General features: G+C 38.9%; 13 protein-coding genes across 18 annotated transcripts; 8 read left to right on the top strand and 5 right to left on the bottom strand.

The window, feature by feature from the left end:
- Positions 1-68,796: 68,796 nt before the first annotated feature.
- Positions 68,797-76,479, top strand: LOC140927553 (charged multivesicular body protein 4b-like). The gene is made up of 5 exons (XM_073377224.1): positions 68,797-69,095; positions 69,261-69,438; positions 72,767-72,881; positions 73,577-73,697; positions 75,180-76,479. Exons 1-5 carry the CDS (start codon positions 68,924-68,926, stop codon positions 75,239-75,241), a joined length of 648 nt encoding a protein of 215 aa, XP_073233325.1. The 5' UTR covers positions 68,797-68,923; the 3' UTR covers positions 75,242-76,479.
- Positions 76,480-78,257: 1,778 nt separating this feature from the next.
- LOC140926542 (6-phosphogluconolactonase-like) lies at positions 78,258-79,871 on the bottom strand. Its single transcript, XM_073376270.1, has one exon. The coding sequence runs from the start codon at positions 79,869-79,871 to the stop codon at positions 78,951-78,953; it is 921 nt and encodes a 306-aa protein (XP_073232371.1). The 3' UTR covers positions 78,258-78,950.
- Positions 79,872-84,596: 4,725 nt separating this feature from the next.
- LOC140927552 (uncharacterized) lies at positions 84,597-87,346 on the top strand. The gene has a single exon (XM_073377223.1). The coding sequence runs from the start codon at positions 84,726-84,728 to the stop codon at positions 86,262-86,264; it is 1,539 nt and encodes a 512-aa protein (XP_073233324.1). The 5' UTR covers positions 84,597-84,725; the 3' UTR covers positions 86,265-87,346.
- A 5,521-nt stretch (positions 87,347-92,867) lies between these two features.
- LOC140926541 (CBY1-interacting BAR domain-containing protein 1-like) lies at positions 92,868-99,584 on the bottom strand. Its single transcript, XM_073376269.1, has 6 exons — positions 99,243-99,584; positions 98,065-98,299; positions 96,230-96,397; positions 95,107-95,220; positions 93,849-93,962; positions 92,868-93,100 (listed from the first exon to the last, which is right to left on the bottom strand). Exons 1-6 carry the CDS (start codon positions 99,308-99,310, stop codon positions 92,912-92,914), a joined length of 888 nt encoding a protein of 295 aa, XP_073232370.1. The 5' UTR covers positions 99,311-99,584; the 3' UTR covers positions 92,868-92,911.
- Positions 99,585-99,643: 59 nt separating this feature from the next.
- LOC140927550 (uncharacterized) lies at positions 99,644-112,106 on the top strand. Its single transcript, XM_073377219.1, has 5 exons — positions 99,644-99,842; positions 102,118-102,970; positions 104,054-104,320; positions 105,531-105,938; positions 108,701-112,106. The coding sequence occupies exons 2-5, from the start codon at positions 102,151-102,153 to the stop codon at positions 109,126-109,128; spliced, it is 1,923 nt and encodes a 640-aa protein (XP_073233320.1). The 5' UTR covers positions 99,644-99,842; positions 102,118-102,150; the 3' UTR covers positions 109,129-112,106.
- A 6,367-nt stretch (positions 112,107-118,473) lies between these two features.
- LOC140927549 (epithelial splicing regulatory protein 1-like) lies at positions 118,474-137,585 on the top strand. Of its 2 annotated transcripts, none has more exons than XM_073377218.1 (12): positions 118,474-121,657; positions 121,833-121,955; positions 125,075-125,294; positions 125,629-125,718; positions 127,296-127,350; positions 128,625-128,729; positions 129,532-129,664; positions 130,933-130,975; positions 131,412-131,515; positions 132,543-133,001; positions 133,266-133,754; positions 134,535-137,585. In XM_073377218.1, the coding sequence occupies exons 1-12, from the start codon at positions 121,529-121,531 to the stop codon at positions 134,553-134,555; spliced, it is 1,971 nt and encodes a 656-aa protein (XP_073233319.1). In that variant the 5' UTR covers positions 118,474-121,528; the 3' UTR covers positions 134,556-137,585. The 2 variants fall into 2 exon arrangements, with proteins under 2 accessions (XP_073233319.1, XP_073233318.1); XM_073377217.1 differs by having other exon boundaries at positions 127,296-127,377.
- On the bottom strand, positions 124,217-141,702 carry LOC140927551 (NAD-dependent protein deacylase sirtuin-5, mitochondrial-like). Of its 3 annotated transcripts, none has more exons than XM_073377220.1 (7): positions 141,199-141,702; positions 140,629-140,716; positions 140,317-140,370; positions 139,854-139,977; positions 138,941-139,056; positions 138,374-138,441; positions 124,217-125,310 (listed from the first exon to the last, which is right to left on the bottom strand). In XM_073377220.1, the coding sequence occupies exons 1-6, from the start codon at positions 141,662-141,664 to the stop codon at positions 138,378-138,380; spliced, it is 912 nt and encodes a 303-aa protein (XP_073233321.1). In that variant the 5' UTR covers positions 141,665-141,702; the 3' UTR covers positions 124,217-125,310; positions 138,374-138,377. The 3 variants fall into 3 exon arrangements, with proteins under 3 accessions (XP_073233321.1, XP_073233323.1, XP_073233322.1); XM_073377222.1 differs by lacking the exon at positions 124,217-125,310 and adding an exon at positions 128,509-128,748; XM_073377221.1 differs by lacking the exon at positions 124,217-125,310 and adding an exon at positions 132,830-132,969.
- Positions 141,703-141,759: 57 nt separating this feature from the next.
- Positions 141,760-159,735, top strand: LOC140927548 (ATP-dependent RNA helicase DDX1-like). Its single transcript, XM_073377215.1, has 32 exons — positions 141,760-141,809; positions 142,192-142,243; positions 142,937-143,000; positions 143,103-143,132; positions 143,949-144,048; positions 144,620-144,667; positions 145,071-145,154; positions 145,258-145,341; positions 145,564-145,640; positions 146,266-146,338; positions 146,723-146,799; positions 147,092-147,145; positions 147,561-147,624; positions 147,985-148,058; positions 149,042-149,065; positions 149,770-149,822; positions 150,773-150,833; positions 151,708-151,779; positions 152,126-152,152; positions 152,641-152,730; positions 153,066-153,116; positions 153,574-153,648; positions 154,501-154,560; positions 154,800-154,851; positions 155,298-155,444; positions 155,705-155,796; positions 156,282-156,354; positions 157,066-157,138; positions 158,029-158,071; positions 158,225-158,320; positions 158,991-159,111; positions 159,286-159,735. Exons 1-32 carry the CDS (start codon positions 141,791-141,793, stop codon positions 159,405-159,407), a joined length of 2,232 nt encoding a protein of 743 aa, XP_073233316.1. The 5' UTR covers positions 141,760-141,790; the 3' UTR covers positions 159,408-159,735.
- Positions 159,736-160,330: 595 nt separating this feature from the next.
- Positions 160,331-164,633, bottom strand: LOC140926540 (uncharacterized). Its single transcript, XM_073376268.1, has 4 exons — positions 164,537-164,633; positions 163,098-163,237; positions 161,603-161,683; positions 160,331-160,831 (listed from the first exon to the last, which is right to left on the bottom strand). The coding sequence occupies exons 2-4, from the start codon at positions 163,220-163,222 to the stop codon at positions 160,462-160,464; spliced, it is 576 nt and encodes a 191-aa protein (XP_073232369.1). The 5' UTR covers positions 163,223-163,237; positions 164,537-164,633; the 3' UTR covers positions 160,331-160,461.
- Positions 164,634-168,080: 3,447 nt separating this feature from the next.
- On the bottom strand, positions 168,081-185,491 carry LOC140926539 (TNF receptor-associated factor 6-B-like). Of its 2 annotated transcripts, XM_073376266.1 has the most exons (7): positions 185,145-185,491; positions 177,215-177,278; positions 174,196-174,300; positions 172,179-173,441; positions 171,573-171,650; positions 170,285-170,695; positions 168,081-168,177 (listed from the first exon to the last, which is right to left on the bottom strand). In XM_073376266.1, the coding sequence occupies exons 1-4, from the start codon at positions 185,429-185,431 to the stop codon at positions 173,253-173,255; spliced, it is 645 nt and encodes a 214-aa protein (XP_073232367.1). In that variant the 5' UTR covers positions 185,432-185,491; the 3' UTR covers positions 168,081-168,177; positions 170,285-170,695; positions 171,573-171,650; positions 172,179-173,252. The 2 variants fall into 2 exon arrangements, with proteins under 2 accessions (XP_073232367.1, XP_073232368.1); XM_073376267.1 differs by lacking the exons at positions 172,179-173,441; positions 174,196-174,300; positions 177,215-177,278; positions 185,145-185,491 and adding an exon at positions 172,043-172,134.
- Positions 185,492-217,101: 31,610 nt separating this feature from the next.
- LOC140926538 (monocarboxylate transporter 10-like) lies at positions 217,102-224,208 on the top strand. The gene is made up of 5 exons (XM_073376264.1): positions 217,102-217,490; positions 218,444-218,690; positions 219,842-220,166; positions 221,365-221,734; positions 223,156-224,208. The coding sequence occupies exons 1-5, from the start codon at positions 217,325-217,327 to the stop codon at positions 223,347-223,349; spliced, it is 1,302 nt and encodes a 433-aa protein (XP_073232365.1). The 5' UTR covers positions 217,102-217,324; the 3' UTR covers positions 223,350-224,208.
- A 16,934-nt stretch (positions 224,209-241,142) lies between these two features.
- On the top strand, positions 241,143-253,555 carry LOC140927547 (diaminopimelate decarboxylase-like). Its single transcript, XM_073377214.1, has 19 exons — positions 241,143-241,316; positions 242,322-242,389; positions 244,045-244,156; positions 244,733-244,817; positions 245,101-245,169; positions 245,664-245,697; positions 246,672-246,758; positions 247,397-247,453; positions 247,575-247,637; positions 247,924-247,983; positions 249,044-249,124; positions 249,417-249,497; positions 250,037-250,084; positions 250,239-250,286; positions 251,026-251,100; positions 251,686-251,782; positions 252,778-252,824; positions 252,930-252,969; positions 253,398-253,555. Exons 1-19 carry the CDS (start codon positions 241,148-241,150, stop codon positions 253,454-253,456), a joined length of 1,380 nt encoding a protein of 459 aa, XP_073233315.1. The 5' UTR covers positions 241,143-241,147; the 3' UTR covers positions 253,457-253,555.
- A 325-nt stretch (positions 253,556-253,880) lies between these two features.
- LOC140927546 (procathepsin L-like) lies at positions 253,881-261,908 on the top strand. 2 transcript variants are annotated; one of them, XM_073377212.1, is made up of 5 exons: positions 253,881-255,538; positions 256,722-256,917; positions 258,419-258,694; positions 259,712-259,844; positions 261,668-261,908. In XM_073377212.1, the coding sequence occupies exons 1-5, from the start codon at positions 255,368-255,370 to the stop codon at positions 261,861-261,863; spliced, it is 972 nt and encodes a 323-aa protein (XP_073233313.1). In that variant the 5' UTR covers positions 253,881-255,367; the 3' UTR covers positions 261,864-261,908. The 2 variants fall into 2 exon arrangements, with proteins under 2 accessions (XP_073233313.1, XP_073233314.1); XM_073377213.1 differs by lacking the exon at positions 256,722-256,917 and having other exon boundaries at positions 261,668-261,907.
- Positions 261,909-262,500: the final 592 nt, after the last annotated feature.

Raw genomic sequence — 262,500 nt, 5'->3', positions numbered from 1 at the left:
GACAATTCTTGGCGCAATTCATCATTGACTGTCAGGATTAAAACTCGCATGAAGAACAATTAACATACGAAATAGCTCGCTTGAGGCACAGGGTTTGTTATTTTTCCCCAGAAAAAAGAAAATTATGTTTTTTTTGAAATAATTTATTTATAAAGGGACATACACCTGGATTGAAAGAAGATCGTCGGACTAATTAAACAATAGAGATACGATAAAATAACACTGAAAGTTAGTTCAAGATAGTGCGGTGTGAGACGCAGTATGTCAGTCACATCTTTATTAACACTACACGAGTAAATTGATAACTAATTAACATATGAAAAAGACTCATCTTACAGAGAACGTTCGCAACTTAACTTATTTTAAAAGTGTTAGAACGAATGATGTTCAGTAGCTGTATATTACGTTTGGAAACTTCTTTATCGCGAGGAAACAAAACAGTATTTACATAAACAAGCAAAAGACTAATTATGTATTCTGGTTCAGTTCGATCCAGTCATATTTAATAGACCATAACAGATGGACTTGGGATAAATTAACGAAAAGGCTAGAATTTTGTAGCTTTTTCTAAGAAATGCAGCAGTGCTAGACCGAGACTACGTAAAAACCTGCTATTGAAATAAAGTTTCATACGTACATGCATCAGAAGTTTAAAACCTGTGTGATCAGAATTTTTATATTCAGTTGTAATTACTTGCACAAAGGGGAAAAATTGACAAGTAACTCAGGTCTTTGAAAGAGATGTCTCCGATGGATGTTAAAGGGAAATATGGGAACATGTGAGTCAAAGGGCCGTGACGTCAAAGATGACGTGTACGTTTCTACGATCATGCGGTGCAATTATTAAGTAAACTGAACTTATATCTCTGGAAAAGGTCTTGCTCATCAAAAACGCCAAGAGATTGTCAGAGAGTATATCCTTTAGTGCCACATATTCATGGTAAGAGAATAATTCATCAGCACCCTACAAGATTGCAGTTCAGGAATAGATAACTAAAGGTTTTTAAACACAGTTAGGTAGCCTGTGACCTGCATACCTGTCTAGATCTAAAATTGGTACCCTGTTACAAATCCTGCATCTATGAACCAAACCCAGGCGCTTCCCAAGTGTTTGAAAGAGAAAACAAGCCAAGCAGCACTACAGCATACTACGGACATGGTAGGGAACTCCAAGCAAGATAATATTTCGTGTACTCAAGAACCTTCATATACAATTCCGGGTTCTAGGAAGCAAAACGCACAAGAAAACTTTGCTATGGCTTTAAAATTGTTTCCGGAGTTTCTTGTGGAAGATGAAAACGAATGGAATCAACCTCCTGGTGACAGCACTGTGATTAAAGGCTCATCAGCAAATCAAAAAGTAAATGACAGACTCCTTGGCTGCGAAACGACTCAAGACATCGTTCGATGGATTAAAAACGAGTTTGGTATTTAACATTCTTTAGCTGCTGATAGCAAAAGCTGACGAAATGATTTTAGAGAGTCAAAGAATCTTCCACGGTCTAAAACTAATCCACCAATCACAACCTTAGCTATTTTCTCGCACAGGGTCTCCTCAGAAGTCCGCTGTTATAATGCGGGCAGGTCAAAGTTTACCCACGAGTAGTGTCGCAATTTTTCAAACGAAGAGGGCACACATAGATCAAAGGAGATTTCAAGCACTATATGAATGAAACACAATTACTGTTCTTTGTGATAACTAGGCGGCGAAGATTAAATGGGTTAGAATTCGGCTTCTGCAAACAATTTTAAAACAGCCTCGATCTTTGAAGCTGTGAAAAGATCATTGATTGTTGAAGATTTATAAAGCAAATTAGTCTTCGAAGTTCATGATTGTTACGATAAAATTTCCAAACCTTCTTCACAGAAGTGACTTCATTTGTTTGCTTCTCAAGAATTTCTAATGATTCGAAGGAATAAAGACAGGCAAAAACTGAGGGGCCTCACTAATGGAGGTATGTCGGACAGTTGTAAATAGCCTGTGATCATCACCGGCTACTTACTTTTACTTAAATTCCCTGTTTCTGCGTTCGCTATTATCGAACAAAGAACGTACATTAAACTATAATACAAAGGAAGAAATATTTTAAAATGATATTAATTAATACAAAAATTAGGAAACGTTAAGACGAAAATACTAATGAAACATTCCCTACCCTTGTCCCCAGGGCTTTACCTGTGAAAACGGAAAAGCCCTGGGGTCCAAAGATCTCCGAAGATAATTTGCCGATGGCCTTTGTTGGGAGCCTGAAAGACAACCGATTTGAGGTGGCTTCTTAGAGTAAAATAACCGTGAGCAGACTGAGCACTATTATGGCTCGAGCCTTAAAATCCGCGCGACGTCCAGCAAAAATAAAACAGAACATTACTTCTCAGTTTCGAAATATTCCCCGAAAACAGCTTTATTAACTTTCTGGAAGCGCTGCATTATGCAAGAAGTTTGGTCAGCGTAGGTCAAACATTTATGAGAGGAGACGATACTACACGAGTTACAAGTCACCTCAGTTATATCATTCTGTAACTATCGATCTCCATGAGCGTGAATCGTATCATGAACAAAGCAGAGAATTTCCAAAGACATCATTTCTTTCGCTTCAAAAGTAGGCAAAGTTTAAAATAGTAAAGTAAATGGTGAAGAGAAACTTTACAAAGAAAACAAGCAAGTCATGTACACTACCCTGAAGGAAACAATGTTGCTGTAGTTTCTAACCTCTGGTTCTGTGGAAAGATCTGAAAGATCGAGCCAAGTCCAGAAGAAACACTGAAGAATGCCTTAACCGGCGAAGCTCCTCAGTCACGTCATTTCTCTTACATTTGATTTGATAATTTTAAATATCGAAAAGAAATTCTAGAAGTGACTTTAGTTGTCTCATTTCTTGCCAGTTACAGTACTTTTAAATTGTCTTCTTTTTATTAATAGTTTAAGAGCTAATTGCTTTTTAATTAAGAAAAGTAACAAATTGAATATTGGCAAAACCGTCTTAAAATGTTAAAATGTTAAGCGATATCGTTTATATAATGTGGCAAAGAATGAACACATTTCACCGAGGAAAATTAGAAATATTAAGAAAAAATGACCAAAAATAACAAAATTACTGTCTGTTAAACGATGCGAGTAGCCATGGCAACGGCCCTTATGTAGAAAATGAAACTTGAGAAATGAGCGTTCTTATTAGAGGGTCTGAATGGGGTTAGCGTTTAGTGTTATTTGCCCATAATTTTTAGTGTTTGCTGTTTAATTGGCCAATCTTTTAATGTTTACTGTTTCCGAAGAAAATACCGTTGTTTGGAGGGTTCTTCGGACATTTCCGGCGATGGTCGGACCTCTTCGTTAGTCTTCGGAAATCTTCGACAGTCTTTGCGAATCGTCAGTAGCCTTCGCAAATCTTCCGAACTTATCCGAAATTGTCGTTAAATGTCTGAAAACTCCTTTGATATACTAAACAAAATAATATTGGCCTTTGTGGAGCCGTTTTTGCTTCTTTCTGGAAAAAATTTACTGTTTCAAAGAATTTTGTACTGTTAGTGTTAAAATGCCTAAAATTTAACTGTTTCATGTTAAAAAGCCAAAAAATGAAGAGTTTAGTGTTATCGAAGTACCCCCATTCAGACCCTCTTCTAATATGCATATGAGTAACCATAACAGTGAGTAAAATCACAAAGACAGACTAACTAGTAAGATTTCTTTCTGTAACGTATGCTAGATAGCGAGGATTATTAGCAAATACTCTAGAGAGCCACCTTAAGTGAATTAGAGTAAAGAATACAAAAACCAATTAAGCCACGAACCAAAATGTATATGTCGGCCAACACGATTTGGAAAGCAAATGTACATCGAAGTCAATCAAATTTTTCCGAAAATCACTTCACGACGGCTCATTTTTTTGACAGCCTTAGTGACAAAAAATAAATCATCTGATTGAAAGTGATGAGTGACGCACCACCAAATGTTTGCACAAAATCTTTCAAAGAAAGCAAAACCGGATCCCTCCCATTTTGGGATATATGTTTCACTGCAATTTGTAACCTTTTTTAGCAGTTGTTTAAACGTCGTCGTCATTGATTGTTAAATTTAGTGACAGACTTGCTTCCATTTTGAACGGGTTATTTAATTCTTTGATTCAGTTTAGACTAGTTTTCACCACGCAAAAGAACAAACATTGAACCTTAACTGGGACAAAATTACCGTTTTTGTGTCAAAAATATAATTTGCTAATGATACATAAGAAGTGATATTACTAGATAAATGAACAGGGCAATAAGCGGTCTTTTATTGTAAAGATTACCTTGCTGGCGTTAAACATGTACAGAAAAGGCATTTCTGTAATTAAAAGCAAATGTTAGTTTTTGTTCTAAAAATAATGCGGGAGATGAAAAATTTGTTCTTGTAATTTTTTGGTTAAGTATCCGGCCGTCTGTACAAATTTTCAAACTAACTTTCGTTATGTATAGAACTAGCATTTTCAATATTACTGTACGAGAGAAACAAATTAATTAAGATATAGTAAAGATGTTATTACATCGTATCCACTCCAATCCTGCAAAACTTCTGCTGTTTTTTTTGTTGTTGTTGTTTTTTTTCGCAATTATAATAGTAGAGACAATAAACAGAGAAGAAACCTGATATTTGTACAGTAAGAAAATACTATTACTTATACCGCCATTTTGATGTCTGTAAGGGGTCACTGACAGAAGTATTCCCCCGTTTTAAACCAGATATTACCGTCAATGAATTATTTAGCTGGGTATTATGGAACCAGTTTCAAAGAACAACTTGGAGGCCTTTTGCGGCTATTGTACAAACCAAAAATAATAAGCGTATGTTTCCTATCGCTTTCACTGCTGCTTTAAAAGCAATGGGATACTATTCGATTTTCAACTGAACAATTTTACAAAAACATCGAAATTAGGATATTAAGAACATACTTCACGTTGCTGAAAAGCCGGTTGAAATTGAATATGAATCCAAGCATATAAGACATAAGTTTGCGTTTTCATAATTAACATGCTATACGCTTGTTTTCGCTTCGTCTGTTACAACAGGTTTTTATAATTGTACAGCAAAAGTAAGGAATAGAAACTAAGGACGTCATGAAGAAGACGATCTTCTAGTCGGTGATGCCACTTTTTGATAATTTATAGATAAATAACCTTTGGCACAGATAAGCAACCAAATTTAACAGCCGTAAATATGAATCACTTTTATTTTAACGTACAAAAATATATTCTTGACTTTAAAATATGGAATTTTATTTTACAATAATATGCAAAATCTCATGATGGCGATCTTGTGGAGCAGCAGATAACATGATATGCTCGTATATGGCTACAGCGTACAAAATGTTCTTAAACTATTAATCTCTTTTTTTTCTTTTCATCCTAACTTTGATCATCATTGAGAAGAAACTCATATTCAGAGTCTGACAATTGATGTCTTTCTCTCGTTATAATCATCCAAAGAACTGAAGCCAGGATGCGACAATGTTTTCCTTGTTGTGGAAAAAATCGCCTTCGGCGATCGCATTAGCTCGCGTCCAGCGTTTTCCAATCTTAGCGTCAAAGTCTATGGTGTTGAAATTGCTATCGGGTGGGCGAAAATCAGGAAAAGTGTTATCGACACTAACTGAAGAACTTATCTCATCCCTCGGTTTTTTTCCATGTCCCTGAGTTTTTAATAGTGTTGTTCTGTTGGGTAACTGTGGAAGCGTTACGGTCTCTGTTTTTCTCTCATTAAAATTCCTCGCGTAGCCAATATCGCTGCATGAATGGACCCTTCTGTTAAACCTCCGCCTCATATCTTCTCCCTTTCCGATCTTAGCAGTACTATCAATGTTACTGAATTCTTCCAAGTGCTCATCTCTTGTCTCCACGATGGTACTCAAATGACGCGTCAGTTTTAACCTCGGCAGAAATGGAACTTTTCGTTTCATGACTTCTTAATTCTCCATAACCGTTCTTCTCAAAGGGTTAAAGGCTGGTTTCTATAAATCTTTGATCTCTTGGGTTAGATTCAACGCGCTCCTTATATATCCCACTCGTTCACGCAAATCCTTTGTTTTTGAATGACATCAGTTGAGGAATGAATGATTATCTGGCGAAAAGGAAACCGTATGACTAATCGTTTTGAGTTTCGAAACCCCAACAAAGGGTGATTTGACGTCTAAAGCACTGTTTACGACGATCGAGGCGCGCACCTGCCTCGCGAGAGATCAAAACAAAGCTTTAAGGAAACTATTTTGGCACGAAAGCCACTTGATAACATTCACGAAAATTGTTCATAGAATTTTTCCGAATATTCGACGCACAAAACCTAATAACATGTTATGTCGTTATTATATTTCACAATACACATCTCTCTCTATATTTTTTTTTCTATAATTGAAAGCGCTAGCTGGACAGGTGCTGAAACAAGAGATCCTGTGTGTCCGTCATGGCGATCAGTTCTGTTTGCATTGATGTTAAACTCCTTTGATAGCTACCGTCATCTTTACGTCTTATGTCTACCGCTGACAAATGAAAGCATGCTATATTAGGTAAACACGCATGAAGATTTTTAGACAGACATTTAGACGCTTTGTACCTAATTTATTGAGAAATTAGCATCGCGATGTCAACCAAGAACGCGTGACAAAATGAAATCCCAAGGAAGCAAAATAATACAAATGTTATGAAGGAGCCAGTCAAATACTGGTTATTAAGAACAAACTGTTAAAATAGAGTTATTTTGGTTCCTTTCTCCAAAACCGAAACTCAAAATCAGAATCGCTTTTAGGTTTAACGGAAAGTCTAGTACACCGCGATTTACGATTTCCTGCACTTACAGATCAAATACCAATCTATCAATCCCACGCTGGTACACTAGCTTACAATTGCACGCTATAAAATCATCCCTGTCTCAAAAACCAACAGAATTCCATTAAGCTTTCTGAACACTGCAATTTTTTAAGTAAAGAACACATATCTCTATTTCATGAAAGAGCTTAAAAAGAAAGATGCGTGACCTTAGCTTAGTAGGTCAATTTGTTCGTCGCGTAACCAGTGAATGTTTACGGAAGCGAATGGTCACGAAAGCTAAGAGTTTCTTTGGTCACACGCCCATTCAGCTAAAATCAAGGTTCGGAAACGTAAATCATGTTTATGGTTGAACGTCAAGAAAAATAAGTGCTGATATGATTATACAGGGGCACCCAACGACTACTTTCTGTAAAATATCTGTTCGGAGAAGCAAATATTGCCTAGAATTTTCTATTGCCTGAGGACGGCTAAGAATTTCTAGATGACCGTTCCATTCATGTACTATTTTCGAATTCCCTACGATTTTCTGAAGATTGATTTTTCACATTTCACTGCCCAGGTTAGGCTATTTTCCGTGCTCAAATGGAAAAGTAAAATTTTCGGAATCAAAAATGTGGTGGAGAGAGGAATCAGAAAAATTCTCGCTTCCGTAATACGTTTAAACGGGTGGTTTACGCGTCGTGACAGCTTCCAGAATGGAATAATACGGGCCAACACTAAATTCCAAGAAGACATCAACTGCGAATCCAAAGGAATCTGTCTTTAAATTCGCTCATCCGTCGTTCTACGTAAGCAAATTAAAGTGAAGTCTGCTATTTCTAAAGTACTCTTGAGTGTTGTTTTGTTTTCTGATAAAGGCGTTTAGGAAACGAAAAATAAATTTCGTGAATGGAGTCTAGGAAGCGACGTCGCAGGCGTGAAGGCAACAGGACGTTCTCACGAGTCTTTGGAGATAGAGAAGCTTAGCCGATCGATCTGGTATGGTTCTAGGAGTTGTGTGTGGCTCACGAAAAGAATTTTAATACACCACACTTGGAAAGTGGTAAAGGGCATGAGTTTGTTCAACTCTGATTTGATTTATGACTCCGACCTGTAGTTATACCCTAAAGAACTCAACAGGTCGCGCGATTTTCACCAATGTGGTACACTTTAAATGTTCCTTGTATATTTGCAGTATGATCGTACATGTTAAAGAATTGATGTTTTTAAAATAAATTATTGCCTAAATATTCTGTTTATAATCTGGTCTCTTTATAAGTTCTACTCGATAACATTTGTTTTGCGGAAAACTGACCCGACGCAACGTGAATGAATTTGTTCATTTGCTACAATTTAGGATAATCTTCATCATTATACGTTGTGTGTTTTTTTTCTCTGGTCAGGCGCTATTTATAGGTATTTCTAAATACCTACAAATATTTCTTCTATAGGGCTAACAGAAAGATCAGTAGTAAAAGGTTTGTTTACAAATTTTGTTCGCCGATCGGTGACTGCTTTGTGAGCGTGGGTACGTAAAAGACCTCGTAAAAATACACGTCGGTAAATGTTTGTTTCAAAGCATGACAGGGCTGTAAATCTTGTTCTTATCTGCTGTAACATATATCTGAGGAATAGCAAAGAATAAATATGAATTATGGGGATATATAAGATCAAACCAAATGTCCGGAAATACTCCCGCGTCCCGAACAATGAATTTGAATTTATGTAAATTTCCTTGCGTTCATCTAACTCGCTTCCGATTGGTTTAAAAACAATTTGCTACTGTCAGAACTCACACATAAGCAGTATCGTGAACCTGTCCCTTTAAATTGCATCTAAAATTTTCAGGAAAATAATACTGAAGCCTGAGCTGTTGTTATTTTAAAAAGACTCAAGCTATCAGCGGCATTTGACACCATTGACCAAGCGATTCCGGCAGAAAGACTCGAGTCTTTCTTTGGTTGCTCAAAACTGACACTGAACTGGTTCATATCCTACTTTGAATACCGACGGCAATCAATAATTATTGGAGATCAAGTGTCCCCTCCTCGTGCTCTGTGTTATGGTGTCCCACAAAGGTCTATACTTGGACTGCTACTCTTCACTTTGTATATTGCCCCTCTACAGGATGTAATTGCTCGCCATAACCTGAACTCTTTTCTTTATTCAGATGACACTTAACTGTATATAGCTATCGATTCTGCAAATCAGGCTTCGTCCTTGACTGCCCTCCAAATCTGTATAGAGGATGTTATGCGATGAACATGCAAAATATGCTAAGACGTAATGCTGAAAAGACAGAGGTTATGTTGTTCATATCACGATTTACCAAGACACCTAACATTGAGAAGCTCTCTTTTGACAGTACCGTCATTGAACTAACTGAAAGAGTTCGTGAGCTTGGGTTTAATTTAGACAAAAACCTAACAATGACATACCACACTAAACGAGACATGCAGAAAAGCAACCAATGCAATCAGGTCCATAGGGCGCAGTCGTAGATAGAGAGGTTAAGCATCAAGTTTACGTCAAACATTCCTATTTCGGAAATTTTGTTTTTGAGTTATGAGAAACATTACTTACTAGCGTTTTATTTTATTTAAATTTATCTCATATATCTATTTATTTTTGTTAATCCTATCAGAAATATTATACAGGTTCTTATTTAATTATTTTTTTCAATTCTATTACACTACTGTTATATATTTATGATAATCATAATCCTTATAAAATGACATGTAAGCGCATTGTGACCTTTAAATGCGCTCATAAAAGCCTTAACTTTTGCCGCAATTCTAATTTTCAGGTTGCTCATGATTACGCATGCTCCGCACGCTTTCGTTTAGCCTGCTAGCAAGCTCTCTATTTATGAGCGAAGCACTCGCGTCTCCTTTCGCGTGCTGCTCTCGCGTGACTTCTCGCGACCCCCCAAATGGACAGCTAGCTCGCAGGTTAGCTTTCGTTTCCACTTTCACAAAGAATGAATGAAACGCAAAGAAAGCAATCTGATCACGCACGTTTGTAACAGAATCTATCAATCGATCGTAATATGATCACGCGCGTTTTGACCTTTTGTCACGTGAAACTTAGTACGCAAAGCACGAGCTTTGGAGCAAGAGCGTTTTGACCTTCGATCAGAAGCCTGAAACTCAACAACACTCCCTAGCCGTTCGTTATACTAAATTTACAGTGCTGTACAGATGTCTCTGTCAATGATCTACAATCTAGGACAAAACTGTTGAGAAAATTGCGGACTTGGGGAGCATTTTTCTAGCATCGTAGCTGTACCTATTCTTCCCTCTCCCCCTCCCCCTGGAAGCAATGTTGTTGAACTGTGGTGAGGGGATTTCTTTCGGCAAAACCGTTGTTTTGGAAATATGTTTGTTGCGTAGGATAGTGCACTTTATGGGAAAAACGTTTTCACGTAATTTTGTTCGGGATGTAGCTATCTTGCAAATAGACGCCACACCACTGCCTACATCAATGTCTTGAGCATAATTTTAGGTTGCCCTCCTGGGTGGCAATTCTACCATGAGTGAGCTTCCATAGCCTAAGGTCTCGATGTCGACGGTAGTGACTTTTCAAGAGCGAGAAGTCAAGTCCTATAATTCTGTAAAATTCATAGAACTTATCATTCTTTCGGCAAATGTGCTGCTCTCTGCTGAAGTCCATTGGTATGAGTACTGTCAATCCACCGGAGTTCAGTTAAGGATAATAAATGAGAAACTTTCAACTGAGTATGATTCATAATCAAAAATTAAAGAAAAGATTAAAATGACGCTTTTCGTTGGCGATTCTGAATTTAAAAGCTGGCCTTATCTAAGCCTGAAAATGAAGTTGACAGCTACCTTTCTAGCAACAACTTACAGAGTGATTACCGAGTTGATTGAGCGGATTTTTAATAAACGGAAATGGTCATTAAAATAATTTCTTAAGGTCTATGGAATTTCTACACAGTCCATGCAAACTTCATGAAACCATAATTGACTTGAGACAGACGACTGGCCGCGAAAAGTACAATTACGAAACTTATGCCTGCTCAAAGGGGTACTGATTAAGCGCATGAAAAAATCAAAACCATAAGTTAAGCGAAATGAAAGGAGGGGATAAAGTAGAATATAAGTCAGAGCGGAAAAAGAAAACATTAAATTGATTGGCACTGGCTGTTATGTGTTATTTAGTTTTCTGGCAAGTAAATGAACAAACTAGAACGTCAGGAATGGGAAGTATCTGTGATCTTATGTTTTGTTAGGCCGACGTTTCATTATATTATATTACTTTTAGGCATTGCCTAGTGTAGTTGGTTTGATAAATGTCATATCAGTTGTCACATAAACAGGATATTGATGTTCGGTTTCAACATGCATACAAACACACCTTTATTACACTTCAGGTGTTTGACGACGTCGTTAGTGTTAGGTGGAGCACAAAGTTTAAGGTCTATTTTAAATTACTTAAAAATGTATTAACGATTAGCACTCGTAAAGAAGGTAGCCGTCATCGCATCTACAAAAGATAAAGTATAACACGGAAGAATCTCTAAAGCACATGGAAATGTCCACCGGCAATGAGGCAAACGTCGCTCCCGAAAAACTCAAGTTGGACAAGGCCAAGCGATTGCGAAAGTACCGTGAGTTATTCTGGCGAAAAGGTTCCAAAATGCTGCCAGAGTTTTTTCCGCTTGATGCACAGCCAACCGTATTCAACAATCAGTCGGATAAAATCCTCCTGAGATTGGTAAACCAGTACACGTGCAGGGAGAAAGATGAACAGCGCGAGACTCAGATAATCGCTGAGTGGTGGATGGCGTACTTCGGATTTCAACCCCATGACTTTGCAAAGTTTCGAGTCTAAAACTGTGCAAACAAGAAATATTTGAGAAGGACATCGACCAAACAAAATGGCGGTGAAGAACTCTATACAAGAGTAGATTGCTGATTCGGTGCTACACATAGCACAAAAAAAGAAGCACTAAAATCTCTACGAGCTTAAATTGTAAGAATGTAAGCGTCCAAACTAAGCATCCAATTTGCTGTCCGTTAAAGGTTCTATTGATTTCGTATAAGAGTCAGGTTCTTTCGATTATACCGAAAGAGAGAGATAAATATAGTTGAGCGTGATTTAAACTTACGTAACAGCCAGAGGATCTGATATTTATAAAATTGCACTCGAAAAGTTACAATGGCATCGATATCAAAAAATAAATGGAATGCAAGATTGTCCAATTTTAATCTATATGTTGGGGTTTCAGGATGTCTAATGATAATTAACCTAGGCTATAAAACTCAGTGTGACAAGTGAATAAAAATTAACAATATAGTGGAAAAGGTGGATTACAATGTCTTAGCTTGAGATGGAGGGCCTCGTACTTAAACTAAACGATCTGCACCGGCAAAGCATAGCGTGCGTGAGCTTACCGGCAAGGAGGAGGGGTGAGTTTCTCGGTTACCCGCGCACCCGGCCCCGTAACGTTTATACGGCCAGAGTGCAATTTTTCCGCATACCCCCCTTTAGCTTAGGCAGGTGGCAATCCGCCTCCCCTCCCCACCCTCCAACCAAATCAATTTTTCTCAATTTACCAAGTCTTAATTCCGATCACTGTCACCGTAAAATCGCACATGACAGGGCTGTAAAGCCGTGTGGGTGTCAAAGACCTGTAGGCGTGTCGCTTTCCTACGTATAAGTGGAGTAAAATTCATCAACAATGCAGTGAATTGGCCAAAACATTGCTGGTATTTCTTAAAGGGGCTATATCCGGCAGAAGGATTTGTCTTTTAGGTCATGCAATTCTGTGCTGAAGTCATTACTTAGTGACTTTCACCCATACGCAAAATGCTTCTGTGAAACTACCAAGGGAGGACCAACAATAGTTAAATATGTTTTGGTGATTTTTGCAGGCATAGCACTAAAACTCGAAAACGTTGGCCCAACTTTCCCTAGTTATAATCCATATCCATCCGTGGTGGCATGAGAAGACAACAAAATTTAAATCCATAACAAAACTAGATCATTCTCTTTGGAATTCAATTGATGATCAAGAGAGGAAATAGCGTGACATGACCCTTCTAAGTTTGTTCAGTTTATAAGCAAGTGTCTTTAGATACAAAAAAATGCGCGAATCGTGAAATCAGAAGTTTCCCAACTAAAATTCTCGTAAGTGTATTTCGAATTTTTTCTTAGAACAGGTCCTCTTTTGTCAAAAGCTTAACAATATATATTTTTTTAAGGCAAAATCACCAACATATGGCATTGCGAAATGGGAAAAGTCTTCTTGCTCAAAAAATTGCTACACGTTCTAATGGAGCAGAACCACAGACTGCAGGAAACAGCGCCATCTTTACTTTTGTTCCCATGTAAGGTAATCCGATTGTCCACCCTCCCCTCCCCTAGGCCAATATTTTTCCTAAGTAAAAGGTAACTGTTAACGTGGGTAGGTGGCAGTTTCCCAAAAACGTAAAATGATCCGGTAATCCACTTGTTCTTATTTAGAGCACAGCCAAACAACAACACAGGTATCAGATTATTCTGCCACCGGAATGAAAACTGATTAGAGTTCAATGCGATTATTACTTACGACAGGATATGGTGTCTAACAAAGGCATCAAAAGAAAACCAATCACAACAAGATATTATGTGATATCAATATCAATATCAATAGCCCACGTGCGATATATTAATTAAAAATTCTAACATGATTCCGAGGCTTTGGTGTAAAAGCTGCAAATTTTTCAAGACTCCATTGTCTTGTAATTCCCAAAAGAGACTTGAGCACAAAGAAAACCAAACCAAATATAGAAAAATGACCAGAAAGCCTCTGACTCACGTTAGAATTTTCATATATCGAACGTGGGTTATTACTCGAACACCCATGCTGTCATAACGGCCCCCACAAACTACGAGGAAGAAGCTTTCAACAGTTGAAGATTACTTTCAATCAGTCAACTAGATGTTAACTTCAAAAAAAAAAAGAAAGAAAAACTACTTTAAAAAACTGACAACAATTCTCTTGTTTTCTGTGATCCTTGAAGAACTCATCAACCAACTAGAGCACTACTGAGGCATTGTCCGTGTTCTTTAATTTGTTCTTTAATTTTTGGTTCCTTTCTTCTGACTGGTTTCAGTAGTATCCTTCAATCTATTACGGTTTAACGGTTGGCATATTCTAATAAGAACTCATACACCTTGCAACTAGTGTACAAAACTGGCTCAGTTTCGCAATGTCTTCCTCATACATTTGTATTAAAAATCGAGGAAAAGCAAGAATTAATCAGCATGTATATTACTGAAGGCATAATCTGCCACTACTTTCAATTGAAATTTGTGCGTTTATAGAGTCACTAAATTACAACTGTCAAATTTGGTAGCCTGAAATTTAACTCGTTGGAAATTTGCACTGGTCTTTTCTGTCAAAATCAATACGCTACACTTTCTGTCAACGAAAATATTTTTCTATTGTCAGTTATCCATTTAGAAGCATTGGTGCTTTTCAGAAATGATTGATATTGGAGCACGAAATGAGTGACATATTTTTGCTTTATTCTTTTTTACAATATTTTATTTCTTTGAAGTAAAGCGCGTGTTGTACAAACAAACGTAATACAAACAAAATTTATGCCACATCACAGTTAAATCAGAAATTTTCTGACTTTCAGGATTTTTAAATTACATTTGTAAAGAACAGTGAGCAAACTAAGACTCATCTCTTGATCGTATTTCTAAAAAGTGTACTTAGTGCACGAGAAAAAGGCTTTATGCATACTCCTATCAAATAAGCTATCTGTGATTTGTTGTTTCACTTAAGTGTCAGTTTGAAGCTACAGAGAAGAATGGTAGGGTTTCACAGTTTACTAAAATTATAGGCACTGACAGAAAACGAAAACTTTGGTTGTTTTAAATCTTAATGACTGTTAGCGTCGAGACACAAGACAAATCTGAAAAAAAGAGAAACGAGAGAGATTAAGAGAAAGAGAGAAGAAAAATAAAGTCTGCTTGCATCACCGGTCACATGCTTCTAGGCCAAAGTACATCATCCACGATTCAGCAATAGTTTGAGCTTCCCATTGTCCGTTTTCTTCTTTCTCCCACGAATACTGTTTAACAACACTTGTTCTTTTCACGGAGGGAGCTTTATAGTGATGGTTGCTTTTCCTCTTTTGCGTGTCAGGTGGGAAAAAGTCCGGAAGAATTCGGGAACCTTTTTGCCAAAACATCTCCCGACTTTTTCTCGATCGGTCAGCAATACTAAGCCTGCATTTTTCACAAGAACTGTTCGTGGTCTTTCCAAAGAAGACGTTCTGTGGTGAAGAAATTTCCATGACGTTTCTCCCAGAAGAAATACCAGATAACACTGTTCCCTTGTATTTATTCTGTTAACCCGGATTTCCAACCAGCTGGTATTCTTGAAAATAAAGAACAATGCAAGTTTCACACCTTGAGAAACTGCATGCAGCAGTTCTGCGGAGCATGGCGTGTTTTGATTTCAATTTATATAAGACGAATTCGCTAATGTTTTCAGTAGCACAATATCATTGATTTAATCGGCCAACGCAAAACCCCCAAAAGAGTAAAGACGTCAATTTTTCATTAGAATGCAGACCCTGTTTGGTGTCGGCGCCTTTATGACGTAGTGACCTGAAGCACAAACAATCACGGTCACATTTCTACATTGTCGGAAACAACACTTCAACATAAAACTGCTGCAGAGCTTAAAGCGCGCGGACAGGATTTGTCGTCGGAATTACGTAACTATTTTTCCATGAAGAGAAACCTCCGCCTCTCCGATCTGCGAAACTAGCTATAGTACTCAATACTTTTATGACAGTTGTGAGATTTTCAAACAGAGCCACACATGTGAGAATCAAATTATAACCCAGCCTTACATCCTACACGCCATCATTAGCGTAAGAAAAATGTTCAGCATATCATGACAAACAAAACATATTTAGTGAGACAGAAAAAATTCAAATTATTTGTTATGAACAAGTTTAAAATCAGTTTCATATTCATGCGAGGAACTAAAACGCAAAACAAACGCAAAACAAAAAACCCGCCTTGCTCAACTTCAAAAAGATCACATTTTTTGCTCAGTGCAATACCAGCTGAATCCTCTACAATTTAGCTTGACTAATCAAAATAATTAAAGCCCTCCTTGATTTAATGTTGTTTTTAATCCCTACGAGATGAAAATTTAGGAATAATACCTTATATGGCAATGATTCATAAACATTATGCGTCTGCAAAAACAATATCAACTGACTTGAACGTGACTGAAATTCTAAGTAATATTTATTTTATTGAGTTGCTGGGGATTTAACATCTGGATATCTTATACGCCAAAATTTTAATAAAGAAAGTAAAGAAACCGGGCCACCTTAACAAAAAATAACATCGTATTTGAAGGGTAAATTTCACTCGAACTGACCAACAAAGCATAATAGTAATAATAATTTTTTGATCAATGGCACAAGAAAACCCCAAAAAAGGCCGTGTATTTACTGCTATTGCATAATTTTTTGAAGCCTTTGAAATAACGAACAAAAACTGCAATAGTATATTATGTTTTTCGCTTTTTGAGTGACAGTTGCTCGGCTACGTTTATTAATAAGAAATAACTTTTCCCGAATATTTCCGAGTTCAGCAATTATTTAGAGCATGTCTTCAATTTCGCAAAAAGGAAGGAATTGATGAAATGTCTCATTGTCCGAAAAATTGAAGATGGGAAAATTCTGTGTTTATTGGATAGTGGCGTTGACATCGTGTAATGAATCAAAATTTCAGGTTTATCTTTATGCCTGTTTCCAGATGTTTGTAAATGAAAAAGGAAAACACTTTTAGATTACTTCGATAATTTATTTCAATGTTTGATCAAAAGAAGCATCTAACGATAGTTTTAATCTTTTCACTCCAGGAGACCAACACGAGAACACGTGTTGTTACAACTTTTGAGTGTGTGGACGAAAAATTCGGATGTGACCTTGTTTTCGTGAAAATTAAAAAAATGAAGAGTCCGTCCGTCTAAAGTCCATGAGACGTCGTGTTTTTTTTTCTCATAAACGTTCACCTTTAACTAGGTTTGATCATGCTAGTGAAATCACCGGTTACGAAATCACGTCGTGTTTTTCACTGATCGATTAAAAACCAGTGGGGAATTTTTTTGTTACGTCATAATTCAACGCGAGAAATAGATGCAAATATCAGGCACATCCAAGACCGACATCCTTATGTTACAAATAACGCGTTCAAGAGTTGTTTCAGTAACAAATCTTATTTTAAAACAGAAGATCGGCTCGAGAAGGAGATAGATAGGTAAAAATATTCACCTTGATTCTTGCAGCCAAAGAGCTGCATCACGATTAGACTGGTTTACAAATGGAAAAAATTTATAAATTAGCATTTTTTTAATACTATTTAAAAATTACAATTTCAAAACCATACGCAAATCTCCTATAAGAAACAAACAACTTCTAGATCTCAATTGCCTATACTATAGCCATGCATGACTACTCTTGCATTTTTCAGTTTGACATTCCGGACGGATAAAAGTTCAGAGCAATTTTCACTGTTCGCAGTCCTTAGGGTCTTACCGTTTACACAGATAGGGTCAAAAACAAGCTCGTTCCGAGCAAAGCTAATCCCGAGCTCTTTGTATTTCCTTTCATTTAGCTGAAATCCGTCATCCCTTGCCAAAGCCAGATCGATCGTCTACCACTTGCTGAATCCAGCTCTCTTGACCTTTACCTACCAACTCGGAAATTGTGTTTTTTTGTTTTGTTTTTTTTTTCAACTCCGAAATTGTGATATAATCATCAAGTAACACATTTTTAGAGTCTTTTTACATATCTGCCCCTCCTGCATTCAGATTATTAATTATTAGTGCTTCAAGAAATATTTTACGACAATTTAAAAGAATTTGTCTGGAAACCACTCGACCGTGACTGGGTGGCAAGAGTTGTTTTTCCTATACAAATCCTTCTAATTTTTGGCAACCGCTGCAATCGTAGCCTGTGTACAATTTACAGGTACCTAATTTTAATTTGCTCTTTCAGTTCCTCCTAAGAAAATTTTCCAGAAGCGAACTGCTTTCGTGTTTACAGATAGTTGCAGTGATCACGTGATCAACTATTGCAAAAGGCCTATTTACAGTAGCCAACGCTCGGCTTATTAAAATTCTAACATGACTCCGAGGCTTTCTGGTCATTTTTAGATAGTAGTATTGTGGGGTTTTCTTTGTGTTCACGTCTTTTCTGGGAATTGTGAGACAATGGCATCGTGAAAATTTGCAATTTTGCCCCTAAAGCCTCGGATTCATGTTAGAATCTTAATATATCGAGCGTGGGCTATTAAACTTGTGCAACGTTAATAATTAATCTATTCTGCACGATTGAGGCTTCGTTCACAAGGCGCCAAATTAAATGAATTTTTGACCGCCCGAACAATTTGACCAGACGTTTTGTTCACACGGAACCGTTCAATATTTTGGTCTGTTCACACGGGACTGACGAAACAAGGTTTAATTTTTACTTTTGTCAGAGTTTTTTTACCATCTGTACATGCGCAGAGCGTTCCTTTAGGAAATCCAAAATGGCGCCTTCTAGCTGAGCTACCAGGCATCCATGCAACCGCGCGTTTACCGTGCAAAGATTTAGACGGTTATGGTGTTTACATAGCCTGAATTTCATCCGATTGCTTCGAGTCGTTTTCTCCTCTCAGCAACGTCTGAATCGACCGGCCGTTAATGCCGTTCAGTGACGTCATCACTACCCGAAAATCGGGTAGTGATTTTGATTGGTTGATTGTCTAAACATTCGCATAATTATGCATAATTATGAGAAATTTTGGCTGGATTGTCTCTTGATATTCAGCGGATCACATCCTGGTATGCTTGGGTGGAGTTCAAACATTTCAATAATCTTTATTGTGAACAGCAAAATTGCCCTCTTCTTCGAAACTGAATGCTAAATTGAACTGCGAATGAAGAATCTTTGCGGAGAGTCGGTAGGTTTTTCATTCAGAACCACTTTGTGGTTTCGGCAGTGATTTTGTTTATGCGAGGTTTCTTAGACCAATGTTGTAATTCGACCCTCTAGCTATTTTCAAAGTCAAGTGTAATGATTCTGTTAGCTTTTCTTTCTTGTTTTCTTGTTTTCTTTTTTCTTCGTTAAGGACTAAATAGCTTCTTTTCAATTAAAGCAAATCGTTGAGAACTAATTGTTCCATGTGTGTATTTATTTCATTGCGTGATGGCGACCGAGTTTGATAATGGCGGAATTACAACCAGTTTACTGCATGCAGTTGATAGTTTGAACCTTAAACATGAATTACGATCGAAAAAAGTAAAGCCATTCTGTATCATGCAGACATTTCCAAACTATATTTCTTGGTTTGCCACTGAAAATCGTGTTTAACTTTTTGCATAAATTAAAGCAAAGGAGTAGTGACGTCACTGGACGGCATTAACGGATGGTCGATTCAGGCGTTACTGAGAGAGTAATAACGACTCGAAGTAATCGGATGAAATTCAGGCTAGGTGTTTACACAGCGCCGGTCAAATCTTCCCTTCAAAAATTTAGACGATTATAGTTTACGCCGACCTGGTAAAAATTCTCGACCGTACTGGCTAAAAATTTGACCCCGATTTTGGTGTTCAAATTTTTGGAACGCCTTGTAGGCGTCTAAATTTTCGTACGGTTAAGGTGGTTCCGCGAGAACGGATCACCTAAAAGTGCGAATTTCAACCAGCTGAAAATTTGTCCGATGCCGTCTGAATGTAGCCTGCGAGCTAGCTCTCCGGGGCGCTCTGGCGGCCGAGCGGGAAAAGGAAGGAGAGCTTGCAACTACGTCTCTGGACGTAGTTGAAAGCTCTCCTTCCTTTTCCCGCCCCGCCGCTAGAGCACCCTGGAGAGCTTGCTCGCACGCTGTGTGAATTTAGCCTAAAATTCCGAATGGAATAACTTTTTTTCAATGTAGTAATCTGGGTAATTACGCAACTCTCAAAGGCTTTCTAAAATGCCCCAGTTGGAGCGGAAGGCAGATGAATTGTCTTCCGCTTTCGATGGGATTATATCAAAACAAGGTTTACACAAGTACGAGACGTTCAGCACGTCTTGAGCCAGGATAACTATGACTACAAATGATATAGCAAAACTAATAAATGATAAAAAACTTCTACTTAACCTTCAAGAGCCTCAATCTTGTTTTGACACTTTTAACATCGATACTTATGTTACATATTCAAAATTACTTGTACATACATTACAAGGCATTTCTCGTGCAACCCGATTGATACGGCCTGTTGTTCTTAAAGGTGTTTAATAAGAAACACCAGAAGGATATTTCACAGGAACAATTACTAACCAAAAAATTTCATCCAGGCAGCAATCCCTAATTGTTTTTCTAACATGTCTTGGTTTGCAAGTCTCATTCTACCACTTTGGCGGGGAACTCTCAAACCTTTTATGGATTTATGCCTGTCGATGCAAGTCGTTTTTGCGGAATGTTTAGACAAGAAAAAGTCCACAGTAGATAGCACTTGAGCAGAGCCCTTCCCAAGATTGTTGGACCTATTTTCACTCGCGTGAAATTTCGTGATAAATTCCACAACATCGTTTTGCATCGTGGCGTTATCCGTTTCTCTCTCTTCTTCCACCTCAAAAATTGTAGGCAAGTGAGGAAAGTGGCGAAAGGAATTTCGCTGCTTGTAATGATCCCTGTGTTCGCACGAGTTGTTATGAGAATCGCAGTTGTCTGCAAATCTACACATTTTGAAACTGAAAGAAAGCTTCTACCGACGTTGACCGCGCTGACGTGTGGAGGAGTACATTAATGCGTAGCCCATATTTAAAGTTTTATTGACAAGCAATTTAAAATCTTACATAAATTTACAGTCAATCAAATAACTTGTCAAACATGCCGACGAGATTGGGAATCTATTGGATCCCTATGTAAGGTACAGTTTTAATGCATAGATAACCATAAAGACGTCGTTGACAAAAGTGCGGCTTTGAGGGATACAGAAATATATATAACTGTAGTATTTTCGGTTAGAATAAATTTTGCTGTCTCATTCTTATTGTTATTTTGAGGATCTGTCGGGATCAATCTAGGTCATTATTCAGCTTTACAATAAAGCGCGGCAAATTAGACTCTCCCCCTCTTTTTTAGCTTATATCATTACTTTCCATGCTTTCTGGACAACCTCCGTTTTCTACCCATATATGTAGTAACCATGGTGGTCTATATAGGTTGGAATCATGTCTTAGCTCACGCAATGCAAGAAAATAAAATCAATTAACAATCTGAAGAAATGTGGGTAAAACAGATATTGCCTACTTCCGTAAAAGACCTGAAGGAGGCTATATTCATATGTCTCATAATTGGTTTTACATAATTTAGCAGCGTGGTTAATTAAATTTTCTTCATTCCTCTATTGCACTGCGCAACTCTAATGCGCATCACCTTTCCAAGATGACACGGCGGCCAGAGAAAGGGTAGAATAGACTCTTTCAAAAATTTTAATAAAAGGAAAATTGAATTAGAAGTGCGGTGCAATGAAAAGTTTACATGTGTCTAAGACGTTTTGTGGAAGTACTGCTCTTTATGAAAAACAGCCTGTATAAAGGGGCTGAAAAGACATCAAAGCAGTGAACATGATGGACGTTTTTTAGTTGGCTTTTTTTTTTTTTAAACAAGGAAAAAATTAAACACTGCGGATTCAAATTGGCAATCTAAAGCGACTGACATTTTGAAGTTTAATGACATCACACATAAACAAATACAGGTAAAAACTTGTTAGCTTTAGAAGTTTTGATATCATAGCGTAATAGGCGTAAAACTTTTTCTTATGGTGTATTGGACAGTCAAATTTCTCGTAGCGAGTAAGCCCAAACAAAATAGGAAAAGCAAACGAAGAGTCAGTGAAGAGTACCTCAAAAAGGATTCAAATGCCTAATATTTGCTTAGTCTATGCTTTCAAGTTCATAAATTGTTAATTGGTTATTCTAAATAAATGATTATCACCGATTTACGAATACATAGGTTTGAGCTGGGGAGCTCATACCGCGAAAATGTAGCATACCGCAAAAATGTAGCGTACGCTATCCAAAAAACTCCAACCAAGCAGCAATTTCGCTGAAGCGATCAGATTGCATTCCCGCGGTATCAAGAATCTTAGATTGTTTCTTCCTAGCACTATCAGGCAAACAATAGGTCTCTAGGCTCGACGTTCCCGTATTTTCTGGAAAAAATTCCGCATAGGGAGTCTTCAAGAAATATTTAAGTTCATCTTTAACTTGCTGAAACAGCGTTGCCTCTGTTTCAATTACACCAGATTTTCCAAAGCAAATTTTGTACCGCATACTTTTTTCTTTTGCACTTTTGTCTCTTTCGGCTGCTTTCTGCGGAGGTCGGTTGATTTCTTTTTCCCCAAGAAGACGAGCAGTGTCTGTAGTATCTTGCTCAAGGTTCTCTTTAAAAAGAGTCTCACCGGCATCATTCTCGGCTGTTGACATTTCAATGTCTGTGGCCTCAAAAATTGTGGGCAATCGTCGCCAATAACTTAATGTAACAGAGCGACTTGGCGAGTAGTCTCTGTGGCTAAATCCGTAAGGCCCACGACACATCTTAAATGTTTTCCTACTCAGATAGTACTTATTTGATGCTCTGACGAGGTTGGGAATCTGGGCGAGTAATGTCTTAGGATAAAAGCTGTGCAAGCAACGGCGGAAGACACAAAAATAATGGATTGTCGAAACTGAAAATACTATGTACCCATTTGAGCCACGCATCCAAGTGATTGCATTCATTATATAGAAGGCCATAACTTATTAAAGATTAATGATTTACACAAAAAAGCCTGATAGTACCAAATGAATTAACGCAACGGAATACTCAAAACCGCACGTACTTCGCGGAAAATATACTTTAATAACATCTTCTAAGGCTGCAGGACCACTTAATTTACCTTTTATCGGCACATCCAAGATGATAAACTTGACCGATAACAGAGCTTGCATCGGGCTTCGTGAACGTAGACACGCTTTGCCTTAAAAAGCCTTACTTCTGCAAATCATGACTTTAATCTTAAAACAAATATACAGAAGATGCAAGTTTACTTTTTTCATTTACCCATTGACTTAAAATAATATCCCACGTACATGTTATGAGCATTTGTTAAAATATTTTTTCCCTACCTTAGACGTGCAAATGCAAATGATCTCCGGAAAAAAATGTTTGATAGGAATCGCGAATATCGCTCCTTGATTCACCAGGGAGTATTATGAAAATCGCAACGTAATGGAAACGTGCTGCATTTTAAAGCCCCACTTTTCACGTCCTGGTCTAGGCTTACGGTATTATCTCATCTTAATTTGTGATTGAAGGGAAAGCCATGGCAAAGTAGTTAAGAGGCTACGTGAAAAAAAAAAATGGGCCAATTCTTTTTTTTCTCAAGCCTAAACAGGCTATTAATTGCTTGCACCAATAATCAGTATGCATGATTAGTTTAATATCTTCTTCATATAATTCTACGGGGAGAATTTTGTCCATGGGTGAAGGTACTTAAGTATAATGACTTCAGCACAGCATTGACCTTTTTGGCTACTAATTAACATGTAACTGAGATTGCAATATCCTCTTGGTCACTAGCCCTTTTAAGAGTTGATTTCCACTGTCGCGTAATTTTAAGGTGCGTAAGCGCGTGAATGAAATGAAAAACCACGCGTAAACGCAAAAGTTTAGCGAGGTCTAGCTTTTACGTTTAAACGTGACGGTCCATACATTGTCTCTATTTAATTTACGCGCGTAAAATTTACGTGCGTATGCACGTAAAAATTACGAGAAAGTGGAAATCCACCTTAAAGCCGAGGGTTTCATTTCAAAGATCCACGTTTATCTTACGATTGTTGAAGGTTTTTGAAAAATATTATTCGCGCAAATATTAATCCACAAATTGCTATCAAACTGGTTACCATATATTACCGCCTAATTTCAGAGGATTGCTGCAGCCCTTGAGACTTTTTAACTGTCATATGTTTAGTTATGGCACACATATAGGGAGCTTAAGCAATAACTACGTCGAAAACGTTACTTGAAAAGTACTATGAAAAGATCACTGTAAAAGAGAAGTCCGTCGCGCTACTTCAAACTCTATCGTGCTTATTCCACCTCGTTCAATTCATTAAATGTTGGCAGTTTATTCTGGAATTGAATTCTAGAAGACTTTATCAATTAAAGTTCAGGAAAAGATAAAGTCGTTGTCTTCTCTTCACGTCTTCCACAAAACGTGAAATTAGGCATTTTCACGTCTTATTCGTGCAGTGACGGCAAAGAAATGAACAAAAAAGCGGGATGCACGTGCAGTTTAATTGTTTTGCCGATCTGAACCTATTGCTTTTTTGCCGTTCTCGTTGACGTCGCCGTATTCTTTTGCGGCTAAAGCTCCCTATTGTAGAATCCGCAATCTGTGAAAATTTTGATTGTGAAATCCGGAATCCTGTGCTTTGGAATCCGGAATCCCACTAACGATGGAACCCGGAATCCAAGTTACACTGAAAAAGAATAGAATCGAGTACCTGGAATCCGGAATCGATGTCGTGGAATCCAGAACCCAGAATCCAGAATTCCGTTACATGATGGGGGGGGTGGGGGGCAGAGAACATGCGGTATATGAATACAACCGCTTTGCCTTTTTCGCGTCAGATTGTCAGTTAACTGGCTGACCGCGATAAACAAACAATTTATCCATATGAAACCAAACATTTATTTTCTTAAGTCGATCTGAGGTTAATTTCAATGAGGCAAAAGATAAAGTTGTACATTAGTTAAACATCCAAACAACTGAGTGCTTTAAGGCTATGAATAAAATGAGAGACTAGGTAATTATTGGTAATTTATTCCGTAAAAACAGGATCACAAACATCATCTTGAAGTAACACGATTGAAAGAAATGCTATTTAGTCGTGATCCACATACGAACAAACAATTCCGGCTCAATGGGCCATTTCCGACTTCCAAAAAGCCTCATTTTCAAAGACAGGCCAAGTGCAAAACCTTTCTCGTGAAAAGGAGTTTTATTTCACTTAGCCTCGTCTTAAAACAGAGGCTTGGGGGAAATTTACCACTGTGTTCTTCAAGGCAATAATTTTAATTTTAGAAAACTACAATCGGTTAAATACAGTAAGTGAAACGCATCAAAACGACCAAGTGAATGGAATTTTCCTTTTCGCGAACGCGCGCTCCACGGTCAAACTTCACAAATTAAGCAAGGAACTGATGGTAATGTGGAAAAAAACACATATATACTTCCGCCTATAAGCTATTTCAATAAGGCAAATCAATGATATTGATAGAGACGATGATTAGCGTAGCAAACCACCGTACGATCTTGAAGCTTTTTGGTAAAAACTAACGCTGTATTCGAGAACAAAAAAAATTGCTCTGGCAAGATTTTATATTTGTTTTGACTTCATTAGAATGATCAAAATAGCACCTGAAGTTTTGCATATGAAAATGACAGGAATTGTCGAGTTCTGTTCAGTTGAAGCGGAGACGTTGGTATAAATCCAGAATTTACCTCTTTTATTTTAAATTCTTTAAGAAAGGATATCTCTCTTTGCTATTGCCATGTCAATATAAAAAAATTGATATTTATAGCAAACGATGAAGCAACTACGTTTTCGACAGAAGCCGCGAAACGAGAAAATTTTCCAGTGGAAAAGTAATATAATTTGCACTTCGGAATAATACAGCATCATAAAGAAGAAGATATAAATAGGTCTCTTTCAGAAAGTTACAGCCAAATTCTTTTAATACGTACGTCGGTAAAACAGGGGCAACCAACGACTGTTTTCTTTTAGCGACGTAAATTTGCCTAGAATTTTCTATTACTTGTGACGGCAAAAAATTTCTAGATGACTGTTTTGACTAGATGTACAAAATTTCTAGATGTACAATTTTTGAAGCTTATCTAATAAATTCCCTAGGATTTTCTGAAGTTTAATTTTTCATATTTTTCATATTTCACAAAAATGTGACGGAGAGAGGAATTAGAAAAATTTTCACTTTCGTAAGGCGTTAAATTGCATCTAGAATTTTCCGGAAAATAATACTGAATCCCTTAAACACTGTTAAAATTTCGAAAAAACTGAAGTTGCTCTTGGATGACCGAACAGTTACAAATTTTATACCGCCGCTTAGAATGCATTTCCAGAGATCTAATGTACTCTGGATAGCCTAAAAAGTGTTTTCAATGTATTTAGGAGGAAACCGTCGTTGGGTGTCCGCCTGATAAAAGGAACATCGCTGCAGCTGCTTTAGATAACCAAGTTTCACAATCATTGCGCCACCAAAGGAGTATAATCGGTATAATTTTTTTGTGCTTACAAACAAGGTGGATTGTATCAAGGAAGTTCAGTGTTTCTACACAGGCCTGGTGGGGCCTTGAGAGTCGTGATGCATATATTAGCCTGCGATAGCCTGTTCTAGGTTCTCAGATAGTGGGGAAGACGCGAAAGAAAAAGGCACGCGAAGTTTTATTTTCGCGGTTTGCGCTTTCTCAATTCAGCGGACCCGACTATCTCGGAGCCTGGAACAGGCTAAGCCTGCGAATGCAGCCGCTTTCCCTCACCCAGCAAGTGGCGAGTCAAAAAGGTAGGAGAGACGGCTGCATTTGCAGGCTATGTACATATGTGCAATCTGCAATGGGTTTTTCTTTCGATAGAACCCCTCTTGCTTGAAAAGCTCTCATGACAAAAATAGGGGTAACATGTACAGCGATTGGGAAGGGCTCGTTTTACTTGTTTCACTTTGCCGGGATAAGTAACCTTCGAATGAAGGACTACAAGCAGTCTATATGCGATTTGCTCATGACTGACCTCGTCGTTTAATTACCGCTAGATACAAAAAAGAAGTTACCAAACGTTTGGTAGAATTAATCTCGCAAATTCGCTCCTCTCATAATTGCATAGCCCTGGCCCAGAGCCACTTACTCATCCCAAGGTTAATTAGGCCCTGGTCAACAGTTAATGGCATTCATTCCACGTTTATCCTGCCCTTCTGTTTACATCTTGAAATGTTTTCCCTTAGCTTTCTAATGTCAAGGTTAGCCTGAAAAATAATAACTGGGAAATAAATTCCTGTCATCTGCACAAAGCAAAAATGTCTACCGCTTTTTATGGGCGGTGTCATGTTTAAAAGAGACGCAGACATTGTACCACCGTCGATAATACGGGTATCTTATTAAGGCTAATTAAGTAAACGCACAAAATTTTACCTTCTTACGGCTTCCTTACACACGTCCACAACAACAACGAAAACGATCATTGTAAACTGAGTTCGTAAACTAATATATAGGGATCTTACAATCTAACAATGGTGACGCTAACGAGAAAATTAAAAACGTTAAAAATTAATTAGGAAAGATGAAATTAAAAGAGAGAGGCTGGGTCCGAGCTCAGACAGATGCACTACGAAATTTATCATCTTGCACTCTATGTTTTCTAGAAACCTCAAATTTGATCATTTAATTCAGGTCTTAGCTGTATAGAGAAGACAAAGAAATTTCCGTGCTGTTTTCGGCTAACGGAACCTATTGTCTCTATTACGTTCTCTTTGCCGTCGCCGCGCGTCGTAGTTTCGAAACGTTCCCGGCTAAGGGGCCGACCATTTGACTTTTGAGCGGAGGGGGGGGAGGGGTATGGGTGATTTCAGAAAAAATATCCTGCAGACTGATTTCGAGCGTAAAAAATATCTTTCAAGGAAATACCTGCCATGGCTTTGTAGTCAGGGGAAAAAATTCTATCCCCAGAGGTTTGGAAACAAAAATTCTTGCGCAAACCAAATCACCCGTACCCTCTCCTCCCCCCTTCAAAAGTCAAATGGTCGGTTCCTAATCTAGTCTCTAGTGCGTTAAGCGAAAACTAAAATAAACGGCGCCTTACATTGTACACTTTAAAAAACTCAAAAGAGCTCGAGTAAGTGGTGCAAACCCACTAGGCCTATGATTAAGATATAACAAAATTGGTTTGTTCCAATACAAATAGTATTGTCCTCTAAAGCAAATGTTCACAATGTTTTTCTCCTATTCAAACGCCCATTACGCTACACTACATTAGTACACCCATCCATTACCCATTGAAGAAGCCAAACATTTTTAAACTTATAATGCCTCCTCCAAGGAAATTCATGGAAAAAGGCTTAGTGATATTGCATAAGAGGTCCGCCAAAATTACTGACTCAGGAATTAAAAGTTGACGGTTCTGGACTCATCTAAAACATTCAAATTGTTCTCTTCCACGTTATATTTGTTTTTAAAGGCAAATAAAAATATACATAAGAGCCTAAAGTTTATGCCAAGATAAATTAAGTGGTATCATAAAAGTAAACATAATGTCATATAACGTCACTTTAAATATTTTTCTCAAGCCTTTTCTGAATTCGTTCACTCTTGCTTCCTTACTTCTTCCAAATTAGACAGCCTCAGTCAACTACCACTCATTTAAAAATAAGAATAACTGAAAGCTGTTGCGGTAAAAACTTATAAAATTTTTAGATACCGTATCGGATAACGGACACCGAGTTTTCCAAGCAGCGTAAAATAAGAACCCATATTTGACTAGAAGATTAGCATACGAAGGGTTTTTTTAATTTTTTTTTCCAATGCCAATAAGTCTTTTAATTCCCATTGAAGGCATATCAGCGGCAATGTATACAGAAACTTTCAATTTACACGTACTTTTGTCACAAATACTACATTTCAAATGGGGGATTTTTCTCGAATTAAGCCTTCAGGAAACGAAAACACTTCTCTCGCTTTTAAAACATTCAATTAGCATAAAATATATAATCACCTGTCAGAGGCACCAACAACTTGAAAGGATGTGTATTATCGACGTCTATTTTCGGAAAAGCAGCTGATTACTACAAATTGCTTTCTATGTTTAAGGTTGCTAAGCAATTATATGATATATTCAAAATACACCAACAATTTGATAAAAACCGGGGCAGCAGAGCCTTTTGTTCATTTCGGAAGGCAATACACCGAGGGTAAATATTGCACACATTCGCACATTGTTGAGTAACAAAACAACAGCAGCTTGGATCTTTTTCAAGAGAAAATGCAAGAGACGTTAAAGAGCGCCAATAAATGTTACTCGAAAAAATTGAATACTATAATGGAAACGATCGAGTACGTCGACGAAAATGATAATTTTGCGATGGACGCTCTTCCGGACACAGGTAACATGCATGTCAGAGAGACAAACTATATTTACCCAACAGACAAGCCCTCAAGATACCGGGCAGCGAATATTTTACAAAGTGCTTTTTACGGAAACCCGAGAGTAATGACGCCGAATTTTACCCACAGTGGTTCGGAACGACAGACACATCAATCTACCGCTCCATTGCACTGTCGGGAAAAGGCACGACGTACAGTGTCAGCTCCACCGACGTATTGGCGGGAAAAAGCAAACGTTGCTGTGGTACCTGCAGGGATTGTTAGAAGTTCAAGTGAACCCTCTCCCTTGAAGTCGGAGGGCCAGGATATTTCTGAGGTTGAACACTTTTTCCCAGAGTTTTTTAAGGACAGTAATGTGGTGCCATATGAGAGGTGCGAGACTTTTGACAAGCACTCGGAACACAGGAAAAATACACAGGATAAGCGTGTTTCCGTCGAAGAGGATCCTCTTGTGCAATCATGGCTGGATCTTTTTGGCAAAAACGTTTATAAGTAAAGGACGACTCTTTACTAGATTACGTTTTTCACACTTTGAGAAGACAAAAATGCTTAATAACTGGTTAGCTGGATTTTTTAGCGGCATTTTTGCCAGAGGAAAAAACACTGACAAAACCTATTGTAGTTCATGATGGGTTCAATCTGGTCGGTAACTCAATTCCACAAGCTTGAGACAATACAAACCACTCCAGACGTAACTAGTGTTAAACACACTGAGTTCAGGAACTGTGAGGACACTGGGGCCAGCTCAAGCTCGACACACAGGAGCCCAAATTCCTTGACGAAGGCGAGATTTATATATCGAACATATTCCGCCGCCAGTTTTGGTCTCCTTTTCTTTGAAGAAGAGCCTTTTGTTTTTCACTTTCTACCCTTTCGTGACAGTTTCATAAACACGCCTAAGGATATATTTTAATTTCTTTAGAATAAAAATACAAGGAAACTTAGAATTGAACAATATTTTTGCAGTAGACGAACTCACCGGTGATGATATCACCTATCGGTACTAAGAAAGTTAGATAAAACACTTATTAATTTTCATTTGGTTTTATCGCAAAGCAATTGAAAGACTTGAAAGCATCAAGCGCCAACGGTTCAAGGCTGCATGAAAATCGCGGTCAGCTCCAGAGTTAGCTGTGCTGTGCACATAGTTATTACCAGTATCACGTCAGTATCAACATGTTTCAGTTGAAGATCGAAACAGCCAGCTGAGTAATAATTATTTATATCGTGCCCGCATTCAGTATAGGGGCAGCCGTAGTATTTGCCACAGGGGTTAAAATACTATAACTATATATAACTATATATAGGATTTAATGGAGCCGAAACCAATTGTGGAATTGCACGCATTTTAGGCATCCTACTGATGAACAGTTGCGACCCTTATATATATATTTTTTAGCAACTAAGATAATTTGCAGTCTGTCTACTTTGAATAATAGAGAAATTTCTTGTGGGCGCCATACGGAAAAATATAAATTAAGATGGCTATACATTGGAATGAATGTTGAAGAATTTTCGTCTGGCTTGAGGCTTGGTTAACATGTAGAGCGAAGAAGTTAAGCCATATTGATTTATTTTATAACGGGAGAGTTAGGTAAACTAGGGAAAGAACATCCTGGAAAGTTGATGTTTCCCCCTAATTTAACGATGGTGTTAACGAAGGGATAATTATAAAATAGGTTAAAACAAATGTTTTGGCTCAAATTCTACATAATTTAAACAAGCCATAAATAAATGGTCGTATCCCGGCATCATTTTCATCGGATGGCATTTAAACCAAACAAGTCAAAAATTACAACACTGGATAACCAGTAATTAAAAATAGCATTCATTTGGTTGTATTTTCCCTTGTATCCTGAGAAACCTGACTAAAACGTATCACACTGACATTCGTTGGCTGATAGTTGGGTGGTACAATTAACATGCAGCTATTTAGACTTCACATTTTTCTTATAAATATTTAATTGACAGAAGCTTCTAGCACAAAGAAGTTGTTGATCAGAATTGAAAACTGGTAAAACCTAGGGAATTCGAGAGGAACTTGAGTCTTTTCGAAATTACAAGGGGTTCAGTATTATTTTCCCAAAAACTTTAGATGCAATTTCACCTATTACGAAAGAAAGAACTTTTCTGATTCCTCTCTCCATCACATTTTTGAATCGGAAAAAATTTTAGGTTTCCTTTTTTTATGAAAAATAGTAACCTGGGAAGTTAAATGTGATAAATTAACTCCTCAGAAAATCGTAGGGAATTTATTACATAAGCGTAGAAAACAATAATGGTACATGAATGGGGCGGTCATCTAGAAATTTTTGGCTGTCTTCAACAAATAGAAAATTCTAGGCAATATTTGCTTCTCCGAACAGTTATTTGTATAGATAATAGCATGATTTGTAGTGATATTTGGCATAAATACCACGAGCGATGTTTTAAAATTGTTATACGTAATTTCACGAGCCGTTAGGCGAGTGAAATTTGAGACATTTTGAAATATCACAAGTGGTATTTATGCCAAATATCTCGTACAAAACATGCTATTATTTGTTTATACTACTACAAGCAAAAGGTTTGTAATTTTCACATGCAGGTATTTCAAATTAAGCTGAGATAAAACTGCTCTAGGCCAATCAAATTGAAGAAATTTCTCATGCAGTAGTATAATACAGAAAACAGTCGTTGGGTGCCCCTGGAAAATACTGTAGGGCAGTGATTTGAGCGACGCGATAAAATTTTTCTACTCTTTTTGGTCTGCCGTTTAGCTGATTTGATATAACTTCTTGTAGCAGGTCGTTCTCCTATCACGTCAAATCAGTTTTATAGTTTTATGTTTATGTACAAGATTTCCACTCGGGAGTTTGTGGAAATGGTAATAAGCACCCCTGACGCATTGTGCATACTTTACTTGTTGCCCATCTCTTCCGCAGGACGCTGGGTATCATGGGAAGGGTTTACTGAACTCAGCGTGTTTCGTCAACCTTTCCCCGCTCTACGTAAGGCACCGTCTATTCTCCCTCGTGGTCGATGTCATTTATAATGGTCGAGAAATTCATCTGTAAAAAGAAAAATTTAGAAATTCTCTTGAGGGACACTTGATCGGCAATTCAACAAAAAGAAAGTTTAAGGAACTGAAATCACTGATCAAAGAAAACATGACTTAAACAACTGAGACAAACGGTTGAAATGCTAAAAAGTATTTATAATACTAAGATACTTTAAAAATAAAATAACAAGAGCAAAGAGGTATATGTAGTCTCACTTCCAAATTGCAAGTTGATGACAACCAAGCAACAAAGCCCCCAGGAGAACTCTATTGTTTGGTGCCTTTGTTTCTCTTCTGATGACGGTACCTCAGGGCCGTAGCCAGGAAGAAACTACAACCGAGGCGAACGCACGGTCCGTTGTACGAAATCAGCCGTATGAAATCTTCTAATATTATCAGTCTGTTAAAAAAAATAAAAATCGACAGTATTTGGTAAAATTTTACCGAGGCGAGTGCCTCGGTTCGCCTCATACTGGCTACGGCCCTGTACCTGCAGAAAGACTCGCTATTTGCCACTTCCAAACTTCCCGTAATTTACACATCTTGTCTCCCCCCACTAAATTTTGCTTACCGGTACCCATAGTTTTCAGTTTCTCCTGGGTGTTGCAGACACTGCTTATGCAAAAATTTTGGGGAAAACTTAGTGTATTATAGGCAGTGGAAAGGCGGCTAAAAATGGCTGACACATTTACTCTCGTTTCAAGCCTCGAACTTGATATCTACCGAATTTTGTTCTAATTATGAAAATCTATAATTGTTCTCGCTCGTTTGCATAAGGTCCACACAGATGTTATTTCCATTATTACCGCTACAATTTATTTTACTCTATTTTTAGGGCCGTTGTTACATGTGGTGTTTTAACACCAAAAGTTGGATAGAGCTATCTCGGCGGATTAAGTCATGGGGAACCAATTGCGCTTTCCAGTGGCCAGCGGATAGTGATTTATCCAGTTGATAGCGCTATCTACCTTTCGAACAACCGGCCGGCGCCTAGACTCGTAGCAGGAGGTAACGTGACGTAACGACTTCCCCTCTCTGTAAAACTTATTTTCACAAGAAAGACTTTGCACTTAACCTCGTTTTGAGAGTGAGAGTTTCGTAACTCGGAAATGGCCATTATGGTGCTAATCCACTGTTTTTCGGAAATCGTTCAGGTTTTGACTGCTAAATTGGTAAAACAAGTTTCTAAGCGGAAAACCTGTATGTGACGTGCCATACGCGCCTGGAATCACGACGGCCCTGCAAGATTCTGCTGACGTTCCCTTTTTTTGGAAACGGTCACGTTTCTTACTGGATCCCGGCGCACATATACATTCAACGGCAGCTGTCAGGAATATAAATAGAGATTTTTAGAGATAATGCTGGAAAGAGTGAAAGTCGTTCCAATCATATTCATCGTCGGTGTCAAGTCGGGCTGTTTATGGTAACATTACAAATAAAAACGCTCTAACCTTCATCAGCGCGGCAGAATTATAAGCTAACGTATCTACCATGATAACCATTTCTTATCTTTGGTTTGCTATTGTAACGTGTGACGTCATACAGAATGCCCGTGAAGATTGCTAAAAGCTTGTTTTGCAAGCATGAATGCAAATCAACATTTAGATTTATCGAATGTTGGAGCAATTTTTTATTAACACACCTCAGTCCACGTCCCCTTTTAATAGTGAGTTTACGCAACAGGACGGCAGGAAGAAGAAGACGGCAGAACGCTCGTGTGTGACAAACGTGACAAGGCTGTTTCGTACGTGTTTTGTCGTGATCTTCACTTAACATCAATGTTTTCTGGTCCTTTACCAAAAGATCTGTTTAAAGGAAAGTGAATTTTGGCGAAAAGTTATTTCAAACAAAATTATTGTCACGCTTGTCACACAAGGTTTGCCGTCTTCTTCCCTCTCCCGTCCTGTTGCGTAAGTCCACTAATATCACACAATGGCTCGTCCTCATGTATTTTTCACGTTATATATAGAAAACATAGCAACGGCTGCCACCAAGGGGCTATGACAATATCTTATCCCTTTAAGCCCCAATATCCACATACAAATTCTCCAAACTGGTCTCTATACATTTCTATAAAGAACAAGTTGAGAGAATTAGATAAAAGATCAATGCATTTTCTCTTTAGTGATCATTTTACTAATTCTCACAACCTTTTCTCTTGATTGTGTATTGTTACTGTTCGGAGACAATTGATGTTTGTCACTCTTGGGGCTTAAAGGGTTAATTGTTTGTTTTTCATTAACAGCAACGAAATAGACCCTTCCTAGGTTTATTCAACTTTTATTCTGACTGGGACCAGTTTGCAGAGAGCCGTCATTATGGCTGGAAAGAAGCCCTTTAAGAGCAGTGAAGTTGCCAAGTTTGAAACTGATTCGTTGCGCCGGAAAATAGTGCTCATGTAACGCAACGACTCAAATGTAATCAATACTTGGAGGCCATTTGTACGCAAGGCCATTGCACGCGAGGCCGTTTGCATGCGGTAGAAATTGTTGATTGATATGCTTATTGCGCTCAATTGAATGCAGTTTTTTTTGTAGTTTATCACAACATCAAATTTTAAAGATTAAAGCCTGAGTACACAATTAAGACCTTGTTTTTTACCTATGTAAAGTATCATGTGACGGAAACATTAGAACTGTATTTCATTGTAGTAAGATAAAGGATAGGAACTGAGAAAGAAAGAGTAGAAAGTAGAACGTGTAAAAGATAGAATGATCTTGGGAATAATATACAGTCCTCAAAGAAGTTGTATTGAGCGCGGATATTTCCAAACACAGTGGTCCTTCGAGCCGGATTTTGTGCCGGGCTAGAGAACGCTGTGCCTAACAAGTGAATGCTGAGGGAACGCAAGAAAAGTGGTGATCGATAAGAAGCAGAAAATCCGAGTGGGACACAGAAGTTCTGCTTCGAAGTTAATGAACAAGTTAAGTCAAAGATTAGACAATTATATGGAAACGCAGTGGAAGACAAACAATGGACAAAGCAGCAGACCTTGAAAGCAAAGGTGGCCATGATTAAGGGACTGGACAATCAACTCATTGAGTTGAATCAGAGGGGTAGAGAAGGAGATCGAAGACACTGACAGAGTGCGAGAAGATCTGAATATAGTACAGCCCTCAAAGAAAGTTGTTCTGAACGTGGATATTCCCGAACACGTTGAAAAGTAACGAAGATATACTGCTCCGCCGGCAAAGTCGCGGAATTTTGCAGACGTTTGTGTGGTGGGAGGCAAGTTCGTGCTACCCACCACAAACGTCTGTAAAATTTCGCGAAGTTTGGGAAGCTGTAGCTTCGCTCGCTTTAGACGTATCATTTTTAAGTTTGCTAAGTCTAGCCTTCTAATGTTAAGGCGCTTTCTTGAGCAGTGTCAACGGATTTTCGTCAAATGATCCCCATCAAACCTTTCAGTACATCTTATAATTGACATAAAGAGTTTTGAAGAATTAACAACTCCCTTCTACTTTAATCAGTAAACTAAGACATCGCATCGCTAAATTGAGCTTATCTACATGGCGCCTTCAAAATTACAGTGTGTATTTTGAAAATTTACTTATTAATACAGCTTGCGGTAACTGTTATCTTAAACGTTTATGTCGAATATATTAACGATTAACATTTTGGGAGTAACACGACTTCCTTAAATTTACATGCAAAAGTTGTTACACGTGAGCGCTTTTCCGTTTGATTTAACAGGGTTTGTTGACAGGACGTGATTTACCACATTTCCAGCACTCATTAAATAAGTCTTTAAAATCGCAGTGTTTTTACGTTGTTAATGAAAAAGAGCTTATAAACGCAAAATGCTCAAGACGCGTAAACATTTTTCTTGGATATTTTGAGTAAGAGGGAAGATTAACTGATATTTGCCGTACGAGCTCAGTGATCAGACACACTCAAAAATATCACAGTTATATTGAACTAAAGAGTTTACTTTAGGTAATGATTTATCACATGATCCTGTAGTTACGATCATTAAGTTGTATTTTTGCGTCCAAAAAGCAGCATCCAAGAGCTGAGGATTGGATCAACCACGGCATCATGCCGGAGCGCCTCACTGTAATCTTCACGACAAGAACAAAACACGCCGTCGCGCGGAAAGAAATCAGGGAACAGTAGGGCTGCGTGTTGCTGTTTCATTTTCCGACGGACAGATTTAGTCAGAGCTGTTTCTTCACAAGATTCCTTTTTATCTCTTACTGCTGATTTGGATTTCCCGGTATCTGTTGAAAGTGACAATTTCCAAGTTTTAGCACCTACCACACGGTTATGAATTGATGGCTGTCTGGTGAATTCACAACTGTCAGGTTGGTGATATACGATCGAAGGCGGAAAACGTTTTTCGTCGGAAATGCACAATTTGCCACGTTTGCCGGCATCTGATTCTGAATCTAACAGTACTTTTTTCTCTTGGTCAAAAGCAATCATGTTTCTTGATATCACATCCTCCATGGAATACTTGGTTTAGGGTCATCTTACATATGGCAAAAAAGTCACGTTTTCAGACCGTATATGCTTTTACGGAGGTGCTTCAGGTGCTTATTCAAAAGTAATGCACATTAACGTTAAAAACCAATGACAAGAGCAACGCAATTAAGATAACTTATCTGTACATCACACGTGTTTGCAAGACAAAAGACAGAGCCGATCCACGTTTCTATAAAAATCAAAATATCTAGGGCAAGTTTTACGTTATCCAAGCAAAATACGCATGCGTCGGTAACAGCTTGCCGTAATGTTTTTAAATGTACCACACCAAGAACATGTGACCTAATTGAAATCTCTCCTGGTTTGTCGTCTCCCATAATCCTGCGTCTTTGTTGAATATATATGCAAAAGTTGTTAAGTGTTAGCACTTTTATATTTGATTTAATCGACTTTCTGGACACGCTGTTATTTATTTATTCTTATTTACACTCATTAAATAATTTTTTTTAAAAAAATTGCAGTGTTCTTAGATTTCAGTGAAAAGTGAGTTATAAACATGGTGCGGTTAATATTTTCCTCGGAAAATTTAAGCACGAAAAAAGTATGACCTGTGATTCTCTCATGATCAGTTGAGATACTTAATAATATCAGAATTACACCGGAATTAAGAAGTTTACTTTGGGCAGTGATTCAACGCGTTTACTGATATTGTATCTGGAATTCCTGAAAATTAACTTGCTTTTTTGTGTCCAAAAAAAAGCATCCAAGAGGCTAGAAATGGATCAACCTGGGCATCGTGTCGGAGCACCTCAATAAAATCTTCACGACGAGAACAAACCACACCGTCGAGCGGGAAAAATTCAGGGAACAGCACCGCAGCGTGTTCGTGTTCAGTCTTCGTCCGACCAGATTTAGACAGAGATATTTCTTCACGGGATTCATTTTTATCATCACGTACCGTTAATTTGGAGTTTGCGTTCCTTAGAAGTGCGAAAGTCCATTTTTTATACCTACCGAAAGGTTATCATTTGATGGCTGTCTGATTAATTCGTAATTGTCAGGCTGATGATATCCGACCGGAATTCGAAAGCGGCGTTGTTCTTCGGCAATACCCAATTTTCCTTGATCGGGCGGGCGTAACTGGTTCAGAATCTAACACAACTTTTCTGGCCTGGTTAAAAGCTGTAATCATCATTTTTTACGACCTCCACTGAATGTTTGATTTAATGTCAGGTTAAATATAGCAAAAAAGTCACGTTTTTCGACTGTGTTTCATACCACCTGCCTGTATAAGCTATTATAGTGGTGCTTCGGGCACTTGTTAAGAAGTATTATAAAATAACTGAGATAGTACGCGTGATCTGATTGGTCAAAAACCTATGGTTTATTATGCCGGTAAACCCATAGAAATAGGCATCCGGACCACGAGCCATAAACAAAACTGGCTTAATTGATCTGCAAACAACGATTTTAGAAAGGCTAAAAAACAGAACTAGTTACTTGCCCAGCCCTTCTTAATATTAAAAGCGTTGGTTTCCACATTTTATTACTGAGCGTCACAATTCGCTACTGCCATAGCTTTAGGAGTTATAAAGTACAAAGCTGGAAAACGGTTTACATTTCACGACGATGCCAAATTGCAGAGAAAGACAACAACTGTGTGAATTTCTGGTGTAGAAAGTCTCCAGGAAAACTTAACCATGTGCCAACCAGCAACAAAACGGATAGTTTTAGCATTCTTGATTTATTTTATGTCAAAATTAAATTCCTTAATGAAAGAAATTGTTCCAAAAAGAGATCTCTGATCAAGATATGGTAGAAAATCGGCCGCCGTAGGTTGTAAACAAGCTGCCAACGATGGTGAAAGATGTCAGAGTTTCGGGCTGGTTTTTTCCAACATTTGCACAAATTATTCGGTGATATCGATGCCATAACCTACCTCAAACCACCTGACTTCACGAATCGACAAATATTAACGCCAATATGTGGCTACGGCAAAGAAACCTTTCTCCACCACTGACATATTTCCATCGGTCGCTGTACGTGCATATAAAGTTACATGCTACAACTTCGCAAATGCAGCCACGTCGTTACCGCAGCATTTCCTGATCATAATAACGTCCACAAAACAGATCTTAAACCACTGCGGCTTGTAAAAAGTGAATGAAGTCCTCCATTACAATAGCTGTCAGTTCTGTCTGTAACAACGAAATTCTTACGGATCGACTCAATAAAATACGGCTGCGTACAGTCTGATGTTCAATTAATTTCTACTTCTGTAGTAAACAAACCATGAAAGCATTCTTTCATTGTACGTTCGCATGAATATGTGTTGACTTTTCCTATAAAACAGCTTTCATAAGTTATCATGTAATGAGCGCAAAAACTCGTGTTTTGAAGTGCTGCTGTTTGTTGTTTTGAGAAAGTTCAACGCTATTAATTCGTGAGTCATGATTGGCTTATGATGACTTTAGAGAGAAGACGTGACTTGATCACGGTACTAGAACCATAAATTTTACCTAGAAGACTCCATTCTACTAAAAGTTATTTTATAAAAGCAATAGACCACACTTTCTATGGGTTTACCGGCGTGATAACCCACTTGGGATGATGGGAGAACACTCGAAAAGCTTGTAAATCACTCGCCTTCGGCTCGTGATTTACAAGCTTTTCTCGTGTTCTCCCAACATCCCGCGTGGGTTATCACGCCGGTAAACCCATAGAAAGTGTGGTCTATTGCTTAAATAAACATAAACTTTAAACTGCAGTCACGTGATGTGGTTAAGATGGACGGCCGTGTGTTTAAGTGCTCCGCGTAACATTTCGTAAATTTCTGATGTTTAAGTGTTCCTTCTGCTTTTTTCTATTTGTTTTGTTATCTTGTTTCGTGTGTCACATTATGCCTGAGTCTATTGCCAACCTAAAGAGAGAAAATAACGATCTCAAATCTAAAGTTTCAACGTTAACGGAGGAGATTTCAAGACTAAAAGACTTATTTCAACAACAAAGCAGCAGTGCCGCCCCTTCTGCTAAAGAAAAATCTCACAGCCTTGAATTCCTAAGCAAGTAAAAAAATAAAGGAATTATTACTAAATTTTTTGCGGTCAGAAGATGACTATGTCGAAGTCTCCCGTCTTATTAAGTTATTTAATACTTTAGGTTAGCCTCTCTTCGTAATCGTTATGTACATGCCTTGTTTTATGTTAGTTTAAATTCTATTTACTGTATTGTAGTGTCTTCACTGTTATTTAGTCCATCTATATATAAATCTTGTTTTGTAAATTGTGTTCAGCTCCACCCGCCTCGATTAGTTCATAAGCTATTTGAGGGTGGGAAAGTAATGTAATTAGTTATTTTCCAATTTTCAATAAAATTTGTTGTTGTTTGTTGTTGTTGTTGTTATAACCAATGACAAGTTCGGTACTATTAAAGTTAAAACACATCTATACAATTCACGTGTTTGTAGACAAAAAAACACGTTTTCGGACAAATAAATACAATTAAGGGTCAAAATTGTGGAATTGCTAACCTCGGCAGAGTTCAAATGTTAAGTAAATGTTTTAATAACAGAGCTTTTGGAAAACGATGTAGAATTACCTAAGTTTGTAAATAACCATCTAGAAATTGAGGAATAATGTTATCTTTGTCAAAGGAAAGAAGTCACTTTTGTATTCTTCTTGGTTTTTGTTTTTGCTTGTTTTTCCGCTTCTTGTTCAGTTTATGCCTCGAGAACTTTCATCTATTGATATAAAAATCACTTAATTCTCTTCCAGTATTTGTCGATCATATGTTATGTATTTTCGTCTTATTTTTAATAGTTCTGGGGTATGTCCAGTGGCCTTGCAATTCTTCAGACCCTCTGATTTAATTGTAGCCCTATGGATCGCAGTTCTTTTGTTTTCGGGCTAGGTTTCATTCATTGGTTAATTTTGTTTGTTTATTGTTTTCCCAACCAATCCCGTGAGGTCTTCCGAGAGCTGCAAGATCGCCCACCATGCATGAGTATGTTGCGTTTAATTTACAGTGAAACTTCTATTAACCGGACACCCTCTATTAAGCGGACACTAAGCCTGGTCCCGAAACGAAGGTCTGATATTTTCCTTTATAACGAACCCCTATTCCACGGACACCTCTGTTAAGCGAAAACGGGCACTAAAATAAGTTGTATTTGGTTAATTTCTATGGTTAAAAACCTCTATTAAGCTCTATTTTTATACTTATATTATTTTGAATACTGTAACCGTTTATTCTATTCTCACTTGCCGTCGCCGTCGGAGTTGTTCCTTTCGTAAACGGTCGCTGCCATTTGTAAGACCCTTAGAAAATTTTTGACCTGTTATTGAGGGTATTTCTATTAAAAATGAAGAAAATCACAAAGCAAGGCTGAACCGGGACCTCGAATCCCGGCCTTTCGTATCCTAATCTCTCTCCCTTACCACTACACTAATACACTTAGAAAGTGAATTCACATTCTTCAGTCTTTATCACGCCGTTATTCCTACCCATTTCCTTTATCAAAAGTAGGCGAATCCAAATTCAGAAACAGAAATAATATTTCGTCGTGGCATGCTTTCGTCCTCCATGAAATGTCAAATTAGGCAATTTCACGTCGTAGTCATGCAAAAAAGGCGAAAAAATCTAAAAAAATAAAGTGTAATGCACGTACAAAGTTGTTGTTTTGCCTTCTAAACCTATTGTTTGTTTGTTTGTTTGTGTTTTTGTTTTACGTTCTCCTTGCTATGGCGTCGTCAGATCTTCAAGTCCCTAGTAACGGCGCCGGGTGTTATGTGCTCGCGATGCTTCCCCCAAATTCAAGCACTGTACTACTGGTTTGAAAATATAATTGAAGGCAAATACAGTGGCGTTTCTTAATGTAACATTGCTCTTGTTTAGGTAAAACTTTTTTCTAATGTTTTATCTTCCTCTGCTTTGTTTTCTATTTTCTTTTTGTTTTAAGGTACGCAAGTAAAGGTAACTGCGCTCTTGCAACGGCATGGTAGCGCAATGTGATGCTGAAAACGATACCCAAGCCACCCGTTTTTTGGATGTCACGCAACGTTCCACCAACGTTCTTTTGAGGGAACGTTTCGTGACATCCAAAAAGCGGCTGCGAGTGACACTAAAGTCAGTGCTGTTCCTTGATTTTCCAATAATATGCATTGTTTATTACAGACCTACCCTGCCCAGACTATAGTCGTTGCCCTACCCCCCCCCCCCCCCAAGGCAGAGTAAGGACTATAGGAAACATGGGCTTCGACTAAATAAACGTTTAATTTTTGTGTAATAAAGTAGATTACTCATAATGAAGTAGTCTTTTGTCGTTTCTGGTCAATTATGCCCGTATATTTCTTGTAGAAAAGAATAGAAACACCCTCTGTTTTGATTTAGAAGTCGATAGGCATTCTTCAAGCCTTTACAACCTGGCGTTCTGTTCAAATTCCTGGGCGCGGGCGCTAAGCGTGTGGAGAATATTCTCCTAAAACCCCCTGGGGTATTTCCAAACTCAATCAATGACGTTGAGCTGGTAGGAAATTAGTATGCCAATCTCCTTAAAAGGAAGCAAAGGGTGCCCACTTCTGGGGGTCTTATGTATTACATTATCCGTGACACCGAGATGTGACGTCCGAGTAAGGTCCTGGGAATGGGTTGAATGTTGTTTAGTGACGTCACGAATACGCACATGCGTGGACGAGAGAAAAAGCAATGACTGTGTAATTGTCTATGCAAAATACAAATCCCGTTGCTGTTATACGGTAATTAAGAGATCATCATTAAATTAAGGAAACATGAATATAAAGATCACAAAAAGTAATGCGACGCTTTAAAATTAATTATATTCATAAAGGTCAGAAACCCTGAAATGTCTCCAGTTTACATACAAAAATCAGAAAAGAATGTTTTAAATTTACATAAAATTAAGCAAAGAATAACGATCAGATTATTCGACTGTATTCAACTAGAACGTCAACCAATACAAAAATGTGTAATCGGCTCCTTGAACAAATTTGTCGTCTTAAATAACAGTGATGTCCAGTGTCAACAGCTGTGCAATTATTATTCAAACCGGGCACCGAACATTTTTAACCAAGAAAAAACCATTGGATCAGAACAGTACTTGTGCAAGTGCGTTAAGTCGGTTGTCTGAGCCAGTCTTGCTTTTGAGCTGGATTGAAAAAACTCAGGAAAAAGATACTCCACCCGCTTTTGAACAACATCCGCAAAGTGTCCCTGGCACTGAATGGACAGCGCCCTCGAGTTCTGAGGTGTTTCACGTACGTACTTCGGGAAGGAAGCTTCTTGACATTGCTTACAACAGTATTCTACGCAGGAAATGTCCATTGTTGAAGCGAATTGCACTTTTCTCTGCTGAATATTGCCACATGACGCCGACATACTTAGTTAATTCCGTTGAATGTCGTTTTTGGTTGAAGAACTTTTTGACTTAACCGTTAGCGCGTTTAAGGTCTTGCACCGTACACTCCAGCTCACTGAAGAACGTTTGCCTAGTTGAACCGCTTTCCAGCCTTATAGCTTAATGTATCGTTTGCCTCTGACGTCGTGTGATATTATCTCCATCATTCACTATCCCGCATCGAAGTATTTGCATCATTATAAAGGCTTTTAAGTAGTTCGCCGCCGTGGGATCAATGGTTATTACCGGTGCCGCACGCAACAAGACTTACACCTATTAAAATGGCTAAAATAACTCAAAATGTTCAATATATTACAATAATAAAGAGCTTACGCTTAGCAATTGAATTAGAACATGCTATACTAAACAGGAACTAGGGCGAAGTAATTGTTGTCATCCATTTACATTTGATTCTAAAATAACATTATATTATTATATTGCGGTTTCCAGAAAACACAGCCTATTTATCTTATTTTGATATTCGAATCATTTCTAACGTCCCGAAATTTCTATCACCATAGGAGCCATTAGTTATTGATCATTTTCGTAGAAAAAATTTGATTATAATTCGCGATACTTTGAAACGTTTAAAAAATTACAGTAGCGAGCTTCTCCGCACAAAACGATTTTTCTTTTATTATTATTAATATATATTTTTTTAAGATAAACTACTCCATATTGTGGAATGATGATGAGCTAATAGTTCTTTTTAGTTTTCTCAGAATACGTTCTGCACTACACCTAGAATATTCTCGATCATGAATAAAAACCACAGGTAAATAACATTCCGAATAACAAATGGTTAATTTATAACTCCCGTGCGTCGAAAAAAGGTATAAAAGCAATTCAAATGGTACGGAAAATCTGATGCCGTTTTTTTAAAAAATAAAATCTCGAAAGTCGCAGAAAGGTTTGCTAAGTATATGTAACTAAGGTCTAGGCGGTCTGATTGACCATCGCAAAAGTCAAGCTGCATGCCTCGCACGCGTCTTGCGGCGTAGATCCAGCAAAAAAAACCTAACCGGGAGAGAGAGTCACCGCAACCCGAGTGCCTAACTCTGTTGATTTGGACGGTAGCCTGTGAGAGAGTGGATGACCTCAGAAACCAGGAAAGCTTAAACTTTTAACGCCTAGTAACAGTGCGATTTTAAACAACTGATAAAATTGATCTGATTTGAGCAGAGCCCTGTTGCGTAATATTTCCAACAAGAGAAGGCCGTTTTAACTATAGGACAGTAAAAAAGGTATTTGGAAGGAATTTTTAGAGCAAAAGTATTAAAATTCTGTAATGCTTTGCAATAGTATTTTATGACGCTCGTGAACACTATGCAAATTTTTTCCAACGTTCTAACTGGACTGTCAGTCTAAATTCTGCGTTTAAAGCTTTATTACTAGCTTTTTTCCCGCTGGAAACAATACGGATGTTACAAAGTCGCTCTTCTGACATTTGCTTCGGATTCTGCATTGTTTATGGCCCGAATTTTCAAATAAACCGCCCTCGTGTCTCGCCTAATCACTTTAGAAACCGTGATGTACATGGATTTAGAATCAAATGCAAAGTTTCCAACGCCTTGCAATGGTTTTGGATAGCTTTGATTTTTCATGAACTGAGAAGACGAAAGTTTGCAGCTTTCTTTACCGCCAAAACGTACATGTAACAATGATGTAACGTTTATTCCGCTCTGTTTATTCAAGTTACCATTGATTCAGACTGTCCGATAGATGATATTAAACAGCCCCCCTAGAATGTTCGACCAATGATAGCCCGCTGTCAGTTATCATCCGAAAACTTAAATAGCAGGCTTTGAATTGATTTAAAAGTTACCCCCCAGTGGTAAACGACGATGTAATATACCCTAAATCTCAACCTACATATGAGGAACAAAAAAATCTATCGTTAGGCTAGGCTCGACAAGATTTTTCCAGATTCGTGAAGAATCCGGAACATTTCGGTATTTGACTCGTTTTGCCGTTTACACGCAGGTACGCTTTATGCATGAACCCGAAATAAATACGTCCCTGTTTGGTCGCAAGTCCGGAGATTTTGAAATCAGGTATCTATGCTTGATTAAAACGTGAGGTCTATGTAGCCCAATGAATGTTCTCGGATTAACTGATCTGTGTAAACCATAACTGCAATAAATTCTGAAGCATGAATTATGAATCCGTAAAAATCTCCGCTCCTCAAGTGTAAAGCTAACCTGAGGCGCAAACGGGGGTCCAGGGACGCTTTCCATTTCAGATTGATTCAGTAATCGAACATAATCGAACAAGGAAATTTTCAGTGAGTTCGATTAACGAATTAATCGAACTTAATCGAATTAATCGAACCTAATCGAACTCAGTCCGGTGAATTGAATTCGTTTGGGTTCGGAAATTGAACACAATCGAACAGAATCCATGAAACACGTTCGATTGCCGGCTCGGAAATTAGGGGCTGGATGCAACTGACCAGGGAGTTGAATTCTGGTACAGCTACAAAACCATCTTATCAGAGACCTCTTTCGTTTACAACTCGAAAAGCACGCCCTTTCTCGCCAATTTTCTTTAACATCTCGAATTTTTCGTTGTCCTCCACGTCACCGACGTGAAATCGGTACTCTTGGTACCCTTTGACAACGCATTTCATCCTTACAAGCTCCATAATTTCCAAAGCAGAATTTTGACACGTGTTCAAGGTGTTAGCTACACTGAGCCCCAAGACTGTACTATATTCTTTGGTTTCAACGGAGGTTTCATTTTACCAATCAAGAGTTCGGAAATCAAACGTTTGATTGTATTCAGATTACCCCCAATTTTTTGGCAAGTTCGATTACGTTCGATCGACGAACCAATCGAACTCAATCCATGGATTGAGTTGGATTTAGTTCGATTAAAATTCCGTTCGATTTTTTTCTTTTAGCTACGCCGGGTAACTTAATAGTGTCCTTACTGAAAAACCAAGGAAGGAAGATTCGTGTAGTAATTCCGCTGAAGTTACTGTAAGCCTTCAACAACAAGTTCCTCGCTCAGTCGACAGCTGCTTGGCTCCACGTAAGGTAGGCCAAGAAAGTCTTAGTTTGTGGATTCTACGCCGTGGATTCCGGATTCTAGGTACTCGATTCCGGATTCGTTGTTAGTGGAATCTGGATTCCAGATTCCAGTGAATAGCGGGACTCCTAATTCCTTGAGATGAATCTCCGATTTCAAAGCCCCCTATTCCGGATTCCACAAGCAAAAATTTCCCCGATTCCAGAATACCGATTCCCTTATATTGCACGAGCTTCTTGTGTCATGATCCTTCCAGTTTTTCTGCAGCGTGGACTGTATTAGTTTTTCTACGGAAAAACTAAACTCGCGGCTAGTAAGAAATGTCCACACACCCGTTCGAGGCCTTTATAACGTGGATTGCAAGGGATGTATTGTGTCCTCCTGGCAGCAAAAATACGAGATGATACTGCAAGGAAGAAAAACACACGGTTGGGCACAAATTTGTTAAGGCATTTTTTTTGTCTTTATTGTTAGTTTTGATTTTTTATTTTTTGAACGTAAATATAAGACAAAAGCCATTTCAAAAACTTCGAATTGCTAAGGAGTTGAGAGGTTTGAACCGCAGGCGTAGATTCCAATAGCCTCTGGTTGTTCAAGATGATACCAAAATATCTTGTCACGTGGCATGCAAAAAACGGTTACATTTTGAGGTAGCTCGGTACGATTTCGTCCCAGCATGTTCGTTGTAATCTGAAAAATCCCACTTTAACGAGCATTTGATAGTGCAGGGCAACCGATACCGGCAGATTTTAGGACTTTCTTAAGCCACCATTTCGTTATGCTTCGAGTAGTCCCTTGTTTTTCATGGAAAGTAGAGCGAGCGACACACGTGAGCAAGCGTAATTGGCTACCCGAGTGGTGAGGCGTCTTGCGCGAGATAAAACCTTCTTACTTTGTCCCAGAGCCTGACTTCGTCTCTTTGCGCGCGCTTGCGTACCTCACTGTCTAGGCTTTTGTACATAACGCTACGTAACCATTTTTTCAAGCTTTTTAGTGAGGTAAAAGCATTAGGCATTATTCAAGCATTTGAGAATAATTTTCTTGGAAAATTATTATTTTTCAGGGAAAATGGACGCTTCAAGTCAAAATTCCAAAAAAATTCAGATGCCACGCTAATACAGCCGTTTAAAGGATTAATTTTTGCTGTGTTAAAACCATTAACTTTTGTATACGTTGTTGTTATACCAGGTACTGTATGTGTGTTTGTTAGCATTAAAATTAATGAAAAAAGCCTCTGTTTGATGGACTTTATCGGGCATTTTTGTGACTTTATTGGGCGAGACCAAGCATTATAGTGAGGAAAATGGAGCATCAAGGTGTTGTAGAACATTTTAGAAGGCATCGCAGGGAAACAAAAGCAAAATGTACAAAAGCCTATCGCTGGCGTATGTCGTTTGCTCTCCAGAATGCTGTTTGAATAGCACGTGAAAAGAACAGTATATCATAGATTCACAGCTAAATCTCTGCACGTGCACCTGTTCGAGTCAGCACGAGACCTTTTGTACACCAACAGCAACCACGCGTCTTCCCAAAGCAAACTGAAAAGATGATAGGGACTTTACAATCCGACGACGCGATGGCAGCGAAAACGTCGGTTAAAAAGTGAATCTACGTTCTTGCAGTCCTTATCGCGATTATTCCTACCCATTAACTTTAACGAAAGTAGGCGAACGCTCCTGGAGTTGAATTCCTAAAATCCCTCTCCAATTTCAGAAAGAGCAAAAAATTTCGTCGTCGCTTGTTTACCTCCTCCATGAAATGTCACGTCGTAGTCATGCAAAAAAGGCAAAGAAATGTACAAAAGAGTTTGATGTACGTGCAAAGTTGTTGTTTTGCCTTCTAAAACCTTTTTTTTTTACGTTCTCGTTGCCATCGCGTAGTCGATTGTAAAGTCCCCATTTCCAGATTAAAACTAGCCTCCCACGCAGACGTTTTTAGGGGAGCTCGTTTTTCAAATTTGTGGGGAGTGATGAAAAACGAGCTCCCCTAAAAAAGCCTGCTTGGCAGGCTAGACTCGCTGTAGGCATTATTTCTCAGTAAAAAAAAAACAAGATCTACAAACTCCTTTCAGCAAGATTTAGTGTATTCACAAGGTCTTACAGGGAGTGAAGTACGATCTTGAATCGAAAAATGATTCGAAGACTGGTTTCGCGGCTTGTTCAGTAATTGCTGATTCATGCGTTAAAGCGCTTCAAAAGCGAGCCAAAATAAAAAATAAAAGAAGACGTAAACGACGAAAATTTGTGTGTAAAACAACTGCGCGTTTAACGATACATCTTCCTTGAAAACGACTGGTAATATTCAATTGGAAAACAATTTGAAATAACGCGGAAAAAAACAAACGACGTTTTGGTGTCATCATGACGCCTTTTTTAAGTCAAAAAGTGTCAAAAGTGGCTGATAGATAAACAGTCCGAAATAGTTTGCCGTTAAGATTAGCATAGATAAAAAACATGCAATTAAAGTCACACATTCCAAATAATGTAGTGATCAGAGTGTGATTGGACAATAAGACGAGGTGCCTGTTCACTAATAAGCAACATTTCATGTCAAACTAAACAATCGAACTTGTTTTTACACTTTTTAAGGACGGAAAACTATTTTTCTCGGTTAATATTACCCCAATATTCATCTACCAGACACTTTTTGAACTTTAAAATAGTGTCACGATGATTCCATAACGTCGCTCGATTTTATCCGCGTTATTTTTTACTTGCTTTTGTATTTACAAAAACTTTTACGTAATAGGATTATAAAAACAATTGTCCCCTGAAATTTGATGCTATTCAGTTTACGGGTATATTTCAGATAATTTAGCTACTTGTTAAAGCCAGGAAACTGAATACTCAACTATACAAATTGATCGGCATCGCAGCGAATCGTAAAGTCTCGTCCGTTTGAGGTACATAATTTTTTTGTCGTGTTTTTGATGCATTTATATCTGTTGATAACAACTCTGGGATTTTTTTCTTGCTTTGCGGGATATAAGGCTTCTCTATGAGAAGCAATTGTGTTTTTCGCCAGTATTAGAATAATTCTAATACTGGCAAAAAACACAATTATTGTATGCAGTGTGGTGAATTTTTAGAGCTAACATCATGGTCGACTTATATTTTGTCAGCAACAACTTAGTCGGTTTTAAGTGCATCAAAATATTAACTGAACAACACAAATCCTTTTTATGTCAGGCACAATGAATAACACTTTACAGAGTCCGAAGACTCGTGTATCCACCAGCTGTTACCACGTGGCACGTGTAAAGGAAAGTAACCCAGTAATGTCGCACGTGAGCTCAAAGACACAACTGTTTCAGAGGAGTGATCGTCGCAAGCACTGTAAGCCCAGCAGCCAAATGAACCATGTTGAAGACTTATTTCCAGAGTTTTTTAACCGCAAGAGCGACAACACTTTGGCTTGTTCAGTAATTGCTGATTCATGCGTTAAGGCGCTTCAAAAGCTAGCCAAAATAAAAAATAAAAGAAGACATAAACGACGAAAATTTGTGTGTAAAACAACTGCGCATTTAACGATACATCTTCCTTGAAAACGACTGGTAGTTCAATTAGAAAACAATTTGAAATAACGCGGAAAAAAACAAACGACGTTTTGGTGTCATCATGACGCCTTTTTTAAGTTCAAAAAGTGTCAAAAATCGTTGATAGATAAACAGTCCGAAATAGTTTGCCGTTAAGATTAGCATAGAAAAAAAAACATGCAATTAAAGTCACACATTCCCAATGATGTAGTAATCATTCCAAATAATGTAGTGATCAGAGTGATTGGACAATAAGGCGAGGTGCCAGTTCCCTAATAAGCAACATTTCATGTAACACTAAACAATCGAACTTGTTTTTACACTTTTTAAGGACGGAAAACTATTTTTCTCGGTTAATATTATCCCAATATTCATCTACCAGACCGTCACTTTTTGAACTTTAAAATGGTGTCACGATGATTCCAAAACGTCGCTCGATTTTATCCGCGTTATTTTTTACTTGCTTTTGTATTTACAAAAACTTTTACGTAATAGGATTATAAAAACAATTGGCTCCTGAAATTTGATGCTATTTAGTTTACGGTTATATTTCACATAATTAGCTACTTGTTAAAGCCAGCAAACTGAATACTCAACTATACACATTGACCGGCACCGCAGCGCATCTACGTACCAAATTTCTCGTCCGTTTGAGGTACATAATTTTTTTGTTGTGTTTCTGATGCATTTATATCTATTGATAACAACTGGGATTTTTTTTCTTGCTTAGCGGGATATAAGGCTGCTCTCTCTATGAGAAGCAATTGTGCTTTTAGCCAGTATTAGAATAATTCTAATACTGGCAAAAAACACAATTATTGTATGCAGTGTGGTGAATTTTTAGAGCTAACTTCATGGTCGACTTATATTTTGTCAGCAACAACTTAGTCGGTTTTAAGTGCATCAAAATATTAACTGAACATCACAAATCCTTTTTATGTCAGGCACAATGAATAACACTTTACAGAGTCCGAAGACTCGTGTATCCACCAGCTGTTACCACGTGGCACGTGTAAAGGAAAGTAACCCAGTAATGTCGCACGTGAGCTCAAAGACACAACTGTTTCAGAGGAGTGATCGTCGCAAGCACTGTAAGCCCAGCAGCCAAATGAACCATGTTGAAGACTTATTTCCAGAGTTTTTTAACCGCAAGAACGACAACACTTTGAATCGAAGCTTCAAGATGAATCGCGATCCGGATGAAGGGCAAAAAGAGCCACTTGTTCGATTTTTGCTGACGTTATATGGTGGTGATTCACAACATTAGACTTCGCTAGTTTTATCTCTTTTTACGCAAGCAACGCCAGAACGATACTACTGTACTGAAGGTGTCAATCTCTTAATTTTACCCAAACTGAGAGACAGTTTTAATGAGAGCCGGGGTTTCATCAACGATACCTTTTTCTTAATCGTTGACGAAAAAGTGAATCGAAAATAAGACGACTATCTAAGCTTATCTAATGCACTCTGTAAAAAACAACTTTAAGATCGAGTATCATTAAACTAAGCGATTACAAAAACCAGTCTGTAAAACAAATTTATTTTTGTTTGTTTACTGACGTAACTACATTGGCTCTGACGTTTTATTAATTGTTTCTTTTTTAACTTAAAAATTAAAATGATACTCAACAATTAAATTGATGGTATGACTAGTGATCGACTGCCAGCCAGTAGGAAAGAATACTGAAAACTTGAAATAAATCTCTTATTCTTGTCGTTTACGTTGTTTCACTTTTCAGGGTAAAATAAAGTTTATGCGCGCGGCACTGCTTGTGCGCGCTTACAGTGCCAGCGGAGCGCGGCTTCCACATGTTGCTCCGTAACAATGACCACTCACTGAAGGGAAGCGCGGCGCGGTCGTCTTTTCATCGGGTACAACTTTGTTGAAGACGGATTTTCGTCATTACGCGCATTTACATACTTGGGAAAATTAATTTCTAAGGGTGACTTTATACACTGACGTAAATAAAACTTTAGACAATGAATGAGGAGCTCAAACAGACGTAAATAGTTGAGGGCTGTTTATTCTCTCACGTATAAGGCGGTTCCTTCTTCTGTATGTAGTTACGCGTGAGCACGGATGTGGATTGAATTTACTTAAGACATGAAAAATAAAAACAAAAATTTTCCAATTTGTGATACCTGAGATTTTTGTCAAGCATTTGTTGGTCCATGTGAGTACGTACAGAAATTGGAACTCACGCGACTCTTTCACCTCTATCGTGATTAGCAACATCCCGTGTGCAACCATAATTCCATAGTACAGGTTAAGCCTTTAATCATTATGCTTAAAAAACAATTTTTGCCAGAAATGGGTATTTGACGCTTTCAATGTCCTTGTAAACTGCCTGAAATGAGAAAGACAAACAAACAAGGCAGCAATTTTTCATTCTCTCCGCAACAAACAGATAACACGTCGTCCTCTCCCTTGGAATTATTGTTAGTATTATTATTATTATTATTATTATTATTATCATTATTATTATTATTATTATTATTATTATTATTATCATTATTATTATTATTATTATTATTGTTATTATTATTATTATTGGCTAGCTTACCAACTCTTTTCAATTTCCTCATCCAAGATGACAACAGAGCAATCCAGGGATTAATGATTGATTGCTTGCCCAGCAATACAGTAAACACCCGCATATAAGAACACACGATTTCGGAGGTCAGGCTGATTGAGTTCTTATTTACCGCGTGCTTAATGATAAATCAGCCTCAAAATGTTCTTAAAATGTTCTTAAATTTTTATTTAGTAATACTATCCAAAACATGTTGCAAGAGGTATATTTAGCATATTTTAGGAAAATAAAATAAATAATTATTCTGTAATTTGATTATATTAACAAATGAAGTTATCTGACAGCAAACATAAACTTAAATGTTTTGTAATTATGACACTTTTTCCATTTTATAAGAACATGTTACAATTTTCAGGCTGATCTTGTTCTTATTAAAATGGGGCTTTATTGGCCAAATTTCAGCCTGGTGTTCTTAATCCATCTGTTCTCTGTACACGTGATTTAGGGACGGACCATTAGAAAAGTTATGGGGGGGAGGGAAATTTTCGAGCCACAGGAATTTTTTTTTGGTTATCAAATTCCTTGTATGAATTTTTTTTAGGCTAAAGTATGAATATTTTTTAGCATTAACTGGCGTGCATGGTTTGTTTTTTCATTTAATTTTCTCTTGCGCGAATATATTTTTTTGTACTTCGCCCCCCCCCCCCCCCCCCATAAGTTTTCTAATGGTCCGTCCCTTAATAGTTGGGGGTGGAGGCAGGGGAGGGGAGGGTAGTGTCTAAAACATTTTGAGTCTTCCTTGATAATAAATATAAACATTTTACACCCCTCTGAGAAAGTCAATAGTTTTCGCTCCCTCTCTCAACTCTACCTTGAAGTTCCCAGAAAGAAGCGACCCTTCGAAAGTAGCGATAAAAATTCACAGGTGTTAGCAAATGCCAAAAGTAGCGACTTCCAAAGAAATTTTCCTTCTTGCTAGATATAAGGGAAATTAAGGCACTGTTACTACAAGCTTTACCAAACTGATCCAAGATTTATTTTTAACGTTTATAATGATCTTTGACATTCCTTTATGTACCGTCGAAAGGTACATTACATCTTTTTTTTTTCGTCTGTGAATATCCACACCGTAATCAAACATTTCTTTTGAATATTCATTTAAAAAGCAATAACATGAAATAAGTTTCTCCAAATATACAGAGTGGATGTTTTCACAATTTTCGCGATATTATTATCGTAACTTCGTACGGCCCAATTTTACGATACACGTTAGCTACCTGAAAGTGGCAGCCCTCCGTAAGTAGCGATAAGAAAAGGCTGCTAAATCCGATGGTAACGATGGTCGTTGCTTTCGGAATTTAACGGTATGTCACGAGTTTTATATTTTTCTGTTTTAAGTCAATTCCGTGCTAAAGTTATATTTGGTGCCTTAACCTATACACAGATTTCCAGATGGATGTAAGTTTTTGTTATTGGTTTTATCTTTTAAGCCCCATGAAAACGGACGCAACATTGTTGGCCAACAGATCCCAACATTATTGGATGTTAGATGTTGCTTCCCGTTGTATACATGCATACATACATGCGCCTTATTAGGACTTTATTTGCATGGCTGATCTGCCCTATTTGCAATTGAGATACAAATGACTATACAATAGGTTTAAAAAGTATAGATAAAATAGTAAAAAAAATTGTAAAATAGGTAATGCTAAGAACTATCATAAAAAATGTGAATAATTATGTACAAAAATTGGGGAAAATATTAAATATATTTACATATTTGGAGAGTCTAAAAAAAACCTAATCCTTCGTACTGAGGTGAGCGGACACCTTGCACCTGAATGCCTTTGGATTCTTCATAGCTTTGATGTCTTTAGGAAGGGTGTTAAAAACCTTTGAGCTACGGAAAGCAAAGGACTGCTGACCTGTAGCCAATCTACATTTCGGTTGATCGAGGTCAGAGTCATATCTAGTAGGTCTTTTGCTGACGCTAAACCTTGAATTGAATAGAGTGGGTAGCGAAGGTGGTGATATATTATTTAATACATTGTGAACCACAACTACGTCGTTAAGGAAAAGTTTGTCGCGGACGTCGAGCCACCCAAGCGACTTGAGCTCCTTTGAAAAATGATCAAATTTCTTAAGCCCTAAAATAATCCTACAGGCAAAGTTTTGAATGAGCTGCAGTTTACGAGTGTTTCTCTCAGAGGTGTTACTCCACACTGTTGAACAATAAAAAAAAAAGCCTAGTGAAAACAAAAGCATTAATGGCAAGGTAGGATCAGTGTCTTTCTATCGAGCAAGTGTTTAATGCGGCTAATCTTAATTTATAGAGACAGATTGAAGACAACTTGGAAATATGCTCATCATAGGTTAGGTTGGAGTCAATCCACACCACCCGGTCCTTGACAACTGATGAGGGATAGATTTGTTTCCCTAACAGGTAGATAGGGGGTGGTGACAGAGCTCTTGTTAGATTTGGGACGCAGAGTTCGCACAGCACCACCTTGAAACTTCTTTGACGCCACTGTTAAAGGCATCCGAAGCCTCACTCACATTGCAAGTAGAAACTGATAAAAGAATCTTGTTGTCATACACATATCCCATCGTTTGACAGTTCTTAGGGACGGAGAGAAGCTCATTAACATAAAGCGTGAACAATACAGGGCCAAGAATTGACCCCTGGGCCACTCCCACCGATAATGGGAGGGGATCGGGCAGAACAGGACCTATCTTGACGATTTGAATACACGAAGAAAGATAGGATTCAAACCAGGTGTGAGCGGAGTCGGACACACCCAACCGACGCAGTTTCAATAATAGCAAATCATGCCGAACACTATTGAATGCCTCAGCAAAACCACGAAGGAAAAAACTTTCTTTTTCCCATGTTATTTAATAGTTGGTCAGTGTAATGTAACAGCGCACACCCTGTTGTAGCGTGTTGTCGGATGTTTTTTGGAGTTCTTGCACCTGTTTGCACACCACTGCCAACACGGGCGATACAACTTCCAACCTTGTTGGTCTAACGATGTTGGGAGTTGTTGCGCGCGTCCATTTGCAGATAGCTTTAGACGCGCAGCTTCTTAGTATTGTATTTGCTTTCGGGTACTTTTGGCATCTTTACTACCTTCTTGGCACCGACGTACATGCAATACCCCCTCCGTACTACAAGGGGGGGTGGATGAAACCCCTCCCCGGCGTTTTTGATATGTTGCGGTATTTTAAAACAATTTTGCCTTTAATGAAAAGCCTTTGATCTTCTTAACAAGATGAGGTATATTTTATGGGTGGTGGCGCTGCTGGAAGCCTCTGACGTCACGAACAATAGTCGCCATCTTGGCCGCAATCTTGGATTTTACCAAGAATTAGAAATCAGGTTAAAACGGCGAGAAATGGCAATTTTTTGTGCTTTACATGAAAAAATAAGACATAAATAAACACTTTGCATGATTTTAGCCACAATATTTACTTTTATTGTTGAAAGAAGTTGAAAAAAACATGTATTTTCATCCAAAATTGGCTTGACCACCTGCTACTAATGACGTCATATCTCGTAACCATAGCAACTGACCATCACTAAACTTGTCTCAAAATCTGCGTGAGGGATGAACGAACAGCTACTGAAAACGTCGGGTGCTGATGTTTTGTCCTTTAGGGAAAAACTCAGAAAAATCTTACCCCCCCCCCCCCATGTACGTCCGAGTTTTAAGCTACATAGTGCATTGAGTGCACACAAGAGACTATAAAGGGGACAAAGAAGGTATCCCCCATATACACCCTATTCCATAGGTAATTCGTCTCGAGTTATTTTTCACACCACAGATCTCAAGGGGGATTAGACAACAGCCAATCACATAGCGCGAATGTGTTCCGCGTGGATGACCCACGCTGAGAGCCACGCGTCCTTCACGAAATGACGCAGAACAAAATGGGGGAAGACGCGGAGAGCGATTTTGCTATTCCTTTTGTCGACGAAAACGACTACAGCGAGATTTCTGCGAAAGCTGTGTCAGCGAAACCGAAATTAAAAAAGAATCGCCCTTCCTCTCTTGTATAGAGCTAACAGTAGAGCAGGGAAATCCTTAACACACTGAATATTCTCTCAGGATCATTTATAATTTACAGTTTGAAGAGAGCAATTTCTGGTTTGATTGTTATTTTTTCAGTCTTTATAGCGATTATTCCTACCCACTTACTTTGTCAATTGTAGGCGAACCCTCCTAAAGCTGAATTTCAAGGGACCATATTCAAGCCTAGAAAGAGAAATAAAATTTTGTCGTTGCTTATTTACGTCCTCCATAAAACGCGAAATTAGGCATTTTCACGTCGTAGTCGTGCAAAAACGGGAAAGAAATGAACAAAAAAGTGTGTTGCACGTGCGAAGTTGTTGTTTTGCCAATTAAACCTATTGTTTTTTTGACGTTCTAGTTGTCGTTCGCGTCGTTGGATCTTAATAAACTCCCTAAATTGTACAAACGACCAGTTTCAATAGACCGGCGAAATTTCTCATTTTATTAAAGCACTGAGGTTACGACAACCTCGAGTTAAACTGATTTCACGGGTTGTCAAAGAGTCCAGCGATTCCTTTTTCCCAGGTGAGCGCCGACTCATTTCGTTTCAATATTCAGGAATGCTCTCGATCTTTTTACGCTTTCATTGCCTCTCGCCCGACATGTTTTGCACGGCGTTTGGTCATGCGAAACCTCCACGAAACATCCACGCCTCGCGCGAGGTAACTTTATCCCGATTCTAAAAAATAACTCGAGACGAATTACCTATGGAATAAGGTGTAATGGGGGATGCCCTCTCTGTCCCCTTTAGTCTCTTGGTGCACACTAGTTGTAGGCCTGGCTGATTTTCATTTCCACTCATTTTGAAAATTGAACGCATGACGAGTTCGCGCAAACCTCACCAACACTTTTAAGCCTACCCCAACAACTCATAATTTATTACAAGCGGTAGAGTGATCAAACCAAAAAATTGTGGGCCCGGGCCTACAGGTCTATGGGTTGCAGGCTACGCCCCTGACTGCACTCTTTTAATTTATTGGCTGCCACAGAATCATATTACCATTGTGTTGATGATGCTTTTTATTTCAAGAAAAAAGTTTGTTTATCCTTTTCAGTTATCCTTTACTAAACGATTTAAAGAAAAGACAAAAAAGTTAAACGTGAAATGTTTTTGTCAGGGACTGAGACTTTCTCACTCTCAAACTCGGGCACTTAGCGACCTCGATCGCGATTAAGCCACATTATTGCTTGCAGGTTTTTAGGCACGGCTTTCATTTTTTTTAATTTTTATTCAATTAGGTCGTGGCTGCTAACAGCAGAACAGGGTCCTATGTCAAAGAGAGATGTTTATCTCTTCATACTGAAACTGAAACGCGAAATGATTCCGCACGTCACCCGTGTGGAAATGATTTGCGAGAAGGGCATGGTGGATTTGGAAAAGATGCACACCTCTGGAATATTCCTAGCTACGCCCCTAAAAATAATGACAAAAGCAGAATTGGCAGATACCACTTTCAATGCACGTGAAAAAAGCGGCAAACCCGCAACACGACACGTGTAAATAGCAAATCACGTGTCATCACAGACAAATTAGCCTGAGTCACATGTGGTTACCAGTCAATATAAATCTCGTAAACAGCTATCTTTTTCACTTGCTGTCAATGAATTATGCATGTTTCAGAACCAAATCTCATGTGAATTGTCAGCTGTCAAAGCATGTTAAGGAGAACAGAATCGTAAGCTGAATCCGAGGCTGGGGAAACTCTTTCGTAGAATTTTGCACGGATGCTTTTAAATAGTGGTCGTTTACTGGCTTTATCTTCGTCTTACTAAAATAAATTGGGTCTTGGTAGAGGTGGACAAGTCCAGAAATTGCGTCAGTCCCCCAATGCTTACATGAAGAAAAAGCCATTAGAGCTTTTTTGGTGCTCAAAACGAACGAGTTAGTGGAGTTATCATGATGGGTAGTAAATAAAATAACGCATCCTATGTTTCTAGTCCGGACATCGACGGCAATTGCCAATAACAAACGAAACAATCACCGTAAAGTTATTCAAACCATAGTTACATTTCAGCGTTAACGCACGTTAAAAGGAAAGCTGTATCTACAATGTTTAACATGAACTATCGAACTCTAAGTTTTAACTCTAATTCCTTGTCCAAATTTATTTTCTCGAAGTCTATTCAAATTTCTGTGTTATTGCGCGGCAGTTTAGTATTGCTTTTTTTTCATTTTCAAGTGTTATTCCGGCATATATTGTGATTTTTACATTGTTGTGTCTAATATCTTTATTTTGTAAAGTTACACTTTGAAACTATGCAAACAACTGAACTGGAATTGCGATTCATACTTTTGTACTTTTTCATCGCTTGGAAAACCCAGAAACTTTGGGTTAAAATCAATGGTGCAGTTCATTCAGGAAAAAAGGACAGATGTATTCATTCTTTTGGTGATACAATTCTAACCGGAATACACGTAAAATTTCAGTCTGCGCGGGCTGATTTGTCGACTGAGCGAGCTCTCGAAAAGGCTCCTCTAGCAGTCTCTTTTGATGCACTTCTTGAGATTCTAAAGTTAATTCACGGGATGAAACTAAAAATACTAAAATAGTTTGGAACACTCAAGTTCGCAAAAGAATCATGATGTGAAATAAAAAATGTAATTAGATAGGACACGAAATAATACCGCCACGCTATGTGCCAAATCACACGTGAAGCTATGGAAAAACAACACACTGAGAAGATAACTTTAGACATACACTTAATTCAACTGTTAAACCCTTTGTATCATGCCCATACGACACAGTCTGTGGGTTTTTCAGGTCAAAACAACGACTCTTTGCTTGCCTTCTTTCCGTGTCACATCGCAAATGTTAACAAATACACAGCTATTTTTATTCGCCATCAGTAATTAACTGGTGGAAAACAATGAGGGCATTGTGAATTTTTAAGTGATATTGTTTTGGTCTTGACTGTTGGAGTACCAAAAACAAGAACCAGCACGAAATATTTTTCAGTCCCACAAAAAATCTCAGAAAATTACACCAACGAATACAGGGTAAAATACAATGTTATCAGAATGCTTTTCATAAGAAGCCATCACAGTGTATATGTGTTTCTACTGGAACAAACTGTTTTTATCGCATGCAATTAGGTAGACTTTCTGTCTAATTATCTGGTATTAAAATTCCACCAATCAGAAGTAAAGGAATTGAAGCCCAACCACCTGCTAATAAATCGTGAAAAATGAGAATCCTGAGGTCGGCCAGTCACGTTTATTACTAACCTAGCCAGCAACTTAAGTGGAGTAGCTGTCGCCTTATTCCTGACACTTTAGTCGGAACAAAATCAGCAAAGGTGTTTGCAGTTCACTTTATTTCAAGTATTTCAGGTAACTATTTTATAAACTCGTGCTAATTGAAAATGTCTCGTGACAAAGTGTGCCTCGTAGGTTTTGTTCCCGTTTTATTTGCGCCAAAGTGGAGCTAACAGAGCACCAGACTCGCAAACTACACTAATTTCATGCTGTACCAAAGTTTATCCTGATTAACTACTGTAGCTAGAATAATTCACCGTCTTTTTAACCTTTTTTATATAATTTACAGAATGAACACCACCTCAAAATGTACGAGCAAATATACTGCAGGACAAGCAGACACCAGTATCGAAACACGTGAACGGGCCGCCGCCTCCGTAGCCTCCCACGTGAATTTAACTGCCAGGCACCTGTCATTCCAATCCGATCGGTGTGACCCTTACATGGTAAACAGCAAAATGAACCAAGTAGAGCAGCTTTTCCCAGAATTTTTCACTCGCTGCAGTTATGCAAGTTTCACTGAAAACTACAGGATCAAGACTAATGCGAATCGCAGGCTGACTCGAAGGCTGAAGGAACCACTCGTTCAGTCATGGCTGCTTTTGTATGGCGGTGGCTTACCGCAAGATTAGGCTTCCGTGTTTATCTTTAACTTATTTATAGCCCTCTTTTAGAACTGTCTTCCATACAAGCAAGTCTCTTATGAATGCGATTCAAACAGGAAAATCATACTATGGATCCGAGAGGCTGGAAAAGCCCAATGTTTGATTTATGGTGCTGTTTGACACGATAAAATATTGTCATCTTGTTGTTAGAATGTGGCTTAATTGCCGTACTTGCGGAAAGGCTATTATCTAAAATATTGAAGAATGACAATTAAGAAAAATGACTTTTTCGGTAGTTGATGATTTATAGGAAATTGAAATGGAGAAATGTATACCGTGTTTACAAGAGAAACCTCGAAAGTCAACGCTCTAAGGCTTTTTAATCGTAACAATTCTACTCTAGTGGTCACTTTATCATATAGAGCACGGTTATAGATAAAAAGAAAATAATTTATTTGCTTTTATCAATTTGACTTTAGATTTAAGCCCACAGGGAAAGACTTATAAAAATAATATTTCAAGAACTGGAGCATATTTTTTAATGGCTTAAAATAAAGGGGTTGTTCTACACATTGAGAAGTGGTTAGTTCATAAAATTATTCTTTTGGGGCAGGTGAAATCCTGTGATTCAAATTTACTGACATATATATCATTTAGGTGCAATTTTTCACTTCAGCTACAAAAAAATTCAATTACAAACCCTTTTTTAATCTTATCTTGAAACTTCACGAATAAAAACAAAATTAGAGTTATTTTATCTTGGAGAGTGAGGTGTAATGTAGTCCTTACTACAATGATTTTAAAACGAAATGACAAAAACCTCTACTGCAGTCTATAACAAGATAGTATTTGTTCTACAGTTTCATGTCCGGTGTTATTCTTGGATCTCTAGTGGGGCTAATGTTCGCGCTTTTAAATTTTTGAGCAGCACTTCACTTGAATTCATTTCCCCTTCCTTCACAAGCAAAAAAAGTGCGCAAAAGAATATTCCAGGGAAGTCAAAAAACGTTATCAAGAGAACAGAAATCCTAAAGAGCGCCCTCTCCAGTGCACTGATGTGCTTGTGACTAAAAAATTTCTTTCTTTTTCTTACCTGGGGAAAAAAGAAACTATTCTTGTATGAATGAAGGAAAGACGGCGTGAAAAAACGTGATGATAACCACACACTCTTCAAATGCGCGTGAAGTATAGAGAACAGCTGAGAATAGCCAAGTACCCGTATATGTCAACAAACTTGAGTTAAGGTAAATATCCGGGCTTTACGCTAAGTTTTGTCCTTATGCTATTTACTTATGGGGCTGCGAAGGAAATGCGTTTACGACACATAAATCTGAGCGATCACAATATCTAATTGAATAATATCAAAGGGATCAATAAAATATAAAACACAGACAGAGAGCTAAACCTTTTTAGTCTTTTTGGTCTCTTTTTCGACGTATTATAACCTTAAGGTGGTTATATTATTACGTATTATAACCTTAAGTTTGTCAGTTTAAACTGACAATTTAAAAATTATGTAGATCGTTACCATTCATTTGGGGTATTATATAAGACTCGTTGCTGGTATAAAGCTCAAATTTGGCACGAACATGTACAAAATTTGCAAGACATTACGTAAGATTCCGATCGTTGCCATGGCAACATAGATGATTGAACGCAAGCCTAAAATTTTGAATTTAATGGGTTTACGCAAATCCAAAGTCATTAGATTACAGCTTACAACTGTTAACTCTTTTTTGAACAACTTACACGTAACCAAATTGAAACAAACAGGAAACAAAATTTGAGAAAAAAAGTTACACGAGAAACTTGATTGTGGCACAAAACTCCTTTGTTCACCTTTTATTTTCAGGCTTTCATTGTTTAAAGTTAAATTTGAACAGGATTTCTGCCCAATTTTGAAAGTCAACTAAACAAGTGCTCATACATTTCTCCCAAACAAAGTATGCATGCTCAATGTGCGCGCTTAGATCACGCGATACGTTTAAGGCGACCAAAACAGAAAAGATTCCACTGACGACTTCTGGACATGTTTCTCAGCTTGTCCTTGCACTTTTTTCCCCCCTTAATCTCATTGGCTGCATATCTCCTCATGATCCATTCGCACATCTCCCATAATACACCTTGTATGTTTCCCCAAATTAAAATTTACCCTGGGTATAACAGTCATCCCAAGAAGCATTGATCGCAATTATTACGCAAACAACGCCTTTTTCTACGTATTAATTGTCGGCTTCAATGCTAAGGAAATACACCTACGTGTATTTGGGGAGATGTCTGGGGAAATTTTCGTGACGTCATTATTCGGCTAGATGGTGTAATTTAAACCTTCTGCCATTTCAGATGATAACGTCATTGGGCAGCTGGCCTTGTCTCTTTCATCCTTTTTTTGTTGCTTGTTTTTTCGAAGGGCACCTAGAAGGAATTTTGTAGACTGCTATTCGGAAAGGGTTAGAGACGTAGAAATTTGGCCTGATCTCTAGTTACCTCGGAGGATGCCAGCGAACCAAAAGTTTGGGGCGACAGGTTGTACGTGGGCACCCGGGAGGTTCCTACTATGGTTTTACACCCAATGCTTGGTAATGTGGAATGGAAATTACGGGAGGGCTGTACCTTATTTATCGGCTTGAACAAGGGAGATGAAACCACGGGTGACGATCAATTACAGTTTATTTAGGACGTGGAGCAATTAATGAAAACCTTGAAAAAAATATTTAACAAAAGAAGAAAAGAAGAAACCAAGACGAAAACCTAATCCTTCAGACTGGAACAAATACTTCAAACAGTTGTTATTTTGCTACAACCTTTCTCTTCTTTGTATAAAGCAAAAAGATTCCATTTTGCCTAGTGTCTCTTCAGTAATAGATCACTGAAAGACGCCAAAATGAGGTACAGTGGAACCTCGATATAACCAACCATATACAACGAAGCCCTCCCTCGGTATAACGAACGATTTTCTTTGCCCCAGTATATATAGTAAAATGTATGAAAAAGAACTTCGATGATCCTCGATAAAACGAAACTTCGTTATAGCGCAGCCAAGTTTCTGCCAGTCCCTTGGCCCTTCGTTATATAACGGTTCCACTGTACAAAAATCAGTAATACAGTCACCTTTTTTTGTTTATACCACATTTGACGTCATCTGTAATAGATTAATTTATACTGAACAGACGCTCGGAAAAAATCGGTTAAACATAAAAAAGGTCAAAACCTGAATAACAACAAAATTTCTTGGTTACTAAGACTATTTCCCCTGTCGCGTAATTTAGCGGTTAAGGTGAATTTCCACTGTAGTGCAATTTTTTCGTGCGTGGGCAAGTATTTTACGCGAGTAGCGATGTATGGAAGGTCCCGCGTACGTAGAATTTGAACCTCGCACAACTTTTTACGTTTACGCGTGGCCTTTCATACATTGTCTCTATTTTATTTACGCGTAAATTAACGTGCGTACGCGCGTAAAAATGACGCGACAGTGGAAATCTACCCTTACGTGCGTACGCACAGCGTAAATAAAATAGAAATTATGTACAGAATGTCGCGCCTAAACGTAAAAGTGCAGTTGAACCTCACTCAAGTCTCAACTTTGACGTTCACGCTTGGTCTTTCATACATCATACATTGCCTCTATTCGATCTATTTACGCGCGTAAATTTTATGTGCGTACGCACGTAAAAATTACCCTCCGCGCAAAAGGAGAAATCCGCCCTAAATGTACCTACGAAAATTAACTACATCACCCTAATAGTATGACATGAAGTTTATTCCGTAAGCAACGCCTGTGCATCTATATTGTTTTTAACAGGAAGCGGCGACTATTCAAAACAAAAATATGCTTCTTCCAATTCTGCTCTAGGTCCCACGGAATTAATTTTTATGGTTTGAATCAAAAACAATAAGAGCAGAAAATTTAATTTGAGGCTAATAAAATGAAAGTCAGGAAAGTTTCGTTTAACTTAATTTGCTAATGTTTAAGGTCCACTTATAGTCCGCACAAATCGCTTTAGCCGTAGACTGCTTGAAGTCCGCCTTTTCTCTTAAAATCCGTCCAGTTCTTATCTCATCCAGCGCGATTGCAAATTATTATTTAGGGATTGAGACGAGACGAGAAAAGATGGCTTACGCCCTCGTTTCTCGCGACAAGCGGCCTCGCCGCTCCTCGTGCTTAGGTTTCGCGTGCAGTAACTTTGCAAAGAAAAATAAGCTAGAGACTGCTCGCAGTCTACTTAAGCCGAGATCGTCTTGGTTACTAAGAAAAGAAACCAATTTTTTAAAATGTTTCATATTTCTTTGAAAAGACAAGTAACCGATGTGATATCCAGGCTGAAAATCGTTCAAATCGTTGGAGACATATAAAGATATATTATTTAATTTCAGTATAGCAAAACACGTCACGTTTCAATTCAAGCATCCCGTGGTTCTCATTAGTTTAATTTTCTTATTTTCTTCACCAAGTTTCACTTTTTCCTGTCGTCCCCAAAGGGTTCTTTTTCTGAGAAACGTTTTTCAAGTTTTGACGTCACATAAATTTGCCAACAAAAAAAACTTCCGCAAAACTTTCCGAAACAAGGAAAGAGCGTGCAGTTGTACACGTAAGAAAGTAATTAGTTTAACATTTAAACTATTTCAAATGCAAATTGATCGGATGCTGGTCCTTAGGCTATATAAATCATCTCTCTGCGCTGAAATACAGCGAAAATACAATCTGCGCTTTAAAACTTTGACCTCTTTAGAGTTCCGACTGACGCTACAAAAACTCTGTTGTCACAAGCCAAGAGGTACTCAGTTCAAAATTAAGCTCCTTGTGCTCATTTATCTTAAGTTACCTTAAAAGCCGCGACTTCTTTGAAATTTATGGCACATGAGGCATCAACGAATAACGCGCGGTTTTTGAGCGCAGGACTAAAGAAATTATGAAGAAATCAAGTATCCATGTTTAAAGCGCAGCGCCACAGATTCCGTTCGTGAAAGGAATAGACAAAGCGAAAATTTAACTGAAAAATCATGTTGGAAAGAACATTTGGATACAAAGGCCCTATACCGCGAATCTCTTATTCAAGATATATGAGCATTGACAAAATAAATGTCTTTTCACTAGACGCCCACGAGAAGATATATGAAGAGTCTGGAAGTGGTTTTAAAAAATTACCTTGTTCAAGACTTAATAAGGAACTTTTTGAATGTGACAAAGTAAAGAAGAAAGGAATGTCGAGGCTAAAACTACTGAAAAATGAAGGACCAAGCCGGGCAGGAGATAAAAATCATACACAAGGAAAGACGCATCTTTCACCTCCTCCGCAAGGATTTCAAGCTACGTCAGGAAATAGGATTCAACATCGTAAGGAAAGAGGCTTTAACGCACCAACGCAACCCAAAATTGGGCCGCCTCCGCAAACATTTCAACAAGCTGCGGCAGGGATTAGTTCTTCTGGCGAGCAATCAACCAACGATCACAGAACTGACCGAGGATCATGCAGTGCACTCGAGTGTTCGCGAGAGCTTTGCGGCAAAAACTATGATTTTCCACTGTCTAGTGAAAAAGTATGGTTAAACTTTGACAACGATTCAGTTTACATGAAACCTAGAACACAGCAGTGGAAAAAGCGCGAGTCCTTGAATTCAGATAAACAAGATCAAGACAAGGAGATGCAACGGGAGAAAATTATTAACTCGTGGATGCAATTTTTCGGATAATAGTTCTGTTTGCTAAAATAATATGCAGGAAAGTAAATGTTGTCGAATGAAAACAATAAAAGCTTTAAACTATGGTAAAAATGAAATTAGTTTAGTTTGAAGTTTGCGGCAAAATGGCCGAACGTTTCATCCGGCAACTCATAGAAGGAGAGAGCATTCGAATTTGGAAGACCTCGTCCTATGGCTACTCAAGTTTCGGAGAAGACATGAGAGACTCTGGGAATGAAAATTTACATTTTAGAGCTGTGTATGTATCTGTAATGAATCGTGGTCAAAAGTAATTTTGTTATGGCATCGGATAGGTTATTGGCTTGGGCTGTGTTATGGAGATAAGTTGTCACAGGAAAGAGAGTCATCTCCATTCTTAATCTCGTACCCAGATCTCCCACAGCACACTTTTCAGTGTAAAACAAACTGAGATCTGGGTACGAGATTACTCCATTCTCTAACCCAGTCGAATCAACGTTAGCGAGTGTTTACAGAGAAAAAGGTTGACCCTTTTGCCCAAGCCAACATCTGACGCAAATTCTTATTATATAAAACAGCGCTCGTGCATGCTCTGATTCATGAGTCTCGCTTTCACTGAGCTGATCCGGCTGGGTGAAGTGTTTATATGGGGAAAGGTTGACCCGGAGAGAAGGGTGACCCTACCATAACAAAAGGGCTACCCGGCTAGAACCCAAAAAGGAGAAGCCCAAAGACTACTGCAAAGCTGATCATAACAGGGGCACTCAACGTCAATTTTTAGAAAATATCTGTTCGGAAGACGATTTGAGATCTAGAATTTTCGGAGCATTTGTGGTAAAATTTCTTTCTTGCCTGCCTCTCATAGGATTTTCGAACATCTAAAAAATGGTATAATTGCCCATTTTTAATGGATTTTTACCCTAAAAAAGTCACCTAGAATTTTCGGGAGCCTTTTTTCTGGTTGAAATTTTTGAAAAGGTAAGTTTTGATCCCTATAAATTTCGGATCACTAGACTTTTAGCTAGGAAATCCGAACAGATGAAACATTTTTAGGGGATAAAAATATGCGTATATCTACCGTTTGAATACTAAAATACGTTCAACAATGCTATGTTTAATTGGTTTTGAACTACATTCAACCACAAGCTAAGAAAGTTGTTGCCGCCTCCATATAAGAGCAACTATAATCTAAGGCACGTGCGCACTTTCACTTTGCCTCGTTGCAATACAAATAGATTTAGGAACAGTTTTTTTATGGCCTCAGGCAGAATTGTAAATAATTTTTAGGTTTCTTATTATACGTTTTTAGTTTTAGCTATTACAATAATTGCCCATTTTTACAATTGTTAGTATAAATTATTATCATTATGTAAATACGCAATTCAGCTTATGCTGCAATGTATTTACTAAAGTACCTATCTATCTATCTATTTATCTATCTGGGTGTCCCTGATCATAACAGCGTGTATTGCAGTAGTCTCTAGATTTCTCCTTTTTTGGTTCCCAATATTTTAGCTGATTAGATTTCTTTTCTGGAGATCGAACGTTGACAACCAGCAGGATCTTCGTCCACGGTTTTTGCAGGCGAGTCACCCTTCTAGACGAGCTAAGCTTTGTTTCTCTAGCCTGTTCCAGGCTCCGAGATAGTCGGGTCCGCTGAATTGAGAAAGCGCAAACACGAAAATAAAACGGGAGGAAACCGGGGAGAGCGGGGGCGGCTTCCTTTTCCTTTTTCCCGCTCCGCCATTCTTTCATGTGCCTTTTTCTTTCGCGTCTTCCCCACTATCTGAGAGCCTGGAACAGGCTATTGTTTCTCATGTAAACGGTTCGCAGGAAACGCATCAGTGAAAAGTTGGCCTGCCCCATGCCCAATAGAGCAGCCTACTTCCCAGGGTTCTCTCCTACCCGTACTTACGGAGTAGGAAAGAGACTTATAATTGAAGGAAAGGCTGATCGGACAGCTAAGAGTTGATAATTTACAAATTTATTTGTCCAATAGGGCAGGGACTAGAAAAGCTAAGTGAGAATAAAATAAACGGTTGCAGTTGCTGATCCTGATCTTCAACAAGATCCGGCGTTTCCTCGCTATTGTTTGTCCATGCAAGAGGTTCTTGCAAGAATTGTAGGAGGGAGAACCTGGGAACGAGATTGCCAGTATAGCTCGGCAGGTTGCCCGTGAAACCAGTTGCCCCGTTATCCGGGATCACTTTTCCACTGTTCTCGGCCAATCAGAACTAATAACAAAACCAGCGGGAATCTTATACGTTTTCGCGTGCTAAGCGGCGCCTTGATGTTTTTGCTTTGCATCTGATTGGCTCATTTGATTCTTAGGGCGCACTCCCATTAGCCCCAGTATTTAACGTGTTTTTGGTTTTCCGTCTCCCGTTGAAAACGGTAGAATATCTAACGAGAAGACCCGAGAAAAAAAGGAGAGGCGGTGATGTCACTGTGATGTAGGTCGTGATAAGGCGAATCAGCTAATATAACTTTATATGAGAACAGGCAGTACCAGGAGCCCACTTGGCTGTACGATCCAAAGAGGCTTGCCGACAAGGGGAACTTATCCCCATTTTAGTAGCTTGGATTAATAGGCAACTTCAGCAAGGATCACTGGGACATCATTAATAAACTGATCAATCATAGCTTGAGTAGTAAGCGTTTCCGCTCGAGTTAGATCATTGCGCGCAAGCGGAAACTCTGGCGCTTGCAACACAGTGTGGATCAATTATGTATGAATAAATGAATTCTTGTTCTTTCAAACTATCATTACAGTTATTCCAGCTCTCTTAATATGTCAAATGATAAAATGAAGGCAAATACGCTTTGTGCTTCAAGATTGGTTTGAAGGGTCAAGGTCAAAACTCCTACCTGGTCGGGGCCCTTAAAAAAAAACAACTCCAAAAGTTCCTTTCTTTTTTTATCGAAATAGGGATTATATGTGAGGCCAAGAGATCATACAATTATGCAATGACGTCCTAGTCAGGTTCAATCAATTTGCCAGCTGATTTGCAGCATAGAGAGCAATGCAAGAGGATAGTCTGAAATGTCAGTCGTCACCTCAACATCCCCTTCCCCCCCCCCTCGTGAGGAGACAACTGGCATTTCAGACTAGCGCATGGAGGGTAGGAAGAGCGGTTTGCATCATCCTACCCATGCCTCTGCCTCTCCACACTTCGCTTCGCATTTTGCCTGGTTACAAAGTGTCGTGACGTCACATACCTAAATAAAGATCTTACCTGGTTGGACTTGTCGGAAATTTCCTGCAATTTCGGGAACGTTTCGTAGTTTTATTGCTGTTTAGTAGAAAGTTTCTTCTCTTTTTAGGAAACTAAAGCAATAAGCTGTTCAAAATGTGGAAGATATTTGGGGGAAAAAACAAGGAACAACCGCCAACAACGCAGGAAGCGATTCAAAAGTTGCGGTCCACTGAAGAAATGTTAACGAAGAAAAGTGAATTTTTAGAAAAGAAAATCGATCAAGAAGTAGCAACGGCAAGGAAGAATGCTTCAAAAAATAAGAGAGGTTAGGCTTTTCTCCCAGTTATACAAGTTTAAATTCTTACACGAGCAATCAGTGTCGAAGCATTCTAGGAATCAAAATGGATCTCAGTAGTAATCAATATATTTACCGTGTGGCAATGTTCTTTGACATGCTAAATCTTAAATGTTACTGAAATGTTATTTTCAGCTGCCTTAATGGCTTTAAAGAGGAAAAAAAGACTTGAAAAACAACTGCAGCAAATCGATGGAACCTTATCTACTATCGAATTTCAAAGAGAGGCTTTGGAGAATGCGAATACTAACACTGAAGTCCTTAAGAATATGTCATATGCTGCAAAGGCGCTGAAGTCAGCTCATCAACAGCTGTGAGTATATTTTAAAAAAATCTATTAGCATACATTTAAACTGTACCAACTATCTAGGCTGGCAGTTAAGTTTGAAACTGTACAGTCAGTTAGATCATGCACAATTCTTGGGAGGCGAGTTGCCAATTTTGCACTTGATGCAGTAACAGCGTACATGTAAATTACAAACACACTGTTGATTTAATTAGCTTTAAAAGATACATTGTTTACTGACGTGATGGCTCAACCACATGCCAGTTGGCCACAGTTTTAATAATGTGAAAGAGACATATTTTACTTAGTTAATTTGGAGTGCGAGCTAAACAATCACGTATTTTCATCCATCTTCATATTTATCACACAGTATAGCCTGCAAGGAAGCTCTCCTGTGGTTTCCAGGAGTACAGGGGTGGGGGAGGGAAGAGGGGAAGGAGAGCTTGCACTTCCGTCTTATAAATTTGAATATCTGTGTCCCAGAATGGGATGCGAACGCTGATTGGATATATCAGCATATTATGAAACAAACAAATTCAGTTCGGTGTATTCCTGTCAATTTGTAATCTGTTTATAGCAGGAGAGAGACAATTTATTTAGTTTTTCTGGACATCTTTGTTTCTAAATACTTTTGCAGGAACAATTTTACTCTGAGTTCAATGTACATCACAAAGCTTGCAAAATATCTTGTCTCAGTGCTGACGCCTGAAGCAGGCATTAGTGGTGGTTTGCCACTTTTTGGACGTTCTCTGTTGATCTTTTTTGCTGGGGCCATACTTTCAGGGCTTCGTTCAGTCGTGGGAAATTCATCTTTTGTGCAGTGTTTTTATGTTTGTTTACAATCAACACTCATTTCTGCTCCACATTGATTGGTCAAAACTGACAGCTCTGTTCGTTGACAGGGAGCCACAGGGGCACTGGAGGTGGAATTCAAATTCCAGAGACATGATTGCTAGCTTTCTCTCCTTTTTTGCCTCACCACCAGATTGCCCTGGGAGAGCTTGCTCTTAGGCTACATACACTAATGTACATTTTTTAAACAAGCAAACAGTAAAAGACCACCCATTGCAGAAAGTGTACCAAAAAAGGCTTTGTAGGTATTAACTTCTGAAAGTGTGGCATCTATTTAGTGTTTGATATTGGCCCCTTGTTCCTGTTTGGGCTTGCTTTTTTTTTGTAGATGTTGCTAAATGATCAAAAATTTTAATCACACCACAGGTGTGGGATGAAAATGTGGACTAGGTTAAACATGGCAATTTAGCGGCAGATTTGATTGAAATGGTTAGATGGTCAGACCTCTTCTTATGCGATGCTGGACAGAAATGTTTGGTCATTTAGCCAGAGTTTATAGTTTTCCAGTCAGCTGAAATCGAGATTTTAAGAATGAGGCTTGTGGATTGTTCAGTCACCTCAGTGGTCTGTCTACCAGGTCAAAGTATAAGTATAGTTACGGGGTTCTTACAGGTCATGCAAAACCTTGAAAGTTATGAAATTTAAGAGTTTCATTTTTCAGGCCTGGAAAGTCATAGAATATAATTGACAGTCCTGGAAAGCTATGGGAAATATTTTTATTATTAAGGTTATGCTTGATAGATTAGTATTACTGCAGATGTCAAAGCTAGGATGATGTACGATAAAGACAAATAATTAAATGGCACACATTTTGGTATACACAACAGTTTGTGTCTGTTGAACTGAGTTAGGTCAAAAGCTACCCTGAAACAAGTAAAGATTTGAAAATATTTGAAAGTGAAAGTTTCAGTTTCAGTTTATTTATTTGCCAGAAAAAAAAAACACATATACATACAAACGTTCAATATATTACAAAAATGTTATTGAAAGATTAATTGGACGTAAATTATAAGTAAAAGAATTAAAAGTATTTTTCTGGCAAGGAAGCTCAAATGGAACCTTGGGGCTTATTGAATGAGCTCCCTCCCTAACCTAACATTAAATATAAAGAATAAATAAGCGGCAAAATCATACTGAAGTTTCCATGTAAGATTTTCATCAAGGGTCACACCCTACAATATAGAATCCCTTACTCGCTCAATGGCGCAATTACTTTAATATTTCTAGTTTAATATCAAGGTTTTGCCTTTTCTGCCTGGATTTGAAAACCATAAATTTTGACTTTGAATAATTATTGATAACTTATTAGCCTGGTACCAATTTGTCAGTTTCAAGAGCTCCTCATTCAAGGTCTTTTCAAGAAAGTCAACATTTTTTTGAGAAAAGAATATGTTAGTGTCATCTAACTCATTATGAGAATAGGGGTCGTTAAGAAAGCTTTTGTACGACAGATTTTTTTTCTAATCGATTTTGAAAGGCCCTTTGTAAACCAAGGCTTACGAAGAGCTTGTTTTTTAGCCTTAACCAGTGGAAAGAAGAGGTTATAAAGTTAAACTTAAGGTCATGGAAAACTTGAAAAGGTCATGAAAAAAGTCATAAAAAGTCATGGAATTTGAAAAGTTTAAAAGAGTACGAACCTTGTAGTTAGAAAAATGTCTTTGCTTTCTGTAATTACATGTATGCTGAAATTAATACCCTGTCACTTTGTCTGCTTTGTGCGTCATTTTCCATGTGTTAATAAAAGTAGAAACCTGTATTCCTTGTTCTTAAAACTTGTGGCACCAAACTACAAGGTATGGCACTTTGGTGCCAAAAGTACCATTTTGTCGAGAACCTAAGATATTTTCTAGTCACTTGCACAGCATAATTGATAAAGCGTGTGCAACAGCCAGCTTCTGAGATGTCCTCTACCCAACACATAAACACTGCACCAGTACATACACCAGTAAACAGTACTTCAGGCATGCTTCTTTCACCTGGTTTGTTTTCCCTAATATGTGGCCTTGTGATTGTCATAATTTGCTGATAATATTGTGATATGTATCATGTCATCCATGGACTGATCTTTTACCTTCTGACTTAAATGGTAACAGCACTCCTAAGTCTATGGTGAGAAACCAATATGTCAGACAAAGGCAGTTAAGCTATGTAGCCAGCATTGGTGAATCTTTCCTCTTAAATATGTATAGGTCACAGCCTAATGAACTGTTTTTCTGTATGGCAGTTGAAGTTGTAGTGTGGCCTGCATAAAAGTGCCACGCAACTTGAATAGCAGAAAGGAAATCACTGATTTTCCATTGCTTATGCAACTTGTAGACCAAAATCTCACCTGTACTGTTTATTATTATTATTCTTTTTGTTATCAGTACATGTATTCTTCTTCTTCTTTTTCTTATTATTTTTATTTTACAGTTTGTGAATATAATGGTTGTACATGAGTATGCTCATGAATGAGCAACTTTCCATTTCGTATTACATTCATTTTTTTTTTCACCCCCTACAGTGATGTTGATGATGTCCATGAAATGATGGACGACATTCAGGAACAGACAGAGCTTGCCGATGAAATCTCTAGGGCTATATCAGAACCAGCTGGCTTTGGAATGGATGTCGATGAAGTGAGTATTCAGAATGTTATTGCTACTTTTCATAATGAATTTGTTACAACATTGATGCTTTCCTTTTTTTTAATACACAAGAGATTTTCTTACCTAATCAGAACTGATCATAAACTATAGTAGACGACTGCTAACAAATCAACTACTCAAATCTGATTCTTTGTTGGGGTTTACAGATGTATGACAAGGGTTTGTGTGCTACTTAATTACTGGGGTAAATTTTTGTATGGAATGTAGGCCACTAGAAAATAGCCTGCAACACAGGTGGAACTAAACTCTTGTTAAGTCTGTCCACAAAACAGTGCCAAAAACCTTAATCTGCAGTGGCGGATCCAGGGGGGGGGGGGGGTCAGGGGGTCAGGGACCCCCTTGCTTCAGCCGAGACCGCCCCCCCTCCCATCTCAGGAACTGGATGATCGGGCCCCCTCCTTATCTGAAGGTCTGGAATCCGCCACTGTTCTGGGCGCCCACCTGTGTACCAGGATTTGAGAATGCACAATGATTGGCCTGTTTAAAAGCCATTGTCAATTTGCTAATCAGGGTGAATAGAAATTCAAAATGTATTTGTGGTAATTTGTTGAGTCTGCTGGGGGCCCAGAACGAAGATACTGGTGCTGTTTATTTGTTTGCCAAGTAAAGCATTCATCTTTGTTTACGTCTCATGTGACAAACTTCTAATGCTCCATCAAATTTAGGATGAGCTTATGAATGAGCTTGAAGAGTTGGAACAAGAGGGACTGGATGAACAACTGCTAGAAGTTGGCGGAACAGCTAGTCTGCCAAATGTTCCTTCCACAGAACTACCAGCTCAACCAGGTTAGTTTCCATTCAGGTCCAACTGATTTCATGTTTGGTCCTGTTTTATGTTTAGGCTTATTTGCCATTGTAAATTATTCACAATGATTTATTATTTACTATAATAATATAATGGTGTTGTTTTAGAAAAGATCCATTCTATATGGATTTTGAAGGTTTTTGGTTTGAACTCTATCCATCCTCCCCACTTCCTGCAAATTACAGTTTATCTTCAGACTTTTGTAAATTTTAAAATTTGGGTTTTATGATCCTCCTCCCCCTCAGAAATTCCTCCTCCATAGGAGGAATATGGGTATTTTCTGGAAACACATCGTGTAAAGATCAAATATTTATTTTACATTCCAACTGTGTGCTGGAAACACAGTGATGTTCTCATGCTTGTCATTTTATACAAGTTGTATTTACTTTTATTGGTAGTATAAAGTCCTTTATGTCATGAGCCCTTATTCACCTTCCAGCCACAGGGCTATCAATAAGGGCCGGTAGCTAGCCAAAACTGCTGGCTAGTTAGTCATCCTTTGCTGGCTACTTTTGTCTCCTTCTACCATAACTGCAAACAAAAGATATGCACCACCTAGTAAAATTTGTAAAGCATCCGTTTCCCAGTTTTGAATGACATTGAACACATATCTAAACAAGTTTAGCTCTGTGAAACTTTCGAACCGTGCAATGTCGTGGAATGCCTGGGACATTTAGACAGCATTGTGCCCAGTCTTGCATTTATTCTGATGAAGTAACATGGCGTCCATGGTGGAAAATACCTCTTGAAAACCCCTGGAAATGGCATTTTATTTTTCCGAGACTTGAAATTATTTTTTTATTTTTTAAATTTATTTTTGACCAACTAGTTGGATTTTACTAAAACAATATTATTCCTTTCACCCTCATGGCCTCAGAGTCAATAGCCCATTCACATGTTGGCTTTATGGGCTATTGACTCAGAGCCCATTCAGGCTCGAGAAATAATTGTTAAATATCCTGATGTATATTCTCCCCATTACTCTTGAATCATATGTCTCCTATGGTATATTTCCTATTGTTCACAATCAAGACCATTTTAAAGTACAGGCCTCAGTTGTTTGAAGGCCAATTAATGCTAACCCCGGGTTGAATTTTAATCTGGGTTTCTTTTTCTTTTGTCCAAAAGCATTTTTCCTAAATAATTTTCCCATTTTTCAGATCATAAAATCATCAAGTTGTGGGGAAAAATAATAAAACTGAATTTGCGTTGAAAGCTCTCGTTTCTGAATTTAAATTTCACACTTACTTGGGTTATCTTAACCCAGCTTTGAACAACCCAGCTGAGATCATTAAGGTTGTTCTCGTGATCTTTACTCAAGTAGTGTTTTTTCAGTGAAAAACTAGATGCAGGTCACTCTTCTGGGTTAGAGTTAAACTAATGTAATAAGAGTCTAAAAAGTGTATCAAGCTCTTAAGGTTCATGTGTACCAAGTTTTTCATATCTGTTTCTTCTATTTCTAGCCAAAGCTAAGGCCAAAGCAGAAGATGATGACTTGAGAGAACTTGAAGCTTGGGCATCTTAGATCATTTGTTGGAAGACTGACATCCTCATGAGTACTCTAATATGTGTAGTAACAAAATTAACTAACTCAAAGCAAATCAAACAAGTGTTAGCCTCCGAGAAATTTGTCATTTAGGAACTCACAGATTGTTATTTTTTAAATAGACTAGCAAACTCACTACTTACAGACTTTACTAGCAACTGTCACTGTAGTTATTGAGCAAGATGTTTTTTTCAACTTTAATGCTAAGAACTATTTTGACCGAGATCTGTAACAAAAGAATGGCCAGTTCATAGCTTGAAGTTGACCTCATCAATACATGTACCTATTTAGTTATGCTTGAGTGTGAACAGATAAAATAAAATGGCTTTTCAGGCAGCTTGAGCAGCCCGGGGTGGAGCCATGTTTTTGTTTATGATATATTATAATTTTATGGTTTGCTATTTCAAGGACTCTCTCTCACTTGCCAATAGGTTTACATTTTATAGCCATCACTGGTTAGACAAGAAACATAATAATTATTAAAGAAATTATTTGTTCATTGTGTTGTGACCAACCTGGCACATGGAAGTTAGGGAATCATAATAAACTAGAAACGTAGTTGGTAAGGTTTAGTTGCAAGACTGAATTTCTCTTACAGGGCTGAAATGTAAGAGACAATTATTGATGTAAACTTAACAAATTAACTCACTAAGCCCCTTTCATGGCATCCACTCGACAAGAGGGTTCTTTTACTGGAGGCTATAGAGACATAATTCATTGGCACTCCGTTTTAAATCATTTCATTCTTCAAATTTACAATCTTTGGAATTTGTTTTTGTTTTAGCCATTAGAAAATAAACTTTCAGTACACCTATCCAGGGCTGTCATTAAGTGGTGGGGGCTGGGGTACTATGAACCTGGCCCTTGGCTACTTTCAAAGGAAAATAGAAGAAAAATAGAACCAAAAGAAACCCCTAGCCGTTTGCATGATTCCTCACCTACTTGTTTTATTTACCCAACAACTTGAAATCTTAGTGACAACCCTGCCTATCCATTTTCCTTTTCTTTTGGGATGTATGATAATGAGTTTAAAGCAAATAAAATGCAAGTTAACCAAGGTTAAAATTGAATTGAACCACTGTCGATTTGATTAGACCCTTCTATTACTTATATTTGTGTCACTGTTCAAATGTTATGATAAGATCTTGTAGTCCATTGATGTTATTCAACTATAAAGAGGTGACATCTGCACTGTAATAAAAGAATATGGATTTACAGGCTGTTGGTTTGGATTTGCTATTGATTGCATCCATATTTGCTGGCTTTCATATCATGGGGGACTGGGTACGAGGGTATGCATTATGGAAGTATCATCTCAAGACCTACTTAGTCAGAAAAGAGCAAAATCCCCAAGCATTGTGTTAATCAGGCCTATATTGTACAAGATACAGCCTTTCAACAACTCCAGACATAATTTATTAATAGGGACATCTCACCAAGTAAATTACTTTGTAAATTCTCAAGTTCTTGAATGGCTCTATCTTGTTTAATATCACCCTGATTAAAACCAAACTTGGGGTTTAACTCTGTCGATATAGCAAAGGGTCAAGGTATGGTCAAAAAACAGTGAGGTTCTTTTCCGTACACGTTATCATTACTGGGGTAAAGAATGTTACATGTTATACAGAGGATGTAGGGGTTTATTAAATCAAGGTTTCACTTTACAGTCTTCAAAGCTAAAAAATAAATAAAGATGTCAGGGCAAAACATTTCCAAAACATTTCCAATTTCTGACTTAGCATTGGCAGCAGCATCACCCATTGTAACAAGTTTTTTACTTTAGCAAATAACTATGCATAAAAAAAAGCATTAAAATTATATCAGTACATTCAATAGGTCCATGTATAGAAACTTAGTCTGGAACCTTTCTCACAATCATTTATTCATTTATTTATTACAGATTCACTACACTGCATAACAAGCAAATAATGAAATGAAATAAGCTAACACTACTTTAACAAACAAACAAACAAACAAAAAAAAAAAGTTGTGGAGAAGGAGACAACCAAAAGCACCAATGCCCCATACTAGGGATGCCCCCACTAATTAACATACAAGAAAAATATATACAAATAGAAATATAAATGTTCTAGTTATCCTTAATAAAGCTTAACACACGAGCTTAACCACAACATTTATGGATTAGATACAATTGCAATAAAAAGGCCATCAAGCCTACAAACTCACATTTTAATATGGCATGAGTCCCCCCTTTACTAGGGAGCTTAAGCAACGATGACGGTGATATCAATGAGATTAGCAAAAAAGCAATAGGTTTAGATTGGCAAAACTACAACTTTGTACATGCATCACACTTTTTTATAAATTTCTATGCCGTGACTGCGCGATTACGTTGTGAAAATGCCTAAATTCATGTTTTGTGGAGAACACAAATAAAAGACAACGACTTTGTTTTTCTTTTCTTAAACTTTGATACAGTGTTTTATAATTCAACTCCATATAAAATTGGCAACATTTGACGAATTAAACAAGATGGAATAAACACCTTAAAGTTTGAAGCAGCATGAATTGAAAAAGGTAGCCATTACGTTGCTGGTTAGGTTCCCTATTCACTTCATTTCACTTAAGGCTGTAAATTGCGGATTTTTTGTCTCATATAGTGTGTTAACAAAATCCAGTACAGTTACTCCAAGGTTGGTTTCCTTTAGGGGTGTAATGGCTTATTTTCCAATGAGCATACTGGTGTGTTATACATATAGACAAATATAACCTATATTTCGACTCCAGTTTAAGTTATATGTATGTATATGAATATTATTTTCTTTCTCTTGTTCAAATTACTACTGGGACATTACTATTGATCATTTTTACTACTAGCATCGTTGTAATGGTTGCTTGAGCTCCCTACTATATATCACTTGTGGACTTGAATAATTATCATTATTATGCTCCTAAGATTATTAATTGGTGATGTGTGTGCAGCATAGATACTTAAAACAAATTTTGTTTTAAGTATCTATGCTGCACACACATCACCAGCTAATATCCCCTGCAGGTAGCACCTTGAGCCCTTTTGGAAAGCAGTTCTCAACCTTGATTGAAAGACCTGCATAGAAGGCTGAGAAGCAGACAAGACACTGCGTTTTCCGTTAATTGAAATAGGACAGGGATGCCTGGAGAAAGCCTTAAGTTACTCAGGATCAAGATCTAGATTCTCCTACAGTCGAACCTCAATGTGCGACCACCTCTCCTAAGCAGCCACCTCCTATGACCACTTATCTAACACATCAAAATTTTCTCAGTCAAATCACTACAGTTGAAACCTCTTGTAAACAACCCCCTATCAAGGGGGACTGCGACCACTTTTTTGGATAACGGTTTTAAAATTTTCCATTGCTTTTACCCTCTTGTAAGTAACCACTTGACGCATGGTTTGATCTCTATGTACTACACTACTCATAGTATGCAAAGAACGTTTAGTGACTCTTAAGTGACAACATGAAACTATACACACATATTAATCACATGATTATCACATTCAATGAATTCTCGTCCAAAATGTAGATGTATTTAAAACTTAATTATCTCAGACCCCCTGTGGATCAAGTCTCCTAAGCAACCACTTCCTAAAGGCAACCACTAGATCTCAGCATTTTGGGTAGTCGTTTGCAAGAGGTTCAACTGTATTTACAATGGCAAGATGCACGGTGGAAAGAAAGGCAGTCATTCATTTCTTGGTTAACAAACTAGCTGCAGCGTCATCAAGAAACCAGTGAAGTTCTCCATTAGAGGGCCTAACTCTTGCTGCTGGGAGTGGTTCCTCTGCAGTACCTTCCAACACCTGTTGTAAAACACTTGCCTTACTAGAACCAGTACTAACAAATGCTGCACATTTGCTGGCATTGATGATGGGATATGTCAGTGTGATCCTGCATGGCGGCGGTTTAGGTGAATCAGAAATTGGTGCCACAAGACGAGAATTTTCTTGAAGCAGTGGATGGCCAGGAAATAAAGAACACGTGTGCCCATCAGGACCCATTCCGAGCAGGAGCATATCTAGGGAGGGGACATCATCCCCAGGGTACCACCCCTTGAGATGAGATTCGTACTCCTTGGCGGCTTCATCCAGTGGAATATCATGATTAATAGTTAGTATTTGTTCAGGAGCAACAGAGAGCTTATCTAGCAAGTGCTGCTTTACTCCTACATAATTGCTGTCAGCGTCTGTTAGTGCTACATACCGCTCGTCACAGAAGAATATCCGCCATTTTGAAAAGTCAATCTGCAGAGAGAGCAGTCCGGGGCAAACAATTTTCGGAAGACTACCACCCGAAAAGCCGACTGCGAAGAATCCGTGGTCTTTGATAGCTTCTGATGATTTCTGAGCTATTAAGGAACAAACTTCCCGCTGTAGATTTCCTTCAGATGAAAAACTTCGCATTGCAGCCATGGTCTTGCCTTCAACTAATATTGCAGACTCATCCGACCCATGTAACACTGCGGCAGTTACTGTGCGGGAGGAGTTCACTGATGCGTTGCGCGAGATAACTCGCGTTATTTGCGTTATTCTTGCGCGAAAAACGTGGGAGAATCGGGATTGAAGAAACAAACTGTTCCTTATGAAAATTTGTGTTTTTCTTATATACATCATTTGTTCTCCATTTGTCGGGGCCCATAACTCAAACCTGGGGAGGGGCCTGGGGCCTGCCACCTCGATTTCAGGGTCGAGAAAAATTGTTTCCAGAGCGGTTCCAGCTCGATCGGTCGGTAAGGTCGTCTGATTACTCCGCTGCTAATGTATTGAAGTCTGGTGATTTCCTTGCAGCCTTTTCCAGGCATTCAGATAGTGGAGAGCAGCGCGAAGGGAGAACAGACTGGGTGAAAAGCGGAAAAGAAGAATACGGAGAGAGGAGGGAAGGCCCCCCCCCCCTCTCCCTACTCCCACCCCTCCCTAATGTTTTCCTTCTCACTTTATATTACGCTTTCCCAAAGCGGTTGAAAGGCTTTAATAGACCATTTCTGAGTTACCTCAAACCTCTGTTTCAAAGCGAGGCTAAGTGCGAAGCCATTGGTATGAAAATGATTTCAGCCCACGTAGATCTAGTCTGCTACAATTGTCTGCTACACAGCCGTTATTAGTGTCGTCACGCAACGCTCCACCCCTCTAGCGTAGGTCTGCGCAGCAGGCGTTTCCGTTAAAGGGATTTTCGATTTTGGCAGCGCGAAAAGTGGAACGAGAGCCAAAAAAGAAGGGATGCAAATAAAACTCATTTTCACTAGAAAAGTTTCGCACTTAGCCTCGTTTTGAAAGCGAGTGTTTTTGGAACCTGGAAATGGCCAATTGTCTTTTGGCTACTGGGGAAAGTTGTTGACGATGGCAAAAAAAACTATCCGGATCTACAGGAAGGAACAGAGTTCAAAGCATCAATTGTTGAATCCCGGCGCCAGCCGCCCGGTGCATTTAGACATTTTTGTCTTCTCATATAATGACGAAAAACCGCAGGCCCCGTTAGCAGAGGTCTTTTCCTGTTTTGACTCTTGTGGGACGAAAAAGAACGGGTGTCAGTAAAACGGTGAGTCGAGGTCGGGTTCGGGGTCCACCTTTTTTAAAGAATGCTGTTTTAGGATCAGGGTTGACGCTTACCCTAACCTTTATCCTAACCTAACCCTAACCCTAACCCTAAACAGTATGATAGACCCCGAATTCGGCCCGGCCCCGGCCCTGTCCCTAACCCCGCGTTTTACTGACACCTAAAAAGAACCTAAACTGCTGTTTCGTAAAGAGAAGGAGACGTGGACACGGCAGGGTGTGGACAGGTTTTATGGGCTGGGTGGGCAATGAAGGGGTTGATATCAATTGGCAAGTATGTACTATTTCATCCCAGTCAGTGTCACAGTGTTGATTCACCGCGGCGAAATTTCAAGAAAACAAAACAAACAAAGTTTAATTAACCGCATAACCTAGGACTTAGTTTTCCACAAAGAGCTGATAATGGTTTATTATCACTAATCGACTTTCCAGGACAAAAAAAACTTATATAGGAGATGGAATTCCAGCCAATGATGTTTAGCGCCATGGTGATTTTGACTGGATATGTAAATGAATTTAAGAGTTCAATCCATTGGCTCCTGTTACTTGAAGAGAACCAAATAGGACACTGGCTATACACGGACAAATACTGTCAGGTAAGCTCTGACGACTTTGATGAGAGTTTAAACTCTCGGTCAGTTGTTTAGTGAGTTATATGACGTTTCATAAATTTTTATTGACTTTTACACCGACGAATCTTTTCTTTTATGAAACGACATTGAACCTCATTCACCGCAGTCATTGCAAATCTATAACTTACATTTCTTTTGAACGATCGCAAGGAACAAAAAAGGGGGAGGCTTCGTCAGTTCGTGATTTTATTGGCATAAAGAAGAAATCAAGAACACGAAACTGTAATAGTTAATGAACTGCTTTGGGGACGTTTTCTGCCAAGGACAGGGATAAAAGAACTTTTACATGGAAAATGACCAAGAGTTGTTAACGTAGTCCGTCTTTTTCAGTTGATTTTAAGTTGGGTAATGAATGCAAATTGTTGAGCCACGATGAAAAGTTTGAATTATATTAGTCATTCACCGATCAGCACTGAGTGACGGTCTCGATCATTCAGTAGCTAGACTACTCATTCGCAAGTAATAGTGTAAGGCCTGGTTCAGACGCCGAACTTTACATGAGCCGACCCTAATTCGAATTAAGGCCGACCCAAATTATTTAGACCGACTGAACTGATTCAGACGCCGATCTTAATTGCAGCTGAACTAAGTTCAAAAGGCGGAAAATGCTCATTTCGGTCAAAATGCTTACGTTATAAAATTTATGCATTAGGTTCAGTACATGAAAAGTTTGGCGTCTGAATCAAAGCCGTTCCAAAGTCGCTCCAAAGTGTGGGCTCATTTTCCTGAACATTGGCTTGTAATCGAGCCTATCCGATTCGTGGTGCTTCGAGCTCTAACTTCATCTCGCCCCGCTCAAGAAGTTTTGTAAAGGGATCTCTCCAAACAGAAGCATTATCCATTTATGAGTTCATTTTTGTTCAGCCGGGTTGCCGGCAAAAATGAAAACGGTACCAGCAGAACAATTATTAACAGAAGATATTCACATGATCAAAGCAAATTTTTTCCTTATCAAAATCAAAATCAATCAGAATTTGAGTTTGAGTCAGTTGATTGCCCGCTTGTTGCAGAACTCCTCCAATGGAAGGACTTATAGGAAAGGCATCGAGTGGGCTTTCACTAGTGCATTACAGGTTAACAAATGACACCTTATCGCTACTGTAATTCATATTGTGGAACACCTGCAAAAATCAGCAATATTGACACCAGCGTAAAGAAAAAAACTTAATTAGAATTCAAAATCCAAAAAAAGTATGAATCTTTCCGCTTTCCTCAGTAAACTGGGCCACGCTCTTGACAAGAAGATGCTCTCTTGATCTCGCACTCCAACGGTGATTGTTTCTCACAGGCCTGGCTGCTCCTCTGTCAGCCTTCATTCTCTGATCGCGAGGGTAAGTCACTCATTAATTTCAAGTACACAATCTTTTAAACTCCGACCTCAACTGATTGAATCCAATAATAACAACAGGGTTGAATATCAGTTTGGCTGTTTTTAAATGATATCTCTCGTAGACACAGAGGCTAATTAATAATAAAAAGTGATCCGGCATATAGGCACCCTCGTATTAGGTCTTGTAAAGTAATATTGTCTCCCTTATAATCAACTGCCGTGAATACCTTTTCACTGATCAATTTGAACGGGCATGCTCAGCGGGAAGGCGACGAGATTGAAGAGGCTCGTATCTAGCCTGCTTAGTAGGCCTTTTGTGGTGTGTTTTTCGTTTGTGTTTCTTAAAGAAAGGGAAACAGACGCGCAAGTTGCGAAAGCTGATCCTTCCCGCGGTCAAAAGAGGAAACGATGGGGGAGGGGGGAGGGGGGATGGAAAGAAGACATATTAAATTCTGCAAGCAGAATACTGCAATGCTGATCGTACTACGTGAAGTATTCTGCTTGCAGAATTTAATATGTCTACTTTTCATTTTTGCTGATCAGGTCTTTATAGATCCTACGTTCTCCGGCATATTCGTTTGCGGTCCTTTGCAGTCCTTTGTGGTTAATGTTTGTACTGGATAGAAAGAAGACGAAACTCTTTGCCGTTTGTTTCTCTCGGACTCTTCCCCATCGTTTTTCTTGTTTTGCCCCTTACTTAACGACCAGCGATTAGACGTTTTTTTAAATTCACAAGGGAAGAAAGAGCGCGTGATCGCAGGTTACTTACTTTAGGAAACTGACGGAACACGAATCAGGGAAAAACATACCAAAAAGCCTGCTATGCAAGCTAGCTGGTGTTCTATATTTATTAAGAACCTCTGACGTCAGTAACTGAACTTTAAGCATACCCATTTCCGGATTTGTCTCCTTTCATTATCAGTTTCGGTTTAAATTTTGCAAACCCTTCGTGTTTCCGGCGTGCCTGGTTGCTATAGGGAATGTCAGAAGCCCATGACAAATCACCTGGCAAGTAGCGATCGACTTCAAAATTATTTGTATTGAACAAATAGCAAAGCTAGGTCGTTAAATAATCTTATTCTAAGTATTTATGAAGTGCTGGTTTTACCGTTGGTAAATCTCCAACAAATCGACCAAAAAATATCGGGGACAAATGTGTTGCGTGCAGTCCTATTCTTGGGTTGCACGTGACGTCACCAAAAATCAAACTTAGAAACTATCGATTCTTCTGAGTTTCTACTTTCACGAGGTATTACAGTACCTAAACACCTTTACATAAAAAAGTTTTTGGTTCGAAAGGGTTCTTCGTTTTGCGAGAGAGGACTCTTGAATTCCAAGGCTTTTGCGTGACGCGGCATTTAGATGGCGGCCGGGAAAGCTCTTACGTGGGTTAAAACATAACCGATTTTGGGAGATTTTGCAATGTAAACATTCCTTGTCTCAGAATAAATATTACTGTAATCTGTATGAGTTCCTCAAGCGAAGAATTCACGCATTAGTAGGAAAACTAGAAAACGGTTGGTATCCGGCGGCCATATTGGTGTTCCTGAAAGGGACACCAACATGGCGTTTCCATACAAAGCTTTATAAATTTAAGTAAACCGTTTTTCCCAATATCTCGCATTTGAAATATTTCACAGACCTGATTCTTGGCAAGGGTTTTTGTATATTTATCTTTTTTTATTTCCCAGATTCTAGTCCTTCTATATTGAATGGTTTGCATTTTTATTTTTCATTGCGTGACAGTGCAAGCCAAGAATTTCCGGTCAGCGCGAGAAAAATGATTTTAGGGGGGGTCCGGCCCTGATAAGGTAAGCGGAACTTGACGCAAAAATGAATGCCCACCGAAGTGTGCTGTGTGTCTGTATATTTATTAGTATGAACTGCAGCTAAAGTACACAATTTGCCATCTTACTTCAGGTAAAGAGAGAATTAACCTCATTCGTCGATATGGTAGTTGTAATTAAGATGAAAGGTTTACCCTGGGAAGCCACAGCGCGAGAGATAAGGCAATTTTATCGAGGCTTGGACATACGTGAAGAAGACATTCACTTAGCTCCCAGCCCAGAAGGAAAGGCATCTGGTTATGCTTTTGCTTGTTTCCATAAGGACGACGAAGCGAGGAAAGCTATGCACAGGCATGGAAATTTCGTCGGAAAGCGATATATTGAGCTTATACTCAGCAGTCAAACGGAAATGGAGAAAATTTTAAAGGAAGGTGTTCGCAAGCGAGGAGACGACGTTGACAAAAAGCGTGTACTTGCCGGCCAGACCGACGATAGGAAGGCAAATAATTTGAGAGACAACTCCAGGAGTGTTCGAGATGCCCTTCGACGATCTCGAAGCCGAAGTCCCATCCGGAGTAGTAGTTCCGTTGATAGTTCTTGGGGCCGCAAGGATCGAATTGGGTCAAACCATGCGACAGGTAGTCGGAGACAAGCCGTTACGAACGGCACTGCTAACGGATTGTCTGCAACTCGAAGAGAGGTGGTTCGTCGAACTCGAGAAAGTGACCGAAGGAGGGATTCTGACAGGTTGGGTAGAAGTTCAGCTAGTTATAACAAGAATAGCCGAGAAAGTCGATTGGATGCTAGGTCTGTTGGTTCCAGTGGTTCAAGGCGGGACTCGGGAAGTGTCATTAGAGGCGACACCTCTGTCGGTAAACCGAACAGGAGCCGCCGTGAATCATCTGATGTGGATGGGGTAGCTGCTTCCTCTACTTGGGTTTTTATGACAGGTTTGCCTTACACTGTCACAGAAAGTGAGATTCGGGATTTTTTTCAGGGGCTTGATGTCTTGGCTGTACATCTTATGTTGCACTCATCGGGAAGTTGGCTCGGGAAACTCGATGGAACCGCATATGTGGAGTTTAAGTCTGTTGGGGACTGTATTCAAGGAGCAGACCGAAATAGACAGTTCATAAGGGAGCGATATGTTGGCGTAAAGCGTTGTACTGTGGAAAGAGCTTATGAAGTTTTGAATGTCAAACTCTCAGATAGTCGAATATATCAGGAACCTAACATGACAGAAAGAAGCTTTTCTCAAGAAGATATTTTGTATTCCTTAGGGAACATGAATGGAAATAATCACAATTTGTCATCACCAGAAATGAGATTGGCTTTGGATGTTGGGATAAATGCTGCAGGAAATATGCCTATTCAGGAGAATTCTGGTGTTGGTACAGAAGGTCCCATGACACCTGTAAAACAACTCGCGGCTGGGGCCAATATAAGCGTGAATGATATCAGTGCAGGGTGTGTTATAGGGATTCGCAATCTTCCCTCTACTGTTTCCGCAGAGGAAATTTTGGATTTCTTTTATGGGTTCCCCATCATTCCAGACTCCATTCGCATTCATTACCTTGCTCCAGGGCGTTCATCTGGTGATGCTATGGTGACACTGCCTACAAATGGCGAAGCACGTAGTGCAATTGAACAGTTGAACAATAAACCAGTTGGTAAACGTAAAGTGCAGCTGTTTTTGGTGTAACAAAAAAGTGGGATGGGAAATTCAAGGAAAGTTGAAACTGTGTGTAGATGGATTCAAAGCTTCATTCAAGATTTATTTTAATATTATTGATATCATCCATGTAATATTTTCTTTTTATTTTGATTGCATGCAAAGATTAGTCTATTTTTGTTTTTTGTTAATCACAGTTCATTTCATTTCATTTTTGCTGCATACTTATGAAGTGTTTGGTATTTTGCCATATTATATTCTGACTTGTATGGCACAGCTGATTTGTTTAGAGATCTTTAAAGTTTTATGACTTATCTTTATATATTTCAAAACAGATAGCAAAGTGTAGTTTTGTGATGCGCTAGTCAATATCATGGATTATAGCTATCAGAATGGCATTTTTAAAACAAGGAAGGTGATGGAATGTGCTGTTGCAGGCATTTTTGATGCATACATCAAGAGTGGATTATTAGGGCTTGGGGTATTGAAGATTATTTTGTAGTCTCATTAACACATGTTGCAAATTTGTTGAAGGGAGCATTTATGATTGCTGAGAATTTATAAATTGGTCTAGTTTTATGTTGTAGAGGTCTAACTAAAATGTTTGCTGGTGATTAGAATACACAGTGTGGGTATGCAAACGATATTCGAGTTTTGAAAGATAAAGGTATCTTAATTTAATCTGCAGAGATCCAGTCTAGAGTGTTTGGTAAATGAGTTGCATGTTGGTAAATGTTTAAATCTTGGAGGCATTCTTGATTTGCTAAGAAATTGTTTTATTAGACCTTCCACTCTCACTCAAACAGGAAAGTATTGAACTTTGGTCAGTCAGTATACATGTTGGGCAATAAGACAGTTATCAGAGGACTCAGGAGGGTTAAAGAATTCAGGGTTTTATTTAGTGATCCAGCATTTTTGGAAAAGGAATTGGAGCTCTTTGAACTTGTAAGCGTTAGTCATAAACTTGGGAAGTTTGTGGTGATAAAGTTTCATCATAATTTGCTTATACTCTGTTGTAGGAAGGGGAAAATTTGTCATTTTCTTTATACCACGGTCGTTTGTAAGTCTTTTTACAAAATTTCGTATTAAACACCGTTTGTATATATGAATATCATGTTGGTCTCTATATTTTATCGTACAGCACCCTTCAACTCTGATTGGTCATGCTTCAGTGAAGTTGTTTGTAATTTACATTTTGGTGATCATGACGCATCATCACGGACCATCGACTTTCGACACCGAGTCTACAATGGAACTTTCATATGTAGTTTCACTTTCAGTGGAGCTTAGAAGTTTCAATAATTCACGCAACAGAACCTAAATCATTTCCTGAAGGCTCGAGAACTACAGAACAAACAAGAGAGAAAGAAACAGAGACGCGGGAGATTTATTTGCTTTGATGACGTTCGTGACCAAAGGAATCTGTATCCTGGGGCTAGGGTGTTTACGTTATTTACTTTGATTCTTAGCTGTTCGTGAACAGGGAAGGCCAATGGCACGCAATGAAGATTAACCCCAAGTAACGACATTCCTGTTCAATGGCGGCCAAGGCACATAAAAACAGAGGAACATAGGAGGTGGAAATTGAAGCCAGCAGGATGTGAATACTGCTTCCCGACAATTTATTTTAAAGGTCACACAAACTGCAGCACGGTGACTTCTAAATGGTCACACTCAGGTGAACATTTCACGCATAGGAGCACCTTGTGTGGCGTTGAAAACAAGAAAGTATAATCAGAAACTCGTAACCGTGTTATGCGTTTCTGTTTATCCACAAAAGTTGAACAAAATGGGTATTTCATCCACAGAAGTAAACTGTACGGCGCAATAAACATCACCACACCAAAGTCCGTTTTGCGGTCATAATTCTAGATTGATCTGCTTATTGAGCTGCTAAACAATTTCTTGAATGAGGTCAAACAGGGACTCAAAATTTAAAACTGCAAAAAATTTACTTGGACAAGAAAGTTCTACCCTTGAAATTTCATTTGAGTGGTTTATATCACTCACGATCCCCGTACACGCTCTCTCAGCTCTGTACAGTGTTTCGTACTTTCTCGTAAATGGTGACACTGTAGGGTTAAGTTTACATTTGTAATCTATATATAGTCAAACTTGGAACTATATTTAATCCACTGATGAAAAAGTTAAACAACCCTCGCGTGACCTTCCCGAGAACGATGCCAAAGAGCGCGTGATTTCCTTTCTGTCTGGGCTCTGGGTTTTTGCACATGCGATATTTTAGCCGTAAAAACATCACAAAATAGTTAACTCTGTGAAGAAAGATATTTCTTAACTAAGTTTCTCCTAGAAGAAGAGAAATGCAAATTTGTCGCACAAGAAAATTATGCCTTTTTTAGAAATTATAAATTCGGATTTGGATCAGTTAACTAAAGAGTTTTCCCGTCGAAACCGAAAGGTCATAAACTTATCAGAAGTAAAAATATCAGATTGATTTCCTTGAATACTGTTTGTTGGAAAGCGAAAGTACGCCATCGATGCCTTCTTTAGCCTGCGTAGCAGGCGCTTGGAAGTAGTGGGCGAAAGAGAGAACGGGCGCGCGCGAGGGAGACACGCAAAGGGTGAGGGAGCGCCTGCACGGAAGGCCCCTGAAAATCGTTTCAACTCGCACTCTGTGAGTTCGGATATTTCCAATTGGTCGAGAGGCTCCCGAGGGAAAAATTAACCGCGCGGGGCGAGAAAACTGTCAATCAATAGTACATGGAGAACGTAGTGAAGATCTTACATTACACCACTAGCTCCTGAAGCCGCTAAATTGTATACAATCGAAGTTCAGGTCTCGGAGGTCACTTCAATCTGGTTTAATGGGACTATGTGGCCGTAATCTCAAAGAAAAGTTGGAGTGTTCAAACGGTATTCACGATGGAAAGAATTGACATCAGATACGCATTAGCAGAAGTGGCGAGAAACAAAAGATTTGTCGAGTCGTGGCAATGAAGATCAGAGGAGATATTCCGTTTGCTCAGGAGAACTTGGCCGCTTGTGTTGTCGATGGAACGTATACCATCAAAACTTGGACATGATTGATGAAATGAAACACTTGCCAGGGGCACGAATTTGAAAAAAACATTTCACTATTGTTAGTATTATTCACCGTTCGGAGGCGACCTGAGGTCTGTTGTTTATGTCTCGTTACTGCAGTAGAAAACATGTCGGTACAGTTTAGGTCCGCTTAGTAAGACATGTCGGCCACTTAGCGCAGTAAAAGCAATGATCATTTTCCACGTACGCTGTGATCGTTGGTGTCTGTCCAGTTGTGGCTGAGTAAGCTCAGAGAACAATATTTTTAGTTTTTTATAATACACAGCATGCATTCTTTAAAAGATAAGGATTAAATTAACTGCAAAAACCGTAGACGACGATCCTGCTACCCAGTTTTGACTTTGTTGTTTCCTATTTATTGTGCCTGTGGTTAAAAAACATTTAAAGTTGTGTGTCAGTTAACCATCAGTTTATTGCTCCATCGCTATATAATCAGATAACCCAGCCGATCTTTACATAAACATATATTTAGACCGAAGATAAAATGTACAAAGCTTTTTGGCGGCACGCTTTGTTTGTGCGAGGTTAGTCGTTTTCTGTCAAAACTTTTGACAGCTCACGCAACGGCTGCCAGGTAATTGGAGAGGGGGCGGGAAACGATTTTCGGGGGCCTTCCGTGCAGGCGCTCCCTCTCCCCTCGCGTGTCTTCTTCTCGTGCGCCCGTTTATTCTTGTGCCCACTACTTCCAAGCGCCTGCTACGCAGGCTATGCCTTCTTGTGCTTTTTATTTTCTTCGGTAAACAACAAAAAGCTAGGCATTCGTGACACTGGTTAGGGGCACCCAACGTCAATTTTCGGAAAATATCTGTTCGGAAGACGATTTGAGATCTAGAATTTTCGGAACATTTGTTGTAAAATTTCTTGCTTTCCTGCCTCTCCTAGGATTTTCGAACATCTAGAAAATGGTACAATTGGCCATTTTTAACCTATTTTTACCCTAAAAAGGTCACCTAAAATTTTTGGAGCCTTTTTTTGGGCTGAAATTTTCGAAAAGGTAAGTTTTAATCCCTATAATTTTCGGATCACTAGACTTTCAGCTAGGAAATCCGAGCAGATGAAAACTTTTTAGGGGATAAAAATATGCCTATATCTACCGTTTAAAATACGTTTAATAATGTTATGTTCAAGTGGGTTTGAACTATATTCTCGTTGGGTGCCCCCGACTGGTCGTGAGAACACGAGAACTTACGAGGCAGCCGACTGAGACTGAGAGCATTTCTTTCTCGTGGGCCTTTTTCAATTGAACACATAAACAACCACAGAAAGATGGTTAGCTACTGGCTATGGCCGAAATGTCATGAAAATCTCTTCTTCGCGGTAACACGGTTATACCTTCTTTCGGCTTGAACCAAAGGAAATTCAACTACTGTAACAGAAGTGTGCTCGTGGGCAAGGAAATTTGAGTTCGGACACCCCTGAACCCGGTATGTGCCGCCCGAAAGGGTATGGTTTTTGCGCCGTTTTGGTCTGAAGAAGGGTTTAAACTTTGCTCTGGAATCGGTTATGGTTTTCCAGGGAACTATGGGAGTGTATGAACGTATTTGTAGTTTCAATTCCCGATAAATAAAAAGGGAACAGTAACATAAATTCAAAGAGAATTTTAAGAAATCTTTTGTATGGTGTTCTAATCTAAGTATTAATAACAAAATTTCTTAGACACCAAGTCTGAAAACGGGTGTGGAAAATGACATTTTTTGGTCTGACAGGGCCAGGATTTGGAAAACCGGGCGGTACACACCCACCAGAAATCCCCAAAAGAACCTTCCTCCCGGGACACTAAACCACCGTCGGAGCTAATTCCTATGTGACAACTAGAAAGCACAAAAGGAACTTGAGTCAAAAGAAATTTTTACTAAAACCTTAATTAGTTCGTGCGAGACGTATTATTTACACGGCCAAATAACTAATAACCTCTAGCGTGTAACGAGTTTTTTTTGCTTCTAGCATGCAACACTTCACTGACTATTTTTAAATAACATTTTTTAAACAAAAATAAATACAAATATTCTTTTAGGTGTCGCAAGTGAAAAAAAAAAAAAAAAATCTTTTTTTCATACAACACCATGTCTTAGTGAACAAATCATATATACAAAAATTAATACTTCAATAAATATCAACGCTACTGAAAAGGCATCACCATTCACTGTAGTCTCCCTCGCAGCCGTTTATTTGGATGTCACGCAACGCTCCCCCAAAGGAGCGTTGCGTGACATCCAGAAAAACGGCTGCGAGGGAGACTACATTCACTGAAGTTGATTAGTAATGTCTAATGACAGTAGAGGGATCAACTCTTGGTTTCCGTTTTACAGAGGTGCACGTTAAGAGAGATAGTCCACTGTAGCACTCAAAATACCTCTTAACCCATTACTGCATTATTTTAGCGCCAATTATTTTTTTTATATTTATATAAATGAAAAGACTACTCTTTTAGTACAAAATATTAGATAAAGAAGAAAATGATCCTATCGCCAGCATGCAATGCATGAAGAGCTGGCTCATTCGGGTACAAATCATCGCCCGCAATGTATCACTGTCGGCGATTGCTAAGTACTTACAACCCTACGTGGAGGGTACAAATGTATTCTCTACAAAAGGTTTTGAAGCCTGGGCCAGGTTCCGCAGTGGGAGAAAAGGCGAAAAAATCACCGAGAGTCCTTTCTCCCTCCCAAGTCCACCACCCGCTTTGCTCGCTGTTTTTCGCCGTTTCATCCAGTTTTTTGCCTTCCCGCCCCCTTATGGTCCCTAGCTAAAGTTTTGTAGAGAAGGTGAACACACAAAAGAAAAATTCCCTTTGACTACTATACGTGACGACACTAAAAACGGCTGTGTAGCAGACTACTATACGTAACAATTGGCTCTGCCTGCTTTTAAGCACAGTCACACAAGTAAAAATTTGACCCAGTTTTCCGCGCATCTTCGAAATAGTCCATGAAAGAAGAGATTTATAGCGTCTCCAAAACAGTCTCTTAGCGCACCCTCAATTTTTTCCGCGGATTTTACCACGATCACAGACGTGCGCTCGCACAATCCAACATAGCACTTAATCTTGTAGATGGAGGGTACATATCATTTAGCCAACGATTCCGAAACAAACTCATGCTTCACAAATTCGCGCCTTTTTTGGATTCAAACCGAGACGGATGTAGGAATTGTACGATTAACTGAAAAACAGCTTACCATTATGCTCTGGACACCCAAACCGGATTTTTTGGTCAAATGGTAAGCACCCTGGGTGACTTTCTGGACCACATTCAGCTGCTTGTCAGTTGTTCAATCAATACGCCTGTTTCGAATTATCAAAATTCATACTTGGCTCCGAGTCTATCTGTAAGCGGACCCTCCTTTAGTCTTCATCTTGCTCCGAGTCTGAGGGAAAAACAAAAGTCTTGATGAACTGATTCTCGCAGAATGTCAATGTGCTTTCTTTTGTTTTATACCCCTCAGCCTTGGTGCCAAGAGTGAATTTCAATGATTCGAAACAGGCTTATTTACTACTATTTGCTTGACATTTAGCTCATTTCATTTTAGGTCTGCCCTGACTGGCTTACATAATAACCCTAGCATATATAAGATAGAAACCCGTGTTGATCGTCTCCTGCTACCAATAATTTTCCTTATTCGAAGTCGCTAGTATCATCATCGTCTCCGTCGGCTCCTCTATCGCTCCTCCCAGTCTTGTTCAGTGACATCTGCGATCCCAAGGATCCTTGGGAGCTAAATCGATTGAGCGAGGTCTGAGAACCATCCCTTACTACATCAAGTCGTGTAGGGTGATGAGCGGAATGAAGGTCGTTCTGAAATGCCTATCAAGAGTTAAAACATTCTCCAATAAAAAAAAGTGCAGTAAAAATAGTAGGTCTTTGCCTTCATTTATCCCCAAACTCCCTGAGTTATGTTAATCATGTCGGTTTAATTTTCACAACCAACCGACAACTACTTCAGCGCATCAGCGAACACACGATCTAATTTATTCAGACTTGAACTCTTTTAACAACATCGAAACGTCGACTAACGTTCTTAAGTTTGATTTTTCTCGTTAAAATAAAAAAAAAGAAACAGCAGTGAAGATGAATACAACGCCTTTTCCCATGCTTCGCGACACCGCTTGATTTTCCCGCGCATAACAGGGCTTACAAGTTTTTCCCGCGCTATGCAGCGGCTTCCATGCTTTCCTGCGCATAACAGAGCTTGCAACAGACTCACTTAGATTTATTCTCGCAAAGAAATATGGAAAGGCAATTTGACGCGCGCAGTCACAGCCCATGCAGAGAAGCAACTAGGTAGGAGTCTGGAGCTTGCAAGTTTTCCTGTGCATAACAGAGCTCATAAGTTTTCCCCTTGTTACGCAGCGGCTTGCATGCTTTCTTATGCTGCGCATAACAGAGTTTGCAAGTTTGCTTGCAAGTTTTCCCGCGCTATGCAGCGGCTTGCATGCTTTCCCGCGCTTTCACACATACTTGTTCTTTAAAGTAAATAATAAATAACAAATAACAAATATGAAATTTAAGGTAGAAAAAACAACAACAACAAAAACAACAACAACTATGTAACCTCAATATCTTGCTCTTCGTCCATGGAAACGAGATTTTGAATAGCAGTTGTATAAAGTTCTAGTGCCTTTGCATGAAAATACATCTGGCCATGAAAGAAATTACTGAATACCGTCTGCGAGAACAATGAAAAAAGGAATCATTAGTTTCTTAATCTAAGAGAAATCTCCTGCTTTTTATTGCATAAAAAGACCATACCGTAGTAACAAGACTGAACAGCAACGGCAAGAAACAGGGTCTGGAAGGGGGGGGGGGGGGGGTCCTGATCCCGCATTCCCGCTCCTTTTTCACGACAATCCCGCATCCCGAACTTCTGACATCTCTGTCCCGAATACCGCCTGCCGAATACCGTTTTCTTTCCAAAAACCGCATCCCGTGCCAAAATTTTGGCGAATCCCGCTTCCCGGGTAGCAGTCAAATTCCGTATCCCGTCAAGAGATTTTGCGTTTTCAGAAATCCCGTACTGTATTTGGGTCAAATCGCGGAAACCGAGAATATTCCTCCAAAGCCTGAAGAAAATACATGTAAAACTGAATTTTTGTGCTTTCCAGCTACTTGAAATCCTAGGGTAACACTCAAAGTTTTAAATTTTCTTTTTGTTTTCAAATAAAGATAACATTGTTCTTTGTTGCAGGCGCCTCATCTTCTTGTGAACAAGCTCGAATGATGTCAAGTTCAGGGGCGGATCCAGGATTTTTTTTAGGAGGGGGTGCACTCGTCTCTTGCTCTACTTCAACACCAATAAACCACATAGTTTTTTTTTTGCAGAATACCAGTTGTATTAGAAAACCGCAGGTCATCTCAGGGAGGGGGGGGGGTGCACACCCCCTGCACCCTCCCCCTAGATCCGCCCCTGAAGTTAAGCTGGATTAGCTGGAAGCATCACCAACAAAATCAGTTCCATTTGTCAGGACTTGCTGACCAGGCCATTCCCGTTGTAAGAATCTCACTTTTAATCAAAACTGTCCAGTCAAATCAGTCAATTCCTAAATGCAAGGGGTTGATAGGTTTTTTTGGATCATTACATGTTTCTGGGAAACTCCCCACCTACCCCTCCCCTAAGCCAACATTTTGCCCTAAGTGAGAAGTAAGTGTTGATGTTGGCTTAGGGGAGGGGTAGGTGGGCGGTTTGTTTCAAAGTGAACATTTCTGACTTTTGGAAAGTGTCCCCGTATTGCATATTTTACAGTCTACTCCCTTCAAACCGACTCTCTTTCATGCAAGGATTACAAATTCTTTTCTCTCTTATCAAAATTTACCTTAATGTCTTCCATCTTTTTTCTTTCAAATTCTATCATCTGTTCCTCAAGAGTCTGTCTTGCTCGGTTTGCATCAACTGTTAGTTTCTGAAGGTCCTGCTCAAGCTTAAAAGGGTTAAACATTAATAGTAGAATTATTCTACTATTATTTACACAAGCACCAAAATGTAAGAAAAACGATTAAATCATAGCCTAATTTACATTAACTACTCCTAAAGCAGTCACAAAAATAATAGTCAAACTTTTGGAAAACAGAGCTCAGTTTCACAAAAGCAAATCAACATTATCCCAGGGTTAAATTATAACCCATGGGTTCTGGGTAAAGGGTATTTTCTTTTAAAATTTTGACCCATAATGAGGTCTTTAGTACCCTGGGTACCAGAGGTTTTTTCTCACGTGGGACGAGGAGCTTGGTCGGCTACAGGCTGACACGTCTTGTGGCGAAGCAGGTCACTTTTTAAGACTTGACCGAAACGGGAAACCGTCTCTGGAACCCGGGGTAGGTCTTTAGGTAAAAGCTTTATAATAATAATTTATGAGGTCCTTTTTCATGGATGTGGTGTTTACCACATGGTTTCTACAGAAACAAATTGTACTGACTAATAATATTTTGTGTGTGCCTGTTAAATCTCATGAAAACCCTTGCAATATCACTATAAAAATATTTACTGGTGCCTCCATATCCTCAACCAAGGCCACACTTCATCTTCTCTGTATGTCATTGTAGTGAGACACAGCAAAAGTTGATCACTGAATTTTTTTACCCACCTGGGACTGAAAACAGTTAAGGATGAAACAATCCAGCTCAAGATTAACTACAATTTGAATGAATTTATTGTGGAATGGATGCCCTGATGAAGAAGGGATGTGGGATGCAGCGATGGGGTAGGATTAAATTTCAGCCTATATATGAGACCCAGGTAGGTAGGTATCTTTTCCCTAAAGATACCTGCCTTCTAAATAGTCAAAAAAATGGAATAGGATCTATAATGACTGAAGCTAAAAATTAAATTTTAAATTTATTCTGCTTGTTCTATACGAAAAAAAAAAAGAAAAAAAAACATTAAGTTAGGTAACATTAGTTTCTTTGCTTTAGATTAATTGCATTATGTAAGGATATGATTTTTCCTTTGTTTCTTGGTTCTTTTGTTTTTACTTTATCTAGTGCTTTACGTTTCAGTATTTCCTTTTCTCTTGTAGCATTAAGTTCTTTGACATATTCTCTGGCATGTTTACAATTTGTAGCATTCAAAGAAAGAGGAGGTGAAACCTTTGCATGCACAAACTCCGCCTGAAAATAAAATAAAATAGTATTATTTTCTATTATATGACATGTTTAGATCCTAACATTTGAGTTAAGAAGGACTTGGTTTTTATTTAATGGTCAATCAGCTGGAAGCAGCTTTTCATCCTAATCAAAAGAAGTGTTTACATCTTACCCAGAGGGAGGAGCGCTTACTCCTATAATAGAACATCTTACCAGTGGAGGGAGGAGCTAGAGCATACAGTCGACTCTCTCTTAACGGACACCTCTATAAGATGGACACCTCTGTAAAATGGACACCTAGAGTTGGTCCCTGCCTTTCTTTACTCCTTTTATTTGACTGACATCTCTCTACAATGGACACTTAGTACTGCTCCCAAAGGTGTCCGTCTTAGAAAGAGTTGACTGTACTCCCAATAACTAAAATCGCCTGATCGCAGGTTACCCAATAACAGACTATACAGGGATGCTCGTCATAACAGGGGTACCTGTACCTTATTCTTAAAAGGGCTAGAGGGGTGTAAAATCATAGGGACTTAATGAGAGGTGGGAATAGAAAAGGTTACAAAAAATGACTCTTTAAATTTAAAAGGGTTGGACAAAGTGCATATATATGTAACTTTCCAAAAGATGCATAGAATTGATCTGAGTACATGTATTTCACAAGGTTAATTAACTCAGGAAAGAGAATAAAGTAGCTATTAAGTTTTTACAAGCTGTTACTATAAGGGGAATCATTTTGGTCAAAAGTGGTATATTCCTATTGTATGTTCTTATAAAAGGGTAATCTTATTTGAACCACAAGACAGAGCCATCCCCTCACAAAACTTTGCGTTAAAGATCCCTTCCCACGCTATCCTTGTCATATTTCCTTATAAGCTAACTGTTTTTGAGTCACAGCCCAGCCTGGGTAGCCATGAGTTTAGCGTCGGCTGTGCTATAGCATGTGCAATATTATTAATGTGAGGAAAATACTAGTTTTATCCATTACTGATGTCTTTGGATAAAGCAGTTTTAAACAAAATGTAACATTATCATTTTCAAAACTGTCAAACCCCTATAAATGAGGACACTGGCTGCGGTCACATCTGGGCTACTAACTATAGTTAAGATGGAGATAACTGTAGTTAGCTATTTCAGTAATGTGACCGCTTCTCTGTTCGCTCTAACTATAGTTAGAAAATTTACGCCTTGGTGATCCAAAACAATACAGACTAACTATAGTTATACCCAAGCAGGGTTCTTAAGTTAGTCTTAAGTTTACAAACAAACAACCAATCAGAATGTGACACTTCTTTTCACAAGTGTGAGATGAGCATAAATATGCAAAATAAAAACCAAGTGTGAAAAAAGGGCGAAACCAAAAACAACAAACAAAAAATTTACATAGGCTAATTAGAACTAGCTGTTGTTTATAACTGTGTGGTGTGACTGCAATGTCGACCGGAAGCACTAACTACAGTTAGGTATGACATCATGTAACTTGACACTAACTTAAGTTAAACTTTAGTTATGTCGTAGATGTGAGCGCAGCCACTGAGGGAACCTGTTGGACAGTTTGCTTTGTCCCTGGTGAAAGAAAGCCCTTACATTTTCTCTAATAAATTAATTCATCCTTATAGCCGTGTTTGTATTAAGTGGGTGTCCGTAAAGTGGGTTTGACTGTATATTTGCAATGTATTCCAGTACTTTACCTGTCCGCCCAGGAAATCCTGCAATGAAGCTATGTTTTCGCTGACACCAGCCAAACTTGCTTTCATTGATGGATATTCCTCATCAGAATACAGGTCAACACTTTTGGATAATTTCATGCCTTTTTCTTGCAGAGATACCAGTCCTGTGCTTAAGGCTGCAAAATCTTTTAACAATGTGTTGAAATGTCTCTCTGCAAGATTAATTCTCTCTGTTATGACTTTCAGTTCATGGTCTCTACAAAAGAAAGTACATGCAAAAAAAGTGATTCAGCTGATGACATGGGGGCCACATTACAATGTAGCTGAAAAGATCAACAGCAATTCCCCCACTTAGAACTGGACTTTTTTTTCCTGCAAATTCTGTGAGAACAATTTGAGCTGTTTTGTCAAACAACATGGCTCCCTTGTTGTGTGGTTGCAAACCAAGAATTAATGCATTAATTGTTTCAGAATCAGTCTTTTATCAGACCCTCTATTTCCTCATTAGAGATTGTTGAGAGTGCATGTTACAATATAGTTACTGCAGAGGATATATTGACTGCTTCCTGAGAAGGAACTTGATAAAAAGACATTCCACAAGTTAACAATAGATAATTTTAACCTAGAATCTAGAGAAGGTATGCAAGAACCTATGGGGGGGAGGGGGGGGGGGGGGGGCGGACAAGTACTGCCAATGGCATTTTCATAATTATTTTGCTTGACATGTGTATCATAAAAATATTCTTTGGATGTTGTTTTTAAAGTAAGTGGTAGAATGTCAGTTCTCTTTGGATGTTGTTTTTAAAGTACTTAAGTGATAGAATGTCAGCTCTGACAGTGTTTGTTTAAGAGTCTTGTCATTTAAATGAGCAGCAATTGGGGATTATTAAATTTTTGGAAACACAGTGAATTCGAAGGGACAGTGTGCACAGACATTTTTTAAACTTCTTCAGATTTTGACTAGCAACTGTTTTAAACAATGTTTTTAAAACAGTTATTAGTCCTCATCTGAAGGATCCTGAAGAATCTGTAAAATGGCATGTTTTTGAATCTTAAAAAAATATTATGGACTACATAGCAGTTAATTTTACAAAAAAACTTAGTAGACTTCTGCAAGTGACAGCAGCCTCCAGGCTGCAGTAGATGCTTCGAATTGTACAGGTTAAAAGCTATAAGAAGACTTATATTAATAGGCTAACCTTGCTTTCGTTTCACTTCTTATCTCACTTGGGGTGGAAGCACTTAAATTTGACGAAGACTTCTTCATTTGGAAAAAAAAATGCACCAATGGATGGCAATGATCAACAATTTCTTCAAGAAAGTTCAAGGACGCGATCAAAGATTGCCTGGCAACGAATCACTCTCTCATTTCTTTAAGACATCCAATAGGGATTGATGATTATTCACGAGAACTTTTTTTAACACCATATAAGCTTAAAAGCTGTTAAAAAAACGCAGCCAACGCAAAAAATACTCTACGATTCCGAAGACATTCGCTTTGCCCGCGAAACCGCCACATTTGTCAATCGCAATTTAGTCCCTTCCCGGGAGGTGAAAGAAAACTTTCGCCCTAACGCATGCGCATTTCATCTGCTAATTTCGGTCGGCCATTTTGTTGGCCAGGTGTCGGTCTTTTCAAAACGAAAAACAACGTTTTTATCTGTCAGAACTTTTATTTATCTACTTATTGCTGCTTCAAGGAGTGCCCTGAATCATTTGGTACCTTGCACGAGGTTTGAAGAGAGTGGATTTTCGCATTTCTAAGCGAAAGCCAGTCTTGGCTGCATTCACGTGTTCAGGTGAGCTTTCCAAAGCCGGTCTGTTGTTACTACTGCTGTGTATTTTGTAGCATTTTGCATGCTTGTTTTTAAAATCGAGTGACGTATTGTTTGCTGTCGTTAATCTTTGTTCCTATAGCAGCATATCATGTACTGCATGTTCAGAGGGAAATTTGAGCCAAAAATTTAGTTATAATATATACAGTCTGTTTAGTTTCTCACAATTCGATGCTTTCTGAGACAGACAGATCTAAGTTTGGGGAAACATAGAGACTGGTTGAAAGTGGGGAGTCACTGTGTTAAAAAGATCAGCCATTAACTGCTTTGTTACCCAGCCACAAAAAATACAATAATATTAAACAAAGGAAATTAATAGCTGATTTGCATCCTGTAAAGAACACATACTGTATCATCTTAAAACCACTTGATCAACAATAATTTCTAGGGAACCTGCAACAGTTTAACAATAGTGAGTTTAAACAACTACAATAGTGATGCCAACTGTATAAACAGTAGGTCTGAAAAGTAAAACCCTGCATTTTTCCTGCTTAACAGCATTAGAGAGATTTAGAGTCATGTTTACGGCAAATGTCAAATGTGAATTTCTGCCACATGACCAAGTTTTCCCGTCAAACATGTCTTCAACTGTTCTTTACTTGAACAAAAAAATAAGTGCCGCATATTTTCGGTTATAAGGCACACTCAGTTATTAAGATGCACAGCAAACTTTTCAGTGCAATTTTTCTAAATTAGCAAACTGAAAATTAAACCAAAATACCAGGCTATAAGGTGCAGCCATGATTTTGGTGATGTTCACCTTAACTAAGACAGCATGCTTTCCAACAACGCTTATTACGGCCATTCACCTATGTGATCAAAAGAGAAAAAGGTTACATATTTCGATCAAAAGTGAAAAAAACACACCTATCAACACAAAAGGCATTGTTTTCTAAAGTTGTGAATACTTAGGGAATCCGTTTTTGGTTAATAAACAAGTCAGCTGTCTTGGCTGCGGCATACTGACATCGATACATACATTGGTAGTATCAAGATAAAATTGATCACATAATACATGAGTCTGAACAATTTTGTTTATTAACTGCCAAACCTGTAAGATTAGGCCCTTGTTAATCAAAATAACTGTGATAAAAGAGCTGTCACAGTTCTGTTGACAGATTTGGGAGCTTTCTTTGGGAAATAAAGGTATGAAACAAGTGCAAGATTCCAGTGTAGAAGTGACTCTAAACGAATTTGACTTAATTTTGTGTTGTTGCCCGAAGATACTTGGTTATAAGACGCACCCCTAAATTACAACAGATTTTATAGAGCTACATGTATCAAGCAAACTTTCATTGAAAAAATGCTGCGCCTTATTTAAAGCAAAAAAATATGGTAGTTTCACATTATTTTCATCCATAAGAATAAATTGTTTTAGACTGTTTTTATCTGCTCATTTTCTGTTTTAAGAAATTCTCAACTTGGGTCTGCCATTTGCCAGTTGCCATAAATGTCAATCTAAATCTATCTATTGTTGAGTTCTCTGATTGAAGGCAGGGTGCAAAGAAAATCATTTTTACAGCTTGCCATTCGGGCAAGCTGAAGCTAACATTTACTAGCCCAGATGTCATTTTAACTAGCCCCAAAAGCTTTGTGAAGAGCAGAGTTAATTTCACAGTTCTTCTGTTATTCAGTTTCCTTGCCTATCGGGCAAGTTAATAACAGAATTCACTAGCCCGATAGCAAATTCCACTAGCCCCGGTTTATCGGACACTACTTTCTTTGCATGCTGTTGAAGGCTTTACCTGTGACTTGAACTTATGATGATTTCTTTCCCTCTCTCTCCACGCCAGTCTTTGTTCTCACTAATATACTTATTCCCTTAGTTAGACTGTTTTGTCCACTGATTTGTTTCAATGGTGCAATAGAGAGAGTCTATCATTCATAAAAGATGCCAATCTTGCCTTGGAGCCTCATGTGTAATCAAAATATACTGAAAAGCAAACACAACAAAAAAACTCTCAACAATCTACTTTGAATGAACTGGCAATTGCATGCTAAAATATAAACAATTTTGATCCAAAAGAAAAGTCTGCCTTAAATGATTTGTTCAGTAGGCCATAGATTTTTTCAGGTGCTTTGACTACCAGACTTTTTTACTCTTTTGAGTAACAATAAAACAAGCTACTATGTTGTTAATAAATAAAGTTGTTGTTTTGTTTATTAAGCCAAGTTTAGATCTTACATGTAGTATCATTTGGAAACTGTTTCAACTGCATTATTGTTGATTATTTTCCAGGCTTTTAGTTTGCTCTTTCATCCTGGACTTCTGATGCGAAGAAGGGGAGGACCTCCGCCAAGGGGACATTTTGACGGGCCATACCCTCCGCGACCACCTCCGGATTATTATGATGGCTTTGGACCACCCCCATCTCCACCATGGGAACGCCGAGACCCTTATGGTTACCCCCCATCACCACCACCACCTCCTCCTGGACCACCCCGAGGTTGGTATGATCGACCGTTAACTCCACCACCTCCGTGGCTTAGAGATGATGATCTGCCTCCTCCTCCCCCTCCAAGACGCCCTCCACCATCATCATTTGCTGATGATGATTTTTACCCCCCTCCACCTCCATTTCGTTCTAATGGTCCACCCAGGGGAAGAGGAAGAGGAGAGGGGCGAGGTGGTAGCCAAGGGCGAGGTAGGGGTGATGCCCCAACCTCACGTGGGGGAAGTCAAGGAAGGGGTTCTGCTACTAGAGGAGGAAGTAATAGCAGGGGAACAAGAGGAGCTACTAGTTCACGTGGATCGTCAAGTGGCAGAGGGGGATTTAGAGGAGGAAATAATTCATCCAGGGGTACTCCTGGTAGAGGGGCAGCTAGAGGGACAAGTTCAGTGCGCGGTATGGCAAATGGAAGAGGCGGAAATGCTTCAAACAGTGGAACAGCCACGTGGTTGAATAAAGCAAGAGGTGATGCTCAAACAGGAAATGTTGGAAACAGCAGCAACCAGTCTGTTGTCCAAACTGAGAACACACCACAAACTACTAATGCGACAAAGACTGCAAACATGAATAATTACCAAAGTTATTCTATGTTAAATAAGGCCAAAAAGGAACAAAAGAAAGTAGAGAATACTGTGCTGAAAGGTGGGTAATAGTGCAATATTTGAATATTTTAGAGTTCTTGTTATGTGTTAGAATAAGGACAGGTATGCACCTTAAGTGTGTGTGTCACAGGTCAAAATTAAATCCAGGTTACATTTTTTTAATCTATGTTGATTCTCAGTTTTCTTTGTCTCCTAGCCCTAATTCATGAATAATAATACAAGTAGGGCTATGAGACAAAGGAAGGTGAGAATAAATGCATGTTAGGAAATTTTAACCTTATATTAATTTCGACCTGTAACATATGCCACAACTATACAGGGATATGTAAGGCTGTCTCTTACCAAAATCCCAAGGAACTTTAAAGTTTTTGTCGGAAGTCTTAACTTGAAAGTGAGATACAGTGTGCAAAGAAAGTCATGTCTGACAGCCCGTGGCTAGTGGATTTTGCTATCGGGCTAGTGATTTTTGTTCTTAACTTGCCCGACGGTGAAAATCAAATTACAGAAGGATTGTAATCAATCCTGCTTATCATAAAGGGTTTTGGGGCAAGTTGAAATGCCTTGTAGGCTAGTACATGCTAGCTACAGCTTGCCTGAATGGCAGGCTATAAAACTGAATTTCTTTGCACCCTGGAGATATGACTTTGCAAGACCATGAGACCAAAGGCTAAGACTTAAGTGTTTAAGGCTAGTTCAAGACTTATTTTGGCAAGTATAGATTTAACAAATCAATCACAATTTTTCATGGTCTGTAATCTTGTCGACCATAGAAATGACATCAGAATGGTCAATACTCAAGTGAACCATGAGTTACAGGCCATGGAAATTTTTTGTCGATTTGGTTTTTACAATAACATTGACAGTTTTTAATGTCATTTTCCATCAACATTTCTGGGAAATTTGTGAGCGCGACAAGGACAAAAACAAATTGCGCCACCATCACGTCATTCCCATGGTTGTACTCTCACCGAACAAAGCTCTCGACCAATCAGCATGAAAGAAGTTGTTCAGTTATTGTAAAATAATATTTTGTTACATAATTGTAGTTGTGGTTGTTGTGCTACCTCTTTATAGTTTGATAGGAGAGGTTTGAATTCTACTTGTTTTCAATATCGCTTTCCAGCTGCTATTCCTGGGCAGTTAAACTTCATTTCATTCAAGAACAGTCTTCAGGAATGTTGTCAAAAACAGCAATTTCCAGTTCCTGCTTACAAGTCTTGGAAGTTCAGCTATGGCTATGCAGCCAAAGTGGAAGTAGCTGGAAACACTTTTAAAAGTACTGGAGTACAAGGAGATCAGAAAGAAGCACAGCAGAATGCAGCGTACAATGCCTTGGTAGGCCTTGGATTGATTGACTCCACAGTTCCATTCGATGTCAAAACTGCTGCAGGTACATTGTATATTATTTTTTCACTTTAGTACTTCAAACATAGAAAGTGTACCACACATAATTTTTCTTGTCATTATCATCAAAGTTCCTGAATTTTGTTTGCTCAATGATTTTTTTTTGCTTATATCAACCCCTCATGCCACTAGCCCAAGCCCATTATCAAGGTAAAAATTCACTTTTAGTAGTTAGTCCTTAAGCACCAACATCCACCTAAAAATTATCCAAACTGATCTTTATACATTTTCCCAATAGACTAGACTACTTGAGAAAATTCGATAAGTAGGTTGATTATGATCGTCCAGGTGAACATAGTCCTAAATAGGACTGTCATTGACAGTGACTAATGTTTCAACAACCTGTGCGGTCGTCATCTTCAGAGTCAAAGTGAGTTGTATCACATGAGTTGATGGTATGAAACTTATTGACCTGATTAGTCAATTAAGTCATGATGTTATTGGTCGTCTGTCAGTTAAGCCATGATGTTATTTGCTTGTGAATTTAGTGACAGATCAAAGTGTTTTCTTTGTGGTGATCAGTTTATTAATTCACATACAGTCAAAGCTCTCTTAAGTGACTACCTGGGAAATTTGAAAAAGTGGTGGTAACTAGAGCTAGTTGCTTACGAGAATGAGCTCTGGTAAGCTACCACATATTATTTTACATGGTAAAACAGTACAGGGTTGTCGCTTACAAGAGCATCAGAAACTCGTTCATAAAGAAAATTAAAAGCAATTTATGTTTAACGAATGTTTTTATACATGTGTCTGGTTGTAGACACGGCCTATCTTTGCTTCCAAATTTTTTAGAACAAAATAACCCCAAATACAGAACTGTGCTCTGATGCACTGTACAAGATCTTAATCAACAAACCATTAGCACGGTGTGCAGTTTCATGAAAGTGTTGATTTATTTTAATAAGTACTCCAAGCAGTTGCTTTCGAGAGCTTAAAAACAAAGGAAAAGTCCAGTTGTGTAATCCCAAAAGTGGTCGCAGTTGCTTACAGGAGCAGTCGCTCACAAGAGCTTTTCATTACAAAGTTTAAGTCACAGTTCAAACAGGGTTTCACAAAGGCGGTGTTAACTAGAGCTGGTCGCTTGGAAGAGTGGTCACAAGGAGAACTTCGACTGTATCCTTTTCTCTTGAAAATGTATGGAAATTAGGAGAAAATTGATGTTGGTCACTTTTGTTAAATCCTTGTTTCTCTTGCAGCAATTAAAAGACCTGCTGTAGACAACAGTGTTATAGAGGATGCATCTGGCAAGCGGATCAAACTGGAGTCGTCCTCGCCCGTGGCCACCTCTTACAAGAGCAGATTAAATGAATTCTGTCAGAAGTTTCGCCTTTCCCTTCCGTCCTACGACACTGTAAAAACAGAAACAGGAAAAGGCTTCATCACAACTATTGTGTTCAACAAGAAAGTTTATCAAAGCAATGGCCCACAGCCCACTAAGAAGCTGGCTGAGCAGAATGCTGCTCAAGTAGTTTTACACATGTTGAACCAGTGTCCAGCACCCCCTCCGAACTGCCAGGATTTTGTTGAACGTTGTAAGCAGCTGAGTTCACAATCAGCGCAGTCCAGTTCTACGGGGACATCTGCATCGACTACTTCCTTAACAAGTAAGTTCTTGTTGTTTCTAAAACTGCAAGGCCTTGTAAGTGAGTAACAATGTATCTTTACAGAATATTAACCAAGACAATATGAGGCCTGTAAAAAACAAAATAGTTACCTTAAATGACCTGATAAACGCCCTAGGCGTTTATTTAATTTTTGAGATCCAAGTAGGGGCGATTTATAAATAGGAGGCATTTAAAAGAGAAATGCGTTTATTCTCATAACTGTAGCAAGCGCAACAAAACAAATATGCTTTCAGCAGAAATATAAAGAGAGTTTTAAAAAAATGCAGAATAGAGTTCATGTGATAGTTAGTTCTTGAGTATGGTACTTTGTATGCATTTGAATTCAGTTGCCTGCTAGTCCACGGCATTGGGTTAGCTGCGGCATTCCGTCTGCTGCCACGTGGCCTTAGTGCAGCTTATACAACATGCAGAGTCTCATTGTTTTCCTTCTACTTTGAAGAGATTTCCATCCTAGCTCATCAAGTAGTGCTCCTACACTAGCCGTGCGATCATAATTCCTGTCAATTTTAAGTTAATGTCTTTTAATCTCTTCAAATAATGTTGATTAATTGAATTGTGCAACATTGTTTCCTAAAGTACAGATCTTAAAAAGTTAATAATCCTTTGAAAGCATCAGAATGTTGTGATTTCTATATCTTGATCCACATAAAATAATTATTGACCTCCTTTAGAGGTTTCATTGAAATATTTTTTAGTATGCTTCCCCCCTCCCGCCCCTGCCTTCCCTCCTGGGTGCGAACAAACTGGAGAATGTGTTTTCACTTTTTTGTTAAAAAGAAAACGAATTTAGTATCAATTTTCAATGCAAAGATTTGAATTATTCGAGGCTGGGCGCTTATTAACTTTTTCTGCCTTTAGGATGGGCGCTTATTCGAGGTGGGCGCTGATTCGAGGCTGGGCGCTTATTCGAATAAATACGGTAAGCCCCCCCAAATCGTAAGGCAAAAAACGCTCCCTTAAATCGCCCCTCCAAATATAAGCCCCCCGGGGGGCTTGTACTTGGAATTTGCCCTCGAATACAAAGTAAAACAAAGCAAAAATGGTAAATTTCCTCTCCACTACAATCTAGCCCAACCGATTTTATAACGCAAATTTCCCTCCGTACATAAGCCCCTCCGAATATAGGCCCCTCCAAAAATAAGCCCCTCAAAAAGGGCCTTTGAAAAATATAAGCCCCGGGGATTATTTTCGAAATTTTACGGTATCTACTTTGGCCTGAAAATTGTTTCAGGCCAAGCTATTTTCAGGCCAAGTTATGGGAAGATTATTTATTTTAAATCCGTGGATGAAATTCTATGCCTTTACCATTCAGCTGAACCCACTTTCGCAGGGATGGACCTTCGCTGAATACGAGTTTTTTGGAGTTATTTCTTTTTATTTAGCCTCTATTAGGAACTGAAAGGTTAATTTTTGGGTCTGTTATTTGTCAGAGTCAAGTTTTTAATCGGGATGACATCCTTTTATAATTATTGTCTGAAGCAACGTCTAGACAGAGTGATTTGTCTGAGTATCGCAAGATGTTTTATGAAAGAGACCTTGTTTGGTATAGATTTTGCGATCCCACTGTATCGTCCGTGAATGACTCCTGCTTGTTGTTTGTTTAACTTGGAGTATCTCCTATGTACCAGTATTTCACGGTGTCGAAAGCGTGCGCCTTTCAGGGTTTGGAATGCATTGTTTATCACAGGCATCGAACTGATTAAGGGGGGGGGTTTCTTGATCAGGAAGCGTGCTTATTATTGTGAAAAGCCAAAGTATTTATATCTTAGTTGTGAATTTTAGTAAATTATGAAAGGTGTGATTGTCGTCTGCAACAGCTTTGCAAAAGTTATTTCTTTAGTTTTGCTCATCCCTCTTAAAGTGTAAGGTGTAAGTGAAAATAATAATTTATTATATTCCCTGTCTATTTGAGTCCCAGTTTCTAGAATTCAAGCGTTCAGTGTTTTGATGCAAGATCCACAGTACAAAAAAAAAATGTAATGGATTAGCTTAAGGCACTTTTCAACGCCTGATCCTATCAACAGTTTATCCTGAACTATGAATACGCTGTTATTGAAAGCTTGAGGGAGTAAGGCATAGCGCAGAGCAGGCTTAGAATTTCTCTTAGTTTTTAGTGTCCATTAAACTGATTAACATTCTGAACGTCACTTCGACTTCTAGTCTACCACGGGTTGAAATTTTTTGTGTGCGCCCTCCTTTGAGTGAAATTCTTTCATATCAATTCATATCCCGGGGGGTGGACTCCTCATATGAAAGGGGTGGGGATGCTCTTCGTCTCGCTTAGGGGTGTAAATTTCGAATTTGGTCTCACTTAGGGTGTTCTGGGCAAAACGCCATCATATTTAACCGTGAAGGTCTTGTTTAGGGTTGCACGTGAAAAAATATTAAAATATTATATTGTCTGTGTTTTAACATGGTCTCTTTTAGGGGTCAAAAAAAGCCTGGGCCACGCCCAGATCGGTCTCCTTGAGGGGTTTAATTCAAAATTTCCGACGAGCAACCCCACCCCTTTCATATGCGGAGTCCCCCACGGGGTCCATGTGCGGTTTTTCAAAACCACCAATTTCCACACTTCCCCCCCCCCCACCTCCTGAAAAAAAAAATGTACGGCCCCTTACTTGTTTGATATAGGGTTAGTATTGCAAACTAAGACAATGTGAATTTGTTTGGTCACTAAAGCGAAATCCCGTCAAGATGTAAACGAATTCAGTGATTAATAATTGGTTTGTGTTTATTTTCAGCGTCTGTAGCAGTGGCGCAGATCCCTTTACCATCGGCGCCAGCACCAGCAGCCGGACAAACACCTGCTTCTACGTCCCAAACGAATCCTGCGTCGACAGTCCAAAGCACGGCATCTTCCACAATCACGCGTTTCTCTAGTCCAATAGTCGAAAAGATTACCACACCAATGACGCAGCCATCGGTAACGGCAGCGGCTGCCATCGAAAAACCGACTACTGCCTTCACCTCACACAAGAACACATTGCAAGAGTACTGCCAGAAGTCCAAGATAGCCATGCCTGTGTACTTCAGCCATCGTGAAAACGGCGTATTTACATGCACCGTGCATGTGGCAGGGGTAACCTACTCAAGTACCAGTTGCAATACCAAAAAGGGATCCGAACAGACCGCCGCTAGCGTGGCACTGAAGGCCTTGGGTCTAATGTAACCCTACTGGATTTCTTACTGACTTTTATGCGCGTTTGGTGTTGGACTCCGTGAGCATTAAGGTATGGAGATATTAGACAAATATTATTTTTTATTTTTACTCTACCGGATTGAACGCAGTCCAGATGAGTTTGTTGAGCGCGTTGAAAAAGGTTTAGAGTATGAAAGGTAACGTCAACATTGTTCCTACAATCCGTGAGGTGTGGTTCATTTAATTTTTCCGATGGCTTTTGTTATTCGACGCGATATTTGATATCACCCTTTTCCTCATAATTCGTAAAAATTATGTGGACGTTTCCTTGTGCCAAAGGAGGTAGCTCTCTCAAGTTTGGCGCCGGAACGAGGGGCTGTCTGTTTTAACATTTCTTTTTTAGAAAAGAACGTTTTGTTGTTTCGAAGGGGAGACTCTTTTGTTTAGGCAGTATTTACGGAAATTAAATTGCTCTTAGAAAAGTTGGCAGCTGGACATAGAAGTCTTTACAATAGTTTCTGGCTGTCAGAATCTCGTGTCAAAGTAGTAGGATTCTGCGTTACTTTTTAAAGTTCCCCTATAAAAAAATTCAAATGATTTTTATTTGTAACCGGGGTACTTCTCGCCTCCAGAATCCCTTAATGAACTGAGCACCTTTCAGCGTGATTATCTTGGATCGTTTGTGGGACCAGTATGATTGATGATCGGTTAAAGATAAATTCGCCTTTTCTGAAACGACCTCAGAATTTTAGTGCCCTGAAAGCTGGTCACAACCTCCAAAGTTAGAGCTTCTAGAGCGGCCAATTCAGTATTCGATTGGGTGAATAACTGGACTTGTCATTCAGTTCTTCAGTTGTTCAATGTGACAACGTTTAAAGCGAATGCCGAGCTGGCCAACAGTAGATTGTAGTTTTTTTAAATGTTACTTTGAGCTCCCGTTTTTCGAATTTCGAGTATGTCGACTAACAGTTAAAAGGATATGAAAAGAAAGATTTAGCATTTACTTCACTAAAACTTGATTAACTGACCTAAAGGAGAGAAAGGCAGTGAATATTTCAAGTCAACTTTTTGGTTAGGGTTTTGTGATATCCGAAATAATCAAGGTACTGGTAAGTGTTATCAGTCTATGCCGATAAGAACCACCTTTACCTTGATTATTCCGGATATCACGAAAACCAAATCTAATAATTATTTTATTACGCATTGTTTTGAAGTAAATTGCGACGAAAACACCTTCGCATGGAACACATTTTGAAATTGTTCTAAAGAATCATGCATTGCGCGCGCAACCTACAGATTACATTGTAGTCAGTTATCTGCTAGCAGATAGCTGTAGTTTATCTGTAGGTTGCGCTGATTTCAAAAATAACTGTAGGCTGTTAGCCAATGAAACGACAGATAGCGAGTGCAATGTATAATATTATGTCCAATCAAACTACTTCATCTTCATTTGAACGATCGTAATATGGGTAGTTTTAAATTGCTCTAAAGAAAAAAAACTTAATAATCATATAAATTGGCCAAAATTGATCCATCCGTTGAACTAGTCGTTTGTCAAGAGGTGGTTTACTGAGCCCAGTTTTAAAGTTTTACGAACTGGAAACTGAAGAAAAGTAGTTCTTAATCTAAGCACAGAATAAAAGACGTGATCTTCCCACAGGAAATAAATCTTCTCGCTGTTTTGTCTATAAGGATATAACACTCCTGAATGCACGTTATTCTTTAATTGCTAACGAAACTCCCCTCCAAAAGTTATGAAAATACACCATTGTTAGCCGCTTTGTTGCATGCTGCTTATCCTGCAAAACAGGCGCTTTTTTCGCGTTTTCAGGCGAGCGCGAGACCTGCCCTCGTCGTGCGCGTCACGCGCTCCACATTTGCTCTGTGGTCGCCTGAAAACAAGAAAAAGTAGCGCCGGTTTTACAGGCAAGATTCTGCTTATCAGCTTGGCCTCTTGATGTTACGTCATTCTGCCCAGCGGGAACATGGCGGGAAGTTGCTAAAAGGTAACCCTCAGTAAGACTGAGTTGAACAGGTAGGCTTCTTTTTCGGAACAATTGTTTGGTAAACGCTCCTTCGTAGTTGCGTCCCACCGATTCACACGTTGGGCGGAATGATGTCACATTCGGAGGTTAGGCTGCCAAGCAAAAAAAAAAAAGACAATTACGCCAATCGGATAGGCTTTCTAAACGAAGTAAACGGACAGTATTTCAACATCGCATCTTCATTTTTTTTGTGTGTCATAAAATGCACTTACATAATGCCCTATCCGGATAGACAAAACAGTGAAGTGATTGATTTATCTCTTGTTGGTTCGTCATGTCTTCTTGCAATCAAATTCGCCTTTCCAAACAGCAGAATTTTGAAAATTTCTTTGGTGTTCCCAGTCCCCTATTTTTCTTTAAGATCGTGGAGATCGAAGACTTTGCGTTACTGGTGGCCATTTTGGATGAGGGTCAAATCTACTTAGCCTGCCCCCCTTGGTACATATGAAACCAAGATGGCCGCCCGTACCGGTCAGCGCTCGATTTTGGCGATCGAACGAGAAAATAGGGGACTGGAAACAGTGTAGAAAATCGCAGCATCATGTAGAAACTGTTGTCGTAGTTAAAGCAATTGCTACATGTCTTGTGTCCTCTCATTTGTTGACGATGTTCGCGTAATTAAATCGTTGTTAACCGATTTACACTTTGATAAAATTAATAGCTTTAGGCCTTCCTCCTCAGACACTCGTTTAGTTTGTGGCGATGAAAAACCGCTGAGCAAAGTGTAGAGGACAGCGTTTCTTCGTCGTCTTCAGTCACTTTTTTCAGCGGACTCTCCTCAAACTCCGAGTCTCGGCGGAGGAGTGTTACAAGTTACATTCGCACAAAGTAGAGATAAAGTTGTGTTTGTGCTAAAGTACCGTATCTCTCGTGATGAAGAATACGTTAAATATTTGTTCGGAAAAATGTTGTAACTTGTAAGTAGCATACGTCGTTGAAATAAATTATCAGTTCAGTGATAAAGCAGTGTTTCTTTTTTTTTTTTCTTTCACACCGACGAAGGACCAACTCTCCAAATTTCGGCTTCCCGGTCGCAAAATGTGTTTACCAACTAAATTGACAAGCCAAATTTCTTCCCCCCAGGAATGCGTGACGTACGTTGAGAACCCTTGACCTCTGCGATACCGGTGCAGTGTTGTATCAATTAAACTAACAGGCTCAATGGAGCTAACAATCCAACTGGGAGCTGCTCTCATTTGGCTTGTTAGCTCAATTTACCTCTACAGAAAATACCATAACATACCATAATGCTCTTTGTTTGTCACCCCAAATTGTCTTCATTTTCTCTTGGGGCCATTTTAACTCCTAAGAGATACTGAAGACAATGCTTATGCAAAATTTTGGAGTGACCAACAAAGAGTATTCAGTGTGTTATGGTATTTTCTGTAGTGGTCAATTCGTAGAGCGCTGCACCGGTATCGCACATGTCAAGGGTTCCAATCCCGTAATAGCCTGAAGTTTTTCAGGGTTTTTTTTCGGCAACTGCAAAAGCTGCGTCTATAAGCGCGATGATCTTTTTTCCTTTATTACCTCTTGACTTTGCTGGGCCAATTTAGGGTGCGTTCCCTTGGAATGGTCCGCATCCAAGATCAGTGATACGAGTGATCTCGGATCACGTTGATCAAATGAACCGATGAATACTTTCCTAGAATGGATTCAATGGTTCCTTTGACGCATCATGATCCGAGTGATCTCAGGTCACTGATCCTGATCCGGATCATCCCAATGGAACGCACCTTTAGTGTTTGCCATTCTCCGATTCAAAAACAGATTTTTATCTGATGCGTTAGAAAACGGAGAGTATATAACAGCTGTTTCAAGTTACCACACAAAACTCTAAGATTAGCGTGTGAAAACAGTAGACATGTCGTCGACGTCAGCAATGGTTTCCCCACCCGGGTGGGGAGTAACCCGGGCCCACCGAGACACTCAGGGCTGAAGACTGAGCCGACTAGTTTCCCCGCGAAATGACCTTTGATGATCGAGCGCAGAAATTCCATCCGACCAATCCGAAGCACTACCCAGATCTGGGTAGTAAAACCTTTTTTGATGTTTTACGTATAAGTTTCTAAGTGTTGAGCTAAAAAAACCTTCAGTGCGTCAACTCCTGGAATTCCAGAGTAAAATTGAGCGCCATTAATTATTTTGGAAGAAGAAGTAGTCTTCTTCAGCTTATGTCCCACGCATTTTACTTCGTTTGATTTTCGTCGTAGGTTGTTAGTGCGTAAGCAGCGTAGGGTTTTTAACTTAGGCGTGGGCAGGTTATTGAAAAATGTTCACCATTACTATAAAAATTGATAAATGGGAGATTTTAAAATAGGTCGAACCTTGTCACTTCTCTCGAGTGCTCAAATTTAAAGTTTTTAGTTGTTTAGCTACTGTTAAGAAGTATTCGTTGGAGTGGTGGTATCTTTAGGCCTTCATTCACAGGCCAACATCCTTGCACTAGAACTTAAGTACACCCCCCTGCGCAAGTGAAAAGTCAAATAGTTTCGACTGATTTACGACAATCCGTTGACGTCATAAGAGCTATTTCAACAAGTTAATTGTTTGACAGATGTAGCTTTTGCTAGTATGACGCAAGTACTCGACAGAATGAAGTTCGACTCGTCAAAATCACACTTTTACGATGTTTCTTCGTCTTTGTAAAAATCTAGAAATTTCTTTTCTTAAAGTTTGTCCGTCTTTGTTTATTTTATTGTTTTTAGTAACAATCTGTGAATAACAGAGCTCACCTGACGCCTTTCTCATCGTATTGTGTCATTTAAAAAATACCCAATAATTTAACGTTTCCTAAGAAGTTTGAACCCGAGAGAGGTACCTTTATTTATGGAGAATTTATTGGCCAAACTGCGTCAGTTAATTCACTGTTAAAAAAACAATTTAATGCCAGGAATGGAACAGAAGACTTGTGAACATAGATTCGGTTGGCATCGCAACACTGTGGCATCGTCAGAACTTTAATTTGACAACATGCAAAAAATACTAAATGCAATTCAATGTGTTGACTGGCTTTACTTTTTTGAATAATCAAACTAGTTACAATGAAATATTTATTTTCATAAACAAACGCAGCAATAATTTTCTATCAATGTGTTTCTTGTTTCGCCTTTAACTTTTTTGGCCTATCTTGTCAACTCGCAGTCGTCAAAATTACCATGCGAAATTTACCTTTTCTGCCAGGATGTTGATGATTGGTTTAACTTAAAGTCACTACTAAACAAAATTTTAAATGCAACAAATGTCATGAGTTACCGTAGTTTTTCAAAATTTAGTTCTAGGCTAGGAGGGATAACCCGTCACTGGTGATCTTAAGAATAATGCGTTATCATGAACCGTAAATATATCATGTATAATAGAGATTTTGAAAGAGTTTGTGTTTTGGTTCGCGAATTCGTGAGTATACTGAATATCCAAGAGACCCATTCGCTCATTCAAACATTTATAGAATTTGCAGGTCTATTTTCCAATTTCCTTTACACGTTACTGTGCTTGAGTTTTTAAGATTTGTTAATTTTAAGGCCTCACTTCCTCGTGGTAGCAATGTTTTACTTGCAAGGTCACAGTAGAAGAATTATATATGAGGCATCTGGGTGGTTCGTTTGTTTCTGTTTCGATGTCCCAATGAAAGTGTCGGAAATGAAAGCACTTGATCGTTACAGGCAGTATACGGTTGTTCAGTGACACTATTTTGGCTTATGATCGTTAAGCTTTTCTAAGTGACGGAGTACAAGGCTCCTATGGTACTCAGTTTTTGGCAGCTTTTCGGAAGTGGCCACACCTTGAGGGTTTATGTTCAAGTCTGGGCCATTTTTTGCGATTTACAGATGGTTATGGTAACTATTTTAATTAATGAAACTCAATAGTCCAGTATTCTGCCCTCTGCCTGCCGTAAGGAGAGCAAGGCGCCTATCTCCGTGGGAGAGGAAAAAACTTATTTCTTAATTAAATACAGTTTGTCAAGTTTTCGGAGAGCGAAAATTTCCGAAAAGGCCGATAATTTTATGATCCTTCTTTGGAAAGAATCGTGTACATGTATGACCCATGTTGAGTACAATTAATCAACCAATTGAATTTCTAGCAGTGTAGTAATTCCATGTTGCAATTTGACGTAGAACAAAAGCACAGATACACAGAGTATTCGTATATGTCACTGATTTTATTCTCGCAAAGCCGCCCTGATAAATTTCACGCACATAATTCAGTTCTTATCCTTGGGCAAGTTTTACGGACTGTATCGAAATAACCACTCGCGTTGTTGCCCGAAGCGTTTATGATACAGCCTTGGAGCTTTGTGTTCGACTACACCAGGCCTCCAACCTCGTTCCCAGGGCCCTGCGGTCAAACGCAACCTCGCCCCAAAGGAGAAGCCCTAGGCCGGACAAGTTTGGGTCAAACGTCTAAGGCTTAGTTGTTGTTGTTGTTGTAATTGGTAGGATCTCATTTACCAGTAAGTGTATTAAACATGGGCAAAGATGTATATTTTAATTCGTTAACATAACTATCTGTTCATTTTCTTAAAAATTTAAGCTTTTTTTTTCGTTGAAAACGCTTTGCACCTGAGTAAAATCATCTTGGAAAATTGTGTCGACAAAAACACCTGTAAAAGTTTAGTAAACCACCAGGGTGTTTGTAATGTCTTTAAACTTTTAGCAGTATAAGCAGCAGCAACCTTAGCTTTGAATTACTTACTTCTCGCGTTTGGTCGCAGTGATATGGGAGGGGCGGCTCACACTTCTCTCGTTTGGTCGCAGTGATATGGGAGGGGCGGCTCACACTTTCGAAGTGAAAAAACCCTGGAAACGAGGTTTCTCAGTTTTTACCGATCGCTTCCAAAAGCCTTGGTAAAGCCTGTGGAGTATTAAGCAATCAAGCAGAAGTTCACGCTCAAATCGCGTCGCGCAAGAGGATTTGGGGCGTTGAGGTTTCGCGCTCGCTCGTGCGAGTACCCGCTTGATTATCTTTTAGGCAAATAAGTTAACTAAACGCAACAAAAATCAACTTTGTGATTACGGGTCAACCCAGCTAGCCTGGTTAGCTGGTACTCCTTATCGAGAGCGTTATGCCGGGATAGGAGACACCTCGGCCAAGCGATTCGGACCGAAACCAATGTTTTTCCGATTGGAGCGGGGAAGGATAATTATCAGCTTGCCAAATATTGAGTTGCTAGTTTCTTTCACGTGGGAGAGGCATGTTCGCCTGCTAGTGCTTCATACTCGATTCATACGATCAGTGTAGTATTATTGGAAGCGTGCAGTGAATGCTGTGCCAGTGCAAGCTAGTCTCTTAGCGACGTTTGATCAGGAAAGGCCAGAAAGGAAAGAACTCGATGACAGCTACACTTATATCTTTTTACAGTTTAATTAAAGAGGCTATGTTACGCTATTTGTCATCTTTTTTTTAAAAAGCTAGAACTTGTCTTCGCATCAGTTGAATTTCAAACTGATTAACCCTTTCACTGCGAGAGTGTTTGATAGAGTTTTTTAAGGTGACTCTAACTTTTGAGTCTGTGGACGAAATCCTATGATGTGACCATTCAAATGAAACCTCTCTGTCTGTACTTACACATAGTGATATTTGTTTGTCAAAATTTTAGAAAATGAAATTTGGAAATTTGGTCGAAATTTGTCTTTGGCCACCTTCGGCAGTAAAAGGGTTAATGGTCTAGTTTTGTTTTTTAAGACTTGAAACTGTTTCTTGTGTTCTGTTGCAACTCCCATGGCAAGGATGTAACTTGGACTGAAACGTTTTAAAGCTTCAATGCTATCCCTGCAAAATAACCCCAAAAATTGTGGTTATTGTTTCCTGATGAAATTATATTTGTTTGATAGCTTCTTCAAAACACTACAGCAGCATTTTGTGTGTGTAAAGACCTCAAACCGTTATATCCTCGTAAAATTGCCCTTAAAAATGCCTTCTACAGAGAGTGTTGTGGTTCGAAGGGGAATTGCGATCTTCGACAGAATTTGAATTCCTGTTGTTAGTTTGCTTTACACAGTTGATCGTATCTAGCCCCTGTGTGGACGGCTTTGAAAGTTTCACCGCCCAGGGACTCTTGTCTCGAAAGTCCCGATACTTAACTGGCCCGGAAAAAGCTGTTGTTGATATTCAAGATTGAGATGAGACATGATAAAAACATCATTTAATGAGACAAAATGGACCGATTTAATTTCAGGCCCGAAAAGTTACGGGGACTTTGGAGAAACAGGCCCCAGGGCACTTGAAGGTGAACTTAAGGCCCTGATCCTAAAATAGAACCAAACAAACACGGAACAAAGTACACAGTACTTTGAGTACGTTCAGGAACTTGAAAAGCGGAAGTTTGAAGTCGAGTTACAGGTAATGAGAGGCTTGTGACCTTCTATAGGCAACATTTTGCGTGCTTTGTTCCAACGTCCGGAAAGCATGTTATTTCAAGCCCGCAAAAGCTGTGCTATTTGCTGGATGTATCCTAGCTAATGTACCGCCGGAATCATTTACTCTTAATCACTGAGCGTGTATTGTAAATAGGAAAATGTTTGCGCTTTGCACATGTGTAGGGCCCGAGAACCGGCTAGACATTGAATGTGACATTGGTTGATTGATTGAATCCCGGCAGTATTATCTTATGCAATACTCATCAGAAATACTAAGTGAAACTAAGAAGATTGAAATTCTACCTTAGGGTTCAATGGTAAATCTGTGCTCAATTTCGGAGTCGTAGTCTTACTGTAGTGTAACCTTAAGGTCTCCAGTAGCATAACAAGCAGAAGCAGAAGCAGTAATAGTGAGTATTAGTAGTCACTGGAGCAGAAGTAGCGGTAGCAGTAGTAGTAGTAAGTGGTAGTAGCAGCAAGGTGGAAGCAGATATAGCACACAGTAGCAGCAGTACATTTAGGAGTAGTAGTAGCAGTAGTTCCAGCAGCAGTAGCGCCCGCGGGGGGGCGGGGGGGGGGGGGGGTTGCGCTGTTTTGGTCTGAAAACGGGTATACACTTTGCCCATGTTGGTCTGGAATCGGGTTTGGTTTTCGAGGGAACTACGGAGTGTATGAATGTACTTATCGTTTCAATTCCAGTTGAGTAAGCAACAAAGAGAAATGTGCAAATTCGAAATGGATTTCAAGAATTGTTTCGTTTGCGCTCTAATCTGAGTAATGATAACATAATTTCTGCCTAAAGGCCAGGTCTGAAAACGTGTATGGAGTTTAGAGGTCTAGTGTGGAAATGGTTGAAGAAAACTACATTTTTTGGTTTGAAATCGGGTCAGGATTTGAAGGACTGGGCGGCACACCTCCACCAAGAATTTCAAGGACTACCCCCCTCCTCCCCCGGCAGTAGCGTAAGTAGTAACAGAAGCACGCCAAGCTCCCAAGCATCAGTGAAGTCGCAGCCCTCGTCACTGGTTATTGCTTTTAACTATTAGTGTTTTTCCAGTTGGTGGTTATCAGAACAAACTTTGTACCCACTGCTGGGGTTATGTCATGTCATTGTTGTGTTAAGTGCGATGCGAAATTAATTGGCTTGAATTCATCTGCGTTTTAATCAAGGCCTGTAGTACCATTACTGCTTAATTTCGCAGATATTTATATAAATCTCCGCCCGGTTTACCTTGGGCAAATAGTTGTAACAAATCACGGGTAATAACATGAAAGCTTGTCATCTTCGAGTCCCTTCTTTTGTTTCTCCATTGTTTCGATGTACCTAAGTAGAGTAAACCGCTAGTTTAGAGTTCCCCTTTTACTTCAACCGGTTTTTCTTCGGCTCCTTAGCGACCCATTTTAACCAGGAAAAATCTTCCACCTTGTTTCCAGCCGAGTTTTTTCTAACGATCCCCTGACACGTCGGTGTCACTGATTGCAACCAAGCCAATTTATAACCTCAAATGTGTTCCTGTGTTTCTCGCTTCTCCCTTTCCCAGCGTTAACCTCAACAATGTGAAAAAAACCTCGAATTTTTTTGTGAATGCTTCGTTACGTGATTTCTGGTTACCTTTTTCTCATTTGTTTAACAAAATTGTTCAGAAAGCGAAAAGTTCAGCGACAGTCAATCCTTTTAGTCAGAAGAGACAAGAATTGTGTCTCGACAGCGAAAAAAATATTATTATAAATCTCCGACGATGTATTTGAGCTGTGCTATGAAATTTTTTTCTCTTTGGTGCGTCAATGACACTTCTTGGATATGCACTTTTTTCCTTGTTTGTTGTTTTTCGTCAGTTTTATGATACTATCTCTTAAAAAGCTTTTGTCAGTATTGCGTTGTTCTTTTCCTTGGCGGCGGCTTCGTTAATGTAAACGATTGGCTATGAATCGCGACTAACTCCTATTGTTTGTTTAGCTTTACAGACGAATTTATTCAGGATAGAGTAACTGGAGGAAACGAACTTGCCAGAAAAATATTCTTCGCTGGTCATTCGTTTGTCGTCGAAAATTAAAAGTGAACCCCCCGTCGCAGTGTTGTTACGATATTTCCATTAACACTCAGCTAAAATATCCAGCGAATTACGTACCAACCAACAAAGATCTCGTCCATCAAGGGGGATTGACGGTTAAACAACCATTTGTACTAAGTAAAATATACCGTATCTCTTCCGGACTTTCGTATTTCGCCCCGAAAGCATTTTGTTTCCTTTGACGGCTTATTGATGCTAACGTGTTCATTACCAAATCGTAATTGTAATTTTTCATTGAATTCAAGACTAAAAATCGATATATGGAATTTTATTTTTCGAATATTCGTTGTTTTTATCTGCCACTTAAAAAGTAATATTGTTCTTATACCCTGTATCGGACTCGTCGCACTCGATACACCGGTTCTTCTATAACTTAATCTTTAAACACCTTTAAATATCGCCATATTTTCAGAGGGCAAATTTTGAGATTGTCAGCACTATTTAGATTATCACGAGAAGAAAAAAGAGGAGTTGAGGAAATTGGTCGCACTAGAAATGACTGAGCGGACCTGGAAATAAGGACTATTGCGAATTCCGTCTGTTTGCATTCATGCTAGACAAACTGTGGACTTCCTTTTTAAATTGTAACTTATCAATATTCCTTGGCTCCTTATCAGTGACAACATATCGTAATTTGCGCTTTTCAAACACCATCTTCAGCGGTAGTAGCTTGCGTGCGTAAAATTTTATGGAAATTTTATCTCGAAGCTAATATAGTGCATTCAAACTTCGCGAAATGTTCTCCATCGCTCTGCAATCTATATTAGTACGTTTTTGTTTCTAAGGATCGTCGGAAATCTTTTGTAAACATCGTTACACCGGCCTTTTTGGGCGTGTGATTCTAGATAAATCTTCTTAGAAGTGGATTTCGGGGGCATTTGTTTTTGTTTAGTTTTAATAGTTCGCCTTGTTCTTCGTTCATTATTTTTGTTTTAAATCGTTCATGCGTCATACCCTACAACGAACTTCATTAGACAGTGGAGAAGAAACTTCTAGTTAAGCGACCTTTCCCTCTGAGTTTTATTTCTGACCTACAAGTGACTCGTTATTTGCATTAAGATAGTTTGTCGCAACCTTTCGTGTCCCGGTCCCGCCTCAGGGTGTTGAGTCCGCCGTTCCTGGTCTTTAAGCAAGTGTTGTTACAGGAAAAAATGGATTTTGCACTTAAAAGCTCTTACCATACACTTTTAACCTGCTAAAACAGGTGTTGGATAAGCGCGAAAACTCAGAGAAGCTGCGAAGCCATCTCGGAAAACTGGCAAAATAACGAGAACCATTTAAAAACCGTTCTCTTCCCCGCGCAAGTTGTAAGATAAGGTAGCAGTTTTATCGTTATCGAGTGGCCGGGAGAATATGGTCCAGTGTTAGGGTGATCCCATGCTGGTTCGTGCTGCGCTGTAATAAGCAAGCCTAGCAAAGGCAAGGGTTAAGCGAGGGATTTGCGTATTCATGAAAATGGGTGGCAAGTTGTTTGACTCGCCTTGTCTGGCAGAGGACCAGTTTAGGCCAGTTCAGGGAAATGACCTGATACGCCGAGAGGCTCGCCTCTTGTTGTATCTGTCACTTTCTACTCACATCATCAGCGCTAGAAACGAGGCAAATTAAAATTTAAAGGCGTCGTTTGCTCGAAAAACAGCACTCTTCCCGTCATTTAGCGCCTCTATTGTGAGCTGCGGAGATGTTTATTTGCAAATAGCGAAGGGGATAAGTCCGTTGCCCAGGGTAGATTTCGTCTCCAGCGAAGGAAAACCGTGACGGCCAGAATTCACTCAAGCGTGGTAATTATTCTAAGGCCACGTGGCATGTGGGCCAGCCCCCGTATCGCCTCTGGGCCAATCAGCGCACAGTATTTGCCGGTATCTTTAGTGACATGTGACTCGACCCGGCTGGTTTTCTGCTCCCACTCACACTTACAAGAACAACATTTCATTGATTCATTCCCTGTCCAAGGGAAAACATGGGCTCTCCTGAGCATTTGGTCTGCTTTCACTGTACCACTGTAAGAGTACCAGTCAGGGAATCCGATAACGATGAAGAAATAATTACAGGCATCTCATGGATTGCTGTCGATGTCAAATCAAATCAGGTAAAAAAAATTCTTGCGGTGACTTGTTATGGATTGTGTAAGTTATTGTGTCGGGGTTTTCCTTGCCCGGCGCGAGCGAAAAAATTCTTGAGGGCTCTGGGGGCGATTTCAAGTGAGAACAATATGACGGTGGTTTTTTTCTTCGCTAACGTTTTTCTCATTTATGCCGAATTAGCTTGGTTCCGTGCAGAGATGTGTTGTGAAAGCGGGCCTGTCTGGAGTGAACGAAGCGTTAAAATCAACCACCAACTCAACTGTGACCAGTGAGGCTGAACTACTCGACGAAGCCTTAGACGAGGTACCGTTACTACTGGTATATGTTTAATCCTTCACTTCCGTTGCCCCCTTTGTTCGATCAACAACAAGACACGAAATTACCGATTTTGAGTTAAATTTCTCTACTCCCCGTCCTCTCTCGCGCTATCCTGCTAGCGGAGGTTGCTCAAGACCCAGAGAAAAATTTCAAGTTATGTCATGCAAAATTCATTGGCGTGATACGCTTGTACGGTTTGCATTCACAATTCATATACACACACTGACAACTAGTAAAGGCCGAAGAAAAGTCGCCGGGGATATTTTTTCATCGCTTGCCACGGTCAGGGAGTGAATCTTTTTTGTACATTCGGCATACGTATTGCGATCTCCTGGGTAAACCAGCCGACGGGGCCTCAATATAAAATTCGATCGGTCGCGCGCTATTTCTAGACAGAGACGCTCGAAATTCATTTCAAGGATTTCTAGATTAAAAAATAATAATAATAAATCGTGCGGGAATGAAATATTAAAAAACAGTTAATCCTAACGAAGTTTATTTCTGAGGTTTTTGTATTGTAAATATTTCTAATCGAAAGTTCAGGGCGCTAGGGCGACCAAGCGCTCAGTATGACTGAGTGTATGGGGCCAAGTTTCTACGTTTCAAGACGACTCAGCGTTGATCGAATATTTACCAAAGTAGTAAATATCTCTTATCTGCCCTTTTTTCTCGAGTATTCCTGTGTGTGGCCTTGTTCACCACTTGTCACAAATCTCGGTTTGCTATTATCATTATTTTATTATTTTTTTTCTGGCAAACCTTCTCTCTCTTTTTCGCACAAGAATAACTTTTTTATCGATCACCCCATACAACATTCATAATCTTTAACGGGCAGTTTGGTGAGAAAGTGTTAATACAGCACTCGTTTGGCCAATGAAATATTCGCCTGTTCAACTTCGTGCTTGGTTGATTTTTCAGGTTCCCCGGGAAATGGCAAAATTAAAAAAAAACTTGAGATTTGATTCTTACGCACAGATCGCGCTGATCTGATTTTTTTTGGAAGGTTGGAAATAGCGATGAACACCGGGATCGGGTCAGCAAGATCCCGATCGATTGTTTGATATCATGTGTGCGGCTCGCGATCTCGCGTCTAAACGCGTCCCAAAATAAATCTCAAGTCTCGACTGATTGTTTTTCAAGTGTCACGTAAAAAGCTGGTCACATTTTCGCCACAAAGAAATCCCATTCACCACGCGCTCGGGCCAAGAAAAAGACATAATTGGCCTTATTTAAGTCAGGAATTTGATTAAGTGTTTTATCAAACTTAGACTGTCTAGAATCACACGAACGCGATTTATAGTCGATTTTCGTCCGCAGGGTTGGCGCGCAAATTTGCATCGGGTTTGCGATCAAAACATTATTAGCTTTATCCATAGAATGAGTGGGCGGAGGTATTGTTTTAGAACAAAGCATAGACAACTCTCTCATTTTTCTTTGGTGTACGACAAATCTACGAAGTTTCAGGTCCCTTTGTAAATATCTCTCTGCGTGAAAATGTGAAAATACTTTGTACTCCTATTGTTTCTACCTTTGCCTTGTATGCATTGTGCCATAGGAAACCCCTAAGATTCTGTCAACACCCGATGATTGGCACTTAGTATTGCCCACTGCAATCAGATTATTGGCTGGCCTCGTTGATGTATATTTACATTGCGTCTTGAAATTTCTCCCTATTAAATCGCACTATTGTACAATCCGCAGGTTGTGAAAACTACTCAATAATGAATTGTAATTTAGTTAGAAAATTGGCTGCTTTCTCAGGGTTTTGAAAAACTCTTCGTCTTAACACTTCATTTATAATTAATTTTTAGTAAAATGTTTGCTTCTGTATAATTTTTTTTCCTTTTCAAAGTTTGTTTTCTGTACTTTGGCATCTCTAAAGCAGTCTAAAGTGCTTGCTTTCTTCTTAGTTAAAAGAATTCTTTTGCAAGCGTATGGCCAACATTCAAAAAATAAAGGCCGCACTTTGAACTACCTCATTAAACTCATGTGTTCAGAGAAAATGAAGTTTTGTAGAATTTCAGTTTCACCATTACCCTGGAAGGTTTGTACTCGATCCCGTAATGTTTTCATCGGATGTTCACACACACTTTTCTGTAATATTTATAGCAGTTTTCTACCGCAGACCCAAGAAGAATTTTTGCTAATTGAACCACACTTATTTCCATAATTTTTAGACATGCTGTCTATTGAAATATTTTCTTAGGTTTTTCTGTCTAAGGGACATAGCTGTGATAACAATCATGTCACATGCAAACAAGTGTTTTATTTCACGTCCGTCAGCATCTATTACAAAACAAGTTGAAAGGGTAATTAAAACTCTAAAAGTAATAATTGATTTCTTTCTCCAGGCTCATTAATTTGCTTGTGTTAAAACTTTCCTAATTTCGTATTCATCTATCATTCCATCATTGTCTTTGTCTAGCTAAGAATTGTGGGTTTCATCTTTCATTTTAAATATTCTGCTTTGTGATAACAACTGGGTTGCTTTTGCCAGTCCTATTTGAATTTTTTCCAGTGATCACTTTGCAGAAAAGAAACATACTCCACTGTGATTATTAACAGTGCAAAGACTATCAATGACAGACAAAATAACAGACTGCAAAATATTAACCACAGACTTGAGTTTTAAAATTTCTAAGCCACACAATGAAAAGCTTGATATTAGATGTAGATAGTTGTGGATCATATTGTTGTTCTAACAGTAATTTTAGTAATTAAATTTTCAGTAATTTTAAATCTTATCTAATATTTAGGCTAATTGTTCTGAGTAGTTTAGCGTTTGGCTTTTAAAATTAACTGTAGTCAAACTACAAATTGTTTGACAAAGTAAATTCCTCAAATTTAATTTGATATACACCAGTATTGGAACTATTTTAAAGTTGCACAAAAATAATTCTGATGATTAAGTCCTGTGTCTAAAGTCACTTTAAGCAGTTTTTCCTTTGAGTAGTGTTTGAAATGGTGTCATTACATTCCTGGAGTGCTTCATCATCAAAAAGAACTTGAAAACCCATCTCTGTTTGTTTGTTTTGTTTTCAATTTTAAATTATTGCTAAAAGAACCCTTTATATTTTTTCTCCTCTTTGTATACTGTATTGCAGTTTGACAGCTTTATAGAGAAGACGCTTAAACGCACAGGAGAGCAATGGTGTCTTGTGACAGATGGACAGTTGGCTCTAAGACACAATCTTCACTGGGAAGCCAGTAGAAAGAAAGCCAAGTTGTCTGAACATTTCTACAGCTTTTATGACCTCAAGAAGGAGGTAAAGAAAGCAGTTAAGCACGATTCAGACTTCAAAAACCTGGAAGATGTGGCTTCTTGTATCCTTTCGCCCTCCTGTGAAATAAATTGAATAGAGGTTGAGTATTTGCTGCTCAGTCATGCTCAATTTTAGCCATTATAATTAAAATGGATCCCAACATCTGGATTTTTATTACAGTCAACTCTAACTAAGATGGAGCGGCACTGATTGTCCATTTAATAGTGATGTCTCTCTTATAGAGTCAACTAAAGGAAGTAACTAATGCAGGGACTAATTTGTGTTGTCCATTTACCAAGGTGTCCATTAAAAGAGATCTAGAGTTGATGGTATGTTTTTTTATGTTTTTTTTTTGTAAAGAGATGTTTATAACTTTTTCCTTAATGAGGTAATAGACTGCCAAATCGATACAAACAATAACAACCCAGCTGGTCTGGAGCATTGTAAACTTATGGCAAATGTAGTGCAGTACCTGACTAATGAAGGTAGGCTGTTAAATAAATTCTCACTGGTAACACCCCACTGGTAACAATAGCAAAGGGTAAAACCACGTTTAGCCTGTGCACAGCTGCCCACTTTCCTAAACATCAGAAGAGACGTATTTTGTTTGAGGGGGAGGAGGTGGCTGACAAAGGCTAAACCAACTTATACCACACTGAATCCGTTGACCTTAATTTCATCTGTGTCGCAAAGTGTTGTAAAGATTCATCTTTGAACAATGGAAAACTAGACTTGGTCCCTCTCGTTATATTCAGTCTTTTTCATTAATTTTGGAGATTTCCTCTCATATACAAAGTAGCTTTGCTTTTCCATTGTGTTGGTAGAACATTGTAGATTTGTATGCTAGAAAAGGATCCTTTCTGCATTGGCTTGGCCCAGAAACACATGTAGGTAGTGGAAGAAGCCTCAATCGGAAAAACATTTGCATTTACAGGATATTTTTGCATGCATGTGATCAAAGGCACCATTTTGAGGCTTGGAGTGACAAAATATAGTGATTTCAAAAAAATTGTCTACTCCAGCCTAGATCTTGTTTCATTGAATGTGCTCACTTAAGCAAAATATAGAAAAGGTCTTTGACTGTATCAAGACCATGTAAATAATCATTTTGTTTTCCTGGGGATACTTTCCATTTCCTTCCTTCTTATGACCCCATAGTGTGGTTGATCATTATATTTTGTAATATTGCAAGGTTAGGAAGGAAATTGATGGGGTCTTAAGGAATTAATCAAGTGGAACAAAGTGGGAAATGAAAGACCTCTTTTCCTCTCACATTTTTATATTGGCTTAGTGTCAAACATTAGTTGACCCGGTTAGAAAATTTGTGAAATAGCCTCTTAAATAAGAGATAACAAAGGCAATTTTGTGCCAACTCTAAAAAGCTGATGGCAGTAGTGCTAAGTGAGAGATACAAAAATTGTGTGCAGCATGAAATGTGTCACACTTAGTTATGAAAACCTTATTGCTACACCATAGGTGAAAGGATAAACTCTCTAATAAACCATGCTTGCATTACTGTCTAAAACTGCCTGAAAGAAGTTGATGGCATAAATTTTTTTTTCCATTGACTTGCACCAAGGGAGAATCTTATTATGGCGTTGGCTAGGATATGTGTATTTCATTAAAGTTATTTTTAGAGGTTGTAATTTAACAGAAGTCTAATTCCTGGGACATATGCAAATTTTAGTTGATTGTTTGAAACAACATCAATTCTACACGCGACTGCCTCAATCAGCAAAAAATGCAGAATATTAACATGGCGGAAAATTCAAGCATTCAATTGGTCTAAACATAAATTTGGTGAAATTCCCATATCCCAAGGGGGTCATGCAGCAGCTGCTCAGAAGAGATGTCACCAGTGGTGTCTAACCCTGACCCCAAACAATACTGAAACAATTGAAAGAATGACATGTCATTATTTTCTGCGACCAATTAGGAGAGACCTTACGAGCACCTCCTTAACACAACTGTCCCAAGGGCTTGACTGGGCATTTCCCTTTCTGTACCATTATCCTGTCTTGGTTGCACTTAGGTGTGTATGTGTGTTTTTTGTTTTGTGTAGGTCACAAGTTTAAGGAAGCAGAAAAGATCAATGCAAAGTACGAGCCTGGACCATGGTATGGCGCTTCTTTACGAACAAAAAAGTTGGTACCCAAACGTCACAATTATTTCATAGGAACTGATATTTACACATGAAATGCTATGAAGTAAAAGGATGTTTGTTTACCATTCCAAAGTCATTTCACAAGAAAATATCAGTACCAATGAATTTATTAAAAAAACCTGCCTATTTGTGACAATTAATTATTAATAAGTTGGCAATATTTTTATCAGAATAATCATGTTAAAAATATTGCCAACTCGAATGTAATTCGTACTGGTGATGACCCATGGCCTAAAATTTCAACACAGATGCTTCCTCTGATAAGGACAGTTAACTCTTAAGTTCTTAACAATAATCAATAGCTATTTAACAATAACCTTTAAGTCTTTTTATTTAGGTTAACTCTTTAGCAAACGTTGTTTCTATCTTTTGTTTTAATTGGAAGGGGTGGAGGCTTGTAAAGAATTCCTTGTTGAATTTAATAATAATTATTGATCTTAAGTTTGTGCTTTATTGAAAAATGGCCATTTTTGTTAATCCCCAAGCAATTTAAGCCCTTGTAGTAGTTACTTTGACAAGAAAGAGCTTTGTACAGAAAAATGCCTGAAACACCAGTGACAAATGTTGATAATAATGTTATTGTGAGTTGTCATGAAGTGTTCTCAAACTCATTAATAATTCATTAAGAAAATACAAAGGAAATTAATGTTTAATGAGTGTTTGGAAATCGGATGAAACACTGCTTAGTATTTGCATCCTTAATTTCTCCTTCAAAAATGATTTTGTTTGAGAAGAAATATCAAACATTCGACACAGTGTTTCATCACCAGATGAAACACCTCGAAGTTCGTCAAAAATACTCCGCTGCGCGTCGTATTTTCAACTCTCTTCTCGGTGTTTCATCTGGTGATGAAACACTGCATCTCATGTTTGATATATTACTTCAATAACCTAATGCATTGATTGCCATCCACATGTACAACAATGTCAGCTGCTTTAACAATGAATCATTTTCTTTGCCAAGAATTCCTCAAAGTTTAAGTACTATTAATCTCGATTTTTTTTTGTTAATCCTCCTTGGAAGACTGAATCATGTTCTTGATAAGTTTGGAGGTGAAAAATTCTAACATGAAAAGTTTAAAAAAAAAAAATTGTAAGTTACATGCTCTATAAACTATTGCTCTTTCATGTTGCTTGAGATTGTTATTTTAAGTTAAATGTTTCATTATTCATTAGATTATAAAAAGAATATAATAAATTATTTAAAAGAAATCCTTCCTGTTACAGCCTCGGGGTGGTCCTTGATGATACTATTTTAAGAGCAAGAGGACTTCCTTGGCAAGCTTCAGATCAAGATGTTGCAAACTTCTTCAAGGGACTCAACATCGTAAGGTACACTATGTATTGTCAACTAGCAGCCAACAGATTGTATCAGTTATGAATAATAATTTAACATTTTTATTTATCTTTTCTGAAAAATATTTTTTATCTCATAAATACCGTAAAATTCCGAAAATAAGCCCTGGGGCTTATATTTTTCAAAGGCCCTTTTTGAGGGGCGTATTTTTGGTGGGGCTTATATTCGGAGGGGCTTATATACTGAGGGAAATTTGCATTTCAAAATCGATTGGGCTAGCCTTATAGTTGGAAGTAAATTTACCGTTTTTGCTTTGTTTTACTTTGTATTTGAGGGCAATTTTCCAAGTACAAGCCCCTGGGGGGCTTTTATTTGGAGGGGCGAAAAAACAGAGGGTTTTTTGCGTTACCGGTTTGGGGGGCTTATATTATTTTGGAGGGGCTTATACATGGAGGGACTTATTTTTCAGAATATTACGGTAACTGAAATGAGTCATTTGGTGGACCTTTCCAAGTTTTAAATGGATCATACCTGTTGTTCCTACTCAAACAACTTCTTGTGTTGTACCAGTATTAAATTCAGAAGAAACTATACTTTGCTTGTATAACTACGTATTGTTCATTTTTTGCAAAAAAAGTTATGTTTTTTTTTTTTTTAATATTTTTGTTTGGCAATATACATAAAGTGAAATAATTATAGTTATTAAGCTTACTAATAATTCGTTTAAGCTTCTTGTTTTGATAGAAAATATTTGAGAACAAGCAGTGACAGCATAAATTAATAAATTAAATGTTGCCAGGTGAGTTACATGTTTAAGTATTTTCCTTTTTATTCCAGAGGAGGGATTGCTTTCTGTTTGAATGCCCAAGGCAGAAGAAATGGGGAAGCTTTCATTAGGTTTGAAAAGGGAGAGCACAGAGAATTAGCAATGAAAAGACACAAGCATCATCTTGGAACAAGGTACATTGAGGTACGGAGAGATAAACTTCTTCAGTTTTGTGGTCAGGAATAGACCCAATGCAAAAATGGCTGCTGGATTAACATTTTTTTGTTTCAATTAAAATTAGCCTTACTAGCTGTTTTCTTTAAAGTACAAAATTCAAGAGAATACCTTATCTCAAGACAGGCTAGTCAGGCTAATTTTAATTTAAACACAAGAAAATTAATCCAGCAGCCATTTTTGGATTGAGTCCGTTAAACCCAATGTTTATCTGCTGAACAAACCAAATTTCATTTGTGGGAAAATGCATGCAAGGCAAGAGAGATCAACTTCTTCAGTTTTGTGATTGTGAATCAAACCCACTGTTCATCCGTTGAACACACCAATTTTTGGTTCATGGCAATAAGAATGCTGGCAAGTCACCCATAGCCTGCCAAGGCAGGAGTAATTTTTGCTTTAGTGCATCAGAAACAAAAAGTAATCTGGAAATACATTTTACATTGGACCTGAACCCTGATTAATTTTGTTAAGTGAGAAAATTTTAAGCCAACCACAATGCACCTAGCAAAACAAAAACAAAGTACATTACAGAATTACATTGGACTCTATACTGGACTTGCCTGTCGTAGTTTTTATTCCCCTAGCATGCACCCAACTTGTGAAAACATCACCTCATTTCATACCAAACTGGTCATCACTATATATGTTAGTGTGAGTCAGTTATATATATAATTATTTGTTTGTTCTTGTGATGTTATTTTTTGATGGCCAGTTTGGTATGAAATGAGGTGATGTCTCCACATGTCATGTGCATGCTAGATGAAAATACAAGTGCGGGCATATTTTTCAGGAAAAGAAGTGCTTTATAGTACACTGTAACTCTGTATTGAAGGCAATTTGAAAACAGCTAGAGGAAGATTGACTCATCCACTTTGTAAACTGGGCATTCAATTAGATTCACAAGAACTTTGTTGATTCCTAAAAAAACATGGCACAGGCCAGTGTGAACTCTCAGTGCAAATATTCTCCTAACACATTCCCCAGCATTGATGTTGATATTATGCCATATCAAGGCATCATATGTTTACTAAAAGCCTTATCTGGAACGTCGTGACTTAACTGCAATTCTAAAGCCACACACAGAGTAAGAGAAATTCCACTGAGGCATCAGACTGTTACGTTGACCTTGATGCTGTTATAACCAAGGTGAACGGTATTGTCTCTAAAGACTTCCTGTTGTATTCTTTCTTAATATTATTTTATTGATTCCTAAAATAAAGTATTACTTTATATTTTAGGTGTACAGAGCTACAGCTCAAGACTTTCTAAAGATTGTGAGAGGTATTTATTTCTTCTTGGAATAATTTCCTCTTTTGGCAGTGTACTTATTAATTTTTGTTAAAACATTTTCATCATTCAATATTATTTTTTGGAGGGGAAACGCTGACTACTAACAGCCCTCTCCAATATGGCTTCTCACCTTTTTGTGTAAGATAGCAATTGGGAGATTCATCTGTATTATTTTCATTTCATTTTCATTGGTTACCTGCAAATAGCAAAGGCTAGTCCAGGTGGGCAGTGTCTAAACAAAATTGTCCAAATCTATATTAAAACTATCCAAATAATTTATTATATTAGATATAGAAATAAACATTTTCTGTCCAAAAACAGAGCTCAGAATTTTTTGTATCTTCTCAGCACGGGCACACCTGTTAGTACAATAATTCCACCAAATTTGCTTGTGTTATCTAATTCCTGAATATTATTGTCTCTTGAGGTCCGATTGATGTCACCCAGATTGCTTCCAATTTTGTTTCAAACAAGGCAGAAGTAATAATCAGAATGAGAGGGCTTCCATTCAACACAAAAGAATCAGATGTTGTGAGTGTATTACTTTTGTTAAGTTGCCCAGACATGTTATTTGGCTCAATAGGGGAATGATTAGATTTGATGGAGACCTAATATGGATCAATACTAATCTCATATGGATTTATAATGATGTGGTATGGATTATTGCTGGCATGATGTGGATCAAATTATGTGATGTAGATTGTCAGACTGACATGATGAAATTAAGGGTTACACTGTAAAAGAAAAGTTATGTCGTCGTTACATGCTCACCACACATGTTCCAGCGATAAATGATGAGAATTTGTTTTACAAACAAGATCGATCTTGGCCTTAATGGATTAAAATAGGCAGTGATATTATCAAGGAAAATAAATGGAGAGTCTGGTGGGTTTACCCTTTAAGTCCTGAAAATGACCAAAGAATATCAATTTTCCCCTTTTGATATCATTACATAATCAAGAGGAAATGTGAGAATCAATAAAGTAATCACCTCATGGAAAATGCTTTGATCTTTCAACAAATTCTCTCAACTAATTCATTAAGGAAATATATGGAAACCTGTCTGGAGAATTATTATTTGGATATTGGGGCTTGCAGGGTTAATAGACACATGAAATGGGTTGATAAGTTATCATAAATTGGTTAGTAGACATGATTAAAGCTGATGGACACATGACTGTATTAATTAACGTGTAAAAAAGAGAAATCTAATGCTACACTGTATGGGTTGATGCAGAGGTGATGGAAACTGATAGAGACATACTATGACTTGCTGATCGAAGACGTGACATTATTTTGTGTTGCTAAAACCACATTGTGGGTGAAGAGTCAAGAAGGGTAATTGTAACATTGATGCATGAGGTATCAAAATTCATGTAAAATTCTTAAAACTATTAAGCATCATGAATGATCGCGACACTGGCTGAGAATTGTGTATAAAGACTGAGAAGTTAGAATATTAAAAGTTTAATGTCTCCTGAAATTGATTCTGTGAATGAAAGAGTCAATATGCTTACTATATAAGTATGGTTCATTCTTCACTTTTTTTTATTTGTAGATTAAGTTCTTTGAAGACGATGTACCAGTGTTTAAGGGAGAATCTGGAATCCTAATGGTTAGAAACAGCTTTGGAAAGCCAACAGGAGATGCCTTTGTTCTTTTTGAAACAGAAGAGCATGGGTGTGCTGCACTAAGAAAGCACAGGTGTTCATTGGGTTCTCGGTATGCGGAGCTGTTCCGTAGCTCCCAAAGTGAGGTTCAGCAAGTTCTCAACTCATACAGCAACTTTATGCACAACTTTCTTCCACCATTTATGCTTCCACCTCTTCCACCGCACCTTCCATTTCCTCCTCCCTTTTTGCCGCCTGGGCAATCCATTAATGGCATGAACAGTAAGGACTGTTTGCGTCTACGGGGTCTACCATTCTCAGCAACTGTCCAAGATGTACTAGACTTTCTTGGGGACCATGCAGCATTTGTTGTTCCTGGTGGAGTTCACATGGTGTTTAACACACAGGTAAATTATTAATGTTATTGTCAGTGATCACATCTTGTTATGGTAACAACACTTCTCAAACTCAACAGTAAATTATAGCAGGCAACTCATGAGTCTTCATAATAGTATATTTTTATGGGTAGCATTACCATTCTTTCAAAATAATTATTGATTGCATTATCATTGTGCCGTAGGTTAAAATGAATGAATAGCCAATGAATCTTACACTTGTCTTATCATGCAAGCCTAAAATTAATAAATAATTAGAATTTTTTTGTTTCATAGGGTCGACCATCTGGAGATGCTTATGTTCAGTTAGTGTCTGCAGAGTGTGCAAAAACAGCCACTGGTGATTTGCACAGACAGCACATGGGAGAAAGATACATTGAAGTATTTCCTTGCTCCGGAGTTGACATTGCTTCTATCATCACCAGCAGTACAATCAATCAAACTAAGTTACCGTCACTCAACTCCACACCATTTAGCCATCCGTGTACATTTCCTGTGACTGATGGGGTGGTTACACACACAGGGACACACATGAATGGACACACGGACAGTATAACACCTCCACCTTGTCGCAGCCCTACAGGAGTGTATGTGGCCAACTCGCCACCACCAACATACTTCAACTGTGTTATGCCAACAAATGGCATTGGAGGAGGAAACTTGAATAATTTTTATTACCCACCAGCCACTGCAAATGTCCGAATGAGAGTGTCACCATACTTAGCACAACCATATGAATTTATACCCTTCTTTCAAGGATACCAGGTAAAAGTCTGATGTAAACATGCAATTACTTTGTTACAGGAACCCTTTTACCACTAACAGTGCCAAAACTAAAAGTTGTGGATTTGTCTTTGTAAGATGTTATATTAAAATGAGTAGTACTGTTTAAAAGTACTCCTGAAGAGGTTTCATTTGTATGGTCACACCACAAGATTTTGTCCACCGATTCAAAAATTAGAACTACATGCTTAACAAAAAACACCATCTGAAAGTACTCCTGAAGAGTTCTTAAATGAATAAAAACACCATCGGATTTTATCCCAGTCTGCTTCAAAAGTTTAAAGTACAGAACTAAAGAATGAAAGTATTATTAAAAGTCAGTCTACATACTGAAAGGCTTCAACAACATCACATGTTTTTATAAATGATTGTGGAAGTAAGAGGGTCAAAGTGGCAATGTCAGTATGAGCTGCCAAATGTAAAAATATTATTTTAGGCAATATTTTTGTATATTTTTGGCTTTTTAACAAATAGCACAAGAGTTATCTTATGGTTATGTAAATAATACTTTCAACGACATCTGCAATATTAATTTTATAAATCACTGATACCCAGCCTCATGATCTATAAACCTTCTAGCCTTTTTGCTGCTTTTCTCTTTGTAAATTAACAAATACCTATATAGCTTTGCGATCTATAAATCGCAAGATGCCAAACTCCATATTTTGAGACTTATAAGTCGCAAAATATGTGCCATTTACAAATCAAGTTGTGCATTCGTACAGTTATGTCTAATAAGAAGTTTTGCTTTTTTTCTTGCAGATTGCGGACTATGGGAGGTAGTTAAAATAAACATATGGTCAGAGATCTTGAAAACTCTCATCATACCTGACAGGCACTCTCCTAGAGTTTACCTCCTGCTACATAAGTTGTGTGACAACACTTCACTCTGTACCTTCAACTGTTCTGTGTCAAGGATTTATGTCAAAGAGCCAAGAATACAACTTACAGTCTTCTATAGACAGGTGAACAAACTATCATTCTTTCAAAATAAATGGACAGATTCTTATCTCAAAGGTCTGGAAAGGATGTCTTCAAATAAATGGCAAATAAATAACAGAATTAGGAAATGGTAAAATGCTAAGAGAATGAAATTTTCAGAATCAAAAGTTTTTGGCCAGATTAGATGGCAAGTTACCATCTTAAATTCCATTTACTGAGAAAGCTACAGAGACGAAACTCAGGAAAATTATTAATTTCTGGTAATTAATTCAGCATAACCTCAGAAATAGAAAAGATAAATCCAAGTTCTAAATATGGAAAAATATATATAAATTGCAAATGAAGCAAAAAGTTGTACATATTAACATAATGAAGAGAAAGTAGTCGAAAATGCAGAAAGCTAAATCTATGAAAATAGCTTTTTAGCTCACTAAGTTCAGACTCTAGAAGACTGAAGATTTAGTTCAGTGAGAAATACTGATCATTTATTTTAAACAGTTTAGCAAATGCGTGTGTTGTGTTTGTATTAGGAGCATTAGTAGGGCTTATATTTAGAAAACAACACAGCATCATTTTAGGAAAAATGCTGACAGAAAACAGGCATTAATAATTGAATTATCAGAATGATATTAATAGTTAAGATGAATTGTATGAAATGTGTCTAATACGGAATTTATTTATTTGAAACTGGACCCAGGTGTTCAGTTAAACAGAAAACATTTTTTGCCCCCATGATTGAAAAAAAAAAACCAAAACACACTTCATAGGCAAGCATTATCTTCTCCCTACTTATCCACTGTTAAAGACCTTGAAGTCATCAAGAGGACTTAATTGTAGAGTTCTATGCATCTGGGGCTCAAAATGTTTGTCTGACCATCAGTGAGAAATTAAATAAAATAGTGCATATTATGTGCAAATTAACTATAGGTATAGGCTTTGTTCACTCAATACCGGGTAGCTTGCTCATGGCAACACCTATCCAAAATGTGACTCCCCGCTTTAGAGATTGGTGTAGCACAGTTTTGTTCCATCACAGAAATTTTGCCGTCATAACCAATTTTGTGTTTGAACAGAAACCCTATCTGGTATGATTTTCGTGGCAGCACAAAAACTATCCGGTATAGTGTTAACATAGCCTCCCCGCAGACATCCTTTGGGGTTCGTTCATCACGCATTTTAAAGGACGTCTGCGAGGAGGCTAGTGTGAACATAACCTTAGTGTAAGTATCAATTATTTTATGTTTGATAGAAAATAAGATCCAACATCGACCTTAGTTTTTCTAGGATTATTTATGTCTAGTAGGATTTTGCTACAGCAACCAAAGTAATAGTTTTTCTCCGGGATAAATCATAATCTTTCTGTGCTATTGAAAGTGTTAAAACATTTTCAGTTTGCTCATGTTGCATGAGCTTTTTACTTGACTTTTAGTGTAATCTGACTAAATTTAGGTGATGGTTGCTTGTATCATACTCTGCTGTCATCAATGTACAGTGCATTTAAATATTGTTAGAACTTTATCCAGTGAGCTCTGAAAGCAGAATGGGCCTACTTCATTTATTCAGTTGTCGAGAAAATCCTGATCCCCTCACTGTGGACTTCAAACTAATAAAAAAATGAAGGCTGTGAAAACCAATTTTTCATGGCTTGTACTATTTTGAGATAACAAATTATTGTTGCTTCATAGCTTACTGAGCAGTTAAAATGTGTTCGTCCTCATTATATATTGAAGTTACAAATATTGATTTATGAAACACAAACCTAAGTATTTTGAAAATGTGGCATCATGTGCTGCCATCCTTTTATGTTAAACTGCTAAAAAAGTAATAAATTATTTTAGGATGGACCAACAAATATCGGGTAAAACATCCATATGCTAAATACAATTTTAAATCATTTTATTTGTGTCTAAACGTTACATGTATTTATTGGCAAGTCCTTAACTGGCCATACCATTTTTTTATGTAGATATGACTACTAATATTGAAATCATGTTTAACAAATAACTATTTTTTCCAGTCAGGGTAAATGACTAGCCCAGCATGTCAGTAAATGTCATTCTTACCAGTCTACATTAAATCAGTTTCTATAAACTCCAAATTCTGTCAAAAATGTCATACATGACTTTGCGCTAACCAGCCAAAAAATCTAAATTATACCAAGCATTTTAAAAAATCCCAGACGAGTGTGATTTACACAAACCTGATTACTACTTTTATCATTATCATAACACATTTTTCCTGAAAGTTCAGTACATTAATAATTACAGGAATGTCTTCTCAAGTTGCTCAACCTATTTTTGTGTTCTTGTGTCCAACACAAAATTTATAATATTATTGATAACTTACAAATCAAAGGATGATATAAATTATCCAAAATTTCTGGACTAACCCCTCGACCTCTACCCCTGCAGAAATGAGGGTTGGAGAACTGTTGTATTTTCGGTATTGTACACAGTACTGTTCAAAAGAAAGTTTAAAAAGTTTACCAAGTTTAAAACATACAAGTTTCTTTGAGGCCAAAATAGCATCTTTGTCACTGGCAGTGCCATTAGCAGAGTGCTTAATTCATTTACGAAGTAACTGTATGTGACAAATAATTATTAATAATATGTACTGTAATAAGTCATTTACAGTATTTATATTTTAGATCATCAGATAATTATTTTAGCTATATTTTTAAAGTGAACTAAATTGAGTACTATTCCCTTGTAAAATAGAACCAGACTTGTGACATTTTTTCTCAAAGTTCAATTGTGTACAGTCGTAGACACATCTTTCTCATTTCTTTGATAAAGATCTAGCTCTTTACACTGAACTTACCTAACAATAACTGATCTTTCTTGGAAATAAAAGGAACAAAATGGCTGAAAAGTCAAGTGTTTGGGATTGTGTTGTGTATCATAAGTTGCTGGCAGCTGTACAATTCATTTGATGGACTTTGTTTTGAGTGCACAATTGCTTGCATAACTGCCATCTTGATGTTGAATCAAGTCAAGGAGATGGGGTGAGAAAAGGAGTACCCAGCTAACACCTATCCCATGCCCCAGGGTTGGTACTTGCACTCTCCCTTCGGCCTTTTCCCCTTCCACAGTATACAAAAGATGAATGAGCAGCTTTCACCCCAGAAATATACCTACATTGCAGGCAGTTTTCTTGACATGTCTTTGCTCTGTGTGTGTTCAGTTGTAAAGGGAGGACTCTAAGTACCCCTCCTTCTCCCCCTGTTCTTATGGGGCTATCTTGCCAACTAAGGATTTCCTACTTTGTTCCTGCAAGTCATTTTCTTTTGGCCTTACAGTAAAACCTTTATTGACCAAGCTCTTTTGGTCAAGATGGCTGGATATTAGCTTCATTCTTTTTGTGTGAGATAGTGTTTGTTTTATGAACCTCTTCTTCATCTCAGTCCATAAAAATGGAGAATTAACTATGAACTTGGCCAAATATCCAACCATCTTGACCTCAAACTTGGTCAATGACAGATATGTTGATTAACAGCGATTTGCCAAAGTAATTGAGTACCAAATGATGCGAACTTCTTAAGTCATAAGTCACAAATTATTTTTCCACTTACAAATTTAAAGCAAATTCTTTAGCACAAACTGAATCTGCAAAGTGGATAACTAATTTAGTTTTATTATACATGACATCAGTTAACTTACCGGTTCAGTCTGCTTTTACCTCCAGCAATGGAGGTAGAGTTTCTCCAGCTGGTCCATGGAAGTGAAACCTAACAAAACAAATATTGAGTAGGACTGGTCACTGTATGGCCCAAAGCTGGGACCTCTGGATTGTGAGTCTAATGCAGTGAGCAAGTTCACTTGTTTGAGTGTAATCAGCAGGCTGATACTCATGAGAGTTAAGTGTGAGAAGCTTAGCTAACATTACCTGCTGACTCAAGAATAAGGAGATCATCTTGAGCTGAGTGGATGTTTCTTGAGTGTTGTGGAAGCTATTGTTGGTTCACTTTTGTTTTGTGGGGTGGGTTAACTTTGTTCAGTGTCTTTCCAATCTTTTGTAATACATCATTGGTGATCGCACCCGTCTGCAACACGAAGAAACTACCAGCAGAGTTTTGCCCCAGGTTTTTTTGAGATTGCATTTTTGTCGTCAAGCTCAACCTCTGCACTTGAAGCCAATGTGAAAATCTGGCACAAAACCCCGACAAGAGAGCCTGTTTGCAGGCTTCTAATATGGGGTGCTTTTTAATATGGGGAGAATCAAGGTACCTAAAAACTCCTGTGCATGGAGTCTCTTCCATGTTAAACTCAGCAACTGGAACCCCTTTAGTAGCTAACATTGGAGCAAATCCAGCCGCAGGGTAAACCACAGATGATGTGCCAACCTAAAAGATTATAACAACACCTTAATTCACTTAGTCACCCAAAAAAGAAAACAATAGAGTAGAAATGTTATCCTAGTATCAAGGGCTAGTAAACCTATGCTGGGTTACATTTTGGGGTGGGGCAGCAAGCAAACTCATTCCAAGGGGCCTCCTCCACCCCTTTTAATAATTATAGCCAAAAAAAAAAAACAGAAGATGGGACTAACATGTGGTGCAGACAGACAGTGTATACAGTATGTTGTGGTTCATTTTTATCCTTGGTTTAAATCTTATTTCCCTTTGTTTTAAACTCATCATCATACATTACCATACCCCAAAACAACAGGAGATAAAATTTAGACCAACGATAAAATTGAACCACGAAATATATGTTCAAAAGAAAGGTGATAAATTCCATTTCCTCTTAATGGACACCCAGAGTTGGTTGCACAGTGCCTTTCTTTACTCCTTTTAGTTAATTCTACATACAAGACAGGAATTGTCATAAAAGATATTAATCATCGTGGATAATGTGTATAAAGGGTTTAGTTTTATCGCTTGTCTCACCATTGTCATTTGATATTGATTGCTACGTTTTGACCGCACACTGCAGGTCTTCATCGCCACTATCGCCTAATGAAGACCTGCAGTGGGTGGTCGAAAGGTCGCAATCAATATCAAAGTGACATTCGTGAGACAAACAATAAAACTAAACCCTTCATAAGACAGGAATTCCCTAACAGACACATAGTTTGGTCCCAGAGGTGTTCATCTTATTAGTCAAGAGAGAGTTGACTGTAAATAAAATATAACCTCACCAAAAGACACATATCACATTTGTCCAAGGCTTGATCAACTGCATTTAATACACCACGATCAAGGCCCTCTCCAAACCACACCACATGGGGACGAACTAATGCCCCACAGTTGGGTTGATCACATCTGCAGGTAAACCAAAAATATGATTTCTGATTATCATACTCTTGTTACCCTTCAGGCCTGATTAATTTAATGCTACATCCAAACAATATTTTGATGAAATGAAACAGAGATGTATGCATAGCGAAGTTCTCTGTCAATTTAATTTTTTGAAGACTTGAAATGACTATTGTGCTCTATGCCTTCAGCTTCACTCCCAACCTTGTTCCCAGGGTCTCTCATCTTCCCACAAGATGAGAGACCCTGGGAACGAGGTTGCTTCACTCCCAACTCAAAACTTATTTTAAACCCTCAAAAAGGGTTTGTAACTAATCTGGTGATCATTTGAACAGTTTTTCATACCTAGGCAAGTCTTCCTCTGGGATTTTGGCATCTTGAGCATCAGGATCTGGGGCTCTGGATTTAATAACATCAAAAAAATTAATTAAAAAAGTGGAAATAAAATGATATAATTATTATGTTACAGGTCAAAATTGAAGTCAGGGATATTTTGATTTCCCAGTTTCCTTTGTCTTCTAAAACTATTGTGTGTTATTCATGATCATCATGAATAATATTAGGGTTAGGAAACTGAAAATCAATCTAGGTTGAAACCATTAAGTATATGTCCTGAATTTCATTTTACACTGCAAAATATTGATATAGGCATCTTACCCCTTTTCCTCTAAGGCTGGAACTATTGGGCTCCTCCGGTTTTCTGTTACATGACCACAAGAGGTGCATCTGGTCTTGAACAGGGTACCTACATGTAGGTCAGATAAAAAAGATAAATATCATCTCATGAAGGTTATTTACTTTCTATTGGGTAATATAATTTTTATATTGCTTTTCTCATGAAGTATGTCACTAAATACTGTGCCTGTTAATTTCATGTGAGGGATGAAAAAATTATACTGAATTTATGTGTATCAGTCATCCAAAACTAGCAATGTTGGCCTATGTGATGATTTATCTCTCCTCATTGAGGGGTCTAGACATACCACAAGAAATCAAGGCTAGGCTTTATATTTCCCACCCCTTACTATGCATCGGAATCATGTTCCCCACCCCCTGGGATAGAATTTGATAATTACTATCACATTCTATTCCCCCGGCCAGGCAAGGAAAACATGTCAAATGCCAGGGGTATGCCTAGGGGGTATGTTGAAACTTTGATTAGAGCGATACATTATCATGGCATGCATTACTTCTTGATGTATGACACAAGGGATTAAGTACTCTAACCATGAAGCTCTAAAACATCTTTAGCGCCTGCTGCTTGATGCAATTCATCAATATTCTGAGTGATAACAGTCACACTCCTTCCTTCTCCTTTAAGGCTCCTCTGAAATTCAGCAATGGCATAATGGGCTTTGTTTGGCTGTTTTGTCAAAACAACTTCACGCCTGTAACTGTAAAACTCCCAAACTAACGAGGGATTTCTTGCAAACGATTCTGGCGTCGCTAGGTCCTGAGCTCTGAAAGTCCTCCACAAGCCGCCAGAACCGCGAAAAGTAGGGATGCCACTTTCAGCACTACAACCAGCTCCAGTCAGGACAACTACATTTTGTGCTTTATGGAGTAGATCTTTGAATTCTGCTTTATCCGAGCTGGTGGTATGGAAGGAGCTCTCAGCCATCCTAGCACGAAACCGGTTAACAACCTTCGTCCACAACACCACTTTCGAATTAATCTTCCGCAATCCAATCATCTGATAACACTGACACAGCTAAACAGTTTTTTTGCCAGGCGTTTCAGCAGAAATTCAGCTGTCATTATGAGAATCACTGGCACTACTATTTCCAGTCTCACTCTTTTACAGCGCTCTGGATTCAAAATGGCGGGACACTTTTCAGGTAGACAAGTTTAATATATTTTTGAAGAAAAAACAGTCGCTACAGTTCTTGGAAACTTCCAATTACTGCGTAGTATTTACTTATATATCGTGAAGCTTAAGTTATTTAGATATCGCCCTCATACTATATACCTCGGCCCACACCACGCATCTAGTTCTTTGAAACACGTGTACGTGTTTTTTTCAGCTGTTTTTTCTTGCACACTACAGCTGACATGTACTTGCAGTAGAATGTGTTGGACAGGAAGTGCAGTTGCTTTTCTAGTTCTTGGTTTCATTGTTTCACATTCTGTCCTTGTGTGACTGTGTGATATGAAACCCAGAAAATTCAAAACTGCCAAAGCGATAAAAAGTGTTTAACTTTTCTTATAATAAATTGTTAGAGTTTGGCTTGCTTCCTGAGATTTGCAAAGCAGTGGAAGACATGGATTGGCTGTAAGTATTCTTGACTGATAGATTATCTATTAAACTGAATGAATTTAGATGTTAACCTTTGCAGATCTGACATCGGCCCCAGTTGTTCAAGAGGTGGATGGCACTATCCACCGGATAAATCGCTCTACAGTAGATAGTGCAATACTATTGGTTTCTCCAATACTTATCCACTAGACAGTGGTTTATCAGAAGAATAGTGCTATCCAACGTTTGAACAACCAGGGCCTGGAGATTATCTCTCACAGGCTACCCAGTGACCTGGGGGGAATCCCCTTATAAAAGTGCTAGGGGTGGTTGTTGTCTCGCTTAGGGGCCTAAATTGCAAATTTTGGTCTCATTTAGGGTGTTTGGGAGGGAAAGACATTTGATTTAGCCATTCTGGTATCACTGGGGGCTCTACTTAAAGAAATTTACAAAAAATTGCGTGGTGTCTGTTTTCATCTGGTCTCTTTTAGGGGTCAGTTTAAGCTTGAGCCGAGCCACACCCACATTGGTCTCCCTTAGGGATTTAATTTGAATTTTCTGACAAGCGTCCCCATCAGTTTTATATGGCCTTCCTACCTCGGGCCAAGTGGTACTGTATAGAACAACAACGAAACTCTGTTTTCTGAAAGTCAATCAAAAATTTCAGATATTTGAGCTGCGGGAGACTTAAATTTTTTAATAATATTATTATTGATTTGTTCTTTTCAGTCTACCGACTGATGTTCAAGCTGAAGCCATTCCTCTGATCCTTGGAGGTGGAGATGTGCTTATGGTTAGAACACATTTATTTCACAGTCCAATCATCAGTTCATTTTTGCAGACCAAACACCAAAGTAAATTTTTAATGTTATGCTGATCTGCACTTTCTACACAGGCTGCTGAGACTGGAAGTGGAAAGACTGGGGTATGAAATAAGTTTTCTTTAAGTGATTTTGTAACAAATAGTCATGGTGAGTCGTGGAACTCATCTTGTGAAAAATCATGAGTCCCTGTCCATAACCAATGAGTCCCAGTTAAAAAAACAAGGAGTCTTAAATTGAAAATGTTTGGGCCTTTATGTAACTAGACAGTTAATCTGGAGACAGATGCCAAAACTCTTTATTTTACTGAAATTAAAATATAGTCCTGTATAAAATAAATTATATTTAAAGCACAAAAAAGGCTAAAATAAATATACATTAGAAATCACTCATACAGGATATTCCACCAAACCATCTTCAAATCGATCAATTGTTCATTTCATCCCATGGGTTGCATTTCATCAATTATTTTGCGTCTTTGGTTATTTTTATGCGTCAGGGATAAAGGACGCATAGGCAACAAAATCACTGCTTTAGTGACTACAACACCACTACCCGGTTAAGCTCAGTTGGGAGAGCACAAGTCTGTGGAGCAGGAGGTCACAGGTGTTTTTTTTTTTTTTCAGTTATTCAATATTTGAAAGCCATGCACTTGACTGTTCAGGACTAAAATATCCAAATAATATGGTTTCATAGGTAGAATAATCAGAATTTGTATGGCCTGCCAAAAATTAAAAAAGGCAGGCTATATCTATATCTATTTCAAGCCCTGGCTTTGATGTTGTTATTGTAAGTTGTTTTTTGTTCTTGTGAAATTTATTATAATGTTAATCCAAAAAGCCTCCTAACTATCATAGAAAATTCAAGCCTTGCAGGGCCTGTGACTGACAATGCTATTTTCTTATTCCATTTCTGATCAGGCATTTTGTTTACCTGTGATTCAAATTGTGCATGAAACAGTAAGAGATGCTCTCAGTGGCAAGACTTCTCGTCCTGCCTCCAGTGCAGCTCCATCAACTGGTACAATTTTATAATATATAATTTTATGACTTAAAGGCAACCTTTTGTGCATAAACCCTTTCATTCTCTTGGCTATAGTGAATTAATTGATCTCACTAATAACTCAGTCTGTTGTGGTGTTTAGAAATTACCGGTAGTTCAGTTTGTTGTCTTCGTGTGTATGGCACAAGAGCTCTAAATTAACTTAATCTGATCTAGCATGCCTTGCTTTCAAGGTTTGAGTAAAAGTTAACAGTATTTATTCTCACATGAAGGAATAGTGAGTCGTCACCAAATACTGCTACAGCACAGCCATCACCATCTTTCTTGGCCCCTTAAACGAAATTGCATGGGCATCTGTACTGTACATTCAGGGTTTTAGTGTCCATGAGAATAGTTTCACTCCAAAAGTCAATTTTATGGATTGAGGGAATTATGTAATATCTATAAAATTGCATCTCAGTGCACATATATGTTCTTTTAAAGAATTTATCTTGAGTATATTAATTTGAATTTGTATGAATACTCTGGACAGACGTATTTATAAATTCTAATCTGACACTTGACTTCTCAAATTTCATTCCGTTATTAGCACCAACCACTTTTAGAATGAGTCAACATGACAGAGACCAAGATTTTGGTGAGTATTTAAATTAAGACCTGTTTCAGATGACACACTTTTCATCCAGAGACGTTAATCCAAATTTGGGCTGATCTTATTGACAGCAATAAGTAAGCCTATTGATCATTCATATGCTGACCTAATAAGCTCAGATCTCAGTACAAAAAGATTGCAATAAATAAACTTATGCATTAAGTTCTGGGCTCTAAAAAACTTGAATTCAATTCGTTTCAACAACCTGTGCAGTAGTCATCTTCAGAGTCAAGAGTGAAGATGACTACCGTACAGGTTGTCGAAACGTCAGTCACTGTCAACAACAACAGTCCTATTCAGGACTACATTCACCCGGACGATCAAACTCAACCTACTATTTTATTATTATTTTTAATAAATATTTATGACATTATGCCCTGGTTTGTAGCCATTGATGAGAAAGGTCTACTGTGCCAAAGTCGCAATCATTTTAGATGGCAAGGATGCCGCTCCACTCTCGGTGTTAAGCAGGGTAAGTCCATTATACAGTGAATCATTTATCTAATTTTGTGTGCACACGTTGTGTCCTAGGTCAAACTGTTAAAAACGTATTATTACCTTCATCATTGCCATAGGCATGTACTACTATGAAGCTACTGTAACAGATGAGGGTCTTTGCCGTGTTGGGTGGGCCACAGATCTCGCATCTCTAGATCTTGGTAAGTTTAATGACCAATTAGTTTAAAATGTCCATTGTCCCCCAAAGAAGCAGTCAAAATGTTTGAGCTGTGAACCTCAATGAGGAATGGCTTGAAACTGATAAATGTGTTGTAAATTTACCATGAAAGTACAGCAAACAGCAGAAACAAGTCCTATTAAATCTTTATTTCTCCTGCTTTATAACTGTTTTTAATTAATGTGTTAATGTTGTTGACCTTCAGGAACTGATAAACAAGGATATGGGTTTGGAGGAACTGGCAAAAAGTCATTTGGAAGACAATTTGACACCTACGGAGAGGTAGAGTATTATAAGAAGATAACTACACTGTTTAATAATCAGCTGATTATTACCTCGTTATGTTTTTTTTTATAATTAATACATTCACAAAAATAACTTCCTTCTTATTGGATTCAATGGAGTGAATATTTTTACAGTAACTGCAATGATTGACTAATTTGTCTGTGGGTAATTTGATGATGCTGTGGTCCTATCAATGGCTCTATTAAAATATCTCTTGAGTGATCCACAGTTTGAATTAAAAAATCTGTGCAAGTTGTCAACTGGTCTTCTGCAGGGGTAGAGCGGTAGTTAATTCTGAACATTATAAGACGTAAAACTGTTCAGCTCTGACTACTAGTAGATCTTCAAGATCAAAATTGGCTTCTGGTAAGTTGAGAAACCCTACCAACCTTGACTTCCATTGTTCTAGCCTTGTTTACTTTGGTTTTGTTCTGCACCTTGAGTGGCTTCTAGTACACTTATCCCTATGAGACCTTGAAAAAACTACTAAATTTATAGAGATGGCACTATTGAGTGGTCCTTGCCAATTGTATATTCATGACGTAAGTAGAAATGACATGAATTTGTTATCTAAGAACTCTATGAACTAAGAAATGTACTTTTTTGTCTATTTATTCTCCAGCCATTTGGAATCAATGATACTATTGGATGCTATATCGATCTTGATAATGGATCTATAAAATTTAGCAAAAATGGTAAAAAATTAACTTGATACAATGTTTAATATTGTCATTATTCACTGCATTAAGAATAGTCCCATGAGGCTTACTTGGTCAAGTTCAACTTCTGTGCATGATGTTTTCATCTGAGATGTTAAAAGTTCCCTCTGTGTTTGAGATTTTGAACACTTGGGCACCTAAGGTTTTAAGTCAAAAGAACAACACTGGTCTACATAAAATAGAGCCATTGGCAGGCCTTGCCGAGAGGGAATTTAATTAGAAATATTGGTAATGCACCTGAACATGAATTTAATTATGGGGAATTTAATAAATTATTAAATTTCTAATTATTAGAAATATTGTAGTGTACCTGAACATGAAATCTGACTGGTTTGCATCAAATGTTACATTGTTTTGTAGGAGTGGATTTAGGCAAGGCATTTGAGATTCATCGAAGCTTTCAAGGAAACACCTTTTTTGCTGCAGTTGTGTTAAAGGCAAGTAGAAAGGAATTGCAAGAGATCCTATATGTAGCTTGCTCTGATCCAACATGACAATCGTCATTTGATTGAGGGTATTACACAGTATTAAAATGTTGTAGGGAATTATAAAGTTTATCAGAATTTGCAGTATTCCAGACATGTCAACTGCAAAAAAATGTACTTCATACAGCAAGAAAAAATAAGAAGTAAAGTCACTCAATGCTTCAGTGTATCCGTCTGTAGAAGTGTGTTTTAACTTCTGTGATTATTCTAATATTTTTTTCACTGTTTTTTCTATGATATGCAGAATGCAGAGCTGTTGTTTAACTTTGGTGATTCACCATTTCAATATCCTCCCAAGGTACAGTGGAAAATTAATGAGTTATTCCTAAAAAAGTCTGGGTAATTCTTGAAGCATTTTTGGCTCCAGTAAGTTACAGGGCTGTCATTAGTCAAATAAAACAAGTATAGGAAGATTTGTGGGACGAATGATTGGCTACTTTCCCTGACAGTACAGGTTTTTACATAATGTTGAACCTTAATAGCAGCCCTGAATGATGGCATTGCTTTGTCTTTGTAAAGTCCATTGATTGCACCTTGCTTTCTACATGCCATTTCATCTTATAAATGCTTACTCTGTGTTTATTTAGTGCTGAAGTTGCCTTAAATAGCATATTTACCTGCCCCTTTAAGCTCTCTGAAATCCCTATGAAATCACCGTCGGTTCTCGTATACTTTAAGTTTTACATTGCACTGCTATATTGTATATATTTAAGGGTGGATACACAGCACTGTCCAAAGCCCCAGCTAATGCAGTGAGTGCATCAAATATGATAGGAGGTATGCTATTATCTGTTACCATCCAGAGGGCACAGTCTATTTAATTCTGTTTCCTTCTCAGACAGAAAGTTCTTAAAAATTCTGCATTTGGTGAGGGACAGATTCCAAGTGACTTGTCAAAGTGTCTTGCAAAGAATGATACAACAAAATATGATAGAATGTTGGCTTCAGAAAATTCAGTTTTTTGGCAACCTGATTCAATGTATGAAAGCAAATTAGGCCTAACTTTTTTTATTGCTGCCCAGTCCAATGGGACGTCATTTTTCACTTAAAGTCCCTTTTCGAGACACTCGACTGTTACAGTATCAAAAAGTTATTTACTTTTTTTATCTTCCTATTTGCTTTTAAAAATATTTCCAGGAGCATCAGCTGCTGCACAGCCCAAATCTGGAAAGTTTAGCAACAAATGTAGTCCATCTGCAATCATAATGGAGGTACTGTGCATGAATTGCAGTGTTTTAGTTTCACCAAGTGCTATTGTTACACTGAGCAGGAGTCACATCAAGTTGTGTTTTAATTATCACAATTTATAGTGCTAATATTGTGAGGCAACCATTCTGCTCATTAAGTTCCATTACTGACAGGCAACTGGTTTTCTGCGCATTTGATCATTTGATATATGTTAATTTGCGCAATACCAAATAATAAATATTATTATTATTTTAACCCTTTACTCAAATCTCTAATGCTGTTATGTTGTGCTCTGTGATCATTCCTACGTCCGGCTAAAAACTCTACCATTCAACACGTTAGCTGAATGGAATGAATAAGGCAATAAATCAGTAATTTAGGTTTCAATGTATTTATTACCAAGTACTACTTGAGGTCACAATGTTTATACATGTACTTTCCCTGCTGGAGATAGGACGGCCATTTTTAGGGTGTTATTCCTGCAATGTGAAGGGTCAAGCAAAGCAAAGGCTGCATCTTCTTCCTCAATTTTAAGAGGAAATCAGCAGGAAATAAGAGGGAATTAGCAGACTGAAACTTCGTGTCTGCTTTTGGGCCTACATTGTGGCTTGTTATTTTTAATTTGGTGTTAACTTTTAACCGCTTTTCATTAGAACTAAACTGCGACAGTAGTTTTTAAAGCAGCAAAGACATAAATGTGCACCTCAGCTGTACCTGTTGTCATGACACTGATGGCCTCTTAACTCTTTAAGCCCTAAGAGTGATCAGCATCAAATTTCTCCTTGTAATATCAGTGCTTTGTAAGACAGAGTGGTCATGAGAATTACGCGCATGATCACACAAGATGAACTTTCTTGATATTTTATCAACTTCTTCCCACTACTTCTGTGAGAAATGAATAGGGGCAACAAATGAGAATTCAAATTTTGATCTTAGGGTTTAAAGGCTTAAATTCATCATTTTACCTTGACATGAATACTTACCCTGTGTGAATTCTCTTTTACAGCCTTCAAGAGAACTGGCTCAACAGGTGAGGTTTTTAATAATATCCTAGCTTTTATTGGTCTCCTATAGTTATAAAGTAACAGTTGCTTGATAAAGTGAAATAGCTCGTATGTAATTTACAGGTCAGCTGCTAAATAAGTGATCAGTAGCCAGGTGCTGGGTTTAAAATTTCCTGGGGCTGGATGGGGAACCAGTTGGAAGGTTGGCACTTATTTGAAGCTTAGGGCAATGACTTATGTTTGCTATTCACATTACATTGCTTTTGTTTCAAGTGAATTTTAACATAGTAAGGCAAATACAGAGCACATCGTTGTAGTATTCCAGTCTACTTTAAGGCAATTTTTTGTGTCACTATACTCGACCTTGGCAAAGAGTAATTTTCATGCAAAGGTCTAGATCAGCCAAGTCGTCTCAAAATTTGTTTAAACGATCATAACGATGCAGTAGTCTCCCATGCAGACGTTTTTAGGGGAGTTGGAAGGAGGAAATATGACACCCCTAAAACGCCTGGGTGGGAGACTAGACGATCCAGTGAAAACGCCACTGATGTGATGCGGAACGATCTGGACAATTAGAGAAACAGGGATTGCCTGGATAAAAATGAAGTATATTTATAGCTGTTTCCCATACAAACGTCTGTATCAAAGATGTGCCGTTTTGGGGAAACTTGGCGCTATTTACGTTAATGGTTTGTAGTCGTAATATTGCCCTTGTCTCTGAATATCACAGACCCACAATCAGATATCAAACTTCAGGAAGTTTTTACCAAATCCTCAAGTGAAGTAAGTTTTCATGTTATCGTCAGTAGCTTATTCTATTATATATATATATACATACTAGCGATGATCAAAGCATGATTTGAACATGATTACGGAATACGTCAAATAATCTCGATGCCCTGCCGCCTCCCTCTTCATTGCCTAGTTAGAGATTAGAGACCTTTAGATTCTAAGACGAGAACGACTACGAGTACGAGATTTTCTCAATAGCAAAAAGTACTCGCGCGTGAGCCAGCGTCATTTTGGCGGGAAAACGTGGTAGCCGTTGTCACTCTACTACGAGTTTTAGCGAGAGTGTCGTAATGGCGGGAACAAGTTATTAGAAGTTTTAGCATTTTGCAATCTGGAGAGGGTTCAACGTCTTTCAATAACCATAACAGTGCTAACTTTTCTAGGGAGAAAAAGTACAGTGAAGAATTCCGGGGTGTCTATTTTTTGACAATACGCGAAAAAACTTTAAATCAAATATCTTAGTCGTAGTCGTTCTCGTCCGCGAATCTGAAAGTTTCTATTATGTCATTCGCCCATGTGATATCTGCGGGGATTCAAGACAGGTATCCCAAGATCCGTTAGATCAACAACGGTTGTCTATACAGTCTCACTTCATTCTGTATTAGGAGTGCATGAGTTCTTCTACGTCAAACGCAATAAACTTCAAGAACGCACTTCAAGTATAAACGCAACTTCCAAAATTAAACTTTAATTTTTATCGTAGTGTTTCACTTGTTCCAGTAAAGAGTAATTTGGCAAAGGGTACAACAGCTGTAAAAGAAAAAAAATACTGGCATCTTCATTACTGGTGATCCAGTAGATTTCATTATGGCCCTACTACAGTCTAGGTTAAAGAGAGAAGGTTTTAAAAAACCAAGATGACCATAGTATAACCAGTTGTGCTGTTTACAAGCGTGGCCGTTCAGTTGAACGCCGAAGTGCACTTTTTTTTTAACTTTTAGGGAGGTACTACTGATTGGCGGAGAGAATGTCAAGACACAAGTTCAGCAGTTAAATGAAGGAGTAAGTTCACAGCGTGATTCTTTGAGTAAGTGCATGTGCACGAATAATCACACCTTTTCAAAGCCAAAATTAAGCAATTAAGCAACTCCCCGTGAAATACCGCCTTTTTTCCCTCCCAGAGTACTATTCTATTTCCAAATACAAGAGCCTCAAGGAGGAGGCGAGAGTTCACTGAGGGTGGGGGGGGGGGGGGGGGGAGCTGTGGAAGTACTCGCGCGGAAATGGTTTATTTAACAGGATCTTGAACAGCTCTTAATGGTGGATTTTGACCTTGAAGCGGTTGTTTCTAATCTGTTGGATAATCAAGCTTGTTTTTGCACCTCCACAACGTCATGCCTTCCACGCGGTATAATCTAGCGTGCAGAAGAGGCGCTATTTTTTCGCGTCTTTCGGGCGAACGAAGCACGAAGCGCGCGTGATGCGCGAGACACGTGCGACCTGGGAAGGCCCGGAAAGCGCCTTCTCTCGTCGTTATGCTTCGCGCTTGCCTTCACTCGCCTGAAAAGGGCGTAAAAATAACGTTTGTTGTGCAGGCAAAGTTATCAGCTTGTGTTACGTCTTGATGGTGGAAACCCTTAGTCGGTAGAACTGTGCACGTATGGGCGGGCTCTTTGTATAATAAGCGGTATCCTTTTGTTCCGCAAAGAGCCTTGGAGCTTCTAATATCAAATAATTTTTGTGCTGCTCATGTCCAAGAGGGATAGATATTAGCAGACGCTCGTGGAATTCAAAAGAAAAAGAAGGATACCTAATTGCTGAATGAATATTAGTTCTAAATAGTTTGAGTGGTGCGCTGTTTCTCCTAACTTGTCCATCATCACCAGTGATAACATTTTGTAATAATTTTTTTTCCTTTTCTATTTTGTTTGCATAGGTAGACATAGTGACGGGTACACCGGGAAAACTTGATGATTTTATTTCAACTGATAAAATTAACCTCTCTCAGGTATTCTGTGTCATTGTTTATACCATGTGATAATTTCAACTGCCAACGTTTCAGAGCAGTCCGTTGTTTAATAGGCCATTTGAACGATGGCTTCACTTTACTACTACTGCTACCAGAATCCTTCAGGGTTTTTAGTTCTGGGGGAAACATTTATGGCTTTTGTTATTTAAACATTACTAGGATTACCAAATTTAGATATGAAATAAAAAACGAAATGAATTCTGGGGCGCTTACCTTACCGGGCCTTTCGAGAAACGGGCCCCTTGTCTAAATAGTAAAAAGCCAATTGGCTATTTGCTTTTTGATTTAATATAACTTAAATTTAGCTATACCATTAATTTTTCAGGTCCGATTTTTTGTCCTGGATGAAGCGGTATGTTTAACGGTTAAAATGGTCATAAAGTCGCTTGAACGGTTTGTTTAGAGGCGATATATGTGTTCTATAAATATGGTTAATTTTGCTGTAGCCTTGTGAGGAAATCCTTTGCGTCAACTGAGAAGTAGCCTTCGGCCGAAGATCTGTCGTCTACACACCTAAATTAGTACTTTCACGCAATTTTTTATCCATAAGAATTGTTTTGAGTTTTTTTTTATCTGCTCATTTTCTATTTTTGAGGGATATGTATACGTGAAGCTTTCTAATAATTCCCTCCTCGAATGATTCAAGGAGGCCATCAATCCCTCAGGTCACGAGCACGCTAACGCTAGCCCTGTACTGAGACCTTCTTGGGCTTCGTCAGGTGTTCCTACCCCTCAAAAGCCCGCCAAGGAAAGTTTGTGTAGAAAGCTGCGAACACGGCGCTTTACAAACTTGATTTGATTATTTAGTGTTAACCTTGCATCTGCGTTTTTTTTTTTCAGGACGGTTTACTTTCACAGGGAAACCAGGACCTGATTCTGAAAATCTTTAGTAAAATTCCTAAAATGAGTCCAGATGGTAAACGGTTACAGGTAATTAGCTCAACTCATTTGATAAACTTATCATAGCCACAGCAATCAATTATTCCTCTAGCTCACATATACCTGAGCAATCTTTGCAACGTGACGAAGCTATAAAAACACACGCTCGACTCTAATTGAAATACGTTCGAACAAGTCTTAAATCGTTTTGGTTTCACTTTGACGCAATATGAGGTCCAATATGCCTAGCTTCAATAGGGAAAATAGGAACCTTTTTTCAGCAATACGCATACACTGAAGGGAACTAACAGCTCATAGACTTTATTGAGAGGCTTCTTTTGACGTAACACTATTCCAACCAACGGGCTTTGCCTCTTGTTTTACAGATGATTGTGTGTTCAGCAACCCTTCATTCTTTTGAAGTCAAGAAACTAGCTGTGAGTTTGACAATCAATGACTTATCATTCACTGAGAGAAATAGAGTTAGTAGGAAGAAATTTGTGCTTTATCCTGTCATGTTTAAACAAAACAAATCAAGCTACTTTCGCTGGATCGACTTCGACGGAATCTGTAATTCGTCTCGTGGTATAGGGTCATCATCTCTTGCAATGTCCAAGAAGGATGAAATGTCGAAGTTTTCTTTAGACGCAAAAGTTATTTGGGTATAAATTCGCGGTGTTTTGAAGTTGTCTGTGAAAGTAAAATAGGGTGTCCATCGAAACTCCCAATAAATTGAGTCCGTCGTAAGGGTACTTCACATGACCGTAGTGGGGATACTCAGTCCTATAAGGTATGGTTCTCAGAGTTTTTTCCTTTGTAGGCAATCACCATTATTCACCTACGTGGTTTTGATTATGTCTTTGTAACTATGTAACGTGGATCCTTTCGTCCTAGGATAAAATTATGCATTTTCCAACGTGGGTTGATCTCAAAGGCCAGGATGCTGTTCCTGAAACCGTTCACCATGTGGTAATATGCAATCTGTTGGTTTTGCAGAGATTTTTTCTTTATCCCTTTAAGTGCCAACAACGCAAATTTTCTCCTAACAGTGTCCATACTTCATCAAGTGGAAACGGTTTTGGGGAACTAATAAAATGATCACCAAAGGGAAAATGCTTTGATCTTTTAGTAAATTCTCCCAACTAATTCTTTAAGGAAATGTATGGAGATCAGTCAGGAGAATTTGTATGTGGATATTGGGTCTTAAAGGGTTAAGTAACTTGTTAACTTGCAATCAGCTAAGCCTGGTGTTCTTGTGATAGCTACAGTCGCTGAAAGAAATCCAGCTATGCATATGAACGATTATAGTGACTTATGTGAAAATCAGGCTTGAGATAAAACTAAAGTCTATCTTATATTATCCATAGGTCGTGCGCTCAAACCTCACTGCGGTTAAAATACTTTCTTAGATTCCTGGTTTATCTCACTTTCGTTTCTAGAACATGCTGTTCAGAAAGAAGTGTAGCGTTTCTCGATTTTATCAGCAATTATAAACAAAAAAGCAATAGCCCAGTTCCCAGTTCCCCCGAAGCTACTGAAATAAAAATGATTTTTTTTCTCATGTAAGTAAAACTAATTTAGCAATAAAGGTTTTTAAACATAGCCTCGTTTTGAAAGTGAGAGATTTTGGAGCTCGGACATGGCCTATTTGACCTTCTTCTTCTCGCACATGTCCTCTTATCTCGTGCGCGTTTCTCCTACTTGCGCCCACACTTCTTATGTGTGATTACGCAGCATAGAAACTGGCTAGATAACAACGGAGTAATTTGGCATGACTCCACCGACCTTTGCCTTATTTCTTTCTTTTTTTTTATTTTTTAGGTTTGCCATGTTGATCCCAGGATAGACACCTCGTGGCAAAAAAACAAAAATAAAGTTAAGGTGGGTACAGATGTCCCCTTGTTCAGCAAGCGTCAAAACAGGAGGGAAGAGGAGGAAAGACTTAAAAGAAGAGGAAACGGACAGAAAAGGAAAGGGACTTCCTGTCCATTTTTCCTTTCGTGCTTATTTCCCCCTCCCTCCCCTCCCCTCCCCTCCCCTCTCCTTTTTTGCGCCTGCCACGCAGGCTTTGATAATTAGTAAACTATAAGTAAATCATCAACAGGTCTCTTTTCATTTAGACGGATGGCATTCACGCGAAAGACAACATAAAATCCGGCGGTCAAAGTCCAGGTACTAACGAATTTTTATTATTCTACATTGTACTCATAAACTGTCTTCTCATTGGCTAAATGAAAATTGATTATAATATTTAGAATTATGGTTATAATAGAAACATTTTCTCCGATTCAAGGTATGTGGCTTTCTATCATTGTCACGTTTTCTATCAAAACAATTACATATAGATGTGTCCCAATGGATCAGTGATGGATTATATTTTAGTAATTTTAAAAGAAATTTCCGAGCATAACTTCTCTTACAACTGTCGTTTGGTGCGGAATCGAAGAAACACAGTAGGCGTCGCGCCGAAAGCCCATGCATTTTACAATTTTATCATGGGCAGTGACCAGACAGAATAAAGTGGTAGTTGTTGTGCTCGTTTACTGCATTGTAAAAAAAGGTTCAGTAGTCTCATTTTGTTAACTTTTTTGTGCTTATTCATTTCCCTTTGCGATCAGAATCTCTGTCTCAAGCTGTGAAGATTCTTAAAGTAGAATACCTTGTTGCGGCTATTAACGAACATAAGATGGACCAAGCCATCATCTTCTGTCGTACAAAGCTGGATTGTGACAACGTAGAGAAGCACTTAGTCTCTGTAGGGGGAGGTAAGATCAGAGAATAAATACCACAGGTCATTTCGGTGGCTAGGATACGCTTGCACTATCCCAAACTCCTAAAGAAGAATGATTTAATTCTCGACTTTGTAGAGAATTAAGTGAAACTGAAGATATTGGGGGTACTTTTACTTGCTTTTGCTTCTTGAAGTGGCAGTGAGTATAATATTTAATACTATTTTGCCAGGTAATTTAAGAAATTGTATGCTTGTATCTTCGCGTAAACAAGCCTCTTCCTTTTTTATATACAGGTCCTAATGCTATGGTCAACGAGTATTCATGTGTATGCCTTCATAGTGACAGATCCCCACAGGAAAGGAAATCCAACTTGCAAGCTTTTAAGGTACCAGTAATCACTTAAAGAGAAATGAGTTCAAATTGTGTGAATGCTCGTTAAAATAAGTAACGGTTTTTCGACCCGACAGTGTTGGCAGTGTTGGAGAGTAACTAAAATCCTATTTAAAATGGTAAACTTTTACTAGTGAGTTGTGAATGCAAATGGGAAGTTTGGTAAGTAGGAAAGAAGCGTTGTCCTGTAACCGAGGTTGTATGTTCATTAGAGAGAGTTCATTTTGTACAAGGTTTGCGCTTCTTCTACTAACGTCATTCCCCACTCAACAAACTATACAGGGAATGGGTACTAGCATTCGATGCAACGATTAAGCGTTACTTGTGATTGGTTAATGGTTGCCATGGATACCATCGACTCGACCAATCACAACTGACGCTTTTCTATCTAAACGATCCCCGAAATCACTGCAACCAATACTTGTGCCCATTCTCCCTAGAGTTTCTGAAGTGGGGAATTCCCTTTTTTGTATCTTGAAGGAGGGTGAAGTGAGATTCCTTATCTGTACTGACGTTGCGGCAAGAGGTATTGACATCACTGGTGTGCCATATGGTAAGTCTTGACTTAGAACAATTTTTTATCTTCCTATAAATACGGGTGCTACTGTTAAATTCTATCCTTGGTGACCCAAGAGCAGTCAGTTGTGTCAGGAGTAATGGCGCCACGAAAGTTAAGGAGAGCACTCGCTCGTGCTTCAGAACTCTTTTTGCGCCATTTCTTCCGAATGACTGGCTCTGGGTCTCCGAAGATGGTTAAGTTTCTGTTCAACGGTTTGTAAATTATTTGGACAAGACTTGGCTGCCTTTGCGTAGAAGCAATTGTAATCTCCTAATACAAAATGTAAATGAATACAGACTCAAACGCTAAATAAGGCTTAGTAAGGCTAATAGGTCGTTTTAGCTACGATGACGGCGACGGCAACGAGAACGTCAAAAAAACAATAAGGTTTATTGAGCAAAACAATAAGTTTGCACGTGCATCACGCTTTTTTCTGCATTTCTTTGCCGTTACTGCACCACTACGACGTGAAAATGCCTAATTTCACGTTTTATGGAGGACGTAAACAAGTGACGACGAAATTTTCTTTCTCTTTCTAGATTTAAGTGCGGTCCCCAAGAAATCAACTCCAAAGAAATTTGCCTAAATTAGACATTTTCAGCGAACGACAAAGTTTGAAAAAACGCCAATATATTTTAAAAGTGACGTTTTCGCTGCCGTCGCCTTCGTCGATGCTAAAACTCCCTATTTTCTTTCCTTTTCCAGTTGTGAACGTGACATTCCCAGATGACAAACAGAACTATGTTCACAGAATCGGTCGAGTAGGAAGAGCAGAGAGGTAACTATGAACTGAAATAATAATCGGCTCTGTCCTGAGAGGGAGGAGGAAAGCTGTCCGTTTATGCTGGGAATCAATGGGCGGTGCGGTTTTGAATCATGACACTGTTCAAATTATTAGTGTATATTTAGTTGTTTTTTTTTTTTCGCTTGACACACCTAGTTAATTAGTACCGATTTTATTTGAAAGTTATAATCATATGTATGATAAGATGATCGTTGGAAATTAAAAGAGTTTGTTGTAGAGCGAGCTTAAGGTGTAGTTCCAGAAAACATCAATACACCTTCCCGCCTAACGGAGGGCAAAGGAAATTCCTAGGGAAAGGTGAGTCTAAAAGGAGGCAATTTCCGAGATGGTAGACTGTTCACAGTCCCCTATTTTTCAGTGTGATCGTCGAGATCGAGTGCGTCTTACCGTTAATGGCGGCCATCTTGATTTCACGGAAAAATAGGGGACTGTGAACAGTCTACCGAGAGGGTTGGGTGGTGGCTTCTCGAGGTCTTTTTTCCGGGGGCTCCAAGATTGCAGAGATACTAAAAACTAAAAGCTGGGCCTCGTCTATTGTATGAGCTATCACTTATTTTACTGTTAATCGGTGTTTCAAAACAAGAATCATTGTTGATGATCTTTCATTTACGGTAGGCTAACGTAATCGTTCTTTTTGATACAATTAGGGGGGGGGGGGGGGGGGGGTCATTAAACACTGTTGCCTCCCTGGGCGGGTGTTATTTTCTAGAACTACACGTTGTCCTGATAAAGGGCATCATCTGAGAAGGGATGCGCGCAGTGTATCTTAACATCGTGTTCGCGTTAAGTTCCTTTCAGTCCAGTTTTATCTGTGAAGTACAAGAGGTTCATTTTTCTTCGTGTTTGTCATTTTTCTCTCGTAGGATGGGCCTGGCACTTTCACTCGTTTCAGATGTGAAAGAAAAGGTAACATACATGGGATACCTTTGAAATGTAGAATGTAGCTTTTTGAGGACAACTTTTGCGTCCTTTCATTGTAAATAAAGCTCCGTAAACGTTTCAGAACTGAGCTTCGCTGAAAGGTTATCTGTTTCATTGTTTTTTCTTTCTTCATGTCAGGTATGGTACCACTCGTGTCCTAACCGAGGTAAAGGATGTAACAACACGCGCTTAAAAGATCAGGGTGGCTGTGCCATTTGGTATGACGAGAAACAGGTAAATACACGTAGACGTTTCTTTCTTTACTTGTGTATTTATCGAATTTATGTTCATAAATCATCAGCGAGCAGTTTCTTTTTAGAACGATTTTGGCGCGTATTCAGTCAGCAAAACCTACAGACCTGAAAATGGTTAATTTGACTTTTTAATGACGTTTAAATCTTTTACTTTGAATGGGTCCATAGAGGGAGCGGAGCTTTCACTTTCACTCTGAGGAAAAGGTGCTCTAAAATGTATAAACATCGCGCCATAAGCCTAGTATGGGAGTTGCTTGCCCCGGTTTACGGGCTGCTAATTGTACAGGCTGCGAGGAAGGAGAACGCGCGCGTGTCCTCCTCTCTCGCGTGCATGCAGATGACCCTCCAATAAGCAGCCACCCTCCACTAAGCGGCTAGTAATGAAGTCCCGAAATAATTTCCGAAAAAAGTGGGAAATTAAACCTCTATAAATGGGGGTTGACTGCTTAATAGAGGTTTCGTCATAAATATAATTAGCATAATCTTAAGCAGAAACGTATGCCGTTAAAATGAAACCAAACTAAGTGTTTCAAAAGCTTAGTGGCCGCTTAATGGAGGTAACAACAATGGGAGACCTCTGTCTAGCCTAGCCTGTCTAGCCTTCCACGTCTTGTCTATTTCTCTTGATATCTCTGATTAAATTCTCTCAGTATCTAGCAGATGTGGAAGAGCACCTAGGTGAGACCATCTCTGTCATCCAACCTAACATGAAAGTGTCAGTCAACGAATTTGATGGCAAAGTGCAGTACGGCGAGAAACGACGAAGAGTAGGTAAGGACTGGGTCTTGAGACATCAACCTTTGTTTCTCAATAGTGTTTTTCCGTGCTGCTTTTCATTTCTCAATATTTAATGGCAGAAAAATCGGTTATTGCTTTTTTGTTTGTCGGTTTGTTTGTTTTTACTTTCATCACCATGTATCGCTCGTTTTATTCTTTTCTGAACAGGGACAATGTTTGAGACACACACAGCAGAACTGGCGCCATCAGTCAGAGAATTGGCAGAAATGGAATTCAAAGCCCAGACATCATTCCTTAGTTTGCAACACAGAGACTGGATGAAGCATTAACGTGCGGCATTTCACGTTTGATTTTTCTGCTTCATTAAATCCCTAGTGAGAAAAATTGAGGTAAAACAAACGCAACGAAAACCAGCTATCAGCCTTCACTGAGCTAATTGGGTTTGGTTAATAGCGTCCGTCTTTCGGATAAGGTGATATGGTCACGGACTCCGCAAAGCAGAGCAGTTGTAAGAACTGGATCAAACATGTTGCTGTTATAAAATGAGAAGGTTTGCCTTATTGATCCATAACCTTTACTAACCTCAACCGAACCAGGCGTCAGCCTTGCACAGGGCTTGCTTACAAGCTACTCTAACCTTGGAACGGGACAGAATTAGTCGAACAGTTCATCAAGTAAATGCAGACAAATAAAAATACTATTAATAACAATTTTGCAACTTTCTCCATTCCGATACATGCTTATGCACTGAAGTCACGCATACGTTCTAGCGTATCTCTTCCTCAGTTGAAAAAACCCTTTGGATTGGTTGAGTGGATTTATTTATTGCCATTGTCAACCACGCTAAGCTTCGTTAATGATGAAAAAATCTGGTATTCTGATATCAATGCTCAGTTTCCCTCACCTTTACACTTTATTTATGCAATTACACCGCTACTTTACATAATTTAAGACTATAACCGACAAGTATCATCCTTACTTTATAGCAAATACAAAGACTATTCAGTAATTTATTTTTGATGTTAGCGTTTTAAGAGTTAACTTTTACAATAGACCATTTCCGAGTTCCAAAAACTTTCACTTTCAAAGATTGAGGATAAGTGCAAAATTTTTCTTAAGAAAAGGAGTTTTATTTGCATGATCAGAAATAAAAATTCACTTGATATCAATGGCTTTGCATTTTCGCCTCGCTCTGAAACAGAGGCTTTCGGCAACTCGGAAATGTCCTATTGCTCGTGCTAAACTGCAATATGGCCGACAAGCTAGTAAGCAGCATCTATATCGAAAGCAATTTTCAACCGTGTTTAACAAAGTAGCCTTCAAACGTGTTTTAACTTTCAAGTCAATGGGTAGGTTCCATTGAATGGGTGCAACGTAACTAGTTTAACTGACAAATAAGAATCCGCTGTAACTTGAACCACGATAGTACATGTACCCGCTGTCAATCACCCTGCGAATCCGCTGCCAGCATGCATCGCTGTTGTAGGTTGGCGCCCTGACTGTCACGCATCCTAAGCTTGTTCTCCCGGGATGAAGACCCATCGCATAACGCCCCGTTCGAGTGCGCTGTGTGTAACCATAGTAACCAGAATTGTCCTCTTTCTTGGGGTACAGATTGTACCAGTCGATATTGTACCTTGGGTTTGTGTACCTATTTCCAATCAGATACTCGCCCCGTGGAGTTGGCCCTCCGTAGCGACGGTCGTTTCTCTCCCTGGGTGGCTGTGTAGTACAGGTTACCGAGGATCTGCCCCTTTTAAGAAAAAATATATATTTAACAATTATTCCTCGAGCCCGAATGGGCTTTCGGCCTCATGGGCTATTGACTCAGGCCGTGAGGGCGAGAGGAATAATTGCTTTAGTAAAATCCAACTAGTTGGTCAAAAATGTCGAGAATAAAAAACTTTTAGCTAGTTAAAGCTAGACTTTAATCCTTTTTTGCCGCCAAAAAGCCCGCGCTTTTCGCTGTCAGTGGGCTATAACATATAGCCTAGGAATAGCTCAACCAATCAGAACGCAGAATTGATAATAGACCACTAGTTGGATTTTACTAATTGGCATTAGCCCATGATTTATGGGGGAGGGGGGCGATGACTGATATTGGGGCACAAACCTGCTCATGAGTGATTGTGAAAAGCCTCCCTTGAGTTCCCTAGCTCTAAGTTTTCACTTGGTTGACTTCTGACTTTTTCCGGGTGGGTATTTGTGTTCCGAATTCGGAATTTTTATGGCTTCTTAACGAGAGCCAAGAACCAAAAAAAAACTACTATACTAAGACAAAATCCCTCTTGTTTAACTGGATTTTATGTGCAATCAAAATGTCAAGGGATTCTTTTCGTAGTATATCAATCACTTGGAGTGGATTTTCAGTACTCTTGTTACCACTACAATAAGTTACGTGTAATAAGCCTAAGCTATAAACATGGTTCGGGGGCAAACGTTTTCACAAACATTCTGCAGGGTTTTCTTTCTCGAATTCAAGAGGAGACTGTTTGTATAGCCTTGAAAAATCGTAGCAGCTTACTTTCTGCAAGTGAGGCGGTTACTACTCCTGTAATGATTGCACACCACTGCATTTGGGTTCCGGGCCGGGCCACCTGCAGGACTAAATCAGCCAAGATATCCAGAACGTTAGTGCAAATCATGTTAGTACTTATATAAGCTACGTGCAAACGGACGCAATAACTCCCTACAACTCCTCGAAACGTCTGGTTTTCCCGTGCCCTTTCAATGCACATTTTGATAAGCTTTCTAAAAATCATAAAACTGTTGGCCCAACAATGTTGTGAGTTGTTGGAGTTCGTTTTCACGTAGTTTCAAACTTTGCGCAACGACTCCCAAAAACATGCAACGGGGTGTGCAAACGGACGCAACATGTAACATCCAACAACGTTACGTCCGTTTGCACGGGGCTTTACCAAATTAGCAACCTCGTACCCAGGGTTCTCTCAGTCCTACTCGTCCCTACAAGGCGAGAGAGAGAGGGACGAGAAGGAGAACAAGGTTGCCAATTAGCAGATAGCCGGAATTTTCGAAAGTTTTGATTGGTTCCCTTAGCTCGGCATATCCTTGGGTACGAGCTCCAAAATACTCCGAGCAACGAGATCATCCAGAAGCCCTCCAGAAGCTAATAGTTGAATAGTTGAAAGAGCTTTTGTTTGCCTGGATTTTTTGTCTATATCTAATAAATTCTAAATCCTTCAATGACGGTGAAGATGGTTCGCTATTTTTTTGCGTTTATGAGGACCTCGAATTTGTCTAGATACGCAATACATAAAAGGCCTTGGCTAAAAACCACTCTCACTATATAAAGGGAAGTGTTTGATTTCTTCGGGAAGTAAACTAGGTAAAACAAGTAAAAGGGTAGACTTGGTACAAGTCGACCTCTCAAAAGTTCTTAAAAGTGAACGAAGCGAGCTTCAATGCATGAGGTCGCGCAGCGACCGAGCGAGCGACGAAGTCTGGAGGTCGACTGGTTTCGCCTGAATGGATTTGAATCATATTATAAATTCACTCGGGAAAAAATGATTGACATATGCTGTGTCAGGAGCGGCGTGAAATATCACTGTCCTATTGGTCAATTGTCATGACGTTACCGGTAGAATTTTTGACCGGTGAATTTCGCGCCAAACAGGTATGAAAAGTCTTTTAAAATGGCATAACCAGTCAGAAGAAAAATAAAGGACATTTAGAAAGTAAATAAAACTCATCTTCACCAGAAAGGTTGTGCACTTGGCCTCATTTTGAAAGTGAGGGTTTTTGAAACTCGTCAGTGGCCTATTAAAGTCCATATATCACTTCATCCGGGACTTAAGTGACGTGTTTAGTTTCTCTGTATCCTCACTTAGTTGACATAGTTGGTATAAACGCTAAAACACTTTCCCTTTTGAATTTGTTGGTGCCTTCAAAATGAGTTGAAACTGCTCATTTAGGGAAATAATTGTTTGATTAAATAATGATTGTATTATACGGGGTCTGTGATAAGATGCAAAAACCACTCAGGGACAAGCGTGACTTACCTTCTCCCACCAGTACTGGGGCGAGGTGGTGGTCGCGTGCTTCGTCTTCTTCTGCCCCACCAGGAATGCACTTCAGTGGTGAGCATCGCCAACAGTAAGAACGCAAGAAGTACTCTCAGGTTCATTGTTATCTAGAGGAACTTATGGTAAGTACAAAAAATAATAATTTTTTTTACATTCAAAATGAGATTTCCTCAACTCATCACGGTCAAATTAAAAGGGTTGTTTTCTATTTCAGTCTACTTAAGAAATTAATGTTACCTCTATGGTTAAGCTCGCCTCGACAAGCTCCAAAGCAACGCTACCAGTGGGGTACAAACTTTGTAATAAGTTAATGACACTTCAGTTAGACCGGCTATTTTGTGATTTTTGTCCTCAAATTGACTCGGGACTTCATCCTCTTTGAAGAAAACCTTGCCTAGTCCCTTGAATGACGTCTTCCTAGCCGGGTGACTTTCTCGGTCAAAGCTTTTCGCACCTTGCCAGCAGAGCCTCTCTTTCTCTTTCTCGAGTTTGGCGTGATCAAGAAAGACTTCGGCAGGGCTATTTTGCAGAACGCCGAATGACTCTAAGTTTAGTGATTGGGGTTAGGCAAAACTGAGTGAATCAGGTTCCACTTAGGGTCATTTAACAAGGAAAACAGACTTGAAACTTGATTCACGCAGTTTCCTAACCCTTCAGAATCATCAATCGGTGTTCTGCAGTTCGCCGAACGCCAAATACAGAACGCCGTATGACTCTGAAGTTTAGTGTTTAGGGTAAGAAAACTGAGTGAATCAGGTTTTATTTAGGGTCATTATACTGGGAAAACTGAGCTGAAACTTGATTCACTCAGTTTCCTAACCCTAATTACTAAACTTCAGAGCCATTAGGCGTAATGCAAAATACCCCTGCCAGAAAAATTCTGCATTATTCGAGTAAGATTTTTATTTTGAGCACTCGCTGCTACAAGGATAAAGTTTCAAACCCAGGCCTAATATCCATGTCCTCGGTACAGAAACAAGGAGACTCTGCTCCGAGTGTGCTTGGGTGACTGATGACTTGACAAGGTAAACCTTATTTTCAGATGCTGAGAAAACCTATAAACGTACGTTTGGTTCATAAAACCTTTCTCAAATTCAAGTTAAGATCCGGCAGAAAACAGTTACAAGAAAAGTTTTGACTACGACTGCTGAGGACACTTGCAAAAGGGAAGTTCTTCACTAGAGATGGGGGATTGAAATAAAGTGAATAATCAAGTGTCCCTAAAGCTGTGGTGATGCGTTTGGTTTCACAGAAGATAGGGAGCTCTGCTCTTTGATTGATTAAAAGGAAGCCTGTAGCTTGTCGTTTTTTTTTTATAGTTTGTAAGAAATAATTTATGAGCATAGCCTAGCCCTGGCTCTATTTTAAAAGCAAATTAATCAACGAAACTTAGCGTACTTGTATATATTACTTACCGGTGAGTGTATCGCTGTTATTCCTGTGTGATTTGCAGACCCTTTTAGTAAACTGCACCTGGCCACTTTTAGTCACTTCTCAACTGAAGTAACAAGCTATGTAGCTATCATTATTTACCTGTCTCACCATTTATATCCTGTTTTCACTTCAAATATTGCACTAAGTAATGAGTAAGAGATAAGCGTTTCAGCTGTTTGTAGTGTTTCAGTAGTTACGAGGGCGTGATATAGCTACGCCACGAACCTGCCGGCTTGAACATCTGCCGCTGTTTCATCTTAATTTTTCTTGAGCGAGTGGATTTGTACGGAATACAAGCATCAGTGATCAACGGCAGTTGCCATCAACGACACACAGCTGTAACTCGGACCCGGGTTCAAGTAAGGTCATCGGCCATGCTTCATTAGGGTTTTTCTCCTACCACTCCGGTTTCCCCTCTCCTTAAATGCCAATATTTTCCAATTGATTCCAAGCTCGTAAACAAATTATTTTTACAAATTTATTTCACCCTTGATTGCGTGAGCTGATATACGTGTAGAGGGTCTGTGTAAGATTTGTGATATTTTACCCTGCTGCCCCTTTTCAACGTGTCTTAGATCAAGGTTACAGACCGGCTGATAAACTGTGACCAGAGAAGGGTCCTCAGTTCTCGATCCCCATTCAATCCACGCCAAATATTTGAACAAAGATGACCTTAAACACCCCATAACATATTTCAAAGATGTCTGCCAAGCACAATATACCGAGCGTTGGGATTGGGTTGGTCTAATATCTTAGTTATAGTATTGCACATTGTATCGTAATTTGTGAGATCTTAACTAATACCGAGCCTAACTATAAATAATCGATTTAGACAAAGTTTGAAAGTTGTGAAAGAGATGCCTGATTTATTCTATTAGGTTTAGTACCTATTTATGAAATTTAAAAAAAACTATTCCAAGATGTGAGAAAGTTCATAAGTTGACACCCTATACTTTTAAGACAATCTTGTTCGGCCCTGTATTGACTACTGAAATACGCTCAAACTGAAATGAAGGCATAATATAAAAAAGGAAAGATTTAAATTAAGAAAATTCTTGCTCTAATTTTGGTTACATTTTTTCCTATGACGTAGATAGTCTGTAGGGTAAGTTTCTCAATAGAAAAATGGTCAAACGATTGTCATAAAGACATTCGTCAAAAATAAACTGGAGAAATATTGCAGAAAAGCATTGGGGAGAGAGGGTAAAGTGATTTTTTTAGGACTAAACCGACGCCTTCTTGGCAGGACCAGGCAATCCTTTATCTCAATGTCCGGATGAGCGCCTACCCTAATTCCCTAACCCCTGATTTAGCTCTGTATCCAACACAAAATGTTTTTTTTTTTTTCATTTTTTAAACAAAAATTAAGCCATTCAAAAAATAGGGTTTTTTGACGTCAGCAAATCCATAAACTTATGCTTGATTATTCATAACATATGATTAATCGGTATTTTTCATTCAGTTTGATACATTCTACGTCAAGTCAATCCCGTCACTTTCGGGTATATTTACAGAAATTTGCGGTTGGCATCCCTCCATTGCTCAGTGATTGCTGTTGTGGGTTGGCATGTTGCCGCTTTGGTCATCGCAAAGGTCAGAGTTCGAATTGCCTGAGGTTTTTTTTCATACGTATGCCACTCGCATTTACGAAATTCAAATGGTGGAAACTGTTTGTAATGAGTGCTTGGGAGACCTATTAGCTTGACACGAAGCTGATATATTTTTCATTTACACGTTACGGCAATTAACAAATTAAATGAAGTAGTAATCGTGGGTTCGTGAAAAATTTGTGCATTCTCGAGAATCTGCAGTTTTAAAAATTTCCTGGGAAGGGGTAAAACTAAGTTGAAGAGAGTTACGTGCCTACACTACAGTCAAATTCAATTGGACACGATGTACTTTATTTATTCTCTTAGCTCTTCAAACGGCATAACTAGAGTCCCGGAAGGTTAGTGGATTAGTGGGGGCATTCAACAAATTTTTATACTGGGCCAGTGACGGATCTAGGGGAGAGGCCCGGGGGACCCACCGCCCCCACATTTTTAGACTAAACTGAGGCCCGAAGGGCCGGAAAAAAAATTTGGGAGACCGGGCCCTCCCCTTATCTCACGGTCTGGGTGACCGCCCCTCCCTAACTCAAGGTCTGGATCCGGAACTGGGGGAGGCTCCGCTCCGCCCCGATTTCAACTCCTTACTCTTTCATATTCCAGGGGCACCCAAGGACGGTTTACTCCTAAATGCATTGAAAACACTTTTTAGGCTATCCAGAGTACTTTTAGGACTTTGGAAATACATTCTAATCAGAGCTATAAAATTTATATCTGTTCGGTCATCCTGGGGACAACTTGGATCTTTTCGAAATTACCAGGGCTTCAGTATTATGTTCCCGACAATTTTAGATGCAATTTAAAGTTCTACGAAAGTGAGAATCTTTCTGATTCCTCTTTCCATTGCATTTTCAAATCCCAAAATTTCAGGTTTCCTTTTTCTGCGAAAAATAGCTTAATCTGGGGAGTGTAATGCGAAAAATTAAACTTAGCGAATCGTAAGGGCCTTTGTTAGATAACCTTCGAAAATTGTATATGAATGGAACGGTCACCTAGAAATTCTTAGCCTTCCTCAAGATATTTTACAGAACATTTACAGAAAACTGTCGCTGGGTGCCCATGATATACCACTTTTGACAGAAAAGGTCTCCTTCTATTGACAAATGGTACCCCTTTCACACACCTAGTTCAGAAGTTTGCATCCTTTTAACTGCACTGTCTTTTAAATATGAATAACATCATCATAAACCAAGACGTTTTCTCGCTTTTTCAACAGCCCTAAAACGCGACTGATAGACAGATTTCCCTAGCCTTTCAAACCCTTTCACGTGCTTCACCTAGTGACCTTTTATCCAAGCGTTAGCCTGAATGTCTCGTAACGAAACTACAATTATACCGTAAAATTCCGAAAATAAGCCCCGGGGCTTATATTTTTCAAAGGCCCTTTTTGAAGGGCTTATTTTTGGAGGCGCTTATATTCGGAGGGGCTTATCTACGGAGGGAAATTTGCGTTTCAAAATCGATTGGGCTGGCCTTTTAGTTGGAAGGAAATTTACCGTTTTTGCCTTGCGTTAGTTTGTATTTGAGAGCAATTTCCAAGTACAAGCCCCCGGGGCGGCTTATATTTGAAGGGGCGATTTAACGGAGGGTTTTTTGCGTTACGAGTTTGGGGGGCTTATATTTGGAGGGGCTTATACATAGTTATAGTTTATTTTGGAAAAACTCACAACAACTGAAACAACTCATCATTATATAGACCAGCGATACCTAACAGTATAGGTGTTTTCGCCCTATTTTCATTACTTACCCTTATGAAATCCGACGAAGGACTTTTTGAAAGTCTACCTTACTCCATTATTAGGCAAAGTTAACAAGGCTACCAACTGTTTAAAATTTTAATACATCGCTTCAGCTATTTCACAATAGAAAAATATAAAGCTAATTCCATTGGAACTCTTACGCCGCTTTCACCGAACCTCTGCAGCGTGGGTATAAAAAACTTTCAAGTCTCAGTCGGAGGAGTCGGAGGAACTCCTAGCTACGACCCTGCACTTCTTCCTCGGGTGACACAAAGCCTGTAAAATAAAGTGAAAGCTGCTTTAGCCTGATACATTTAATGAGTTGTTAACAATTAATCCTCGAGCCCGAATGGGCTCTGAGTGTATAGCCCATTCGGCCTTCGGCTATTGACTCAGAGGCCACGAGAGCGAGAGGAATAATTGTTTTAGTAAAATCCAACTAGTTGGTAAAAAATATCGAGACAAAACACTTTAGCTAGCAAAATGCGATTCAGACGCCATTGTTTTGGTTTTCAAAGCCGGCGCTTTTCGCTACTAGTGCGCTATAACATATAGCCTAGTAGTGGCTCAACCAATCAGAACGCAGCATTGATAATAGAATACTACACTGTAGTTGGATTTTACTAATTATTATTATCATTATTGTTATTATTACTGCTATTATAATCATTATTATAATTATATCATTATTATTATTATTATTATTATTAGAGGCTGACAGTTTTTTTTTTATTGTAATGAAATGTTTTTAATTCGAATAAATTTTTCTGAGTTAAATTAACTCTTTTTAAGCTAAATTAAGTGCTTTTAAATCGACAGGAATTGTAAATAGTGTTTTGAATGAATAGTTTTTTCTTTTTTTCAAGCGAATTAATTGTAAATAGGATTTTAATAGTTAGCATTGTTGACAATAAAATTTTTTCATTATTTCAAAAAAATTATTATTAGATGATGATGATGATGATGATGATGATGATGATGATGCAGTATAAGACGTAAGAATGGAAACTTTTAACCACGTAAGGTGCACAGCGTAAGGGTGGCCCATATGGCCTAGAAGAACCAACTTACTCTAGAAAACGAACTTTGTTATGGAATGTTACGAAGGCAAATTTTAAAAACTTAATAATAATAATACAGAAAGCTAAAAGTGAAGAGACCAAAAAAAACAACTAAGAAATAAAAAAGTAATACATTTTTCGAATCTACACTAATCCTTAAAAAGCACTTTAAAGTACTTTTTTAAAAAACGTCACTTCTGCGATCCCATCGAAACATGGTCCTAACATGTCCTTACTTAGATCAGTTAAACTGTTAAAGAAAAGTTGCCTTTAAAGAACGTGCTATGTTGAGCGAGCACGAGATCGTGGCTTTCTGAATTCTTCGCAAAACATCCTTTGCCCTTACACCAACGAGCTTTTTCATAGTCACTGAGCTCAAGTTCCATTGACCACCCTCCTAGCACATCAATGACAATAATTATAACACTAGTCGATGTTATACCCCGAGTATCGCTTCCTCAACTCACACCGCAGAGGACCGTACTTGGCTGTCTTCTCCTCATTCCTCTTTCCGCTATCCTCCACCCACGGCACGGATAACTCATTTCAACTGCCCAGACTTTCTTTCCTTTTTGGTCCAAAAACCGCGCATCCACTCCGTTAGCCTTAACGCAGGCATGGTCAATGTGAACCGGAACATTCCATGAATAGGCTTGCGCATCAGGTGTCTCGCACATTAGTTAAGGTGTTACTGGCGAGTACCATGGGGGGAACAGAGTCTACCAATTTAAGGTCTACATATTTCGAAGAAAAGTGTCTTCAACGCAACATTGTGACGGTTCAAGTACTTTGATTAAGCTAGCTTGCTTATAGAGAGGAGAAGTCTGACGTCACGTTACCATGGTAGCAACATTTTTAGATCATGACAATGGGGAGCTTTAGCAAAAACGACGGCGACGGCAACGAGAACAGCAAAAAAAAATCGGTTTATATTAGCAAAACAACAACTTTGCAAGTGCATCACACTTTTTTTTACACTTCTTAGCCGTCTTTGCAAGTCTGCGACTTGAAACTAACGCGCCCGCTTTATGGAGTTGGTGAACAAAGCACAAAAATTTTATTTTCCTTTTTCTCAACTCAGATACGGTTCTTTCGGATTCAACCCCGACAATTTCGCCAAGATGTTACAAATCTTAATTTAGAAATGGAATTGAATAAGATCGATGAAGTTTGAAACAGTGCGAATTCACTTTTTAAGTGCCGTTTTCGGTTTGTGGTCATCCAGAAATTTTGTTACCATGGCAACGTGACGTAACGACTTTTCCTCTCCATTACTGTGAGGGATTAGTAAAAACAAACAAAGTAATGAAAGTTTATGTTACCTTCTCTTCAACCTTTCTCTTTTTAACTTCTGGCTTTTTACTATGTCCTTTCCCATCACTCAAGCCAAGGGCATTTCCCATAGCCTGAAATCGGCTCTGCATTTCTTCAACACGTTTTTCCAGCAACTGGGTTTTCTTTTTCTCTTTGCATAACTCTGCCAATTGATGTTCCACTTGTGAGAGTTTTTTCTTCTGCTCTCTTTCTGTCGCTCTCAATCCCCGAATCTCTTGATTGCACGTGTCCAAAGAACGTTTCATAGACAATTTTTCCGCTTCCAATCTTCCTACGCGTTGCTCTAGATTCCCATAATCACTTACTTTTTGTTTTAACGCTTGAAGCTGGCAACATGCATCGAACAGGTGCACAGAGCTGTTTTTTTGAACATGAAAGTCCATCTTACACCGACGTTCCTGCAAACAATAATAAATACTCATATTAGGTAGCCTTTGTACAGCCAATTCATAGCAACTCTTGGGCCACAATTGTGCAGCTGGCTAATTTGGGTGGTGGGATCACGAACTTTCTCCTCCTTTCACCCATCTCACAAACGTCTGTAAAATTTCGCGTCTTTGCGGAGTTAAAACGTCGTTAGTTTTCAATAAATCACTCTCAAACTTTGCAAATTTTTTGGCGTTCTTTACAGTGGTACCTCCACAGGGCTTGCCAAAACAATTTTACAAGGAACAGGGCAAGGAAAGAGAACAAGAGGCCGACAAATGAAGCGATGGGAGAATAACATCTCTAAGTGGACAGGGTTGAAGTTTTGCGAGGCCCTAAGAGAATCTGAAAACAAAATCAAGTGGAGGGAAAGGGCCAATAGCGGTCTGTGGCGCCCCAACGGTCACCATGACTACGGGATAGGTGCAAGATACAAGATACAGTGGTAATGCCGGATTTTTGCTAACTGGTCCACGTCAATAGTTGCAAAAACCGTGGAAGGATCTATTATTTTTTACGAACAAGTATGCCAAAAATTAAGGCAAGTTACCGGCCAAACATTATTTAATATATTTTGTGTGAGACTAGCTACTGTGACGTCATCGTTTCTATCAATACGGGAAACCAGTATTTTTTTATTTTAATGCGGCTTTGGTGACCGTTTTATCAAGTATTGGAGGACGAAATGTCGATCCGCAAAGAAAAAAATTTGCGGATTAAAGAATACGAATATTTGTGAATACTCCTTGATACTAAACTGGGACCAACAGTCACTCAAAACTGCTATTTATTAATACAAACGTATGGAACAAATGAAAAATATTCCCAGTCTAAATTTTTCTAACTTACCTGGACAGAGCATCCACAGATTTGGAACGGGCAGGGTATCTTTGTCAACGGGCAGTCATTTTTTAAATGAGCGTCCATCTGCAGTCCAAAGCTTGCATAAGTTATTTAGAGATAAAAGGTTGTATTCCTTAAGCGCTAACATTTCGGAGATTTCCAACCTTTCGGGGGTGAGTAACGTCCGCGTGGTCCATTTATTTTTATTAAGGGGTGGGGAAAAAAAAGAGTTCAAACTGCTACAGTAGCTGCGCTGCACCCTATCTACTGCATTCCACGAGAGACAGAAACCTGTTTTCAAGTGGTGTTGATGTCGAAGGTCGCATAGGAGTAAAAAACCGATAAGATCTAAAAACCGTCGGTCAAGGGCGTAATAGTGCTTTTCATGTGTGAAGATCCCCCCTCCCCAACTAACCAACCCCCGCATCCGCAACTAGATACATGTACCAACTTCATGCGTTTTTATAAACTACTACCTCTTGTCTAGGTATCTCTTCCTTTTCACATTTCTGTGGACAACGGAGAGGAAAGAGAGGGCAATCTTTATCCTGATGAACCTGTTAAATGATATTTAACAATTTAGTATTTTTTTTCCTCTTCATTTTCACTTACCATATTTTACTAGCCTGCGAAAACATCCGTTTCTTCTCGCTCTTCGCCGCTGGGGACGTTAATAAATTAATAAAATTATGCGATTGGGTGAGATGGTCAGAAAGAAAAAAGACTGAGAAATGCTCGTTTGCCAAAAATCAACGGTGATATATATGCGACGTTATTCTCTGATGATTCCATACAAATCCTTCTGAAACTGGCCTTGATCCTAACTCGTACGATCCAGGTCACATTTTATAGGATTTGTACGCAATAATAAGACCATATTAAACGTTGCTTATATCTCCCCACCAATTTTCAGTAACAGGTTGTTTTTTAGCAAGTGAACAATTTTCTTCTTGTTCTTTCTGAATATACCAACCAATCCCATAATTTCGCAAATTCGAATTTTTGTGACGGCACTCTTCTCTACCCTATACCACCAGGATTACCTGTATATAAGGGAAATGAGAATAACACGGTGTACTATGTAGTGATATTTGGTCACAATCTATTTCCGAGTTGCTCTAAGCCACCGTATGTGGGAGTTCAACTTGTGTGTGAATCAGTAAAAACTTTTTCCCATGAAAGAATAAGCACCAGGACTCGCTATGAAAACGAGGCTAAAGGTAATTCTCGGGAATGGCTCCCTCGATTTTTTAAAAATATATGTGACTGTCGTGCTTTATATATCCTTGTTTAGTCAACTACTCCCTTCAAAGGTCTCCAAATAATTATATACTCCTTATAAAGGCCTCCAAAAGACTTTCCTTGTTTAGAAAAGTTGTCGGACGAATTATGTTAAGAATTCTTTTAGTACTACACCAGTCTTCAGTTGTCAAGAGTTACATTTACATTTTATCTGGCCATCTGATGTCCGTCAACAGGTAGGGGGCAAATGTATATTGGTCAGACCGACAGTTATTTTCGCGCTGGTCTACACTCAGACAACGTTAGTCAGTTGTAAACTAACATCAAGAAGGAAAATTGAGATTGTTGGAACTTCGTCATGTCATATGCACTTCATTTTCTATATCCCAAGTAAAACTGACCTTGAATTTCAATTTCATGAATCTGCTCAGGGTAGGTTTATTGTCACAAGACAGATTTACATCTACACTGTACCTTTAGAATGCGGAAAGGAAAATGCTTATCACAATAATGACAAAATACCATCCTTTCAACACATGCAAATGTCTTGTGAACGTCCAGAGCCCTCCTCTCCATGATTTCTTCACAGTCCCAACAAGGAACAGAGACATACTGGCATATAGAATTGTGGTTCTGGAACATAAGTAAGTAGTGAATGTGTAAATATTAAAAAGTGATGGACATCACAAAAGACCACCAATCGATATTATTGTAAGGGCAAAAAGTAAACAAGGATTACAATAAAAAAGCAACAACAATCTTTAATGAATTTCATGCAACAAGTTACAGCTGCCTTGTCCACACAATTAGCAAAAGTGCCATTCTAGGCGGGACAATAATAGTTTACAATTATATTTACAATAAATGGTTATAAGAAATAACACACAAACACTCACACACTTAAATAGAAAAGAAATAAAGAAAAGAAGGGAAGGGAAGAGAAAAACGAAAGGAAATAAAGAAAGTTACGAAGCACCAAGATTCACGTCCACCGTGGTCAGCTCACGTGATCACGTCAAATACTTGATGTTTCTGTGGTCTGTTGTTAGACAGTCCAATGTTTAACTCACAATGGGGTTCGTGCTTTTGGGATCTGGATCTATGAGCACAAGGCATATGATTGCCATTTTAAATATATAAGACTATGATATTTCATTCACATGCATGTAGTATGGAAAGACCACATAATTTTAAAAGGGACTCCAACAATTGTGGAGACGTACATGTAGTCGCACTGGGTTAAAAAGGCAAGAGAAATTTGCAATCACATATCTTGCATTTTAGTAAAAGTGATATGCTAATTTTTATTGATTAACCCATGAAAACACCACCAAAATAGTTTAAGGAGAAATACAGGGATTATAGGTTATTATTATGAACTTGTCACCTCATATTCCCTGAGTTCTCCAGTCCAGTCACACCCTTTGTCATTTTGCTTGCATTTTATGTTAAGAGACAGTATGGTCCTTTTCCAGGCCTCATCTGGAAAGAACTGTGAATATAGGACAGTTAGTGTATGTAATAGGACTACATGTTATCCACTTTTAAAATATCAATTGCATGAATAAAATTCCAAGGACAGCCGAAACTTTGATGAGGTTGTTAGGCGGAGTCCAAATTGGCTGTCAAAGAAACTATTGGTGAATCCCGTTATTTCCAAATTGGGCAATCACGTAGTTCGCTTACTTATTAACTCCTAAAGCTCGTCATTTAATGCAGGCATAACTTAGTGTGAAAGGAATGTGTACTTTCTAGCTGTTTGGTGTTGAAACTAGAAAGGTTTATTCAAATAGATATCGCCAAGTCATTCACAAGGAACAAACCTAGTCTTGTTGTTATCATTTCTATACAGATGAACCGCAATTTTGCTAGGAAGAAGAACATCAGCACCAAAACTTAATCTAAACATGAAACCACTGAAAATGAACGCTTCATACATCTCCATTAAAAGATTGTTCCACCACATTTTCAAAAATTTTGAAAAATCATAAAGTCGACAAATTTTTCGTGATACTTTAGATTTTTAACAGTTCTTAATTGATTGTCAACTGCAAAATTAACGATTTTTCACAGAATTGCAAGGTTGCAGGTTCTCATTCTGACACTGTAATTGGTTTATAGAAAGATCTCTTCCTCTTTCACAAGGTAGATGTCAAAAGCTGCACGCATGTTTACGTATGTATTGAAAGACCGTTAAAACTGATGAAATCAGAAGCATGAGTACAAGGGTGTGGATCTGAACGGACAGTTACAGGCAGTTTTGGGGTGAATGCGTTTAACTGGACAGTTTGCTTATTTTCACTTTAAAACAATGTAAACGGATTGCTATGCTGACAATATTGAATCAAATTATTAGCTACAGGTGAACCAGGGCCCAGAAGTTCGAAAGGTGGATATAAATGCTTATTATATAAACTGCAGTGTTTTACAAGGATTTCTACCACCGAGAAAAGTGGTATCTGAACACACGTAAAAATACGATATTTTTACATGTGAAGATATCGATAATTTCACTGACATCAGGTTTGTCTCTTAAATTGTACTTAAATTCGTTGGTGTATCATCGAAACATCTTCGGGTCTTCCTCGAAAGTGCTCGGCAATCTTCGGAAATCTTCGGAAATTCTCGGAAAATGTTCGGGAACGTTCGTCTGGTCTTCGGGACAATTTGAAAAATCTTCGGAAATCTTCGGAAGGTGGTCGGAAATCTTCGGAAAATCATCAAAAACGCCGTCATCAGTATGTTTATATAATAAACAGAATAATACATGGACGCTTGGAGATATGGAATTTATCTTCTCGTGTTCACATTCGATATCTCACTCGTTCGCTGCGCTCACTTGTTCGATATCGATGTGAACACTCGAAGATAAATTCCATATCTCCATGCGACCACGTATTATTCTCTATTTAATCGGCCACGAGATAAATTTAATCTCTATCCAGTGAATAGCGTAATTGAATTAAAACTTATCCACTGGATAGTGATTTATTCATAGAGCTATCCAACATTAATTAACAATAACTAGCTAAGAGCAGATGATTTTAGTCTATAAACAATAACTCTGAACCAATTTTGCAATAAGGTACATGTAGTAAAAAAGTAATTTGATGTGTCTTTACACCACTTCATTTATAGCAGCTGCATGTACATGTAGAAAAGTGGCAAGTAATACAGTAAGAACCAACATTTTTTGAAGTCTGGCAAAAATCAAGGTTCTTGTATTTGGGGATAGTTTTATTAGCAGTAGCATAAGTAGGTTCTTGATAAGGTTGTCAATTTCTATGAAGGAGATGGTTTGGGATAGAAAAAAAAACCATAAACTTTGGTTTGGTCCTGAAATATTCACAACTGTACATTAATTTGCAAACATCCTTTATATGGAGGAATTACAGTCAGGACATTACAGTCTGTACTTTGTACAGTACACTCAGGCCAAAAAATGCACGCTCAAGAACTTCTTTTTGTGTCCGCAGGCTGGCAACAACTTCAGCATATGATAAAACAGGAACTGGACTGGATTGATAAAACATGGATTAATAAAATATGGGTTGATAAGAAAGAAATTAAGATGAAATTGATCATGCAGTGTCAGCAAAGAAATTCACCATTAGTGTGCTGCACATGCAGAGCTTATATTTTGCTGATTAAATAAATGGACTTATTTTCCAGAAAGTAAATAAATATATGTTTTCCTGTTAAAGTGTATATTTAGTTACCTACATTTTGGGTTTTTTAAGTGAGTTTATGGCTATTTAGTTAAAATGAGAGGAATGGGCAGCCTTGGATATGGACAAGAAGTTAAGCATTTATAATCACAAGATAGTCAGGAGATTTTAATGACAATGGAATACAAGCCGTGCATACCGGTAGGTTCACGATCGCCTTCAGTAGAATTATTACATAGTCTCAATCTTATGCTTTTTGAGGAAGATAAAAATGAGGTGTATCGTTCAATCAGCCCTCTCAGTCTGCAAGCTTCAAACTTCAGATCTTACAAGCAATCAACCTGCCTCCTCCTCCTTTTTTACTCCATTGTTTCATTATAACGTTTGTGAAAATAATTTTTCTTTTCCTGGGCCCTCACCTTCGCTAGGAGCTTAAAATGGTTACCTTTATTTTGCATTTCAAGGAATTTTAGTTAATTAAATACCAGTAAATGCATGGCCAAAGTTTTTATCCCAACATATGCTGTTTGGTTCATTTCTACTTGTGCTCTAACAAACAAAACTTGACTGTTGCAGGTGTTATAAGCTTTGATTTGGTTTTTATAGGCATTTGTGAAAGGAGACATAAATTGCTTTTTTTTACATTCTTTTTGCCATTGCTGCTGTCATTGTTGCCTAAGAGCACTTTAACAACAAAAGATGTACTATATTAGATTTTTTACCTCTTTAGTTACTTACCCCTCCATTTCTTGGAAGAGGAGTCCGGTCCTGTGGACAACGCCACTGATCACCTTCAGCCTTTCTATGTATTGAAATAAAAAAATTCTCACATTACATGTAAAAAAAAAACATTAAGATTGAAACACCTTTAAATGTATGTACAATGAAGGTACTGCCTTTATAATGGCCTGTAAACAGCTAGACTTTCATGTGTCATGGATGATCAGGTTAAATGGCTGCAGTCCCATCTCAGAGGGAGATGTAAAAATAGCATCCTTAATTATTAGAATTTTGTGCCTAATGCATTGAAACTCCAGCAAAGTGCATAAATTTAGTTATTCTCTAACCTAAAGGGGCTTTTCAGGGTTAAAGAAACAAATAATTCAAATTAAACATAGTATTATTAGGATTAAGGAATCCCATCTGGTACAGGTTTAGTGATCCAGTTCTGGCTATTTACAAGTATTTGAAATCAAGGATTTCAACCAGGAACTACAGTAAATAAATCTTAGAATGGTCAGCTGGGGACTACTAGTACTCGAGGCCTCCGGATTAAAATAGTCCAACATCTAACAGCTCGGCCACAGTATAAGTAACTGCATCGTTATCCATAAATCACAAGAACTGCTTTCAAAAACGTGAGTCTACATGATATTAGTTCCTCTTCTACGACAGTTGCATTTGAAAAGTAGGAGGCTTTAATAAATAGCTGCTGCAAATAAAGCAAGAATAATGAACCAGGATTAAAAAACAGGAAAACTTCTTTTTCCAATATTTCTGGGACTCGTCACCTCTTTGAGAGGCATGCAAAAATGGGGACTACTTTATTATAAATCCATGTATCACGTAGATGCAGTCAAGTCTTTTTTAACACATAATCAATCAAACAACCAACATATCAAAGCCAGTTTAGAATATAAATCCAACCTCATACAAGCTGTATTTTAAAAAGCATGTTGTCACTGTTGTCGATTTTGTCACTGTTGTCGCAGTTATCACCATTGTCGATGTTGTCCCCGATGTCATTGTTGTCACTGTTCTCACTGTTGTCAACATTGTCATTGTTGCCAGTGTTGTCGCTATTGTCACCATTGCCAATCTTGTCACTGTTGTCGCTGTTGTCAATGTTGACACTGTTGTCACCGTTGCCACTGTTGTCACAGCTGTCGCTGTTGTCAATCTTGTCACTGTTGTCAATGTTGTCACATTTGTCACTGTTGAAGCTGTTGTCGCTGTTGCCAATGTTGTCACCATCATCACTGTTGTCACTGTTGTTGCTGTTGTCACTGTTGTCACTATTGGCCCTGTTTTCACTGTTGTCACTGTCGTCACCATTCGCACTGATGTCACCATTGTTGATGTTGTCACCATTGTCACTGTTGTCACCGTTGTCACTGTTGTCAATGTGATCACCGGTCTCGCTGTTGTCACTGTTGTCACAGTTGTCGCTGTTATCACTGTTGTTGCTGTTGTCACCATTGTCACTGTTGTCAACTTTGTCGCTGATGTCGCTGTTGTCACCGTTGTCGCTGTTGACACTGTTGTCACTGTTGTCATCATTGTTGCTGTTGTCACTGTTGTCACTGTTGACACTGTTGTTAATGTTGTCGATGTGACCACTGTTGTTGCTGTTGTCACAGATGTCACTGTTGTCGATGTGATAACCGCTGTCGCTGTTATCACTGCTGTCAACGTTGTCACTATTTTCACTATTGTCACCGTTGTCGCCGTTGTTGCTGTTGTTACGGTCGTCACCGTTGTCGCTATTGTCGCTGTTGTCACTGTTGTCACTGTTGTCATCGTTGTCACTGTTGTCATTGTTCTCACAGTTGTCACTGTTGTCACTGTTGTTGCTGTTGTCACTGTTTTCACTGTTCTCGCTGTTGTCACTGTTTTCACCGTTGTCACTGTTGTCACTGTTGTCGCTGTTGTCACTGTTGTCACGCTGTTGTCACCGTTGTCGCTGTTGTCACTGTTGTCACAATTGTCACTGTTGTCACTGTTGTCACAGTTGTCACCGTTGTCGCTGTTGTCACTGTTGTCGCTGTTGTTACTGTTGTTGATGTTGTCACCATTGTCACTGTTCTCACCATTGTCACTGTTGTCACTGTTGTCATCACTGTCACTGTTGTCACTGTTGTCACTGTGTTCACTGATGTCCCTGTTGTTGCCCTTTTCACTTTTGTCGCTGTTGTCAGTGTTGTCACCGTTGTCACCGTTGTCACTGTTGTCACCGTTGTCACTGTTATCACTGTTGTCACTGATGTTACTGTTGTCACCGTTGTCACTGTTGTCGCTGTTGTCACTGTTTCCACCATTGTCACACTGTGTTGCTGTTGTCACTGTTGTCACTGTTGTTGCTGTTGTCACTGTTGTCACTGTTGTCACCGTTGTCGCTGTTGTCACTGTTGTCACCGTTGTCATTGTTTTCACCGTTTTCACTGTTGTCACTGTTGTTGCCGTTGTTACAGTTGTCACTATTGTCACCGTTGTCACTGTTGTCGCTGTTGTCACTGTTGTCATCGTTGTCACTGTTTTCACTGTTGTCGCAGTTGTCACTGTTTTTACCGTTGTCGCTGTTGTCACTGTTCTCACTGTTGTCACTGTTGTCGCTGTTGTCACTGTTGTCACCGTTGTCACTGTTTTCACCGTTCTCACTGTTGTCACTGTTGTCACCGTTGTCACTGTTGTAACCGTTGTCACCATTATCACTGTTGTCACTGTTGTCGATCGCTGTTCTCACTGTTGTCACCATTGTCACTGTTGTCACTGTTGTCACCCTTGTCACTGTTGTCACCGTTGTCACTGTTGTAACCGTTGTCACCATTGTCACTGTTGTCACTGTTGTCGATCGCTGTTGTCACTGTTGTTACCATTGTCACTGTTGTCACCATTGTCACTGTGGTCACTGTTGTCACCGTTGTCACTGTTGTCACCGTTGTCATCATTGTCGCTGTTGTCACTGTTGTCGCTGTTGTCACTGTTGTCACAGTTGTAACTGTTGTCACTATTTTCACTGTTTTCACCGTTGTCACCATTGTCACTGTTGTCACTGTTTTCACCGTTCTCACTGTTGTCACCGTTGTCACAGTTGTCACCGTTGTCACTGTTGTAACCGTTGTCACTGTTGTCACCGTTGTCACTGTTGTCACCATTGATACCGTTGTCACTGTTGTCACCGTTGTCACCATTGTCATTGTTGTCACTGTTGTCACCGTTGTTACTATGGTCACTGTTGTCACCGTTGTCACTGTTGTCACCATTGTCACCATTGTCGCTGTTGTCACGGTTGTCGCTGTTGTCACTGTTGTCACCGTTGTCACTGTTTTCACTGTTGTCGCTGTTGTCACTGTTTTTACCGTTGTCGCTGTTGTCACTGTTGTCACTGTTGTCACTGTTTTCACCGTTCTCACCGTTGTCACCGTTGTCACAGTTGTCACCGTTGTCACTGTTGTAACCGTTGTCACCATTGTCACCATTGTCACTGTTGTCACTGTTGTCACCGTTGTCACTGTTGTCGCTGTTGTCACTGTTGTCGCTCTTGTCACTGTTGTCACTGTTGTCAGTATTTTCACCGTTCTCACTGTTGTCACCGTTGTCACGGTTGTCACCGTTGTCACTGTTGTAACCATTGTCACCATTGTCATTGTTGTCACTGTTGTCGCTGTTGTCACTTTTGTCACCATTGTCACCGTTGTCACTGTTGTCACTGTTGTCACCGTTGTCACCATTGTCACCGTTGTCACCATTGTCGCTTTTGTCACTGTTGTCGCTGTTTTCACTGTTGTCACTGTTGTCACTGTTGTCACTGTCTTCACTGTTGTCGCTGTTGTCACTGTTTTTACCGTTGTCACCGTTCTCACTATTGTCACCGTTGTCACGGTTGTTACCGTTGTCACTGTTGTAACCGTTGTCACCATTGTCACTGTTGTCACTGTTGTCAGTGTTGTCACCGTTGTCACCGTTGTCACCGTTGTCACTGTTGTCACCATTGTCACGGTTGTCACTGTTGTGCCTGTTGTCGCTGTTGTCAGCGTCGTCATTGTTGTCACCGTTGTCACTGTTGTCGATGTTGTCACTGTTTTCACCATTGTCACACCGTTGTCGTTGTTGTCACTGTTGTCACTGTTGTCGCAGTTGTCACTGTTGTCACCGTTGTCACTGTTGTCACCATTGTCACTGTTGTCGCTGTTGTCACTGATGTCAACGTTGTCACTGTTTTCACTGTTGTCACGGTTTTGACCGTTGTCACTGTTGTCACCGTTGTCACTGTTGTCACCATTGTCACCATTGTCACATTTGTCACTGTTGTCCCTGTTGTCGCTGTTGTCACCGTTGTCATTGTTGTCACCGTTGTCGATGTTGTCACTGTTTTCACCATTGTCACACCGTTGTCGCTGTTGTCACTGTTGTCACTGTTGTCGCGGTTGTCACTGTTGTCACCGTTGTCGCTGTTGTCACTGTTGTCACCGTTGTCACTGTTGTCACCATTGTCACTGTTGTCGCTGTTGTCATTGTTGTCACCGTTGTCACTGTTTTCACTGTTTTCGCTGTTGTCACCGTTTTCACTGTTGTCACTGTTGTTGCTGTTTTCACTGTTTTCTCTGTTGTTTCTGTTGTCACTGTTGTCACCGTTGTCACTGTTGTCACCATTGTCACTGTTGTCGCTGTTGTCATTGTTGTCACCGTTGTCACTGTTTTCACTGTTTTCGCTGTTGTCACCGTTTTCACTGTTGTCACTGTTGTTGCTGTTTTCACTGTTGTCTCTGTTGTTTCTGTTGTCACCATTGTCACTGTTGTCGCTGTTGTCACTGCTGTCACCGTTGTCATTGTCATCACCGTTGTCACTGTTGTCACCATTGTCACTGTTGTCACCTTTGTCGCTGTTGTCACTGTTGGTGAGAACAGTGACAATGGTGACAACATCAATAACAGTGACAACAGTGACAACAGTGACAACAGTGACAACAGTGACAACAGTGACAACAGTGACAACGGTGACAACAGTGACAACAGGGACAACGGTGACAACAGTGACAAGGGTGAAAACACTGACAACACACAACGGTGACAACAGTGACAATGGTGACAACAGCGTGACAATCATGACAAAAGTGACAACAGAGACAACAGTGACAACAACGACAAAGGGGGCAACAGTGACTACAGTGACAACAGCGACAACAGTGACAACATCGACAACAGTGAGAACAGTGGCAATGGTGACAACATCAACAACAGTGACAACAGCGACAATGGTGACAACAGCGACAACGGTGACAACAGTGAGAACGGTGACAACAGTGACAACAGTGACAACAGCGACAACAGTGGCCACAGTGACAACAGCGACAATGGTCACCGTTGTCACTGTTGTCTGACTGTTGTCACTGTTGTCGCCGTTGTCACCGTTGTCACCGTTGTTGCTGTTGTCACTGTTGTTGCTGTTTTCACTGTTGTCACCGTTGTTGATAATGCCCCCAATTCACTGTTGTCACTGTTGTCACCATTGTCACCGTTGTGGCTGTTGTCACCATTGTCGCTGTTGTCACAGTTGTCACTGTTGTCACCGTTGTCGCTGTTTTGACTGTTGGTGCTGTTTTCACTGTTGTCACCGTTGTCACTTTTGTCACTCTTGTCGCTGTTGTCACTGTTTTCACTGTTGTCGCTGTTATTACTGTTGTCGATGTTGCCACTGTTGTCACTGTTGTACTGTTGATGCTGTTGTCACCCTTGTCACCCCATTTAGCAAAACGAAGCAAAACAATACATCATATGGTAATCAACAAGGAGACCTAACCCATGCATAACATGACTATAAACACAAAAATACATGTAAATATGGTAAATTGGATACACGTCATCAGTATGGAATAGACCTTATTCATGATACCCATCAACAGTTTTTCACATGGAATAAAAGCAAAATGTTACATGGTATTTCAGGGGGCAAACAAGTGATATAATTGGTCAGGTTTGTTTATTCTATCAAGATGAGAAGACAGTTTGATAGTCATTCATTATCCAAGGGGGTGGGGGCTATATACTTCCTAGTTGCATACGATGTCAGGAGAATGCGACCTAATCTGAAAGCAAGAAGCCTTGGCACAAGCATTTAGCAGAAAGAATCTCGATTTTTAGGTAGGTTCAACTACTGGAATACGTCATAGACTCCATGGGCAAGGTGCGCTTATCTAAAAGCATCACAATGCACACGAATGTTTTTTCTTCAATATATGCAGCTTATTTTTATGCCCATTTTCAATCAATCAATTAATCAATAAACTTTATTTATCCATGGTAGTAATAAGCTTATGGGACAGTGCCAAAAAAGGAAGAAATACAAAACTACTAAAAAATTAGTTACTGTACAATTATTGTACAGTAACTAATTTTTATCATATACTAAAATATTACAAGTAATTAAAAAAATAGTATTTACATCACAAATTATAATTATACTCTTCCTCTGTGCTGTTCATTTTCCTTATCAGTCAGCTGCTCATCAGATCTGTTCTACTTGGCAAGTTTAAACTCTATTCCTTTTTGGAAGTAAATCAGCATACATTTTTTTGAAAATTTAGTAGCTCTATATTAAAATGAAGCTTCATCACTTTGTTTACTGCCTCTGACGCATACAGAAAGTGCATTATTCTATCTACAAAGAAGCGAATATGGCATGTGTTATTGTCCTGTGAGATGCCATCTCACAGAGACAGAGAGTTTCCTAGAAAAAAAACCAGATCGATTAAGGGAGCGATAATAATTCATTTCTTCTGTTTTATCCCTTGTTAGCCTCTGAGCCAAGTATCTACAAAGGGACACCCTGCACCAACCTCAATTCCCATGACCAATGTTTGAACGCACTTATTAATCCCTGATTACTTAAAGTAATAGCTAGGCTAATGGGGATGTGCCACTGAATGGGATTGCATTTTCATTACTCAGAGTTACTTGAATGCATGGGATCCCACAATTTTTGGGATTTTGGGGATCAGAAAATTCGGGTAGGTAGGGATCAGAATATAAATGGGAACATTTTTACTTCATTAAGTTTAACCAATGTGTCAATTCATTTCTGGATGACCTAGTTAAAAGGCTTTATAATGTAGATGCATAAACAGAAAGTTACTAAGTTGGCAGCGTGCAAAGAAAGTGGTGTCCGATAGCCCAGGGCTAGTGGATTTTGCTATATCGGGCTAGTGAATTCTGTTTTTAACTTGCCTGATGAGCAAGTGATATTTTTTTTAGAAATTTGAATAACAGAAGAACTGTAATCAATCCTGCTCATCAAATTTTTTTCGGGCTAATTGAAATGACTTTCGGGCTAGTACATGATAGGTACAGCTTGCCATTCGGGCAAAACTGACTTTCTTTGCACCCTGAGTTGGGATCGCGAAAATTACATTTTCCCAAAAGTGACTAAGATGGGGTCTATAATATGACCACAGAATAGACAAAAATGGTGTAGGTGTTCTGAGAGGCCAGTGGAACATACCCAGCAAAAATTAACCCAAATACCCCCCCCCCCCCTCTCCCCCTTCTGCACCTCCCTGGTTCAAAATGGATAGTTCAAGTCTTGACAAGATTTATGCCATAAAGTGATTATTGTTTGCTACACAAATGAGGACATCTATGGTCGCTAAAGCATCCACAAAAGTAACAACAATCAGTTCCAGGAATAAATTGCCATTACCGTCTTCAAAATGAACAGCTCTTCATATTCTAGTGTCTAGGATGAACACGCAAAATTTTTTCGCTTGATCGCCCCCTGAGAAAGCACGTGACATTGCCTTTACCCCATCAGTGATGGCGGGTATCGTGAATAGGAGTTATCCCGAGAGCAATAATGAATATATCGTTCTCGGTCCCAGAGCTGAGGCAGAATTAAATAATATTTTATACCTATTAAAATCACAGAGAAGCGACGTAAAAAAGGTAGTAATACCTGAAGGTTTTTAACAAGCATTCACGGCAATAGCGATGACCGCATCTCTTGGTCTGAACAGGGTTCTTCATAGCTACAAGGCATACAGGACATTTGTACTCATCTTTTAACTCTTTCACGAACTCGAAATCATACCCGCAAGTCTCCTCATCATCTGATAATGATAATGCTGTTGATGATGTTGGTGAAGCCAAAGATGTTGATGAAGCTGATGATGTTGTTGAGGATGTAAATGTTGATGGTGATGACGGTAGTGATGGCAATGATGAGGATGATGAGCTTGACATCACGATCAGAAGGTGAAGACACACACAGGTCAGCCCAGATCCGTCACCCTTGACTCCTTGTCGAGAATCGATTGGTATTACAAAAGGCCGCTGTTCAGGAAATGAGCCCGCGCTTCTCCCCTCGAGACCGTGGTTTTCAGTGTCACGCCATTCAAGATAGATCAAAATAAAAATCAAAACTGTTCAATAGATAAAGTCCAGAATCTGGGAATGAAAGGAGGTATATATACAAAGACCCTCGCCAAGATTCAGGTCAGAGGATTATTTCGTATACGAGATATCTGAAGAAATGTTTTACCCAAACTTATAGAGATTTGTATGGAGACGCACGGGTAGCCCAAGCTCGAAATATGAGCATCGACATTCTTGCATAACATTCAAAATATAAGGATTTGAATGTGAAAAAACCTATCGTTTCTGTAACCTACTAGCCTGTGAACAGGCTCTCTGTGTGGGGAAAAAATAGCAAGGAAAGGAAAGGGGAAGGGCCTATAAGCTTTTCCCTCTCCCTAGTTACACGCTCGACCAAAGGCCTGTTCCCAGGCTAGCTTATAGGCGTAAGTTTACGGTATACGTCATAGAGGTCGATCGGGTTTCTTGGAAAGAGTATCGAAGATCTACATTTTTGGGTCAATGAAGGGTCACATTTTTTGTGTGTTTAACAGATGTACTTCCGGTCCGCTACACAGGGCGTTTGTCGACTGTGTTCAGATGTATATGTGAATTGTTTGTATTAAGTTTTTCGTCGAGCAAATTGCTTAACTTATTCGCCAACGTTTCTTATCGATCCCAGAAAGGTTGCGAGTTTTCCTGATCAAGATTTAATTAGCTTCGAATTCCATCGTAACTGAAACATTCGTTGAAGATTTAGTATACAATGAACGTTGCCTCCCGCAGGCTCACAAAGCACAAGTATCACCCAAAAGCTGACAGTTCTTTGTAATACTGCTATCCAGTTTAATAATAACAATGAATACTTTAATTTTAACGTCAGTTTGTTCCTAAGAGCGCGATAAAGTTGACAGGTCTTCAACTGACATTAGTATGTTGTTGTAGAGGCTTTTTAAAGTGTCCCTTATCAGTGTAATAATAATAATAAGCACAATCATGGTTTTAGCATCGGCTAAAGTTTCCTTTATATTATATATGGCGCCAGGTGCATTCAAAACGAAACCGGAATTTGCATTGTAAAACAACTTGGTTTTGCAGTCTGATGCGCCCACATCAGGTCGCTGTCCTAGCGACGTTATCGGCTGAATTAAGATAAAGTCTTAGAGATCACGAGAACAGAGCCATTATGGTCTTACCATTTTTTTAGCGTGGTTGGTTGTCAGGCCCGGATCTCACGAGGATCTGAAACTGGAACATCTCGCCTGGCAGACCAACGCTTTACCAAATGCGCTAACCTGGCGGACGTGGAAAGTAAGCGCAACGTTTTAAAAGTAACCACGACTTGAGATATATAAAGAACTAAATCAAGTTGATGAAACCAAATAGAAAAGAGTCTAAGAAGCTTGCCGATAAATTATCAGCAAGCCTATTGGCAGACCTTTCTTTCCCATGAAAGTTTACTCTACTGCTGACTAGTCGACCGGCTAATCACAGTAAACTTCTTACAAAGTTTTAGAGGGAAACAAGAGCCTCTTTAAGATGCACTCGTTATGAACGCTGGCTCTGAAATAAAAACCAACTCTTTTATGAGTAGTAATTAAACAGACCACAGCGGCTGCTGGGGCAAAAGGGGCTCCTATAATTCAGCAATATATCGTGGCAATTTTGTCCGGTATATTTAACTTTAAGTTTCGGAGGTTATTATCATATTCACTCTCTTCTATCCCCGTCGCGTTAAAATTTGATCTGAATCTTACAACGACGTTTAAAAGCCTTTCAACTCTGCCATTCCATATGTATTTTTAAAAATGTGGAATAATACAAGCAATATAATGAGCTTTTCGCACTTAGCTAATCTCCATAGGTCTTTTAGAGCTGTGACGCAACATCAACTGCATATGACGTAACTAACAGATGCATACGATGTAATTAATGAAATGCCGCATATGACGTAAAATGCTTGGCTATGACGCAAACATTTGTCTTAACCTGCGACCAGGGGTAAGCCATTGCTTAACCCTTGCTTTATTACCTAAAATAATTTTAATTCGTTCGACACATTTCGACAACTCAGGACCTTGATGACGTTGTTGACGTTAGAGACATAACAGCAAAGCAGACCAAGTATTTGTTGCTTTGTTTCTCAGTTGGAAATGACAGAAACAGTGCTTTCCTATGAAAGCTTTAAGATTGCGCCATGTAGCGGAAACTAGCGGTTTAAGTTAAACAAAGTCAGCTAATAATTGATGAACGTTTTTCATTAGAACCACTTCTGAAAATCGAATTCAGTATAATGCAGCGCCACTGAATTAAAGCTCTCTGACGTGCGAGGAACTGTAAACATTCAGGCCGGATATATCTTACTCATCATTTTTGCGGTTTATGTCCATTTGTTTTTTTTAATGCCTTTCACCTTTTTTGCTTCCGCAGAGTCAGTTATGCAGACAAATAATTAAGCTCTAAATTTTAAGTCGGGTAATAAAAGTCCTATCCTTTTTCGTATGACTGTACAAAAAGGTGTCTTTTGTGAGGCCTTTACCAATTTTCAGTTTTTAGTAAAAAAAAAAACAACAAAAAAACCCAGTTTTTGACATTAGTTAAAAAGTCAGTGTACGCCACTTATGGAATGAAAGTGTGTGTTATTTTTGTGTCCCTTGATGTCTCTTAAAGCCACCTTTATTAGAAATTCGGCGCCGCTTATTAAAGTTCGGAATTCACTGATTGCATGTTCTCGCGGCTCTTTGTTGCAGCTTCCAGCGCGCGCTCATGAGCACTGAGTGTGCCGCCAAACTTTTGCTATCGTGCTGACATTACCGCACACTGGTTGATTATAGACTGCGAGCAGTCTCTTATTTTTCTTTTGAGTCACAGTAGGTTGACAGCATAATTTTACTTTTTCACTTGCCGCGCGTGGCTCTGAGAAAAGAAGGACGACCGCTCGGGTGGTCTACGTTGAATCAGAACGGTGTGTCTAACGCGATTAAGTCACCAGCAAGGGGCGAGAGAAAACGAAATAGGACATTTTAAACGACTGTATACCAAAAGGAAACGCGCGTTTAAAGATTGGTCCGTCTCTTGCCACCGCATCTGTTTTGTATAACAAGCTTCCCGTCTTCGACAAAAGTGGGAAACGGATACAAAAACGGCATAAAAACAAAACAGAAGAGAAAACAAAAAGCAGTCAGTTTCGAAAGAGTGAAATATCTGGAAATTTCTATAATGAATTAAAACGTTTTATTTCAAAAATATTTTCTCTTTACAACAGTCGCAAACCGCCTCTAAGTAAGTCAAGGTATGACAGCATTCAACTGAAGCTTTGCACATAAAAGACTGCCGCGCCTCACCATTCTATGTCGGCACTTAAACGTAATGTATTTTGATTTCTTGACCGTTGAGGTAAAGCTATGAATTAGGAAAGGACTGATATTAAATATTTTTACAAGGTTTCTAAAGCATATAGATACATTTCGTTCTATGTACAGTTCTATTTATGTTCCCAGTCAGCTCTCACAGAGATGCAGCAAGTAGTAAAGTTTTTACCGAAACGTTTTTCTCTTAAATGTTCTATTAGTGGCCAACATCCTATATGTTTTCCTTGAAAGAGCTGCAGTAGATCAGAGAAAGGAGAAATAGCGACTTTGTCCTGTGTCCATCGCCTCGCCCTTGTTGGCTTAAGCCCTTTTTATCCAAGCCGGATATTTGCAAACCAGTTTCAGAATGACGCATAGGCCAAGAATCTTCACGCCGTTGTACATCAACCAAAAAACTGCTTCCAGAACGCTGCAATTTTCATCTCTTTAACACTTCTTTTATCTCGTTTTCCCGTATTTTTCGGGCACTTTTCACTTGGCTGTTTAGTTTTCTTGTTACTGCTATATAGTGCATCTTCCCACGGCGTGCCTTGTAAAGTGGACCTCCCGCCGAAACAAAGAGAATTACTGATTGGTTGAAGCTGGATAAGAGCTTTTTGAGTTCTCGTTTTCGGACGGCTTTCTCTGCTGCACTTTTTTCTGTTGTTTTCTGTGGATGGCTCTGGAACTGAGTCAGCTGAAACGGCATGAGAACAGAAGCCGGGGAGTTCAGGTTGCATTTGATCTCCACAGTACCCTGTTGTTTCGCTCAGATTCTGTTGACCTTGTAATGGATTTACTGGCATATTCTGTTCCACTGGAATCCTCCGCATCGATTGTTGCATGGTGTAAAAATTCACTTACCAAAACCTGGGTTTTGTTCAAAACTGGCTTAGAAGTGAAGAGATCTGAAAATTATGAAGCCACAACTCTTTATAGTCCTACTTGCTGATCTAGATCTCCGTTGTATGAGTCCTGTTCGTGAACGTGCTTAGGTTTTAAATGCTTTCTGAAATGAAAGGGACAGAAAGTCATTAATTAGCTTACACAATTAATTTAACACTTCATCCATACGACTAGCCATGAATTAGCATACATTACAGAAGCAAATTGGCTACCTTTGGCGTGCTATGTTTCGGACAATTGCACAAGAAGAAAGAAGATAATACAATAAAGACCAAAGATTTTGATAACTTTATCATGAAGTAACCAAAAACACTGCAAGGGAAAAGCAATGCTTTTAAGAATATATTTGTTTCACAAGTTTTTTTTGAACGTATTTTTGTCAGTCAGGTTTACTCAGCACTTTCATTTTGTTTCAATGAGTCAAACACGATTCAATCACGCACTGAGATTTCAGACACGGTCTTTCGGTAACTTTTAAACATCCGTGTACCTTGTTGCATTCTCAACTGTCAGTGAATATAAAAATAAAGTAAAGCTCAAAAGTTTTTTTTAATTTCAATTCTGGTTTGCGTTATTCCAAAGTTGACATAAACAATCAAATCTTACCCGACACACGAAACAGCAAATTCTGGCAATTGGTTTAAGGCCGAGGTTTAAATCATTAAGTATTTTAACTAAGCAAGGCAAGCGGCTTCTTTTTTCCCCTACGGTTAATACTTTTCAACTGGCACGTAGCTCCCATATACACATACATATTCTCCACACTGATCTCCGTACAATTCATTACATCATTAGTTGGGAGAATTTGATACTATAAGATGAATGCATTTTCCCTTTGTTGACCATTTCAAAAATTCTCATAATCTTTTCTCTGGATGATGTATGGATATTGCTAGGAGAAACCTGATGTTGATTGCTGGTTTATCATGAAAACAGTCTCATGTATTTAAGATTGGTTAAAATGATCTTTGAAAAGAATACTGTGAAAGTTGGTTGACTGTGGGAACAAAATTGAATTGTGCAATTTTACTGCAGTCCGGGCCAGACAGCATTGATTAACTATTTGAGACATGGCGGTTTAAGTAAGAATGCCGTCGGTAAAATATCACGAACTAAAAATGAAGTCCGTAAGTATTATCAGGAATCGAAATTCAACATTGCAGAAACATATAAGGAATTGGTCTTGGGATGGGCATTTCTGGTTTTAACTGCGAAACTAAAAGTAAACTTTCTTATGGCATTGAGGGCACACCCAAAAGTATAGCATCAAGTAAAGCACTTGTGATGGGGTCTAATTGATGTATAGAAAATTTTGTTTAATTTAAAATTGAATGTCTTTCGCAAACAAATCTTCACGCACCATAAATTACGTTGAAATAGTTTGATTAGGTTTTTTTCATGGTATAATTCTTCTCTAAGCTTTTCATGAGTGGCACAAAAAATCAGTCCAATATCTGGTTCTCCAGAAGGCTGAGAATGATTCATTTCATTCGACCTTTTCGTATATGCATAAAAATTTTAGGGCTTAACAGCCAACGACGAGGAATCAGTCACAGTTTAGCGAATAGTAAACAACACAATGTCCAGCCTAGATGGCAACTGTAAATTAACAAAATCTTTGACTAATACTTTGCGATTGGAGCGCACAAGGCTTTAAGGTAGTTAACAACACAGTATAAAAACATTCTTGGAGAACATAGCTCAGCTCAGCGTGGATGGTCTGTTATCCACAAAACAACCTATGTACGTGATGCCCCTTTCCGGGAAAATTTCACACCTTTACAAAACGCGGTGATGAAAAGAAGGGAGCGATATACGTGGCGTTAGCTATAGGCTGTTAAAAAAGCCGTTCTAATTTGAGCATCAATATGAATGGTGTACGTAGCTGTAATTATCATGTCCTGTTTGTCTCACGATTTCGACGTATTCATGCATGTATTTCGGCCTGTTTTCAAGGTATCACACCTCAACATTTACTGACTTTCGCGCAACATTAAAGCACCGTCCAAACGAATTCGGACATTGAAATAGACTTTCAAAAAAGTCCTACGTCCGACCTCTCGCGACCTCGTCGCTAGCTTGGCCGCTTGGCGGCCTAAAAAGCCCGCTCCGCTCGCTAAGAGACTCGCGCGGGTCGACTTGTGGAAAGTCTAACAATGAAGCCGCTTATTAGTTTACCGGATTCGTGTGGACCGGGCCTTAAAGAGGAGAAAGAAGAGCTGGTTAAAAAAGATGCGATTTCGGTGAATAGATTCACTTGTTTCCTTTTTAAAAAAATAACGCGGGTTTCAAAAATATCCGGATTCGTGTGGACGGGAGCTCAGTTAGTGAGCTGTTATAAAGGCAGATTCGCGTTCATAAAAAGAAGATGAAACTGGCTTAAAATCGCGTCATTTTTCTCTAACAAAATATTAATGACTACGAGAGAACGACTGGACAACCGACAATTTGACTGACAACAAACGACTGTTTAACTAAAGCAATAGACGGATCGAAAAGCACCAATGACATTCCGAGTCCTCTGATAGCCAATAATATCGATCACGGCTTAGCAGACAGACGACCAATAACATCGCCACTTAATTGTCTGACTAACCAGGTCAATAATGCCACCAACTGACGTGATGCAACACTTTGACTCGAGGGATGTCCAATACACCCGCACTGTAAAGGTCCGTATAATCCATGTTACGATCCGTACGGATCGAATGGACTGAAAAAAAATGACATACAGCCCGTAAAGGGCGATTACGGTCCGCTAACTGCATCTCATCTTGACACTGAAGATGACTACCACACAGGTTGTCGAAACGTCAGTTACTGTCAAGAACAGTCCTACTCAGGACTGCGTTCACCCAGACGATCATGCTCAACCTACTTATGAAATGACTCCTGGGCTCTGTTGAGAACGTTTGAACATTCGTGACTGTTACATGAAGTCATGTTTATCAAGCCTCGTTTTGAGTAGTAGTTTTACGGACCTCGTGGTTCGGAAAAGAATAAAACTGATCGAGTTCGCAGAAAAAACTTTGTTGTTCGGTTTTGTAATTACCTTGAGGACTAAGGATTGTGGGCATTAAACCCACTGAGATTTTCGGAACTATTTGGCGTGTACTCGTGTTTTCCACAGTTCAAACCTTTCACAAAATAATAGAGGTCATAATAATGAAAATGTTGTTTGATCAGCGGAGTAGTGATGAAAGAAAAAATTCACCACTGTATAAAATTTTCTTCCAAATAATATGGGTTAGGCTGAGACGTCAGTTTCCATGCTTACACGGACAACCACTTTAGCTTGGTTTCCAGAGAGGTCTGTAAACTTTTATTCGGTGTTGTCAAGAAAGATTAATGAGACATTAGGGCCATTTATACGAGGATAAGATAGATAAGACGCGTCTTAGCTAAGACGAGAAAAACTTCGTATAAATGACCTTCGCGTCTTACATAAGACGCGAACGCATGGTACGCACGCGTTAATTTTTGGCGGGAAAATTTTCGCGCCTTGTTGGTTGCCGTTGCTACGGGCAACGTTCACATGATAACGAGTCAAGAACAGAAATAAGACGCGAACCATTTATACCAGCTGTTCTCGTTTTAGATAAGACATGCTCGTATAAATGGTATAGTTCGCGTCTTATTTTTCCTCGTATAAATGACCCTATTATGTTCTCTTGATGTGTCGCCAAAACAAAATTCTGCATTCGTTTTGAGACAGTCACGCGTGCACTTGATGACTTTTCAAACAATCGATTTAAGAAATGGCGGACGTTCCAAGAATTAGGCTTCCGTTTCATACAACCTCTTAAAATAACTTTGGTGAAATCCACGTATCCCACGGGCCAACACCCTAAGATATCCTCAATCTCTAACCCATTGATCTCTCTTGGAAAGATTCATATCATTGCTGCAGTTATCCTCTTCATTCTCGATAATCTCGCGTTCCGAAATTCATCTGTCATTGCTACTCCCGAATATCTTTTTCCTTTCCCAATTCCGCATCCCGTACCCAAATTTTGGCGTCAAATCCCGTATCCCTTTAACCTTTCCCGAATCCCGCACTGTATTTTGGTCAAATCCCGGATCTCGGGTATACGCATCCAGCCCGGACAGTTAAGCTCTCAGTCTGTCCTCATCACCGTGCACTTGTTGAAACTCGACCAGCTGTTCGAAGGCCGATTTCTGCCCTTAACCCGTAGTTAACTTTAACACTGGTTTCTTTTTCTTGTGTTCAAAAGCATTTTCTCGGATAGCTTTCTCTGTTATTTTTAGAGCTTGCAATCATCAACTTGTAAACAAAAAAAGTTAAAACTGAAGTGCCTTTTAAGCTTTCCTGCGAATCTCCCACTAACCCTGGGTTATCTTAACCCAGCTTTGAACAACTCGGCCCTGATCAATTGTTGCTGAGTCAGAGTGAGATGAGAGATTACGAAAGTTTATTCGAGGCTTTAAGGAACAGGGCTATTTTGATATGCTCTGTCTATAATTAATAACTAATACAAAAGTGTGCAAGATGTTCGACAATCCCGCACTAACACTGTAAGGATCTAGTCTACCTGCCTTGTCTCGGATGAGCCTTGTAAATTTGGCCCAGCCTTAAATAAAAATACCTGATTCAACGGTCTTCAAAGTAAAGACCTGATCAAGCGATCGTGGAAATCGCAATACCTATAATTATGCCAGTTCTTCGGGTGTTAAAAAAAACCGGTTTCTACATGTTCCATGGCCGTGCTTTTTTTCGTCTTTTGCTGTATGGGATGCTTACTATAGTCTCACGGCTTCACTCCGCACAGAAAACGGCGATAAGGATCGCAGAATTTATATAAATACAACGGATCGGAAACTAGAGTTTGTAACTGCAGATGGCATAAACTTACCAGATCAAACCGGTCTGTGTTCCTCACTAATTTCCTCCAAGACTGAAAAGATTAAAAACATTTGCTGAATTGGTTCACGAGACCGAGTTTAAAAATGTTGAGTCACAACTGAAACGCGAAACCAAAGACTGTAAAGCTAAAAGTTAAATTAAAATTTATATAGCATAAATAGCATACTCTTTAAATACCTGTGAGTGATGTGCATATTGTCGTGCATGCATTAAACAGCTTAATTAAAACCAATTTTCCGCCTACACATTTTAGCTTCAGTGCTAGCAACCCTCATTAATGTTGAGAAAAACGGTCTAATCTGGCGGGGTGGTACTCCTATATAAACAAGCATAGCAGGTGGAATTATTATTCCAGGGGTACTTACAATTAACAGCGGAGCCGGAAAATTATTCCTGTCACATTTCTTATGAGTTCTGAGTAATTTTAAACTGGATTTGTTTTCTGAATATTCTTCTCGCGACTTTGCCGCTAAAAAGATGAAGCACTCGCCCGCAAATAATCACGCCAGCTACGCAGGCCACTGCCATATTTAAGCCCTGTCCACACTAATGAATACATTTCGATGCGTCAAGGCCCTCCGTCCACACTGATTCGCTGAACGTTTTCATGGAAAACGCATCAATTTGAAAACGCTCTTTAAAGTTGGTCAAAACGAAAACGCATACAGATCGTATTTAATGCGATCTGTATGCGTTTTCGTTTTAAGTGTGGACAGTCATGCATGAAAACAGTCGAAAACGCATCAAACTAAAAACGATTACCGAAAATATCGTAGGCACGTGTGTTTTTAGCAGGCGCATAGAATTCAACTTACGTCACAACAGGCAATTCTATCGTTTTCTAGCGTTTTAGCGCGGACAGTCGAAAATGCATCGAAACGGAAGTGTGGACGCGAATCAATCGATGCGTTTTCAATGACAACGAAAACGCGCCGCATTCTTTTGAAAACGCATTTTTGAGTGTGGACAAGGCCAGAGGTTGTATGGAAGTTGAAACAGGGTTTTGTGAAGGCGGCCGTAAGTATAGCTGTCCGATTACGAGCGTGTCCGTTAGAGTGCTTCCATCGGATAGGAAGTGGTTTTCGATATCGCGAGCTGCGTGGTCCGGTATCCTGTATGGTATTTTGGTCCTGTTTGGTACTTATGCGGTAACTAAAGTCACAGCACCGATGACCAGAAAACTGAGTTGTTAAGGGTAGTCAAGAGCCATAATGGCCCATTAGGGCTCTTGGGTTACTTAGTACAATATTCATCCCTGGGTATTGTTATTCATGACATTATAATAGGTAAAGGAAAGTCAATCTGACCTGGGACCAACCTAGGACCAGCCCAAGACAGACTGAATTGAATACATGAATAGGTAATCTGGAACCCGACTTACTCGCTGGGGAGGGTGGGTGGGTCGCCAACCGCCTTCGTGTCAGATAAAGTGAAGTGAATGGGACAATGCATGCCAGTGTTTCCTATTATATATATTATACTCATTTGCATATCATTAATTAATCCCCAGGGATGATATTTACAATTCAGATGGACTTGAATAGTGTATTTATAAACAACTCATTCAGCTTTGCACTTAAATTCTGTGGTTTCCAGAATTTTTGCGTAAGGTTAAGAAATCGTCGACCATTTTCAGTCCAAACTTTACCCCTTGATCTCAAAGATATCGAAGGAAAGAGAAAAAACGCAAACGCACCCTCATGATTTAAGAAATATAATTGTGCGGAAAACTTGTTTAATTTGAAGAGTGCACAAGATCCCGTGCCTAGAGAATATGGTGTGTAAGTATTTTTGGAAACTTCATGAGTATTCTGACTGTCCGGCGGCAGGCTTTCCGTTCCCCTGCTAGGCTGGCACTTAAATTCCGTGCATAATACCGCTGTATCCAGCCTGGATACCAGAGGTCTTTTTCTCGTTTGCGGCGAGATCGCTTCGGTGTCGGCAGCAGGCCGACAGATCTTCGGCCGATAGCCGAAGTCACGAGTGGCGAAACCGCGAGAAAAACCGAAGCCGGGACCTGCGCATGAAAAGTCTCTGGGACCAAGGGTACCCTGGAGTTATACTCTCTTTAGTTGCCATTAATAAATAATCATTTACAAACAAAGACAAAACGCTTTTAAAAACTACAAGGGCAAGTTTTTATTAAGCCCTATTTAATTTTTTGAGATACAAAACTTTACTTATAAAAAACTATTACTCAATATATTGGTTTAAAATTAATGTATAAAAACTGTTCTCTCTAGACTGGAAAATTGTACTAGTACATAAAAGCATCTTTTAACCTAATGCTCTTTAAAATGGTTCATGTTATTATCCAAACTTGTCAAGTTAGCCGGTTCAGCTCTAAACATTACTATATCTGAGCTTTTTGTGAAAGCTAGCCCAAATCGTGCATAGTCCCGTGGGTCTAGCCAAACAGCTCCAAAAACTCCATACACTGTCGCTCCTCTAATCTTTCCTGTCCGCTACGTTTACGAAGTCTCCTTGTATCTCGGTATATGATGGCTTCCTCCCACGGAGTCCCCTTCAGTGATGTCTCGCGATCAAATGAACTCTCGAAATGGTCCCCCGCGTTCAGAACAGCCATGGGGTAAGCGAATCTAAGTTGCGCTCGTTCGTTTAGGCCAGATTTCACTTTTTCTGCCGTTGAGAGTAGCTCTTTTAACGGTGATAAGGGTCTGGTACAAGCCGCACAATCATACCACGTCTTGGATTTCGAAACCGCTACGCGAGCTTGTATACGAGGACATTCTTCTTCTTCTTTTGCAGACCGGAATGTTTTATGTTCTTCTAATAATTTTCGTCTTAATATTTGATTTTCCATGACTGATTTTCCCGTTAATGTCCTCGGCGCACTGTGGCTCACGACAGTTCACAGACAGTGTCTGCAAGTGTTTTGCGCTCTTGTGTAACTCAGTTTATTAGTTCTGCAGAATATAAAGTTTCATGCTTTGTTTATTACGAAATTGCTTGAAATTAACGTCAATGACTTTAGCAATCACCCTTTCAAATTTCCCTTAAAACAAATGAGTTTATGCACCTGCGTTCCAAAAAGTTTCGTCTATCCTTTCTACAACACGTGAATACCGGGGTATGAACAGCGGTGGCACGTGTGATTACACAATTAAAATATAATAATGAGATGTCCTGGAAACGAAATGAGACCGGCGGGGAAAGAGGTAGAAGAGAAAACAGCAAGCGAATGATTTTCTCAAACCTTTCTTGCGAATGATTGATATATATGTTCAACAGAAAACTGTTCACTCAAATTTCGCAACGGCCCGGCTTAAGAGAAACTATCGCCGCATGAGGGGAAACCCCTGCAAATGGATCACCTGCGAATTCTTGAGTTTAGAGTTTCAACAGTTTGCAAGGTAAATTATGCATTATCAGAGAAAGGTATTCTACCACGATAAGTTCGAATTAATTAAGCTCTGTCACAGTCCATGTATTAAAAAACTGATATACATAGCCAGCCTTTTTATAGTTTCTCTCTAGAATCTATACAGTAGCCTGGGACTGGTCTGTTTTGTAGAAGTCGGAAGGTCCCGTTTCAAGTCCAGTTAACGCCCCTTTTAGTTCTTTTCGTTTATGTTCAACTCGATCGATACCAATTTTTGCTAGCTTCCATGGATTGAATTTAATTTGTAATAATTCGATCATGATCAGTTCCAGGCTGGTTTGGGCAACAGACCTAGGGGGACGAAACATTTAGTAGCCTTCGATTCACAAATTTAAAAAAGCTTTGTTCCTATTTTGAAAAGCTGGCGAGAAATAAGCTAAGCACTCCTCATTAGTTTACCCATTTCTTTGATTAAGAAAACTTCTTTTACTCCACGGCAGGCAGTTGAAGGTGTAATGGGATTGATCGACGTACACTGACACGTTTTATAGGGGTACGCGGTACAGTAGTGACTAAGGTTGAATTGGGAGTAATGATCCAGGGTTGAGGAATTCGGACCGAAATAGACATGATTGAAAAGTGTTCTCTTTCGAGTCCTTCTCAAGGTTTTAAAATCGCTCGTACGGATTAACCCGACACGACCTAAGCTCTCAGCTCAGTTAAAGAAAATCAGTATGTGATGCGACAGATCGACTAGCTCGCTTGCAGTATGTAGTCATGTCTCCTTCCATTAGAGGGAGTGAATAGAATCGGGATGAAAACCCATTGATATTACTAGACAGGTTTTATTCCATCTTCTTGCATTTCAATGACTTTAATTTGCACGCGTATGACTACATTTTACTTGAACATTTTTTAAAACCCATGACTAGGTTAACGCTGTGAAAGATATGAATTAAAATGACGCTTTAATAAGAAATCACTCGCTTTTTAAAGCCAAGTCAGGACAATTTTTAGTATTTTTATTATTATGGTTTCAGTCTTCGGACCGGCACGACGCTTCAAGAAAACCGAAATCCTAACCAAAAAAGCCAGTATTCTCACCTACGAAGTGCGAGACAGAAAAGCTTTGTTTGAATAATACTTCTTTTTCACGTGAGACAATGAAATCCAAGGACGATATTATTGCAGTACTTCTTCCACAGCTTTCCTATTTAACTATAAAATAATCCCCTTTAGCAATAATATTTTACTCTAGATCATGTTTCTGTTCAACCCTAAATAAATTATTTAGTGCTGGTCAATAACCTAAGCAAACAGATGCCCACACCTGCTTCAACTTCTTTGGAATTTAAGACATCGATAAAACGTGAGAAACTCGGTTGGAAACAACTCTCGCGTGACTGAGGGCAAGGAGTCTTCAAATTCAGTTCAGGATTCAAATTGCACTCGAAACCATGTGTTATACATGCATAATAAAACGCATCTATTTTCACGGGTGGAATACGACATTTTCACATTGCATCTCTAATGTGTCGCCGGCAGATTCGCCTTTTTATTGAAACCCATGATTAAAAGGAAATAAAAATCACGAAAAGCGCAATTTTTTTCGGCAGAAAAAAAGAAGAACGAAGAGATATCAAAATTGCTCACTACACAGTACTGAGAGAAAATACGCCAGTATTAGTAAAAAGCCTCACGCATTAAAAAACAATCAAAATTTAAAAACGATTTATAAATTAAACTGAAGACAGAAAAAAGTTTGTGAAAAAATCGTATGTTCAAGAATTTGCAAGGTCTCACCGCAGTTTTAGTTTTGACGATTATATAAGCTACAATGAATGTATTTACAGTTTTTGAGGCTTTTTCTCAAGCCCACCAGTCTGAAAGAGATAACAAGACGAAAGCTATCAGTGTTTACACTATGCCGGATAGCTCTTACACCGGCGCGAAAACCATACCGGATTTGGCTTACTGTGGACGGTGATTTCGGCGTTATTTCTTTCAAGCCTGGTTTGTTGTCGGGAACAAACATTCCAGACGATCGGGGATTTTACTGTTTCCCGACTGTCCCAGATTTTGCCGACTGATGAAAACTCGAAATCGTAGATATCCCTGATCGTCTGGGATGGACGGAGACAAATCTGGAGAATCGGGAGCGTTTCTATTTTCCCAACGCGTCCCAGATTATGCGATGGTGTGCGATCATTCCCGACAAATGAAAACTCAAATTTGTACCGAAAGGGGACGTCGGCGATGGATTTCGCTCATTACCAATCTCCTAAATTGCTGGGCTCCAGTCCTCCTATCACAAATAAACATGCCGTCTCTCGAGAATCTGGGACAGACTTCTGGCGATTATCCGATATATCTGCAAAATCTGGTATATGGTCGGCAAAAAATTAAAATCCTCGACCGTCCGGGATTTTCCTGACATATGAAAACCAGGCTTAAGGGAGCAAAGTTCCGCCGCACCGATCTCCGGAAAGTGAAGGGTCACATAGTTGATCGTTTGAGGTCTCTAGGTAACTGACTACCTACCCCTCCCCCAAGTGACAATTTTGCTCTAAGAGAGAACTAAGTGTTAATGTTGACTTAGGGGAGGGATGGTCAGTTACCCCGAAACCTCAAATGATCGGGAGTAGCGGGGCTAAACTAGGACACCACCTGTGGACACTTTTAACCTGAAGCTTGCGTCGCCAGACAAACTGTATTGGGGGTGGGTACAGAGCTAAGGCCGGGTACACAAAGACGCCATTAGGGAGTTTCCTACAGGTGTGGGCTCGTCGGTGTACGATAGTTTTGAGCACCCCCCCTTCCCCTATAATTCTGAGAGGCAGCTTGCTCGACCCAATTATTAAAGACAATTTTGATGCAAACTAGGATGGCGTGTTTTGTTATATATGCTGAATCGCCTTAAACAAGACAATTTCGCTGCTCGTTTATTCCTTATTCATTTTCGGTGTATTTCGTGTTTTGACAGATGTCACAAGGTTGGTTATTTCCTTGACATGTAATTTAGCATTTCTTGAATTAGGGTAAAAAGACTTCAGTTGCAAACACATCGACACCCGCTGAAAAACACGACAGCTTTATAACATCAACTTTAACAAAAATAACATTCTAAGTTGCTGTTCATGGTTACTATCCTTCCGGTTCCATTTACTCTGCATGTGCTTATGGAGGTCCAAAGTTCTTTAATAATGGACTCGTCACTTGATATTCGTGCGTCATCTTGTTTTGTTTTAGTGTTTTTTCTTTTGGACACTTTCTCAACAGTCTTGAAAAATGCGTGGTAAAACTGTCGCGAAAATTTCAGGTAATGTTTTACTTAATGGAAAGCCGACAACAAGGAGGTAATTAAAAGTATAACCGACGCTGCGTTAATTTCTACTACGGCAAAATAAATGCGACAGAAAAAAAATTGTTTTGAGCGCAGGTGGAACTTCGTGCTCCTTTCATTTTTCTCGACAGGTCCGACTTTCTCCTTTTCTCGCTACACCGGGCCAAAACTTATCGAAACCTCCCTTGAAATCGAAAGTGGGAACAATTTAAAAACTCTTTCTCTGCGTTCTAGTACATAGGCGGCGAAGTAGGGGGGAAGGGGGGACCGTAGCTCCCCCCAGTTTTGGTGCCTAAAAACACTTTTACCGATGTATTTGACAATACGTGTGACATCAGCGACTTCAGAGCGCACATTTTCTGCCCTCAAGAACTACCTTAGAAGCACAACCTGCACAACTATAGACTACGAGTAGTCCCGTCTCGCCTTTCTCGCATGGGGTGCTTTCACGCGCGTTCGCGTTTTGCTCGCTCTACTTTTTAAGCTATCCCTGAGGAAAAATGGGGACTACTCGTAGTCTAGAACAACTACTGACTGATGCCGGGATTGTGACAAATCGATTACGGACATACTAGACACTATGAAGGGCCTTTTGGAAAATTTGAGTAGGGGTATGCTGTAGTTTTAACGGAAAACAATTTGAAAACGGCACATTTCAGAGCGGTTATTTATTTTAGCCGTTTTTGACAAAAAAAAGCGTTTTCAACTTTATCCGAACTGGTTTGAGAGGTAAATATTTTATGCGTTGTCCACTTTTTCAAATTTCTCCGTTCATCTAACTGACGGCAATTTCAACCAGCTTGTTTGTTCCAAGCCTCAGTAAGTTTTGTTTCCTTGACCCCCTCAAAGTTTCCCTAAGGTGAAAAAAAAAAAACGATATTTAAACCAAGTTATGAATTTGTTTACCGTCCATGACGTGCGGGTGAGTTTAGAGGAGTACGTGACACGTTTTCGTCCAATTGGAAAACGCACTCGAGTTGCGTTGTATGACAATTGGCCTTGCTGTGGCGTTGTTTAACTCTTGGTAAAAAATAGTTCCTTTCAGAATTAGGTAAAATTTTAACAAAGTACCAAAAGAAAATTGGTGAGCCACAATGAAAAAGCTGTGCTGTTCACGGTTGTTGAACGTTGCGTTACTCCAGCGTTGTCGTTTCTCAGTGGTCTTTAACGGTAGGCTATCCAAAATTACTAAAAACTGAATCATTGGATAATGCAATTCTAGCATTTTGATTGGCTTAGCCGTCATGGTATATGAGCTATTATACCATGCTCTCCATATATGGTCGGAGTACGCGTCAGTTTAAAATTGGAAGCTAGCTGAGATTTTTTTTCGCTAAGGATAGAACGGCGCCCGAAGCAAATTGTTTTAATTCATTTATTAGAATACTAGAAATGCAATTTCATCGAAAGAAAAAAAGACAAAAACAAACAAAAAAGCCACAAGAGCTTGTTTGAAAGTTTGTCGAAAAACACATGAAAACACATGGAACTAAAGTACCTTGACCAGCTACGAAAGAAGACAAGTGTTGTTTCTTCATCATCGCGAAGCCATTCGCCGATGGGTCACTCGCCGATAGATAACTGCGGCTTGTTTATCCGACATCAAGAATATAAATCACAAGTAACCAGCTACAAATACAGACTATGCAGCTATTCACTAGAGCAATCGAGGCGGCAGTACAGCTTCTTTTCTCGTTCAGCAAAACCAGCTTGTGGCTTCAAACAACTTCATAACAAGCGACCGAGGTAACAGTTTTTCTCGGTGAATAGTGGCGTTAGAAATATATACCTCGTCACTTCGTAGCTCGGTAAATATTTAGCCACTATTCACCTCGATTTCAAAGAATAATTGTTAAATGTCAGGTATTCATGACAATACGTCATCCTCCGCCACCGCAGAACTTTCTCATATGAAAGGGGGCGGGGAAGCTCGTGGTTTTTACTTAGAGTCCTTGCTATACAAGTCATATATGTCCCATGTCTTTTAGGCTGCGGCGTTGAACGACTAACGAACTCTTTGCCCAGCTGCTAGACAGATCTTGCATTGTGTTGTGTTCACCTACTACATAGAGTGGTTTTCGTTTGAGTGTCGTAAAACCAAAACCAAAGTAATTACTCTGGCCAATCACATAGGACAGAGACAATACATTGAACCAATCAAAACTCGAAGTAATTACATGTGGCTGACGCAAAGCGCGGGAAAATGCATGCGAGCGCGTCACAATTGGCTTTGGTCTTACTTCTGATTGGATGAAAAGGTGGCGCGAATCTTTTAAGCCAATCGCATCGTGTAGAAAGTGCAAAACCAATTACTTTTCGACACTCAAATGAAAACCGCTCTAAAGCAAGCGAGTGAAATTAGGAAGCTTCATGTCGCAGGGGTGCAACAACGGCAAAGAAATGTACAAAACAGCGCAATGCACGTGCAAAGTTGTTGTTTTGTCAATAAAAACCTTTTACTTTTTTGCCGTTCTCTTTCCTTCGCCGTCGTCGTTGATTTTGTCCTCATCCAGAAATAGTGCTACCATGGTGACGTGACGTCATACTTCTCCTCTGTATTGAGCATGCGTCATGCTATGATGTATGTTTAATGAAGTTTAATAATATATTTTTAGATGATATATTTTTTATGTATGACATCATCGTATTCGAAATCCTCCGTATTCATAAGTCCACACGTAGAAGAAAAGCCGGCGTTTTCAAAAATCTCAACTCTGGAGAGCTTTTTTGAAAAGATGCGTTCTCGGTGACTGTTTTCACCGGACATGAGTGGACAGTAGGCCAAACCGGAGAAGAGGGGCCTGAACCTATTAATTTTTCGCCGTTCCTGTCTCCGTTGCAGTCGTCGTTACCTAAACCTGGTTTTCACTAGCGCATTAAAGCGTAAGCATATGCATAATCACAAGAAAAACGGACATGTTCGTTTTTCTCGTGCTTATGCTTATGCTTATGTCGTAGCTTTTTCGGACTAGTGAGCCGGAACGGCATAAGCATAATCACAAGGCCGTGGGTCAATCATAGGTCAGACACTTTGACACAGACCTCACGCTTCGTGTGCTATCTTGTTTATTATCGGGCTGAGGAGAGCTGGTATCGAGAATTGAGTCAAATATGCTATTATGCGCGTGCGTATATAATTATGGTTATGCTTATTTGCTAGTAAAAACCAGGCTTTCTTAGCTCCCTATTACGCGCTTTCCGACCCTGGACGGGATCGGTCCAGGGGCCGGCAGGCGAGGGGGAACTAAGGTGGACGTAGTGACAATGAGGTCCATATGGCCGAAGCTTATCCCAGTCGCATTAGCACAAAATTCCCGGATGTATTGCTGACAGTCCCCCCTAGATAGGATCAGATGCTATTACATCCGGTGTATTCAACTTGATGGAGAGAAACCAACAGGAGTAAAATTTCTTGTCTCAGCTATAAAACGACGTAATGGCAACGCTTCGACATCGACATCTTAACAACCAGGCCACTAGATTTCCTAATATACAAGAATAATTCCACTATTTCAGTTGGTAATATATAGATTTAGCCAGGGCTAAAAGCGAAGCTTTGGTTAATAGTACTTGTAAACAAAAAAAATTAAATCGTGTAATGCTAAATGGGGACGACAATGAAAATGGATCAACATCAAAAGATCTAATTAGCCAAAAAACAAATTGCACGTGCAGCACACTTTTTTTTCTAATTAGCAAAAAAACAAATTTGCACGTGCAGCACGCTTTTTGCCTTTCTTTGCCGTTGTTTTGCATAACTACAACGCTGTTTTGTAGGACTAAAACGTCAAACTTCCTAGTTACACATTGTCTTTACGGAGCAATTGTCGTATGTGCTTACCCAATATTTTGTCTCCTGTGTTCATGTTTGCTTTTATTTTTCGCTGCCGCTCATTTTCACCTTGCTGGCCGCTAGCATTTCTCATTGTCTCACAGCCGCTTTGAATTTTCATGTTTTTCTTCCAACAAAATTCGTCTCTTTTGTTTTCAATCACTCTCTCTAGCTCTTTCTCTTTCTTTCAAAAATAACGTCGAAAAAGACACGACTTTGTTGTTATTTTTTCTTTCTAAAAGTCTGGGCGGCCATGCGATTTCTTTCCAAATGAAACCATGAGTTACATTTGGGTTGCCATACCTGTTGATTGAATTATTTTACATTGGTATGCCTGTGGTGCGGACGGACGGTCGGGCGGTCGGTCGGTGTACGGTCACGTGATTACCAAATTTTCTCGGATGGGTTGTTTACCACATTTTTTTACCTATGGTGCTCCGCTGCGCGCGCTTCTCGAGCGAGAGCTCCGCTATAAAGAGGTACAGTAAAGATAAGCGAAACAAGTTTAGCACAATGTTTCGTTGTCGCCATGGGTAATTTCACTGGCCAAAGTTTTTTCTTTTAATAAAGTTTGTTCACATAAAATCTTCACTATAAGACAGTTGACGTCTCACTCTCGGACTTTTTGCATTTGCTTGTATTGTATCGTGAATGGCGAAATGAACACATTTATAATCCACTGATTAATTTTCGCGCGATTTTATTGGCTATTTTGGGTCACGTGGTCCCAATTTGGAGGGCGGGTATCAGACATTAGTAAAATCCAACTAGTGGTCTATTATCAATGCTGCCTTCTGATTGGTTGAGCTACTACTATATGTTATGCTATATGTTATAGCCCACTAGTAGCGAAAAGCGCCGGCTTTTTGGCGCCAAAAAAGGATTAAAGTCTAGCTTTAAGCAGCTAAAATTTTTTTATTCTCGATATTTTTGACCAACTAGGTTTCGGTCTCATGGGCTATTGACTCAGAGCCCATTCGGGCTCGAGGAATAATTGTTAAATACACTCCGTCCGTGTCGATTTTTCAGTTGCAAGAAAGCATGACAAAGTCAACAAAGTGAATCTATCGATTAGCAGGCGATTTGTAAGATTAACTCAAGTAAATACCGGTCACTTCAACCCGTTCTTGCAGATGGGCCTCCTTATTTCTTCTTCCTTTTCTTTCTATGACTTCCTCAGCTTCCATCATCCGCAGCAACAAATCCAGGTTTTGCCAACAGCCCACTAATGAAAAACTTAAATCTTTCAACTGCTCCAGATTTTTCAGTTTCTTTGTTTCATGGTTGTAATTATACTTTTCTAGCCCTTTCAGCGGTTAGTGATATGGTTGGATTCTCTCTACTTATCCATTAGAAACGGTTTTTAAGTAGATTTCAAACAGTGCTGTCGGTAAAATATAAACTACAAGCGCTGCCTTCTAGTTTTGATCTATAGGGCGATGTCAAGCCCTGGTCCAGTTTCAATAAAAACAAATCAACCAATCAATGTGCTTTTTTGCGTCATTCGCACGCGCGCTCACCTCTTGTTTTTTGTTTCTCTTTCTCTCCCAACATGTTTGAGATGAATAATTTTAATCCGAGGATTATAAAAGAAAAAAACCCTTTCTGGCTTGCTGGTATATCGGATGATAATGCCATTGGCTGAGAGATTGTCCTCAACATTTCACATTTGCCCTCGAATTAAGCTTTGCTTCCGCGGGCAAATGTGTCTTTTTCGGACAATCTCTCAGCCAAGGGCATTATCCTCCGATATACTAGCCGCCGGAAGGGGTTTATTTACTAAATATAACCATTTTTCAATGGTAGGTATACGGATTTAAAGAGGTACCTCCCCGAAAATGAGCCAAAGAGGTATACAAAAGGGTAAGGGGTTGTTCCTCAGGACAAACCATCCTCGTATAAAACTTTGTTGAGTACCCTCCTGGTTGTGATATCACATCCAGCGCTTCAAACTCGTTCCCAGGGTTCTCTCCCACCTGCCCTACGGAGCACTCTGTGGGGCGGGTTGGAGAGAACCCTGGGAACGAGGTTGCCAGCGGTTTCGCGCAGAATTTAAATAATACACATTATATAAAAAAAAAACCGATGGACATGTGTTGAGGTTTACTCTGGCTATACGCAAGTCAATGGAACAAGCTGGATCAAATAATTTCCGTCAAAATTTTGTCAAGACCTGGCATTTCATGTTTTCTTCGTGAGGGTCAGGTCTCTCGTACTGTCGCCTTGGTGTGGCGTCAGTTGAATTCGTAGTGGCACCAGAAGCTAAAACAAACGAGAAACGTGACTCAGAATTTGTTTGACAGATTTGTGACTCGTGCCTTATCGGCATCTATACCCGTCAAAATACAAGGTTTGATTCAATTGACTTGAACAGTTGACCAACCAGTTAACATTGCTGTGCCATAAGGAAATAGCAAATGGTTGTCAGCATGCAACTTACATTAACTATGATGAAAATAAAATAAAATTATCACGTACTCAGAAAAAAAAAGAAACGTGAAGAACTGATAAACACTTTTTGTCCGCGTGATTCGTGATCTTGTCAACGCGTGAGTTACATGTTAATACAATTCTTGTACGTGATCGACGTGTAATCATCCGAAACGAAAAGCGATATTAAGGCCATTTGTACAGGGAAAAATAACTGAAGACGCGCCGTCTCACGTAAAAAGTTTCAACTACAGTTCACACAAACTTAACTCCGTCTGATCTTCCTTTTGACTAAACAAATCTTGGGAAATATTAGTAATTAGTGGTAAATCTGAACAAAATCATTTTTTCAGTAAAATCTTGGATGAAAAATACTAGAAGAATATAATATTGCCATAATTTTACGGCCACAAAATCATCTGAGGGACCATCAATGGAGCGGACTGGTACAGCCGATATTTGGCCCGCGAAGAGATAGATAAATCAAAGGGTGCATTATCTACAGCACCCTACATTTCTTGGAGAATCTTTTTTTTCCCAAATCTAATACCTCCTAAATTTATAGTTTTATTAAATCCAAGCACTGACCAAAGAAATGTAATTTGGCGCACTTTCGTCCTACGCTTACTCATGACTCTTGCCTTTGCTACACTGCAAATCTACCTACAGCTAGCCACTGCGCCTGATTTAAACATATTCCTCACTTTTAACCACAAAGATGTAATTACCGTACCCTATATAACAGCTTAAGAAAAAAACAAAAAAAAAGAATTAACGCTTAGTAGCCCTGTAGAGAGGGAAATACGGGTCATTTTTATGTCGGCACAAAAAACATACGAAATTTTTATTTTCCATAGCTGATCACGTATTCAAACGTAAACATGTCTACCTAAAAATAATAAATGTAACCACCAAAAATTCAATTTTGTTAAGTAAAAGATTATCGAATATCAGTCTGATTAAGTAGATGGCTTTTTATAAGAAGGAGACAACGAAAAGATAGTATCAGGAAACGAGTGCACGCCAAATTTAATGACAGGTATGCAAGACATGCAAAGCTACGTGCGACTAAAACGAGTTAGATTTTGTTTGCAAGGTGATATTTTGTGGTTATCGGCTGAAATATTTAAGCCAATAAGCAAGGACATAAATCACCAATTCAAATACACTTCTTATTCTGGTGATTCTAAAATTATATTCTTTTAGTGACGGTTCAGTATGTAACCTAAAAAGAATCTTTGTTCATTTAATATGTTGTTTTCAACTTTTTTTCGAATTGAACTAGGTTCCCTACTGAGTTCAAACAACCATGAATTAAAATGTATAATTTAAACATGTCTTCTAATCCCACTGATATTTTAAGATGTTTTTGTCGATAAGGGTGATAAGCGATGATATTGTTCTTATAAGGCCCGGACTCGTACTTGACTTGAATTGAAACACATTGTTTGCGAGAGGTACCGTTGTTATTACGACAAATCAAACATTTTCAAGTCATGTCTTCGGAACAAACATCCTACCAATATAAGAAGCGGACTTTACACACAAATAAATTATATTTATCGCGTGAATAGCAAGTTATCACCTCGAAAAACTGTTTAATTTGCTCATCGTTTTTCTGCTTACTTGAATAGCTTTCTTCACTTCATCTCAGCTCCAAAAGAAATAGGAGGACTACGAGTGTTACACCTTTTGTACCATTTTGAAAACATAATGTTTCTTTCTATAACCCAAAGTATAATTTTGCGAATTCGGAACACTTTTTTTCGAGCCAAGGCCGGTAATAAAATAAAACTGAGTTTCGTTGAGTATAGCAGAACCAATTAAAATACAGGCAAAACACCGTCATGGTGAAAAGCTATTTACAAAAGACTTTTGTTTTGAAGTATTCGATCTCAAAACCTATTTACCATTTTTTCCAATAACATTTTCTGTTTCATGGCAGCGATCCTATTCGGCATGGATAAATTCATTTTGTGTTCAGATTTTGGTTATTCTCACCGGAAGGAATGAACACTGGCTGTATTAACCAGCTTTCTTGTAAAAAAAATATTCCTTGATCGATTGAGAAAACCAAATAAGACACAGGATCTCACGACCTCTGCGTGCATCTTTCAATCAAGGTTTTACAATTTAATTTACAAAACAATAATAGCAGAATACTGGACCAAACAAAAGCAATTAAGAAAAACCCGATTAAGTATTCATTGCTGTGCTAAGCGTACGTGATCATGAAGAATTCCTAATCAGGTTCTGTTAACATAGTAGCCTATGGCTCGGCCAATCACAAGACACTTCTTTGGGCAGAAGAAATAAAACATGCAAAAGTAGTTTTGATAGTGTTATTATAAAGGTTACAGCTTCTTAACTAGATTGCACCAGCTCTAGTTTCTCTGGCTAGGGTCATCTCCAGATAGCAAATACTCTATATCGATCGATCAAAAGAAGATTTGCCTTCACAGAATGTGCATTCCATCAAGTCAGTGTAACCATTCTACTAAGGAATGCGAAGGATGCCAGAGAAATACCAAATTTCTGTCCTCGTCAAAGACAAAAGTGAACGAAAGCTTGACAAGCGCGAGTTTTGATGCCGAACAGGAGAAGAGAAAGTTAATGAAAGGATTCGGTGCGGACCGATTGTTAGTGGTGGGTGGGAGAGACATCTCCTCCAAGGAAGAAACTTCAACAAGCTCAGCTGGAAAGAAGATTTTGTGGGCAAAAAAACCCATCAGTAAGTTAAATGTTCAAGACATAAGCATTGCCCTTGCGATATTTCCAGAATTCTTCACTCAAGAACTTGACCAACACTTACTTATTCATCAATCAGAGAAGTACGCATCAATCTCAAATACGAACTTGACTGTCAGGAATCAACATCCGCCAAGCGACTGCGGAGGTCTGGCTCTGTGGTTCATCCGGGAATACGGACTTTAGGAACAGACAACTCGTCGACGATACTGGGGGAGCCTGGGGACGAGGTTGCGTGTTACCAATACCTTATCAGGCTTATATTTCCTAAATATTCTCGCACTTACAAATTCATCGCACCTAAACATGAACTGTGAACAATTTAGTCCGAGATAGGGCTTTCTGATGAAACAGCATAAAACGAACCAAGTTTTTCTTGAGTAAAGGATACAAGTTTTAACGTAACTTTAATTGTTGCAATTGTTGTTATTATCAGTAAATTCGCATGTTTGATCGTTTGTCAAGCTTGTTGGGGAAGCCAGTCAGTTTGACCTGATGTTCGTATACTCTTTTTTTTTCTGGGATAGAGGTTTATAGGACCGCTTGAGTTTTCTTTTTGCTGTTTACTTGTTTATTCATCCGTTTGCTTATAAAGCCTGATCTGTGCATCTTCTTAAGAGGGTTCCAATGGAGTTAACCGTCAGTCGTCAAACGGTCTAGAATTTAACCGTCACCGTCAAAAAAGGATATTTTTGACCGTCAACCATTAAAAATCCAGATTAATATTAACCGTAGAAAAGTATTAAGTTATTGCAAATGTCACTATTTTAGCTGATCTTCGCGCGGTTCTGGCTATTGACGAATCTTTAAACTGGAAAAAACCTGTTCCCAGTTTTCAAAAACACTCTCTCTAGACATTGAAAGAACTAGAACTAGCTTACAAATGAAAATATGTCGAAAATTTATAGGTGAAAGGCCAAGACAACCTCCAAAACACAACAGGTAAAAGAAATAAATTAGTATTTATTTGAACTCTTGGACTAAATTTCCCCTAAATAATTGTTAACCGTCAAAAGCACTAAAATTTAACCGTCAGCCGTGAAAATTGGAAAAAAATAACCGTCAACCGTCGAAGCTACCAAGTCCATTGAGACCCTCTCGTAATGGGTCTTAGCCCCTGGGCAGGGGTTGCAAGATGGCTTGAAAAAGTTGATAACAGAAGAGAAGTAATAAACTTTAGTAAAATCCAACTAGTGGTCTATTATCAATGCTGCGTTCTGATTGGTTGAGCTACTACTAGGCTATATGTTATAGCCCACTAGCAGCGAAAAGCGTGGGCTTTTTGGCGGCAAAAAGGGATTAAACTCTAGCTTTAACTAGCTAATTTTTTTTATTCTTGATATTTTTGACCAATTACTTGGATTTTACTAAAACAATTATTTCTCTCGCCCTCATGGTCTCTGAGTCAATAACCCATTGCTATTGACTCAGAGCCCATTCGGACTCGTGGAATAATTGTCAGTTAGTCTCCAAGAAAAGCTGAAGGGGAGCTCGTATCCGGGGGGGCCTTATAAAAGATGGGTAGGGGCTTATATGTCATATGTATATTTTTTTTATATATATCAGCCGTGCACAATTTTCTTAGGGTTTACCAGTTTTAGACTTGTTGTTTTTTCCCTTATTGTATTTTAAAATGAGAACCTCCTTTGATAACAGTGTTTACTACAATGACGGGGTTATCCTTCCGATAAATATTATTATTATGGCAGTACAAACGTCTGGATGTCCAGAGTAAAAAATAAAAGCTTTGGGTGGGCGGCAAACCGTAACCAGCCGCAGCATCAACTAAAATTTGTAGTAACAATTACACAGTAATTTGCGCAAAAAAAAAAAACCTGGGTAAAAATGATGATAGAAGTGTCGTAAAAAATAAAAATAAAATAAAATAAATCCTACAAGCTTAATGGACGTCTTAATTATAAAATAAAAATGTTCTTAAGTTAAAAAACCATCGATCATATAACTGTCCATTAAATGTGAGAACGTCTAAGGTATGTCAATAAAAGTTCGATAATGTACAAGATGAAGTATCTGTTATAAAATGGGTGTCCAAAATTCCTCTAGATATCTAACCGCTCAGCTTGAAAATTCTAGCAATGTGTAATGAAGTAGACAGGATTGCCTTTTGCATTTGGCGCATAATTGATTCACACTTGTCTCCTACAAGCTCCTTTATATTTTGTTCAACCTCTTTCGAACACTGCCTCCAAGAACATCAATGATGATGTTATACTGATTGACCTTGTACTCAGGATATCGGTTCGTCAGCTGTAGTCTCAGTTGACTGTACTTCGTTGTCTTCTCGAAATCTTTAGACTCTATTTTCCAGCCATGGACAGCTCATTTCAATTACTCTGACTTGCTTGCTGGTCTTGTCAATGATCGTGGCATCGATTCTATTAACTTTTACTTGAGTTGTGTGAGCGAATAATGGTACGTCCCAGAAGGCGGTTGCATGCTCATTCTCCTACAGCGGCTTAGGTAATTGGCTTATTATTATTATTATTATTATTATTATTATTATTATTATTATTATTATTATTATTATTATTATTATTATAAGCCGTAAGGGCCTATAACTAGGGGGAGCTTGTAAGTGTGGGTGGGGTTTTTAAAAGTTTTGCCTGTCTGTTGGAAATTCGGGAAATCGTACGTGGCGGCTAACGCAGGGGAGTGTACAGTGGTGTCTCTTACCAAAGCAAATTATCTAAACTGTCAAGAAATCAACAGAGAAGCGGACAGAACACCCTTTACAGTGCTGTCAACTCTTTATCCGGGAGACTCTAGATTTAGAACCGTTTCTCCCGGTCTCCCGGATTAGAGTCTGAAATCTCCCGGATAATCGCCGAAGTTTGCATTTCATGTAGATTCGACTTTCTGACAATGAAATTTCAAATATTAATTTGCGTTGTTTGAGCTATTTTACTGTTAAAATATATCCAACGTTTCATTACAAACTCCGGTATGCCATTGTAATATGAGCGATAATGTGATTGGTGGGAAGTAAACCGATCAGGTCAAATGTTACAGTTCCAACAACATCTTTTTCACGCGTTTTTTTTTTTTGCTCAAATGACGTCATATTTGAAGACGTTGGGAGTTGACAGCCCTGCTTTGTTTAAACCGGATGCCAGCACACCGTTTAATAGCCTCCCCGCAGACGTCCTTTGAGGTTCGTTCGTCACGCATTCATTTCTTCCCCACAGACGTAGGGGAGAAATGAATGCGTGACGAACGAACCTCAAAGGACGTCTGCGGGGAGACTAACCGTTTAATGACTTGTGTTTTTTTTTTATGTGTGTCTCTCAGCTCTGCCCCCTTGAATAAGACAGTCATAGTTTTTGCGTCGTTCTTTCTTGCACCTGCTCCAGGCGTTGATATAGTGGGGTTGGTGAAAAGAAACGTACGTAGGAAAAACAGTTGGGGTGGGGGGGGGGGGGGGGGCTTTGAGAGACGGGGGAAAATCCTTGTCTCTCCCTCTTCGTTTCTTCCGCTTCGTCGTACTAAGGTGTGAAAAGCTACTTCTTCTTTTCATTGGCCTCAAAACTCGCGTAAATTCAAAATATCAATCAAAAGGGCTAACTGCTACATCTTACATTTGTCTACTTTTGTCGACTTTTCTAGTTTACGTATTTTGGAAACTAAAAACGGGATTCGGAAAAGCGGAAAAAAGTGCGGGATGCGGGATTTTCGTAAAAAAAGGAGCGGGAATGCGGGACCAGGACCCCCCACTCCCCAAAAACTACTAGCAAAAATCTTGGAATTTCTTGTGTTTTGATTTTAAAAAGAGCTTTATATATCACAAATTTTGCTAAAGTTATGATTAATTGGTAACAGAACCTCGTGTCGTCCAATTCGGTTTGTAATCATACTCGTGATTAAACAAATCGGACTCCCGCTACGCGGTCGTCCAATTTTGTTTTGTTAATCACTCGTATGATTACAAACCGAAAATTGGACTCCACTCAGTCCTGTTACCATTACTAATAACATTTACTTTTATGGCGCCATTTCCATTGCTGTCCAATTACTCTTTGCAATGACAACAACCTCGTCCCCAGGGCTTTTCCCTTAAAAAATGGGTGGAGGTGGACAAGGCCTTTTCCCGCTCCACCCATTTTTTAAGGGAAAAGCCCTGGGGACGAGGTTGCAACAACAATAAATTGTTTTAAAGAAATAAATTAACAAAATTAATTACTAATAATGCACTGTTTAAAAATTTTAAAATTAAGCTACAGTTAAAAATTTACAATATTCAAATAAAAATATGAATAAAATCAAATAAAAATCGAATAAAAAGAAAATGTGGGAAATGTGGAAAAATGTGGCCCTATAATGTAACAGTGTCAATTTTTGGTGTTTTCAATACTTTTTTAAGTGCTTCCTAGAACTCGCAAAGCAAGTTGCAGTTTTATTTTAGTCGGATATTGCATTCTGAAAGTCCTTCCAACTATGCAAGTGAATATGTTACTTTCTATTTGACGGGGTGATCTACAAATAGCATATTCCTTTCTTGAAATGAAAGGAAAGACTTTTCACACGAAGGGACAGGGGCACCCAACGTCAATTTTCGGAAAATATCTGTTCGGACTCGGACGATTTGAGATCTAGAATTTTCGGAACATTTTTTGTAAAATTTCTTGCCTGCCTGGGTCTCCTAGGATTTTCGAACATCTAAAATATGGTACAATTGGCCATTTTTAACGGATTTTTTCCGTAAAAAGGTCACCTAGAATTTTCCGTTGCCTTTTTTCTGGCTGAAGTTTTCGAAAAGGTAAGTTTTGATCTCTATAAATTTCGCATCCAGCTAGGAAATCCGAACGGATGAAAAATTTTCAGGGTATAAAAATATTCCTATATCTACCGTTAAAATACTAAAATACGTTTAACAATGCTATGTTTAAGTGGTTTTGAACTATATTCTCATTGGGTGCCCCTGAAGGGAGAGAATTGCAACAAGTTAAAGCTTTTGCCATGGGGACCGTGGGAGGGAAATGTTTCTGCAGCTGCCACGCATCATTGAGTACTGTAGTTAGATAATCATTCGGCGTAGATATAGGGCCAATAACTCCACGCAATGATTTTGCATTCCTTCCATATCGAATTCCAAATCTTTTCGCTAGACGACCTGAAATGACCCGTCCCCTCCCCGCAAAAATCGGCCCCATTCAAGGGGAATGGGACAAGCAAAGCCTTTGGGGAGTTCCGTCCGCCATTTTGTCTTTTGTTTGACATTCTATTTGTTCAAACCAACCCCTCCATAGGCCCTGCAGTATCATTAATATTGGCCCTCAGTGATTTTAGCCTCGAAGACGCTTGCTGTAACGTAAGTACTCAGAAAGTACACCTTTCTCAAAAAAAATATTATTTTCTGCCGCACTAAATTAAAAACTTTGATTCAGACGTCGTGCTTCTGCCGTGCTTATGTCGAACTGAATTCAAAAATTAAGTTCGGCACGGCAGAAGCACGACGTATGAATTGGCCTTAAGTTTGCTGACTGAATTTATGCGACTTCATGATCATACAGACTTGTTTACCCTTTAAAAGGCCGCCGAAAGACTGAAATACTCCATTGAAATTCCTACATGCTTATGTACGTACTTCAGTGGACAACTTAGCGGTAACCGAATCTCTTCAGCTAAGGGACTAACCATATGCTTTCGTTTTGTTCCACTAAAAATATTTGTCACATTGTACCATTCTGTTTGGTAAAATATGAATTGCAAATTAATTACTCGCTGTGAAAATTACCTAATAGAGTTTGGTTCTAACTTCAACAGGTCTTCTGCTTCGTGTTGCTTTGTAGACTTCGTAAATCTTCGACGAGTAATTTTTACGAAAAAAATTGTGGTCAGTTAATCACGAATATCGGAAAATAATTCTTTTGTTCCACCCATCACGACTGGCGTGTCGTTCACAGCTCACGACGTTTCATTTCACTATCACAAGTCACGCCAACAGCAACAACTTAAGCTTTACTCTACAAAGGCTAAGGCTACTTAGTTTTTCCGGTCACATTTAATCGTAATAAAAATTAAATCCTCGCTTTTAGCTTCGTATCTCCCATGTTTAATACTCGCGTGAGGCCTCTTATCTCTCGTCACAGGTCAGTGAGAATTTGTTGAAGTCATTTTAAGGGACGGACCATTAGAAAAGTTATGGGGGGGAGGGGAATTTTCGAGCCGCAGGAATTTTGTTTCGTTATCAAATTCCTTGTATGAATTTTTTTAGGCCATAGCATGAATATTTTTCAGTATTAATTGGCTTGCATGAATTTTTTTCATTTAATTTTCCCTTGAGCGAATATTTTTTTTGTACTTCGCCCCCCCCCCCCACCCCATAAGTTTTCCAATGGTCCGTCCCTAGACAAAATTATCAGCGCCGTTTACTACTTTACATTCGTAAGTTGATTGGTTTATATTTGTGCCAGTGAATGTACCAACGTCAACAGAGCCGCTTCAACCGCGGTTATTTTAGTTTCGTCTGTGACACAAGCTGTTTTAGTTAAATTTTTATCTGAGTTAATTGTTTCAACTTCATTAGCATGCATTACCATACCAAAAAACAAAAGAAAAACAAAAATTACCTGAGATAAAAAATTAACTACAACAGATATTTTTTCCCTCGTCAATATTTGGTAGGTAAAAATTAAAAGCGTCTCGTTGATATGACATGTATACGGATAACCTAGAGATCATTTCCTTTCAGTCTTTCATGCCAGTCATACCTATACATAGTTTATGCCGGCTGAGCGACGTATTGGCCGATCGGAGTAACATATCGTAGTCAGTGGGGACCATGAGAGAAGTCTTCTATTTTCACTTCACATCTTATGGAACCGCCGGTATCTGTTTTCGGGAATTTTAGACAGTTTAGGCTCGATTACCAGCCGCTGTAAGACCGGACCCGGGAGACGGCGGAAATCGAGCCCATAGACAGATTTGATGGATAAAAAAAGTAACGAAAAGACGGCACCGGACAGAGGGTTTGGCTGGTGTGTCTGTGCTGCGGCTTGCGTTACACAGTTTATTTTAGCTGGAGTTGAAAACAGCTTTGGTGTCCTCTTTATTTACATACTGGAGGAATTTGGTGCTGGCAAAGCAGATTCAGGTACTTCTCTAACTATATAAAGTAAAATAACGTAACGTAAAGCAAGGCCGTTGGATAGGATGAACTTCTATAAATTGCTTTTTAAGGCTGTTGCAGGCGCGCGGCGTTCAGACAGTGGAGAGTCAGTTGGAGAGTGGAGCGAAGTAGTCGCCCTATGTAAGGGGATCTAAGACAATCTTGGATTCTGGGATTCCATACCGTGGCTCCGGATTCCCAGGTAATGGATTCCAGTCTTTGTCGGTGCATCTGGGATTCTAGATTCCATTTGTCAATGGAAATCCGGATTCCTTTACCTGTGTTCCGGATTCCAAGGCTTCCGCGAGCAAAAATTTCCTGTTTTTCAGAAATCGGATTTCCTTGCATGAGGCGAAAGTAGAGCGCGAAGGAAAACAACAGTGGACGAGAAGGAGAGAGAAAAAAAGAGAGAAATTTCTTGTCCTTTCTCCATACACACCTCGATGTTTTTTCCGGTGCACTTTTCTTTAGTTTACGCCGTTCCCGCAAACTGAGCTCCTGCAATAGGCCATAAATTCTGTCGTTATTGGTAACCAGTTCGGATTCGTAATCTAATGTTATGTTTATTTCGGTAAGTTGTTTCTGCTGTTTCTGGCGTATTTATGGGCCACAGTGTACCCCCTCATTTAAAAGAATCCGGATTCTGGAATCAGGGAAATTTTTGCTTGTGGGATCCCGAATTCCTAGGCTTTGAAATCGGGAATACAGCTCAAGGATTCGGTATCCCACTAACGACTGGAATCCAGAATCCAAGTGCCACTGACAAAGATTGGAATCCAGTACCTGCAATCCAGAATCGAAGACTGCCTTGGATTCCCAAGGGCGTTACAGGTGTTACCCCTACCAAGACTCTACCAAGTCCTTTTTTTTTTTAAGTCAAAATGCATCACTGCCCTCACTGAAATGACTGACATCGGCTTTTCCCTTTTTGGCTTTAGCCTGGGTTGGGTCAATCCACCAAGGTTTCCTTTATATTCTGGCTCCGTTTGTTACAATGGCAGCTGACCTATGGGGATGTCGGATGACCTCACTTGTTGGAGGAATTCTGTGTGTAGCGGGTCTCGGAGCGTCCTCGTTCGCCACTCGGGTCTATCATCTGTTCCTTACTTATGGAGTGGTTTTTGGAACTGGTGCTTGTTTTGTTCTCATAACAACATACAGAGCCATCTCGTTGTGGTTTAAAAGGTCAGATATTATCTTGTATTTAATTTGTTTTTTTACGTGTTTAGCCTGTGTGGGATATTCATATAATTTAAGTTTTATTATTCCGGTATTTCCTCTCAAGTTAAGTGACAAAATGACAAATTCAAATTCAAATAACTTTCAAGCCCTTTGACTGCAAACCCTGAAATGTTTTAAGATGTACAGCTGAGCGTTTGTGTGTTAGAAATGGTCATTTATTTAAATTTTATCTTAAGGGTCTTTCACATATTCAGAAATTTTGCAAGGAAAAGAATTTTAAAAATTGCGCCTTATTTTACAAATCTTATTTAAGCTGTATTCGAAAAACCGCGAAAGTAAGTCAGGGCAAACATCTTACGTGTCAGATCTTTTAAATGATCTGATTGTGCGGTCCATAAAGACTGCTAATAATAGACTCTATTGCAAGTTAGTAGTCTTTATGACTCACTCAGAGTGGTTTTGCAAACGGCTACTACGTATTCCCCAGGGCTTCGCATTTGCAGTTTGCCGTCGGTAACAAAAGAGTATAAAGGGGCTAGCCCTTTTATCACTTGGTAATCATAGTGCTTACGCTTGGCTTGCCGCATTACCCAAATGGACTGGAAACTCAGCACTCCATGTCATCCCGCAAATTTGAACATTTATCTTTACAGTGTTTGGTCCCACACCGTGGACCCCGGATTCCAGTTATTGGATCCCGACAGGTTATGGACTCCTGATTCCGGATTTTTTGTTAGTGGAACTTGGATTTCGGATTGCAATTGTTACTGATTCCAAAACCAAGCCAAAAAGCAAAAGCAAAACTTTACTGGATTCCAGAATCCGGATTCCCTCGCATGCGGCGAAGTTTCGTCGACAGCTGGCTTTCCAAATTCCTGCATTTTGTTTAATTCACTTCCATATTAATTATTTCATATCATATTCTGCACGCACGAAATTAAAAAATATATTAATCGAAGCGTACTGTCCTTAATGTAGCCGGCAACGATAAATTTAAATCAGCTTTTGCTCATTTTTTGATGAATGTGAAAGCCAGACTTGAAAAATGGCGCGAAAAATTGATTACAAGATCATCATCCACGTCTTTCTGTCATTTGCTGTAAACGCAGTGCTTTCAACAATCTTCCTAATGCTACATCACTTATCTATTGTAGACATTTGGCACTCGTCAATGGCATATGCACCGCTGGTCAGTATTCAGGTACTATTGTGTTTAGTCAAGTCATCCAGCTTGTTGTTGAGCAGAAAGGTTTATCCGGGACTTTCCGAATTTTGGCGGGAATTGCCAGTGTTATGGTGTTTATTGCGTTAGTGTACCGCCAGCCACCTGATACCCCCGGAGGAACTTCTCCAGAAAAATTGTGCGTAAAGCCGAAAGATACCTTTGACTTTTCACTTCTGAAAGACAAATCGTTTTTTGTCTTTTTACTGGGAACAAGTTTGTACGCCTTTGGTTGTTATGTTCCTGCAACTCACGCGGTAAGTCAGTCTGTTTTTTTTTTTCTTTGCGAATGCCCTCCTTAATGCATGGAGGCGGTCCGTCTTTGTGACGTCAAATCGTGAGAGTTAGAATATGGCTGAGAGCGGAATGAAAATTGCCAAACTAAAAAAAATGCTTGGAAATAAATACCAAGAAGCAAGCAAGGAAAGATTCGCATTAAATTGAAACGCTCCGACGCCGTGTTTAATTTCTTTCAGTGCGTCAAGCACATAGCATCCTTGCACAGTGTAAAGTTTAGGAAATTAGCGTTAATTCTTACCCAAATATATTGCTATGAGATATGTGCTTCTTAAGGGAAGGTCCTCATTCGAGAGACACTAGAGACCTTTAGATTCGAGGATGAGAACGACTACGAGTACGAAATTTGTTTCGGAGTTCCTAAGCTTCATTTTACGACTTTTTTTACACCAGAAAAGTTAGCACTGTTATCTTTATTGAAGGAGGTTAAGCCCTCTCTTGAAGGCAAAATAATAAAACTTCTAACATTTGATAACTTGTTTCTGACACCCCTCTGTAACAGACCCAGTGGAATTAGAATCTATTTCATTACCGGGTTCTCAGACAAGATGTCAGCGGGTTGGCTTCCTTTCCACTGCGTTTTTTCTTTGTTGTGTATCTCCCATAGAAGCTAAAAGGAGAGGCAGGCCTGACATCTTAACCGAAATGAAACCTCTTAAAACCTTTTAAGTACTGCTATAGCGAGAAGAACTAGAAGAATAACTCTTTTTAATGCGAGATCGATTACCTGTACCCTCCGATTTTTTTTTTGTCAATAGCAATAATTTTTTTGTTTTTGTTTTTCTTATGAAAACTATTCGCCAGGTACCTGGAAAGCTAAAATTATTACTGGGTATACTAAATTAAACCAACAGGAAGGGTTTCACTGGGTCTTTTACAGAGGGGTCTTTTCTGCTACTACGACATTCTCGCTAAAACCATGAATTCTTTAACTTGTAGTAGAATGACGATGACTTTGACTTTTTCCCGCTTAGATAACGCTGGTTCATGCGCGCCCGCTTCTTAGTATTGAGAAAATCTCGTTCTCACCCAGTGGTCTTCCTCTTTGCAAATCTATATAAAGGTCTCACAGACATAATTGCACTACCTTCAAACGGGCGTTTTTTCATTAAATAAATTCTGAATATATTTTTTTTCTCATGTCCATCCGGGTTTTAGCCTGCCTTTTCCAGAGAAACAGGAGTGTCGAAAGGCAAAGCACCGTTCTTGCTCATAGCCTGGTCAATATCCTCCTTTTTGTTCTCTCTTGTTACTGGTAAGCTTGCCGATAAGTTCCGATCCCATCGTGTGCAGATATTCCAAGTCGCCATGATCGGTGTTGCAAGTTCAACAGCTCTAATCTCTGGGGCTTGGCTTTTTGAGATTTTCCTTGCGCTTATGGTACTGTACGGTGCCTTTGATAGTGGATTTGTCTTGCTTAGGGCAGTGGTTGCTGAAGACCTTGTTGGTAGTGACAAGGCATCTCGAGGAGTAGGACTGATGTTTGGTGCCCTTGGTTTTGCGTATTTAGCAGGGATTCCGTTAGCTGGTGAGTAATGAACATTTACCATACTTATTGTAACTATAAACTAACAAACCTTTTCCATGAGACATTCCGAGAGTGGCAATAGTAATTGCAAAAAAAGGAACGCAGGTGTTACGTAACGGTTGGTTACTATTTACATGGGCAAACCGGTCGGCTCACGATTTGGGCAAATGGTACGCAAGACTTGTAAATCTTGTCACGGAATCGCGTTTGGAATCACATAATACAAATCAGTTCCATTTACCGAATAACGAACGCGATTAGGCCTGAAACTGGTATCAAAGATGGCTTAATTTGAAGAAGTTGAACACAAATTTGCGTTTGGAATATTCCGTCCGGAAAAACAAGACTACCTTAAAAAATGAGATGTTCCGTTGCTCCCGGAAATTTCCCGCTGGAACTGCCCAAAAAGTCCTGTTCCATTTACTTCCCAACCGGTTTTTCCGGAAAATTTTGTAAATGGTGTAAACAACCAACGTCACGACTACCGGCGCGCTTTGCGTTTCTTTATGTAAAAGCGCAAGATCTTTTGCTCCGGCAACATTCAAGGAACTTCACTTTCCTATAGCCATCTAATGCTATGCGGAGATTGCATGAAATATTTCTTACATTATAAGAAATTTTTTACATCATTAGTCCTTAAAATTGGGAGGTAACACTGCTTACGCGGTAATCTGACCATAGCCATGTCCAAACATCAGTCATGGTTAAATACAGGCGTTTGAATGAGGTCGTCACGAAAACTAAGTTTCTTTGTCTACAAACCAAATACAAAGGTTGTCTACCTTTACTGACTTTTATGTGGAGGGAGGCAGTAAATGCATTTGTTATTCATTCAAAAAATGTCGCCGTTTTTGATTGGCTCCAATCCCCCGGTCCCCCGGTTCTCTATAACCAACTAGTGCTGTATACCATCGATCAACCTCGCTTCAAGATGCGGTAGCCTAGCTGTTTATTGGAATTCCTGAGTGAACTAAAAAAGAAAATGACGTTCATGGCTACTCGAAGACGACAAAGCTGAATTTCTAACTAACTGAACGGAAGAAATGCAAGAATACGCAAAACGTATCGCTCGATGGAAGTTATCTACTTTTTGAAGAGTATCAGTCTGTAATATATATCCTGAAACTGTAGCGAGAAATAGTCCAAAGTTTCAAAGAAAGTCTACCAGAAAGAAAGCTTATTAAGTACTTAGATTGAAATATTTTGAATTAATAACAAAACAATTATTGAATTCGGCTTTCGCAGATCTCGGAGGATGTTATCCACCTCGGCCTCTCAGCCTCGGAAGATAACACCCTCCTCGATCTGCAAAATTCTTCACATCCTACTCAGCCTCATTCAATAATTGCTAAAAATGCTTTCCTTCCTTTCGTTTTTGCGATGTGAAATGAAATGATAACACTACTGTTATCCTACCGTAGGTTGGATATTTGACACCACCCAGTCATATCCTTTGAGTTTCACTGTGGCTTCCCTGTTAAGTGCGACCGGCTGCTGTCTTCTTTTTCTTATCCCACCTGTTCAAAAAGTGGAAAAAAGTTCGAGATGTACTAACAAGAATACAGGATATAGGCTCAGTCTTGAGCAACAAGAAAAACAAGAAACGGCGTTATGACGTCTCTGGTGTGTCTTTTTCCAGACGTAGTTAATCGATAATCGATAATAATCGATAGTAATCAGTATCAATCATCGATAAATATCGTTTTCCGATATCGATAGATAGAAATCGGTAAAGAAAAAAGTTGTGAGTTCGATTAATATCTATGATTTTCCGATAGAAATTGATGATGATTTTTTTATTGATTGTTATCGAGTACTATCGATTCCTATCGATTTTTAATCGATAATAATCGATAACTTATTTTTTGTGTGACTTCGATTTCTATCGATTTCCGATATCACTCGATATTAATCGGCGGATTAAATCGATGAATATCTATGATATCGATTGATTTCCGATATCGATTTTTATCGACTTACTACGTCTGGCTTTTTTAATCTGCAACCTTCTTTCCAAACGGCGATGTTGGCGTTCAATAGAATTCAATTTTTTGAGCACAACTTTCATGAGAATAAATTTTAGTTCCAGGCGGAGAAACGGTTTTGCAATTGGTTCTTGAGCCCCAGCATGGCCGTTGTAACGTCAGGCAAAAACTAGCAATCTGAGCCTTACATGTTTCCATCAACTAAAACGTTAACGAGCTATGTCGGAACCTGCACATCGTCTGCTTGATGACCTTGATGTTAGGTCACAATATATGCAAACACGGCTACCGTTCTTTTTCAATAGCATATCCGGCCCTCTGTTGGACAATTTAATATGGACAAATATAACAAGAACGGGGCTCTGACTATGGACTCTGTACCACTGTAATCTGTGTAATCTGAACGTTGCTCTAAATAAGATGATGATGGTGATGATGATGATTATAATGATGATGATGATGATAAATTGAACCCATTATGTGTAAAAGAAATACAGACGACAAGCTGAAAGTGTCATTCTGCTAATGGGGCCTGAGGGACAAAGTTTCATTTTCGATTTCAGTTTATTTACCAGAAAAAAATATAGCCATTCAATGCAATGCATACATGGAAAAATAATATTTAACGGTTAAAAGTGGTGTGAATTAAGTAAAGGAGTTAGAAATATTTTTCTGCGTCCTCCGAAAGTGCAGGGGAGGTTGGACACGGTCCGAAATGCATCTTGGTAGGAGTAATCAACCAATCGCATCGCCGCATTTCCTCGTTGCTCATTTTAAGAAGAATGAACACAGACACGAAAGAAATCAAGAGTTTATTCGCATTTATTTTAAGAGGTGCGATATTTTTGTTGCAACGTAGAAGTCGAAATGAAAGGTGGGTTCGCACCTCTTAACGTTTGTGCGTTATTGTCGATCAAAGTTTGTGTAGTTTCGTCCTCAAACACAAGCAAGCATGATATTGCTTTCAAGGTGAAATTATGTTTCATTAGAAGGGCCTTACATTGTTCAGCTTATCTGTGAAAAACACCGACTTTGTTACATTTTACAATTTGCAGAACGTGGGAACGAAGTTCTCGAAAAAAATAATATTAACAAACCTTTTTCCGACCCAAAGGTTACAATACTCCGGTATTAAATAGAGCGTGCCAAAGTGTACTTCTGGTGATGCTGACGTCGTGTTTACACTACGCAAGCGCTATTATAACTATTATCAAGATGATCAAGCGCCGCTGCCATTATCACAAGTTCTATGCGAGAATGTTTTTTTTTTTTACGAGTAATAACGATTTGTTTTGGAAATGGATTCTAAAGGACTGTATCTATGTCCAAAAAAGAGACAGAAAATTTTTGTCTTGTGTTCATTTCCTCCATAAAACGTGAAAATGAAGTTTCATACCATAGTATTCTACAGACTACTATCAACGTCTTACTTTAGAAAGCTGGTTTACTAACTTAGAACAAACGCCACTGAATCGTAGCCGACAGTTACCAGTGCCGTACAATCGACTTATTGACGAGATCAAGCAAAACTAACTACGAGAGAATGACAATTTGACTAACAATAGACGATTGTTTAACTGTGACAATAGACGGATCGAAACGCACCAATTACTGATTACGAGTTTTCATAGCCAATAACATCACGGCTTAACTGACAGATGACCAATAACATCGCGACGTAATTGACTAATCAGATCAATAACCAGAGTTCAATACCATCAACTGACGTGATACAACTCACTTTGACTCTGAAGATGACTACCGCACAGGTTGTCGAAACGTCAGTCACTGTCAACAACAATAGTCCTATTCAGGACTACGTTCACCCGGACGATCAAACTCAACCTACTATTGAAATGACTCCTGGGTTCAAACCTTTCACAATAGTACGAAATGTACAAAACAAAAAGTTGCTGCTCTGCCCTTTTAAACCTATTTATTTTTGCCGCTCTCGTTAACGTCGCGGTCGTCGTTGCTTAAGCGCCCTACTCTTTGAAGGCCCTCCAGCCTCCTCTGGCTACAGTTTTCAGTCGAAAGGTTAAGAAATTCTCTAACATAACGTTCCACAGTGGTGTGGATGCTGTCATACCCAACACCTTCCTCATAAACAACGCGTCCATGATAGCTAGTCATTATAAAAATCCCATATCACTTTACGGTCTTGGCTTGTTTTTCCTTCCGACAACGTGTAATGACAGTAGCTGTATACTAAAACAGTGGATAGTTTTTTTCGTGATATCCAGTGTTATTCACCTCCGAGCGACTCCAACATGTCCATTCAATTTAGCACTATCGACTTCACCTTGCATTTCTTTCCTTCCAAACCAACCCAGATTAGAAACCAGTTCAATGCGGTATATGCAAGGGAATTGATCATGAAGTCCTCGAGATCGCTGCCATCTTTGACATGGACATAAGGATTCGTATTTGGTTGGATGCAGCGAAAGCTGTTATTTCACATTGCATACAAATAAGCGTAATTTATACGTTGTTAAGTCAGTCCCTACGTTTGTTTAACATCTTGAAAAATAACTAGCCTGGTCCCGGACTAAAAATAAAAGGTTATAGTTTTTGTTCTTTTAGTGTTTTTCAAAGCAAATTAGAAATGCATATTATAAAGACTGAATTCGAATGACTTAATAATACCGTACAGACAACATCGTGTTAATGTTGAAACCCTACTGAATGAAGTCTTTTTTCCGATAATGATCGATAGTAATAATCGGGAAATCAATCGTTATCGATTTCTGTATCGATTTTTATCGACTGGTATCGAAAAATAATAGCGGAGCCCAATACCTAAGAAAATTTGGTAATCTGTCTATCCGAGAAATTCTGTTAATCACGCGATCAAATCTCCGCCGGTCCGTCCGCACCACAGTGTACCCAATGAGAAATGTCAAACTTTATGGCTAGGGTTAAAGTGCCCATCACCTAAAATTTTATATCAGTCTTATTTGAAACTATACCTTATTAAAATAACTTCTGCGAAAAAATTTTCCGGTTTGAACAAAACGCGATTTTTTAACCAATTTTTGAAGTCTACATTTTTGCGGTACACCCGCGCCGCTGATCATGCAAACTAGCAGGCTCACATATGACGTCATGTGACGTAAATTAAGGAACTCGCATTACTTTGCCTTCACCAGTTGTACACAAAAAAAAATTACAAAGAAGGATTGAATCACAATGTCTTCGCAGGAAGAAAGTTTTTCTGAGAAAGAAAAACCTATCAGAACTCTTAATGTTTTCCTGTCGATAAGGTCACGTGTTCCTTAAAGTATGTCATATAAAAGTCATACTCCGAGAAAAGACTAAGACGAATGTTGTGCCAAAATGGCGGCAAATTTGAACGTTTTAAAAAATTCTAAAAAAATCGTCTTTGGTTCAAATCGCAAAATTTTTTCGCAGAAGTTCTTTTAACAAGGTGTACTTTCAGATAACAAAATAAAAAAATTTACCTTGAAACCTGTGTTTAACTTTGATGATAGACACCTACATTATGGTCAATTGACAACTGTCAAAAGCATGGTATCCACTGACCATATCGCGGTCAAGCTGAAATACCCACTGCTCTAAGCCAATCAAATTGCAGAAATTTCTCATGTAGTAGTATAACTCCCTGAATTGTACTCCGCTCAGTCCTATTATCATTACTTATTCGTTAAAGTGGAAGTAGAGTAGTGCTCATATAGCTGTCTCCCAGACTCTGGCTTCTAGACTGTTGATGTCCGCTTTCCCGGAGACGTGCCTTACTTTATAAACCATGAGAAGTTATCTGCCTTAACCCTTTTTGTCCCAAGAGTGACCAACATCAATTTTCTCCTAACAACGTCAGCAGATCATCAAGAGTAAAGGTTATGAGAATTACTAACTGTGATTACCAAAGGAAGAATGCTTTGATCTTAAAACAAATTCTCTCAACTATTGTTAAAAGAGATGTATGGAGATCAGTCTGGAGAATTTGTATTTGGATCTTGGGGCTTGAAGGGTTAAGCGTTCCATCACCTCTACTTAGTCACTGATTACTGGACGTCATAGCAAAAGCTCGTTATCGACAAGTTTTCGCCCCACAATTTTTCTAATTTTATAATGCTTTATTTGTCCCATACTAATAAGCGAATGCTGAAATGATACACGGGTAATTTTTACTTTTTAATTCTGGTTTCAATATCCAAATGAGGATATACTGTAAGCTAAACAGTTTACGATACCTTTACCAAAAGAGAGGAGGATGATCAGATCATTCCCTCATAAACTATAATAAATATAATTATTCCTTATTGTACAGCTAAAGAGAATTAAAGGTGAGCATCATTCGTTTCCGGGCCTTCTTGTTGATCTGCAAGAGAAACAGTAAGTCGAATTTTAAAGTTTTGCATTTTTTGACGTGCTGTGCACCCAGCGGGGGGGGGGGGGGTACTCCGGATTTTAAGTGACGGGGACGATCGAAGGATTTTTTTGGGTTTGAAATGTTTGATTCCGGGGTTTTAGTATTTTTTGGGTGGTTTTATTTAAGTCGAAGTCGGAATTTTTGGGGTATTTTTCGTGTTATGTCAATTAATGCTTTCTGGAAATTTTTGAGGTTCGGAAATTCTGCGTGGTATTTTTTGGGGGTTAATTTTTGCGCGTAGCGCCGAGTTGGCTATAATCATCTCATATTCAAGAAGCGCGAGTGGAATAATTGTTTTATTGAAAACTCTCACAAAATATTGAGAATTCTTCCCTACTTCATTTGTAAAACAACCGATTTTCAGCCTGTTTGTAAATTTTGAGCAGAAGCGTACAGGTACCATATTTGGAGAGCATTGTATAATAGCTCATATACCATAATGGCTAAGCCAATCAGAGCTCTAGAATGGCATTATCCAGTGATTCAGTTTTTAATACTAATTAATGTTACAAGTAACAGTTACTTGCTATAACATTCAAAGAGTTCAAATTCAATCCCGGTTTAATCTTTAATCTCAGTTTAGACTATCGTGCACTCTTTTGTTTTCAATAATGCACAGTCAGATATTTAAACCTTCCTCTCAGTTACAATGTTTTTTTGCTCAGTTCAGTGGAGACTTCCCCGTGGCAGTCTTTGGCTAAATTTCCTAATACAGTTCCTTTTATCAGTTCACAGAGCCACAAGTCGAGAACAAACGTATCCGATCAGGTCATAAAAGCACAAGAAAACGTTCATTATTCTTACTATATTTTACCTGCTTATCCAAAGTTAATTTGCAACTTGCCTGCTTCCCAATTATTGAACCTAATCTTCCGGGGCTGAAACATAAAAAAAAAAAAAACTTTACACCAGATAGCTTCGAATTTTACAATGTGCAATCAGGAGTACTTTTTCCGAGGGGAGCGCAAAAGTCGGCAGACGGCGAGAAAAGGAAAAAAAAGGAGGAGAGACCGCCTGACCACTGGCCAAGCCGTTGGAATTTATTACAGAAGAATTCTAACACAGTAGGTTATTGGTATGGACATAATAGTGATAATTTTGAGGTTAGTTGGAAAACTGCTCATAATTACTTCATTCACAAGTTAATCCGTTTTTGATTGCCATGTACGGCTTAATAACAAGGAGTAGCGTTGGTCAAATTAGGAAGATGTTCATCGATATCAAGACAGTGGAGGTCAATCGTATTGATATGGCAATGATATGGACGGCATAAGGGACACAAAAAGAAGCGTCGCGGTGCCTCAGCAGTTTTTGCAGTGTAGAGTTGGAGAAAATGGCGGAATATTTCGCATGCAAAGACGAAACAGCGAAGATATTAATTCCTGGAAACAATGCATGGATATACGCAGTTTGGGACAGGGACAAAAGATGGGCAATACCGTATTACATGAAATTAATGACGCTTCATGAAATTAAAGTATTGGAAATTAACGCGAAATCAATTTAGTGGAAAACGAGTTTCAAATAAAGGAACTTTACGGGAAAGAGAGAGTAACATTTCCAAACGGAAGGCAATTAACGCGACGTCACACGGAAACAAAACTTGTTGAGACAACAGGAAGAAAGTTAAACGCATAATACGAAATTGAAACTTTGTTCGTGGTACTTTCCCCAGACGTACGAGGGAAGGATGGGTCGGGGGTTTTTTAAAGTTTCACTGATACTGGCCGAATCCCACCCTGATATACTACTTCTTCTCTTTCTTAGGTGACAAGATTCTTACCGGGAGTGTATCGAGAATTTGGAGCCAAAATGATGCAAATTAAAGTCGCGGAAATTAACGTTTACAAAAACTAACGCGACTTGAAATTAACATGAATTTTTGAAAATCGCATTATAATTTCCTACAATCAGGTATGGAAGTGACGAAGAGGACACAATTACCTGCCATTTTGCAGCATTTAAACTTTTCAATACGAGGAGTGAAGTCGTAACTCTTTTCGTAGAAGCCGGTAATGAAATAGCCTTCCCTTTGACATTCGCTCATGCCCTCACCGTTGGACGAGGTACTAAAAACATCTTCGACGTAGCACTCTTCATTTCTCTCGGGTTGATTAAGAGGACGACAACAATATATTTGAGTGAAATACAGGTTTCCTGTCGAAGGGAAATAGAGGCCCGACACGAAGAAAGCATTGGGACAAGAAATATTCCTGCTGAAAAACCAAAAAAAATGCAAAGCTAACCTAAATAAATAATGATATTTCAATATCAACGAAGATATTTCAACGGTACCTCTTGAATACCCACAATTTTAGTCGATTCAATACCTCAGTATTTCATCACAATTGACCTCTGTAATGTGACAGGATTTTAAGTGTTTTTGTCTCAAAATGGGAAAAATGTATTGCATATCCGACTAGTGGGCGGGGTCATACCAGCGATTTTACCAATGGGCAAATAGCTGTTGCCCGTAAGGAAGCTACTTTCTTGTGTGTGACCGATTTCCTCAAGGTAAAATTGTCTCGGGAAAATTTCCATGGATACGTCAAAAAGAAGAAAAGAATTACCCATGACAGTTACCGAGGTAAGTTCTATAGGTTAATAAAAACCCAAAGCGGCCCAACCAATCACGAGAAATTGAAATGTGCCAAGCAGTAGAGATCACGTGTTGTTCTTGGCGCCAAATCCTACGCGGTAACTGAACTCAAAGTTTGAAAATTCAGCAGGATTTTGAGCACTGCTGTGAATGCTTTTCATGTTTTTACTTTAAGTACATTCAAAAGCACCTTGAAACGCTCGCAAGTTTTCTTTACATCAGCGTTCAAGAGTTCAGTTCTTTCCTTATGAAATCGTTGAAACCATTTCTGTAAAACCGTTGACTATTGAGCGAGAATTTGCGCAATGCCTTTCTTTTAAGCGCGAATGAAATAGACGTCTTCGTTTTTAGTCTAAGCTTCAGAGACTGATGTGGAGGTTTTGTTGGGTAAAATAGTCGGAGACATTTACGATTTTCATCAGCCTTCAATGAGGTTTTATACAACGACTTTTTCCCGGGAAACCGGGTTCAAGTATTTTCTTCCCGCGGGCAATTTATCAGGAGCACGCAACGAGAGTATAGCTCAAAACCACTTAAACATAGCATTGTTTAACGTATTGTAGTATTTAAACGGTAGATATAGGCATTTTTGATCCCCTAAAAATTTTTCATCTGTTCGGATTTCCTAGCTGAACGTCCAGTAATCCGAAAATTATAGGTATCAAAACTTCGAAAATTTTAGCTAGGAAAAAGGCTACCGAAAATTCTAAGTGACCTTTTTAGTGTAAAAATCCGTTAAAAATGGACAATTATACCATTTTTTAGTTGTTCGAAAATCCTAGGAGGGAAGGGAAGCAAGAAATTTTACAACAAATGTTCCGAAAATGCTAGACCTCACATCGTCCTCCGAACAGATATTTTTCCGAAAATTGACGTTGGGTGACGCTGATTTATGGCTACGTCTATGTAACCGCAAACATGAAATCGATCAAAACCCAGTGTGAACTCAACCCAAGCTATTTCCTCATGGGGAGCCTTGGGGAAGACGTCTGGTAAGACCGCACCGTATTCTTTTTAATTCAAGGGCGATGTTGAACACAATAAGCTTAAAACGTGCAAAATGACTACAATTTAATCATTCCACCCAACAAACGACATGTCCTCAGTCCTCAGTACATAGTAGAAAATCAGATCGCTGCTAGATATTGTTAAATTCCTTAAGATAATAATAATAGTAATAATAATAATAAAGATCTGGCTTAACGTTAGCTGATCAGGCATACTAATAAAGAGAAAAGACGACTAAGCTGACCAAGCGCATCATGAAAAGTCCAATGTAAGGTTCCAGATTAAATAAGCACTTTATAATTAATAATACCGAAATAATTTAAAAGAAATAGTTTCTTTGACCACTTACCCATCCGTCGTCAAATCAATATACCAATCTTCCTCACATCGACACGAATCATACGAGGTAATGGCGGCATCGCAGCGGAGAGAACTGGGATAAGAGTCTTGTTGCGGGTCATTTCTCCAAAATCCCTTTACGTACAGAGGAGGTTCACAGAGAGACCAACCTCCCACGTCCGCCGCGACACAATCCTGAGACAGATGAATGAAGGAATGAATGAATAAAATGAATATCCTTTATTTAAACGCAATCAGTATTAAAGCAGTAAAATGACTGAGGAGTAGTCACTGTGTGTATTACAAAAAATATAATATATTCGTATCTGACTACGGTTTAAGATGAAAGATGAAAAAGCTAAAATACATGTACATGAAATGCTGAAAATTAAGTTTGAGATTTTATAATTTACATGAAAATTCAGAAATTTAAGATTTAAAATTTAAAAAGTAGATAATCTTTTAGGTACCCACTGAACCGATAGACAGTTGAAATTAAGTTCCTTAAATACCGGATCCATTTTCACTTTTCAAAAAAACTGTTTAAAATTGCAAGAGTTATTAAAATGATTAGCAAAAAATTCCATAGTAGATAAGGCACAGAAAGATAAGGCGGCTATTATGCAAATTAGCACGTTACTAAGGCTAAAACATTGTTTACGACGCCATATTGAGAGCCCGTCACTCAACGAGTTCAAACGAAGATATTCGTCTTTTCCCACCTCTTTCCGTGCTCTACGAAGAAAACAGCGCAGCGCGAAGAAAATTAAGGGCGAATCAAGGGCAATTTTGCGCCTGTGTTGGACCACACTGAAAGCAAATCGATGTAAAAAGATGAAGATTTGTAATCCCGCGCTGAAACGTTCCTAGTTTATTCACATAATGTTAAGGACATTTGTATTTAAATTCCCGGCAATTCCCGGAATATTTTGGAATTTTTGCGGCGGCCTCAAGTTACAGGGCATTACTAACAAAAAAAATTCCACCTCTATACCTCAGGAAAAATTTATTGGCTACCGCCGGGAATTTAAACGTAAATGAACAAACTAAGTATAAGTCAGTATAATTTTTTTATTCCTAGCTATTGAGTGAAAGCTTGTGAAAGCCAGAAATACGGAATTATTGAATTTTTGAGCCTGCGATATAAATCGGAAATAACACCTTATGCGTAAAAATTGACACCTCGGATATCCATTTTCTGAAAGCTCAGCTCTCGCTTGATAGGCCTGTGTAATTTTATTTTGCAAAATTCTTAATTATTTCAGATGGAAGGGTTTATAGAAGATACATTACAATTTCAAATAAAGAATAGCGTGCAATATACACCGAATGCAAATATGGCGGATCTCTCGGTCGGCCCGGGTCTAGCTGCGCGAAAGCGAGGCTAGTGAGGCCTCAAGAGTTACGTTCTGACTGCGCGTCATAGCGATTGAGTCGATCGATATGGTTTGCCTAGAATAACACGCGAAAATTTAAATTAGGCAGAAGTGAACGTTAAAAGTATATGAAAACAAAAACCGTTGAAGACGTGATATGAAAGAAATTTGAAATGCAAAAATAGTATAAATAAATAAATACAAATGGAAGAAATAAGGAATGTATTACATAGTAGTTCACCTCTTGGCGTTTTGGAGAGTGCGGCTGCGTGCTGACAATCTGGAACATCAACATCACTGAAATGCAGGCAAGGTGAAAAGCGAGCACAAACTTCATCCTGTATTCCCTTCTGCAACACCCACCACAGAGTACCCTAGTAAATCCTGTAGAATTTAAAACAATTTGGTCTAGAGTTCACAGTCAAGACAGGTCAAGCGTACCTCCCAAGGTTCCATAAATATTAAATAAATCTTAAATAAATATTCGAAAGTTGAATCCGTTTGTAGATGCAGATTTCTGGTCGTGAGACCGCAGATTGCAGACATGCAGTCCGGACTGTGCAGACCGTGATGCAGACTGTGAAGACTGTGCAGACTGAGTGTTATATTTTAATATTTACTTGAACTTTCAATTGTCTTGTTTACATAAGTTAAGTCATAAATACTTTCCAGCTTCTTCTGGTTACAGCTCCGCGCACCGTACGAGTACTGGCCATGGCTAAATAAAAGAAAAATTGTGGGCTCATCACGTTTATCGGCACATGGAAAGGCGGTTTTGCCGTGCTAGCAATCATGGAGGAAGTAAGCTGTTTCCTTCAATAATATTGCCAGAATTATTTTAATTTTTTAGTAGAAGAAACGCTGTCAGGTAAAGTGACTAAAATTGATACCCTTTGCGGCTTCCTGCAACGGCTACAAACTAGACATTTCCTCATTTTCCTTGATTGTTGATCGCCTTTGGTTACACACTGTAATTCAAAACGATGACTTGCCTGTGACTTGCTGTCATTTCCTCAAAACTCACAGAAACCGTTGTCATATCGTTTTATCAAGCTCGAAAGATTCGGGTAAGTCTGTTGCTTGTGCTATTTTTTCTCGATCGCGATTCCCAAGAGCTTTGCTCTGTTGGGGTGATCACTCGGCCGACAAGTATTTGTTCCATGCCGACAACTTAAGTTTTCGAGAACACTTGTTTTGATTCAAAGTTTCAATAGGCACGCCGGGGGAAAGCTTCTTCCTATACATCCTCTTAAATGAAATCAGAACGATGTTTTCACTGCTTGCATAGTGATCATCAAGGGTCTTGCCAGCGGGTTTGTTTACAGATCATGCGCATTACGTCATAAACCAAACATCAACGGTTTTGAGAAGGAAGAAAATCATGGCGGTCGAAGACGGGATTGTTTCTCCTTATTATATTTTGGTAATATATGTCGCTTTTCAGACATAGTGTATGTCAGTGCTTTTTCCTTTAAACAATTTTTCTCCGCATAGAGTTTGGAATATGCAACATGTGGGTGCGTATAAAAAAGCTGAAAAAAAACCGCCGAAGAGTTAAGATAACGAGTAGCGTTTTGGTGCAAAACTAAGGAGAGTTAAGGTCGCTCGGCAAGGTACAGAGCTTTCAGCAATAGTTGTAATTTTTTTATTAGGGTTGTTTGTACTGATCGTATGTGACGTCACGGCGGCCATATTGGTGTCCCAAAACAATGAAACGGCGGCCATGTTGGTGTCCCAAAACGGTCCTGTGGGAGTTGCACTCTTTTTTTTATGCAACGCTTTCTTTTGTTTGAATAAATTTGCATAGATGCTGGCCACGAGAGTGAAAACGCTCTATAAACTCGATCGATAGTCCAGCGCGCGTTGTTGTCGGTTAAGAATTTACACGGTTGCAGTGAGTGCCGCTTGCGTTTTGCAATTTCATGGCCAAAGGACAAATACAATATGCGAGAAAAACAAATTAGGCATTATATTATTTTTTTCAATTATTGAATTATTTCCTCTTCTGATTTTCTTTCTCTCCTCTGAAATATTTACTTTGGGAACAATACCGCAATTATCCGCTGACCACCACGCAAGGTGATCGCCCTGCAAGTTGTGAGAACATCGTTTCTCGGACCCAGACCTCGTCTCTTCCCCCTCGTGCTATAAGAAATTAAGTAACATGTAAACAAGGAAAATAACAGGCAGTCATAAAATTAAAAAAGGAGCGAGCCGATGGGGTTAGCGACTTCAAAAGATTAAAATCCTTGAATGAAAGAAAGGTTCTCAAAGGTTTCACAGCGGAAGTTATATGTTTTGGCATGTCACTTCCACCTGTATATTCCTTTCAGGGGCACCCAACGAGGATATAGTTCAAAACCACTTAACATAGCATTGGTGAACGTATTTTAGTATTCAAACGGTAGATATAGGCATCTTTTTATCCCCTAAAAACTTTTCATCTGTTCGGATTTCCTAGCTGAAAGTCTAGTGGTCCGAAAATTATAGGGATAAAAACTTTCCTTCTCGAAAATTTCAGCCAGGAAAAGGCTCCCGAAAATTCTAGGTGGCCTTTGTTGGGGTCAAAATCCGTTAAAAAATGGTTAATTATACCATTTTGTAGATGTTCGGAAATCCTAGGAGAGGCAGGCAAGCAAGAAATTTTACAACAAATGCTTCGAAAATTCTGGCTCTCAAATCGTCTTCCGAACAGATATTTTCCCGAAAATTGCCGTTGGGTGCCCCTGTCCTTTTGCGGTTATTTGAGGTCTACAAGTATATGCTGCGGCCATGAAATCTTGTAACATCTTGAGAAATAGTGTGATTGCCAAACAGTGTTTAATTTCTTCCTGAGTTTGATAATTATGCACTCAAAGGGTTTTTGTAGCTTTCATGTCTTGTGGCAACTAAATGATAACTTATATAGCACCATCAAAATGAATAAAAATCCGGACAACATAAACCGATACCTTTCTTCACTTCGACGTTTTGCTTCTTTAAATGAAATCCTTCAAAATTATGAGAAAGCATCTTGATTTTCGCTGTCCCAGGTTGCGGCAGATAAGACACAGAAGACACGACAGTTTCTACTTACAAAGGCCGCGGAAGGCGCAAAATTGCCTCCGATTTGCCGGTTCTATACAGACCTTACCGTAAGCGCTCCAATTCCCTTTAAAAAAGTCTGTCTCTCCAACAAAGAGTTTCACTTTTTAATTCTTGAAAAGCTCCTTTTAAATAAGGGCGATGGAATACAACATTTGGGCAAAATTTAAACATCCGAACAGTGCTACAACAGCAAACACGACCTCGTGCGTTGCAACAAAATTTAGCAATATTTTAAAGCCAGATTACATATTATTTATATTAACTCGAAACCAGCTTTCCTCGGTTGTAAGGGAAGGAACGGAGGCAGGAGCTACGGTGATAGAACAAGGAGTAAACTTGTTGGCCAATTTCCCTCTTTCGTCGCCATTTTTTTCTCACGACAGAAATATGCGGACGTCCTCGAAAACAATTAATTAAAATTAATTTCGCGGGAAAGCCTGTTCTAAAAATAATTCTTTATCGGAAAGGGTTGACTCAAGGGTACAGCACGTATGGAGGCTCCAAGTAATCGGCTCCTGGTTTAATAAACAAAGCAACAACTCTGCACGTGCAAAAAAACACCCTTTTTTGTAAATATCTATGCCTTCACTGCACAACTACGACGTGAAATGACCAAATTTTAAGTTTGCTTGGGAACGGGAATTAACGGCAAGGCGATAAATTCTACCATCTCTGTACGAACTTGAGCGCGTTCCCCTCTCTCCAGCTCAAGCCAAAATCCACTTCTTTTAAGTAACAGGGCGAATTGGGATAAATGCGAAAAAGTTTAAACTGATGCAAAGTCTGTTTTTCAGCGACATTTTCATGGACGTCGCCGTTGTTGGATCGTAAGGTCCCTACTACCTGTAATGCAAAGCTCCCATACAGAAAACCGTAAAACCTTACCCGGCCCTTAATTTTAGTATACCATGTTTTGACGAAAATTTTATGCCTTCAGAATACCCTCCACTGAAAAATTGTTACTGGCCTATAAATTCACCCAATTACTTAGTAAGAACACTGCGCGCATTTCTTTTCTAAACCATTAGAATGAAACTAATGAATATTACGGGAGAATATTAGGAAAGAACATCAAAATTGAAATAATACAGACATAAACTGTCATCTAACTATCTGTAATAAAGCAAAATACAGCCCTTAAGGTCATTAACTTACTGGAGTTTCGATTCCTTGTCCAGTTACGTTAAAGCCACTCTTCGATTCACAATAAGGGAAGTTAAGACTGTTAAGATTAGCTCCCCTTGAATCCTTGAAGAACTGAAAACCGGATCAATGGCTTTGCGTGTCTTAACTCAGACTGCAGCTGTCCGTGCTCAGTTGTGCGTGGTTACTTAAAACGTGGCACAATTAGAGGGTCAAAACCGCGCATGAGTAAATGCATTTATCTACATGTAGGTCAAGATTCTAAATATTTACTGAAAGAACTGAACATGTTTCTGGAAAGAAAAAATAAACTAGAGTTTCGTGATTAACGTAATTTTAACAACATTAGGACTAGCCGGAAATAAAAGTTACAATCATCCCTGTAACGCGGGTGTACATTGCAAAATAACCCACAATACTGACCATTTTAAACAAGGAATGGCAACTAATACGTATTGCGAGTGACTTAGCACTTTTCTAGCTTTGTATTGTATTGTATTTGTATTTTATTTTTACTCCATCTTATAGACATAATACATTAGATCTACAACATCAGTTAGTACAAGGTTGTTTAAACTACGTGTACATAATAATAAAAAAGAAAATTAGAATGAAGAAGGGCACATTATAGTAATACTAATGGCCCTCAAGATTGACTTTATTCTAATACAGCTTTGTTATTCATTAAAACACAAACACGCACGCACGCACACACACACGCACACAAGTCAATATTGAGCAAGATAATATTTTTTAAGTGCCTTTTTAAACAGGATTTTCGATGATTTATTGCAAATAGAAAGGGGGAGATCGTTCCTATCGTCATTCACGTCTTGCTTCTTTCCTTTCTTTGACATATTCAAATAAAAGACACCAACAGGAACTCTTACCTAACACTAAACTAGCCAGCTTCAAAAGACGCGGCCATCATCCTCGCTGACCGCTGACCCCGCCCTGTTAAATTACATTACATTACAATTCGCAAGCGCTTTATCATATACAGTATTAGTTTTTATCGTTTTTAGCTAGTTGTAACTGGCAGGTTTCAGTGGCAGATTCAGGGGAGGGACCCGGGGTACCCGGACTCCCCCCTTATTTTCAGATCGCCCGAAGGGCTGAAAAAGTTTTTTTAGGACACCGGGTCCCACCTTATCTCAAGGTCTGGATCCGGGACTGAGTTTAGAGCAGGAGCCCGTGGTTCCTTGGCCCCACCTTATTTTTAGGCCAAACTGAGATCCACAGGGCCAAGAAAAATTATTTTCGATGCCGCGGGTCCCCATCTCGTCTTAGGGATTCGAATGAGCTCCGGTCCCTGCTTCTCTCCCCTCTCCGAGTTACTTAAAGATCTGAATCCACCTCTGGTTTTGATAGAAAAAGAAAAAGAGTTCTTATAATTTTCAATGGTTATAATACTAATGCTTTTTTAAAAACACTATGCTAATTCATTGCATTTTATTTTGACAACTTAACTCGGCAGGCAGGTTGATATTTGGGCCATTTAAGTTAATTACTAAAGTACGTATTGTTTTTCGTAAACAAGCAAGCAACTGTTTGCACAAAATAATTCTCAGCCTTGGTTATATTCTTATTAATAATATATTCTTAAGATTTTGCCAATTTTAACTTCTCTGATTTTTATGAAAGGAACGACTCTTTGGTAGGAAACGTGCCGCAAATTGGTTTTTCTAGTTCCGGCCGGAGCTGCATTGTGGGCAAAACGATTGTCATAGTTAAACTAGTCACTAAACACCAATTTGGCTAGTCAGGGACTTACACATATTTTTTTCTATTTCCAAGAAAATTTCACCGGTGGCTTGCTTTCTAAAAAGGTCCTAATGAAGTTTCCTTACCTGGGTGGAATTGCCCGTAGCCACTTATACCCTTGGGTGAAGAGAGGAAAAGTAAAACAAACGTTTCTTGTGTAACTTGGCAAAAAACGCGACATCTAGGCTAAAAGGAACACCAAATCTGAAGTAGAGTATGGGATGTTACCAAGAATTGCCCCCATATCAAACACATCGCATTGAAGACAGCGCACGGCCTATTCGTGTATGATCTAAAGTCAAGTTCAGGAAATTGCACCTGCTACGTAATGCGAGTGACCAAGCGCTTTTCTACGTTTTCTCTGGGAAATGAACCATTGAATTACATTACATTACAATTCGCAAGCCCTGGGTGAAAAGAGGAAAAGTAGGGTAAACGTTTAAAGTGGAACTTGGGGGAAAAAACGTGACGTCCAGGCTTAACGGAACTCCAGATCCGAAGCACACTCTGAGGTGTTACCAAGCAACCACTTAAGTTATTAAGAAAAACCCTCATATTAAAATGTGGCTTTGGAACGTCAAGGCAGCGCATGCCTAGCTGCACTTCTCTAGATAAGGCTTAATATTCAGAGAATGAAATATGTTTGTCAAAAGAAAATTGTGGATATAAATTTTAGCAACAGTAGCTCTAGCCAATGAAGAGTACAGCGACCAACAACCATTTCTACATTTAAGAAACTGACCATATCAAACTAAGAATGACAACGTACTACGAAATGGGTATGACCACCAATTGCAAGCAAGAGAAAACCACATTTACTGCAGAATTTTGTACGGTCGATTGGACAGGAGTTCCATGGACAAAAAACATTGCGGTTTAAATGAAACTGCATCATGCTAAGACATTTGCAAGGTGGCTAAAGTAGCCTGAGCGCACGTGCTTTTAGCTGGTACTTTATCGCATCCTTATGTTAGTTGTTATCGTTTTTCACTGGTTTTGATAGAAAGGAGAAGAATGTTACCCAATAACCATATTTTATTTCTGTTAAGTGAAGCGTCTTTAATAACTCTAGGTGATACAAATTTGTGCAATTTCAATAAATAAATTATTAAAATTATTATTCTCCATCAACACACAAAAAGTGTTCGTTTTTTACATTCTTTACACCGTAATTTTTAAGGAGTTATTCTGACTCCAAAAATGGAGTAAAAATTTAAGGTACAGGATAACCCCTTTTTGGGGGTTAAAGTTCTTTTTACTCCCATTCTGGAGTTAAAATAGCCATTGTGGAAATAGATCTTCATGACTTCCTGCTCTAAAAGACATCATAGCATGAGAGCCACAACCGCATAACAAAAATTTCAATGAAAACTTGAGGACCGCGTCAGTCTTCTTCAGTCATCCAGTCCGCTTTCTTCTGCCCGCGCTAAGAGTTTGGGGCGCCAAGCACGCTACAAGGCAACGACAGTATCTTAGAGCTAAACACGTGCACACTGCGTCTATTTCAATCCTATTTTTTCTCCCCCACCCATGCAAAATTGTGTCAAAATTGTTGTTCACGACCACTTCCTGGGGGGATTCCAATGATCCAATCTGCAAGAATTTCCAGTATCACATACATAGAATACTAAACTAATGTAAGACCGCTGACAGCAGTAAGAAGATGATAATGAGCCGGAAATACATACCCATGCAGCAAGAAGTCAGGGAAGACAAGCAATGTCTAGGAAAACAGCAAGTATTGCCCTGAAGGCAGCCATATCTGATGGCATTTTAGGGCCTCCTTCTCTTGTGTATAAGCCAGGGGGCCCGCAACATGCTGCTCTTTTCTATGATCTCAATGAATTTGAAGCCGGACTTGACAGAGCCAAACAGGCTTTTGGAAAAGGTAACTACAATTTGCCGCCTTCTGCCAGATCATGACACAGACCGCAGGGTTAGGTTCATTGTTAGGATGTGTTGTTTTCTTTGTTTTACGTCAGCTGTGAGTAATAAATTATATTACACTGGAGATGAGCCGACAGACCACCTTACCAGCTGATGTTCGTCCGCTCGAGGTCAACGGTTGTCTTTACACTAGGCTGTTAAGTAAGGGTGTTTTCCATTTGCCAGAACTGGCCGTCCGGACCGTTGCCGGATCAGTCATTTTAACCGTGAAATCGGCTTTTTCCGAGGGTTTTTGCTGAAAAACTATCTCCTTCCTGCACACTGTTTAGGATTTGACTGATCTGGATGGATAGTTTTGATCAATAGTGAAATTCTCATTACGACGGGAATGGTCTGGCCGGTCAGCTCTGATGGAAAGCGCCCTAAGACTTAAGAGCTGCTAAGTTTTACTTAACCAAAAAATACGTGTGAAGGCCTAAGTAAAATGTCTAGTAACTTGACTTTGCATCTCATGAAAGCCGGAAAGTTGAAACGATTCAAGGAAGTTTCAAGTGACTCGAAAACCATCATTAAAACCGACTTAGCGAACTTGCTGTTTATTATTAAAGCTTTGTGAAAGGCGAAGCATTTCAATCAATCTTAATTATGTTGCGTGGGAAAATAGGCCTGAAGTAAAAAAAATAGGTTGTGTGTGAAGCTTTCTTTTATTTAAAAAATTTAAAATTTACTTGTCTTGAAATATTTCGTAGCTTATTTAGGCTCTAGTGTAAAGACTACCAACGTGTCCTCCATATGTCAGCAGTCGGCTGCAATGTTTAGACATCGTAACTGAAATGGGACAAGTCACATTAATACATCATATATGATCTTGAGGACAAATTTTCATTTGAGTTGTTGCTTGTCACTGTATCCAGGAGACTTTGCTTTTAATAAACTTCTGACACCTTCAAAGGGCCTGTACAAAGAGTGTAACCGAATCAAAAATTGTTTAAATTTTGCCTTTTAGATTTCCTCCATGCAATGGCTATGAAATCAAACCCAGTTTCGGCAGTATTAAAAATTGTGTTGGACAAGGTAAAATTTCTCCTAGTCTATCTCTTTGTTAATTACCATCCAGTTTTGTGCATGCGGTTGTCTTTCTGGTAGTAAATCAATTTGTTTTATATGCATTAGTTTTAGTAGCTGCCCAATTGAAGGAGAAACCTACTACAGTGAAACCTCTATTAAGTGGATCCCCAATTAAGCGGACACCCTCTATCAAGCGGACACTAAGCCAGGTCCTGAAATTAAAGTCTTATATAAATTCCCTTTATAAGGAACCCCTATTCAGCAGACACCTCTATTAAGCAGATGCAGACCGTCACTAAAATATATTGTATTTGGCTAATTTCTATTGTTGAAAACCTCTATTAAGTGGACACCAGACTAAATTGATAATTGTAGTATTGGATTATGTTCTTGAAATACGCACTGTAGTACCGGTAAGTTGATTAATAAAGATAAGTCAATACATTTAGCTGTCAATAAACTGAAGATTAGACCAATATGTGACCGTATGATTGTCATCTGCAATTCATGTTCACCTAAAAGTCTCACACAGAGTAACCATTGAATGTTTATCGTTAACAAACATTGTGCAATTTTTACCAACCTCTATCAAGCCGACACTTGGGAAGGTCCCGAAGGTGTCCACTTAATAGAGGTTTCACTTGAAATTAGGGATACATACATGTATAATGATAAATTAAGACATACACCTGTAGAAATATTAAAATATCAAATTTAAGTTCATATTATCTAATCTTGAGGGATTTAATTAATCAAAAATAAAATATAAAAGCTAATAAGAATAATTATTAATTTATTAGCAAAAAATGATAAATGGGACAATTGCTATGAACAAAACCTGTTAAACTAATAGATCAAAATATTTACATTCCTTATTTTTGGTCCCACTGGTAAGTTTATTATCAGCATTTGCAGTATTTTCTGGTCTTGTTTTTGAGTATGGTAAAATCGGCCACTCTTACGTCATACTTCAAGCTATATTAATAGAGTCAAATTAGCTCTCAACAATGGCCACCTTAGCAACAGAAGAAAGTGGCTGTCGTAGAGACGCGGCCGTAATGGGAAGGTAGGGGTGTAATAGGAACAATTATTCTTTTAGGGAGTACAACATGTTTATCATGCAAAGTTCATATGCTTACTGTATTCTTGGTAATCCAATCATGGTAATATACAGAGATAAAATATACACAAAAAACTTGAATAATGTTTTGGATCAAAATGTTAACGTGACAAAACAAGAAAGGTTTGCAACATTCACTTTTAGTATCGTAGACAATTTATACTTAATTTTTTAGCAGCAAAAGTGGAAGAACACAATCCAATGACAATTATGCCATGATTAATCATCAATGCGCCATGGCCATACGGATCAAATTTCATGACCATACATTCTTGACTTTTTTATCAGTCACTGAAAAAACTGGCTGTTGTGGAGACGTTATTTTGGCAGTTGGAGACGTGCTTTAGTGGGCGTTGCTGCTGTAGAGAGGCGGCTGACTTGTAGAGTTATTTAAACAAGAGCGGCAATGTATGGACTGACCATTAGGAAAAAAGTTAGTGGCCATTGTAGAGAGGTGGCAAAACGTTGTCAGGTTCCACTGTAGTTCGGATGAAGGTCACCAGTTTTAATTTTATTTTTCCCTCTTTAATGTCGGTTTTAGGGCCACGGTGTTGAGTGTGCATCTATAGGTGAAGTGCTGCACGCCCTGGATATTGGATTTCCCCCAGAGAGAATAGTGTTTGACTCACCAGTCAAAACAATTCCTGAATTAAGTATGACATTCTTAAATCAAGTTTCTCTGTCAATCTTGGCTACCTCTGGCAATCAGCATCCATTAATACTGAGTTGTGTTCAAAATTATGTTTGCTATGAGATTCATGCCCCATATATTTTTTTATTATGAGTGACATCAAAAGACGTCCCTAGCGTTAATTCTCACTAAAAGCAAGCACAACTATTAAAAATGAGGTCATATGGAAATGACAAAATTAATAATAATGTGTTCAATTTGATGTATCCAATGCCCACGTTTAATTTTGTGGTCAGACTGTCAGTTATATATACTTGCCATTCAATATGGCTTTCTGGGACACAACATAATTATATTACAGTAGTTTTTGTATGACTTTGTATGTATTTTTAATCATAATGCTCTATTGGTCCTCACTGTCAGAAAAAAATAACAAAAAGTAATTCATGAATAATAGAAAAATTGAAACATTAATTAAATAATACTTATAAAATATAACAAATTTAGGACATGACCAATTTATTACTTGTTTGTTTGTCTGTTTGTTTGTTTGTTTTTCGGTGGGGACTGACAGAAATCACTTTCTGTTCTTCGGTAGAATTTGGCTTGGAGAAAGGAATTATCATAAATATTAACAGTTATGAAGAACTTGAGGTCATGACAGATATTATGAAAGAACTGAGGCAAGTTTAAAAAAAATTATTATTGAATTGGGCTGAGTTTGATGTGAAGGATTTTCTAGATCCAGGAGAATGTTATCGCTGGAGTTGGAAAATTTGTTAAACACTGGCGGGTTATGAATAGAGCTGGGGGATGTGAGCCAATCAGAAACGGCAAGTTTAGGCAAGATCTGTACAATCTGAAATGTTATAGTCATCATTTACATTGTATTTAAATTACAATTGTTTACCTTTAGTTAATACTGTTTGTCATGACTGGCAAATCTCCTCTCATTTTTCATTATAGTCACACTAAGTCAAAGGCGGGACTCAGGTTAAATCCACTTATTGGTGCTGGAGACATACAGGCCTTGAGGTTTGTGTTTTGTATGATGCTGTGTATGCAGATGCTGTGCATTTGAACGGGTGATTATGATTGGGGATGCACTATAACGTTTAACTTCTTACTACATTTTGACAAGATCGACACACAGAAAAGTGGATTCCTCAGATATGTGTTAATTAAAATGATTCAGAAGTTATGAAGTGGTGATTTGTTTATATATAAATGTCATGTACCTGGTGGGCTGTATCTATCTATTTATTTTATTTATTTATTTATATTTGGATGCCTCCACTTCTTTTGATGAAAAATAAAAGAGAAAACTTTGACAATGTAAACTATGTACAGTAAGAAACATCAAAAACAAAAAACTTATATTACCAGAAAAAATCTCTGCCTCCCTGGTACAGAAGGGATTTTTTCTGCCTTCCCCCCACCCCTTCACAAATTTAATTCACTTCACTTGATAAGAAACTCTTGTACTATTAAGCTTTTAGAATGCTTTTTCCTTTTCTTTTTACTAACAGTGTGTGTACTCAAGATTCAAAGTTTGGAGTATTGGTGAGTTGTGTTGTGAAATAACTATTTTCACTTGTTTGAGGAACATTCTAAAGGAGACAAAATAAAAATTGTAACTGCATAGAGCACAGGTTGTCAGGAAAAGGTGATTTGACTGTAGATATTTCACACGGTCTTAAGTGGAACGTCATTATGATCCTATAACCAACCGATCATATGGCTCTTGGTATAATAAATGATTTTCTTTACCTCAGTAGTAGTAAGAACATATGAAAAAGAACCTAAATATGGTGGAATCTCGATAACCGCTGCCCGGTTAGCTCAATGGGATAAGCGCCGGTCTGCTGAGCAGCAGGTTCAAACCCTGGCCAGACCAACACTCAGGGTCTTTAGGAGAAAGTGCCGCGTCTGTAATAACATCTGCAAATGGTTAGACTTTCCAGTCTTCTTGGATAAGGACGATAAACCATAGGCCCCGTCTCACAAGCCCTTGCACATGTAATAAATCTGTTGGATGTTAAAGAACCCACACACTCTTTGTAAAGAGTAGGGCACATAGTGCCCGGTGTAGTGGTCTATCTCACTTTCACACTCACATATGGGGGCATCATTACTCATTCCTTGATTACTTGTAAACTGCACCTAAGCTGGCAACGTCCCCCAACCAGTGTTGTAAATTATCCCTGAAAAGCCCTGAGGGAAGTGGATAATAAGATATTTACAATTTATTTACAATTTAGGATACAACGAAGGACCAAGGGACTGGCAAAATTTGTTAACTGCAATGAGGTTTCATTTTTATCGATCGAGTTTCACTTTTATATATTTTACTATTTCTTGGGTAAAGAAAAGCATTTGTTATACCCGAGGACTTTGTTACATAGAGGTTTGTTATATCAAGGTTCCACTGTACAGGTGACTGTATAATGAAACCTCATTATAACAGCAAACAAAGTTTGCCAGTGCCCTGTCCCTTTGGTATATCTAGGTTCCACTGTCCTTTTTTGTTTTAATAGCTCACAGAATCATCAAAAGAAGACTTAATCAGTTGGTATGTAAACCGGCCATGGCTGACAGGGGTTCATGTACACATTGGAAGTCAGGTAGCTAAGTATTGAACACATGCTGTCTGCGTTACGTATGCAACAAACATCATTCGCACTTCCATAAAAATACTGACAATAAGAAGATCCAATATGCCAACTTTCACTGTTCTGTTTGTCTGTGCTTTTTTTTTGTTTTTTTCAAACTAAAAAACGCAAAAGAAGTGCTGGCATGCAAGCTGCTGAAAATCAAGTCTGTTTGCATTTTCAACTGTTGTACTAATTGGGAGCTAAATTTCCACTGATGAAACAATATTATTGATGGATAACTACCTTATTTTCTGTAGAGTTGCATAGAACATAAGGCAGGCTTTAACAAGAATAACAAATTAATGGAGAATTGGAGATGGCACTTTACTAAAGAAAGATGATCTTTAACTTTTTGGTGATACAATGTAAACGTAAGATTGCTTTATGTAATCTTTGATTGTGATTTTGCAATTTCCACAATTATGTGCTTTTTTCATGTGTTTATTTGGATCGATTCACGTTTCTGGGAAACTGCCCACCTACCCCTCCTCTAAGCTAACATATTTAACACTTACTTCTCACTTAGGGCAAAGTGATGGCTTAGGGGAGGGGTAGGTGGGTAGTTTCTTAAAAACCTACATTGATCCGTTTATTTTTCTGATCTTTAGAGCTTTGGTTATGACTCTCTTACTCAAGGAGTGAAGTGCATTGTACAGTTTGCTTTGGTAAGGAGATTTAACAATTTGTTAGTAATATTGTTACAAAATCAGTAGTACAGCTGTATATAAGTAACATAGTGGACATTAGGCGTAAGCTGTTTTTTTTTTTTCTTTTATTGTTATTCAGGAAGTTAACCATCGGGTAGGGAGAAACCAGATTGATGTTGTTGACATAGGTGGCGGCCTCAAGGTAAGGATGAAAGAATGAAGAACTCGAGTTAAACGTTGTACGATGTATGTCCAGAATTTAATGAAGGACTAACTAATAGAAAGATCTTGATTTTTCTGGGTATTCTAAAATCTGAGTCGATAATTGTTTCATTAGTGTACGCCGGTATTGCAAAAGGGGAACAGGGGTCGGCTAATCCTGTACAAGCCCGAATTTTTTCAGGCTTTCTTTTCGCAACTGCAAAAGTTGCGTCCATTATCGCGACGATCTTTTTTTCATTCGTAACCAATACTGATGCTGTTGTCAGGTGAACACAGAGGATGATACTGCTGGAGTTTCTTTTGAGAAATATGCGCAAGACCTAAGAGTAAGTCAAGAAATCCACTTGTAGCAAGCCTATATATAGCCGCCCCTCTTTTTAGACTGCCAGCAGTCTCCCTTTTGCCCGAACATCTGTGAGATTTTTGAGCAAAAGAGAGATTGCTCGCAGTGTGCCCCTCGTGAGGTTAACAGGCAAGTAACGAAAAATTCCGTAAAATTAATTAACCCGTTCATGTGTTATATGTAAGCCCCTGAGTCCCAAAAATTCGACATGCCAAAAAATAATGCAATAAGCTCTTTTGAATATGTTAAGTTCCCGCCCTCTGATACATCGAGAGCATAATAGTTTTGCTCCGTCGGAGGACGAACCGCGGCGGGGAATTGTCTTCTTGTACCGGATACAAATGACATAAAACAAAAGAACAAAAACCGTGAAACAATACCGAGCAGATTTTTCACTGAACAGGAAACAAATTGGTCTTTTGTTTTACGTCATCTGTGTCCTGTACACGAAGTTTTGACAAGCGGGTGCTGCCCGGGTAAAACTGAAGTATATATTTAAGATCGTCACAATTTTCCCAAAACCTCGAGGGTGGGTATGGACTATACGGTTAGTTAGATGTAAACCACGCTTCAAAAACTGTCCGAAGTTAGTTTTAGATAAATTGACATTTAAACTGTAAAGGACCGCAAACGAATATGCCACAGAAGTAGGATCTATAGAGGACCTGATCAGCAAAACAGTTACTATACAAAGTAGACACATTGAATTCTGAAAAGCTGATCGTACTACGTAGATAAATGCCTACTTGTCGTGTTATTGCGTTCTCCTTATAATATCACGTGACCCTTCTTATATGTTTTCACCCCAAGTAAAGAAATCCGGATTCCGGAATCCACGAAATTTTTGTTTGTGGAATCTGGAATCCTGGGCTTTGGAATCCGAAGTACAGCTCAAGGAATCCGGAATCCCGCTAACGATTGGAATCCAGAATCCAAGTTCCACTGTCTTAGAATCCGGAATCCAGTATCTGGAATCCAGAATCCAAGACTGTCTTGGTATCCCCTTACATGAGGCGGTTGTTTTGTTTTGCTTACGTTGTTAGGAAAAAGTTCCAGAACTGTTTCCCAGCCACGGAGTATTCAAACAAGTGATAACTGAGTTTGGCCACGCATTTAATACAAAGGTATGGAATTCACTGGAGTACGTAAATCAACTTTGATAGTGTGAATGCAATAAAAGATGAGATGGCGCCGTGAAATTGAAAACGAAGAAAAAAAGGCGGGAGAGAGGTGATTTTTTCCTGCTCATTTCTCACTGCGTCGTCCACATTCTTGCGTGAACTTAAGGTTTGTTTACGAACTAAATTGGATTTTAAAAAATGAACCCTTACACACATTTAGTACATCCGCCTTTCAAAGCGCAAACTGAAAACCTCAAAAATCATTTAATTTAATTTAATTATGTAATTTCTTCAGGCAGGCTGGCTTGTCAGTAGAGTAGAATACACAAAGGTGCCATCAGATGAACTAAGAGTGGCACTTATACATTTTGGAGCTGTAAGTGTAGAATATATTCTGGCAAACGAGATCCTTAACCGATAAAAAATAACTACCTGAAATCCTCTAACAAGCCCCCCCCCGGGGGCGGGGCGTATCTATTTCAAACAGGTTTGAGGTGGGCTTAACGGAGAGGGGGGTCGAGTTTATTTATCCATAAAGAACCAGAACGCAAAGTGGAAAAGCTCAGACACATGATGTTAGGAGTCATGAATCCGAAGATTAAAAACGAATCCGAACTTCTAGCACACGAATATACCATACTGGGTCAGCCAACATGAGGTGTTACAGGTACTGATTGATTAATACAGCATATCACTTAATAATAAGCGAGGAGGGGAGGGGGGCCTAATAACTTTCTTCCCCTGCAAAAGTAAGCCTTATTAGGGAATGTTTATATGAGATGAGCCCGACCGGTTAGCCTCATATAAACAGGCCTTTAGAAAGGGGAGCTTAATAGCGGATTGATGGTGGAGTTTTCCATAAGACCTATTTTGTTTGTTGCTTTTTGTTGTTGTTTTTTCTTTTAACTGTTGTAGGATATTTTATTAAGGACGTGTTACTGCCCGGATGTAAAGAAATATCAAGTAGGTACTGAACTAGCATAATTTTTATCCTGAAGTTAACAGGTTTCTCGATGGGAGCGTTTTCGTTGTGTGGTAATTTAATGGATTGCTATAAGAGCCATTTCTATTTCTCATGTACTGGACTGACAGTGTTACCCTGTTTTAATTACTGCAGAGACGTGTGGAAGTTTTTGATAGCCATGGACAACCTAAAGAAGGAAAGGTATAACGTTCCCATAGCAAAGGGCTCTTATATCGTCCAGATAGGCTACTATGAAGCTAAATCGTAATAATAAACCTATCGCTTTTTTGATATTCTCGTGGCCGTCGCCGTCGTCAGATTTAAGGTCCCCACTGATCTACAAACGAGAGAAAAAAAATGCTTGTTTAGCTTTGTGCCTGTAATGAGTGAATTTTTACTTGCACGCGCATCTGTGCCGGCTGTAAGTGCAGTGCATCAGGATGCATACCTATTAGATTGTGCATGGTCTATTTTTCTTAGGATGTTACTAAAATTTGCGCCAAGAAAAACGTGGGTTGTCCAATTTTATTCCGTGCCTAATAATTGCCAGTCCCTCCAGTCCCACCCACACTACCTCCCCCAAAGTCCCTACGAACGTACGGGCGTATGCTGACGTCATAACCAAATTTTCTGGCATCGATAGGTTTCCATTTTACTTTAGATACGGGGCTCCGCTGGCGCACGTGCGCGTGAAGCTCCGTTAAAACGGGGAGCGGGCAACGAGTCATGGGAACAGGAAAGTGAAAAATGGAAACTGGTAGGGCTAAAGTTCAAGTTAAGCTTTGTTCCCATTTTTCTTTTTCGCGTGCTTGTTCCCCGCTCCTTTTTTTCCGTTTTAGTAATATCCATCTTTCTTATTCTCCGTGGCAATTCTATTTTGTCATTGTTTCATTTCTATTTTATTTTTTTATTTATTCTTTTGTCATTCATTATTACACAGAAAATAAACCATAACATCGCTGGACCTCTGTGTTTTTCCGGAGACGTAATCAAAAGAAATATTCTTCTCCCTAAGGTACTTTGATTATGAAAAACACTGCGATAAGATAATCCTTGAAATCATTTTAAAGACGTTTTTCGAAAATTTAGAAATATTTAAAAAGACTGACGACGTGTGGAGTTTCTTGGTTACCATGTTTTATAAACACAAGAAAAAAAACGTCAATACTCAACTCTTAATTTGAACATATATCCTTATGTGCTGCTTTTCTCTTTGTTTATCTTTTATTTATTAATCATTTTTATGTTTTTATTTATTTTTTGCTTGACAGTGAAGTTCAAAAACGTCAAAACGACCTCATGGTTTTTTACGTTTTAATTTTTTTAAAAAGATTTTAAGTAATATCTTATCTCAGTTTTTTATAGTTGAGTTATATCGCTTTATTTTTTGCAGTGGTGATTTTATCTACACAGTTTAAAAAGAACTTTCGCCATAGATTTCGAGCAATCTATTGGAGTATAAAGTGTCTGATTGCAACATATACGTCTTCTACACTACCATATATGGAACCCGGTTAATACGGTCACCAAGGAGACATGCCCCGTATTATCGGACTGTGCGTAGCGAGAGGTTCCACTGTATATGACTTTTACGTTTCAGGTGGAAAGAAATGATTACATTGTCCTACACGATTGTGGTGCAAATTCGCTGTCTCTGTTCTCCCGACATTGCAGTCGGCAAGCACCTGCTGTTTTTGGTGAGTGGTAATCAGCATCAATTTCTTAGAATTCTTAAACAGGAGAGAAAATATACTACAAGCTGCGCATGCGTATAGTATTAGAGACCTTTAGATTCGAGGACGAGGACGACTACGACTACGAGATTTGACTTGAAGTTTTTTCGCATATTCTCAAAATATAAACTCCCCGGAAAGCTTCATGTTACCATTTTTCACTAGAAAAGTTAGCGTCGTTATCTTTAGTGAAGGAGGTTACGCGCTCTCCCGATCGCAAAATGATAAAACTTCTAACACTTGATATCTTGTTCTCGCCACCACGACATTCGCGCGAAAACTCGTAGTAGAATGACGACGGCTACCACGTTTTCCCGCCAAAATGACGCTGGCTCACGCGCGTACACTACTTAGTACTGAGAAAATCTCGTACCCCTAGTCGTACTCGTCTTAGAATGTAAAGGTCTCTAATAACAATTTCTTAGAATTTTTAACCGGGAGAGAAAAAATACTACAAGTTGCGCATGCGTATGGTATTTCCGGTTGTCGCCTTCTTCCGCCTAGCTACCCTGCGAGTAGAGCCTGTTTTTGTCTTCTTTTTGATGGAGGAAAAGAAAAGGAGGCTCTTCTTGAATCGCGTCGATCCTTTGAACTCGCCGCAGCCCGAACTTTTAGACTAGTCAATCTTCTTTTCTCTCGTCAAACACGTTTTTTTTAGTGTGAGCACCATTTATTAAAAAGGCCGGTTGCCATAACTGAGCCCACTGTACCAAGCGCGTGGCTATTAGGTCTGGGTTCGAAACTGTTCCCTAGCAACATGCAGCGCATGCTCAACAAAGATCTTCCTGGATTCATGCCGAGTATTTCTCGAGTACGGCAAAATGGAGCTGTAATAGGGAAAGAAAGGCTCTTCTGGCTGGGTACATTGCGCCCGGAGATTCGCCCGCCTTCGCATGTTGGCCCCTTTTGAGCTGAAAGAGTAGTGATGTTATTATGATGTACTTTGTCTTTCGTTTTAGGTTATCGAGTGCAAGAAAGTGGCAAAGTCACCTTCGAAACATTGAAAGTATGTAATAATATTTATTGCGTTTCCGCTCCAATATTATCGCAAACCACATTAAGTAGAACAGGCGCTCACAACGCTTTTTTGTTTGCCTCTATTCTCTTTTAGGAAGCCGAAACCATAGACGACCTTCTAACATTTTGGAAAGGTTTGTTATTCGCTTTTCGTTTTAACACAATAAATTAAATCGTCGGCATCGTCTTGTGAAGACGGTGTCGAAACGACTATTTTCAGCACATCACGGCGTTGCAACATTAGGGCCATTTATACGAGGAAAAATAAGACGCGTCTTACATAAGACATGTCTTAAATAAGACGCAAACTTTCCGTATAAACGGCACATTTCGTCTAAAATAAGACGCGGCTTAGCTAAGACGCGTGTTATTAGATAAGACATGCTCGTATAAATGGTACAGTTCGCGTCTTATGTAAGACGCGTCTTATTTTTCCTCGTATAAATGGCCCTATTGTTTCGAATTGTTCCCCTATCACCTAAAATTGCTTTTCTAAAGCTCTCTTATCACTTTGTCCTAATTTTGAACGTTTTCAAAAACAAGCTGTTCTGTTATTTTACAGGTAGAAATTCCAGAAATACTGACGAGTTTAAGGCAGACGCCTTGAAGAACGATCTATAGTCTGAATTCTTAGTTAGTAGTAGTGGTAGTAATAATAATAATGATAATGATAATAATATTAATAATAATAATAATAATAATAATAATAATAATAATAATAATAATGTTTTACTCGTAGAAAGAAATACTTTTTAGACATGTTAAAAAATTGTGAATGTATTATCCGAAGACGTTTTAATTGCTTAAGGATAGTTTTGTTGTTGAGGTGTAGATTAGAAGTGTGATTTACTAGATTAATGCAGTTATTCACTATCACACCGATTTCCTTTTGACTATAATTCACCCAAAAGATCCTTTTTAACGCCAGAGCACTTGGTTCAAATTTACTCCTACCAAAAGAAGATTAACTACATCCCACCCCCACCCCCCTCCCCCGAGCTTCGCGAGGTTCTGCGATACACGTATTTCTAGTAATAATAATAGTCCTTCACTTCCCTTAGAGAAAGAAAGGAGAGAGTGGAGGTCACTCTCTTCCCCCTACCCCCACGCGCCCGAATTCCCCCTGATCCCCTTCCCTTTATAGCGCTACTACACAGACTAAAGAAGAAGAGGCCCCGGCAGGACACGAGATTCGACTATAAGCCGTTTCCACTATGACGTCACTTGATTGTAACTACAATCGAACCCCGCTTAATACGGAAACCTCATTATTACGAACAGCTTGCTTTGTCCCTAGAGAAAGAAAGCCCTTACATTTTCTTTAAATTCCACCCGCTTAATACGGACACGCTGTTAATATTTACACTTTCTATGGCCCCTTTAGTGGCCGTATTAACGGGATTTGAATGTACCAGAATCATTCAGATTTTTGTTTCTTTTTGCAAATTAGTTTTTTTGTTGTTTGTTATTGAAATGTTGCTACTTTAATGAATCAGTTCATTGTAGTCTTTTTGCCATTATCCGACTGCCATTTTGTTAATGAAGGTATTCGCTAAAAACAACGCTTTAAGGGCCTGTTTACATCGAGGTGGGATACCCCAGATAGGTGAGCTAAAATGTAGCGGGTCACCGCACCTATCATGTAAACGTGATCAACTTAAAACCAGCGATTATATGGACGGGCGGCTTACCCCACCTAAGCGGTTTACCTCGTTCCCAGGACGTTTTTCCTTTGAAGAGTTTTTAAGGAAAAAAGCCCTGGAAATGAGGTTAGGGGAGGGGGCAGCGGGCCGCGGGCCCCGGGCCCTACCTTAATCTTAGGCCAAACTGAAGCCCTCAGAGCCGAGGAAAATTATATTCAAGGCCGGGTCCCCTTCTTATCGGGGGACTACACAAGCTAGCCTCCACTTTTTGAAGATCTCAGTCCGCTAATGGATGTAAAAAATAGAAATTCCATGTATGCAGGGAAAGAGATCCAGAAAAGGATCCGGGTCCGGGGACAGTTTTTCCTTGATGTTCCTTTACCGTAGGGTTCCCACGGGTCGCGGAAAAACTGGAAAGTCATGGAATTCAAGAATTTCATTTTTCAGGCCAAGGCACGGAATGTAATTCTCGGTATTGGAAAGTCATTGCAAACTGATTAAAGTTTTGTTAGGTAGATAAGTTATTGCAGATGTCAAAGCAAGATTAATTAATTAAACAGCGTTTTGGTGGATACCAGAGTTTGTCTCTTGAACTGAGTCTGAAAAATACCCCCAAAACAAGAATGGTTTTGAAAATTTTGGAAAGTAACAGCTAAACCTAAGGTCACGGAAAATTAGGCAAGTTGACGGAAAAAGTCCTACAGAAGAATATGAACCTTGTAGCGGGTATCCCATGATGCATTGCATTTGGTAATTAAAAAGCTACTTTTTAGTCTTGTATCTATCGCGCAGTCATCAGAACAGAAAGTCCCAGTCCGCTACTGACCAATCCATATTTGATTGCCCCAACTAAAATAAGAGAAGACCGGACTTATTTTAGAGCAGCAGAATGCGGGGATTTGTTGTTTTCTTCTGTTACTGGGCAGTCAGTAGTGCTTATATCCTCAGGCAAGAGAAGGATGAACAATGGAAAACGAGAAAGACTTTACAGAACAAAACCTACACCACCGAGACGAGGGGGCAAACTGCGAGAAAAACGATCTGGACCCAAAACCTCAAGGTACGAGACGAAACGGTTATTCTTGTCACTCATTTTTATTTTCTCCTATTTCAATGACGATGTACATTTAACCTTGCTCACATTTACGAAAAGAGGAGGGAAGATTATGTGGCTAAGGTTAGAATTGTATTTAAAACAATTAGTGATGAAAAGCAAATAATGAAGCAACAACCACAGGCCAGGCAAGCCGGCCCTCTATTCATATGGCCGCTGTTCAGTTACCGGCTGAGATCTGAGCAGTGCTGTATAGAGCGGTACTGATGAATGTTGCGGCGTTTCCATTTTGTTCCAAAATACTGTTTTGAGTGGAAAAGTTTCAATAAAAGCTTCAACCATGTTACCCAAGTCATGTGTCTGTCTTTCGCCTTTTCGGGCGGTTTGAAGCGTTGAATTTATCTATAGAGATGAATGAATGACCGTTAAAGATGATAACTTATTTTTAGAACTAAAAAAATTTTCTCTAGTGTGCTACTTCTTTTACTTCACTGTTTAAACTTTAAAATATTTTGGTCTAGTGTATTTTCTTTTATATTTCGTAGTCAGTTTTTGTAATTTGTATTTTAAATAAGGTATTATTCAACACCTTTTTTATCTGTTTCATAATGAGCTCCAAGTTTTATTCAATAGTATGGTTTTGTCACCACCCTTTGCAGAAAGCCTAATTGTGATGCTTTTTTTTGACAAATGTTAATTTATGTTAGAGGTGATCAGTGAATTAGTGTTAGCAAGTGTTACTGCTTTGTTCATATTGCCCAACTTGAGTGTTGTATCCCTTGGAGACAGTGGCCTGCGTGTGAACCCAAACTCTCCCCAATCCCCCCCCTTTTTCCCTTCCTCCCGGTCCCCTACCCATTTCGACGCCTGCCACGCGGGCTAGGGAAGACAGCTGATCGTCGTCGGGGATCTGTTCCAAATTTGTTTTTTCCTTTCCTTTAACTGATGTCGTTTAATTCGTCATATGTTTAAAGCGTAAAATTTATGATTCAAGTTGTGCGAGTCGGCGTCAAGTTGTGAAAAGGTATGAGTGGTGAATGTGTTACGTTTGAGATAAGTTGAAGTATACTTATTGCTTGGCTGCATCTCGTTACGGAAGAGAGCTAGGCTGCGCTTTTCTCACGTGGTACGACTCGTAGGAAGTGGGTAGGCGAGAAAAAAGCGTCATTTTTTCTCCTTATTTTTCCAGAAAATTACCAAACACGATGACTTAGGTTACTCTCAAGAGTCAGCTATGAAGCAGTTTGGGGACCTAACTCGAGAAGACCGGGCCATTTACATTGGAAGTTCGTTGAAGAAATCGCTTCCAAATAACTTCAAACCTCAGCTGCCAGATTCAGTGGACTGGAGAGATAAGGGATTTGTAACTCGAATAAAAAATGAAGGTGAACTCGGTTTATATTTGTGGGACTTAATCTGAGGTTAGAATTACTGACTTGATCTGATGTTAACAGTCACTCGGACTTTTGTCTAGCTGATAAACATGTGGTATTGAGAATACTTAGTTTTTGTTTAGGGAAGAAAAACGACAAACCTGGCAAGAAAAACTCCAAGTGAAAAGAGAAAGTCAACAGCAAACTTGCATAACAGCGCTAGCGTCTGTGGCAACGACGAGAGAATCGATCCCGCGTGGAGGTGAACAGCGCGCCACAGCCTATTGACCAAGAGCCATGGCTCTTGCTATTGACTCAAAGGGCTTTCAAAAAGATTATGAGCGAATATATCAATACTAACGTACGGTTCCATCCACGCGTATTCTATTTACTTTAGCGAAGGAGTATCAGAATTATGGAAGGTCAGACTTCGCCTTTTGTTAAAATAAGTGGGAAAGATGAAATGCATGCGCAAGGGCGGTTAGTTTATAAAGAAATTGTGAAGTTACGTCGGTAGGGAGCGGAATACAATTTTTGCTATCATTAACTGATAGGGCTAACGCTCAAAACGTCAAAAAAAAATTCGGATAAGTGTATGCCGGCGGCCCACGATCTTAAACCAAAACTAGAAAATGAAACCCAATTCGCTGTCCTAATACTCTAAAGTAAAGCTCAGTTTTAACAGTTGTTTTGTTTCTCGTGTGTAGCTGGGAATGGTGCCCTCTCTAAGGATCACACCGGCAACACAGCGCCAACAATGGCAAAAATGATACCGTCATTTAATAACGGAGACCCGAAAAAACCCAGCCCTATCGGACGGCACATACTTATAAAGCCGATGTATGGGAGTACTCCTCCCGGGCCATGTCCCCCTACGGTGGCTAAGCTCTTGATTCTATCTGATCAGTTGGTGATGCCCTAAAAAATTCTATTTCACTCATTCATCTTTCTTCCTAGTTACTCTCTCTTGTAGTCTTTCTCAGCAGCCTATATTTCATCCTCACTATAGCTACCCTGCGAGTAGAGGTTTCTTTTCTTACATGGCTTTTAGCGTTAACGAAGTCTTTCGCGTGGCTTGTCAGTCGCGTAGTTGGTTTGTTTTATACGCCCCAGGAGAAACGGGGGTGTAAACAAACCAACTACAAACCTCTACTCGCAGGGTTATTATTTAACAATTATTCCCCGAGCCCGAATGGGCTCTGAGTCAATAGCCCATGAGGCCGAAGAGCTATTGACTCAGAGGCTGTGAGGGCGAGAGGATTAAATGTTTTAGTAAAATCCAACTAGTTTTAGCTAGTTAAAAGCTAGATTTTAATCCTTTTTTGCCGCCAAAAAGCCCGCGCGTTTCGCTACTAGGGGGCTATAACATATAGCCTAGTAGTAGCTCAACCAATCAGAATGCAGTATTGATAAGAGACCACTAGCTGGATTTTACTAAAGCTAGATATCTTTCAATTTTTGGCACTGATAAAATTACCCATTGTAAACGGACCCCTCTGTTGCGCTGACATAGGCCAGTGTGGTTCGTCCTGGGCGTTTAGCGCGACTGGATCTCTAGAAGGACAACACTTCAGGAAGACTGGAATACTTGTGTCTCTCAGTGAACAGAATCTCATCGATTGCACCAAAAGTTACGGCAATACTGGCTGCGGTGGGGGATGGATGGACAACGCGTTTAAATACGTAAGAGACAATAAAGGAATCGATTCCGAGGCAGGCTACCCATATTATGCTAGGGACTTGGGATATTGTTATTTTCGAGCAGAGTACAATGCAGCTACAGCAACTGGTAAGAATAATTGATAAATGAACAACAGTATCGTATGGCAGCTGTCCTCGGAAGACACATTCATACATACACACGTAATTCGGACCATACGAAACAGCACTGTCGCAATAAACGATGATCACTCCTGAAGCCTGAACTCCTGTGAGGTTACATACACACATATACACATACACTGTCTGCCTGTAGCCATTACGACTCCTGAGGGAGGATTATGAGGTTATCTCTCCTTACAGATAACCCACCCAGCCCAGGAAAGGTTGGCCACACCACCGCGGTCTACGTTCGAAAAGTGCTATTAGAGAGATTAAGATTCACGTTTACCGCAAACGGCAAACGTCAGACTCAAGTTGAGAATTTCTCAGATTAGAAAATAAGAAGATAAAAACAGTCCCGAACGATTCTTATGGCTAAAACTGGCATAAAACTACTTATTTTTGTGTAGAAGCAAAAAAGAGTAAACGGAAAATAAGGGGAAAACTTGGTCACGTGGTACAAATTCACGTCAGCCGTTTGGCGTAAACGTGAATCTTAATCTCTCTATTGGCGTGCCGGTATTTTACGTCCGACAAGAACCAGATGAGCGAAAGTGCTGTGAGACGGGACCTCTGTTTTTTCGAACTTATCCGAGAAGACTAGAAAGTGTAGCCGTTTGCAGATGTTATTTCAAAGGCAATACTTTCTTCTCAGTTATTTAAAGACCCTGAGGGTTGGTCCGGCCGGGGTTTGAGATATCAGCTTTGTAAAAAAAAATCGACCAGAAGTTTTTTTAGCCACCAGAAATAGCTAGCTGATATATACAATGTTTTAAGACATTCGACGACCCTCTTTTGCAGAGGAAAAATAAAAGATGTACTTTAAACGAAGATTATACAAGCCATCAAATTCCATTTTCATTTGGCTATTTCCTTACAGGAATTACCTAGATCAATCAACCAATCAAAATGACTGATTGGCCGGCCGATGCCAAGAGAGTATAACCTACGAGAGTATAACCTACGTCCACTTTTTTCATTGCAGGATTTGTAGACCTTCCAAGTGGAGACGAGATAGCTCTAAAACAAGCCGTTGCCACCTTCGGACCAATATCTGTTGCCATTGACGCCACCCGTCCTTCATTTCAATCATATCGCAGTGGAATCTATGTTGAACCGTAGGTATCGATACGCATTATAGGGTCACCAAGAATAGGCCTTTGGGGAGCAAGGGTCGTGCAGTGGTGAGAGCGCTCGCCTCCCACCAATGTGGCCCGGGTTCAAATCCCGGCGTCTACACCATATGTGGGTTGAGTTTGTTGTTGGTTCTCTCCTTTGCTCCGAGAGGTTTTTCTCCGGGTACTCCGGTTTTCCCCTCTCCTCAAAAACCAACATTTCCAAATTCCAGATCGACCAGGAATCAGGTAGACGAAGAACCACTATGTGGATGTGCTACCTGCAAATCGTTATTTATTATTAGTTGATCATGTGACCAACTTTTGGTAAACACGAAAACAATTCGCTTTTGAAAGTTTTGTTAGCACGAGCTGAAAGAGCATATTCAAATTAGGTACCTGGGAATCTTCAGTGTATATCTCAAAAGTAGCGATTGGAACGGCCGCCCAAAATTTGGCCTATTGAGCCTAATCAATTGCTTTTTTTCCCGGGACATGAGTGTGACCAAAAGAGAATAATAGGACGGGCAGGGAATGTAAGGTCGGTGGCCAGGATATGTGAATTTCACTAAAGTTATTTTTAGAGGCTGTAAGTCCAATTCCTGGGACGTGTACACATTTTAATCAACTGTTTGAAACGTCATCAAGTCCGTGTGTTACTGTCTAGATGCAGAATATTTTAGTGGCAAAACATCAAGAGAGCATAATGTCCCATTAATCTCTCTTGAAACATTGATTAAAGCGGACATCTCCGGAAACCAACTTCCAACTAATTTCAAGCGTTTACTTGGTCTAAAAATAACTTTCGTGAAATTCACATATCTCAAGGACCAGACTGGGCGTTTCCTTCTCTGTCCCATTCACCTCGCTTGGTGTGACCTGACAGTAGGCTCGGGCAATTGTAATTTTCAGGCTGTGTAGTTATCACGGTTTGAACACTGCAGGTCTCTCGGTAAGATTAGGGAGCTTACTATCCATCCAAACTATTTCGCGATCATCCTAAGTCACCCTGTTACTTAAAAGAGGGGAATTTATATTGGAGTTGAGAGAGGGGACCGCGCCCGAGTTCAGACAGAGACGGTAGAATTTATCGCCTCGTCTTTTCCGTTCTCTGAATTTGAACTGAGTTTGGTTATTTCGAGTCTTAGTTGTGCAGGAACGGCCAAGAAATGTACAAAAAAAGCTTGACGCACGTGCAGAGTTGTTGTTTTGCCCATTAAACCTATTGCTTTTTTTAATGTTCTCGTTGCCCTCGCCGTCGTAGTTTCGTAAGGTCCCTGATATTAGTACTCAAATCGGCCACGCGTGTCTTGTCGTCAGTATGTAGAAGGAAACCATGGGATTAACTGTTAGTCTTGAAATAGCTTTAATACTTTAGTCGTCCACTCAACGGCGTGAACTTATTGCTGGAATTTCTTAGTTCTTCCACTTCGCCTATCTTACAAAATAACGAGATTAATTAATTACTTAACTTGTACAACGAGCAAAACTTCGTATTAAGATTTTTGTTAATCGTACTAGAAAAAGATTAAGATTACAACCAATCAGAAGCACTTAGTACCCAGATCTGGGTAGTGACAAGTCATCAGTATGCAGACCCGTCTATTGAATTTCTGCTCAGACTTCATTCCGAGGAAACCGTGCGTTGGAGACGTCGCCAAATGTCGGGTGTTTTCGCGGGCAACAATCTTGCTCGCTTTTTATGGCAACTACCTGACTGAGTGCTAACTCGGACGGAAAAAAAGCCTGGCCGTGTTGGCTATGAAGTGATCTCAAAAACAATCAGGATGATGAGACTAATAATATGATTGTATGTGATTTTTCAGAGCCTGCGGCAACAGTCTCTTTTCTTTAGACCGTGCTGTTCTTGTCGTTGGATACGGAGCTGAAAACGGCCAAGACTATTGGCTGGTCAAGAATTCCTGGGGGACCGACTGGGGAGATAGAGGCTACATCAAGATGGCAAGAAACAAGAATAATCAATGTGGAATTGCCACAAAGGCCAGCTATCCTCTTGTTTAGCAAGTGCGGGCTATCCTCAGATGGGGATGATTTTGACTTTAGGAATTAACTTCTAAACTACTCAATGGAAATTAAATGATGTTACCAAGCGTATCTTGTCTTACACTGGTTTGGTTGTGCCCGGACTTTCTATGACTATTTTATGGGACATAATAGGCCTACAAATGAAGAAATATCTTAAATCCTCTACTAAGTCCCTCTGTCTAATAGGCTCCCCCTTTCCAGAGGAAAAAAGTTATTAAGCCTTCCCCCCCACCCCCACCTCTCCCTTTATTACACCATATTAATTAATCACAATTCTAACACTTCATGTCAGCTTTCATGTTGACTAGTCCGGTATGATTTGTTTTTGATCTTTGGCTACCTGAGCTTTTTCACCTTGCGTTCTAGTTCTTTATGGATAATTTATACCATAATTGTTGCTAGATATATATATAAACCCCCGCCTCTCTCTCCTTCCGGCAAACTTGTTTGGGGTATTTAAGCTCTCTCCCCCCCCCAGGGGGCATAAGAGAGGCTGTTTTTCTGTATGATGAACTAGGGGTACCTTCCGGCAAGTGCCAACGAGGAGAATTCGTCTATCTTTTGTGGAATGTGCCTATCCAGATCTTCGCGAATTGTTATATAAGCTGAGAAG

This window comes from Porites lutea, chromosome 2, assembly GCF_958299795.1.
Source record: "Porites lutea chromosome 2, jaPorLute2.1, whole genome shotgun sequence".
Taxonomy (NCBI): Eukaryota; Metazoa; Cnidaria; class Anthozoa; order Scleractinia; family Poritidae; genus Porites; species Porites lutea.
Note: the sequence above shows the minus strand (reverse complement) of the source record. Positions and strands in the feature narration are given on the sequence as shown.

Excerpts from the sequence above, each read along its gene's own strand:
- LOC140927553 (XM_073377224.1), top strand. The coding sequence starts at position 68,924 with ATGTGGAAGATATTTGGGGGAAAAAACAAGGAACAACCGCCAACAACG. Across the intron at positions 72,882-73,576 it reads TTGGAATGGATGTCGATGAA|GATGAGCTTATGAATGAGCT; the intron begins GTGAGTATTCAG and ends CATCAAATTTAG. Across the intron at positions 73,698-75,179 it reads AGAACTACCAGCTCAACCAG|CCAAAGCTAAGGCCAAAGCA; the intron begins GTTAGTTTCCAT and ends TTCTATTTCTAG.
- LOC140926542 (XM_073376270.1), bottom strand. The coding sequence starts at position 79,871 with ATGTATATAAGAAAAACACAAATTTTCATAAGGAACAGTTTGTTTCTT.
- LOC140927552 (XM_073377223.1), top strand. The coding sequence starts at position 84,726 with ATGGTAGTTGTAATTAAGATGAAAGGTTTACCCTGGGAAGCCACAGCG.
- LOC140926541 (XM_073376269.1), bottom strand. The coding sequence starts at position 99,310 with ATGAAGAAGTCTTCGTCAAATTTAAGTGCTTCCACCCCAAGTGAGATA. Across the intron at positions 95,221-96,229 it reads AACCAAGAAACAAAGGAAAA|CCTTTTAAGCTTGAGCAGGA; the intron begins ATCATATCCTTA and ends TTAATGTTTAAC. Across the intron at positions 93,101-93,848 it reads ACGAAGAGCAAGATATTGAG|GCATTTCAGAACGACCTTCA; the intron begins GTTACATAGTTG and ends AACTCTTGATAG.
- LOC140927550 (XM_073377219.1), top strand. The coding sequence starts at position 102,151 with ATGCGAAGAAGGGGAGGACCTCCGCCAAGGGGACATTTTGACGGGCCA. Across the intron at positions 104,321-105,530 it reads CGATGTCAAAACTGCTGCAG|CAATTAAAAGACCTGCTGTA; the intron begins GTACATTGTATA and ends TTTCTCTTGCAG. Across the intron at positions 105,939-108,700 it reads ATCGACTACTTCCTTAACAA|CGTCTGTAGCAGTGGCGCAG; the intron begins GTAAGTTCTTGT and ends GTTTATTTTCAG.
- LOC140927549 (XM_073377217.1), top strand. The coding sequence starts at position 121,529 with ATGGGCTCTCCTGAGCATTTGGTCTGCTTTCACTGTACCACTGTAAGA. Across the intron at positions 125,295-125,628 it reads CCTGGAAGATGTGGCTTCTT|ACTGCCAAATCGATACAAAC; the intron begins GTATCCTTTCGC and ends ATGAGGTAATAG. Across the intron at positions 131,516-132,542 it reads ACACAAAAGAATCAGATGTT|ATTAAGTTCTTTGAAGACGA; the intron begins GTGAGTGTATTA and ends TTTTATTTGTAG.
- LOC140927551 (XM_073377220.1), bottom strand. The coding sequence starts at position 141,664 with ATGATTGGATTGCGGAAGATTAATTCGAAAGTGGTGTTGTGGACGAAG. Across the intron at positions 140,717-141,198 it reads AGATGTTTTAGAGCTTCATG|GTACCCTGTTCAAGACCAGA; the intron begins GTTAGAGTACTT and ends ACCTACATGTAG. Across the intron at positions 139,057-139,853 it reads AATGTGATATGTGTCTTTTG|GTTGGCACATCATCTGTGGT; the intron begins GTGAGGTTATAT and ends ATAATCTTTTAG.
- LOC140927548 (XM_073377215.1), top strand. Across the intron at positions 152,731-153,065 it reads CAGATGGTAAACGGTTACAG|ATGATTGTGTGTTCAGCAAC; the intron begins GTAATTAGCTCA and ends CTTGTTTTACAG. Across the intron at positions 153,649-154,500 it reads CTGAAACCGTTCACCATGTG|GTTTGCCATGTTGATCCCAG; the intron begins GTAATATGCAAT and ends TTTATTTTTTAG.
- LOC140926540 (XM_073376268.1), bottom strand. The coding sequence starts at position 163,222 with ATGAACCTGAGAGTACTTCTTGCGTTCTTACTGTTGGCGATGCTCACC. Across the intron at positions 161,684-163,097 it reads CCCAGTACTGGTGGGAGAAG|TCCTGCAGGTGGCCCGGCCC; the intron begins GTAAGTCACGCT and ends TGGCTGATTTAG. Across the intron at positions 160,832-161,602 it reads AACCGCCTCACTTGCAGAAA|GGGCAGATCCTCGGTAACCT; the intron begins GTAAGCTGCTAC and ends TTTTCTTAAAAG.
- LOC140926539 (XM_073376266.1), bottom strand. The coding sequence starts at position 185,431 with ATGTCAAGCTCATCATCCTCATCATTGCCATCACTACCGTCATCACCA. Across the intron at positions 177,279-185,144 it reads TGCTTGTTAAAAACCTTCAG|AAAGGCTGAAGGTGATCAGT; the intron begins GTATTACTACCT and ends TTCAATACATAG. Across the intron at positions 174,301-177,214 it reads CTCTTCCAAGAAATGGAGGG|TTCTTTCCAGATGAGGCCTG; the intron begins GTAAGTAACTAA and ends CTATATTCACAG.
- LOC140926538 (XM_073376264.1), top strand. The coding sequence starts at position 217,325 with ATGGATAAAAAAAGTAACGAAAAGACGGCACCGGACAGAGGGTTTGGC. Across the intron at positions 220,167-221,364 it reads ATGTTCCTGCAACTCACGCG|CCTGCCTTTTCCAGAGAAAC; the intron begins GTAAGTCAGTCT and ends TCCGGGTTTTAG. Across the intron at positions 221,735-223,155 it reads AGCAGGGATTCCGTTAGCTG|GTTGGATATTTGACACCACC; the intron begins GTGAGTAATGAA and ends ATCCTACCGTAG.
- LOC140927547 (XM_073377214.1), top strand. The coding sequence starts at position 241,148 with ATGTCTAGGAAAACAGCAAGTATTGCCCTGAAGGCAGCCATATCTGAT. Across the intron at positions 249,125-249,416 it reads GCCACGCATTTAATACAAAG|GCAGGCTGGCTTGTCAGTAG; the intron begins GTATGGAATTCA and ends TAATTTCTTCAG. Across the intron at positions 252,825-252,929 it reads TCACCTTCGAAACATTGAAA|GAAGCCGAAACCATAGACGA; the intron begins GTATGTAATAAT and ends ATTCTCTTTTAG.
- LOC140927546 (XM_073377212.1), top strand. The coding sequence starts at position 255,368 with ATGCGGGGATTTGTTGTTTTCTTCTGTTACTGGGCAGTCAGTAGTGCT. Across the intron at positions 255,539-256,721 it reads TCTGGACCCAAAACCTCAAG|AAAATTACCAAACACGATGA; the intron begins GTACGAGACGAA and ends TTATTTTTCCAG. Across the intron at positions 258,695-259,711 it reads CAATGCAGCTACAGCAACTG|GATTTGTAGACCTTCCAAGT; the intron begins GTAAGAATAATT and ends TTTTCATTGCAG.